This window comes from Cetorhinus maximus, chromosome 9 (genome assembly GCF_964194155.1).
Source record: "Cetorhinus maximus chromosome 9, sCetMax3.hap1.1, whole genome shotgun sequence".
Taxonomy (NCBI): domain Eukaryota; kingdom Metazoa; phylum Chordata; class Chondrichthyes; order Lamniformes; family Cetorhinidae; genus Cetorhinus; species Cetorhinus maximus.
In genome coordinates this window covers 80,837,600-81,125,957 of record NC_135887.1, presented here as the reverse complement: position 1 = coordinate 81,125,957, position 288,358 = coordinate 80,837,600, and the positions used below count along the sequence as shown (strand labels likewise).

Here is a 288,358-nt window from a genome sequence, read left to right as displayed (position 1 = left end):
TGGACAGGTTAGGCTTGTATCTACTGGAATTTAGAAGAGTAAGTGGCAACTTAATTGAAACCTTTAAGATCCTTAGGGGTCTTGACAGGGCAGATGTGGAGAGAATGTTTCCACTTGCGGGAGAATCTAGAACTAGGGGTAACTGTTTAAAAATAAGGGGTCATTCATTTAAGACAAAAATGTGGAAGAATTCTTTTCTCTTGAGTGTTGTGAACCTTTGGAACTCTCTTCCTCAAAGGCGGTGGAAGCAGAGTCTTTGAATATTTTTAAGGCAGAGCTGGATAGATTCTTGATTAAGAAGGGGGGTAAAAGGTTATTGGGGGTAAGCAGGAATGTGAGGTTGAGTTACACTCAGATCAGCCATGATCTTATTGAATGGCAGAGCAGGCTCAAGGGGCTGAGTGGCCTACTCCTGCTCCTAATCCATATGTTTGTATGAGATTGGGTCGACTAGGCCTGTATTTACTGGAGTTAAGAAGAATGAGAGGGGATCTCATTGAAACATATAAAATTCTGACAGGGATGGACAGTCTGGATGCAGGGATGATGTCTCCTCTGTCTGCGGTGTCCAGAACAAGGGGTCACAGTCTCAGGATACGGAGTAGGCCATTTAAGACTGAGATGAGGAAAAAATTCTTCATTCAGAGGGTGGTGAATCTGTAGAATTCTCTACACAGAGGGCTGTGGAGGCCAAGTCACTGTATATATTTAAGAAGGAAATAGATAGATTTCTGGACTCTAAAGGCATTAAGGGATATGGGGAGAGCGCGGGAGTATGACGTTGAGATAGAGGATCAGCCATGATCAAATTGAATGATGGAGCAGGCTTGAAGGGCCAAATGTCCTACTCCTCCTATTTTCTATGGCCATGATTTTCCGGTTGTTGGGCGTGCTTGGCTGGGGTGAGCAGGAGCAGCCGTGAAACAGACTGCTGCCCTGACTGTGATTTCACGCTAGCTGGCCAATTAACGGCCAGCCAGCATGTATCGCGTGCTGCAGCGCTCAGTGCTGCTGGTGTGGGCTGAGGGGAGGAGGGCAAGCGTGGAAGTTCGCACATGCGTGTGGGTGTGCGCAATAAAAGCTTCCTGAGGCACACTGCTGCCTCAGGGAGCTGAAGATTTTTAAAATAAAAAGTAAAGAATTTAACAATGGTAAAAATATGTCCCCCCATATGACTCTGTCAATGAGGCTTAGATCAGTGGTTAAAAAAAATAAAGAATTTTCAAACTAATTTCTAACATGTCCCTGCTCATCTGCTGGAATCCTCCTTCATGCCATTGTTACTTCTAGACCTGACCACTTCAATGCACTCCCTGCTGGTCTCCCAAATTCTACCCTAACTTGAGATCATTCAAAATTCTGTTGCCTTGGCTCTTAAATGACACCAAGCCCCACTCCCCTATTACTCCTCTGCTCACACTGCCTCTGGTCAAGCAACGTCTTGATTTTAAAATTCTTATCCTTATTTTCAAATCTCTTCATGACCTTGCCCTTCCCAATGTCGCACTCTCCCCCAGCCCAAGAACCTTCTGAGATATCCTCTAATTCTGCTCAGATTCTGGTCTTTTGTCATCCTTGATTTTAATCACTCCGTGTTCAGCTGACCAGGTGCTAAGCACTGGAATTCCCCCTCTACTTGTCTACCTCGCTTTCTATAGAAAAGCAGAATATTATTTAAACAGAGAGAGACTTCTGAATGCTGCTGTACAGAGGGATCTGGGTGTCCTTGTACATGATTCACAAAAAATTAGCATGTGGGTCTAGCAAATAATTAGGAAGGCAAATGAATGTTGGCTTTTATTGCAGGAAGGATGGAGTATGAAAGTAGGGAAGTCTTGCTACAACTGGACAGGGCAGGTGAAGTCGCTCCTGATATACTGGCCAGGATTTTCCCCTTGGTGATTTGGGGGCAGGGCCTGCTCACCGAGGGCAAAATGACGCAGGATGACATTGGGAGGAATCCCCGACATCATCCCGGTCCCTTTAAATTTTTAGGAAGGCGGGCGAACAGCAAAATCAGCTGTCCGCCCGCCGACCTGTCAATGGCCAATTGAGGCCATTGACAGGCTAATTAAGATAATTAAAGGCCTGCTCACCCAAGCTTAAGGCTGGTGGGCAGGCCAGGAGCCCTAGTGGGCTCCAGATTATTCATGAAACTTCATCCACTGGCGGGATGAAGTTTCATGTACGTTTTTTAAAAATGTAATAAGTTTTATGTGTTTATTATTAACATGTCCCATCTCGTGTGACATTGTCACATGAGGGGGACATGTTAATAATTTTAATATTTATCTATTTTTAGAGTTTACTTACCTCTCACGAATCTCCCTGAGACAGCACTTTGCCTCAGGTAGCAGTGCGCTCTTTCGCGTGCATGCACGAAAAAGCGCACTTTGACAGATGGGGAATCCCTCTCCCCCCGCACAGGAATGTCGGGCAGGCCGCTGGGCGGGCCTTAATTGGCCTGCCAACTCAAAATGGCGGCGGGCCCCGTTTCAGTGGCGGGGGGGGGCAGCTGTCCGCTCGCCGCCGAGCCGGTGGGGCCCGCACGCCATCCGAGGGCAAAATTCTGCCCACTGTGTACAGTTTTGGCAGGAGAGATATACTTGCATTGGAAGAAGTTCAGAGAAGGTTCACTTGGTTGATTCATGGGATGAAGGGGTTGTCTTATGAGGAAAGGTTGAGCAGCTTGGTGTTTAGAAGAATGAGAGGTAATCTTATTGAAAAAGATAAGATTCTGAGGGGAGACAGCATCTGTGGAGAGAAAGACACAGTTAACGTTTCGAGTCCGTATGACTCTTTCTGCGGCATCCGCAGTATTTTGCTTTTAAGATTCTGAGGGGGCTGGACAGGGTAGATGCTGAGAGGGTGTTTTGCCTCATGGGGGAATCTAGAACCTGGAGACACTGTTTAAAAATTAGGTGTCCCCCATTTAAGACTCCGATGAAGAGACATTTTTTCTCTTGGAGGGTTGTTAATCTATAGAATTCTCTTCCCCAGAGAGTAGTGGAGATTGAATATATTCAAATCTGAGTTAGATAGGTTTATGATTGACAAGGGAGTCGAGGGTTATGGAGGCCAGACAGGTAAGTGGAGTTCAAACCATAATCAGATCAGCCATGATCTTATCGAATGGCCTACTCCTCCTTTTCCTAATTCTTCTGTTCTTGTGTGTGTTCTTCCTTTAAGACACTCCTTAAAAACCTAGCTCTTTGACCAAGCTTTTGGTCATCTGTCTTAATTTCTCCTTATGTGGCTTGTTGTCATGCTTTGTTTTATACTGTTCCTGTGAAGCGCCTTGGGACATTAAAAGTGCTAGATAAATATAAGTTGTTGTTGTTGGAGAGAATCTAACCGTTGCCCTTAACATTCAATGGCATCGCCATTGCCAAATCCCTGACTATCAACATCCTGGAAACATAGGGCAGAATATTTCGCTCGCCGACCCGAACGAGCATAAAATGACGCGAAATGACGTCAGGGGAGTGTCCGGACGTCATCGCGCACTTGCGCGATATTTCAGCTGGCGGGCACATGCAGGAGTTGGCAGCGCGCCCACTGACAATCAAGCGGCCTATTAAGGCCATTAAAGTCATAACTAAAATAAATTTTTCGGTGCCCGGCCAACCTTATGGTTGGCGGGCAGACCAATTGGCCAGGCGGCCTTTGGACTTTTTGCGAAACCTCATCCACGGGCGGGATGAGGTTTAGATCAGTGATTAAAGAAAAAATAAAAATAAAATTAAAGAAACCAAGCCGTTAGATTTCCACTTACAAAAGGTTCTGCGCTGAAAACTGGAAGGAGAGATCTCAAAGCTGTCTCAAAGCCTGCTCTGTGCACATATTATTGCAGCTAATCAGATTCTTCCAACAAGGACAGCCACCCCAGCCCCCCATTCCATCCCACTTTTACAGATCTGGTCTTATTTTTCTTGGATTGAGGCCACAGTATTCTGAACTTGAACAATCATCCTGTTTTGCAGGGTGTGTATCACTCGTGCAGTAGACAGCAGAACTAAGGGCTCCCTTGACTTTGCAAGTTATTGAGTTACCATATAAGCACACTAAATGTATCCTTGTGACACTCCTGCATTTGGATGCGTGACCGGATACTGCAAGGTCCTAGCAAGGCCATAAAAATAAAAGAAAAGAATCTGCGTTGTCTAATAGAATACCAAGAAGAAATGCCAAGAACTGAAATTCTTGTGCATTTCAGTTCCTGGGCAAGAAGTTGCCCCACCAGAATAGACTTGTCTGTCTGAATGCCTGTTCCAGTACTGTATATGCTATGTACAATTAAATCACTCCTTTTTGATCTCAATTCCATCAGTACAAATGTCAAAACCAATGCTACTTGAATTGAAATGAAATAAGCAACAATGAAACATTGCTACTGTAACAGTCCTGAATTCAGTGGCGACGCTATCAAAGAATTATCAAAGTGTCATTCGTAAGTACCATCTTTGGAGGGCTTTTCTTGTCTCTGTCACAACGAATGGAAGACTTTAATTTATATGGAGCCTTTCACAATCCCCAAGATGTTGCAATATGTTTTACAGCCAAAAAAGTGGTTTTTTTAAAATGTAGTCACTTGTTGTAATGTAGGGAAGGGGCATAGCTGCTACCAGTAACTGTTACAATTGTGTTCAGCAGCATGAGGAACCTGGCCCCAATTTTCTTCTGCCCATGAACAGGTCAAACACTGATTCAACTTTGTGTAGGCCAGCACTAAGCTAACATTTTGCTAACCTGTATGGAGCTTCTGCTGAATAACTGCACGGATTTATTTTCTGCCACTGATCCTTTGAATTTAGTGAGATTAAGGTTTAAATGTTTAATTCCTCTGTCAGGAATGCTTCTGTTTGCACCAATTGATATTTTTTATTTACAATAAAACTTAAGGAATACCATATTTGGATCAGCTTTCTTTTGTTTTCATTTTCTTGTGCAAAATGATGATAATCTGACCATCAGATGCCAACACAACTTCACCATAACTAAAGCAATGTCCGATCCTTCTCGGTGTTCAAAGAAATGAGCACTTCCGCAACGTTCCATGTAGATGGTGTCCTTTAAAAAGTGATGATCCATCAGGGTCACTTGGTAGAAGGCTATGAAAGGTAACAACATGAAGGCACTTTTGTTTAATATCCATTAACCAGAGATCTACATCTTTAAAACAAGAGCAAGAATGTTTTTGCAGGTGTATATTTTGTGCCCCATTTCAGTGTTGGTTTATTAGCACAGCTTGAGTTTTATCAAAGCTCGCATTTAGTCATTCTTATCACTGCATTGTCATTTGTGCTGGCTCATCATTTAAACTGTTAACCTTACTGATGCCATTAGCACAAACCCAAGAGATAATGGAGATGAAGAGTATTTATCACTCCTTTGTTTCCTGAAAGGCCAGTTTCACACATTATTAAAGCTTCCTTGATAAAGGATAAAGCTGCAGGTTGACTAAAGGCAGGAGCATTTTCATGAAAGATCTGGTGAAAACCAAAACCTGTTTTAAAGACCTTCGGCAGACCTAAGTTCTGTTTTGACGTTTTGTTATTACTGTGAAAACCCAACTATTTAATGAAAAGTTGCATATTTTTATAGGCAATTAGTAACGTATTGCTAGATACTTCACTAAATTAGGACCAATTCATTTGTTTGCAGTTACACCCCAGAGTCCATTCGACTGGTTTGCTAGTGAATGATATTGTACATATATGTTATGACAAATATATTAATTTTTTTATTTTCAGAAGCAGCAATGGCAGGACAACAATTGTTGATTTTTATAGTCCCTGAGTGTTTACAGCGAGGAGACACTGGAGGGAAAGTGATATTGAGTAAAAGGCTGCGCAATAATGCAATTTGAATGTTTCAGCCTGTCGAACAATGAAAGAACAATGTTAATTCAATTTTACAAGTCTGACATGATTTTACCGAGATACTGGACATTTCCTGATGAATCAGCCATGGCCTTTCAGAGTGCCTCACTCTCCACCTACCTGATATAACTAACTTGCCAAATGAGGATTAGGTATGAAAAGTAAAACAGGAGCTGGACAAATATCTGTTGGATATTTGTTAGAGGCTTGAGCCAACAGGCTGGCACTGCAGTCCAGTAAGGAGGAAGTGCTGCTTTATAGGAAGTGTTAGCTTTCAGATGATTCTTTCAGCTGAGACCCCATCTGCTCTCTCAGATGAAGAAAGCATCGGAGTTCTCCCAGTATCCTCATTTTTTCCCTCAGTCAACAGCTTAAACTGGATAAAAGCAAAATACTGTGGATGCTGGAAATCTGAAACAAAAACAAAAATAGCTGGAAAAACTCAGCAGGTGTGACAGCATCTGTGGAGAGGAGGACAGTTAACATTTTGAGTCCGTGTGACGGAAGAGTCATATGGACTCGAAACGTTAACACTGTCTTCCTCTCCACAGATGCTGTCAGACATGAGTTTTTCCACCTATTTTAGCTTAAACTGGATATCTGACCATTAATTTCATTATTGTATGTGGGAGCTTCCTATGTTAAATTGGCTGCTATATTTCTACATTACAACAGTGACAACACTTCAAGATGTACATAATTGGCTGAAATGTGCTTTGTGTTGGCCTGAGATCTGGAGGATGCTATATAAATGCAAGTCTTTTTTTGAAAGGATGTAGAGACAAGTATAGATCAGGGTGATCAAATCTCCGCAGTACCACGGCACTTACTGTGCCCTAAATAGTTTGAGGCAGTAAGTGGTATTTACTGCCCCATAATCATCAATTTCCGACCAGTGGCCACCACCACTCACTTTACAAGGAGGCACCTCTGTTGCTATTGACTCAGAACAAACCAACAACACATGGGTTTCCAATGTTATCCTATTCTGACAGTTGATGAAAACTGGCACCTATTCTGGAATTTTAGAAATCATAGCTTCTATTATAATTGGTGTTATGGTGTTTTGTTAGTAACCTAAGTGTCACTTTGGCTGATGCATCAGGAATCCATTGCCAGATCAGTATTTATAGTGTGTGTACAATGTTATCACATCACTCTTGCATTGACTTCCATTATTTGGTGGGTGCTATTGGGCCGAATTTTTGTCAGGGTTCAGTGCATGAATGGCCACACTTTGCTTTTATTTGGAGGAAACCCAATTTTCCTCAGCATTCCTGAACACATGCCATTTGCCTCTGGCCTTTTTGTGGTTGGGGCTGCCTGGTGTACAGCATGCACACTCACCTCGGTGAGGTAGGGCTCCCTGTTTTAAATAGAGGATGAAAATCGGATTTCCTCCCGCACACCATTTTTGTCTGGTGGCGCAGGGTTTTGGAAGCCCATTGGATGCCAGGTTTGAGTGTTTATGAAGGAAATGTTTGCTGCTATCACTGTGCAGTTGTAGTGTTTTGCTTTGTAATATTATTGCAAGTGATGGAGTAGGCAGAGGCCAGAAGTAGAGATGCTTATCAAACAGTTATTATAGACGTTTTCCCATGAATTTGGAAGATATTTTAAAGAAATACAGACATTGTAAGAAAACATCAGGCAAGACCCCATCTCCAAACCAGTTTAAAAAAAAAATCATTTCAGCCAACAATGTTCTCCCCTCAGTTCCCCAAACCGGAGGAGGCCACCAGAGAATACAGTAGGCTGTTGTCTCGGGCACCAATCCACAGGTTTAACCCACTCACGATCTCACTCTGGGTCTCTGAGCCACTCTATAACAGGTTTTCGCTGGCGCTGTGTTTCCTGCCAATTATGTCATTGGTTTCCTGCGCATGTGCACTTGTCCGCACATGCGCTGATAGGTATCAGTGGCCATCTTACAATGGTAGGAGACAGTGTGTTTTTAATGCAGTGATTCAGCGTAGGGATCTATTCTTTTAAAGGTAACTTGATCCTTACATTGACTAGCCTTGTATATTTGTTCACATGCATTGCAGTGTTTTTCCAATGAAAAAAAAGCGGCATAATGCAGTGAAAAATGTATCAAAATATCCTTTCAGCTTGTGCTGTCATCTTTTCTACTGTGATTTAAATGACTCTGGCTGAACAAAGAGCCTGGTTTTGACACTCAAAAACAAACAAGCATTGGGTTCCCTACATTAACTGATAGGCACTTTACTTTGAATTGAAATGAGCACCTGTTTTTCCCTTTCCAAAAAGTAGGCTATTGCTTGGACAGCTGTGGCCATTATCAATGCTTGACTGAGTTTCAAGTGCTAATGGGTTTTAGCACAGTAGGTGATCCATTCATCTGAGAATGAATGATAGTTTCAAGAAGTTTTAAAAAAAGATTGTGCCTTTGATGTGGTTTCTGGTTTGTCCACACAAGCTAACAGGATTACCCAACTGCCCCCTCCAAGAAATGTAACTTATTTTCCATTGATATTGCATGCAATCCTAGGACTGTAGATAATGCATACTGGGAGAGTGGCTATGGAGGATGCATGGGGGCATAGTGGTGGAATGGATGATCTGAGGGAGGCATGGGGGATTAAGGTGGCATAGGTGATCTGAGGGAGCATGGAGGATACAAGGGAGTCATAGGGGTGGAATGGGTGATCTGAGGGGACATGGAGGATACATGGGAGTGGGTGGTGGATGACAGAGTTGAGGGATGAGGTTTAGGGGGACTTTACACACTGTTGGGAGGTTGGTTACTGTGTTGGAGAATCAAGGTGGGCCGTCTAATCGGCCCACCTTCGCACCCACACTCCTCCAGCATTTGTTCGTAGCTCGCAAACTGCACTGTGAACCCAACCTCAGTATAAAAAGAAAAAATGGTCTGTGAAGTTACACACGGGTTGGGTGTGCAGTGTGGGAGCCACAAAAGTGCACAGGTCGGGTTTTATCCAAGACCAAGGGCAGAATTTTGCCCTGGCGGGCAGGCTTGGCAGGAAGGAGCAGGCGGAGGTGGTCAGGAAGCCGACTGCCGCCCGTGATCGGGACCGGACCGCAATTTCACGTTGGCTGGCCAATTAAGGCCTGCCGGTGTGAAATGCGGGCGGCTGCGCTCGGCACTGCCTGTGCAGGAGGAGGGGGGGAGGGGAGAGGGAGGAGGCCAAGTGCATACTTCACACATGCGTGAGAGTGAGCGCTTAAAAATCTCCCTGGGGCACAAAGCTGCCTCAGGGAGATGAAGCGTTTTAGAAAAAGAAAATAAAGAAAATAAGCATTTAATAAAACATGTGCGGTCTGTCACATTTGTAGGGACATAATATTATTTAAATTGCTTTTGGAAACCTCATCCTGCCTGTGCATGAGGTTTCTAAAAAAATGCAAAGGCCACTTGGCCTTTTCGCCTGCCTGCCAACTGTTAGGTTGGACGGGCAGTGAAAAATTTACATTAATTGATTATTTAATGGCCTTAACAGGCCTTTTAACTGATGGCAGGCGCTCTGCCCACTCCGGCGTGTGCCTGCGAACCAATCTATCACGTGACTGCGCATTGACGTCAGCATGCTCGGCCGATGTCAACGAGCCTCATTTCACGCTCAAGCAGGTTGGGCGTGTGCCCACCTGTCGAGTGAAAAATTCTGTCCCAGAGGAAGATTCAGTCCTAATTTTACCAGCCCTCTCCATCCCTCACAGTGGGCAGGAGAGAATTGAGGACTGGGTGGGGGAGGGGTGCGTAAAATTGCAAATTCCCAAACCCAACCTGATGTTAGGGTGAGTGAGAAAGAAAAAAAGAGAGAGAAAGAAGGAGAGAGCAGCTCACAGCTCACAATTATTGCTCTTTGAACATAACCCAAATGCTCCAGCAATTTATATTTCTATATTAAAACAATCTGGATACTTTATATTATGCAACTTACTGTTCTGTTATGTGCTGTGATAAATTCTGTGATAACTCTGATTGCGACTCCATCATCTATGATTCTATGTATGACTTATTGATTTTGCACTTAATGAGAGAATTTTCTCCCTTCTACCCTCACGAATGACACACATTAAAATAACGAAAAGAAAATCAAGGAATCCTTATAAATGTGAGCATTAGCAAATTAGCTGTGGTTCGAGACATTTTGATACCAATTTGCTTACTTAAAGGCACAGATTCAACAAAGCTGTTCTCCCAGAGCCAAAACTTGCTAGCTCAGAGCATGGGCCTGAGAACATGGGCATTCAGTTCTAGCCTTGTCTTCTACTTGCACTCCTGTCTCCTGAGGTTCCACTTGTTAAATTGCCTAATATCTCATTACCATCTCTGTCATTTTGATTGGTTCTTCAGTAATCTAATTTCAAAGGAAATCAAATTATTTTTTGTTGTGTCTGCAATGTCAGAAATTTAAATTAATTAAAATTCTTCACTAAAAGTTAAAAAACACTTTAAAATACAGTTTACAGATATAAGTGTAACTTCCAACAGTCACAGTGCACTGAGTGATGCTACAACTTCTAAATACTTAAGTGGTGGATTGAAAGCCATAATGTATTATCTCAGTTTTGAACAGGTTATATTCCCTAATCCCCACTCCCAGAGGAGGTGTACATTCTAAGGGAACATAGATTTGCTATCGGGCTACACCACTGTAGCTCAAATTCTCTGGCCGATGCTCTCTGATAAGATCACAGGATCAGTGAACTTTACTCTATTTACCAATGAGGCATGTCAGGATTCTGTGCCTTGACCCAACATTTGCAAGTGTTGTTAAATGTGTTGGCCTCTGTCATCAGCTCCAGTGTTTTTGTTTCTTTGGGTCAGTAGCTGGAGGACCACCGTTCAAGCTGTTCTTTCACAACCTGTTATGCAGTCACAGCTTCTCTTCCTTCGCAGGAAGTATGCTTTCAGTTATTAAAGCATTCCACACATTGGTTTGGTTTGGTGGGGGTGAGGGGTTGGGGGTTGGCGGTTATATTCATGTTCCTGTGTCCCCACTTACATTCATAAATGAGGCAGTAAGCAAGATAACACCATTTGGAGCTCTGACTTAGTGCTTGGTTCCCACCTATTCTGTGCTCCCACAGGTGTGAACCTCATGACTAAAGGTTATCTGGGGTCAGGAGATGTATTTTTTTTTTACAGCTTACCACCATTTTTATCTCTGCCCATCAGATTACCACCAGTTTCTGCTCTCACTGGCCAAATGCGGATAGCATTTTGAGTGTAAGTTCAGGCCTCCACAGTTAATGTCCTTGCTATATGAGCTGTCAAAATGTTGCCTCCTTTTCAAAATTTCCTTCTCTGATACTTCCAGCCCTGCATTTCAAGGTGTTGCAGCCTGCACTTCAAAATTGGCCCAAGGCTAAATCATGCAAAGAAAAGGAAACAGAATGGGGGAACAAGGCTCCAAACACTCCTTCCTGGTGATAGTGATTTACATCTTTCAAGTTAGTATACTGTTTTTGCTGCTCAGATTGAGAAGACCAAATAAATATGACTGCAAATATGATTGAGATGATAAACAAATGGGAGGAGTCTACTCCCTGCATCTGCAATAAATTCCAGGAGATTTCCTAGAATTTGCACTGTCACAACATGGGAGATTTATGTGGTGTCGAGACCAGGAGCAGCTTCTACTCACGTTGACATCATCTGGAGTAGCAAGTTTCATAGGGAGTGGCATTGAGACTGTGTCTTAAAGACACTCACCCCAATACTTACAAATGAGAGAGCTCCATACTTGGGCTCAGAAATGGGAAAATAAAAGCTGCTGGAAGTTGATCCTTCCAGGATAGATTCCCTGAGACTTGAGTCACTTTAGTTCTCTATGGATTCAGAGACACTAGCCACCCATCAATCAATCTCATCACACTCAGGGAACACCTCATGGGAGCAGTAATTAGGCATATGAATTAGTATTATTAGTATTAGGCATATGAATTGGCTGACATAGAGGGTATACACGGTGTTAAGAAGTTGTTTTAGATAGGGTGACTGGAATTGATGTTTTTTGGATAATATGGTATTCTGTGAAGCAGTTACTACTTGAGCACTTAAAGCTCCAGGATTATTTCTGCATAATCTTCCTCTTTTTGGGATTTGGATGATGGTAGGGGCAATATAGACTTTTATCTTATTAAAGAACGTGGCAGAAGAATCTGACAGTGAGGGACTTTGTGAGGATGAGAAGAGAGAACAGGCCAATGTGACTTCATTTCATAAGTTGACTTTTAATTATTGAACACCTTAGGCTATCAGTAGCACACTCCTTTATCTGGCTGCTGTCTATCTTGCCCCATGTCCTCCCTTTCCACTTCCCTTTCTCCATTATTGCCTTCAACTTCTGGAAGTAGCAAACCTGCAATATTTTGTAAAACGCAGCAAGAATCTCAGGATTCTCCCTGGACTGTGTTCAGAACTCCTCTAATTTATCCATCTGGATAGCCCTGATGTAACGTGAGATTTAAGCACATGGACTGCATGAAGGTTATAAATCAGTGTTCCTTTATTCCACTGGCATTAAAGCTGTATAAACTCTCAAGGGAAATCTTAACTCCAAGGAACAAACTACAGTGAATATTGATTCTCACTGCTCCAGATCTTGCTGTTTTCTCCCTCACCTCATGGCATCTGGCTTTGCCCTTCAGCTTGCCAAAGACACTGCTCCCTGCAGGGAAGGGCCAACAGTTCCTCTGCTTGGTGCACTCACCATGCACTCTCTTTCCCCAATGCCCCATTGCCACCTGCTGCCAGAGGCCCAGCTACCCTAAACACTAACCAGTCATCTGTTTTTGTCTCGGAGTCATGAGGGCTGGTGTGCTGAATTGCCACATGTGGGAAGCCTCACGCTATCTGGCAGGATAGGATAATAGGCTTCACGTAATAGCTGGACATTCATAAGATTAAAACCTTCTTCCTATTCATAGAATTGAGGGGGTGGGTGTCATATGGAACTTTGAATGCCACATGTTCTTTCAATTGCTTCATGTACCTATTGGAGACTAGCCAATCTGTTGAACTGGATAACCCTCTTTCTCTTTCTTTGTCTGTACCTATTGGGAAAAAGATGAATTATGCAACTCTCCTGAATGGAGTGTTAGTGAACTTCATGGTGCAAAGGTTAGCAAATGCGTGACAATTGTGGAAAAGGTCACCCGGTGTCACCGGGAAGGTTTCCAGGTCCAAATAAATTTAAGGCGGTGGTGTCCGTAACTGATACAGATACTGTTGTCCTCCTGGTGGCAGTTTGCGGTAGATCTTTAGCCAGCAGTTGACAAATTTTCCCAATAACAGTATAATTCAGTCAGACATTTTGCTTTCTAGACCCTGGCAAATGGGTAATATCATTTAGGGAAGAGGCATCTGTTATAGTTCACTCTAAAGACCTCCATTCTTGCCTCTTCGATATCCCCCCTGCCTCCTCTTCAGAGAAGAAATGGGTTTGAATGGTTATCTGTGCCCTCTCGCATGAAGCTGATTGGCCCAGTGCTGGGGGGGAGATGGTGTTTGTGGAGGTTAAAGTGGAATAGTGCTTTTTTTTGGGAGGATTATTCGGTATTTTTTTGTCAGAAATTTGAGGCAGTTAGCTCTGAATGTATTTTACTCCATTTATTACCTCAAATCCATCCCAGGCCCTTTTCCATGTTTAACGCTATTTACATGTGTATAATTGTTTTGATACCTTCCACTGAGTACTGTATTGAGCCTTACTTGGATGTGAACTCATTCTCAGATGTAAGCTCTGTAGATGGCAAGGGGAAAAAAGTACGCAAAATAGGGTCAAAGATCCCTTTCTTCATTAAAATAAGGCGTAAACTATCAAGAAAAGGCTGAAGAGTGGTTTCATAGTGAGTCCTGAATTTTGGGGTGGAATTTTCTGTGCCCGCTGGCGTCAGGCGTGTTCGGTGACATGGGCAGACAATAGGGCATGAAGGCCAAAAATTGGTTTCACGACATTGTGAAACCGGTTTGCAATCTTCCACTCCGCCCATCAATGGCGGGCCATGTTTCCCACCACGGGACATCGGAAACCTCATTGTAATACATCTGCATATCACTATAAGGCCAGCTCACCAGAATCATTCCCTGCACACTGAATCGACCGTCCACATCGGTGGGAAAACACGCTGGTGCACAACATGTCTTGACAACTGTGATGTGCAGAAGGTGGGACTTACCGCTAGGGCCTTATTCACATCATGGACATCTGAGGAGCAAAAGATGCTGGAGCCCAACACCAACGGGATCCTGGAGGAATGTCCATGGCATGCTGGGGGGATTTTCATGGACATGGCTCTGCTGTGAAGCAGCTCACGGAAGGTGCAAAGTCACCGTTGAGGGTCTGTTCACAATGGATGGTGGTCGAGGGGATGGAGAGGAAGGTCCGGCTGTGTTTGGAAGAGGAAGGTGTACCAGTGAGTGGGGGAGGAAGGTCTAGGATCGACTGGGAGAGGAAAAGGTGTCCGGGGCGGGGTGGGGGTGGGGGGTTGGGGTTTTGGGGTGGGGGGGTGAAGTTGGGAGGGGGGAACAAAGGTATTGGGGTAGTGAGGTTGGGAGGGGGGAACGAAGGTGTCAGGGGTGGAGGTTAGAAGGTGGGGGAGGGACTGAGGGGGTAATGGGGGAGAAGACGGCAACTGGGGAGGTAGGTGTAAAGGGGATGGAAAGTGTAAGGGAAGGAGTTTGGAGGGGGGGAGGAATGGGGAGAGGGGGAGGAGTCCGGGGAAAGAAGGAGTGCAGAGAGGGTAGGGACTCCTGGGAGGAGGAAGGGGTGCGGAGAGGTGAAGTAGTCCGTGGGGGAGGAAGGAGTGCAGAGAGGGGAGGGAGTTAGGGTGGAGGAGGAAGTTAGGGTGAAAGGGGAAATAAGGCTGGAGGAAAGAGCAGGAAAGGGGGAAGATGTAAGGCTAGAGGAAGAAGTAAGGGTGTCTAAAGGTGTCAGGAAGGGGGAAGGACTAAGGAGTCGGGGGGTGCAGTCTGGGGGGAGGTGAAGGGGTTTTAAGGTGGGGGGAGGGAATGCCAAAGGGGGAAGGAGTCTGGAGGGGGGGGAATGTCCGGCTGAAAGTGCAAGAGAGGGCTGTAATAAGTCCATGACTGCCTCCTGGGAAGCAAACTTTTGGTGGGCATAGTACGATGGAATGGTGAGAATGACCGAGGGCAGAGTGAGGCAGTAGGGTGGGAGGGTGAGAGTTTGACAGTAGCTGTAGAAGGGATGGCAAGAGTAGTTTGTGGGGATTTGGAGGCAGACCCTGGGGTGGGAAGGAGGAGGCCAGGGTGGTTAATGTGGATGGGGGTGGGATTTTCGGGGAAGGAGGGAATATGCACGTTCACCTGGACAATCTCGAAAGCAAAGGGTTGTGGCTGGTAGGGCACAGAGAGAGGGTGGAAGGTGATGCCAGGGAGTCGACAGTGATGGGGGAAAGGAAATGGGTGACTGGGGGAGGGGAAAGACCGAGGGAGTGAATGAAAAACTGTAGCACTGCCATGCCGTCTAAATCGAAGTGAAGCGATAGTTGTGGTGGGAGAGATCAAGTGCTGCAGGGGAGTGTGATCAGTGGATGGTCGGAGGTGCAGGTCAACTCAGATGGTCAACTGAAAGAGAACACCAGCAGGCAGCATTGAAAATGTTCAGGACATTGAGATGATTGTGATACGGGAAGGATCCACATGGTGGGACAATACTTGCACAAGGCTCCAAAAGGCCCTGTCACACACACAATTCTCCATCCAGAACCACTCGTGAGCCAGCTGTGTGCAGCTGAACTGTTACTGGGGATGGGGGATGCAGTGGGAGGACTCATGAAGCTGTCAATGAAGCTGAAAGACACCATCGCACATTATTCAGTGAAAGTGAGTAAGTTTCTAGATTGTAAAGTGACAAAGTGTCTTCACCCATGCACCAACCATGATCAGAATTTCTCAACTTTTGAACGCCTTAGACTTCTAGTTGCTGCCCTGACATCTGCAGCAGGGGTGGAGACAGCCTGTTGGCCCTGTTGCCTCTGATGCATTTGGCGTGGGTCCTCTGAAGAGCCTTGGGGGCCCCGGCTTGCTTTGGCTGTCCTTCCTTGGTCCAGCTGCTCCCTCTGTGGTGACAGGCTGAGGGGGTCACAGGCAAAGGGGACTTGGAGGGAGCAGGCAACCTTTGAGATTCCTGAGTGGATGACCCAGGGGTGTACAGCTGCTGCTCCTTCTCCCTTTGGGTGCCTAGGGGCCCCAGCCTGACTCCTTGAGGGGAAATAGCACCTGGAGGGTTGTTGAGATGCCCCGTTTCCCTCTCGCATTGCCATTGCAGGGACTCACCAATGGCTACCGTGATGGAGTGCAGGTCTGCACACATCTCCGTGTTCTGCTGGACCAGGATCTCCATGGTCTGCTATCCTCCCTGTGGAGACCTCCATACACACACATGTGGGCACCACTTCACCAGAAAGCAGGCGGACACACTCCTCCGACTCACGCGTCACTCTGTTGAGGGCTTTCTGCATATTGATACACCACCTTCTGCTGACTCTCCAGGATGAGTTGGAAGGCCGAATCCAGAGACTTGTCATCTGACTTGGACCTCACAGATGCTTCTTCCCCAGCAGCCCTCCGAGTGCTGGAGAGCTTGGCTGAACCTGCCTCCTCCTTCTATGGGCAGGTGTCCATGCAGTGGCCACCAGCTTGTGAACCCAAACCTGCTCTAGATCTAGGTCCTACCGAGGTGTGTGTCTCTGCGCTGTTGGAGGGTGTGGGTAAACGCTGTAGTAGGTCTTCCAGGCTGCTTATTTCCAGCTCTTCAATGGAGGAGGTGTTCACTTGACTGGAGGTGAGGACGTGGACGGAGCTGAGGGACTGGCTGGCTGAGGGTGTCAGTCGCTTGGCAGAGCTCCCTGAGAACCATAGTAGAGATAATTAGTGCATGGCAGCAGAGTCAAAAACAGGAGAGGGAGCACTCACAGTTGCACTGAGGGAGGGATGATGTGGTGCAACATCCAGACGAGGGTTTTTGCTAGCGACCTTATCGTCGCCACAGGCACGGTCCACATCCTCACCAGTCAGTGCGATAGAACACTCCTCAAAATGAGTGAGGGGCCTAATGTGGGCCGCTCCACCCCCGGTCTGGGACCTTTCTCTGCTGTTGTGAGCCAGCTTCTCCTGCATGAAAGCAGATGGAGAGAGTGTGAGTAGGACAAATGCGTGGAATGTTTGTGTGGTGAATGGAGACATGGATGGGATGAGGATACAAGCTCCAGAGGATATGAGCCTGATGGAGATGTGAGGGTGTGTGTGAGAGTTATCGGTGTTGTCCCATGAGGTGTGAGATCCCTGTGGATGTATGGTGGGTTTGTGGGTGTGTGAGTTGAGTGTGATGAAAAGTGTGACTGACACTGGTGGAACAGATGAGACCATTCACCCTGTTGAGGCAATGGGTGGCTGTCCTCTTTTGCAGGGCATTGGCTCTGACCACCGCTGCCACTGCCTCCCATGCTGGATTCATGATGCTGCTGCCCATTCTGTGGCCAGAGCGGGGAAGAGGACATCACGGCAGGCCTTAACTGGGTACAAAAGGCGCTTGAGGGATGTGTCATTGAACTGGAGGGCTGCAGTCTTCTTGCCTTTTGGGGCTATGTCTTCTTTGCAGCAGTCGTGGGCTGGAAGCACTGAGAGGTGTGCACGCAGCTGCACTTTAAATATGGCGCCCGGTGTGATGAAGCGGCGAGGTAGTGGCAAGGCGGGCAAATGAAAGCCCGTTTGCCATCAAAACGGTGTGTTTCCCGGGAATGCATACCTAATGCGGCCAGATTAGGACAATATGGCATGAGAAGCCGCCATTGCGGCCAGCGGGTAAAACATCATTTTACGCGCCCGCTACCACACTTACTGCAACTCTGGGATGATTCCGCCCTTGGTTTCTACAACATCTGAGAATAGGGCCTGCCCATGAAGCATGTAAGGCAGGCTATCCCTCTACTGGCATTAAGAAAATCCTTTGCACTTTCATATTATTCTAATCACCTGCCAATTATTTAAAAGAGCTTAAAGTTAGTGACTCTGTAAAATTGCAGATACATGCATGGCAGATGAAATTTAACAAAATGAAGTGTGAGGTGATTAATTTTTGTAGGGGAGGCATTATAAATAAAGTAGTAAATTTTAAAGGGGGTGCTGGAACAGTAAGTCCTGGGGATGCATGTACAGTCTTTAAAGGCAGAACAAGTTGAGGAGATGAAATAAAGACATACAAGATCCTTGGCTTTATAAATTCAGACACAGAGTACAATGAAGTTATGCTAAACCTTTATAAAACACTGGTTAGGCCCCAGCAATGCGTTATGGTCACCATACTTTAGGAAGCATGTCAATGCCTTAGACAGGTACAAAAGAGGTTTACTGGAATGGTATCAGGGCTAAAGGACTTACAAAAACTACATAAGCTGTGATTGCTCTTGTTAGAGCAGAGAAAGTTAAGGGGAGGATTTGATAGAGATGTTCAAAGTGATGAAGGGTTTTGAGAGAGTAAAAGGAGAAACTGGCCTAGATTTTCATCCCAAGTTGAATGTTCAGAGAAGGGAGATTTCCCAGTCCGCCCACAAGTCACATTTTCAGTCGGAGGGATGGGTGCGGGGTGGGTGGGGTGGGGGGTGTATATGTGGAGGGGGGGTGGAGGGGGGCATGGGGGAAGGCACTGAAATAGGAGTCAGGGCGGGAAATCTCAGAACAAGTGAGGATGCGGGTGCAAGGCCTTCCTGTGTTCCAACACTATGTTTAAATAAATAAAAAGAAATAAACAAAAAACAGCCTTCCAGTCCTCACCCCTCCTCATTCCCTGCACCCTCCCCATGCCTCATCTATGCCAACCCATGCCCTCCACCTGCATTACCAACCCCCCCCATGGAACCTTTCCGTCGTGGTGAAAATCTGGGCAACTGTTTCCAATGGCAGAAGGATTGATAACCAGAAGGCATAGATTTAAGGCAATGGACAAAAGAACTAGAGGCGACATGAGGAAAATAACTTTTACATAATAAGTTGTTCTGACCAGGAATACATTTCTTAAAATTATGGTGGAAACAAATTCAATAATAACTTTCAAAACGGATAAATATTTGAAGGGGAAAAGGTTTACAGGGTACTAGGGAAGAGCAAGGCACTGGGACTAATTGGGTAGCCCTTTCAAAGAGCTAACACAAGAATGGTGGGCCAAATGGCCTCCTTTTATGTTGCAAAATGCTATGATTTTATGAACAGGTGAATGATATTGCTCTGTAGATAACACTGACGGTAATTCCTAGGCAATAGTCATCCCTTAAAATGGGTTGCAATTGTATCCACAAACTATATTTTACTGTGCTTTTATATCTTGTAATGAAGAAGAATTTTAATAAATTGAATTTAAACCTTTGCATGGAAACTCTTCCTTGGTGATGTTGGACCATGACACAAAACATGACCTGTTCATAGGAGCAGCTTGTGCTTTGCTGTGTAACTGCGCAGTATTCTGTATTTATTTTCTCTCTTTCTCCGCCCGCCATGTGAAAAAGGAGTGGGAGACTCACTTAATCAGTCAACCCCTATGCTCCAGGCACAACACCTTATGAAATTTACAGGGAACTGCAGCCAAGGACTTATTGTACCTTCAAAGACCAACTCCAGTTGCTTTAAATTTCTATCACGGGTTTGCCAAGTTCCGGTAATATGTTTCAGAGAAATTATAGAGGAAGGTGGTCCAAAGCATGACTTAGTGTTGCCTCATTCTACCCTTCTATAAGTGCCAAATTACAGCACAAAAAACAGCAAGATAAAATTGTTGTTTGCATTCACTGGTGCAATGTTTTGTCTTAAAGGAAACACAATCGCAGCACAATAGCAGTCAAGTTCAGAACTGCCGCATTTCTCTTGAAGTTAGAAAGTGAAAAGAGTCAAGTTTCGGACTGCTTTCAGTGAGGGTTGTGAGAACACAACCCAGGGGTGGGAATCAGCCAAAACCTGACTTGGCACATCTGCTGTCAGGGCGAAAGCAAGCACTCAATTTAAGACAATGCAAAGGCAATCACATATAAAAAAATACTCATCCTCAACATTGTGTATGACATCTTTCCATGAGGACATGTGTCTTTTCATCATTTCTGCTTCGTTAATTTTATTCCCTCCTCTCTTGAAGCCACTGACTAACCACTTGGGAACAGTTCCATTGGTATCAGCAACAGGGTCGGATATTGCATCTCAGTGCTTAATTGTCACTGAGTATTAACAGGCTATTCCACTATGTGAGGGAGCAATTGAGTCAAGCCCAAAAATTATTTTCTGCTCCCTGCAACATGAATACATTCCCCAGCAGGGCCCACTGATCAGCAATCAAGCTTGGAAACTGGTGCTAATTGTTTCATCAAAGCAATAATCCCAATTATAGCATCCCTACAAATGGAGGAGGTCAGTTACATTAGAACAGATGAGGAGTTTCAACTGGGATCCTCCTGGTTTGGATATTTGCAGCTAAGCCAGTTGATGAATATTGTACTGAGCTCGTATTGTACACAGGAAGTTAAATCCAAATGACTAGGAAGAATATATACAAGGAGTCCTTGCTTAACATTGTTAATTGATTCTTGGAAAATACCCTGTTATACAGAACAACGTTATGAGAAACATAAGGTGGAATTTTCCATTCTGGAGACTAAGTGTGGTGGTGGGAGGCAAAGACAGCGTTGACTCCTGCTGGGCAGCAGGGTGGAGTTTTGTGCCTGATTTTCCGCTTTTCAGCTCAGTAATTATGCATCAACAAGGAGCTTGACGAACCTAGTGGCGGGGCAGGCAGTGATTTGTCCACACCGCCGTTACCTTACGGGGTCAAAAGTCCTGGCGCCATATTTAAACAGCACCCCCACACGCACATTCACTCACTGCAGGTGTGGTCTACACTGGCATACCCACCAAACGTACAAAACCCTCTGCACCACAGTTCAGAGAGACCTCCCTGGAGAGACTCCCCAAGGCCGTCCAGGAAAGGCAGGAGGTCCTCCTTCCCCAAGATGGGCGCAGTAGGTCCTGCCACCTCACCACGGTGTCCTGGGAGGAGGTCACCAGGGAGGTCAGCACCCATGGCATCCAAAACAGGACCACCCTGCAGTGCAGGAAAAGAATGAATGATATGATGTGCTCTGTCAGGGTAAGTGAAACTTTGACTCGCATCAAATTCACGCTCTCATAAGGGCATCAGGCAGTCTAAGGGTTAGAATCTACAGGGATGTCACACAGTACCAGTAGATGGGATATCAGCATTAAATGTCTGCCAGCCACTTTAAGCTCACCTTTAAGATCCTACACAAACGATGTCTTAATCCCTTGCTGGGGAGGGCTCAGCACACACAGGCATACATGCTTCTGAAATGTTCTTCCAACTGTAGTGCTCAAAGTCAATCCATCTGTCTTTATGCAGGACAAGATCACCCACAATTAACGGGAGAATACGAAGACAGGAGGGGCTACTCCTGAGCTGAGGACACTCTCCTCCTATGAGGAGGAAGCAGCAGAGCTCGCTGGTGAGGACAGAGATCGCCCCTGCATGGAAGGCAAGGTCAGCCTCCCCCAACATGCCAGTGAGGGTCCATCCTGTGTACATTGGTCACGTGCAGACAATGACTGTGTGTGACCTATAGTGTAGGAGCCAGCCTAGTCAAGCACTAATTATCTCTTCTCTCTATTCCAGCCACCAGCAAGAAAAGGTGTAGGAAGAGGTCTAGCTAGTGCCTCAGCCCCAGCCCAGAGCACCTCAAATGAGGAGGTAGAGGAATCATCTGATGAAGACCCACCACTGCATTCGTCTACACCCTCCACCGTGCAGATACATGCATCTCGGTGGGTCCTAGTTCTAGAGTCGGTTCGGGTTCACTATCTGGTGATCACTTCACGAACACGTGTCCACAGCAGGCAGAGGCAGTGACAGCCGAGGTCACTGACACTCAGAGGACAGCTGGAAACCAGGCCCCTCCAAAGCCCGAATCCAATGATGAGCCTTTGCAATCGGCCCTGAGAGAAGTGTTGGAGATGCAAAGTGTTGATCCTAGTCACCAGTTTGTTGGATCCTGTTCACACGCTTGTTGTAAGGGGTGGCCGATTTGGTACTAATGATAGAGTTGAGTAGCAGACACTTTGTAGGTAGAAACTCTGTGTTCATTTACGAAGGTACTCAGCAGCAACTAAACATGCGCTAACACTTCAAACTCTATCTCTACACTACTGCTGCTACTAACTACTGACTACAGACTACTAACTACAGAGGTAGTCCGCACTACTCTGCTATTGGATACTAAGATAATGTGATCTTCCATTATAACATTCTTCTTAAAGGTAAATTACACATCAGATTACCATACAAAGACAGGCAAGGGAACATCAGGCATAGTTGTCAGAGGCTGTCACCAGACTGGAATGCAGGATGGAGGGTCTGTCCACGTTCTGTCTGATGTCTTGGCTCCAGCATGCGAGCACATCAAAGTCTCCATGGGAAGGATGGCAGCTGCAGTGGAGATCCAGATCCAGCAGTTTCTGCTGGGTTTGCACTTGGACCTGCACACCATCACTCTAGCCATGGGTGCATTCCATCAATGGCTAGGCAAGAGGGGAAAGAGGCACCTCAACCTCCCTTCAGTTTCCCCCTCTTCTCAAGGAGTCAGGGAGAGGCCCTCGGGCACCCAAAGGGAGGAGGAGCACCAACCAGACACCCAGGGGGTGTCCACCCAGGACACTCCAAGTATGTTCTGCTGCTCCAGATCCCCTCTGCTTATGACCCCATCAGCTCCAGCAGGTCAGGCCGAGGGAGGTGCACCTGTCTCAGAGCAGGAGACTGTTAGTGGGCCGGGGCCATCTAGGCCTCAGGCGCCTGCCATAGTCATCTCAGGCAACAAGGCATAAGGCATTCAGTAGGCTGCACCCACCTCTGCTCCAGATGTGCGGTTTGCACCTAGACATAGCCGAAGAGTTAAGAAAACTAAGAAGTTTTGAATGCACAATGGTGACAAGGGTGTTTGTTCACTGTACATAATCTGCACTATTGAAAATATATTTTGCTTTTATCCCTCTTCAAGTCTCAGGTATTGAATGGCTGATTGGTGTGATGCAAGGTCATGAGTTCATTCAAGGGTACAAAATGAACGGCCCTGCCAATTATCTCCCATCTTGTCCCGCAGTTCCATTAAGTTTCACTCAATCTGATCACAGTGAATCACCTTTAGTTCCATATCAGTGACATGAACAAAGGCCACTTTCTATATCAAAATAAAAGCTGGACAATACACACGCAACCCTTGCATCTTAGGCAAACATTATTTGACCTCATGAGAATTGTTCATCAAAGTTAGTGATTATCTTGATGCCCATGCAATGGCATCGTCATGTGGCTCATCTGACTGAAGTCTGCAGTATCTGGATGTTATAAGTTATGACCAACGTTGGAGTCTTTTCACCCAAATGCACTTTGCAATGGCATTTATTTTATTACTGTGAGGTTTTGGTAAAAGTAGTAATCAGCATCAAGCATCATCGTCCTTCATGCCTCTATGCATGTAATTTTGTCTCCACTTTTAAGGCTGAATGCTATTCCTTTATTAGTCCCTACTCTCCCCATGCATGACACTGAACGGTGAAAGTTGGTTCCACTCGGTGACATTGGAAATGTCTGCTAGAGGGAGATGAATGTGTGATATCATCCTGATAAACCCATCCACTTAGCTGTGAGGATCATCGTTTGCTCCTGAACGGCTGCCTAGCGGTGCTTCATGGGATCCCTCTGAGGTCACAAACACAAATCAATATGTAATTCATCATTGACTTGGGATTCCTAGAATGATTGGCCTTTGTGAGATGGATAATATTGAGGACTGTAATGGTATGAAAGTGATGCTCTGGCACATCTCCAGATGAGCGCTCAGCAGTATTGATAAAGAGAATAAGTTATCATTGACTGCTGTGTCAAAACTGAATGGGCCGCATCTCTCCCAAGTGCCAAAACAATGCAGGACGTAAACTTGGCATGCTTCTGACGAATGTACGTCATGAATGCTTGTCAATAATTACATGATGGTCCTGCTGAACCATTCTTGTGAGGACAATGCTAACTTATCTCCCAGCTTTGGGTGCATGCTGTCTCTTGGAGAGTTGGTGCTGTCTGGACGTAGTTCCCTCTTGAGATGGTCCAGCGCTAACCATTGACAAATGTTTTTCCTCTTAGAGCTGCCTTGCTAATGCATGAGTGCATCTACATGTGCAATAGCATTTTAGCCTCTTGAAGGATCCCATAGCCACTGACTTGTTGGCGCCATGGTTGAAAGGACTACACTATGTATAGTTGCTTGAGGATGTGTGCTTGTGGAGTGCTAATCATATTCCACAGTGGTCATGTGGTCCCTAGGCTACTGCACCATCCAAAGATTACCTCATCTTTAGGGTTGAAGGTGACTTATGCTTCCTCAGTGTTCACTGTGAGATTGTTGACCTTTTATGGCACGTTGAAGATGACATGAAGATGTTGTAGTGTCCACTGCATTGAAGTGTGAAGAGAACTGCGCAACAACTTGTCATCACCTTATTCCTCCTGGAATCTTGTGGCTATGAGGTTGTCACGAGCATGTCTTCTGTGTTATGCCCGTGCAATGGCATCCTCATGTGGCACATTTAAATCCTCGCACTCTTCAGATTCATCTCCTTCAACATCCTCCTCATCCAAGGAGACCGTCTAGTGAATCATGTCTCCCTGTCGCAAGACATCCCCCTTTGCAGTGCAAGATTATGCAAGGTGCAGCAAACGACCGTGATGCAGGACTTTCTCTGTGTTGAGTATTGGAGAGTTCCATCTGATCAGTCCAAACATCTGAAACGCATCTTAAAGAGGATAATAGTCTGATCTATTAAGGACCTTGTGGCTGAATGTGCAGCATTGTATCTCTTCTCAGATGCACTCTGTGGACAATGAACAGTTGTTATTAGCCATGTCTTCAGGGGTACTCCTAATCACCAAGGAGCAAACCCTCCAAGCGCTAAGCTCCCTCAAATATCTCTGGCACTGGGAGTGACTCAAAATTACGAGTCATGTGAGCTCCCTGGGTACCTAGCACAAACATGCATGATCTACTTTCTGTCATCACAAATTAGTTGGACGTTCAGAGAATCAAATCCTTTTCTGTTAATTAATCTCACAAGCTGCTGCCAAGGAGCTGTCAAGGCCACAGGTGTGCAGTCAATAGCACCCTGCACTTGTGGAAAGCCTGCAATCACAGCGAATCCCACAGCTCTGGCATTCTGGCTTGCTTCATCTATACAGAATTGCACATAATGGTCAGCTGTATTGAAAAGGGCATCGGACACCTCCCTTATCCATTTGTTTGTTGCCAATTGGGAGATTCTGCAAATGTTACCAGAGGAGCCCTGCAAAGATCTGCAGGCAAAAAAGTTCAGTGTGGTGGTAACCTTCAGGGCAACCATCAATGGGTTCCCTCCAAGTCTGTGCAGCATCAGTTCCTTATGGAGAATGTGTCAAATATGAGCTACCATATTCCTTGACAAGCGAAGATGTTTGCTGCACTGTCTTTCGCTCATCTCCATGTATGAGCTGCGCCTTCTGTAGACTCTTGGTTGCACCAAACGTCTTCATGGGTTTTTCCCCTTCTCATTGGCATCTGGGTCTTCCTGGATCCCCGCTAGCTCTTGTTCCTCACGGTGATGGTCTCCCGTGAGCTGTGCCAGTCTGCGACAGGCTCTTCTGCTCCTCATTCTAATCAAAGTTATCAAGAAGGCAGCGTTGCCTGCAGACTGCATTCTCCACTCCTCCTTGTATCTGTGAATGGATACAATTAATGGTTGTTCCTGTTGAATGGTCTCCCTCCATATACAAGGCAGCCTTGACTTTCCCACAGTCTGCACATTGCATACAAAGGCCACCCCTTGCAGGACGATATCATCCTGGGGGGTAACATGTGGCTGAGTTTTACCCCCAGACATGACTGCTCATTAATAACAAGGGTCCTAGTGGCCACATTCAGCCTTGTGTTTGTTGTCCTTGTGTCCTTGACAATAACTATGGATACCCAGTCCTTCACTTATGTCATGACTCCAAGCATGGTACCCTGAATGCCATGCCCAATGCATTGGGAACATGGAGACTTGTCAGGCTCATGCTGCCTCTATGCTGCAGACGTGGCCATTGATTCTTGGACCTTGCATCCATTCTGACATGCTCTGTAAGGATTAGATGCCAATTAAGATGATATGCACCACAGCAACCAAATGTAGTGGATTGTCACCTGAATGCACACCATTAGTAAAAGAGCCAAGCTCATTCATTGTGCATTAGACCCTCAGGTCCAGCAGTCAGTTGAGTCATGCTCTCCATGGTTTGAGCAGGGCATTTATAGGGTTCCCCTTCAATCAGCCATGATTTTCGGTGCTGAACTCCTCCCACACGCCCAGAGGCCCCTCCCCAATCGATTTTTTTCTAGCTTGTTTTTTGAACTGTGTCATTATAAGGAGAGATCGAAAATGGTGCTGCTGACCTTCCTCTGGGAGACAAGCTTCCAACCTTCCCCTATCACCAACCAATTCCCTCCCATCCTCCTCCATACTCACTGCCTCCAAATTCCCATTCCTCCTGTCACTATCCAGCTTCCCCCTGTTACCCTTGAACCCATCATTATCCATGTGGATATTCCTGTTCTCCCCCCGAACCTTTTAATTTTGATGCCACCGTGATTTTTGTTGACCTGGCCCCTCTCCTCGAGGCTACATGCACCCTGACTTTCCGGGACAACCACCGCAGCCCCCCCCTCCCCCATGAAACCATCCAATACACCCCATGACTTTTCAGAAACTGACCTACAGGATGCAGATACCTTCCTGAATGTGACTGTGCCATCTGCCTCAGAGTACCATGACCTTGACCCCTAGGATCAAATTCCTTGGGTGACTGACCATGCCCTGCGCACCATACTGTGCACAACTGTTACTGCCCAGCAAGGCTTTCCCCCGCCCAAGACCAGGACCAAGACATGTGTGCCATGCACAGCCTGCTAACATGGCCTACACAGCCCAGGACAGTCTCTTCAATATGCCTCCAACAGTGTGGCCTCAGCCCTAGGATGGTCTCTGACTCTGACTCTTCCCAGGACAGCCTTTCACTACTCCATTCTGTTCCTTGACCACTCCTAGTCCTACCTCTGTCTACCCTCTCTGTTGTTTCATTTCTTTCAGGTCCTCGGTAGACAATACCTCTGCATGGGAGGCAAGCAAATCTACAACATCCTCAGTGTTGAGCTTGTCCAATCCAATTTGCTTGCCCATTTCCATAATCATCTCTTGGATTCTCCCAATAGGTTCCCTTGGCTATAACACAGTCTGGCCACAACTTGCCCCACACACCATTTAAGAGCTCTAGTGACATCCAGTGCACATTCATCTGCTTCAGAGCACTTTACAATATCTAATTTCACTTGAAATGTAACTTATTTTCGTTGTCTTTACCCAGCTGAGTTCAGGTTTCCCGTCTGTGAGATTCACACCCTGCCCCTTCTGATGCTGGCAAAAATAGAATATGCTGGAAATGGGGGTGGGACTTCCGCATCTGGATCCTACCCACCATTTTTAAAGGCCTCAGAAGTCAGTCCAATTACGCAAAAATCCATCCCAACACTTCAAATCTGTGACCTTGGTGAAATGTTTGCTGAAAGGTCAATAACCTGAAATGTTGGGTGGAATTTTATGTTCATGGGACTGGGCCCATCTACATGCTGGAGAGCCGGTGGCAATACTGCTGCACCATTTCTGGTTTGAAGGCTATGCTCAAGTCTTCCTGCCCTGGGCCTGATTGGGGGAGTTGGAACAGCAATGGGCGTCTCCATCTTGCACCTTTCCACCTGGTTAAATGGGCCCCCTGCCTCCGGTCTCATCTCCCTGGGGAAAATAAAATTTGTCCCATTAATTCTGTTTTTCCCTCCACAGATACTGTCAGATCTGTTGAGTATTCCTAGGATTTTCTGTTCTTATTTCAGTTTTCCAGCATCCACAGTATTTGGCTTTTGTATTACTGGTCTTTGAATTGTCTTGTTCAACTTCCAGAGGAGAAATAATGGAATCTGTTTTGTTCAAGAGGGATTACAGCATAATTATTTAGCAGCTATACCTTACATCCTTTAGACGAGGTGTAAAAAAACCTTAAGTAAGAAAGAAAGACTGTTGTAATGCGAAACACAGCAACCAAATTGCTCAGAGATTGCTCCCACAAACGGCTAGACAATGGGTTTTTGTTCACCTGTGTCCTGCTATAGCTGATATGGGATGGAATAAGATAGCAGCAGTTGAACAGATTGGTATCCATAGAAACCAAGAGAAGGCAGAAGCAATGGTGGGGATAGTATACAAACCCATTTGGTTGGGTACATGGAGACAGGACTGAAGGCCTTGCTATTTTACAGCCTTAGAAACTTTCCATTCTACAACTCAGTTTTCGCCGACCTGTCTTCAGACTTTGTCTCAGTGTCCTTTTCTGCCAATGATTGTGGCTGGGCTCCTCTTCCAATTGCTCCATGGTAATGTATCTTTGTATGGGAGATTAAGCAATATGCAGCATACTACAGTTTCCTTAGCCACCTTCACAGGCTATAATTTTTGTAAGCAGCACCTTAATCTGACCAAATATCCATTTGGTTTAGCACATTGATGATAAGTTCAGCAAAGATCTTGACAGCTCTATGTGCTGCCTTATCACATTGCTGTTCTGTTCAAGGCATGAAAGGGATGTCGCTGGTCATAAAATTAGTCCTTCACCCAGTCTACACATTGTTATGGTGGCAGCAAGATGCAAAGTGAAAGTGGCACAACTGATTCTAGAGTAAATTAGTATCGAATGAATAGTTTTTGTAATCTTCGGATGAATGAAATGGAGTCACTTTCTGCTCATGAAAACTGTGAGATTGAGGCTTATATGGCCTGATGTGGCCTTAACAGTATTCCAAGCTTTAGTGACAATATCCATAGTGAAAAAGTGCATTGTTTTCTTGCAATCCTGGCTGCTTTGAATGGGAGAAGAGGTGAAGAAATTTACCCTGCTGTGCAAGGCACCTGCCAGTGTCTTTATGCATCAGCATACTGCTGCTCACCAAGTTTGGCATTCCACTGTTGTTGCTCGAAAGGATCCAGCAGCATAAAATGTTTATGACTATGATTACCTTGACAGCCGCTGGCAGAGTTGACCCTGCCGTAAAGCTTGTCTTGGAGATCTGACACATGGAAATGGTACATTTCTGTGACCGTCTTCTTTGTGGAAGGTAGGTGAGGAAAACAGATCTCCTCTAATATGTCAGGGTGGGTGTACCTCAGTCTAGAGACATGGAGGCTGCAGCAGGACCTCCTCAAGCATAAACGCACCTCACTCTCATGTCTTCTAGTGTGCATCATCCTCCTCTAAAAGACAAAACTACAAGTACACCAAGCAGGATGCCCAGCTTCAGAATGATGCATGTGACAACTTAAATGGTATCTAGAAATAAGTGACAGATATGGAGCAGGGAAGATAGGTGCCAAAAATACAGAAGTTAGGCCAGAAATAAGAACAGTAATAAATTAAAGAAAATAAGGAGAAAAGGTGAATAAATAACAAATATTGCAGCAAAGCAACTTTCTATAGTCAACAATGGTACTCCTCTTAAAGAGTGTAGTTCCCAAAAGATGCTTTCAATGCAATGCTTGCTTGAAGTGGGTACTGAATAAGTTCAGAGCATTCATGGTGCGAAATGCCGGACATGGTAACAGCAGACATTAACAAATTTTGTTTAACCTTTAATTAGAGTAACACACAAAAAGGTGTGTGTAAAAATGCAGCCTAGTTAAAAACTGGTACTTCAGGCACAAAACAGGCCTAAGGCCTGTGAGCTGAATTCTCTGTGCTTTTTCACGTGATTAGCATCACTGTTACTGGTGGATCCAGCTATATAAAGGCTCCTGAGATAATCGGTAGAAACATAATCCGTCGTTTTTGTGGTGACTTACTGCTTTCCTTGTAATACTTGCCTGTTCCATGTTTACTGATGGTCTACCCAATTAAGTTAATTTTTCGACAAATTATAAACCAATTTTATTTAGCATGATTGTGCTTGTGCTATAAAGAGTTCAAAATGGGGAAAAGTAATGGCACTCATAAGTAATAACTTCTCAAGCTAATCATGATCCCAACCTGATTGTGGAAGTTTTTTCTCCTACTGTTCTCCAAAGTAAAACTGCAATATCTCACTCTTTTCCAGTTGTAGTAATCCTGGATCCCACCGTTTTCCAGATGTGACAATTCTGGATCCCATATTTAGTCTGCCGCCGTGAAAATAGTCTGGTTAATTAATTTAAAAGTGCTTTACTTTATGATACAGATTCTTGTAAAGAGGGCAAACCCATATTGGAACACATTTGTTTCAATTTATGGATGTGAATATTCAAGCATTCTTCTGCAATTGATACATATTTCAGACGCATCGCAGATTGTATTCTGTATATGCAAAGGTTTCAAAAACCCTGATTTTGTCCCATATATTTGTATGCCCATGAGACATATATAATGGGGTAAACTTTGTGCATAAGTGTAGTTCTCCGTAGGTTGAGATACTTTTTCTGCAGTTCATGTCATATACTGGCCACAGTCAAGAGGGAGAAGGAGCAACCTCCTCTCAGACCTCCAACAGTTTGCTCTAAATATAGATAAAATAAGATGTACAAGAATGATCCAATGTGAACGCCATCATTGATTCAGTTAGTGACCCAACTAACTCTGCCCATTGTGGAACTGACTAAATCCAGATCAAGAAAATCCAGATTCAATCCCAGTGTATGCTGAGTTACTTCATCTGTGGGGTACGTGTAGATTAACAAAAGATCAATAATGGACCCTTCTCCTGATTCCTTTCCATTGTGGGGTGTGTGTGTGCGTGTGTGTGTGAGTGTGTTGGTATGAGGGTGGACTGGGTGGAGACAGGATCATAGTTGATTGTGGGTTATCCATGGTCAATTAGATGCCACCCTAGCCACCTGCCTGACGACAATCGTTCTCAAGATTCAAAGATCAATTGTGGGCACCGCCAGTGTCTTTGGAAAGGGAAGAAAGAAAAATAAAATGGAGGGGGAAGAAAATGATAGCAAAATAGCCTGCCCCAATATAATCTGATCACGGAAAACATCCATTTTACATACCTGCAAAAAGAACAAAAAGCTTGGCGTGTGCAAATGGGGAGCTGTTTATCTCACACATAGGGCAGAATTTTTAGGTCGGCGTGCAGGCGCAATTGGTGGTCCCAGGAGTGTTCGGGGAACAGACCGCTGCCCACAATTGGCCCATGGCCGCAATTGGCCTCCGACTGCGATTTCACACTGGCTGGCCAATTAATGGCCAGCAAGCGTGAAGCACGCACTGAAATGCTCAGCGCTGCTGGGGTGGGGGTGGGGGTGGGAGGAGGGCAGGTACTGACATAAGCGTGGGCGTGGGCAAGCACTTAATGAAAGCTCCCTGATGGCAGAGAGCTGCCTCAGGGAGCTGAAGACTTTGAAACCAATAAATAAAGCTTTTAAAAACCAGGAAAAAATGTCCACGTATCGGTCACCTGAACATATACATGATGAAAATCCTGCCGATACACTTTTTAAAAATATATTTATTAACGGAAACCTCATCCCACCTTTGGATGAGGTTTCATCAAAAGTGTAAAGTCTGCCTGGCAGATTCGCCCGTCCGCCAACCATAAGGTTGGAAGGCACGAAAAATCCAGGACAATTGGAACTTTAACAACTTCAGTTGCCTTCTTAATTGTCGGCAGGCGCACTTCCAACACTCACACGTGCCCGCCGACTGAAATATCGCGCGAGTGCTGGATGACATCGAGATGCTCGCCTGACATCATCTCGCGCGATTTTGCATCCAATCGGGTCGTGTCGGGTCGGGTTGCACCCACCCACCAACCTAAAAATTCTGCCCATATAGTAAATAGGTGCTTGTTAGCAAGGCCATAAACATGCTAAAGTGGCACTTATGAGCATTTGGGGTTATAAGTCAGACGAAGATCTGTGTGTCTTACTTTGTTCTTCCACTAGCAATACTATTCTTTCCCATGGAAGTTTATTTTGCTGGACATAATACAGAAAATACACCCTTCTCTAGCTTGCTGAGCCAGCCCTACTTCCGACAAATTAAGGGACAAATCATAACATTCATTACGTTCTGCTATATGCATAAATAACAATGAACAGACATCAGATTCAACTTACTGTACAGTCTTAGAAATACTTAGAAATAAGTGTCAGCAGTGGGTCAGCTCAATTTCCCTGTCACCACCTCTGGAACTCCAGCCATCACTTACAAAACTCAGAGCAACTTTCCCTCATTACATTTTGTGTTAATATCCTTAGTCAGCAGTCACCAAAGTGTGCAGGAGATTTGCCCAATGAAATACAGGAATGTGACCTATGACATCAATGTTTTCTACCTCACCCAAAGTCTCTGCTGAAACCCAGTGTCCTGCGAATACCAGCTTTTGCTTTGAAGGCTGGGTTTTCCCTGGACATTCGATTTAATTATCCTTTTTTTAGCTTTTAACAACAGCTGCATAAACACAAATGCAAAAAGGAAGTATTTATTTGCCTACATTTATCCCCAGCAATTAAGCTACTGCTTTTCTCTGCTGTGGTTTGTGTGGTTTAAAGAAAAATTCACCCCCCGTTAGAAGTATCTTCTTTGTTAATTATACAAACATGCTGAATACCGCAAAATTAAAAAAAAAAGATTCAGTACAAACGCATGTAAACAGATTTATACTGTAGAGACAGTGCAGTAAATCATGGAAATAATAGCCTTGTTTTAAGAATAGTTCTTGTCAATTTTCAGGGCCTACCATCTGTGTCCTGTCTTATGATTTCCAGCTGAAAATGGTAATGAGAAACCATCAATTTATGACAAGAGTAAAAATCACTTTGTCCACAAATCATTGTTTTCCATAGTTAGGTCAGTATCACTGTAGCCATATTATTTCTTGGATTATAATTTAGGGATTTTATTCTGTGAGATATAATATAACAGCCAGCCTTGTGCAGATTTATATCTACTAATTAATTAATTCATCTTAAAACCATTATTTCCACTAAGCTTGGCCAGGGCTGAAAATTTGAGAATTTCAGTAAAACCTTAGTGCAATGTTTTCAGAAGTGCTTTGCTATAAATTAGTCCTTCCAGTGTATTTTGCCAGCTGAGCAAACGAACAAATGAATTAGGAGCAGGAGTAGGCCATTTAGCCCCTCAAGCCTGCTCCGCCATTTGATATGATCGTGACTGATCTGATTGTGGCCTCAACTCTACTTTCCCGTCTACCCCCTATAATCTTTGACTTCCTTGTCATTTAGTATTACTGTACACGGTTCTTTAGGACTTTGCTTAGCATTGATACTGTATATTCAAATGAGACAGGTGTAGTAACTGAAGGTATAGCCTCTCCTACAGTCTATCGGGGTCATGTGACTATTCTTGGAGGCTCCGACCAATGAACCCCAAGCAGGTAATACGGAGAGTGGGGGCGGGACTTCTTATCGAGGACGTGGTTCAAGCATGTAGTATCTGAAAAGCTCTCTGTAATAAAGTTAACTGTTTCGTGTTGAAACCTATCCGGTACGTCAAGTCATTGCATTTGGTGATGAGGGTAAAATAGCTCCGACACTGCACCTCACCTTGTTATTGTGAGTACAGCGAATCTTAAGAAAAAAGAAAAGACTACTCACCAGTCATGCCGCTCTTCAGCAGAATCAATCCTTATGACACAACTATGGAAGACTGAGGCCAGTATGCAGAACACCTTGGATTTTATTTCGTAGCAAACGAAATTATTGCGGAGGAAAAGCAGAAAGCAATCCTTTTGAGTGTAGGTGGTAGCAAGACAAACAATCTCATCAGTAATCTCATCTGCAATCTCACGGCCCTGAACGCGCCCAATTCTTAAGTCCTTTAACAAATTGGTGGGCCTCATGAAAACACACTTCAGCCGAAGCCATTGTAATAATGCAGCGTTTTAAGTTTAATTCCAGGGTGAGGGCCCCGGGAGAGTCCATCACAACTTATATAGCGAAGTTGAAGCAGTTGACAGAACACTGCGACTTCGGAGACACACTCAATGATATGTTGCGGGACCAATTAGTTTGTGGAGTTCACAAACACGCCATTCAGGAGCGTTTACTCACAGAAATCGACATTGGTTTTAAGCACGCCCTGAAAATAACATTAGCCATGGAAAGTGCTGCAAGAAATTCGCAAGCTTTACAACATGTACAACATGGTGCTGTTCTTCAGATGGAGCGGGAACCTACTGCCAGGAGTGGCACGAAAACCGGAGACACAGCAGCATCACAAGAGCTAATGTCCATTTTTAAAGCATGGAAAGGCCTAGTAGAAACATTTCAGCAGCGACTCCAAGGTTAATCTGTTATAGATGTGGGGATGACCATGTACCAGACACCTGCAGATTCAAGGAGGCAGAATTCCATTACTGCCATAAGAAAGGACACGTAATAAAGCAATGCAGGGTAAAATCAAAACAGCCCGTAAAGCAGCAGACCAACATGATTGAATTGAATAATACAACAGAACCTGAAGCTGCCGATACCGACGTCTATTCCCTGTATAACATTACTGCTGTAAAAACCGAACCTATCACTGTCACAATTCAAGTTAATGAAAAGCCACTAATAATGGAGGTAGATACAGGAGCCTTAACCACAGTGGTGGGACACATTTAAATACCTAAATGAAGGTACCCAGCCACTGAATCTGGAGGGGACAACTGCTCAATTGAAGCCATGCACTGGGGAATCTATACAGGTGAAGGGCATCACCAGAGCACCTGTGCCCAATAGGCATCAGACAGCCCAGCTTCCAGTGATCATAGCGACAGGTGAAGGACCTGGTCTTGTGGGCCGAGACTGGTTACAAAAAAATTAAGCTCAATTGGTCTGAAATATTTCACTTGAGAACAGGAGGAGTTCCTGAACTGCTAAGGAAATATGACAGTGTATTTCATGCCGAATTAGGGAAGTTAAAAGGCTTGCAATCAAAAATATATGTGGATTCTCAGGTGACACCCCGTTTCTTTAAGGCCAGACCTGTGTCTTATGCCTTAAAGGAGAAGGTGGATGCAGAACTGTGCTGGTTAGAAAAGCTGGGCATCATCCAGCCTGTCCAATTTTTGGAATGGGTGGCACTCATAGACACTGTGGTGAAGCCTGACCAAACTATACGCTTTTATGGGGGCTATAAATTGACCGTAAACAAGGCAGCCAAACTGGATAAATATCTATTCCAAGGATAGATGAATTACATGCAAAGCTAGCTGGAGGCAAATCCTATACAAAACTGGACATGAGGCATGCTTATCAACAATTACAGCTGGATAGTACATCTAGAGGGTATGTAAGCATCTACACGCACAAGTGTCTTTATCAATATACTTGCCAGCTCTTTGGAGTATCATCTGCATGTGCAATCTTCCAAAGGACAATGGAGAGTCTTTTGCAAGGACTTCCCCGAGTGGTACTATACCTAGGTGATGTTCTGATTACAGGGCCAACTGGGACCGAACACTTGACCAATCTGGAGGAGGTGCTACGGGAGTTCATGGAAGCCAGCGTACGATTAAGAAAGAAGAATGTACATTCCAAGCACCAGAAGTTACTTACCTGGGTCACAGGGTAGATGCCATGGGTTTGCATCTGGTAGAAGAGAAAGTTAGCGCAATCAAAGATGTGCCCTCTCCATCCAGTGTAACCCGAACTCAAGTCTTTCCTGGGTATGATCAATTATTATAGCCACTTCTTGCCAAACTTGTCAACTGTGTTAGCACCATTACACTTGTTAAAAAAGAATCATCGTTGGTTGTGGAATTCACAGCAGGAAGAAACCTTTTTGAAAGTAAAGAAACTGTTACATTCATCAAGTTTATTAGTACACTATGACCCATCAAAAGAATTGATATTAACATGTGATGCCTCTCCTTATCGTGTGAGAGCTGTGTTATCACACACAATGGAAGATGGATCAGAAAGGCCCATTGGCTATGTCTCCAGAACCCTCTCCACAGCTGAGAAGGATTATTCCCAACTAGAAAAGGAAGGTTTATCAGTGATATTCAGAGTGAAGAAATTCCACCTGTACCTACATGGACAACATTTCACCATTGTGTCAGACCATAAACCATTAATGGGTTTACTCAGGAGGATAAAGCCATTCTGCCAATTGCATCAGCAAGAATTCAAAATTGGGCTTTGATATTATCTGTGTATGAGTAAACCTTTATGCACAGTCCTGGCTTGCATTTGGCAAATGCGGACACACTCAGTCGTCTCCCGTTACCAGATAGCATTGTACATGCTCCTGTTCCACAAGAAGTTGTGTTATTACTGAATTTCTTGGATTCTTCGCCTGTGTGTGTGAAGCAAATTAGAAATTGGACAAACAGAGACCCACTTTTGTCAAAAGCCTGAGACCTTGTATTGCAAAGATGGTCAAATTCACCACTGTCTGAAGAGATGAGATCATTCCATGCCCGAGAAATAGAGTTCAGTTGTCAAGGAGGAATCTTGTTGTGGGGTTCAAGAGTTGTCGTCCCTTCACAAGGTAGAGAACCACTCTTGACAGAGCTTCACAGTGCATATCCAGGCATATTAAAGATGAAAATGCTTGCGAGAAGCTATGTCTGGTGGCCAGGCATTGACAGTGACATTGAAAGCATGGTCAAGCACTGTCTCCATTGTCAGCAACAACAGAAGTTGCCTGTTTCAGCTCAACTGCATCCATGGGAGTGGCCTGATTGACGCTGGGTTAGACCACTTATTGATTATGTTGGACTGTTCTTAGGTACCATGTTTTTATTGATCGTAGATGCACATTCTAAATGGATGGATGTGTATGAAGTCAAACCGCCGACATCGACCACAACTATCAAAACGCTGCATCAGAAGATGAGCGCAGTGAGGAGAATGCTGAGAGCATGGAGGCAGACCTTGGTAACCTCCAGGGAGGCAGGGACAGCAGGGACGCCTTGATCCAACACTCCTTCAGCTAGGCTACCAAAGATAAGCTTCATCCACATGCCAGGACTGCCACCTCCATCCCAGATACCTGAAATTACTCTTTCATTTGAACCCAAAGTCCACTCAGTGCTTGTGCATTAAAGTTTAGGTCCACTCACATCCAGCATTACATACTGGTGTACCCTGCACCATAAAATAAAAAGGTGAAGCATACTCAGGCCATTAAGACAGAAACAAAATTTATCTCATTTTGACAATCCAAAAAAATGTACATAACCTTCTCTGGTCTTCATTCCCAGAGCAGTAAAGATAAAGCAAACATAAATGAACAGAAAATCATCTGTGAACTGTTCCTCTTGTGCTCACGGCACCTTTAACATATGTTTGCGAGTGCTACATCTTGGTGCCCCCCTGCTTCGCTGGCACCGGCATTGGAGACAGCCTGCTGACCCTGTTGTCTTGTTGGCCTTGATGACCTTGGTGGTCGTCCCTTGGCCAGTGGAGCCTGTGCTGGCCCCACCTGGGAGGGAGTGGCTAGTGCCACGGCTCGCATCTCCCTTGTCATCGCAGCCTCATCAGATGCCACAGTCACTGGCAGAAGGGCGGAGGAGCTGCTGCCATCATCCAAAGCATCCAGAGAGGAGCCCACAGAGACAACAAGCAGCTCATGCGCTAACGTGAAGTTACTTTGGACATCCCTGCTCACTATTGATGGACAGGCACCTAGCTGGGATACTGGGTGCCTAATCCATCTCCCACACCAACACAGACCACCTGAGGTCAGTGCCTGAGTGAGAGCTTGCAGGTCCGAGTGCAACCCCAGAAACTCCTCATTCTGACCCTGAAGTTGCCTCTCCATGAGAGTTGCCACTGTCTCAATGGAGGAGGCAGTGCGCTCGGCCTTGAAGGTCAACTCAGTGCTCACGCTCCACATGGACTCCTCCACAAGAGAGACCATGGCACGCAGACCCTCACGAATCTCCGTCAGATCCTCCAACACATCTCGCTGGACATCCAGCATCTACCGCCTAATGGATGACTCCAGAGGCTCATCATCTGCATTCGACTGAGCATCGTCCTGGTTCCCAGCAGTCCTCCGACTGCCGTTACCCTGGGCACTCTCTGCCTCCAAGAGAGGAACCTGCACCTCAAGCAAGTATGAAATGCCCTCACCAATGTGCACCGACATTCTAGCCGCTGATCTAATGCCCACCGAGGTGCTAGTATCTGCGCTGGTGCCTGCTTCAAAGAGTGGGTGTCACGTAGGTGCAAGTGAAGCCCATAGGTCCTCTGACATCAGGGGTGGACCTTTGGGGTCCACAGAGCGATTACTTGCTGTCGAACCTAAAAGGGAGGACAAGGACATGTCATTGGTTAAAGTCATCACACTGTCACTGTGCATGCCAGGCACCCTGGTGAGACCATGGAGATCTGCATCACGGTGCCATCAACTTTCAATGATCAACGGAGACTCCAGGTTCAAGCTAACGTCAATGAAGAGACTACACTAGAATGGTTGCACAAGGTAAAATTCTCACCTCTATGCACTGCTCTCTTACCTTCGTCTGGCACCCCCGCCTCTCCACACCTGGTTGCACGGGGAGCATTCCGACTCTCGAAGGTCCTGCTCGAACCTGCTAAGCAGCAGTAGGTTGGGCGGGCCTCCACCTCTATGTACCCTCTCTGCTTGGTTATGGCTCGTCTTCTCCTGAAAGGGCATAGGAGCATTGATTAGTCCACTCTCTACCTGCAGCACCATTGCAGCCTGGCCAACCCCAGCTGAGGAACACCTCGCAGGGCACATCTGAGTCACGGCCCTCGAGGCGCAAGGCACTCGGTCCAAGCAGCCAGGGCTCACCCCGTTGGGCAGCTGCAGCGTGATTGACAGCTGTCACTCAGAATCTAGCACCCCTCAGGTCCACAGAGGCATGGCCACACCTTAACACTTCTGCACACTGACCGGTACTCACCCTTCCTGAGCTCAGCAGGTCATTGAATCGCTTCCAGCACTGCACCCATGTGCGTCACGCCACATCATGGCTGCTCACCAGCACTGCCACCTCCTCCCATGTCCTCTTGGTGAGGTGTGGTGGCCTCCTCCATCCATCCCTGGGGACAAGGGTGTCCCTCCTGGCAGCCACCTCCTCTAGCAGGACGGTGAGGCACTCCTCTGAAAAGCCGGGGGGGCCGAGTGCCCTCCCACCTGGTGTCTCCAGCTGCACTTGATCCATCACTTGAGTTTTCTAACGCAGTACAGATGCTCTTCTGTGGCAGCCTTCCAGGACCTGGGCCATTTTTAAACCGGCCACCGGGTCGCCATTGGACCCGCCGACCAACAGGCACTCAGGCCCCACTCGGCCCTTCCTGACCAGTGACGAGCCACATTTCACGCTGGGCAGGCCTTAATTGGCCCACCAGTGTGAAATTGCAGTCGGGGGCCGATTGCAAGCACGGACCATTTCCTGGCCACTCCCAGGCCCGTCCACCACGACTGCCCGATGACCTCAAATTCCTGTCCAGGATTTCCATCTTATGATTTGTATGTTAATTACTGAACTGTGGTCATCTTTAAAATCATGCTGTGAAGCTAACCGACCTCTGATGCACAAACAATATTAACTATCGTTGTAACATTTTACATCGGCTTGGCTTTCCTGATTGTTGACATGACTCAAAGTTCAGAGGCAATAAGGCACATGGGGAAAGAGTATCCTGCTGATATTCCTGCAGAATAACACCTAACCTTGAGAATGATAAGCAAAGAGACAAACTTCTTCCTTAGTGGAAAACCCCTTGCTTGTGAGCTCCTTTCATGTGAGGTTCTTCATGACAGTTGATCTTCCATTTTTTGTTTAATCATTCATGGGATGCGGGTTTCACTGGCTGAGCCAGCATTTATTGCCCATCCCTAATTGCCCTTGAGAAGGTGATGGTGAGCTGCCTTCTTGAACCGCTGCAGTCCATGTGGTGTAGGTATGCTCACAGTGTTGTTAGGAAGGGAAGTCCAGGATTTTGACCCAGCGACAGTGAAGCAACGGTGATGTTACTTCCAAGTCAGGATGGTGAATGACTTGGAGCTGAACTTCCAGGTGGTGGTGTTCCCATCTATTTGCTGCCTTTGTCCTTCTAGATGGTAGTGGTTGTGGGTTTGGAAGGTGCTGTCTAAGGAGCCTTGGTGAATTCCTGCAGTGCATCTTGTAGATGGTACACACTGCTGCCACTGTGCATCGGTGGTGGAGAGAGTGAATGTTTGTGGATGTGGTGCCAATCAAGCGGGTTGCTTTGTCCTGGATGGTGTCAAGCTTCTTGAGTATTGTGGGAGCTGCACTGATCTAGGCAAGTGGGGAGTATTCCATCACACTCCTGACTTGTGCCTTGTAGATGGTGGGCAGGCTTTGGAGAGTCAGGAGGTGAGTTACTCATCGCAGGATTCCTAGCCTCTGACCTGCTCTGGTAGCCACAGTATTTATATGGCTAGTCCAGTTTGGTTTCTGGTCAATGGTAACCCCCAGGATGTTGATAGTGGGGGATTCAGTGATTCAAGGGGTGATGGCTGTATTCTCTCTTGTTGGAGATGGTCCTTGCCTGGCACTTATGTGGTGCGAATGTTACTTGCCACTTGTCAGCCCAAGCCAGAATATTGTCCAGTTCTGACTGCATTTGGACGTGGACTGCTTCAGTGTCTGAGGAGTTGTGAACGGTACTTAACATTGTGCAATCATCAGCGAACACCTCCACTTCTGACCTTATGATGCAAGGAAGGTCATTGATGAAGCAGTTGAAGATGGTTGAGCCTAGGACACTACTCTGAGGATCTCCTACAGTGAATGCCTGGAGCTGAAGTGACTGACCTCCAATAACCACAACCATCTTCCTTTGTGCTAGGTATGATTCCAACCAGTGGAGAGTTTTCCCCCCGATTTCCATTGACTCCAGTTTTGCTTGGGCTCCTCGATGCCATACTCAGTCAAACATGGCCTTGACATCAAGCGTAGTCACTCTCACCTCACCTCGGGAGTTCATCTCTTTTGTCCATTTTTGAACCAAGGCTGTAATGAGATCAGGAACTAATTGGCCCTGGTGGAGCCTAAACTGAGCATCAGTGAGCAGGTTATTGCTAAGCAAGTGCTGCTCAATAGCCCTGTTGATAACCTCTTCCATTACTTTACTGATGACCGATAGTAGACTGATGGGGTGGTAATTGGCTGGGTTGAATTTGTCCTGCATTTTGTGTACACGACATGCCTGGGCAATTTTCCACATAGGCTGGTAGATGCCAGTGTTGTAGCTGTACTGGAACAGCATCTTCAGTACTATTACCGGAATATTGTCAGGGCCTATAGCCTTGGCACTATCCAGTGCCTTCAGCCATTTCTTGATATCAGGTGGAGTGAATCCAATTGGCTCAAGACTGGCATCTGTGATGCTTGGGACCTCTGGAGGAGGCCAAGATGGATCATTCATTCGACACTTGTAGCCACAGTATTTATATGGCAAGTCCAGTTCAGTTTCTGGTCAATGGTAACCCATTGTAGAGATTGTAGCAACCACATCAGCCTTGTCTTTTTCACTGATGTATTGGGTTTTCCCATCATTGAGGATGGGGATAATTGTGGAGTCTCCTTCTCCAGCGAGTTGTTTAATTGTCCACCACCATTCACGACTGGATGTGGCAGGGCTGCAGAGCTTAGATCTGATTTGTTGGTTGTGGGATCGCTTAGCTCTGTCTATTACTTGCTGCTTTTGCTTTTTGGCACACGAGTAGTCCTGTGTTATAGCGTCACCAGGTTGACACCTCATTTTTAGGTTAGCCTGGTGCTGCTCCTGGCATGCCCTCCTGCACATTTCATTGAACCAGGGTTGATCCCCTAGCTTGATGGTAATAATAGAGTGGGAGATATGTTGGGCTATGAGGTTACAGATTGTGTTTGAGCACAATTCTACTGCTGCTGATGGCCCAGAGCGCATCATGAATGCCCAGTCTTGAGTTGCTAGATCTGTTTGAAATCTATCCCGTTTAGCATGGTGGTAGTGCCACTAAATACAATGGAGGGTATCCTTAATGTGAAGGTGGGACTTCATCTCTGCAATGACTGTGTGGCGGTCACTCCTACCGATACTGTCATGGACAGATGCGCCTGCGGCAGGCAGGTTGGTAAGGATGAGGTCAAGTATGTTTTTCCTTCTTGTTGGTTCCCTCACCACCTGCCGCAGACCCAGTCTAGCGACTATGTCCTTTAGGACTCAGCCAGCTTGGCCAGTAGTGGTGCTACCAAACCATTCTTGGTGATGGACATTGAAGTCCTCCACCCAGAGTGCATTCTGCACCCTTGCCACCCTCAGTGCTTCCTCCAATTGGTCTTAAACATGGAGGAGCACTGATTCATCAGCTGAGGGGGGGCAGTACATGATAATCAGCGGGAGTTTCTTTGCCCATATTTGACCTGATGCCATGAGACTTCCTGGGATCCAGAGTCTATGTTGAGGACTCCCAGGGCAACTCCCTCCCAACTGTATACCACTGTGCTGCCACCTCTGCTGGGCCTGTCCTGCCAGTGGGACAGGACATACCCAGGGATGGTGATGGTGGTGTCTGGGACATTATCTGTAAGATATGATTTTGTGAGGATGACTATGTCAGGCTGTTGAGACAGCTCACCGAATTTTGACACTGGCCCCCAGATGTTAGTAAGGAGGACTTTGTAGGGTCAACAGGGCTGAGCTTGCCATTGTCGTTTCCGGTGCCTAGGTCGATGTTGGATGGTCTGTCTGGTTTCATTCCTTTTTTGAGGCTTTGTAGCAGTTTGAAACTGAGTGGCTTGCTAGGCCATTGAAGAATCAACCACTTTGCTGTGGAGTCACATGAAGGCGAGACCAGGTATGAACAGCAGATTTCCTTCCTTAAAGGACATTAGTGAACCAGATGGGTTTTTACAACAATGAACAATGGTTTCATCGTTAGATTTTTATTGAATTCAAATTCCACCATCTGCTGTGATGAGATTTGAACCAGGGTCCCCAGAGCATTACCCTGGGTCTCTGGATTACTAGTCCAGCAACAATACTACCATGCCATCGCCTCCTCTCAATGTGCCATCTTTTGTTTTGAACCTTGCTACACCAATCAATCAATGCTTAATGTACACTACTTTCAGTTGATCTGAAAGGGTCACTAAGGGTTCTGGGATGGAGGGATTGTCCTATGAGGAATGATTAAATAGACTGGGCCTTTATTCTCTGGAGTTTAGAAGAATGAGAGTTGACCTCATTCACATATACAACATTTTTTACATCCTCAACAGGGTAGATGCAGGAAGCATGTTTCCCATGGCTGGGGGGGTCTAGAACCAAGGGACACAGTCTCAGAGTAAGGGATAGGCCATTTAGTACTGAGATGATGAGGAATTTCTTCACTCAGACGGTGGTACATCTTTGCAATTCTCTGCCTCAGAGGGCTGTGGAGGCTCAGTCATTGGGTATGTTCAAGGTTGAGATCTTTAGATTTCTACATATTAAAAACATCAAGTGATATGGGGATAGTGTAGGAAAATGGTGTTGAAGTAAAAGATCAGCCAAGATGTCATTGAATGGCGGAGCGGGCTCGAAGGGATGAATGGTCTACTCCTGCTCCTATTTCTTATGTTCTTATGTTTATCATTAATTTTAAACATATAGGAGGGAATTACATATCTGTATGTGCCTTCTGATTGAAGACTGTTGCACCAAGCTGCTGATTTATCTCCTTTTATCTATTAGCCCTCTGTCAACCTAGAGACTTCCAACTCAATTTTCTCCTGCTTTTGCCACATTAGAGAATACAATACCAACCTAGAATTTGAAAGTAACAACACTGCCAATTTTTGTTAGCTTCAGGTTATCATGCCCTTATGGTCTAGTATGAGCTACTAAGTGAAGCCACTATTTTTAGTTAAGTAGTGGTAATTAATCACCCATGTTGATATTTAGCTCGAGTAATTCAGGCTTCTCTTTCAAACCTTTTGTGAGTTCAGGCTAATGGTCCATGACCTATTGTTATTAAACTGACACTGTAGTGGTCTAGAACAAGAAAGTTAAGTAATTAGGCATATAAAACTTTATTTTTTGGCCTCAGTGACAACACTTGTATCTCCCTCATTCCACTCAGTGTCCACTATGCGAACATTTAATTTTAACTAGAGTGCACTGAAGAGTTACACTCTTTTGGTTCACCACATTGCTTAATTTTCTGTCCTTCGAATTACTGTGACTTCTGATCTCTTTCTTGTTCATTTGCTCAATTCATTGCACAGCCAAGTATGTAGGCTACCTGGTTCACCACAACTATTTTGGTTTGTGGGATGTGGATGTTGTTGGCTAGGCCAGCAATTTAAGAGTAAACCATGTTTCTGTGGGTCTGGAGTCATATGTAGGCCAAACCAGGCCTTCCCTAAAGGGCATTTATGAACTAGATTGGTTCACCAGACTTTTAATTCCAGATTTTTATTGAATTCAAATTTCACCATCTACCATGGTGGGATTTGAACCCAGGTCCCCAGAGCATTACCTCGAGTCGCTGGAATACTAGCACAGTGACAATGCCACCACCTCCCGCCAACAATTATATAGAGAATACTACCCACAGAGATTTACTGTTCATTTGTACAGCCAATCTCCTGGGATGTGAGCGTGCAGAATGGGTTAAACATGTATAATTATTTCTGGTTACTCGAATGATAGGATAGCAGGGTTATTTGAAATCTCAGAGATCCTTTTGCAAGAAGCCCAGGCCCAGGTAAGTGTCCCATGCTCAATGTTATGATCTAAGGCCAACAGCACAGAACCAACAAATTTTCGATGGTGATGGCGGAAGAGGCGGAACCTCAAGGGACAATGGCTGTTTTCAGGCATATTCTTCAAGAAGATGACTTGTGTTTTCGTTAAGCACACATGAGAAAGGAAACCTCATTCATGTATTCTTTTTGCTAGTCATATTGCTCATTGAAATTGAAAATGCGAAGCTGTTACAAGCAACTGAAGAGGAAAGCGCAGGATCGTGAAGCACGGCGAAATGAACAGAGGACCTGCCCGTGGGCAGATCATCACTACTCAAATAGTTAGGTAAAATATCTTCTTCTATTTCATTCTTCATTTCATCTCTAATAACCAAAGGGGGGAAAGAAGTCCCCTTTAAGAATAAACTCTTTGTTTATGTCAGTACTGTTGAGCAGCAGATTTGGGCCAGCTCACTACTTAGAAAGGTTACAGGCATAACACTTTACAGGGCTAAATTTTCATTTCTGCCTGTAGAACTCACACATTTTTATCTCATTTGTTACATAACACATTTCTAAATTTGGTGGTTTCTTCCAAGTCAATCAAATTGCATCCTGAGTTGAGTCACAGAATCAAACAAAACAGAATGAGGCCATTTGGCCCATTGTACCTGTGCCACCTCTTTGAAAAAGCTTACCAATTTGTTCCACTCCACTGCTCCTTCCTTATAGCCCATTAGCAATGTTCCTTTTTGCCATTGAGTAGCCCCTTCCATCTACATGATTGACATTCTGCTGCAATTGGCCTTAGGTGGAATCTTCATTTCAACATGAGGCAGATTCTCAGAAGCACAGCCAACTGAGGGTCAGCTGGATCATATATTCCAAATGGCAATGAATACGCTGTGATGAATGGTCTATTGTGTGTTTTATAGAATTCATTCATTTTCATTGCTGTATACATCACTTTTACAAAGAAATATAAAGTCCTTTATAAAGTCCTCTCAATCATAGTTACTTGCTTAACTGGCTTTATTATAAAGCAAAGGGTGGAGGTGCCAACTAGATCCTTATCTAGTGACACCCGGTTCTGTCTACCTTTGGCAGTCTTCATCAAAGTCCTATTGACATGTTCTGTAACACCAGGTCAATGTGAATAAAAAATCTTCCTAGAAATGTCATTTATTGTTTAACTTATCTCTAACAAGAAAGTAGTTAATCATTCTTTAATTATGCAGGGTTTTTTTAACTGCTAAGATCAGAAATTATCTTGGGAATAGAGATGCGCAACAAGCTTGTTCTCGCTAAGAAAAGTAGAATTTTCCAACCTGATATTTGCTTTTAATCAGAACAATTATCGCACAATTCTCAAAATGATCAGTTGCCAAAAAAAAGTTCACCTCTGTGGCGCAACTGATGTTAACAACCTGCTGCTAAGTGGATCAACATCTATTTCTTGCTCAAGTACCAAAGGTGCATTAAAATATTCTTCCATCACAAAGGGTAACATTGAGTGTTAAAGTTTTCTGTTTTCCACTTCTCTGAACAGGTGTCATCAGTCTCCCCTTTGTCACATAGACAAAAGTGTGACCCAATGTTTAAACTTGAGTGGCTCCACTTCTGTAATACAAGAGATAAGCTAGGATATCACAAGTTCAAATGGTGAACATATTGAGGTGAACTATATCTGGAGGGTGTGTGGGGTTTTGGACAGGTGGGGATAAGGTGGGAGGCTGGAGTTAAAACCATCAAAAATATGAGCATATTGGGATGCTGGTTCCAAGCTGCTGACTTCCAGACTTAAAAGGGTCATATTAGGCTACTTGCATGCAACCTCCTTGAGAGAGTATTACCTAATAGCATATGTTAATTGGTCAATTAGAGTGATATTTCAACTCACTTTCAAATTTTACAGTGCATTGATGGGCTTCCCAGGATCCTGGGGCAACCATTGTGGCCTCAGAAGAGGTAGAGGCAGGCTGTTCTCATCCTTGCTCTGACTGTTGAGAGTCACTTACCCAACGTTCGCTGGGTTTGGAGCCCATGAGGACTCTGCCCAAGTCTGCTCCACCTACACAGGGCAACTCAGCCTCTGGGAGATGATGCCATGATGTGGACTGTTGACTTGGGGGTTAGAAGTAGAAGTAATTTGAGTGGAGTCCCCACTTCCATGTTTTCTTTTGCCATCATCCTTCTCATGTCTCAGCTGGATTTCATTGTTAACGCGATGAAGGAGAGCACTATGACGCAGATCAGTGCAGCACAGTTATGCCAAGACTAAGGTACCTGTCATCATATTTAAGGTGATGGTATGTTGGCATCCAAAGTGTGCACAGCCATGGTCAAGGCTTGCATGGACTTAGTTGGTAGTTGCATCTGATATTCCATGGAGTTGGCCAATCCAACCATGAAGAACACATTACTGCAATGCCCTGCAACAGCACTCACCACCACAGTCTCAAGTGCAACTAGGGATGGGCAATAAATGCTGGCCCAGCCAGCGAAGCCCACATCCCATGAATGAATATAAAAATAACTCTTGTTTGAAGTTTGGGCACATTACGAGCAGCAAGTCCAATTGCCCCATTTCACTCTCTCATTGACCTTCCCGCCCAGTGTGCCCACTGAGAACTAATCTTGCCAATTTGCTTTCTGTCCAACTCACGCCTCCCATAGCTAGCTGTCTAGGCTCTGCCAGCAGATCAGTTCTCACTGCCCCTCCATGCATCTCCCTCAAGAGTGTTTGTTCACTTGTGAACAAGGCCCTTGCCAGCAGTGAACTTATTGTGGATGATTGCATTGACGTCATGGCCTTAACATAAACCCAGCTGAGGATGATGATACCTTTCTTCTGAATGAAGCCTCCTTCATCCTGGATACATCTTCTACCACTTGCTCTGTCATAACCACCGCGGTGGCAGCATGGTGCTAATCACCAAACCTCACCTCGGTCTAATCTTCTAATCCTCCAGGAGGGGGATTATTATTAGATCCTCCAACTTTCTCCTCCTTTGAGCATCTCACTTTATTGCAACCCTCTTACCTCTAATTCAAAGTCACCATTCTCTACCACATTCTCAAGTATAATAAAACCAACAATAATGAAGATATCTTCACTGCTTTTCTCCCTCAGTCTTGACTGCTTACCCTTGGTGATTTCAACCTACATCTGAACTCATTGTGTTAGCTCTCCTCTTGAGGTCACTGCCTTCTTATCCTCCCTAAGTCTTTCTCTCAATGTAAACTCCCCAACCCATATTCACGGCCACCTCTTTGACCTTGCCATCTCACAACACCTTGATAGTCCCATTATATCAAGATAAGGTCAACTCTGATCATCTCTTCCTTCTATTACTCTCCAACCACATCTCCCTTCTACACCTACTTCCTTCTGAATTCAGCGCAGTTAAAAAAAATCTATCGTCCCCCAATTCACTTATAACTGTACTTTCAAAATCCCAAATGTCTAGCGTTTGTCCCTCAGTTTGCTACAACATTTCTGCAGCTACTCATCTGCTCAACCACACTCTGACCTCCAACTTCAATGTCAAGCATCCCCAATAAAACCATTACTGTCTCTCACCCTAGCCATCCCCCTACTATGGCCCTCATCTCCACTCCCTTAAGTCCTGAGGGCACAGATTTGAAAGGACATGGTGGATAATTGGTTTAACCATCCATTGCCAGATCTGGCTGGACCATAAAAATCATGGGCCCTAGTCTCATCTGGTAAAGCTGCTCACTATTCCAGGATCATTTTGGAATGCAAAGATAACCCCTGGCTTCTTTTCTCTAATGCAAACCATTTCGTTAAATCGCTCTTCCCAACTCCTCCACACTTATCTCCAATAACTTCAAGGAGCTCATGTGATCTCTTGGTCACTAAGATCAAGACCAGCTGTATCTGCCCCATCATCCCTTCCCCTAGCCCAGATCCTCGCTCCCCTCACCCTGAACTCAGATCCTTCTCTAGTTTTTCTCCTATTTTCCCTCATGACCACCTCCTGCTCCCTGAATCCTATTCCCACTAAACTCCTGAACAACCAAATTCCCCTCCTGGTCCCATGTTCGCCAATATTGTCAATGCTTCTCTCTTTTCAGGTGTTGTTCCTCTCTCCTTTACATCTGCCATCGTCACCCTTCTCCTCAAAAACCAACACATCACCCCACCATCTTGCAAACTACCACCCCATCTGTAACCTTCCTCCTCTCTCCAAAGTCCTTTAACGTATTGTCACCTCCAAAGTCTGTGCCCATCTTTCCTGGAAACATGTCGGTACGATTCCCGGATGATCCAGCATGGGGGGGATGATTCCAGCGAGCAGGGCTTATAATGAGATGCTAGAGTATTGAAATTAGGTTCCCGATGTGTGGCGGCGGGAAATGTGCCCTACTATTGACGGGTGGAGCAGACGATCGCAAAGTTGTTTTATGACGACGTGAAACCGATTTTTGCAATCTCCCGATATTTTCCGCTCCTGCCTGCTGTGATGCCAGCTGCAAACGGGAGCGGACGATTCCACCCTCTGATTTTAATCACTCCAACATTGGTGCCTTAGTTGCCCAGGCCCTAAGCTCTGGAATTCCTTCCCTACACCTCTCTGCCTCTCTTTCCTCCTTTAGGACACTCCTTAAAACCTACCTTTTTGACCAACCTTTTGGTCATTTGACTTAATATCTCCTATGTGGCTCCATGTCATATTTTGTTTTATGGTGCACCTGTAAACCCCTTGTGGTGTTTTATTACATTAAAGATACTATATAAATATAAGCTGTTGTTGTTGGGGCTGTACTTGTGTCTCTAGTTGAAATGGTTTCTTGTTCGACTGAAGTTTGATTAGAGTACCATAGTGGTGTGAAACATGATTGGTACAGTGCAGCTCCCAATGTTGAGTTAGTTTCAGAACAAAGCAGTATCTCACAGGAGTAATTGCAGTGCTCTGTAGGCCACTGTCATTGCATAAAGATTACAGTTCACTTCAGAGTCTGTTATCTACTGTTATCCAAAGTATGATCAGAGAAGTCAGTGGATGGCTGGTGTGGGCAATCTAACCTCAGATGCATCAGATCTGGGAGGGTTTAATGCTGATGCCAGATACAGAAGGTGAACAACTGATCAAGTGCTCACATTAACATCCCTTACTCTGAGCACAAGACAAAAGATGTCAATATTTGGCAACAAGCAATTTGAGAGTATTCCATCACGCTCCTGACTTGTCGTAGATGGTGGACAGGCTTTGGAGAGTCAGGAGGCGGGTTACTCATCGCACGATTCCTAGCCTCTGACCTGCTCTTGTAAAGCCATAGTATTTATGGATAGTCCCGTTTGGTTTCTGGTCAATGGTAACCCCCAGAATGTTGATAGTGGGGGATTCAGTGATGGTAATGCCATTGAACATCAAGGGGTGATAGTTGGCTTCTCTCTTGTTGAAGATGGTCATTGCCTGGCACTTGTGTGGCTCAAATGTAACTTGCCACCTGTCAGCACAAGCCAGGGTATTGTCCAGGTCTTGCTGCATTTGGACATGGACTACTTCAGTATCTGAGGAGCTGTGAATGGTGCTGAACATTGTGCAATCATCAGTGAATATCCTTGTTTCTGAACTTATGATGGAAAGAAGGTCATTGATGAAGCAGCTGAAGATGGTTGGGCCGAGGACACTACCCTGAGGAACTCCTGCGGTCATGTCCTGGAGCTGAGATGACTGACCTCCAACAACCACAACCATCTTTCTTTGTGCTAGGGATGACTCCAACCAATGGAGCTTTCCCCCCGATTCCCATCGGACTCCAGTTTTGCCTTCTGCAGAATGGCTGACCAGGAACCTTTTCCAATCTTCCTGCCTGTCATCAGGCTGACAATCAACCTCTTTGGCTGTGTTATGAACACACCTTCCATGGTCATCAAGTCCTGAAGTTGGAGCTTCTGGCTCAGAAGACTGCACCACAAAATCTCCCTGAACCATATTTAGGGATTAGTAATACCTAGATTTCAATGATATGACCCTTAAATAGCCAAATACCACTCCTGCCCTCTCTTGTTAAGTTGTACCAAATTCAAGTGCTTAGCAGGTTAAAAAAATGGTAAATTTGTAATAAAACATTTCCAGCATGTCAGACTTATCTTTCTGTTTCAGCGAATGTAAATTGGTATTTACTTATCTTCCATTTAGCTTCCAATACCACCTGAAAAATGAGCATGGACCACATAGAAAGTAACTAACGAAGCTTGTTTGGAGGCAGAAGGGCTGAAAGAGCTCACAGTCTTCCAAAGCTGCTAACATTTTTGCCATCAGGGGCACCATTAACTGTTTCAGTTAAAGGGCGGGAATTCTCCTCACACTTTTCTGTACGATGCAACCACCCAGTGCCACATCCCTCCTTACCTCACTTAGAGTCTCCTCATGTGTGCACAGACCCAATGGCCTTAATGATGTAGAATCATAGAATAGGAAAGCATGCAAGAAGGCTATTAGCCCATTGAGTCTGTGCTTGTTCTTTCAAAGAGCAATCCCATTTCTCCCATGCCCCAGCTCTTTCTTCATATCCCTGAAACATTTTCTCCTTCAAGTGTTTATCTAATTCCTGTTTGAAGGCTGCCACTGAATCTGTATTCACCACCCTAACAGGTCTTGCATCCCAAATCGTAAAAATTCTTTTGCCAATCACCTTAAATCTGTGCATTCTTGTTATCAACCTGTCAGCCATTGTAAACAAATACTCTTTATTTACTTATATTTACATATAAACCCTTCAAAACATCCAACCCCTCTATTAAATCTCTTAGTCTTCTCTGCTCTAAGGAGAACAACCCCAGCTTCTACAGCCTATCCATGAAACCGTAATCCCTTTTCCCTGGAACTTTCCTAGAAAATTTCTTTGGGACCCTTGTCTTCCCCAAAGCTTAGTGCCCAGAATTAGACACAATATTCCAACTGGGACAAAATTAATGATCTATATAGGTATTGCATAAATTCCTGCCTTTTGCACTTTGTTTCTATTTATAAAGCCCAGGGTCCCACGTGCTTTATGTGCTCCTTTGTTAATCTGTCCTGCCATCTCCAAAGATTAGTGCACGAACACCCTCAAGTCTCTCTGTTCTTTAAAACTGTACCATTTAGTTTGTATTCTTTCTCCCCATTCTCTCTACCAAATTGTAGCACCTCATATTTTCTGTATCGCATTCCAACTGCCCTGTGAGATGCTGTCAATCCCACTTGCTTGTCTATATAAAAGCAAAAAACTGCGGATGCTGGAAATCCAAAACAAAAACAAAAATAAAAATACCTGGAAAAACTTATCACCCCACCAGCCTCCGCATTCAAAGGATCACCCTCCGCCATTTCCGCCAACTCCAGCATGATACCACCACCAAATGCATCTTCCCTTCACCCCCCCGGCAGCATTCTACAGGGATTGTTCCCTCCGGGACACCCTGGTCCACTTCTCCATCACCCCCTATACCTCAACCCCCTCCCACGGCACCTTCCCATGCAACCGCAGAAGGTGCAACACCTGCCCCTTTACTTCCCCTCTCCTCATCGTCCAAGGGCCCAAACATTCCTTTCAAGTGAAGCAGCATTTCACTTGCACTTCCCTCAATTTAGTCTACTGCATTCGCTGCTCCCAATGCGGTTTCCTCTACATTGGAGAGACCAAACGCAGACTGGGTGACCACTTTGCGGAACACCTTCGGTCTGTCCGCAAGCATGACCCAGACCTCCCTGTCGCTTGCCATTTCAACACTCCACCCTGCTCTCATGCCCACATGTCCGTCCTTGGCCTGCTGCAATGTTCCATTGAAGCTCAATGCAAACTGGAGGAACAGCACCTCATCTTCCGACTAGGCACTTTATAGCCTTGCAGACTGACTATTGAGTTCAACAACTTTAGATCATGAACTCTCTCCTCCATCCCCACCCCCTTTCTGATCCCCCTTTTTTCCAATAATTTATATAGATTTTTCTTTTCCCACCTATTTCCATTATTTTTAAATGTATTTCCATCCATTGTTTTATGTCTACCTTTTAGCCTGTTTCAATCCCTTCCCCCCACCCCACCCCCACTAGGGCTATCTGTACCTTGCTCATCCTGCTTTCTACCCTTAATGTCACCGATTAGCACATTTCTTAGCTAATATCACCACCGTCAACACCTCTTTGTCCTTTTGTCTATGACATCTTTTGGCAATTTCCACCTATCACTGGCCCACTATCCAGCTCTACTTGTCCCACCCCCCCTTAAACCAGCTTATATTTCACCTCTTTTTTCCTTAATTCTGTTGAAGAGTCATACGGACTCGAAACGTTAACTGTATTCGTCTCCGCAGATGCTGTCAGACCTGCTGAGTTTTTCCAGGTATTTTTATTTTTGTTTCTGCTTGTCTATATCCTCTTTAAGTTTATTATTATCCTCCTCACTGCTTACTACAGTTTCAAGTTTTGTGGCATCTACAAATTTTGAAATTGTGCCTGTGCCCCAAGTCCAAATCATCCATGTATATCAAATCTACAGTACTGCCCTAGTACTGAACCCTGGGGAACATCACTGTGTATCATCCTTGAGCCCAATAGGTAATTGTATTATAACAATAATATGTGTTTTCTAAAGACATTATCAAATGACTTTAGAAAACACATATACACAACATCAACTGCACTGTCATCATCCGCACTATCATTGGCTCATTAAAAGACTCAATCAAATTAGTCAACTATGATTTGCCTTTAACAAATCCACACTGACTTTCCTTCATTAGGCCCTAAATAATCGTTAACCTCCTCTAGGTTATTGTTTCTAAAAACTATCCCATTTCCAATGTCAAATTGATTGGTCTGTAATTCCCAGGTTTATCCCATTTTTGACCAAGGATGTAACATTGCAATCCTTCTGTCTTTAAAACCGCCCCTATATTGAAGGAGGTTTGGAAAATTGTGGTCAGCACGTCAGCAATTTCTACCCTTACATAAGAACATAAGAAACATGAGTCCATTCTGCTATGCAGTAAGTTCATGGCTGATCTGCTACATCAATGTTACCTTGCTGCATAATCCCCATATTCATTCATTCCTTCAGTTCCCAAAAATCTATTGATCTCAGCTTTGAATATACTCAATGACTGGCCCTTCGCAGCTCTCTAGAGTGGAGAATTCCAAAGACTCACAACCTTTTGAGTGAAGATTTATCCTCACCTCAATCCTAAATGGCTGACCCCTTATTCAGAAACTATGATCTTGTGTTCTGGATTCCCCAGCCAGGGAAACAACTTCCTCACCACCAACCTTCTCAAGCCCCTAAAGAATTTTATATGTTTCAATTCGATCATCTCTCATTCTTCTAAACTCCAGAAATATAGCCCTAATCTACTTATTCTTACCTCATAGGACAATCCCCTCATCCCAAGAACCATCCTAGTTATCTTTTGTTTCCTACATTACAACAGTGACTACACTTTAATAAGTTACAGTGGGAGGCTGTCCTGATGCAGCTCTCCCTTATTTTCCCAGCCTCCGCTGCCCCCATGGAGCCAAGTAAATTAAGCCAATGTATCAAGTAAGTTCAGCTTATCAACCTGTTTCATTATCCATAATTCTTTGTGGAACAATGTTCGGTGTTAATAATTCGTACAATCTATGACCGAAGAGATGATTTTTATATTAGGTTAGTTGGGTACAATAACTGTTTTTAAAAGGTTTGCTGTCTATTGCCCTTAACAAAAATGGAAAATTTACTTTGGAGTTACTGCTGTCTGCCAAGATCTAGAAGTCAGAAATCAGTACCCCCAGCATTCCATTAGACCTAATATAAATGCAGCTAATAACTGCTTTAAAAATAAATTTCCCCTTCTGTCTGTAAAAACTGAAGTAACTGGTAACTAATATAGCAATCCTACTGGCTGAATCAACTAGTTAAGCATTATATATAAAACAAAACATTCAAAGTGACAAATATTTAAAAAGAGGGATGGGTGAAATGAATCACATGGTGGGATAGTTAGGGAAGTGAATGACAATAAAGGCAGACTTAGAAAATATTGTCATGACTCACTGGGGATAGCGCACTGTAATATCAAGCCCCACTGTTCCCTGAGCCGCGACAAGTGTGAAAAGTTTAATCAGACCACCAGATTGCCCCAATGCTACCTAACTGTTTAATTTAGATTAACAGAATACACGCCCCAGGTTTGTAGACTTAATAAGTAAATAACTGTTTATTGATCAAACTGTCTTTAACTAGTGGCAAATGAAAGAAATATGAACTGCTAACTTCTAACACTATAACTTAAACTCTACCACCTTCTTAAATTCCTATACATACACACACACAAGACACATAAGACACACAAAACATGGATTTTAAGAGTGAGATAAAACAGTTCAATAGTACCAATCTAGAGTACAGGATTCGATGGGTTGATTTTGATCGATGTCTTCCAAATTCCTTTCAGTTCTTGTTGATGACACAAGGTGGTCTTCAAGCACTTGTAGTCTGTAGTTCACTGGTTAACCACTTGCCTTTCAATGTCTCTAATAGTGGTTTTCCCCTTTGCCTCTTGGCAGGGGTTTTCAGAAAGAGCAGGTTATAGAGATAGGAGGGGGTAAAAAAACAGCTAGATATTATTGTGGGATTACTGGGATCTTCCACACACAGGAGAAAGAGGTTTTAGGTCTTATCCCTTTCAGGCTAGGAACTATTCTGCTGCACTCACACGAAACCTGGTCACCTGGTCAGGAGTCAATTAAAATGCTGTTGTCAGGCAGCTCCCTTTGTCCAGGGCTCCTTTCCGGCACTATCCTGTCTTTCATAGCGCACTCTGTTCCAGGAATGTAACACTGTATTTATCTCTCATCATGTTCCGGTGGACATATCTTTCAACTGCAGCCATTGTAATTTTACCGCAGTCCAACGGAAAATAAAAAGATATGTTATTTACAACAGTCCAACAGAAATAAAAAGATATGTTCCTTACAATATATATTACAAAGTATTTGGCTTCAATAAAATAAAGAATACACTCTTCTTGCAAAAGGTTCAGAGTTTAGTAAACCATGCATCTTTTTCCCCAACACATTTAACTTTACCTTGAACAATCTACTGTATTGTATCACCACTATTTACTGTGTTAACAGAGGTGTATCTGACCCATAATACACCAGCAATCATTGGATGAGTGGCATAAGATTTAGTAATGAATTTCTGTTCACAGTGGAAGCTGTAAAGAACTTCTGTATATTACACTGTAAAAAGGCTGAATATGGTCAAATCTTTAAAAATGATTGTATATTGGGGCCTTTCAGCCATGTTCTTAGTTGCTACTTTTTGATTAATAAATTTAAAAAATCATTTTTTATTATTATCTGCTGTAATAAGTGTGTTTTGTATCCCACTATGGCTTAGTCACTATCTCATGTGAAACCAAAACATAAAGAAATGTTTCTGCTGCTGTTGCTGAGGAGGGAGGACAGGGGCACAGCAAGCTTGAAAGTTTGCACAAATCACAAATGGTGTACCCTACTGGAAGTTTTGTTTTAATATTTATCAACATTAATAAATTAATTAACATTAATAACATTTGTAGAGAACAGCTGGTCTGGTTTAGGCCTGCTGATCAAATGCGAGCATTGTCTTGGGGTGGGGAGGGTGGGGGTGGTGCACAGAAGTGGGGAGTTGTGGGTGAGGGGAGATATGTCAGTCACCTAAGGGCTGCCAGCCAGGCCTTTCAGGATCTTGGTGACTTAAAGGTGCGGGACTGCATGTTCAATAACAAGTGTCATCAGTCTTTCCAAAGATTGTTCGGGCAAGAGGTCCGTGAATGGATAAACAAATATGGAAGCAGACAATAGAACCTCTAGGTAAACGATGGGAGTGCTGCTGCTCCAATGTGTTGCCTGAAGGCTAGAAAATTGAAGGTGCATGCTGCATGAGCTATATATGAGGGTAACATTACCTCGCAGCCTCCCCAGACAGGTAAATGTTAAATATTTTGACAACTTTAGGTGGAAGTGATGGCTAAGTGGTATTGTTGCTGGACTAGTTATCCAGAGACCCAGGGTAATGCTCTGGGCTCAAATCCCGCCACGGCAGATTGTGGAATTTAGAGTTAAAAGTCCAACAATGACCAAGGAACCATTCTCGATTGTTGTAAAAACTGGTTCACTAATGCCCTTTAGGCCCTTACCATGGCCTACACATGACTCCAGACGCACAGAAATGTGGTTGACTCTTAAATGCCCTCTGAAATGGCCTAGCAAGGCACTCAGTTGTAATAAAGCACTACAAAGTCACAAAAAAGGAATGAAACTCCCGGCATTGACCTAGGCACCGGAAACGACAACGGCAATCTCAGCCTTGTTGACACTGCAAAGTCCTCCTTACTAACATCTGGGGGCTAGTGCCAAAATTTGGAGAGCTGTCTCGCAGACTAGTCAAACAATAGTCTGACATAGTCATCCTCATGGAATCATACCTTATAGATAATGTGCCAGACACTACCATCACCATCCCTGGGTATAGGCAGGACAGGCCCAGCAGAGGTGGCAGCACAGTGGTATACAGTTGGGAGGGAGTTGCCTTGGGAGTCCTCAACATTGACTCCGGACCCCATGAAGTCTCATGGCATCAGGTCAAACATGGACAAGGAAACCTCCTGCTGATTACCACGTATCACCCTCCCTCAGCTGATGAATCAGTACTCCTCCAGGTTGAACACCACTTGGAAAAAGCACTGAGAGTGGCAAGGGCACAGAATGTGCTCTGCGGGGGGAGGCTTCAATGTCCATCACCAAGAGTGGTTCGGTAGCGCCATTACTGACTGAGCCGGCTGAGTCCTAAATGACATAGCTGCTAGACTGGGTCTGCGGCAGGTGGTGAGGGAATCAACAAGAGGGAAAATCATACTTGATCTCATCCTCACCAACCTGTGGACATCAGAGCTGTCGACCTACCAATTCTCACTGCAATGCCCACTCTAAACTCCAAAATTCCCTCACTAAACTGTTTTATCTCTCAACCTGTCTCTCTCCTCCTTTAAGAATCTCCTTAAACTTATCTCAATCAAGAAGATTTTGGTCATCTGTCTTAATATCTCTATGGCTTTGTGTCAAATTCTGTTCGATAGTGCTTGTGTGAAGCAATTTTGGAGTTTTTAACTATGTCAAAGGTGATATATAAATGAAAGTTGTAATGTGAGGTGGCATGACAAATGGTTGCTGTTATGTAGGGCACCATGCCAATGATAACTGCAGTGATGAGCTCAGCAATGCAAGCTCACAAGTGCTGTAACCTGCAAAGCTACAGACCAGGTGCTGAAAAACGCGATTAAAATAAGCGGTTAGTTTCTTTTTTTCTCTTTCTTGGCTGGCGTAGACGAGATGGGCTGAATGGCCTCTTTCTGCACCGTAACTTTTCTATGGTTCTATGATCTACATGTAAAGAGTTAGAATTTGGGCGAAGTACAAGAGGTTAGACAGTGCCCATGGAAATAAAGCCTGCGATTTAATTAATTTAAGAATTAATACTTTCATGAGAAGAGGGAGAAAATTGGAAAAATAACTAAAAGAAAAATGGAGCCATTCGCAATAGTAATAAATAACAGTTTAAAGAATGCTATGTTCCAGAAACAATTCCTTTTTAGCCAATTTTACTAAATAAACAGAAGAAAAATGTTACAGAAGGTCTACTGCATGTTCAATAAAATTTTCAAGAGTAGTCACAAATGAATAAATGCACAAAGTTTCAATGTATTAACTGAAAACTATTGGTGTCTTTTGCAAACTTCACTAGAAGCTGCATTTAATAGAGATACGCTTAGACTGGAATGAATATGTGAATTGTCATGTGATAAAGTTAAAAGGTAACGCATTAAAATGGAGGAAGGAGGATTTTGATATGAGCTCATAACCCATCCATACAAGGTGACCTCCAGTCTTTGTGGAATAATTTAGTACCCCATTTTCCTTTTCTTTCTGTATAAGATGTTAAATACCTTTCTCACATAGATTTTAGGAACCAGATTCAAAACAGACAATAGATAATTCTGTGAAATATGAATCAGTGAGCAAGAACAACATAAAATTGTGACAAACCTATAATAGTCCAGGTTTTGCTGTCAAAATAATGATGAGGTTAATGGCGATCACAGTTATTTATGCGTCAATATTACAACAACTTCAGGCGAATGGCAGATGCGCAGTTAATTTTTAAAATCCAAAAGTTGCTATCTAAGTTGTGCCATTCTGCTGTTAACTTTCTGAGAACAGCACTGGACTGTCTGCGTCACACCACTGAGATGCATTGAACTGCACGTAGTTGTTGTGTTTGAGCAGTGGGTATGAACTTATCACGGAAAATTAAGTCTTGTCATTTCAAATGTAAGTACTCCTTTAACAATGGGATAAATGTGAATTAAAGCCTCTCTGGCAAAGAGCCCCATTCCTTCAAATTTCAATTGTTGGAGATTTTAATTTGAATTTTTTTTGTTACTCTTCCTTTCTGTCTCTTTTTTCTCTATCTCTTAATTCAATCTTTTCGTCCTTCTCTTTATTTCTCATTCTGCACATGATTTAGCATCGAACTTACCCAATCCAATCTACACCCCTTCTCAATACTTCAATCTCAATGGTTAAGGAGACACACAGTTGGTTGATCTGTTCACTCAGGTTCCAGATACCATGTTTCCCTCACTGCACCATTAACAGCTCGTACTTCCAGTAACTTGCCACACAAAAGTTTTAAAACCTAGACATGCATGGGCAAGTCTAAGTAATGGCAGATGCTAATAGAGGCTCCACAACAGCAAAATCTGAACTATTAATTATCTTGTGTCGAGCAGCCATTAAGCTATTAATTGGTAAAATTTATGAATATTTTCAATATCCTTTGGAATAAAAACTTAAGGAGCAAATTTGCAAGGTCAGTTTCATTGCCCAGGTAGAAAATACTTGTTAACCGAATAATAAAGATTCAAGATTTATTTTAGTTGTTAACAGAAGCAGCCTGTGTGGCAATGTGGTACAGATCCTGTGAGTTTAGGGTTGACTATTGTGATAACATTGAGAGAAGAGGTTTCTTTTATTGAAAAAAAAACCAAGATAAGAAAAACAACAGCATGACATGACAGCGAAAATATCAAAGAACTTCTGTAAATACAAGTAAAGAATGCAGCAAAGAAGGCAGCACAAGTGAAAAGAGTTGGTTATGCAAATTTTGTTACACCTACTATGAAAGCAAAGAGACTCTACTCCTTGAATAAACTTATAGGAGGGCAAAGGGTAGACCCAGGGGTGAAGTTACAGAAGTGGAAAATAACTGAATAGGAATTGAAAATTGTAGAATAAATTGAGGGGAAATTTCTTGAAGGGACCAAGCTCAAAAATTGAACAGGTACACAGCCACTTAATGCTCACTAAATTGGTCATTCATTATATGATTTGCATTATATGTTGCACCAATGTAACCATACACATGGTGCACAAGTCCTTAATCATTCATGTAATGACAATACACCACTCAAATTGATTAATATGCTTAAGTAAAGCAATACTTCAGATTCTTGGACTAGTCTGGGAATCCTTACAATAAAAAATTACAAACTACATTGAGGCTCATACAGATTTTATGCCTTTTACATCACAGCACATAAACTCCTCAATCCATCCAGAACCATGTAATCTCCTGCGAGAGGCACAAACCAGATAAAAACCCAGGCCAATTAGTGGAAAAAGATTGGATACTTCCTTTCCAACCCCCTCGGGCAATCAAGACTAGTCTAGGAGATCACATTGATCCTGATTTATGTTACAGGATATCTGCTTCTTATACAAAATATAATAATAGCCAAAAACAAGTTCTTCTCTCTTGAAGGTATTTGATGAATCAGCATTCACTGCACAAGTTGGCAACCTGTTCCACACGTTCACTATTCTCTGAGAAAAGAAGAATTGCCTAAGAGCAAAGCTAGATTGGCCCTTACATAACTAGTAAGTGTGACCCCATAGCCCTCCCTAACTTTTCTGTTGAAATAATCAGTCCACGTGAAGACAGTCCAGTCTGTTCATTATTTTATAAACCCTTGTTCTACTCATCTCTAAAGTATACTGGCCCAGCTTATTAAGCCTATCAGGGCAACTAAAGTGTTTTAAATTGGGGATTAATCTTGTGGCCCTCTTCTGCACTCCTTCCAAAAAAACAGCACTCTACATGCTGCAAAATTTAACTGTGGACAGCAGCCTCCTGAAAGAGCAGCAAGCAATGAAAGAAAAAGGAGCTGATGGTGTAGAACTACCAGCTCAGACCGGAAGCTACTTTGCTTCTGTCTTGCTTTCTGGTTTTTCTACTGTGTGGAAAGAAGGTACCCAAATAGCTGCTGATATAACCCTAAGTATCTTCTGTGTGCAGGTCAAGATAGTGCACAACTACCAGGAGAGGGCCAAGATAGGTGGTGGAGCAGCCAAGCATAGACACCTTCACAAGGGAGATCACCCTCATTCTTTTATAACTGCAGACATGTGGAAGGATTGGTTTGCTTGCATAGTGCAACCACCCAGCAAGTATCTTATTATTCTTTCTACACTGACCCACTCTCTTAATCCTCAAAGAAAAGCTACACTTGCAGCTATTAATGTATATAATATTATTGGAAAATATTTTTCTTTTAAAATAGAGGTTTAGTCTGTGGTTGTGTCTTAATTGGATTAGAAGCTAGCTAGCCCAGGTGCTTTGATATGTACTAGTTTTGATATGTAAAAGAGATAGAGTGTATTTGCATTTTTTGAATAGAGCATTCAAGAAGTGGGGTGAAAACTGACACCTATCTAGCAGATACCAAGAAATATGTTCATGTTCATATTACTAATAAAATTGGTACTATGAAAGGGGTTTTATTGTTAGAGAGGTTTAGTTCCAAGGTTGGTGACACAATGAGAATTTACATTCCACAAGCGGTGCTAGATATAACTTTAGCAGTGTTGTGTGTGCAGGGCAGAGGCAATGTAACATCAAAGCAGCTGTGAGCCTACCACTGTCTCCACAGGAACCAAAGTGAAAAGAACCTCATTTTGAATTCGTAAGGTGAAAATGCTTTGTCTGGTGTTTGGTTAAGTCTATGGGTTGCTGTTGCCTTAATGGAGATTAGTTTGGGAATTTGTTAAAAGTTATGATAGTAGTAATTTGTAGCCATGTGTGTATATATATTTTAACCTATGTAAATTAATAAAATGTTTAATTTAGTTTAATGTGAAACCTTGAGAACTAGTGATCTGAATCCTGAATTTAGAGTCGCATCTCAAACCTAACACTTAAAATTATAGGTTATGACAGTTGTTTAAAGTTTCCTTCTGGGATTTTTAAATAACTCAGCTGTAACAACTGCATTTGTCACAACACTTGCTCAGTAGTTGCATGGTACACAAAAGGTTTTGTCCTTGTACCTCTTTTTGAAGGTATTGTCTTTGTGGTGCATGATAAACTCTCTTCCTTTTCTCTTGCTAAATGTTCTGTCTAAGATTGGGCAAGAGTGAGTGGCACCACATCCCAGATGTAGATTGCATCAACCATCGTTGATGCCCACAGCATCAGGACAGATAATAGTATCCAAGACAATGTAAGGAGTGAGTTTTAGAAAGGTGAGGTGAATGATTCACATCATAAAAATAAAGAGCAAACAGGAGAAAACATTTTACAGAGTGCTGTGAGGCTGTGAAATTCACTTCCCAAATTAATGATTGAGGCAGAAATTATGACAACATTCAAGGTTAGAGGGGATAGTTGGGTGAAGGAAAGGGGTTAATGGGATATGGAAACTGGGTTGGTAAATATGATTAGGACTATTTGCTCATATGGAGGGTAAACACCAACACAGACTAGTTACGCTGAATGGCCTGTTTCTGCATTGTTGTAGCTTCTATGTTACTGGCCCCAGTTGCATCTCAGTGAAGCAATAAATAGGAGAAATAAGGGCACATTAAATCATCCAGGGACAGTGTGAAGTGAGGAAAAGGTAGTTGGATTGTGTTCACTATGGGGTTTGTTGTAGTGCTTGAAAATATGGGCTCATATCACTCTTTGTTATTTATAGAAATCAGAGTCATGCAGGAAGGCGTGAACTTTCCTGTTTATTCATTCAATCAGGAAATTGTTGATTGATACGTTCATGCAGGGACAAAGAAATCTGATGTGATGCAATGTCCTAGGAAGACTACTGGATTGAAGATTAGACCTTTAATTGGAATTTTTTTTTTCATTCATTCATTGGGGTGGAAGTCCTGCCCTCTGGATCTGACAGCCAAATCAATTAGCCAGCAGCACCATCAGCCTTGGCAGCGCCAGGAAGGCATCAGTGGCCACTGCTAGGACTGCAATTGGAAAAGAAGATCAAGGCCACGGATCTGCAGAGCAAGTAAGTCCAAGGTTCTGGGGCGGGAGGGTTTAGGTAGTTTAGGGAGAGGGGCAAAGTGAGGGTGGTTTTAGGGAGAAATAAGGTAGGAAGGAAAGGTGTGTTCGACCTAAGAGAGGGCCACCCCATGATCAGCAAAGGACAGCCCCCGAAGAGTAACCCCCCACCCACCACCTTCCTGCCCTTTAAACATCTAAGTTAAAAAATTGGGCTTCCTGCTCCCACCCTGTTGCTCATACCAAACGTTTTATGACATGGGCAGCGTATTATCAGGGTCAAATGGCTTGATAACAAGTTGAGTGCATGGCTGAAAAAATGGTGCAGGAGGGAGGGCTTTAGGTTCCTGGGACACAGGGACTGACTCTGGGGGAGATGGCACCTGTACAAGTCTGGGTTGCACCTAAACAGAGCTGGGACTGAATTCCTTGTGGGGCGTTTTGCTAGTGCTGTTGGGAGGGCTTTAAACTAACGCGGCAGGAGTGTGGGAACCAAGAAAAAATATTAGAGAGGAATACCAGGGTGCACAAAATATTAGAAGGACAGATAGCACTAGTATAGAGAATATTGAGTTAATAGGTAAGTAAAGTGGGGGCAAGGGAGAAAATAACAAAATCTAAATCAGGGTTATGATTCATGTATGTGAATGCATGGAATATAGTAAATAAAACTGGGGAGTTACAGGCACAGATTGCCTTGTGGAAATGTGATGTTGTGGCGATAACAGAGACCTGGCTCAAGGAAGGGCAGAACTGGGTGTTAAATATTCCCGGGTACAAGGTGTTCAGAAGAGATAGGAAAGGAAGGAAAGGAGAAGGGGTGGTGATAAGGAGAGCATTGCAGTGCTGGAGAAAGAGGATGTCCCAGAGGGTTCAAGGACAGAATCAATTTGGCTAGAGCTAAGGGACAAAAAGGGTACAATTACATTGCTCGGTGTAGTCTATAGACCACCAACTAGTGAGAAGGACATAGAAAAACAAATCTACAGGGAAATTACAGATAGATGCAGGCATTATAGTGTAGTTATAAAGGGGGACTTTAATTACCCCAATGTAGACTGGGATAGTGCTAGTGTAAAGGGCAGAGAGGGGCAAAAGTTCCTAGATTGTGTTCAGGAGAATTTTTTTACAGCAGTATGTGCCCAATCCAACAAGAAAAGATGCACTGGACCAGGTTCTTGGAAATGAGGCGGGCCAAGTAGATCAAGTGTCAGTGGGGGAATATTTAGGAGACAGTGATCATTGTAATGTATGTTTTAGGATGGTGACAGAAAAGGACGATAGGCAATCCAGAGTAAAAATAATTAACTGGACAAAAGCTGACTTCAATGGGGCAGGAATGAACTTATGAGAAGAGTTATTGCTCATGGAATAAAAGGGGCAGTAGCAACATGGATCCAAAATTGGCTGAAAAATAGGAAGCAGAGAGTAATGGTCAATAGATATTTTTTGGGCTGGAGGAAGGTTTGTAGTGGAGTTCCCCAGGTGTCGGTATTGTGACCCTTGCTTTTCCTGATATATATTAATGATCTAGATCTTGATGTGCAGGGAACAATTTCAAAGTTTGCAGATGATACGAAGCTTGGGAGTGTTGTGACCTGTGAGGAGGATGGTGTGGAACTTCAAGAGAACAGAGACAAGTTGGTGGAGTGGGCAGATAGGTGGCAGATGAAGTTCAATGTGGAGAAGTGTGAGGTGATGCATTTTGGTAGGAAGAACATGGATAGACAATATAAAATAAGCAGTGAAATTTTGAAGGGGTTGCAGGAGCTGAAAGACTCAGGTGTATATGTGCATAGGTCATTGAAGGTGGGAGGACAGATGGAGAGAGCAGTTAATAAAGCATTTAGTATCCTGTGCTTTATTAATAGGGGCATAGAGTACATGAGCAGGGAGGTTATGCTTAATTTATATAAAACACTCATCAGACCTCAGCTGGAATACTGTGTACAGTTCTGGGCATCATATTATAGGGAGGATGTGAACACATTGGAGAAAGTGCAGAAGAGGTTTACAAGAATGGTTCCAGGGATGAGAAATTTCAGATATGAGGATAATTTGGAGATGTTGGGACTGTTCACCTTGGAGAGAAGGCTGAGAGGAGATTTGATAGAGAAGTTCAAAATCATGAGGGGGCTGGACAGAATAGATAGGGAGAAGCTGTTCCCACTCGTAAAAGGATCAAAAACAAGAGGGCACAGGTTTAAAGTGATTTGCAAAAGAAGCAAGTGTGAAGTGAGAAAAAGCTTTTTCACACAAGGAGTGGTTTGGGTCTGGAATGCACTGCCTGGAAGTGTGGTGGAGGCAGGTTCAATTGAGGCATTCAAGAGGACATTAGATGATTACTTGAATAGAAACAATGTGCAAGGGTGCTAGGGGAAAAGACAGGGCAATGGCACCAGGTCATAATGCTCATTTGGAGATCAAGTGCAGACATGGTGGGCTGAATGGCCTCCTTCTGCGCATTAAGATTATGTGATTATTCATTTAAATATGGAGAGTGAGCTGCCGACTTCGGCACCTGCCATATTATGGGTGTGAGTTCTGGGGTAGGAGGGATGGTGGTGGGATGGTGGTGGGATGGGCCCCCACCTTATTTTACATGCCCCTGTCCTCCATAGGAAACATGCCCACCAGGAGCACGTAAAATTCAGTCTCATGTTAAACAGATGAGAACACTTCACTGAGCAGTTGTAATCTGATGCTCCTTCCAGTAATCCCTAAGGAGTCCTTGGAATGATGGCCATTCTGATGCTCTGCTCCATGCACTTCTATGTCCAAAGCCACATTGGCCTTCCCAGGAATGTCCATGTTCAGATCTTTTTGGATTGCAAAGTTGTTCAGAGCAGCGTAAGCTACAAATATATGGGATGCTCAAGTTGGAACCTATTGCCAAACTCTGCCTGACCTGTAAAGATGAGGAAAAGATCCCTTTAAGATCACAGTGCTCCTCTCAATGAGAATTCTAGTAAAGGTGCATGTCTTACTATAGTGAACCTTTGCTGCTACTCATGCAACTATTAGATGGGTCATTATGTTTGGTTGCACAGGACATGAGTTATCCACTATAAGCCATCCTTTGACATGATATTCTTCCATGAAGATCTCAGGGACAATTAAGTTTTAAAGGATAAATGTACTGTTACACGTTACATGCAAGATTCTCACACCTGCTTTCACACACAGTTTAGATATTCAGTGAGTGTTAGCACTTATATTTAATGTGTTCATGGGATGTGAACATACCTGGCAAGGCCAGCATTTATTGCCCATCTCTAATTGCCCTTGTTGTCACGTGAAAATTGAATGAATTCCCCTGATCTACTGAAAAATGTGTCAGTCAGCTAGCAAATCCACACATGGACAGCACCTGGGTGATATTACAGCAATTCCTTGTGGTTGCTTGAATTGACCCAGTGTCATAAAAGTGCAGTGCGGTCATGATTTACCCAAAGTATTTCCATTGGGAATTCTGATTCCTGTTCCTGAGAAACCTTTGATGTGGCAAGAGAGGGATGAGCTAAAGGGGTGAGGCAAAAGACTTTGGTGGTCTTACAATGCCACAGGCAGTCAGAAGTAGATCCAATGCTACCTGAGCCCAAAGGAAAAATCAAAAAGCCAAAAAAATGTCCTTCCTAGTTACAGCAATCAGGATCTCAAACTTTCAATGGTCTTCCAGCTCCAAACCTCCTCACATCCATTAGTATCAGCTCACTCTGACAACAGGTGCCACCACTGTTTGTCATTCCTATCTTTAGTGCACTGTGGGCATAGTTTCCAGAGATTGCAGGCTCACATACCACTGGCCCTCATTTACATACATTAAAATAAGCTTTATGGAGTCTCAACTAGCAGATGGCAGAAAGGGCCAAATTGCAATGATAAATTTGGGTGTATCGTTTGTGGTGCAGAAACGGTACCCTATCTTTCTAGCCAAAAGGAAGAGTAATTGCTCCAATTGAGCACCACAAAAATGCCAAAAGTGGCTTGAGTTCCAGGTCTGATCAGTTTTGCATTTGTAGCTGAATATGGATGAAGTTAGGAATAGATTCAGCTGTGATATTAACTACTAACAAACAATGTTGAAATAGACATTAGTTAATGTTAAAAGGGATTTCAGTGGGGGTGGGTGGGGGAGCGGTGGAATTGTTGATTTAATATGTCTCACTAGAAGCGAGCTGCAATCAGTAAAGCCAATGAAATGTAGGACTATATGACAAAAACAGTATTAATAACAGTCAGAGGAAGTTACGCATAAAGTTTTAATAGGACCACATCCTGAATACTGCATTCAGTTCCTGTGTTCGAAACCTAAAGGAGACATTCTGGAGTCCTGGAGTGAGCCCTGAGGCTGATCACGGCAGTCCACTTGATTGGCACGCCATCCATCACCTTAAACATTCACTCCCTCCACCACCAATGGTGGCAGCAGTGCGTACCATCTACAAGGTGCACTGCAGCTACTCACCAAGACTCCTTCGTTAGCACCGTATGAATCCGTGACATCTACCAGCTAGAAGGACAAGGGCAGCAGATGCATGGGAACACCACTATCTCGAAGTTCATCTCCAATCCACACATCATCCTGACATGGAACTATATTGCCATTCTTTAGGTCAATGGATCAAAATCCTGGAACTCCCTCCCTAACAGCACTGTGGGTGCTCCTATGCCATATAGACTGAAACAGTTCAAGAAGAAGCTCAGCACCACTTTCTCAAGGGCAACGAGGGATGAGCAACAAATGCTAAAAATCACTAGTTTAAAGATCTATGATATCAAGAAGAACTAGAAGAATTTCCGCCTTGAGAGGAAGCAATTGTGAAGTCTCCATTTAGAGGAGTGTACAATAGTAAGTAGTATAGAAAAAGTAATTGTGGAAAATTAATTCAAATAAAGTCATGTAAATTGGCCCAAATCACAGCTTCAAACTTATCAGAGGTACATTTAGGATTGGGGTCAGGGTATGAAATGGAGTCAAAACCTCTGCAACCATTTAAGAAATAATCAAATCTCCTGGTGGGTTAGCAGGAGCTGCAGAATCTTGTGAAGCACTCTGCTGACACGCATTGTGGATGTACAGACATGACCAAAGCACCACAGAGCACCAGCTTCATTGGTGGCAGTGGAGTTGAGAGGAGGGGGAGGGGCGGCAGGCGAGAGTGGGGGCAATGATTGGGGTGGGTTGGTAAGGAAGAGTTTGGTCTTGATGCCATATAATGATGCTTATAGGTGAGGAGAGAAAGAAAGAAAATTAGAGATCAAAAGAAAAAAAGAAGGGAAGTCAGTTGCTGGGGAGCACTTTTCTATTTTACGCATCAATGAAGCATTCCAAGGTTAGTTATAGCAGAGACCACAGATGCTGCATAAAAACCTGAGATCTGAAGTTAATTTACTATTGAATTGCTGTCAGCGACAGACATGTAGGAATCCTGCAATCAACAACACACTAATATAAAGCAGAGGACCTCTGTCGTCCTGGTGGAATAAAAGGCCTAAAATGTTGATCATGTCACCAAAAAAAACAGCAAGAGGAAGTCTTCCCCCCTATGTGCTGACAACATCTTTAAGATATAATATAGGAAACGAGCCAAAAGCATCTTTTTGGATGCATTTTGTAAGGCTCTTACATATGGTCTGTTCCACGTGGAATGATTTTAACAGCATGGATTAAAGACAATATTTATCTGTACTCTGTGAACTTTAATTTTAACAAGTTTCAACCAGCTGCCAGTTCTGAATTTCTGTCACAGTAAATAGGTTCATTTGACTCAGTAATATTTTAACCAGGCGGAGATAACACACTTTAATGTAAATCCTCACAGAGATAAAAATGACAATGTAAACACTTATGAGGTCATTGACATAAGAGAGATGTTAGGAAACTACATGAGATTCTTTGAATAAATATTTTAACAATTTCAGAATAAAATATTTGCTTTTGTTACTGAACTTATCCAGCTATCGTATACGTGAATGAATAATGTTGGAATATGTGAATGTTTAAATGGTTCCTTTACCTCATGCAGAATGCTAGACAGGCTTTGTACAGATTGTCAAAGCGAAAGTTCAATATGTTTCCTTTCACTGATGATGAAAGATTTCCCCCTAAATTTATTTTTTTCAAAAGTGCACTACAATCCTGTCATATCACAATTTTTCACAAAAAATGTGAGCTTCACTGATTTTTCACATAAAATGTGAGCACATTTAAAGATCCACCATCTCTATTAAGAAAACAATTAGCAAAATTTGCTGCAAAAATCAGTTGTGTAATGCCCGTACAGGTGCAGTTTTGGGTCCAAAACAGTGTCCACAAGCACACACTTCTGGTAAGGGCTGTACCAGATGTAATTTCGGGTAGGTTACCAGTGCAGCAGTGAGAGTATGCACCAGAAAAGGCAGAGCAGCCAGATCATGATGTCAGTCAATGTGTGACGCTGATTTGACTCAAGCAGTGCCATTTTCAGCCTCAAAGCTCCACTGAAAGCATCTATTACGCTCCCAAAGGAAACTATGCACTCAGCAGCAGGAAGAATCAACCCCCCATCGCCAGCCCGCACTACACCTCACCAACCTATTTAAAGATATCAAATACTTTCAGGTAAGTTGGTGGCTTTCTACTGACTGTTGCTGAGTTAGTAGGAAAGTTTGGAGCTCTGTCCCGTGAGGTGAAGTTGACGAAGTCTATAGGAAGTAGTGAAACAGATGGCGAAGCATTGACTCTGATGTCAAGGGTTCTGCTCACACCACTTACTCCAAGTCATGGGTGGCGTAAAATGTTTCACCCTTGGCCAGCAACATAACGTGGGCCAGAATTTTCTGCTCGCTGGGCGGGTGCGCACCCGACTGAGCGTAAAATGACACGTGATGACGTCAGGTGAGCGTCCTGATGTCATCGCGCACTCATGCGATATTTCGGTCAGCTGGCGCGTGCGTGAGCTGGCAGCGCGCCCGCCGACAATTAACAGGCCTATTAAGGCCATTAAAGATCTAATTAAATTAGCTTTTTCGCTGCCCGTCCAACTTTATGGTTGGTGGGCAGGCGAAAAGGCCAAGCGGCCTTTGCATTTTTTGCGAAACCTCATGCATGGGTGGGATGAGGTTTTGGGCAGTCATTAAAAAAATAATTTTCAAACTAAATTCTGACAGAGTCACATGAGGGGACATGTTTTTTAACATTATAAAATCCTTTATTTTAAAATTTTTTATATCTTCAGTTCCCTGAGGCAGCTCCGTGCTTCAGGGAGCTTTCCCTGCGCGCATGCATGAACTTGCACGCTCAACCTCCTCCCCCACAACTCAGGCAGCGCTGAGCACTGCAGCACGCGTTTCACGCTGGGCAGGCCTTAATTGGATTCTTGGCCGCCACTGCTCTCCCCCGCAGAGCCCGCCTGACAAGGGCAAATTCCTGGCCATGGAGAATGAGCAAAGGCGATATTTACATTCAGCGCCAGTCCACTTGTCAATGTCTGGTGGTGTGCAACCATACTCAGCATATCATGCATGTCAATGTCTGGTGTCCTAGCAGCAATTATGATATTTACATTCAGTGCCAGTCCACTTATCCACTGTACCATCAGTATTTGAGCCACCATGAGAAACCAGAGGGTGGTGCCTGGGCAAACTTGACTTATGACTTTCGTGCACAGCCCTGAGGCTGAAGGCATGAGATACTGTAAAGGCTATGGGCCCTGACAACAATTCAGCAATAGTACTGAAGACTTGTGCCCCAGAACTAGCTGCTCTCTTAGCCAAACTCTTGTGTACCATCTGCAAGATCCACTGCAGCAACTCACCAAGGCTCTTTCGATAGCACCTTCTAAACCCATGACTTCTACCACCTAGAAGGGCAAAGGCAGCAGACACACTTGCAAGTTCCCCTCCAAGCCATCCACCATCCTTACTTGGAATTACATCACCATTCCTTCAATGTCATTGGGTCAAAATCCTGGAACTCCCTCCCTAACAGCACTGTGGGTGTATCTACAACACATGGACTGCAGGGGTTCAAGAAGGTGGCTCAGCACCACCTTCTCAAGGACAATTAGGGCTGGGCAATAAAACTTCTAGCCCACAGCCCATGAAAGAATATTAGAGAAAACACAGCTGCAGCATTCATATAACAAGAGCCATCCTGCCAGATGATATTTGATCAAGCAGATCATTGGGGTGTTTAAGCAAGTCTTCTGCTGGGTGGACCACTCTGGAGGAGTGGGTATCACAGTTTGTCACAGTCTGTTTTATTCCACAGAACCTCATCATCATGAGGGTACAGCCTTTTCCCCAGAACAGGTATATGGTGAGCAGCTGAGGAGGAGGAAGAGGAGGAGGAAACTATCTGTGGCAGCCTTCCACCTCATTAGAGGATGGTGTGCACCATGGTGGTCAACTCTGCATTAAACATTGCCTGGTGTGGCTCCAGAACCACACTCTGGCATGGCAGTCTCTGCCGCATTTGCTGCAGAGGTAGACAGTGGGCTGAGAAGGTCCATGATTCACTGCCTTCTGTTTTCTCTGGACCCTCTTCTCAGCCAGTTGAGCTTTTTGTTTATGCTTGCCTCTTCCAATGCCCTTCTAAACAGTCAGCCTCCAGAGGACTCAGCCATCAGCGACTGTCTCCAGCTGTCTGTGTCAATACCCACCATCTTCATATCTCACTTTTAGATGTCCTTCCAGTGGAGATACAGATGCCTAGGACGGTGTGACCCAGTGGCCAATTCACCATCCAGAAGGTCTTTGGATATTCAGCCATCATCCATCCGATGAATGTGGCCATGCCAGCACAGACATCATTGGCTGAGCATTGAGTGTACACTGATGGAATTAGCACATTCCAGAACCTCTGAGTTGGTGACCTTGTCCTGCCAAGAGATGCCAAGGATACGTCTGAGACAGCAAAGGTGGAATCCGTTCATCCTTTTCCCCTGCCAAGCAGATGCTGTCCACGTCTCACCACTGAGGATGTAGGCTTGGTGGACTTGCAATTCAGTGTTCTCAATCAGGTTGCTGTTGTTCTTCACTCTCTTACTCAGCTTGGACATAACAGCTGCAGCTTTTGTGATGTTTGTGTTGATTTCAGCATCAAGTGAACGATTGCTGGTGACTGTGGAATCTAGATATGTGAAGCTATCAACAACCTCCAATGTCACATTGTCAATGCTGATAGATGTCGGTATGGCAACATCCTGGACTATGACATTTGTCTTCCTGATGCTGATGGTCAAACCAAACTCTTACATGCGTGAGAGAGTCTATCCATTTGCCACTGAAAATGTTCCTCAGTACGGAATGCTACTGCGGCATCGTCAGCATAAAGCAACTCCCTGATGAGGACTTAGTGTACCTTTTCCTTGGATCTCAGATAAGCAGGGCAGCACAGCTTTCTGTCAGTTCTGGAATGCAAGTAGACAACCTCTGTAGATGACCTGAAGGCAAATGATAGCAGCAAAGAGAAGGATATATAAAAGAATGTCGACGGCAGACACTGTTTAACCCCACTGCAGATTTCAGAGGGTTCTGATGGTTCCCTGTCATAGTTGCTGTTACCCATCATGTTGTCATGGAAAGAGGGGATCACATTGAGCAACTTCAGTGCGCAGCCAATGTTTATCAGCAGCTTAATTAGTCCACCTCTGCTCACAGGGTCAAATGCCTTGGTGAGGTCGATGAAAGCAATATGTAGCGGTCTCCTTTGTTCACAGCGTTTTTCTTGCAGCTGCCGGATTAAGAAGATCATGTCAATTGTGGACCTTCCAGTTCTGAAACCACACTTGGGTTTGGGATAGATGTGTTCAGCTGGGATCTGCAGTCTGACAAGGGCAACACGGGCTAATATTTTTCCCATGATGCTCAGCAGGAAGATGCCTCCATAGTTGTTTCAATCACTGCAGTCGCACTTGTCCTTGTACAGTCACAATCTTTGCATCACATACATCCTGGGGCACTGCCCGCTCCCACCAGCAGAGACAGAGAAGTTCGTGCATATGCTGCAGGAGCGCTGGTTTCCCATGCTTGATGAGTTCAGGCAGTATAGCATCAGCACCTGGAGCTTTGCCCATGACAAGCAAGTCAATAGTAGGAGGAAGGGAGGAGGCAACCAACAGAATGCCTTTTCATCCAACTGTGGTCCCAATGAATGCAACCCCAAGTCCTCATTCACCAACATTCACACACCTTACCATTCCTCTACCACTGACCATTACAGTGCCCTCTTGGCCACAATACTGAAATAAAAGCTGTCGCAAACAAACATTCCAAACCAACTTCATCAATCAAACCATTCAATATTCCATACAAAAGTCAACTAATCACCCTTGTGCATTCCCTTATACCTGTCTTCCGAGTGCTGCCTGTTCTAAAGCTCCCATGCAGCGCTACCTCAGTGGTTGCAACATTGCTGCCAGAAAGCTGCTGAATTTCAGTGGAGGAGTTTGACCTTGCATGACTTCAGTCTGAGCTTCCACTGCAGCATGTGGTGGATTGTAATTGTGCTAAAAGGAAGATGAGACATTGGTAATCAGGCATTTCAGGTTGGGTCCGCAAGGATGGTAAAGGAGTTGGCCACCGTTTCCTGGCTGGAAAGCATGGGCTCCAAACTTCACATAAAGCCCTGTGCAAGATGGTACTGGGCTCCTCCATGCTACTTGGCAATAACTACAGGCTTTCTGGCAGGCCTGTCAATGCACCAAGCATTTGACCACTTGTGTGAGGTCTTCTTGTGGCACTCAGGGCTATACTGCTGGCATTGACCACCATGATGGCTTCTCCCAGTGCCTTCACAATGCCTGTCTGTCACAAGGTTGACCTTTGTGATCCTTTGTGGATCAAAGACACCTTTCTTCCTGTCCTCCTCCTGCACCAAGATTTCCCATGCTGTATTGGAGAATCTTGGGGAATCCTCTCAGCCACATTCTGTCATACTTGTGTCTTTCAAAAGTTTGGTCCTTAAATAACCCTAAGTGACCATTACGCATCTGCAAACAGTCATCTAGTACTGAATAGGCTGTTAGAGAATTTCTGTTATGGTTAGCATGTAATGATCTCTCTGGTGCACTGGCCACTACCTTTTGATACCAATAATTAATCTCTAGACAGTATTATTCACTGTAACCTCAGGCCCTCAAGCAAAAGAGCATAGCAACATAGTTCCGATTTAAGCTTACTATACTTGACCAAGCTAAAAATTCATCTGCAAAATTATAATACAATACATTTTATAATATGAAGTATAAAGGAATTCTGTTTCAATCACAACAATAATGTTGAAAATGACTCATTAGTTTCAGTTGTTCTTCCTCCGCCTAATAAAGATGGTGGGTTAGAAATGGGGTAACCCCATTTTTTGGGCACAGAGGTCATGATTCACAGACCGGTGATGGTGTGACCATGAAATTACTGCTTTTCTCCTCACTTACCCCGCCCTTCCCTTGCCCCAATCCTCCCCTTCTGCTTGTATGCTTTCAGATACAGAAGACCTCCAGTCTAGACAGCCTCAGCAGAGCCAGGAAGGAGAGCAACAGAAATTCCATGTCAATGATGAAGAAGCAGCAGCACGTGACACCAGCTACCAGCTCAGATACTGGCACTCTGTGAACTTTAGAAGCTAATATAGAGTCGGGTACAGCACATGGTGAGTCACTGGGTGCAAAGGTACCCACAAACCAAGCATTAAGCAAATGCACAAGGGTGAATAGTTCAATGCTCTTTGTATCATTAAATGTGGCTGTGTATAAAGATATTTTGTGAAGGTTTTTGATGGTGGCTTTCATTGCCGAATGTTGGCCAAGGAACATTGTGATGGAGAGTATGAAATTGGTGTGACGGTGGCTCCATATTGGTATGGGAGGTGGGTTGAAGTGGAAGTGCAGCCCTTCAGTTCATTCGTGCAAAGTCCACCTACTTACACAGGGTCCGCAATGTCTCCTTCCCCCCTCCTCTTGTGCTTTCTCCTCTTCTTCCTCCAACTCTCCCTATTCACAGAGCTTCTCCTCTCTATCTTCTCCGTTCCATTTCCTGGTCATGCTGCATACAAGGAAGCACTGCAACAACTGCCCCCATACCTGGGATCAGGTAGTCCTCTCGCCCCCTTGGCTGTATTCCTAAACTGGCAGAAAACACCCCCAAGAACCCACAGCAGAGCTCCCACCAACTCTGCCTAAGCAAATATGACTCAAAAACACAGAATCACAAATTGTTACAGCACAGAAGGAAGCCATTCAGCCCATTGTGTCTGCACCAGCTCTCTAAATGAGCAATCCACTTAGTGCCATTCCCCCACCTTCTCACCATAACCCTGTACGTTTTTCCTCTTCCAATAACAGTCTAATTCCCTTTTGAATGCTTCAGTTGAAGCTGCCGCCACCACACTTCCAGGCAGTTGCTTCCACCCTACCTGCAAATTCTGGAGTAGTTCTTTGATGGTTGCTTTCATTGTTAAATAGCACAGGTTCAGGGTCCATCTTGCATCTTCACACTTATTGTTTGCAGAGTGAGCAATGAAGAGGTTGCTTGCTCTTTTATTGTCCAAGTTTGGATTCCTGGTATCACATCAGCTGGTTGGGTTGTGTGATGTCAGGATAGTGTCAATTGAAGATCTTCCAGCACACACAGGGGACAAACCTGTCTGCACCTTTTTATCCAGCAATGCCATGCGAGCCATATAGAAAATGATTGGGGACTTGAGCAGCAGTAGGTTCTGTAGTGCCACTAAAGGCGGCATTACAATAACAAATTACTAACCTGGTGACTCTTTAGAAAGAGCCCATATAAAGGATACCATTGCAGCAAGACTAATTCATATGGAAAGTTGCTGCTTCATATTTGAATAATAGAACCATTTTGGAATATTTGAACAATTAAACTGTAAATAATGCAGACTGTATTTGATGTGATGTACTGCCATGCAATGCCATCGCAATATGTCATCTTTCACACTACAAACTTTCTAGTGCAGAACACATGGATATGGAGGCTTCCTGAAAGACGTCCTAACAACTTCTCATGATTTACTGGCTACCTATTTCTTTATGCTACACACCCAGATGGTTCTGCATGTAAGTCAGGAGTGGACTGTTCCTTACTACCTGCAGAGGCTGCGTGCTAATGAACCTATGAAAACAATGAACAGGAAAAGACCTGTGCTTCCATCAATCTTGCCCCACTGGTGCAACTTATGACCACCAGTCTGTCATGTGATCACTTAAGAGAGGAAAAAAAGAGAAAGAAAAAGCCCAAGGTTGGAGTTTATTCTGCCATTTGCCCAGAAACTCTTTAATGGCAACGGGCTAGTAGTGTCTTTTTAAAAATTCATTCTCGGGACATGGGAGCCACTGGCTAAGTGACCATCCCTCATTGCCCTGAAAATAATAAGAGGGTTGTTAGGTCACTTTAAAGGGCAGCTAAGAGTCAAGGGCATTGGTGTGGGACTGGTTTTACGCATAGGCCAGACTGGGGAAGGATGGCTGTTTTCCATCCCTAAAGGACATTAGCAAACCAGTTGGGTTTTCAATTCAACAGGCTGGTGGTTCACTTTTGCTGATGTCAGATTTTAAAAAAAATTTCAACTGAATTCAAATTTTTAAATTGGGATGGTGAGAATTAAACTCATATTCCCTGGATTACTAGCCCAGTAAAATAGCCAATGCGCTGCTATGGTCGATCACAACTTAAAAGTGGATTGCTCACTGCTGTTGGAAGTCTCCAGGTTCCAAGGTAACCTGTAGCCTGTCTTTGAATTCCTTCCCCATGACTTTGCAGAGGAAGTATTCAAATATGTTAAAAATTAGCGTTTATATTTTGGAATTAGTCTGCAATTTATCACTGATGCCAGTGAGAACGTTCCTGAGAGATTCAACAACTTTGCATCTTATGAATAGGCCCATGGTCTCTCCTGCAGATGCCACAATATTGCAATGCTGCCCAAAGGCAGCCTGCAAAACAGAGGGCTGAATTTTTAGAAAGGCAGGGACTCAGGGTTTGCTAACAAGTGTTGATTGGTATAAGGCGGGACTTCCACCCTTCAGTCAGAGGAAGTCCCGCCGTGGGGAGTTGCCGGCCAATCATATTGGCTGGTAGCTCAGCACTTCCTCCAGCAACAGTGCTGCAGTGGCCAGAAGAGGCATTGCACAGAGCTGCCAGAGCCTCAGTCCCGGGAACCAGGGGCCCAGATAACTGTCAGGGGTCCCAGGGTGGGTAGGGTAAGGAAGGCCTAGGGGGTTCTGAGGGGCCATCAGGGTCTCGGGGGATAGGCCGGGGAGTAGGGAAGTCTGGATGTCACAAGACCTTAAGGGGAGGGTGCCCCCAGTCAGAAGGGGGCTTCTCATGGAATCATCCCCGCCCCCTGTCCCTCACTTCCCACCCGAGATCCAACTCTCTTCATTTCCGGCTTTCCCCCACCCCGCCGAGCTGTCATCCGCCCACCAGCTTAAAAATTGAGGTTGGGTGGGAAACGGCCCTTAAGTGGCATTAGTTGGCCACTTAAGGGTCTTAACTGGGGCAAGGGTGGGCTTCCAGTCTTATACCCTGCTCACCCCAGTGTAACATTGCTGCGAGGTCAGGGTGGGCGCGAACCCAGAGGGAATCCCGTCCTGCAATTTCACACTCCCCCACTGTCTCAGCACCTGTCAGGTAGGGGCAGTGTAAAATTCTGGCCAGAGAGTTGTGAGTGTGTAACTGTGTGCTCAAATGCCCACTGGTTGGACCAGTATACAGTACAATAAGGTAACAAGTGATCACTGCTGACATTTGTGATTGGACAATAAGTTCAATTTCAGAGGTGATCCATAGGTTGGAATCATGCAGCATTTCAGCAGGGCCAATGGCCATACTCAGCCTCTATGCAACAAAAGCCAATTTTCCTTTAGTCATTATTCCTGACTCTTCAGGCTGAATTTTCATAGAGTTGGGATGACTCAGAAGCCCTTTAAAAATGGCGGTTGGGTTTCGATTCCAGGATTCCCAACCCCATTCCTGGACTGTCTGCTTTTTGGGATTGCCTTTAATGGGTAAAGGCTGGTTTCTGTCAAAAGCCTGCCCCCGCCACTGCTGACCTGACTGGCTCCATTGCAATGTCCATGGGGTTAGGCCAAGTTTTTAAAGAGTTGTGGTTCACAGCACCTCGGAGGAGTCATGAATCTTAGTCTGCATGAGGGCCTCATTATGTACATTTAGCTAAGAGCCCAGCCATCCATTACTCTTGTTGAAACAGCTTTACCCTAGGGTAAACATTGCTTGATTCATAGCTCTGGCTCTCTGATCTCTGTAGTCAATTTCACAATATTTATTTATCTTTGGTTAAGTTGTTACAAGGGTTTGTGGTTTCTGTTATTGATACCCTGAAGTACCTGGATGATTGACATTTTTATTGTCTTATAATGACTTATTTTTTTAAAAGTGGAAAGTAATGAATGAATGACATTTAACAAAGCTTTTTTTTAAACACATCCTACTGTCACTACAGGGCTTATTGGTTCTATATGGTGTATAGTGAGTCAGTGGGCATGGAAGTGCCATAGCTTGGCATAGGGTGTACGAGGGGTCAAAGCAGGTGGGTGGAGTGCCATAGCTTGGCAGAGGGGGAATGAGATGGCATGGATGGGGCATGAGGAGTGTGTGGAGGGAGAGGTGGTGTGAGGGCAAGAGAGCCTTGGTGTTTTTATTATATCTGGGACCAAGTTCCACAGCGCCGACTGGGCTTTTTGAACAGTCCGCCTTGGCACCCGACAGCCCCTGTGGCTACCTCCGAACATTATTCATGGATTGACTGGCCTGACTCCAGCCTACGGCAACATTCCCCTACCCCAGCTACCCCCGGACAATAAAGATCCCGCCTTTGTGGGCACTTTCTCCCAAGGCGGGCAAGCTGAGCCTGGAATTTTGCCGACTTCTGCTACCCACCTTGAGGATGAAAATTCAGGCTGTCCACACTGACTCGGGACTCATACCACATTTAAGTCAATGAAAAGTGTGCAAATTGCAATTCTGATAGAGGATCCTGTGTTGAAGCTTGTGGTCCTGATAGACCTGATTAATTGTTCTAGAGCTGTGAAAAATCCAAGAATAGAAAATGATGTAATATGAAAATATTGGTGTATTTAGACATGCTGTTGCTGTATACACTATTTTCTCTCGGCATGCTGCAATCACTGATTTACACCTACTGAAACTCATTGCCACAGTTAACTATCGATCATCATTGTGTAAACCAGGAATAAGGTCCTCTCCTTCAGTTTGTACCTCGTGCACACCCTCTACAGCCTCCAAGCCGTGGTATTATCTCTCACAGTCTTTCTGGAGTGGGTAAGGGGCTTTATCGGTAACAGCTCCCCTAACGCGTTGTCTCCTGCTGAAAGGAGATGAATAATACATCTTAAATTAACAGGCAGCCTCGAGCAATATCCAAACTCCCCAGTTCATTTGAATGGTACTGCCTTTCTTCCAGGATTTCGCTCCTTTAAGTTGACACTTTTTCTGCTGCTCTTGCTCTTCTGTTCTCCCACAGATATATGAAGATCCAACCATCCCCCATCCACCCAGAGTAAAATGCCAAATAATCAAGCCATGGCAACATTTCAAATGCATGATTTCATTTGATGTCACGAAGGCACACTTCCAGTGTGATCCTAATTTGGTTTGATATGCAGTACCTTCCATTATTCAATGCTCTGTATAATTATCTATTCCCGAAATACAAATACCAAGAGGAACACAAAAAAGGGGGTCTTTCTTCATTAGATTTGACTGATTACAGTGCAACTTAGTAGAAGCTTTCAAAGTTATGAAAGGTCTGGACATGGTAGGCAGACTGTTTTGAGTGATTGAAGGGTCTGCAATAAAGGGGTTTCGAAATAAGATTAATTTAAGGAAGTTGGCTGCAGAGGTGTACGAGAGTGACCAAGCAATAGGTACTGTTATCTTTATTATCTTTAAATTACATCAATAACCTAGATTTGGAAACACAATGAAATTTGGTCAGGTTCACAGATGATACTTAACTAGGAAGTCTAATGAAGCAGCCAAGGAAATACAGAAGAATCTGGACAAAATTCATAAATTAGCAAAACAGATAAGTGCAAAGTGTTGCACGTTGGAAGACAAAATGGAGAGTGTAGTCAATGAATAATGTCAAACTAGCTAGAGGATAGATTAAAAGAGGTCTGACATTGATTAACTCACTAGGTACCATGTCCAATCGTTGCTGAGCAATAATCAGATTAAAGAGAAAAATAAGCTTCATTTCTGTATCAGTAACATAAAATTCTGAGGGTACCACACTAAAGTTACAAAGTGCCCTCTGTTTGGGCCACATTTCAACTTCAGCCTTCTGATCTGGCTACCAGAACAAGAGAGGGAAAAAACACGAGCCCCAGCAGCATCACAGGAAAAGGCCATAAAGCGAATTCCTTGTGTCAGATTAGAAAAGCTGCAGGTGCTATAAATCTGAAATAAAAACAGAAAGCGCTGGAAATACACAGTATGTCAGGCAGCATCTGTGGAGAGAAAGAGAGTTAACATTTCGGGTTGATGACGTTTCATCAGGACTGTCGGATTCTATGAAGGATAACTGAGATGGGATGAGTGGCTTCCCAGATTTGTACCTACCTCTCTGTGAGTGGTGTTTGCTGCTTTTGTGGGTTTTCCATCTATCTTGCACTAAAATTCTTGCAGAAAAGCTGAAGAACCCTGTCGAAAATTAGACCCTGGTGATTGGGTCCTGACATATGAGAAAATTCATAACTTTCATCCTATTATATTTAAAGAAGACAACGGAGCTACATATAGCAATTACAGGGCTTTTAACCTGATCTCAATGATTAGAACCTAATGGAATCAGTGATCAGAAGGACAATGAAAGTGTAGCTGCAGGAAAAGAATTTAATAAATATCAACCAAAACCATTTCAGAACAGAAAAAAATCTGACCAATCTCAGAATTTTCAAGGAGATAGCATGCCATATTGGCAGGCAAAACTCATGTGATATATGTATCGAGATTCCCAAAAGATTGATGATAAAGTGTTATCTAAGAGATTCCATTATAAATCAAAGTTGAAGGTAAAAAAATGGATATGGATTAATAATTGGTTGAATGGAAAGAAGCAGAGGGTATTCATAGGGCAGTTAGATTGAAATAGAGTGATGGTTTGAACAGGGTGACCCATATAGTTGTGCAGTGGCCCTCCTGTTTGTTGGACACATAAATGACCTGGATTTGCAAGTGAGTTAAATGCACAAAAGATACCGAGTCAAAGTAGACTCTGGATTAGGAAGAGGCAGCCAAAATTTGACAAAGAGATTTTGGCAGGGTCTACATCTTGGCTAACTAGTGATAAATGAAATTTAATACAGACAAATGCAAGGTATTAAACACTGGAAATAAAACTAGGAGGCACGTGTAGATGGTGAATGGGATAAAAGTTGTTAGCAGTTGAAAAAACTAGCACTATTGATAGATACATTACTCACCATGCCCTATACAAAGAAACAAGTGACAACTTGAACAGAATACAGGATATATAATTAAACTAGCTGTGGCCATTCTGCAGTTGTTATGTTGAAGCTGTACAATTCTTTGGCTAGAATAGCCTGAGAGGACTGTGTAGGTTTTTGTTAATGCAACATAAAGGGGTTATCAAGAACCTAGGTGCAGAGCAGAGAATAGGAACAAGACTAATTTTTTGTGCTTGAGGTAAAACAGATGAACAGATAAAACAAGGCTCTTTAGCTTCAAAACATATATTTTGATTGGAACTTATGTAACATACTTAATGAAATATAGAATGTGAATGCAGCACACTATTTTTGATCATATAAGTGCAACAGACCAAAAGCACAAAGGTTCAATAATTTGAAGGGCAGTTTTGAGATAGATGTTAGGAAATATCTTTTTACAGAGAGGGTGAAACAGTAGAAAATGATGGACCGGAATAATAGCTAAGGTCAGCTAGTGTTTTGGTGCTATGATGATGTCAGGGCTGATAAAATGGAAGGAATCAAATCGCTGAAGGACTTTCTTCACCTCAATCTATTTGATGGTCTGATTGTATTTGATTTTATGATAAGACACTACTTGAAGAAGAGTAAAGAGTTTGCTTGGTTTCCTGGGTAAACATTAGTCCTTCAGCCAACACAACCAAAAGCAGATTAACTGATCATTCAGCTCACTGCTTGCTTGTGGGATCTTGCAGTTTTCTAATTTGCTGCAGTGTTTGTTTACATAATGATAGTGACTGCCCTTCAAATAGACTTCATTGTCTGAGATACTTTATAAATGCAACTACTCTCACCATCCCTTCCCCCACCTCTCTCTCTCTCTTTCTTTCTCTTTGATTTTGAGGTAGCTTAGCAACACATTTCTAAAAGTCAGGGAATAGGAATATATGTTAGAATTTAGTGCTCCCAGTGCATATCAGGATCTTGGGTGTTGAGGTCAATGCACTTGATTCACAGCCAAATGATTTTCCATCCATTAACCTTTAATCTCACTATTTTACTTCTTAGGCCTGTATGTTGATAATATCCATCTGTTTCTATGTGGTACCGAAAGATCTGAATGGAAGAGTAAAAGTAAGGAAACTGTTGCTGCAGCTGAAATGCATGATGACAAAAATATTTCAGTGTCTATAACCAACCTGAGAAATTTCTATATAGTATATATCTCAATGAATCCCTGTGTGACATATCTTTAGCTTCAAACATCCATTTTTACTGAGTGTATCTTTCTTATTTTTGTAAATAGTCTTTAATGTGCAACCGATATGCTATATTTTCTCAATGACACTTTTATCTTAGACCAATTCTTCATCAACTCCTCTCTTCATTTCTACCCTAACTCATTGCCCCTGCTGTGGAAGTGAGGCTGGTAGTCTGGGGACAAGAGTGGACACTTAGTTCATGAATTTACTTGGGAACCCATGCTTGGTGGCCAGACTGTTCAATGATCAATTACAGCCCTCATCAAAGAGGTCATTCAAGTCATGAAGCAACAATTTCAATGCCTGCATAGGTCCAATGGTGTTTCCTGCAATATAGCCTGCAAAGAATGTCCCATATGATTGTAATTTTTTATGCACTGCATAACTTTACCCTGCAATGTAGACAATTGCCAATCATTGGATATGATGAGTGAGACAATACTGGTGAAATAGTGGTTGGCAAAGAAACAGGAGGATTCCAACAGCCAGAGCTGTTTGGCAGAGGCTCATCAAAGACTTCACAAAGGGGCATAGCTGCATCATCCATTGAGGTGGCCACGCATTCCATAGTTGAATGCCACATGCCAGAAACTCAAACAAGTTGATAATGGACTCTCTCACAATCTTCAACATGTTGCAGTAGCTCCCTGGCAGGCATTTGCTGCATTCAGCAAATACTCAGGTCCAGAAAATATTTTTCTTTTGAATGTTGGGTCCCTAAAGTCTTCTTAAGCTGAACTAAGGCCCAAGCTTACTCTCAGGAAGCCATTTTGTGGGCTGCCCTTTCCATTTGTGCTGAGTGAATCATTTTATATCTCATGAGCCATAGCAGGATGGATACTGATTTCTGTGCTGAAGGATAAAGAGAAAGTGGTGGTGCACCTTGAGAAGGGTTCCTTCTTCAGTCTGTGTGGCTGCAGGGAGCTATTTGAAGAAATGGCAGAGAGTAAGAGAGATGTGAAGAGTCTTTGCAGTCCTGCTCAAGTCCCTCTGCAATGCAGTCAGGTCCTTGGAACAATTCTGGCAACATTAACTGGTGGGTTAATTTTCTGGAATACCATTCTTAGGTTATTAGAAAAAAAAAGGACCTCTTTCCTGTTCCTTACTTGCTTCACAAGTACCTCCAACAAGCTGATCAGAGAATGAGCATGTGTCCCAATGGTTCACTCTCCAGTGAAAGGCAAAACTTTGAAAGATTTACTTCCCTTTTTATGGGGTGCAGGCTATCTTTAAGCTATGGCCTCCCTCTCAATCAGTGATCTACCAATAAAGAGCATGATTAGTGATGCCAGTTCTCTTATTTTATTTCAATTAAATTCAACCATGAAAATTGATTGGGTCTACTGCTGACATTAGACTTAGCGGATCCTCCGCCCAACCAATGTCATGTTCGGCCTTCGTCATCAAAGTTGACCAAGACATCAACTAGAGTTCATTGAATTAAGTTTCAGCTGCAGAATGTTTGAAGATAGCTAATAAGTCCAAATTGAGCATGAAAAGATCAGTTATGCATTGGACACACATATTGTTGGTGCAGAGGAGGTGCTTGAGGCTCTGGTATCATGAATGTTCCATGTTGGCTAGTGTGTCACTGTTCTGTTCCTAGAAGCTGGCATCTTTGGTAATAAGACTGTATTATATACAGCCATCCTGTGCGAGGTTCACCCATGTCTTATAGGCAATGTGAAAATCATTAGTGCCCATGAAATGCTTTTTCTGGCCTCCATGTGAACTTTTCCTTTCAATTAGCTCACTGTAGAAGATCTTTTTTGGCAAGCACTTATCAAACGTTCGGACAACATGTCCTGCCCATCTTATCTGAGCTCTATTCAACACAGTGTGGATGCTGGGCATGTCAGTCAGGAATGTATTGCCGTACTAGGAACCTTGTCTTGCCATTTGATCTTGTATAGTCTCCACAAGCAGATCACGTGAAAGCAGTGCAGCTTGTTTACATGCTGGAGTAAATTGTCCATGTCTCACAAGCTATAAGAGAGTGGGAAGGTCAACCACTCTGTTTACCTTCAGTTTTTTTGAGAGAGAAATTCGTCTTCATTCCCAGACACACTTTCATAGCTTGCCAAAGGCAACACTGTCCTTCGCTATTTTGGCATTGACTTGGTTGTCAGTGTGAGTTATTCTGGAGAGGATGCTGATGAGGTAGGTAAATTTCTCAACTGCTTCAAGCCTTTGACCATAGACTGTAATAGTTAGCTTCACATAATGCTTTTGTGGGACAGGTTGGTACAGGATTTCTGTCTTTTTGGTGCTGATAATAAGACCAAAGTTATTACATGCAAAAAAGAAGCAGTCCATGTTATTGCACTAAACAAGGATGCTTGGTGAATTCTACTAGCCCTAAAAATGGATGGCGCTGGAGCGTTGGGCAACACCCAGCCGTCGCATACAGTTTTTTCTGGTAAAGTGAATGATTAGAGATCTTGGGGGCCGAAACAATCTCAACCTATTCTCAAACTTTAAATGGGTAAGAAGCCCGACTCGCTGGCTTGGAGCCGGGCGTGGAATACTTATTTTTAAATCGGGCAGTTTATTAATGCTGTTAAGTTTGTTTTCATGCAACTCTTAGATATACAAACATAAAACAGGCAAAAACTAAGCTGCACCATACAAAGAATTCAAATACGTCATTCCTTGAAGAAAAGGAACATTAAAAAGAGTGGTGGGATCAATTAACTCCATGTCATTGAAATGTTCAAACCAGCCAACACATCCCAGAGGTTGTTATCGTTCCTTCGCCTTGTTAGTTGCAGACTGTGGTTATGGATCAGTACTTTTATGCAGAACAGACATACACTCATCAGTCTGACTCTAATCAAGAATGAATTCCAGATTTTAAAAACCTGAATTTCTTTTTTCTAACTTATTAGTGAATCCTTGCAGAAGAATCCAGCCCAAGGCGACTTTGACCCAGAAAAGAAATGAATTTGGCCATGAGTCTTTCCACTTTATAAGGATGTATCTATGAGCTGGCACAATAAGCAGATTCATCCTCTGACATGAATTTCACTTCGGCTCTGAGATCTCTCCCAGCTGTAGCAGACAATTAGCTAATGGAATGTCTGAAGCAGCCTCTTACACAATTGGATAAAGTCCAGAATGGCTTTCCAGAAAACTGATATCAGAGGGCAATCCCAAAGCATGTATATGATAGAATTTTCCAAAGAGCCATAGCAGGGTCTGTGGTCCATTCATTTAGGGTGTGCAGGGCAAAATCAGGTCTAAGTATTATTCCAAACTATACTTATCTAGTGTGGATATATATTGCAGGTGAATGGTTCCCAAACAAGAGCATCTCATGCATCATTATCAAATCTGGTCCCAATTCATCTTCCAATCTTCATTCAATAATATTTCAATTAATGATTTATTATAACATAGCTTGAACATTTTCTTTATTATGCAAGTTGTTCCAATGCTGTTTGTGACCTCCCACTGGCCAAGAGTTTGTATGGGCTAAGCACAAAGTGTCCTTCCAATGTAAAGCGTTCATAATCTTTCCTTTCCAAATCAGATTTGGCCCTTATTAAATCAAGTAAGTGCAAAATTGTGTTCTCACCAAGTCAGCTATAATTGAGATTCCAAAGTCAGTTATGTTTCTAATGTTGGCTATTATATATGTCAATTAGAATTATGTTGACTCATGTTAAGTAAATATTTGATCATGTTTGTTGGCACAATCATCCTCTGTATCATATATCTTATTCTGTTTGATATTTTAAAAAATAACAAATTACAGTACATTAAACATAATAAAGCAAGGGGGTAACTGGGTAGTACCACACTCATGCCCAATAACAACATGCATTTATACTGTGCCTTTTATTTTGATGATATCCCAAAGTACTTCATAGATGGGTAACCGATCACACTTAAAATGGATGCCATGTGCAAGAAGGAGCTATTAGGACCAAAAGCTTGATCAAAGAGACAAATTTTAGGGGGGGCCTTGAAAGATGAAAAGGGGATGCAGAGGCAAAGTAATCTAGGGAGGGAATCGCAGGGCATTTCTCCTAAAGCAGCTCAATGCGAGAAGAGAAATATATGAGAGGCCAATTCTAGAGAAAAGGAGAGAGTTACTTATGAACATACGAACAAGGAGCAGGAGTAGATTATTCAGCCCTTACAAGACTGCTCCACCATTTAAGAGAAAGCTCTGGCTGGTAAAAGTAGGAAAAATCTAAAGATATTCTATAAGTATATCAATGGGAAGAGGATAACCAGGGAAATAGTAGGGCCCATAAGGGACCAAGGGGGCAATCTATGGGTGGAGCCAGAGGAAATCGCTAGAGTGATGAATGAATACTTCACATTAATCTTCACCCAAGAGAATGAGGATGAAGGTATCGAACTCGGGGAGAGAGACTGCGAAGTTCTTAAGCAAATTGATATAGGGAGTGACAAGGTATTGGAGGTGTTGGCAGGCTTAAAAGTGGACAGATCTCCAGGTCCAGATGATTTGTGTCACATACTGCTGAGGGAGGCAAGGGAGGCGATTGCAGGGTCTCTGACCCAAATTTTTGATTCCTCTCTGGCCACAGGGGAGGTGCCAGAGGACTGGAGAACAGCTAATGTGGTTCCGCTATTTAAGAAGGGTTGTAGAGATAAGCCAGGGAACTACAGGCCAGTGAGTCTTACGTCAGTGGTAGGGAAACTATTGGAGAAAATTCTGAAGGAGAGAATCTATCTCCACTTGGAGAGGTAAGGTTTGATCAGGGATAGTCAGCATGGCTTTGTCAGAGGGAGGTCATGCCTAAGAAATTTGATTGAATTTTTTGAGGAAATGACCAGGTGTGTAGATTAGGGTAGTGCAGTTGGTATAGTTTATATGGATTTCAGCAAAGCCTTTGACAAGGTCCCACATGGGAGACTTATAAAGAAGGCAAATGTACATGGGATACAGGGTAATTTGATAAGGTGGATTCAAAATTGGCTTAGTTGGAGGAGACAGAGGGTGATGACAGAAGGATGCTTTAGTGACTGGAAGCCAGTGTCCAGTAGCATACCAGAGGGATCTGTGCTGGGTCCCCTATTATTTGTCATTTATATAAACGACATAGATGACTATGTGGGGGGTAGGATTAGTAAGTTTGTGGATGACACAAAGATTGGCCAGGTGGTTAACAGTGAGGTTGAGTGTCTTGGGCTACAGGAAGATATAGACAGGATGGTCAAATGGGCAGATAAGTGGCAGATGGAATTTAACCCTGAAAAGTGTGAGGTGATACACTTTGGAAGGAGTAATTTGACAAGGAAGTATTCAATGAACGGCATGACACTAGGAAGTTCTGAGGAACAAAGGGACCTTGGCGTCTGTGTCCATAGATCCCTTAAGGCAGAGGGGCATGTTAGTGGGGTGGTGAAAAAGGCATATGGGACACTTGCCTTTATCAATCGAAGCATAGATTACAAAAGTAAGGAGGTCATGTTGGAGTTGTATAGAACCTTGGTGAGGCCACAGCTGGAGTACTATGTGCAGTTCTGGTTGCCATATTATAGGAAGGGTGTGATTGTACTGGAGGGGGTGCAGAGGAGATTCATCAGGATGTTGCCTGGGATGAAACATTTAAGTTATGAAGAGAGGTTGGATAGACTTGAATTGTTTTCATTGGAGGAGAGAAGACTGAGGGGTGACCTGATCGAGGTGTACAATATTATGAGGGGGATGGACAGGGTGGATAGGGAGCAGCTGTTTCCCTTAGTTGAAGGGTCAGTCACGAGGGGACATAAGTTCAAGGTGAGGGGCAGGAGGTTTAGGGGGGATGTGAGGAAAAACTTTTTTACCCAGAGGGTGGTGATGGTCTGGAATTCGCTGCCTGGGAGGGTGGTGAAGGCGGGTTGCCTCACATCTTTTAAAAAGTACCTGGATGAGCACTTGGCACGTCATAACATTCAAGGCGATGTGCCAAGTGCTGGTAAATGGGATTAGGTAGGTAGGTCATGTGTTTCTCACGTGTTGGTGCAGACTCGATGGGCCGAAGGGCCTCTTCTGCAATGTGAGATTCTGTGGTTCTGTGATTAATAAGGTCATGGCTGATCTGATAGTAACCTGAAATCTGCATCCCACCTACCGCTAATGACCTATCACTTCCTTGCTTACCAAGAATCTATCCACCTCTGCCTTAAAAATATTCAAAGACCCTGCCTCCACCACCTTTTCAGGAAGAAAGTTCCAAAGACTCACAACCCTCTGAGAGAAAAAATTTCCCCTCATCCCTGTTTTAAATGGGTGGCCCCTTATTTTTAAACAGTGACCCCTAGTTCTAGATTCTCCCACAAGAGGAGACATCCTGTCCACATCCACCCTGTCAAGACCTCTCAGGGTCTTATATGTTTCAATCAAGTCACCTCTTACTCGTCTAAACTCCAGCGGATACAAGCCTAGGCTGTACAACCCTTCCTCATAAGACAACCCACCCATTTCAGGTGTTAGTGGTAAACCTTCTCTGAACTGCTTCCAACACATTTACATCCTTCCTTAAATAAAGTGACCAATACTGTACACAGTACTCCAAATGTGGCCTCACCAATGCCCTGTATAACTGAAGCATAACCTCCCTACTTTTGTATTCAATTCCCCTCACAATAAATGATAACATTCTATTAGCTTTCCTAATTACTTGCTGTACTTGCATACTAACCTTTTGTGATTCATGCACTAGGGCACCCAGAGCCATCTGCACCTCAGAGCATTGCAACCTCTCACCATTTAGACAATATGCTTCGCTTTTATTCTTCTTGCCAAAATGGACAATTTCACATTTTCCCACATTAAACTCCATCTGTCAGATCTTTGCCCACTCACTTAACTTATCTATATCTGTTTGTAGCCTCCTTATGTCCTCTTCACAACTTACTTTCCCACTATCTTTGTGTCAACAGCAAATTTGGCAACCATCCCTTCAATCCATTCATACAAGTCATTTATATAAATTGTAAACAGTTGAGGTCCCAGCACTGTTCCCTGAGACACGCCACTCATTACATCTTGCCAACCTGAAAAAGACCCATTTATGTCTACTCTCTACTTCCTGTTAACCAGCCAATCTTCTATCCATGCCAGTATGTTACCCCCTATACCATGAGCTTTCATTTTCTGCAATAACCTTTGATGTGGCACTTTATCAAAAGCCTTCTGGAAATCTAAGTACAGTACATCCACTGGTTCCCCTTTATCCACAGCACATGTTACTTTGTCAAATAACTCCAATAATAAACACAATTTCCCTTTCACAAAACCATGTTGACTCTGCCTGATGCCCTTGAGCTTATCCAAGTGCTCTGCTATAACTTCTTTAATAATAGTTTCTAACATTTTCCCTATAACAAGTGTTAAGCTGTTAAGGCTATAGTTTCCTGCTTTCTGTCTCCCTCCCTTTTTGAATAATGGAGTTAGATTTGCTATCTTCCACTTTAATGGGGCCTTCCCTGAATATAGGGAGTTTTGGAAAATTAAAACCAATGCATCAACTATCTCATTAGACACTTCTTTTAAGACCCTAGGATGAAGTCCATCAGGACCTGGGCTTTTGTCAGCCTCTCTACTCCCCTAATTATGCAGTTCACAAGAACACCAATCCCAGCATGGTTTGGGTGTAGACCGTCCCAACGGTACAGATCCCACTTTCCCCAGTACTGGTGCTGGTGCCCCACGAACCGGAACCCACTTCTCCCACACCAGTCTTTGAGCCACACATTCATCTCCCTAATCTAATTTGTCCTATGCCAATTTGCACATGGCTCAGGTAATAATTTAGAGAATATGACCTTTGAGGCTCTGCTTCTTCATTTGGTGCCTAGGTCCTCAAACTGACTGTGCAGAGCCTCCGTCTTTGTCCTGCCTATGTTGTTGGTACCTACAAGGACCACGACAACTGGGTCCTCCCCTTCCCACTGCAAGTTGGTGTCCAGCACCTAGCATATGTCCCGCACCCTGGCACCGGGCAGGCCGTCTGGACTTATGCTCTTTGCTGCAGAGAACAGTGTCAATCTCTCTCACTATACTGTCCCCTACTACCACTACACTCCTTTTTGCTTCCCCCACATGGATGGCTTCCTGTACCATGGTGCCATGGCCAGTTCGCTCATCCACCCTGCAGCCCCAACTCTCATCCAAACAAGCTGAAAAAACCTCAAACCTGTTGGACAATTGCAGAGGTTCACACTCCTGCCCTCTAAGTCCACTTACCTGCCTCACTCAAAGTCTTACCCTCCTGCCCCTGACCACTGACCAAATCAGAAGACCCTGTCCTGAGAGGCGTGACTGCCTGCTGAAATAAAGCATCCAGATAACTTACCCCGTCCCTGATGCATCGCAGTGTCTGTAGTTCAGCCTCCAGCTCATAAACTCTGAGCTGAAGCTGCTCAAACTTCAAACCCTTACTGCAGACGTGTTTGCTCTGGATCAAACTGGAATCCAGGAGCTCCCACATGTTGCAGCTGTGACACATCACTTATCCTGACATCTTTAATGTGTTCTAATTAACTATTTAATTATTTCATTCAATTATATATTTTACTTTTGTTTTTATATATTTTATTAACCTTACCACCAGTTGCTAGACTATTTCAAACCTTAGTAATAGAATAAACCTTAGTCACTTACCAGATACTCACAAAATAACTAGCTTCTTCCCCTGTACCTGAAGGCTGAGAAAGTTAGAAAGCAGAAAGCAAAAGAGAATCCCTTTCCCTTCCTTCCCTAACTACCTTAATTACCCAACTCCCAGCACTCTATTCTAAGTCACAGTTCTTGCCGCAAACCTTACCTAAGTCTCCTCTTTCCCCCTCTGCACTGAATTCTCCCTTGAACCAAATTCCCAAATACACTCACTCCATCTCCATCCCACTCAGGCCGAAGTCTCCACTCACTGATCATACGCCTCTTACTGAGTTGTAGGATTGGAGACAATTACAGGAATAGGAAGGGGTGATGTCTTGAAAGGATTTTAAAAAGGGAATGAAAATTTGAGGTTTTGGGGGCTGGATTTTTAATCAGGGTAGGGAACCAGAAATGGAGGTTGGTTCCAGGTCCCGACCTATGTGTTTTAGGCTCCCCAGTAGGGAACTGTCAATCACTCAGAGAACGGCAGCCCCACTGGCCGAGGTGAGAGCTGCTGTTATGAGGAGGCAGACAGCGAAAGAAAAGTGGAGGTAAGTTATTTTTAAACTTTAGGTGTCTGGCCATGACCCTGGAGCAGCAATCCTTCCAGGGGGCGGCCAACAGCCACAGCTGTGCACTGGCAGCCATCATGGATCTGGTAGGGCCAGGGAGGGAGGGGTGTGTCCCTCACGTGATCCGGCATGCCCCCTCGTGCTCTAAGCCCACCACGTGAGATGTCCCCATTGCCAACTGGAATCCCTATCGGCACAGGAACAGTGCCTTAATGGACCACTTAATTAAAAATAATTAGTCTTAGTTAACCAATGCTTGCTGCCAACAAGCAGTCGATCTGTCCCTAAGCTCCCTGCATTGAAAATGGCTCGGGCTATTGATCAAAGCGGCAAATAGGGACGGAGGCTGGTGGCACCAACATGCCTGCCTGTCCAGCTTCAGTCCAGACCCCAACTCTTTTAAAAATCCAACCCCTGGAGTAAATGTAGGTTAGTGAGGACAGTGGAGATAGATGACTAGTGCTAGATAGTACACAGCATTTGGGCAGCAAAGCTTTTAGATTAGATGATGTTTACAGAGGATTGTGAATGGTAGACCAGCCTAGAGGGCATTAGGATAGCCAAGTCTGGAGATGGGAAAGGCATAGATGACATTGTCTGTGACAGATAGGCTGAGGTAGAGGCAGAGGTAGGAAATGATATGGAGTTGGAAGTCAGTTATCTTTGTGATGGGCAGGATATGGGATCAGAGCTTAGATTGGGAATGAATAGGATGCTGAAGCTGTTCACTATCTCATTCTGCCTGATAGCATGGTCAAGCAGAGCAATGGAGCCTTTAGTAGTTTGTGACAGAGACTGAAAGCAATGAAACACAGAAATATAGAAAATAGGGGCAGGAGTAGGTCATTGGGCCCTTCGAGCCTGCTCAGCCATTCAGTATCATCATGGCTGATCCTCTATCTCAACGTCATATTCTCGCCCTCTCCCCATATCCCTGACATCTTTAGAGTCCAGAAATTTATTTCCTTCTTAAATATATTCAGTGACTTGACCTCCACAGCCCTCTATGATAGAAGATTCCACAGGTTCACCACCGTCTGAGTGAAGAAGTTTCTCCTCATCTCAGTCCTAAATGGCCTACCATTTATCCTGGGACTGTGACCCCTTGTTCTAGACCCCCCAACCAGTGGAAACATCATCCCTGCATCCAGTCTGCCCATCCCTGTCAGAATTATATATGTTTCAATGAGATCCCCTCTAATTCTTCTAAACTCCAGTGAATACAGGCTTAGTCAGCCCAATCTCTCCTCTTACGACAATCCTGCCATCCCAGGAATCAGTCTGGTGAACCTTCACTGCACTCCTTCTACGGTAAGTATATCATTTCTTAGGTACGGAGACCAAAACTGCGCACAATACTCCAGGTGTGGTGTCACCAAAGCCCAGTACAACTGCAGTAAGACATCCTTGCTCCTGTACTCAAATCCTCTTGCAATGAAGGCCAACGTATCATTTGCCTTCTTAACTGCTGGCTGCACCTGCAAGCTTGCTTTCAGTGATTGGTGTACAAGGATACCCAGGTCCCTTTGTACATCAACATTTCCCAATCTATCACCATTTAAATAATACAATGCCATTCTGTTTTCCGACCAAATTGGATAACTTCACGCTTATCCATGCTATACTGCATCTGCCATGTATTTGCGCACTCACTCAACCTGTGTATTTCGCCTTGAAGCTTCTTAACACTCTCCTCACCACTCACATTCCCACCAATTTCATGTTGTTGACACACTTGGAAATATTACATTTGGTTCCCTCATCCAAATCATTGATAAATATTGTGCATAGCTGGGGCCCAAGCACTGATCCTTGTGGTACTCTACTAATCATCATCTGGCACTCCAAAAAGGACCCATTTATTCCTACCCTCTGTTTCCTGTCTGCTAACCAATACTCAATCGATGACAATATATTACTCCCAATCCCATGTGCTTTAATTTTACACATTAACCTCTTATGTGGGACTTTATCAAAAGCTTTCTGAAAATTCAAATCTACCACCTTATCCATTCTTCCAGTTACATCCTCAAAAAGCTCCAGTAGGTTTGTCAAACATGATTTACCTTTCATAAATCCATGTTGATTTTGTCTAATCCTGTCGATATTTTCTAAGTGTCCTGATATCACAGCCTTTATAATAGACTCTAGCATTTTCCAAACAACTGATGTTAGACTAACCGGTCTGTAGTTCACTCCATTTTTAAATAGTGGGGTTACATTTGCCACCCTCCAACCTGCTGGGTCTGTTCCAGAATGTACAGAATTTTGGAAGATGACAACCAACACATCCACTATTTCCATGGCCACCTCCTTTAGTACCCAAGGTGTAGATTATCAGGCCCTGGGGATTTATCATCTTTTAGTCCCACTAATTTCTCCAGCACTATGGTTTAGTAATACTAATTTCCTTCAATTCCTCCTTCTCACTAGACCCTTGGTTCCCTAGCATTTCTAGGAAGTTATTTGTGTCTTGTTCCTTGAAAACAAAAGAACTAAAGTAATTGTTTAATTGCTGTGGCATTTCCTTGTTCCCTATTATAAATTCAGACTGTAAGAGACCTACATTTGTCTTCACCCAGCTTTTTCTTTTTACATACTTATAGAAGATTTTACAGTCCACTTTTATGTTCCTTGCAAGTTTACTCTCATACTTTATTTTTCCCCTCTTAATCAATCTCTTGACCCTCCTTTGCTGAATTCTAAACCATTCCCAATCCTCAGGCTTGCTACTTTTTCTAGCAACTTTATATGACTCCTCTTTGGATCTATCCTCAATTTCCTTAATTTTATTTTGGTTCTGTCAAAGTTGAAGTGAAGGAAATTATAGCTCATCTGAGACTGGATGCTAGACAAGTGATCTGACAGCACAGAGTTAATCGAGGGGTCAAGGGAAATAGTGAGAAGTACAGCTGAGGTTTACATGTGAAAGCTGATCCCATGCTTTCCACCATCTGAAGAGTTCCCGCTGACTCCAAGTGCCCCACAGCCATGTTACGCTCGACTGAGTGTTAACTGGCTGCAGGTTGGACTTCCACTCCTCATTCTGGAGGAAGTCCTGCCTTAGAGAACTGCTGGCCAATCTGATTGGCCGCTGCTCTCCAGTCCCTGCAGTGCCAAGAGCTGCAGTAGACTGGTGAGAGAATGCAGGAGGACTCCTGAGACACAGTCCAGGTACTGGAGGCCCAATTAAGTTTAAGCGGTCCTAGAGCAGGGAATGTAGGGAAGGCCTGGGGGAGTGCGAAGGTGGCAATCAGGGTCTTGGGAGCGAGGCCGATGGGGGGGGGGATGGTGATCCGGAGGCCAGTGGACCTTAAAGAGGGGGAGGTGCCCAAACTTCAGAAGGGGGCAGGAAAACACCCTGCACCCCCCTTCCCACCTGTGATCTAAATCTGTTCATTTTCAGGCTTCCCCCACACAACTTCAATCCACCCGCCAGCCTAAAAATTGAGGCTGGGCAGGAAATAGCTTTTAAGTGACCAACTATTGGATACTTAAGGGCCTCAACTGGGGCAAGGGTGGGCTTCCTGTCTGAGGCCTTGCCCACCCCAGTTTAAAATCACTGTGTGGTCGAGGCAGGCAGGAATCAGGAGGGAATCCCATCCCTTCAATTTCACGCACCCCTATGTAAAAACCCGCCAGTGGGGGAGTGCAAAATTCTGGCCCATTTCTGTGGGGGATGTCATCAAGAGGCAAGATATAGATGAAGGTACCAAAGGTAGAGCTTTGGGATACTCTAAGAGTGACAACGTCAGGGCTGGAATCCAAACAATGCGAAAGATATTCTGGCCATGATGTAGATAGGTAAGAGTGGAAAGCGAGGGCAGGGGTAGGAGATGATGTGAGCCCAAGGTGGGGAGTTGAATCCAAGCCAGCAAAAGCTCATAGTATTTTTGTTGAGAAAAGAGGTGCACAGCTCCTCCTTCTGGCTCGAGAAAAATCTGACTTTATAATCATTTTGTGGCCCTATTTTTCAACTGCATTCAGTAAACGTCTCAAGATCTGTACAATGAGTTTGCACCTGAATTTTGCATCAGAGTCCTGCAACCACCAGATGATCCCAGTCTTGCATAGTAAAGCAGACCTGTGCTTGTTTCAGGCTGGCCTTAGGCAGAGGTGCTCTGCCTGATTTTTAACTCCTGGCTGCCTGTTTCTCAGGTGCAAAATGGACAACCATGAGCTGAGCTTGTCCTTCTAAATGCAATTAACTTGGGCAGTGTAAATCACATTGAAAGTGGGTGCAGGCTCACACTTTAAAACCGACCATAATGTATCACAAAAATCGCAGTCTTACAAAGAGGCCATAAGGTGGCTAGTATGGAAATTTGAAAAATGCAGTGCAGTTGGATGTGCTCCTCTCAGATCAGGATTTTTTAATGTATTTGTTCACGGGATGTGGGTGTTACTGGCTAGGCCAGCATTTATTGCCCATCCCCAGCTGCCCTTCAGAAGGTGGTGGTGAGCTGCCTTCTTGAACTGCAGTCCATGTGGTGTAGGTATACCCACAGTGCTGAAAGGAAGGGAGTTCCAGAGTTTTGATCCAGGGACAGTGAAGGAACGGTGATATATTTCCAAGTCAGGGTGATGAGTGACTTGGAGGGGAACCTCCACTTGGTGGTGTTCCAATTTGTCTTGCCCTTGTCCTTCCAGATGGTAGCAGCCGTAGGTATGGAAGGTGTTGTCTAAGGAGGCTTGGTGAGTTCCTGGAGTGCATCTTGTAGATGGTACACACTGCTGCCACTGTGGTGGAGGGAGTGAATGTTTGTGAATGTGGTGCCAATCAAGCGGGTTGCCTTGTCCTGATGATGTCAAGCTTCTTGAGTATTGTGGGAGTTGTACTCATCCAGGCAAATGGAGAGTATTCCATCACACTTCTGACTTCTGCCTTGTAGATGGTGGACAGGATATGGGAAGTCAGGAGGTGGTATACTCACTGCAGCAGAACCATTACCAGCCTCTGACCTGCTCTTGTAGCCACAGTATTTATATGGCTAGTCCAGTTCAGTGTCTGGTCAATGGTAACCCCCAGGGTGTTGATAGTGGGGGATTCAGTGATGGTAATGTCATTGAACATCAAGGGGCAATGGCTAGATCTCTTGTTGAAAATGGGCATTGCCTGGCACTTGTGTGGCGCGAATGTTACTTGCCACTTGTCAGCCCAAACCTGGATATTATCCAGGTCTTGCTGCATTTGGACATGGACTGCTTCAGCATCTGAGGAGTTGTGAATGCTGCTGAATATTGTGCAATCATCAGCGAACATCCCCTTCTGGCCTTATGATGGAGAGAAGATCATTGATGAAGCAGCTGAAGATGATTGGGTTGGGACACTACCTGGTCTGGCCTACATGTGACTCCAGACCCATAGCAATGTGGTTGACTCTTACATACCCTCTGAAATGGCCTAGCAAGCCACTCAGATGTAACAAACTGCTACAAAGTCACAAAAAAGGACTGAAGCCGGATCGACCGCCTAGGCAACGGAAACAACAACAGCAATCACAGCCCTGTCGACACTGCAAAGGCCTCCTTACTAACATCTGGAAGCTAGTGCCAAAATTGGGACAGCTGCCTCACAGACTAGTCAAGCAACAGCCCCACATAGTCATCCTCACGGAATCATACCTTACAGATAATGTCCCAGACACCACCATCACCATCACCATCAGATGTGGCGGCATAGTGGTATACGACCAGGAGGGAGTTGCCCTGGGAGTCCTCAACGTCAACTCCAGACCCTATGAAGTCTCATGGCATCAGGTCAAACATGGGCAAGGAAACCACCCACCGACGAGCACGTACCACCCTCTCTCAGCTGATGAATCAGTGCTCCTCCATGTTGAACACCACATGGAGGAAGCACTAAGAGTGGCAAGGGTGCAGAATGTACTCTGGATGGGAGACTTCAATGTCCATCACCAAGAGTGGCTCGGTAGCACCACTATTGACTGAGCTGGCTGAGTCCTAAAGGACATGGCTGCTAGACTGGGTCTGCGGCAGGTGGTGAGGGAACCCACAAGAGGGAAAAACATACTTGACCTCATCCTCACCAACTTGCCTGCCACAGATGCATCTGTCCATGACAGTATTGGTAGGAGTGGAGACAAAGTCCCACCTTCACATTGAAGATACCCTGCACCTTGTTCTGTGGCACTACCACCGCGCTAAATGGGATAGATTTAGAACAGATCTAGCAACTTAAAGTTGGACATCCATGAGGGGCCATGGGCCATCAGCAGCAGCAGAATTGTACTCAAACACAATCTATAACCTCATGGCCCGACATATCCCCCACTCTACCATTACCATCAAGCCAGGGGATCAACCCTGGTTCAATGAAGAGTGCAGGAGGGCATGCCAGGAGCAGAACCAGGTATACCTTAAAATGAGGTGCCAAAGTGGTGAAGCTATAACACGGGACTACTTGTGTGCCAAACAGCATAAGCAACAAGTGATAGACAGGGTGAAGCGATCCCACAACCAACGGATCAGCTGTAAGCTCTGAGGTCCTGTCACTTTCAGTTGTGAATGATGGTGGACAATTAAACAACTCACTGGAGCAGGAGACTCCACAAGTAACCCCATCCTCAATGATAGGGGAGCCCAGCACATCAGTGCAAAAGGTAAGGCTGAAGCATTTGCTATAATCTTCAGCCAGAAGTGCCAAGTGGATGATCCATCTCGGCATCCCCCGGACATCCCCAGCATCACAGATGCCAGTCTTCAATCAATTCGATTCACTCCACCTGATATCAAGAAATGGCTGAAGGCGCTGGATACTGCAAAGGTTATGGGCCCTGACAATATTCCAGCAATAGTACTGAAGACTTGTGCTCCAGAACATGCCACGTCCCTAGCCAAGCTGTTCCAGTATAGCTACAACACTGGCATCTACCCAGCTATGTGGAAAATTGCCCAGGTATGTCCTGTACACAAAAAGCAGGATAAATCCAACCCAGACAATTACCACCCCATCGGTCTACTCTCAATCGTCAGTAAAGTAATGGAAGCGGTCATCAACAGTGCTATCAAGCGGCACTTGCTTAGCAATAACCTGGTCGCTGACGCCCAGTTTGGGTTCCGCCAGGGCCACTGGGCTCCTGACCTCATTACAGCCTTGTTCAAACATGGACAAAAGAGCTGAACTCCAGAGTGAGGTGAGAGTGACTGCCCTAGACATCAAGGCAGCATTTGACAGAGAGTGGCAGCAAGGAGCCCAAACAAAGCTGGAGTCAATGGGAATCAGGGGGCAAACTCTCCACTGGTTGGAGCACAAAGGAAGATGGTTGTGGTTGTTGGAGGTCAGTGATCCCAGCTTCAGGACATCACTGCAGGAGTTCCTCAGGGTCCTCAGCCCAACCATCTTCAGTTGCTTCATCAATGACCTTCCTTCCATCATAAGGTCAGAAGTGGGGATGTTCGCTGATGATTGCACGATGTTCAGCACCATTTGCAACTCCTCAGATACTGAAGCAGTCCACATCCAAATGCAGCAAGACCTGAACAATATCCAGGATAGGGCTGACAAGTGGCAAGTAACATTCCCACCACTCAAGTGTCAGGCAATGACCATCTCCAACGAGAGAGAATCCAACCATTGCCGCTTGATGTTCAATTGCAGTACCATCACTGAATCCCACACTATCAACATCCTGGGGGTTACTATTGACTAGAAACTGAACTGGACTAGCCATATAAATACTGTGGCTACAAGAGCAGGTAAGATGCGATGAGTAACCCACCTCCTGACCCCCCAAACCTGTCCACCATCTACAGGGCATAAATCAGGAGTGTGATGGAATACTCCCCACTTGCCAGAATGAATGCAGCTTCTACAACACTAAAGAAGCTTGACACAGTCCAGGACAAAGCAGTCCACTTGATTGGCACCACATCCACAAACATTCACTCACTCCACCACCAACACAGTAGCAGCAGTGTGTACCATTTACAAGGCACACTGCAGGAATTCACTGAGGCTCCTTCAGCACCACCTTCCAAACCCACGACCACTATCATCTAGAAGGATAAAGGCAGCGGATAGATGGGAACACCACCACCTGGAAGTTCCCCTCCAAGTCACTCACCATCCTGACTTGGAAATATATCGCCTTTACTTCACTGTCGCTAGGTCAAAATCTTGGATCTCCCTTCCTAACAGATTGTTGGTGTACCTACACCACATGGACTGCAGCGGTTCAAGAAAGCAGCTCACCACCACCTTCTCAAGGGCAATTAGGGATGGGCAGTAAATGCTGGTCTAGTCTGTGATACCCACATCCTGTGAACAAATATATTAAAAAATCCTGATCTGATTTGAGGCTTAGCCAGCAAAGCCCACATCCCATGAACAAATTTTTTTTTTTAATTGTCAGGGCCCATAGCCTTTGCAGTATCCAGTGCCTTCAGCCATTTCTTGATATCACATGGAGTAAATCGAATTGGCTGAAGACTGCCATCTGTGAAGCTGGGGTCCTCCGGATAAGGCCATCATGGATCATCCACTCAGCACTGGCTGAAGGTTCTTCCAAATGATTCAGCCTTATCTTTTGCACTGGTGTGCTTGGCTCCCCCATCATTGAAGACGGGGATATTTGTGGAGCCTCCTCCTCCAGTGAGTTGTTTAATTGTCCACCATCATTCACGACTGAATGTGGAAGGACTACAAGAGCTTAGATCTGATCCGATGGTCGTGGAATCGCTTAGATCTATGTGTTGCTTGCTGCTTATGCGGTTTGGCACACAAGTAGTCCTGTGCTGTAGCTTAACCAGGTTGACACCTCATTTTTAGGTATGCCTGGTGCTGCTCCTGGCATGCCATCCTACACTCTCCATTGAACCAGGGTTGATCCCCCGGCTTGGTGGGAAGGGTAGAGTGGGGAATATGCTGGGCCATGAGGTCACAGATTTTGGTGAGTACAATTCTGCAGCTGCTGCTGGCCCACGGCACCTCATGGATGCCTAATTTGAGTTGCCTGATCTGTTCGAAATCTATCTCATTTAGCACAGTTGTAGTGCCACAGAACACAATGGATGGTATCCTCAATGTGAAGACGGGACTTCGTCTCCACAAGGACTGTGCAGTGGTCACTCCTACCAATACTGTCATGGACAGATGCATCTGCGGCAGGCAGGTTGTTGAGGATGAGGTCAGTATATTTTTCCTTCTTGTTGGTTCCCTCACCACCTGCCACAGAGTTAGTCTAGCAGCTATGTCATTTAGGAGTCCTTGAGTCAGAAGCAAATCCTTTCCTAGGTTCCTGAACCTTTGATGCTGGCACTAGATGCTAAAAGTTAATAAGTGTACCATTCTTTGCTATTCTTTCTTAACTTGATCAGCACAAACTTAATCAAAATTAAAAGTGTAAATAAATGAAAGGTATTGCACCTGGTTCATGTTTATCAGACCTCAAAATGACACATTTACGCAATTGAGAAATGTCACACTTTGCCAGACAGGTAAAATGTTGCACATATAAAGTAACATTTGCCCCTGATTGGCTGAAACATCATGCACATTGCAAAAGAATGTAGCAGTCAGTTGATCTCATATTCTCAGTGATCAGGCATTGGTGAAATGATTTGTGTGGCTGAATAGAAACATTGCTTCAATGCCTAGTTGACTCGTGACAGAGAGTAAGAGAGGAAAAGTAAGTGAGAAAGGAAGTGAGAGACAGAATGAAAAGAGTGACAGTTAAAAAGAGAGAAGGGAAGAATGAAAAAAAGAGTAAGAGAGAGATGTACTTGTGTGCTAAAGAATAACAAAGGAGCTGGCAAGTCCAATACAAAAAAGTCAGGCACCCAGTTTCAAAATAGCAAAATGCAAGTGCCTGCTTCTATCTCACCACTGTGACAAACACACACTTGAGATCTATATGTTTGTGTGTGAGACCACAATGGCCAGCTGAAGTGTCACCCCTACAGTTGGCCATTGCTGTTCACATGGAGAAAATAGATTTGCTTTTTTCCAAGTCCTGACCAGTCCTCCAGTCTTCCATCTCCTCTCCTAACTGGAGCTCAGGGGATTCTCTGGTCAATAATTAAAAGTGGGGCTGGAAATTGGGGTGTGGTGGGGGTGGGAGAGTAAGGACATTCTGCAAAGTTTAATTTGAAGCTTATGACCAATGGTATTCATTGGCAGACTGCAGAACCCTTTCCCTGGAAATAGGGTGGGTTGTCCGAACACATAACAAAATTGTCCTCGTGCTTTTTTTTTTGAATAAAGACACAGGTTTCAGACCTTGAAAGTATGTACATAAGCTCAAAGACCTCAAGTTCAGATCATAGTTGGGCCAAATTGAAAAACTGCATTGAAATAGTTGCATCAAACTTCAGTCTACCACATGATTCCTGAGGTGATAAGCATTTTAACTCACATGTTGCTCAAACCACTTAATTGATGGGCAGAGCAGCATTTCACAGCAATTAAGCACTTCTTAAACCGATAGTATTGGCAATGCATATACTAATAGTCACTTTCAAGTTTAAGGATAAAACTCCTGATACTTCAAAAGGCCATATGAAGTACTGAGCCATACTGCATTTGGTGTGATTTAAACCAGTTAACAGAGCAATATAAACAATTCACAATGCCTGACAACCAGAACATATGAGACTCCAGAAAATTGCACAGAATTCTTCTCAGCATTATAGAGTATAAAGAAATCCTAAAATATTCACATATTTGAAATAAATGCCCTGTGCGATAAAAATAAATGTGTTGATTTTGCAAGAAAGGCAGAATAAAAGAAACTCTTATATTTACATGCCTTTGATGAGACATTTGAGGCTCTAATCATAAGTCCATGTGTTTTAATACATAAGGGTGTGATAGGGTGGAAGGTGGGAGACATAAAATGACAAAAGAGATGATGTTGATGCAAGGTTAAAGTTGATGCTAAAGGGACAAGTAAATAAATAAACAATATGCCTAGAGGAATGGCAGCAGCAGAACCATTACCAGCATCTGCTGGTTATGATCTGAGATTGTTGAAATCAAGGTTTGAGTCCAGGTGGCTGCTAAGTGCCTAATCAAAAGATGAGGTATTGTTCCACTGGGCTTCATTGTAACAGTGGGGGAGGCCGAGGACAGAGAGGTCAGAATGGGAGTGGGGCAGGGCCACCAGAACCTCGGGTTACCCTTATGGACTGAGTGATCACACAATTTAAGTTTGGTATTCCCCAATATAGAGAATGTTGTATCATGATCAGCAAATACAGTTGGATTGAAGGAAGTATAAGTAAATTGCTGTTTCACCTTGGGGCCCTGAAAGGTGAGAAGGAAGAAGGTAAAAAGGCTGGTGTTACATCTCCTGCACTTGCTTGAGAAGGTGGTATGGTAATGGAAGCGGAAGAGAAGGTGAGCAGGGTATCTCATGGGAGCAGTCCCTTCAGAATGCTAAAAAGGGAAGGGAAGAGAAAATGTGTGCAGTAGAGGCATCATGCCGCAGGTGGTGGAAATAGTGAAATATGTTCGACTGAACGTGGAGGCTTGATGGGTGGAAGGTGAGAACAAGGGGCTCTGGGAGGGAGGGGAAGGGGTGAGGACAGAAGTTCAGGAAATGGATGGAATGGTCGTGGGCCCTGCAATTTGATATTTTTGCACAACAGTTTAACAATCATTTTTAAATCTCAACACAGCAAGCTGCTTCCTCAAGCTGGAGAGAATACACGTTGTGGTCTTGTAATTGAATTTCACGATTTGCCCGGTGACCTTGTAGCATCCCACACTTTGAGAACTTTTAATATCATGTCATCCAACCAAAATTATAACTTTTTGGCACTGCTGAAGTAGAACATTCATAAACTTTACAACAGAGGTTTTCTCTTATGGAAGTTATTTGGACGGTTGAGAAAACTGAGCAGGGCCATTGTACAAACAATTCACTTCACAATCTACAGCCACATACTGAAACAGCTGGATCTGTAAGGAAATCACTATAGTCTGAGATAGACTTTTGCTCGATCACAGGAGATGATATTCCATTTTAACCCTGACCCACAGCCAAACTTCATCTCCCTTCATAAAATGGTTATAAAAATGAATAGTTTAGCCATGAACAAGACTCACTACAAAATGTTCTGAACTGCTTCAGGGTTATGTGAAAACCTCAGATACAATGGTTTTTCCTCTTGCCTTAACTGTAGCGGGTTCGGGGGGGCGGGGTCTGATAGGGGGATAACATCACTACTCTCTCCTGTAGCAAATTCCATGTCAAATCCAGCATTGTGGCCAACTTGAGCTACACAGCTTTATAGAACCATCCTCAGATGTCAGCCTTCTAAATAAAAATCAACATTGACGTATTCCTTGGAAATAATATCCACCACGACCTCACCCACTATTGCAATTATGTTCCTTTTGGGATAATGAACAAAAATGGTGAATCTCAAAATTAGGGATGCATGAGCTGGCCAAGGTTCTGACCTCCTGTTCAGCTTGGTTTGATTCTCTTCTGTTTGACTAAGCTTCTTGACTGAACTTTGTCATCTATTTCCTGGCAAAGAATCCAGCTTTAAAGGGCAACTAGCCATTGCAGCCAAGAGCAGAAAGCACTACGCAATTGTATACACGTATCATGGTGATATTTTAGTGGCAGTATTATGCAAAGTCTCATGGTCATAGCATCATGACTATTGCAGAAAAATATGAGAAGCCCTGGCAAACCTATCACAAGAAGATACACGTCCATGAGCAACTTTTGAAAGAAAACCCATGTAAAGATGGGGTCAGTGGAGAGAACTTTTTCATCCTGTCCAAAGATAAGAATCAAGAAAAAGGAGGGCCAACAAAACTCCAAGGAGAAGGCGGGTTGGACTGATGAAACCGTGTATCACCGGAATGATGACTAGCAAAGTGAAAGTGCCAGTGGATGAGGTGGATGCTGGGTGAGGGTTGGATGGCATGCTGTTTGGCACTCCAGGCTACAGCAATTTATTGTGCTGGCAGGAGGTGGCAGCCAGAGTAAATGTTGCACACCAACTCCAAAACCGGGAACCTATGCAGAAGAAAATGACACACCTTAAGGAGGCTGCCAAGAAAGGTAACAACTCACAGGAGTGTTATCAAATGAAATTTGACACCAGTCCAAATAAAGTGATATTAGGACAGGTGAACAGATACTTGATCAAGAAGTAGGAATTGAGGAGCATCTTAAAAACAGAGACAGAGGTAGAGTGGCAAAAATGTCTAGAGAGGAAATTCCAGAGCTTGGAGCAGCTGCCAATGGTGAAGTGATGAAAATTGGAAATGCGCAAGAGGCCAGAAATAACTGAACACCACCCCTGGGTAGATGGCACAAGTATGCATACCACAACATGTTACTGATTAGCCTGTTGTAGACTCGCCACTGGTCCATGCCAAGCCTTTGTACGTTATAGATCTTTCATGGCTTATTATGCATGGGCATATTTCAGCACAGGGCCCTATAACCTACAACAGTCACATGCGTATCTTCAAAGATTTTCACATTTAAAGTCATTTGAACCAGTTAGATGAGACATCATCATGATATTGGTACACTGAGACGGCCCCATCAATGCCACTAATTAGTTTTATATTGCCACAGTGCTGATAACTGGGATTAAACAGTTGAATTATGAAGTTTGAGAAGAGAACACTGCAAGTGGATATTATTGTGTTTTTCAAGACACTTCAATGTATCAAAACTTTGAACTCTAAGAAACTATTTAATATGATCCTGAGAATGAAAATAATGGAACATAGGTTGCAGCTCCAAAGAGGTATAGTGAATGGACAGATAAGATGCTACACATTGAGTGATACATATTTCACGTAAACTGTCCAGGGAAGCAATTTGAGATTGACACCATCAGTAATTTTCTGAGTGAGTTGCATTGGCATTTGGGTTACAGCATCAATTGAGTGATAAAGTTAGTGAATGGTGTGTTCTGGTTTTCAACTTTGGGTTCAACCAGATGGGCAAAAAATATTGCTTTTCCAGTCCTGTCGATACCTATCCTCTAGTGGTAATAGGCAGTCATATTAAGTTGTTGCTGTTCAACAGGAAGGAGGATGAAACTGGTGGACATGTGACTAAAGCATTAACTACTTATTTAACTGCCATTGACAGTTACAACTTCATGGGCAGAATGCCATAATCAATTGGCTGTGGGGTGATGCCAGGTGTAAAGATTTGATTGTGCCTAGGAATAGGAATATAGAGGGTTGGTCATGCACCTTTTACTGTGGTCCTGCACAGCATGTAGTATTCATCCTGTCTGCTTATTATCAAGAGTCAGGCATGTGGCCAACATTACCCACACCATTCATTGACTGCACGGTTGTGTTGGGGGCTGGATATTGGGCATCTCTGATGTCAACCAAAGGCAGCCAGCATCACTTAAAGAGAAGATGCGCACTGGCTACAGACAACAGAGAAAACTTGTAAGGAGAGAAATGGTTGCAAGACCTGCAGATCAAGTCCAAAGATTCCTGGATGTTGTGTTGGAGGTCCTGATATTGGCAGTGGACTTGAGGAGGGAGATCTTCTCTCTTCCACGGAGCAGAATACCCTCCAGGTAACAACACACTGACAATGAGAAGAAGTTATGGAAGAGGTCAATACTGGGAATTTAGCTCCAAGGACATAGCTTGCAAGAAATTCAAGGAACTCACCATAATCGCCAAGAATACTACACTTATCCTATCTGCGCACTGCACCACTTCCAGTGTCACTACCTGGAATATTTCCCATGTCCTCGAAGCTCAATACCAAACATTGACCTATGAGGGAAGAAAGGGAGGAGAAGCAAAGCCAGAGGTCCTGTAATCAAGAAGGAACTGGAAAGTGGGGGAAAGGGGGCATATGGCAGATGTCAGTTTGATAATACAAGGAAGAATCAGGTTATACATAAAACGTACAGAGGAGAGGCGAATAAAGAAAATGATGGTGAAGAGCCACTACAAGAACAAATTGGTGGCCAACATAGAAGAAAATCCAAAAGTCTTCCATAGGCATATAAACAGTAAAAAGGTTGGCAGAGGAAGGTTGGGGGCAGATTAGCGTCCAAAATGGAATTCTATTAGTGAAGGCAGAACGCATGGTTGAGGCATCAAGTGAATACTTCATATCAGAGTTTACCAAAGAAGATGGCTTTGTCAAAACTATGATAAACATGGAGGTAGTTGGGATACTGGATCAGATAAAAATGATAAAGAAGTCCTAGAGTCACCCAATTGGGTTGGGTGCATCCTAGATTGCTGAGAGAAACAAATGTAGAAATTGCGAAGTTGCTGGCCACACTGTTCCAATCTTGCCCAGATCTCAGAGAATTGCAAATGTTACACCATTGTTCAAAAAAGGGGAGAAGGATTGTCCTGGCAATTACAGGCCAGTCAGTGTGACATTGGTGATGGGGAAGCTTTTAGAAACAATAACCTGGGAGAAAATTAACAACCACTTAGACAATCATGGATTAATAAAAGAGAACCAGTACGGGTTTAAGGGCAAATTATATTTCACTGACATGATTGAGGTTTTGGATTAGATAACAGTGAAGGTGGATGAGGGCAGATCAATCGATGTTGCGAACATGGACTTGCAAAAGGCCTTTGATAAACTACGACATATTAGATTTTTTAGAAAAATTGAAAACTATTGGACAAAATGGGCAGTAAAGGAAGGATACAAAATTGGCTATGGAATAGAAACCAGAGAGTTGTGGTGAATGGATAATTGTCAGACTGCAGGAGATATACAGTGGTGATCCCCAGGGTTCAGTATCTCTTTCAGAGTTAAAACAATAAACTAAATTAACACAATAAGGGATAAATCAGGCACAGCCCCTAAGTCAGGTCAGCTGTAAAACCAAGGACAAAGTTTAAAGGAACCTTACAAACATTAAACCAAAATGTGATTAAAGGGGTTCCCCAGGGTTCAGTACTAGGACTACAGCCAAACTGGGTACAATGAGACTTGTAGGTACATGGCATAACTTTGAAATTTACAGATGACATGAATCTTGAAAGTGTAGTAAACAGTAAGAAAGATAGTCATAGATTTTCAAGAGGACATGGACAGCTGATGGAATGGGTATGAAGAATGAGAGGAAACAATAAAGCCAAATGGCACAATTTTAAAGGGGTCGATTGCACACAAACCTTTGAAGATAGCAGAGCAAGTTAACAAAGTATATGGGATTCTGGGGTTTATAAATAGAGGCAAAGAGTACAAAAGCCAGGAAATTATGCTAAACCTAAATACATCATTAGCTAGGCCCCACCTGGAGAATTGTGTCCAATTCTGGGCACCACACTTTATGAAGGACGTGAAGGCTTTGGAGAGGGTACAGAAGAATGGCTTTAGGGATAAGGGATTACAATTATGTGGATAGGCTGGAGAAGCTGGGGTTTTTTCCTTAGAGCAGAGAAGGCTAAGAGGTGATTAAATTGAGGTATTTAAAATAATGAAGGGTTTAGGTAGATCAAATTAAAGACAAACTATTTCCCATGGTTGAAAGGTCAATAATCATCAGGTGCAGTGGGCAAATAGCAAAAGAACTAGTGCATGGTGAAATTAGGAAAACATTTTAGCCAACAAGTGCTTAGCATTTGGAATGCAGTACCTGATAGGGTGGAGGATACAAAATCAATCGTGACCTTCAAAAGGAAATTGGATAAATACTTGAAGTAGGAGAAATTGCAGGCATATTGATGGAGAGCAAGGGAATTGTTCTTCGAAAGAGCTGGTGCAGACTCAATGGGCCAAATTGCCTCCTTCTGTGTTGCACTATTCTATGGGATGGGTTTTATAAAGATATGGATTACTCACACACCTGACCTAAAATCAATCGGCAGCTTGCCAACCAGAAACCTGGCTGCTGGGAGAGAGTAATGGCTACTGCTGTGACTACAAGCAATGCCCGGAGAAGAAGAGATGTTTCCCAAACTTGAGATAAGTCCAGGGATTTTGGGTGGGCCCGGCTGGGAGACGCCAGCGAGTGGGAGGGGGGTGGGTGGGGGTCATGTTAGATAGGCCAGGGGTGGGGGGAGTTGAACGGATAGGGAGCAGATACAATCTTGGATGGGGGTGCCCCAATGGGCATAGGGACTCCCCCAACGGAGGTACCCCCTGCCCATTTCCTGCCCAAGAGCAGCCATGCTGTCAAAGCTGCCGTGCTATTTGCCTAAGTTCCCTCACAGAACAAAACATTGAGGCAGAGGCTGGTTGAGGCCCCAATAGACCTAAGGGTGGGCAGGCTGCCTGCCCCCTTACCCGGCCCCTGTAATATGGAGGGCAGGTCTGGGGTGGGTGTGAAGGCAAAGGGCTGGCCATTCCCTTTACTTTGTAAGCTCTCCCCTCCCCTCTTCAAATACACCAGCAGGGGGCCATAAAATTCAGCCCTGTGATTCAATCACCACACAAAACTATCATGAACAAAGTCCCTTCTTTCTTGCAGTAGGAGGTTGCCTGCCAGCACATCTTCTAACCCTTTGAAGAAAGAATGCTTGCTATTGTGGGCTGGGGCATATTCAGGAAACTATGAAGAACATGCCACATAGGGGTTCTTCAAAACCTATCCTGTTTTTTTTCCCCTCATTGCTTCTCTCTCACCCTTGTCATGAGGCTATCCCCTTTATTTCTGAAAATATAATTTTAAGGAGAAATTGTTCAGTGAGAGAACAAGTTCAGCCAGACGGAGGAGAGTAGTGGTGGATGGGGATTGTTCAGGCCTCTGTTCGAGGAAGAAGCGGAGAGCCTTAGACCATCTCGGTGGGGTATGGAGGTGTAGAGGGATTGGACGTCCATGGTGAAGAGGAGGCAGTTGGGGCCAGGGACCTGGAAATTGTTGATACAATGTAGGATATCAGAGGAATCATGGATGTAAGTGGGAAGGGACTGGACAAGGGGAGAGAGAATGGAGTCAAGATAGCAAGAAATGAGTTCCATGGGGCAGGAACAGGCTGACATGATCGGTCTGCCGGGGCAGTCCTGTTTGTGGATTTTGGGTAGGAGGTAGAAGCGGGCCGTCTGAGGTTGGGCGACTATCAGATTGGAAGCTGTGGAAGGAAGATCTCCAGAGAAGATGAGGTCAGTGACAGTCCTGGAAACAATGGCTTGATGTTCAGTGATGGGGTCATGGTCCAGGGGGAGGTAGGAGGAAGTATCTGCGAGTTGACGCTCAGCCTCTGCGAGGTAGAGGTCAAAGCGCCAGACAACAACAGCACCACCCTTGTCAGCAGGTTTGATGACAATGTCAGGGTTGGACCTGAGAGAACGGAGTGCAGCAAGTTCAGAGAGAGACAGGTTAGAGTGGGTGAGAGGAGCAGAGAAATTGAGTCGACTGATGTCACGCCGACAGTTCTCAATGAAAAGATCAAGAGAAGTTAAGAATCCATAGGGAGGGGTCCAGGTGGAGGAAAAATATTGGAGTTGGGTAAAAAGATCTGTTGAACGTGGAGGGGACTCCTGCCCAAAGAAGTGAGCGTGGAGACGAAGGTGGCGGAAGAAGATTTCAGCATCGTGCTGAGCCCGAAATTCATTGAGATGAGGGTGTATGGGTATGAAACTGAGTACTGAACGTTCAGCATCAGAGAGGGGAAGGTCAGGGGTTATGGTGAATACACAACCGGGGCTGGGATTGGAAGACAGGATGGGGACAGAGGGACGGGCAGGGGTGGAGGGTCCTGGATGGGCGTTGGTGTCACTGAGTTGTTGGAGCTTGCGTTCCTTTGCACCTGAAAGAAAGAGACAAAGTTTCTTGTTGAGGCGTCGGATGAGATGAAGAATAAAATGAAAGCGGGGGCCCGGGCAGCTTAGAAATAGGGTGCGTTGGTGCTGCTGGAGGGAGAGGTCGAGTGTCTTCATATGGTGGCTCATGGCACTGAGTGTGGTTCTCAGGATGCGACGAGGAGCTTTGTATATCCCAGAGATACCTATAATCCTGGGTGGGTTCAAAACATGAGGGACGGAACTTCAGTTGAAATCCACGTGGGGTAAGTCGGAGACGGAGACAGTTACTGAGGGAAATATGGCTGTGAAAGCGGATTTTAGTAAACATCTTGTCAAGCACCAGGAGAGAAATGGAAAGCAATGAAGGTGAACAAGGCAAAAGAGAGATACGAAAATCCTGACGGAGAGAAGATCAATACTTCTTCAAGGTAGGCATTCCTTGAAGAGAAGTGGCAGTCAATTAAACACTAAGATAAAAGCAAAAAACTGAGGATACTGGAAATCCAAAACAAAAACAAAAATAAAAATACCTGGAAAAACTCAGCAGGTCTGACAGCATCTGCAGAGACGAATACAGTTAACGTTTCGAGTCCGTATGACTCTTCAACAGAACTAATGAAAAATAGAAGAGAGGTGAAATATAAGCTGGTTTAAGGGGGGGTGGGACAGGTAGAGCTGGATAGAGGGCCAGTGATAGGTGGAGATTACCAAAAGATGCCACAGGCAAAAGGACAAAGAGGTGTTGACGTCAGGTGGTGATATTAGCTAAGGAATGTGCTAATCGGTGACATTAAGGGTAGAAAGCAGGACGAGCAAGGTACTGATAGCCCTAGTGGGGGTGGGGTGGGGGGAAGGGATCGAAATAGGCTAAAAGGTAGAGATAAAACAATGGATGGAAATACATTTAAAAATAATGGAAATAGGTGGGAAAAGAAAAATCTATATAAATTATTGGAAAAAAGGGGGATCGGAAAGGGGGTGGGGATGGAGGAGTGGGTTCATGATCTAAAATTGTTGAACTCAATATTCAATCCGGAAGGCTATAAAGTGCCTAGTCGGAAGATGAAGTGCTGTTCCTCCAGTTTGTGTTGAGCTTCACTGGAACATTGCAGCAGGCCAAGGACGGACATGTGGGCATGAGAGCAGGGTGGAGTGTTGAAATGGCAAGCGACAGGGAGACACGTAACCATATCTTCTTTTGCCTTTTTTGTTATTGGACTCTAGCCCCACCCCCCTTATTTCTGAAACGTGTGTGTGTGTGTGTGTGTGCGTCTGAATGACTGCATGAGGGCCTAAGGCTTCACTTCACATTTATTATTTACCTCTGGTTTAGTGGTTAATAAATTTGCTTTCTTTGACTCAAGAAGACTTTGCAGGGTCGACAGGGCTGAGTTTGCCATTGTCGTTTCCGGTGCCTAGGTTGATGCCAGGTGGTCTGTCCTGTTTCATTCCTTTTTTGTAACTTTGTAGCGGTTTTGATATAATATGTTTAGCATGTAGCTCATCAGGCACTAAGACATAAAAAAAATTGAAAAAGAGCACTCTAATAAGCTTGGTAAATAAGGACCCTTATCTAAACAAATTTTTCATTGCTTTAAATAGTCTAGAAGGTGCTCTGGATACCTATGGCAGTAGAATATGGCACGTGACACACTTCTGCATCAAAATGGTTCCTGCTCACCACATTGGAGGCTTACGCATCTGTTTGGTGCCTAAAAAAATGGGCACAGCACAATCAAATTTCTCAGCCACAGTCCTATGGCCTAATTTCTATGGTCACTGTCAAGTTGGTTCACTTGGGCCTGCAGTTATGATTAGTAGTCCGATTCTGGTGCCCATGTCTCTCACTGGCACCCTTGTCTCTCACTGGCACCCTCTCCTTGCCTTTGTTCATCTTGGACTATGAAGCAGTGTACTTGTAGTCTCTCAAAGCCAAGCTCCATCACTAATTTCAACTTTATTTGTTGGCCCCATGGAACTCCTCACTTAGAGTTTGTTGTTCTCTGAGCCCCAATTCAAGTTTGCATTATAAAAGCTCCCTTTTCAAGCCCACTATACTTTTTTTGATCCCTTGCTGTCCTGCCCATACCTTGCGAATGCAGTTGACAGGTAGGTGGGCTATTTAGATTCCATATGTACAGGCTGCTGGATGTAGTGTAGTAAGTTCTCAAATGGATTATATTTTTCTTTGGTTTACAAGCTGAAAGTAGCATTAATAGTAATGCACTTTACACTTTATTTTCCCCCAGGAGTCTGACGGATACAGCTAAATTATATATCATTGGAAAGCCTTTATAAAGCATTTTGATAGCGTAGATAGGGAGAACTCCTTCCATTGGCAGGACAGTCAGTAACTAAAGGGTACATATTTAAGATAATTGGCAAGAGAAGCAAGGACAAAGATGAGTTTTTTTTTACGTAGTCAAGACCTGAAATACACTGCCTGTGAGGTTGGTGGAATCGGATTCAATAGTCGTTTTGAAATTAGAATAGCATAAGTACTTGAAAAGTAAACAGGGCTATGGAGAAAGAGCAGGGAAATGGGAATAATTAGATTGCTCCTTCAGAAACCTGGCACTCGCACGATGGGCCAAATGGCCTCCTTCTGTGTTGTATGATTTTATGATTTTTCATTAATGAAGAAGTCTTGAAATTTGACCAAGTATTTATAAAGTAAATAATTTATAAAGCTTCCAGCTCTCTTGTAGCTAGACGGCACTAAAATTAGCTCCTCAAATGGACCTCAAAGCAAATAACTGATTTCCCCAGCTATGCTATCATGGTTTTGCCTTTTATGTACTAAAGCTGACTTACAAGTTGCACAATTTTGGAGAATCTGCAAGTTCCAGAACTCGTGCACCTGAAATGTTTAAATAACTCTCCGAAAAGCTGAAAGTCTCGTTGTTCCTGGGTGACCTCATTGTAACATCGCTGTAGATGAACTTTCAAATCAAATAAGAGGAGACTACACTCATTAAATATTTACATTCTCAGAAAAATTTCAGAAATATTTGTCTAATTTAACCATTTGAATTGAGAGAAGCATCACTACACTGAATAGGAATGGTTAAAGGGTACAAGATTCATAGGGAATGATAGCTTTAAGAAAATAAAAAGAAACTATTGTAATTGGTTTTATAGAATCAAATAACAAGAATTTGAATTTTGTTATAAAACATGCAGTTCAAAGGGAAAATCCATAAATTCAGCACCAGTGTTCCGTGATTTACCAAGATGAAGTTTACAAGTTCCCTATCATCAACAACTGCCACTTGCATTTAAATAGCTCCTTTAATGGAATAAAACTTCACAGCAGCATTATCAAAGTAATGCTGACACTGGACCACATAAAGAGATATTAGGTCAGGTGGTCAAAATGCATGTTAAAGCTTGTTTTAAGGAATGCCTTAAAATAGGAGAGAGAGGCAGAGGTGGGTTGAGGGAGAATTCCAGCTTAGAGCCCAGGAAGCTGAAGTACAGCCGCCAGTATGTTATCAAGAAGTCCAAATCTTCATGAGGCACGACCCAAGATCCCGTCTCCTCATCATTTTATTCGACAATGCAAAGGCATTCAACAAAGGCAGCCAGAGCCAGTAACCATAAATAAAGGTGAAGATGTGTTTGGTTTTAAAGCTAGAGACTGTTTAGAAAATCACAATAACATAACCTCACATTTGATTTCTCTCTAGCCCTGCAGTCTTTTGTGCGGAAGCAGTGCAATGCACGAAAATTGGAAGTTTAAATCAAGTTTTTTTTTCTTACTTTCTTTTTCTGCAGTGTGCCCAAGACACGGGATATTAGAATAGAATTAAATTCAAAGTGAAAACCCTCTTACTCTGCACCACCAAAATGATTCAGTTCTAAATTCAAGCACATGCTCCCTCCAGCACCAGGGTGACATTTTTTGATTCTCATGCTAGCTGTTCTGTGTTAATTTAGTGCTGCATTAAGGGCAGTTTTGTGCTGTGCGCTCAAGCCCATGTGCACCTAGGCTGAAGCTGTCTGAGCACATAGACCAGGGAGACTTTCACCCATGAATCTGGGCTGAATTTAAACTCAGGATTTGATAGTAACAGAACTGTGTCTTACTCCATTGTACCACCCAATCACCCTAGCAACATTCATTTAATAAACAGTGTGCTTTTCAAATACCTAATTCACAGCACCTTTTATCTTTTTAACTTTTATCACCTTTTCCATTAAATAAGAACTAATTTTAATGAGCTCACTTTTCACTTACTGAGAAAGATAATTAATTGCATTGGAGAGGTTTTAAATGGCTGTTTGTCACTCAGCATTAATGATGAAATGCTTGTAATTGGGAAAACTGGAAATCTCAACTAAAGTTTACTTCCAGGCCACTTATTATAACTTTATGCCTACCGATTAAAGAATATCATGAGTTCCCTGCCTGCTAATGGCTTCACCACATGCTGTTTGAAGAGTTTTATTGGATTTAAGGCTCAAGCATAGGAACACAAGAAGGTAACTAAGTCAATCTATCTCACTCTGTCATATGGGGCAGAGTTTTCTGCCTGCCGGGCGGGTGGGCCCGACCCAATCTCCGGCGGATGGGGAGCCAATCCCCGCCAAAGAAGCGGGCCCCGCCGCCATTTTATGTGGGCGGGCCAATTAAGGCCCGCCCAGCGTGACGTCCGCCAGGAAGCGCTATGCGCTTCCTGTGCAGGCGAGGGGTTCCCCAAAAGCGAGAGTGCGCTTTTTCTCGCATGCACACGAAAGAGCGCACATCTCCCTGAGGCTAAGTGCTGCCTCAGGGAGATCTCTGACAATTCTAAAAACATTAAAAATAGAGGGAAAAAAATGCTTAACATGTCCCCCTACATGAGATGGGACATGTTCATAATTTACACTAAAACTTTATTAAACTTTTTAAATCCCTACATGAAACCTCATCCCGCCGGTGGATGAGGTTTCATGTTTTTTCTATTCCCCGCCAGGGCTCCTGGCCTGCCCGCCAACCTTAAGGTTGGACGGGCAGGTCCTTTAACTGATTTAATGATCCTGTCAATGGCCTCAATTGGCCATTGACAGGTCAGCGGGCTCACAGCTGATTTTGCTGCGGGCCTGCCTTCCTGAAGATTTAAATGGGGCGGGATGATGGCGGGGGTTCCGCCCGATGTCATCCCGTGTCATTTTACGTGTTGGTGAGCGGGCCCCGCCCCCTGCTTGCCGACGGCAAAATTCAGCCCATGGGAATTGTTTCAGCACTTGTGCTCAGAATTCCTCATCTTTTTCTTATCTCACTCCTGTGTGCCTCCATAACCTCATTAATTAGGAATTGATCTAATTGGCGTTTGAATGTGAACTGGATCACTGTGCTAGGTATTGACCTATTTTGTGAGGGAACAGCAAGCAATTGCAATGAGAAATGTATTGAATCATCACACAAAACAAAAGGAGACAAAAAGAGATAACCAGTATGATTCAGCTATCTTGTTGCCATGTCTTATGTTTTGCACTTGCCTTCAGCACTTGAGACAGCTTGAAGGGTAGTTAATTTTTTTGAACCTCAACGGATGTGGACAATGAAGTTTCATTTCAGTAATATAAGGAAGGGGGACAGTGCTTGCAAGGAAGAATACAAACTATTGTGCTGAGCTGCTATTTTCCTATTCTACTAGCAGATCACCTTTGGTATTGCTCACAACAAGAGTCAGAGGGCCAGCCAAAGTCTGGTATCTTAAGTATGACTGCTAAACCGTGCAGGAGATAGAATGGTGCTTAATGGAAGTTCTTGCTATGCACAAAACTTTTAAGATATAATAGATTTTACATTTTCACCTCTACTAATATGTTAAAAGGCTTTCATTTTTACATACCTTTTCCAAAACTGTCCTTCCCATTGTGACCTTAAAATCTGCTTTCTCAAAACTTGATATATCCATCTAATTACCTCTTGCTCCATCATACTACAGTTACATGTCTTGTATTACCCCGTACTCAGGACATGCTTCTCTGTGCCAGCCTTTCAATATATCCCTCCTTCACCACAATATCATCTGTTTTTCCTTAATCCAATTAATATTTATCATCCACTAAATTAGTCCATGGAACTTTCTTTCAAGCGAAATTCTTGATTTTAAAAAAAATTATATTTAACAATATTTGAGGAATCCTTGTTTGCCATATTACTTGTTAGCACTACACAGATTGTTATCAGCACATCAATACATTGTTCCTCCCTTATTTTCTTTAAACAATCTAACTTTTTACCAAATAATCTGTATGTAAGAACATTTTATCCCTGTTCGGTTTCATAGTATGTTTATAACCTCGTTAAAAGGTATTAAAAAGAGGAAACCAGTTACAAAGTATTTACACATATCACCCAGAGGAATTCATATCCCATTATCTGTGGTGTACAGCAGTTAAATCCTCATATTTTGAACACACAAAAATCACTATATTTCTCTGCACATATGACATTTGATGTATCTGGCATATTGTTGTTTAACGTCTCTTACTTGAAAGCTTAGAAAAGCTTGATAAGTCTTCCCTAAAAGTCTAATAGTAGTCATAGTAATTCAGCGACATCAATAGTTTTACAAGCAAGAAAAAGCTTCCCCATTAACAGACAAAAACTTCTCTGCCATACAGCTGCCCTTCTGTTATAGATTCCTTTGTTTCTAAAATTAATTGTTAAACTCTTACTCACTTTCAAAGCCTCCTTTTGTCAACTAATTCATTTTCCATACGTGGAATCTTTTTTGAAGAAATGCCCTTCTGAGATTCACCTTCTCCCCCTCAGCACAGATAATTAACTCTGCTTCTAGAACAGCAACGTCTGGAGCAGTGCAACATTTGCTCACACAGTATAGTGCAGTGTGCGTCCCACTATACTGCAACCTCTGGAAAGGCTCTTTGGAAGACTATTAGAATTACTGGGAGGGAGCTGCCCAGCCTTGAAGACATTTTTTTGCACAGCCAATTGCTGCGTACCTTTCACATAAAGCAAAACCAAACCCTGAACTTCGGTTGCATTCCCTGTCTCTTGGGGAATAAGGAAAAGAGAAAGGGCTATAGGAAATGATTGGTAAATCATATTGCCTAAACCACCTCCATATATAAATGAACAGAACTTATCTGCTGCTGTTAAACTAGCAGGTATAGTGAACAATGAAGGGAGCAGAAAATTGTTAAAGAGTACACAAATGGGTAAAGGAAGCGGGGAGAATGATAGCAGACGTAGTGTAAACTTTGAAAGCAGAAATAGCTGATGTGAAGACAGAGTAAACAGGGAAGCACTAAAAGGAGGTGGGGCCACAATTTTTCCAACGAAGAGCAAGAAATGATGAGTCCCTTCAAAAGGCCAGATCCTATGGGCTTCAGCAAGGTCCCAGAAGCAACAGACTCTTGCAAACAGCCACTAGCAATAGGTCCAACAAAGAGCCAGGGGTGATGGTTTCCAGCTAATGGCAATGGGCTCCAGCAACAAGCTGAGGTTGTTAGGCTTCTTTGCTGCAAGTTTCTGTGGCTCTACAAAGAAAATAGTTTTGTGGTCCAAGGGCAGAAGTCATTATGTGCCCACTCACTAGTGAAAAAAGTGATCAAAACAGACATTAAGGTACTTAACTTCATCACTATAGAATGTAAATGCAAGGAAGTAGTACTGGTTTGACCCAATTTTGAAATATTGTGCTCATGGAAAGGTTCTTGCCTCTGATTGGGCATGTAGTGAGAAAAGCTGATCCATTTAAAATTATTACTAAGACAGTGAGTAGTTCATCCAGAAGGAAAAATAAGTTGAAACAGGTTGAAGACTGCAACTACATCTTACCAGCCTCGGCTGGGAATAACTGGCATGCACCAGGAGCAATGAAAACAACCGGGAAATCCAATTGAAAATCAGTTGGCACCTGATTTTGTCAGCCAATTTTGCCTGTGATTGGTTGTGATTTACTGGGAACAGTTGACTTGTGAATTGGGGACTGACTGGCTGAAGTCAAGATGATGTTCCCCATTCTCGGGTGTCAGTTATCAGACTGTATGGTCTCCATTCCTGTGTGCTGTCAGACTGTACACGCACTGTGAATCAGGGATTGGACAGAGTTTGTATACCCTTGCCCATTTTGCCAGCTATAGTTGTGTACTAGTTATCAGGTTATAGTCAGTGGAATCCCTGAAATGCTTCTCTCAGCACCTGAAGAGTGAAGTGTGATGACTGTGAGATGCAGCAGGCAGCCCAGGAGTGCTGATTGTAGTCAGTTCTTTCACCCTGGCAGCACCTGGCGCCACTAATTGGCGCCAAACTTGCCTCTGGCCTAGCTGGGGAATCTGCTCTTTAAAAATGCAGTTGGGACCCAGAAATGATCTAGGCATCGTGTTCTCAACACCCATTCTTTGCTTGAGTCTAGACAGCAGATGTCAACCTATTATTTGACTGAAAAGTGTTACAGATAAATATAATGCACCCCTCCCCATGTTCAGTGTAGATATATTCAAAACTAGGAGGAGTTTTGATAAAGTAAATAAGGAGAATCTGGCAGGAGGGTCCAGAGTAACCAGAGGACACTGATTGAAGGTAATTGGCAAAAGGGCCAGCGGGGAGATGAGAAGAATTTATGATGTGAACAAGGTCAAAGGCCTCCTCCAAAACAGCATGAATCCAACATTGAGGAAACTAGAAAATAAGTGAGGCAGAGCTGGAGGAGTTGTTATGCAATTGTTATGATAGTAACTTTCAAAAGGGAATTGGATAAATGCTTATGAGGGAGAAATTTGCAGGGTTATGGTAAAGGACAGAGGCTGGGACTGATTGGATAGCTCTTCCAAAGAGTCAGCACAGGCACAATGGGTCAATGGATCGAATGGCCTCCTTCTGTGATGTAACATTCTAGGAAATTCTCTTTCTATTGAGGGTCACTGGTCAAGGGTGAGAACCTAATTGGCTGTTTTTTATTTCCTCTCAGCAAAGGAATGCTGTGGGTATTTGCAGCACCCGTACTACCATGTAAACTGATGCCTGCTAATGCAGTACAGACTGATGACTAGACCTGGACCTTCTGTTCTGTATGGTTGAATTACACATTAACTTTACCAACTGAGACACCAGGGGGACAATAATGATCATTGGAAAATCAAAAATATCATTTTCATGACCAGAATGAAATGATTGAGATTTTTTACTCTTAATCTTGTAGCATGCAACTAGAATGTCTTTTTCTTTTTAACTTATACATGCAGGATTTTCTTTTGCTATATACCCAAGGAATGTTCATTTTCCTGGGTACAATGCAAAGAGTAATGGCCTGGAGAGCTGTGATACCTTTGCACTGCTCTAAGATTTCTGGGTCTCCAAAGATGGCAACACCCCCAACTTCAGCTCATTTAGTTCCCTGGTTTCCTTAACATTAGGTTCACACTGTTTTGGAGGATGGCCCAAAATTAAGCCCAGGGCCTTGTTTACAATGGAGGATCTGAGAAGAATTCTATGCTTCCTGTGGACCTGCGTGAGGGAAGTCTGGCCTATTATGATCAGCTCATCTTGAGAATGCAGTTGTGTTCAGGTCATGTCTAGTGATGTGCAATTGGTCTGACTAGAGCGAAAGGAAAACTGGTTCCATAAATGTCACATTGTGAACTTCCTTAAACTGTTAACAAGTGTCTGGTGATGAAAATGTCAATTTATATATAATAAATTATAACTGCTGAGATTCACTTTATTTTTGAATAAACCTTCTCTCCTCTTCTTTGTTTAGACAAATAGGAGTAGCATATTTGACTGCAACTAGCACTGCTCTAGCAACCCAGTTGGATTGAATCTATACACAAAGGTACATTGGAGAACTCCTGTCTGTAGAGATTTCCCTGAAGTTTTGAGCACTTGGAGTTTTCCTTCTCTTCCTCCCACTCATGCTGCACCCAGCATAGAAATAGGAATTTCTCCAATGCACTGCAGGTTGTGGGGTATTGTTGTGGATTGTAATTCCTCCTGGGATCCTTCACATTGAGTCTAATTACTCTCAGAAAGGGACACAGATGGAAAAGGGAGAATTGAATGATGATTCATCTTGATTTGCTATAGTACTCCTCCCAGCATTTGGTTCTACAGCAAGATTAACAGAAACCTACAAAGAAAATTAACTAATTAAAATTACGTTTAATATTTGTTTTGCCTTTTAAATTTACTCCCTTTTCCTTGCAGCACACTGCTCCACTAGACCAAGCGGACTGTGCAGCTAACTTGCTCCCAAGTCGTTTATTTGCTCATAAATTGATTTATCTTTCTGCGCCTCTTTTCCATTGGCTCAGATGGACATTTAAGATCACATGATACTGTTTGAGAAAGAGCAGAGAATGGCCAGTGCCCCTCCCTCAGGCAACACCCGCCAAATTTATTTCTCATTGAATTTTGCTAGCAAACGAGCTGCCCACTTGTCTATATAAAGTGACAATGCTGGAATGGTAAAGGTAAAGGTGCAGGCAGAAGCCGTAGCATCCTTTAAGAAAAATAGCATAAGCATCTCGAGGAGTAAAAGTTATAGGATTATGGAGCGAGCACAAGGACTATTTTTGGATTGCTCATTAAAAAGCTGACACAGAGCTGCCATCCTTTAGTGCTGCAGACTTCTATGATTGAATTTTGGGCACCTCACCATATATTTGCCTTTATGAACGTCCAGAAATGATTTCAAAGAACTAAGTAAAGTGGTTAAGTTATTTTGAGAGCTTGGCTAAACCTGTGTTATATTCCTAGAAATATTCCTTAGTATTTCTGTCAACATTAAGCTTAATGCCAATGGCAAATGTGAGAGAGTAGCCTGCCAGTCACAGGAGTATATGGTCTGGCATTCACTTACCACCCACCATTTCCTGGCCCTCTCAAAATTGTTGTGAGTTGCATCTGTGTGAAAGCACCATTGAGCTGAAATTGCATGAGGACAATCAACCCTGCAGACTGATATTTAACAGTGAAGAACCACATATTGCAGCAGCCACGAATCACTCATTTGATGCTTTCAGCCCTCTCATACAAAGAAGCCTGGTCAGTAAAGGGTACAATGAGGAAGCTGGAGTCACTCAAAGGTTGGTTCAAATTATCTGTCCAAATTGTATGTTTTTGCACACATCCTTTATTTAACTTGCACTAGAGGAGGACAAGCAAGAGCAGGGAAGGCCTGCCCATAGTGTCAAATGGCATACCGTCAAGTCCCACTGGTGTGTTAAACATGCCAGGCACAGTTAGCTAGTAAGAACAATAAAAATATGCCCAAAAATGTTGAGGTTTAGGTGAGAGGCACCTCCATCAGAAGGAGATCCAGACAATAAGTAACATCCACATGTTTGGCCATGGTCAATATGGCCCTGCTTCTTCATACATCAGGGTCCTTCTAGACCAGAAAAGCAGATGTTTATAGTTTCATCCCACTTGCTGTTCACAGATTTATCAAGGAAATCACAGGTGCATTAGTGAAGAGTGTCAACAAGGTTCACCACTGACTAAGAGCACAAAGTGAGAAGGCAACTAAATTTTATACCTGCTGTCTCTTGTGTACAAAAAAATCATCAACTTTTCCCATATTCCCTGTGTGAAACATTGCCTTTATGACCTGAAAGGGACCTTTTTGATTCAATTTGCATTGAGCACCAACATGGAATCATGCAGGTCAAAGCCAACTTCCCCAGAGATTCAAACAATGCTTGCAGATTTTGGTAAAATTCAGACTTGCATTATTTTACGAGGCTATACAATTATCATAATGAATGCAACCTCCTGGCCCAGATTGAACCTGTTGCTCTTAAAGGCACCACTTTAAACTTAAAGATAAGCTTCTGCTAAAGGATAAATGACTGCATATGAATGAAAGAATCATATAGCATAGAAAGAGGCCACTCAGCCAATTGTCCCTTTGCCGTTTCTTTGACCAGCGATTCAATTAGGACAACACTTTCATTCTTTCCTCATAGCATTGCAAATTTTTCCTTTTTAAGTCGAAAATCATTGAAAATATTAATACTGTTCCAATGGCTGAATGTCTCTTACACTTGTGGACATGATATAAGAAAACTATTGCAACCCCTCTCCCAAATCTAACTTCCATCCTCTCTCCATTACAGCACTTGTTGCCTTTCTCTAACTTAATGATACTACTACGATGACTATTGTTACTATTGTCCTTCTCCCAACTGTTAATTGTATATCAATTGTGCTTAATTATATGCAGGGGAAGGGCATTAATTGTGTTTTCACTTGAGCAAATATAAAGAGATACTTACTGAAACTGTGGTGTGATTGAGTTAGGAGGTATATGCTTGTGATGTTTCACTCTGTAAATAAACATAAGACTGAGTAAAGATTGGTTCTGGTATCGCCCCCTCACCAACTGGCTTTCTGGAATAGAACACCAACATCCGCATTGTTTCTTAATGTAGATGTATCACATAGTTTACTACTCTAATTCATTCTTTCTCAATCGCCAAACTAAGGAACATTATATTTCTCAGTTCTTTTCTTCCTACTACATAACCAAGCTTCAGAAGCTACTTAATTATTGCCTCATCTTGTACTTTTTTCCAATTTTCATGATGGGTTTTGGTAGTTCATCTTGGTTTCTCATTAGTTATGATTACAATGAGAAAAATATGGCTTTCTTACTAAAATAAGTCTTACATTGGGTCAAATATTTGCAATTTAAAAAATTGTGTTGGAGAAGAGTTTAGTGGCTTTCAAATATTTTACAATGTTTGCTGGCATCTTAAACCTCATAGCAAGGAGTTAAAATCTTCTCCCAGATGTTTTCTACCTAGAAGCAATGCTGGAGATGCTACCAAAACAGTCCATAAAGAAATAGAACTTGCATATGGCAGAGCTCAAGCTTAGCAGTTACATTGGAAATCATTCAATTTTGAATAGGTTCTGAAGGGAATTGAATTGATGGAGCAATGGCTCTCCAAGCAAGTTATGTTTTGGGGTGGGGATCACAGAAAGAAAGAATGGATAAACATATTGTATGCCAACCATGTAGACAACATGGGATCCTGGAGTTTTGGGATGGAAGATAAGTTTACCTAGGATGGATGCATAATTTTGTTGTATTTTTCCATTTATTTGTACACGGATGCACATGTGCTTGCTATAAAAATGGTGGCATAATCATTGTAATGTTTCCATAATTAGTGTGTGGGCCAAAACTAGAGGGAATTAGATTTAAAATAATAAGTTTCAAGCAAGGCTAGAGACTGAACAAAACATTTTTTTTCATAAAGTTAGCAGAAATGTGGAACTCAGCCCCAACAAAAAGAAAGTTGAGTTTTAAGGAGATGTAAGATTGGGAATGGGATTTATGGTAATAAAGATAAATGACTTGCAACGCCAAATAGCTCATAGCTTAGGACACAATTGGTGGAACTGTCCCAGAATTGCACTAAGTGCGGTAGTGGGCAGGTAAAATAATGTTTTATCCATTGGTTGGGATGGCGGGTTTTCACACCGTATTGTCCCAAACCTGCCACATTACTTATGCATTCCTGGGACAAAAGCCGTTTTCATGGCAGGCGGGCTCCGATTCACCTGCCACACCATCATCTCACCACTTCATCATGCCAGGCACCAAATTTAAAGTACAGCCGCGCTCAGTTCTTCCAGCCCAGGACCGCAGCAAAAAGACATGGCCCCGAAAGGGAAGAAGACTGCAGCCCTCCAGCGCCTTTTGGACGCCATGAAGATCTGCTGTGATGTCCTCTACTCCCACTCTGGCCATAGGAGGGGCAGCTATATTACCACTCTGGTTTGGTAGGCGATGGCTGTGGTGTTCAGTGCCAATGGTGCAGAGAAGAGGTTGGCCATCCAATGCCAATAGAGGATGAACGACTCATCCATGCAGCCAGAACATGGCAACCATCTCATCACTCTAAACTCATACACTCAAGCCCATCCATATTCACTGGCACCTCACTCACTGCCAGCTAAAGGGACATCACCACCCATTCTCATACACACACCCTCGCATGTCCATCTGGCCTCATCTCCTCTGGAGCCTGGCTCGTCAGCCCTCACCATCTTGAGGCCATTTGCGCAGATCAACATGTGCCCCACATGCACCCTGGGATACTCTCCTTCCCCAGTACAGTCCTTGTCCTGCAGCCTCTTCCCTTGCCTGAGGCCACTTCTCCCCCTTCCCTCAGCTAGACCTTGCCCTGCAGCCATTGAAAAGCCACCCACATATAGGTGATCTGGTAGGAAGAGACCTACCCGTGAGCCCCACTAAAAGTGATGTGGTGCTGTCTGTGAAGCTGGCACTGATGACTGCGAGTGCTGACCGAAGCAAGGTAGGCAAACAAACCTCGAAGTCCTGTGTAAAGTGTAGCCCGTTAAGTGCATATCTTATATATGCTGTTGTGAAACACGTCGGTGTATTTTTCCGCTGACGTGGGCGGACGATCCAGCAGGGGCGGGGGGGATGATTCCGACGAGCTGGCCTTATAATGATATGCTGACGTATTACAATGAGGTTCCTGATGTCTGATGGCGGGGAACGCGGGCCACCATTGGTGGGTTGAGAGGATGATCACAAGCTGGTTTCACGTCGTGAAACCGATTTTTGGCCTTCTCGCCATATTGCCCGTTGACCTCACCGAACACGCCTGACGCCAGTGGACACGGAAAATCCCAGCCAATGGTTCCTGTGCTGTGAGCAGTGGGGATGTTGTCTATATGGTGGCAGACAAAGATTAAAATAATGGAAAATGAAACTAGATAAAAATCGCTAGCCTTTTGGGAATCAGGACATCCTTATGGAGAGCTTTACTTCCAGATCTTAACATGGATAGGGTTTCATTATAAGGTCAATTATACACAGTCTTGGGAAGGCTCAAGTTTCAAAGGGCTGAATCATAGATAGAATCATCCAATTCGCCCTACCCCCCTGCTCTTTCCCCATAGCTCTGCAATTGTTTTCCTTTCAATAATTCCATTCTATGTATTTACCTAAATATTCTAAGAAACAGTAAACATGGGGATTGATTTTTTTGTCTGCAGCGCTTGGTGGTAATCTGGTGGAGAGCATTGTTTGCACTTTATAGAACCCACCTGCTTTTCATCTGTTAAATCTACCCCATGGTATTAAAAATGCATGTAAAACATGAGCATGCTTATCATATTAGAAGAAGCACTTTGAACAACTACAAATGCGTTGGCCTCAAAATGTATTTTGGATTCCTCCATTCTGTATCTCTGGCAGAGACCCAACCGCAGCAATTCCTTGTGAGGGGCAGAACATCTACCTGCTCTTTGTAAGACAAATGTTGGCCAGAGGACAACTCCAGGGACAGGGACTCCCCAAGTCACAAGTTCACACCCCTGGGCTTCAATCGGGGCCCAAGGCAATAGAGGTGATTGCTGTGCCAAGTGAGCAGAGGGAAACCAGCTTCCACAAATCCAAACATGAGCTAGGCTGATGGAGACCAGCTCTTGTCCATAGTCAGAGCCTGGACAAAACCCCTCTCTCCTCGGGCAGACACTCACTAGAATTTCCAGCAGTCAGGTGTCAGAGATACACCCAAAGGTGCACTCATTCCAAAATGGCCCACGCTAATGAGTTGCCTGTACACTGACTCTGCAAACTCCAGCAAGGTCAGCAGTAGTGTGGTGGTGGGGGGGAACTATCAAATACAATCCAGATATAAGAACCAAGATCAGGACACAAGGAATGTCAGGGCATGAAGGTTTTCATTTTATATAAAAAATTACACAGATAGCTTGAAGTAGCTACTCACCAAAAAAATATAGGGCGGAATCTTACTGCCTTAGTTTTGCATCAACGGTCAGGATCATTTCCGTTCGTGACCCCGCTGGTTTTTGAAGGCCATCCACCTGTCCACTCTGACCAGAGGTGCCAAGAGGCCGCCTCCAGGAGCCCCGTCCAATTAAGGATGGTGGGAGGGCTGTGCAGGCAGGTAGGTCACACAAAGTACCTGAGGCTCTGAGCGGCAAGCTGTCCCATCGGGAGAGGTGGGTGCTGCCATTGTACATGTGGGACTATGAAAGGTGCCTCAAGATGGAGGCACCCTCTGAAGACTTTTGCATTTTTTTTAAAAAACGGCCAGAGTTGATAGGTCATCATTGTGGAAGGAGAGCCCCTTCATGGAATGACCTGTGGCTGCAGATGTGGCCCTTGGCATCCACAGCACAGGGGTTGGAAGCCTCGATGGCCCCTGGCCTGATGCCACTTCTAGCCATCTGCCATGCTTCAGCCTCACTGGGAGGCCTGTCCTGATCTGGTAACACCCCAACAGCATAAACAGTTTGCCCCTAAGTGGGCACTTAATTGCTGCCGATTACCTACCCAGCACTGCCAGACACTGCTGGTATCACCCCCAAGATTGCTTGGAGAAAGGAACGCGTGAGGGAGGGTCTCCGACACAAGGTTTTCTAAAACACCTCCCGCCTCCAAAACTGCCACCACGCAGCTGGAAAGATTCCAACCTTAGGAGGGTGAATTCATCAAACCCACAGCAAGAAGCTGCACTTGAAGGGAGCAAAGGCTGGAGACAGACCCGACAATATCTTCACTGATTCTCCAACTTACTCTCCCTTTGAACAGGATTAGCTGCTGGGAGTGTGGATCAGTGTATTTACCCATGAAGTATTCACGACTATAGAAATAGGGAGATTTGTATTCAAATCCCTTCATAATGTCACCTCTCCCTATTCCTGTAGCCTTCTCCACGCCTACCTCCCCAAATCTCTCCCATCCTCCAATCTTGGCCTCTCGCCCATCCTTGATTTTAATCACTCCATCATTGGTGGCTGTTCCTCCAGCTACCTAAGTCCTAAGCTCTGAAATTCCCTCCCTAAATCTCTCTGCCTCTCAACCTCTCTCTCTCCTCCTTTAAAACACCCCTTAAAATGTATCTCTTTCCTGCTCTAATATCTCTTTATGTGACCTGGTACCAATTTTTTATCTCTAACATTCCTATGGAGCATTTTGGGATGTTTTACTCCATTAAAGGCGCTGTCTAAATGAAAATTGTCCTTGTTAATAGGCATTAGAGGAAGCCGTTCAGAGGAAGCCAACATTTTGACCATCTTCAATCCTATGGGCAGATCATTTTCATCGTCCTCAGTTGAAATACTCCCTGTGGCCAAATTTCGCACTGACACTCAGCTGCCATGGTTTGCACAGCTGAAATACGGACAGGAAGATGTGGCACTTCTTTAACTACACCCATCAGAAGGAAGGGAGAAAAAGAACTCTAGGTCAGGTATAGTTAGAAATTCAAAAGAGCACCTAAGGCTGTAATGCAAAGGCAAAATACTGTGGATGCTGGAAACCTGAAATATCAACAGAGCATGTTAGAAATATTCAGCTGATCAGGCAACATTTGCCGAGGGAAACAGAGTTAAAATTTCAGATCATGGATCTTTCATCAGATGCCGATGTTGACCTGAAACATTGGGAAGGATTTTTCCATTTAAGAGGAAGTCCCAATACCAGGGTCGATTTAGGGTGACACACGGGAGGGTGGAAGGGCGTCCTGAAGGATTTTCCTGTTTGCAGCTAATTAACGGCCAGTGGGCAAAAAAGCCAGCCACAGTGGTGGGCATGTTCCTGCTTGGCAAAGAAAGACGCCATGTTTAAAGGTAGTCAGCAGCCTACAGGCTGCTAACATAGAGGGGTACTGTACAAGGGAAACTGAGCAGAACTGGCTGGAATCAGATAAAGGGTGGCTCCAAGGTTTAGTGAATCCTCCCTAAAGGTGAGTCTACAGGCAGCATGGGACTAGAGAAAGGTGCTTTTCCCAGTGGACATGAGGAGGTGAAGGCCTCACAAAGAAGACATGGCTGGAGATGATCAAGGAAGTCAGCAGCCACAGGTGGTTCCTCAAGCGTGCATGCAGTACTAGAAGCATTTCACTGACTTGGTACAGTCCAGAAAGGTGAGTGACATTCATAATAACAAGCTTGTGGCCTTGAATACCCGCAATAGTAACCATGTGATAAGGAGTGAGGTGGCAACATGCATCAAGAATGACCAGGGACCAGCATTCAGTGAGATGCAAAGTACAGGAGGCCATGATCTGTCAGTGTTGATCATTACATTGCCAAGACTGGGGCATGAGCGACACTGTGTATCTACGTGGTTGCAGGAGAAGTGCCCACAATGCCAGGGAGCTGAGAAGAACTGGAGGTAGTGTGGTGTTCATAGACATAGTGGCCAGAATTTTACACCATGGGGTTAATTGCTCGCTTAATTGTCGGCGGGCACGCTTCCAACTTCTGCGGCATCCACCAACCGAAAAATCACACAAGTACATTCACGCGATATTTCGGTCAGAGAGCATGCGCAAAAGTCAGAAGCGCACCCACCAACAATTAAGCGGACAATTAAGCCCATTAAGGAGGCAACTGTCTACAATATTTCGTGGCCTGTCTAACCTTAGGGTTGGTGGATGGGTGAATCAGCCAGGCAGCCTTTACATTTTTCATCAAACCTCATCCAAAGGCAGGATGAAATTTCCATATAAAATAAATATCTGGGGGCAGCACTTTTAAGAGGTATCCTTTCAGGTGCTTGATTGTGATTCATGGGCACATTTTTGCAGCTTTTTACAGCTTTATTTCATTATTTGCAGGTTTGCAGCTCCCTGAGGCAGCTGTCTACATTCAGGGAGCTCTCTCGCAATGCTCACCCACACCCACGGTGATGTCGTCGCCCGCCCTCTTCCCACCCCACCCCGGCAGCGCTGAGCTTTTCAGCACGCATTTCACGCTGGCTGGCTGTTAATTGGCCATCTGGTGTGAAATCGCAGTCGGGGGCCAATCACGGTCGGGGGTCTGTTTCCTGGCCGCTCCGGGGCCAGCCAATCACGTGCACCCAACCACCGAAAAATTCTAGCTGATGCTGATTACAATGGAAATAGGAAGTAGGGTAGCCTGGCATTGAGGGAGAGGTGCATCTGAAGCCTGTGGAGAGTGAGTAACACGATGTAAGCAGGCATTAAACCTTCTGACAAATGCTAACTATGGTTCCCCTGTGGGCTTTGGTGAACAGTGGAAACTCCAGATGAAGACAGGCAGCAGGAGTTGGTTGAAAATGCAGCTCGTTAACATCACTCATCTCTCCCGCAGGTCCAGTAGCAGATGAGGGTATGTTGATAGCTCTGGGAACGCATGAGACCTCAGAGAAGATCTGCTATCTAAGGAGACAGCATCACGGCAGTATTGCGCACCCTCCACCAGCACAGATACTCTCATGATGGTGGGCATTGGTACACAGTTAAAGTTGGTGGCATCAGCTAGTAAGCACATCACAGACGTTTAAAAACAGGAAATGGAGGCAGTGACAGCTATCGCCACTCAGATACTCTCATGATGGTGGGCATTGGTACACAGTTAGAGTTGGTGGCATCAGCTAGTAAGCACATCACAGACATGTAAAAACAGGAAATGGAGGCAGTGACAGCTATCGCCACTCCCCATTGGAGGATTGAGGATAACCCAGCAATGCTCAGCTTTGTGCATGTGTTGAGCTTCGGGGATCATCAGCCAAGTGGATTATACTAGAGCAGCAATGTGATATGTGTGGACATCTGTCAGGGTTAGCAGAGGATGTTCGCTCCCAAGGGTAAACGATGGAGGAGTTCACCAATGCCATGAGTGGTGCCAGGCCCCTGATGTCTGAGAGCATGGCCTCTCTTTGGAGGGAGAGAGAGAGAAAGAGAGAGAGAGAGACCACCCTCATGGAGAGCAATATGCAACTTACCAATGAGTGGATGAAGGAGGTAGGCACCAACATTCACTGTATGGTGTCCTCCATGAGTTTTATTGAACGATAGATGGGTGAGATAGTCCTGATGCACCTCGACCTGCTGCCAAGTATGCAGGCAAAGGCAGTTCAGCCTTAAAAAGGCGGAGGAGTGACTAGACTCTCTCAAGGTGCCCCCTGTGTTGAGGACAGATCTTTGGTCCCTGTAACAGAGACCCAATATTGCATGAAAGCCCAATGAGAGAAGTGTTCCTGCAGAGGTTGCAGGTGGCTATCCATGTGCCGAGCCCTCTAGACCTCAGGCACCCAGAGACCAACCATTGCCGCCATCTCATGCAGTAGCCTATCTCCACATCAACTGCAATGCCGGGACAGCATAACATAGGAGCACCCAAAAGCATTTACATAGATCCACCTAGTTGCACTTGGGTTCTCACTGTGTGATAGTGTCATAGCCAATGTCAAAGCATTATATGTATATGCAAATTTAAAGGACTTGTAATGCATTCTATGATGGTTTGTCTGTTCATTTATGCGCCAGCTGGTGACCACTTGAGATGGAGAGCATGGAAAGGTGAATACAGAATGAGGGCAATGATGAGTGTATCCCTTGGAACGATGAGGTCACAGAGATGGTTAATGTATCTAATGAAAGGCCACCAATGCTACCTCAGAGAGAAGACAGAATCGTCTCCAGGGGCGTTTAATGGTCTCTCAAGAAAAACATGTGCTTACGAGTTAGCCACGTGTCTCCCTGGTTTAGGTATCAATGCCCATTGATATCAGACAGCGGCATTTCCAGTGGCTGCCTAGTCTGAAAGTACCTTTAAGTCTTCCTCCTCCTCAGAGGAAGCGGTGTGCTCAATGTAGCTGTCATTCTCTGAAGCGCCAGGCTATGTATACCACAATGATATGTAAGATCCTTGATATGGCATATTTCAGGGCTCCCAAAAATCTATCAAGGTATATGAACCTCTTTTCAGAAGGTCTATGGGCCGTTAGTTGTGGCCCTTACAGTCATATGGCAGTGATTGTACGTGTCCTCTGGTTTGATGGTAGGATTCTGCACATGTGTAAACAGCTATGTGAGAGCCCTGGCAGCTTTCCAGGGACCGCACATAGACCTGCAGGATCCTCTTATTGTATTCGCAGACTAATTGAACATTCAGAGTAGAACCACTTCCTGTTCATGAAGGTTCCAGGCTGCTTTGTGGGAGCTTTGATGACCACATGCATGCAGTTGATTTCCCCCTGCACCTCCACCTCCAAGCCCATCACCACAGAGCTGCTAAAATTTCGCCCATTAATTAGAACATAGGGCTTAAGAGCAGGAGTAGGCCATTCAGCCCTTCAAGCCTGCACTGTCATTCAATAAGATCATGGATGATCTGGTTGTGGTCTCCACTTTGCCATCTGCCCCCCATAACCCTCAATTCCCCTGTCTATCAAAAATCTGTTTAACTCTGCCTTGAATAAATTCAATGACTATCCTCCACTGCTTTCTGAGGAAGAGAATTCCACATACTAACAAATCTTTGAGAGAAAAAAGTCCCCATTTCAGTCTTAAATGGTAGACCGCGTGTTCTTAAAATGTGTCCCCTGGTTTTAGTCTCTCCCACAATTGGAAACATCCTCCCAGTATCTACCCTATTAAATCCCTTAATTCTAATCTTCTAATTCTGTTTCTCTTTCCACATACATATTTGAGCTGCATATTTTGAAAAATCTTTTACTACAATATGGTGAAAGGCAATTAACGTGTTTATTTTAAATATAACTGCCAGCCACACGGACACACTCACACTCATAATTGTAGATCATTTAAAGTTCAGCACTGCTGTTAATGTCTTTTTTTAATCAACTGAGCTAAGCTGTTGGTATCAGAATTGCACCCAGTTCACTCAGACGTTTAGACATTAGGGTGACATCATTTTCTTTTTTGGAGCAATGCTTTAGCTGTTTCTTTGCATGTCTAACTGTGCCCAATCTAAAATTGTGTTTTATGATTGCGTATAATTTTATTTTCCAATTTACGCCCTTTCTAGGAACTTAGGAACAGGAGGAGGATATTCAGCCCCTCGAGCTTGTTCCACCATTAAATTAGATCTCATCTGTATCTTAATTCCATCTACCACCTTGGCTCCATAATCCCTTAATATTCTTGCCTAAGAAAAATCCAATGATTTCAGTTTAGAAGTTTACAATTGACAGCCTCAACAGTTTTTTGTGGGAGTTTGAAGTTTTCACAACCCTTTCTATGAAGAAGCACTTCCTGACATCTGGTCTGAATGGCCTAGCTGTAATTTTAAGGTTATGCTCCTTGTTTCTCTCCATCTAGTCTATGAAATCCTTTAGACATTTTAAACATCTCAATCAGATCATCCCTTAATCTTCTATGTTCAAGGGAATACAAGCCCTAATCTACGCAACCTGTCCTCCTAATTTAGTTGTTAAGTCCCAGCTTCATTCTGGTGAATCCGTGCTGTAACCTCTGCAAGTCCAATACATCATTCCTGGGACATGGTGTCCAGGACTGAACACAGTACTTTAAATGTGATCTTACCAGTCTTCTAATGTGGGCTCCTCCACACCTCATGTTTTGGCTCATTCCTGACTCTCCTGTACCCCAACATAGCAACCAATGACTATGGGGCTCATAATTCACAGCACTTCTCAGCACTGCAAGGAATGCTATTGCAGGCAGCTAGCTTCGCCGGATAACAACTCAGTTCACTTACATTTCAGCATGCCACTTCTGGGCATACAGAATGGAGTACCCAAGGTTCAAGGCCTGGGATTTCCTGAACACAACCAAGGAATCAGGAACCTTCCTGGTGGGCATTTGTCTGGGCCATTCACCTCGGACAGTGAGTGGTCTACTTGTGCCCAGTTAACCTGACATTATTACTGTCAGATGGGGTGACTACTTCTGGTTCAGCACGTTCTCAAAATGGGGTCACTGCATGCCTTAAGGGTCCACAGCAGTTTAAATGAGAAAGCTACTGATACCACAGTAGCCACTGAAGACAATATTAGGGACAATCATAGCAACAGCAAGGCATCCCACTTCATTGGAAAGGAGCTTGACATCCCACTGCAGCAAATGCAATCAGGGAAGTCTCTTGTTTCGCTGCGATGGATGTCGGATGAGCTGAAGGGTGGGTGAAAAATCTTGATAGGAGGTGTCTTTTCAAGTAAGTGCCAGAAGCGCTGGACCAATGTTCAGTGCTGACTAAAGTTCAATGATCCCCCTAAGAGTGGCAAGAAAGGGAACCACACTGTTTTGCAATGCATAAAATATTCCTAGGATGAACTGTTCTTTCCATCCCTCACTATGGCCCAGATTTTGTGGGCAGCAGCACAGCTGACCTCAAATAAATCTCTGCACGGTCCTGGTGGTGAGAGTTTCAGCTAGCTTGAGGGATGATTCCCTCCCGGTATGGGCCATATCGAGACCTAGCAATGCAGTGGAGTGCAGGCGAAAACAGAAGGCAGTTGTGACCATGGTTTACAATCACTACATCACAATAGCTATATAAAGCAGGCTGCTGTAAAATCACATTAAAAATGCCATTGGGAAATTACATTTTTAGTGGGTATAATTAGGTTTATAACATTAAAAAATTAGAAATGTTTCACAATATTTAAAATTTAGACATTATTTTCAAGATTATAAATGCAAGCATATCTTTAAAAGTACAATACAATACAGAAAAATCATTCAAAAAATGATATTTAGGAACTCTGATATAAAATAAAATGTATGGCTTTTTAGCATGATTTAACAAGATTTATCAGACTTATAATAGATTCCATGTTTAACTTTTTAACTTTTAAAATGGTGTGGGCCTCCTCCATAAGTATTCACTAATTGAGAGGAGGGCCCTTATGCTTGTAAGTCCAGATGTAAAATTTTGAATTTGTTATGAAACCAGGTTTTATATAAAAAAAAGATTTTTGAATTTACTGGCTGGAAACCCTTAACTGATTTTCTTTTAAAAAGATTAAAGCCATATTCCAATGACTTATGATCACAGTCATTTGCACCACTGTACCTTCTGCATTCCAAAACTATTGAAATGGAGGCAACCTGTCTGCAAAACCACAACAGGAACAATTGCCTTGAAAGAGAGGAATGGGGTCCATCTCCTATTAGCAAAGTGTCCAGTCAATCACCTGGGTACTCAACTGGGTGGAGACAACTATCAAACATAGGCCCAAATTTTCCCAACAATGGAGAGGCTTTCCATTGTGCTGAAAATAGCGGAAGTGGCCAAAAATCCTAAGTCACAGACCCAAGCACGGCATTTCTTATTTTTGCAGAGGCGGGACTGGAGTCAAGTCAGGGTTCGTGCAGGTGTATTTTACAGAGGCAGCTGACCATTTAACTCATCAGCTGCCTGTACCGAAGTGGGATTTTGGTAACCCAGCAGCGTGAAACCCAGTTTGTGCAGATTAGGCCAGATAAGAGGTCTAACTTGGTGGATTTGTTTGGAAAGGCAGTCTACTCCTTTAAAGTGATAAGGTACTCCTTTGAATATTGTCCCGGGACACCTTTGGGATAGGTAAAACACCCTTTGGGAGAGGTAAGACACCTTTTGGAGAGGCAAGGTATCCTTTGGGATTGTTAAAATTAGACCTGATTGTGCGTAAAATGTGCATAAACTCATTGGAACTGTCAAGGCTGTCAAATAAATGTCAAGCTGTCAAAGAACTGTCAAAGCTGTCAAAGAATTGTCAAAACGCATTGCAATGTTCAAAATAATATTGGAACTGTCAAAGCTGTCAATGGATTTAACTCTGCTGGGCTTTAAAAATTTTTTTAAAGTCTAGAGTTAAAAAAAATCAGTGCTTCATATTTCTGTTGATATAATCCCCAGAGTTATCATTAGAGGGCTTGTGCTTGTTAAGTGATCAGTTTGATTGACAGTTTCAAGTGGTTATAGAATAGAAATGTTCGTTTCATAAGAGATTAGTTAAGGAATTTATATATATTCATTTTTTTAAAAAAAAATAAGAGTGTTATTTGTTTAAAATAGTGGTATCATCGATAGACATAGAACTTTGTTCACGTCAGCATGGTTCCTAAGTTTGCTCATGGTGGATACTAGGTGAGTTAGCATGGAGGAGTTAAGGACAAATGGTGGCGGGTAGGGGGGCAGGGGTTGACATGAGTTGACACTAAATTGGCATAGGGACTATAAAGGACCATGAGGATGTGTGGGGCATAAGGGGTATGAAGGCTATGGGGTTGGGTAGGGGGACATGGATTGGCTAATGGATATGAGGGGGCATGGGATTGGGTAGAGGGGCATGGGTTGGTATGGAGTTATGAGGGGTTGTGGATGGGAGTATGAGGTGACATAGTTTGGCATGGATGGGGCATGAGGAGTGTGTGAGGGGGGTGAGGCTAGAGGGCTGTTATTTGTTTTAATAATTTTTAAATTAAATTCAACAATTTGTCAGAGCACAGAGGCAGGCCTTCCGCCCAGCACTCGGCAGCCTCTGCACTCATTCTGGGGGCAGTGGGCCTGACTTCTAATCTAGTCCATCCTCCTGGAATGAAAATTAGAACTGCAGGCCACCATTTTTAAAGGCTGGGTTCACAGAGCCAGGAATTCTCCCATCTCTACGCACCTAACCCGGATGCAAAAATCTGGGCCATAAAAAGTTGGACAATGGAACCCAAGCTAAGAGAGGAATTCCCAGCCATGATTTAATCAAGGTAACTGGAATACACTAGTCACAACCATATTTGGGTCATTGGGCAGTTGAAGAAAGAAGGCCATGTGACAAGCTAATACTTTGTGTGTGTGTAAGCACCTGTTTTTCCTGCAAAACTGGACAAACAACTGGAACCCTAAAGGAAAAGAGTGGGTTCCTTGTCTCTCTTTCTCTCTCTCTCTCTCCATTCAACTGGCAAGTTTTGAAACCTGTCTGCTGATTTTGATTATGCAGGTGCTGCAGACAGAGATTTTAAAAATAACTCAATCCAGTGCTATTGTCTCCAGAACAAATAAATAATCAGTCTACGCCTTTAAATTGCCTCAGCGCTGAAATCAGCAAGACCACCAAGTGAAAACAGCAGGACCACTGAACTCGGCCTGATGTCAGCCAAGCCACCAACCTGCAAGAGTCATATCACAGTATCTTTAAAGTGTAGAAGGAGGCCACTCAGCCCATAGAGTCCACACGGGCTCCCTGAAAGAGCATTCCACCTAGTCCTACTCCCCTGCCTTATCCCCATAACCTTGCACATTCTCTCTGTTCAGGTAGCAATCCAATTCCCTTTTGCCTCCAGCAGCCTCTCAGGAAGTTTGTTCCAGACTCCAACCACCCTCTGGGTGAAAGTTTTTTCCTCACATCACATTCACTCCTTTTGCCAATTATTTTGAATCTGTGCCCTCTAGTTCTTGATGTTCTCTTGAGTGGGAACAGTTTCTCACTATTTATCCTGTCCATACTCCTCAGGACCTTGAATACCTCTATCAAGTCTCCTCTCAGCCTTCTTTTCTCCAAGGAAAACAGTCCTAACCTCTCCAATCTACCCTCATAGCTACAGTTCCTCATCCCGGGAATCATTTTGTGAATCTCCTCTGTACTCTCTCCAATGCCTTCACATCCTTCCTCAAATGTGGAGCCCAAAGCCTAAGATACTATATGCTTTATTAACTGCTCTCTCAACATGCCCTGCCATCTTCAATGACCTATGTAGGTATACACTGAGGTCCCTCTGTTCCTGCACCTCCTTTAGAGGCTCTCCCTTTATTTTGTACTGTCCCACCATATCTTTCCTGCCAAAGCGAATCACCTCACACTTCCCTGCATTGAACTTCATCTGCCACTTGTCTGCCCAATCCACCAACATGTCTATGTCCCTTTGAAGTTCAAGACTATCCCCATCACAGTTGACAATATTTCCAATCTTTGTATCATCTGCAAATTTTGAAATCATGCCCAGCACACCACAATCTAGGTCATTAATATATATCAGGAAGATCAAAGGTCCCAACACTGAACCCTGGGGAACTCCACTACAAACCTTCCTGCAATCTGAAAAACAACAATTTATCACCACTCTCTGTTTCCTGTCACTCAGACAATTTCTTATCCAAGTGCCTACTTTCCCTTTTATTCCATGACCTAGAATTTTGCTCACAAGTCTGTTGTGTGGCAGTTTCAAATGCCTTTTGAAAATCCATATACACCACGTCAACAGTGTTTCCTTTATCAACCTCTCTGTCACCTCCTCAAAAAACTCCAGCAAGTTAGTTAAACATGATTTTTCCTTGATGAACCCAGGCTGGCTTTCCTTAATTATCCTGCACTTGTCTAAGTGATTATTGATTTTATCCCGTCCTATAGTTTCCAGAAGTTTCCCTACCATCGAGGTCAAACTGACTGGCCTGTAATTGACAGCTTTATCCTGGCACCTGTTTTTGAACAAGAGTGTAACATTTGCAGTTCTCCAGTCCTCTGGCACCTCCCCTGTGTCTAAAGAAGACTGAAAGATTATCGCTAGTGCTTCTGCAATTTCCACTTTAATTTCCCTCAGTACCCTTGGGTGCATCTCATCCAGTCCAGGTACCTTATCTATTTTAAGTAAAGATAACCTTTCCAACACCTCCTTCCTCTCGATTGTAAGTTCTTCTAGTGTACCAGTTGCCTGCTCTCTCACCTCGGCCTAGGTAGCAAGTTCTTCCTTTGTAAAGACAGATGCAAAGTATTCGTTCAACACCTCCACTATTTCTCCAGCCTCCACATGCAAGTCTTCTTTTTTGTCCCTAATTAGCCCTACCCTTTCTTTTACCACCCTTTTATTATTTACATGCTTATAGAAGACCTTGGGATTCCTTTTTATGTTCGCTGCCAGCCTCTTTTCATGCTCTCTCCTTGTTTTTTCTTATGAGTTTCTTCACTTCCCCTCTGGTCCTTCTATATTCAGCCTGATTCTTCATTGTATTTTCTTCCTGACATCTGTCATACGTGCACTTCATCCTTTTCACCTTCACCTCTATCTCTCTCATCATCCAGGGCACTCTGGATTTATTTGTCCTACCTTTCCCCTTCAAGGGAATATATCTTGACATTGCCAGCAATACTTTTTCTTTGAAGGTGGCCCATTCTTCAGCCACTCTCTTTTCTACCAATATTTGATTCCAATTTACTCATTTACCCCTTTAATTTTACCAAACGCTAGGGGCAGAATTTTTAGCTGAGCGGGCGGGCAGGCGTCCGACCTGCTCAAGCATAAAATGATACGCGATGACATCATCGCGCACTTGCATGATATTTCGGTCGGCGGGTGCATGAGGGTGTTGACAGCGCGCCCGCCAACAATTAACAGGCCTATTAAGGCCATTAAAGTAACAATTAAATGGAAATTTTTGGGGCCTGTCCAACCTTACAGTTAGTTGGCCGGCAAGCAAATTGGCCAGGTGGCCTTTGGATCTGTTATTAAACCTCATCCATGGGTGGGATGAGGTTTCCAACAGAAATTAAAAATAAAATAAAAATGTTCGAACCTCATTTATAACATGTCCTGGCTCATGTGACAGAGGACATGTTTTTAACATTTTTAAATTCTTTATTTGTGTTTTTAAAAATCTTCATCTCCCTGAGGCGGCTCTGTGCCCTCAGGGAGCTTTCAGTGCACGCACCCGCATGCCTGCACAAATTTCCGTGCTCGCCCCTCCTCCCGTCCCCACCCTGGCAGTGCTCAGCATTGCAGCACGCCATTCGCCAGCATGAAATCGACGTCGGGCCCCATTGTGGGCAGCAGTCGTCTTCGCAACCGCTCCCTTGGATGCATCTCATCCAGTCCTAGTACCTTATCTATTTTAAGTAAAGATAATCTTTCCAACACCTCCTCCGGCCCACCCACCGCACCCGCTTGACGAGGTAAAAATCCTGCCCTAGATTAATGAATTAATCTATCCTCCTCACTCTGTAATCTATTTGTGTGCGTGTGCATGTGTGCATGAACTTCGAGTGTGTCCATGTGTGAAAGCCGGAAACTTTTTAAAATTATTTTACTTAGGCTGGGCTAAGTACAATAAAACTACCCTCTTTTCTTTTGTAAAACTTTAGAAAACCTGTCTGATCATGTCTTTTATGGTCATAGTACGTAACCAGTTAAATAGTCACAGAATTGGCAACTCTACCCATTTTAAAAAAACCTGTTGCAGTCAAGGGTAGAGAGGGAAAAGAGGGGAGCCAATCGACCCCTCCTCACCCGATCGAAACAAAACGAATTCCTTTGGAATTAACAGCCAATTAGACTAAAATTGCGTTGGTTCCATTTGAAATAGTGAACACTTTGGAATATCATTAGTTGATGCACTGCAGCTTTCCAGATTAATGTACTGTGTGCTCCAGAAGTGGCAGGGCCTATCTGATATCCAGTAGTAGTGAGCGCTGAATGGGTCGCAGCTACTGGGACCTCAAAATTGGGCCCCTTATTTAACTATACAGTCAAAATTGGTTCAGGCATAAAACAAGCATAATATCTAGCAGTTTCTGGGAGTGAATTTATGTGATGCTAGCATAGCTGCTGCTATATTGTTCCTCGCAGGTTTTCGGCATGCCTGGTGGCCACTTGAAAGCAGGGGTATACCGATTTAAACAACAGAGGGTCCTGTACCTCTGTCTAGACCATTTTGCAAAATTTGTGCAGAACTTGTCAAAGCATGGGCCTTGCTACTGTACCAGATTTTACAGTTCCTTAGTGGCCTAACTAGTGGTCCTTATAGGGAAGAAATGATAGGGAATTTTGAAGAAATGAAAGGGATTTTTTTTTAACATTTCTTCCTTACAAAGCAAATGAAAGGGCAAAGGACTCCCTAAGCCAAGAGTTTCCATTCCTGGCCCCAGATGGGGGTCCGACCTTATCAGTGCACAGTTCAAATTGAGGTGCACCAGCCTCCACAAGGGTATGAGTGGGCTCCTGTGGGGTTCTGGCCCGGCAGAGAACATGAATCTCAAAGATGATCATGTACTTGATATAGGAAGCTGGGTAGCTTTACCTTGGCTGATTTTCTCAGGCTGATAAATTATCTTATCCTCTGGAAGTTGGACAGAGCAAACATTCTCTCCAATGACTCCTACCCATACTTCTCATGTCTCAAAGTGCAAAATATTTTGAAGCAACAACTCCATAGCTGTGTCTGTGAAGTGTAAGCGTTGTCACCTATCACTGTTACAGTGCCTTATTAATTCGAATTTATATACAATTTTTGGTTACTAATAAAAAAACCTGCCCTTTCGAAATGGCTGCCTTGGCCCTTCAAGAGCTGCATTAACTTCAGCCCACCTCCTCCACTCTTTGAGTAAACTCCATGGAGGAGGCCTACTCCAGATTGGGAGCACAGCCAGAAGATCCAATGAGGTAAGCTGTGTGCAGGACATGTGGATAAGTATGCCCACTGAGCATCTGTCCAGCTTTTAAAAAGACAGACACATAAATGGTATATCCATATCTCAAGTGTACCCCAAGCTATTACCAACTCCTTGTAGGTCAGAATATTAAACTAGAATTCAGCTTCATGAACAAAGGCTCTGAGCCACAAGCAGCACCTAGCAGTATCTTTGACAGGACATTTTAGTGACAGTGGTCATTGTGCACACAGGTATTGCAGTTATATCCATAAGCGAGGCATTCAAGAGGGCATTAGATGATTGTTTGAATAGAAACAATGTGCAGTGGTACGGGGAAAAGGCAGGGGAATGGCACTAGGTCATAATGCTCATTTGGAGAGTCGGTGCAGACATGATGGGCCAAATGGTCTCCTTCTGTACTGTTAAAATTCTGTGATTCTGAAGTGCAGTACAAAGCCAGTGTCAGCAACAAGGAGGACTAGAAGATGTGAGAAAATACAATGTTCCCAAAGGCAATTACAACAAAGTAGCTACTTGACCCACTCATATATGAGAAAATGACAAACATGAGGATTAGTTACTCAGTACAAGAAGCTTGCGACTGCTCAAGTTATAATCCAGACCAGCTTACTTACTTTCTGTGACTAAAGAGGCTCAGCTATTAGGAAGGTATGTTTTTCTAGGGTTGAGAAGGGAAAGTGAACCAGGAGAGCCACGTGTCAATGATATTTTCAGTTTGCTTTTCTCCTCTTCTCTTCTATTAGAGGCACTGACTCTATCGAGCAGACAACATTCTGTGGATGGGAGCAGCCCCCCAGTGCTGTGCTCAAGTATTCAGACTGTGAGAGTCAGCAGTGTATTCAACTATAGAGGAGACCATAGCCAAGTCTAATGCAGTCCTCACTCAGTGCAGAATTTAACGCTCCCTGTTGTGGCGAGTTTGGTGGTGGGGGACTCCCACCCCCACCCCCTTCCCACCCCCACCCCCTTCCCACCTCTGCTCTGATTAAGTCCATGAAGGGAAGGCTTGTGAGTGGCCTTCCCACCACGCTGCCAATTGATTGAGGCCTTTAAGTGGGCAATTAATGACCAGTTAAAGGCCCCATCTCACTGCTGTTGGTATTCACCACTGGGGACTTGCCACTGAAGTCTGAAAAGCAAACTCTTTTGGGTTGCTTGCGAGCTCCCAGGTGGGGTCTCTCATTCAAAAGCACTCAGTGCCTAATTGAGGGACTTGGCACCTGGAAGGGGGAGGCCTGTGGAGAGTCACACCACCCCCCCACCCTCATCCCCACCCCCACCACTCCAGCTTTGCTGCTGATTCCCATGACCCCTCATCAGCCCCACAGGGCGATCTCCCTTCCCACCATCTCTCACCTGTGACTTGAATACACCAGTGATCCTGGGCCTCGGCTGAGTGCTTTACACCACCACCTCCTCAGTGGCGCTGCCGAGCAATGAAGAGCTGCCAGCCTCTGATTGGCTGACAGCTCTTAGTGGGTGGGACTTCTGCCCCCGAGTCCTTGATCCTGGGGAAGGCTCACCGCTGCCCAGTTACTGCAGTGGACCTTACCGAAAACAGGTACTGTGGAGCTCTCACCAGCTCCCCAGCAGGTAGGCGAGACCTCCATCGCCTACATTAAATTCCACCCTCAGTCTCTTCACTTATAGTTCTTCCATTGCAGGGGTCATTGGATGACAGCAAGGGGTGGGAACACTGATAGGTATTTTCCCATGTATATTCCTGTGTTCTCGAGGCCAATTGCAGTTCAACTGAGGTCATCCAACTGAGCAGAGTTTAGGAATGAATTCTTCTCTGTGTAGCATGGTAAAACACAGGAGAGTGATGCATCCACATACTAAACCATTGGGGGAGCGTTCAACACACATAATTCAATTATCATATTTTTGTTTGATTTATGCCAACACATAGGATGTTAAATGATCAAACAAAAGGAATGTTTCATGGATAGAATCATGCAGCCCAGACAGAGCCCATGCAGCCCAGACAGAGCCCAAGCAGCCCAAAGTGTCTTTCCTGCTGCGAAAAGAATATCCAATTCGTCCCACTCCCTTCCCCCAACCTCATCGACCTGCAAATGTTTCCTTTTAAGTATGTAGCCACCTCCCTTCAGAAAGTTAAGAAGCATCTTCGGATGCTATTGGGTAAGATTTTTCTTTAGACCATTATCGAAGAGTTTAACTTTGAGATCTTAAGGATCTGAAACTTCACAACATCTGGCAATCATTTTTGTAAGGTGCAAAATGAAAATAAACTTGCTTAATAAAAAGAAAGATTAAATCTATTGTCCTCATTATACTTCTATTTGCACCAGGTGGGTAGTTATTCTAAACCCTGCTCTGGTTCAGTGTAAGATTACAACAGTTTGTGTCAACAGGTTCTGAGTCCTCTACAGTTCCTTCTACCCTCACCTCCATTTTTACTCTTGAATTGGAGCTATTGACTATGGTAATGTTGAAGTGAGCAAAACTAGATTAGACATGATAATTATGTTTTGTTATTGGCCTGCTGTCACACATTAAGACATCTATAAAGAATCTAGGACATTATGTGGTTTCATGGTTTTATGATGTTCACAGCTGTCATGTTCCGAGATGCACAAGTACACATTTTGTTGCTCAACAATTAGGTCTGAGTAATTTTACCCTGCCTGAATTCAGAAGGGTTACTGTAGCAATTCAATCTCTGAAGCTCTGACGTTTCTAGTTTATTTTGCTGTAAAACAATATTGATTCTTAAAAAACAGATTTACTTTTATATCTATTTTGCTTTTGATGTTGCTAACCTCCATCAATCTCTTCTCACCCATCCCTTACCTTGTAGACCATGACTAATGCTAATGTATAGTCTCAGCAAACTTCCAACCTCTTCTTCAGATACTTCAAATATGAGCTGAGCTTTGTGTATGGCCAAGCTATTCCACCACAAAGACCATCATTGCTAATTCTGGTCCTGCCCTATTGTAGCTGACATTCAGAGGCCCAAAATTCCTGGAGGAATCACACAGGAGCAGGAACTCTGACATTTTCTTCTCCATATTTTCAGGATACATCAGGCAGGCAGCAATATACGATTTTAAACAAGTGCCTCAGGAGACAGCCTCACAATTGCCTCATTCTTCAATATTTGTCCATGGAATGCAGTAATAAATGAAATCCAGTTACAAGCAAAATAATGTTGCAAACTCTCTTGACTTCTTCATTTGGGTAGTTGCTCTCTGTTATAGCTCTGAGGTCAGTTGAGAAAAGTCATGGGACTTCTTGCCTTAGTTGTCTACTCTGCCTCTTCTGCTTGTTACATTCACTATTTTGGACCATCGCTCTTGGCTGCAAGGCATGATTCAGGTTGTTCTGTTATGACTATTTGGAGCTAGCTACTTACCTATGAACAGTCCGTATTGCACACAGACAGCCAGTGGTTGAGACCCAGCGTCCAAGTCTCTGCATTTGGCAATCAAAATCAGTGGACATTAAAACTTCTGGCACTTGGAGGTGAGGGGATGGTGTAGTTGTATTGTCACTGGACTAGTAACCCAGAGACTCAGGGTAATGTTCCGGGGACCCGTGTTCAAATCCCACCACAGCAGATGGAATTTGAATTCAATAAAAAAAAATCTGGAATTAAAGGTCCAATGATGACCATGGAATCATTGTCAATTGTTGTAAAAACCCATTTGGTTCACAAATGTCCTTTAGGGAAGGAAATCTGTTGTCCTTACCTGGTCTGGCCTACATGTGAATCCAGACCTACAACAATGTGGTTGACTCTTGCATGCCCTCTGAAATGGCCTAGCAAGCTACTCAGTTGTAACAAACCACTACAAAGACACAAAAAATGAATGAAACTGGACGGACAACCTGGCATCGACCTAGGCATTGGAAATGACAACCGTAATCACAGCCCTGTCGATCCTGCAAAGTCCTCCTTACTAACACCTGGGGACTAGTGTCAAAATTGGGAGCTGTCTCACAGATTAGTCAAGCAACAGCCTGACATAGTCATCCTCACGGGATCATACTTTACAAATAATGTCCCAGACACCACCATCACCGTCCCTGGGTATGTACTGTCCCACCGGCAGGACAGACCCAGCAGAGGTGGCGGCACAGTGGTATACAGTCAGGAGGGAGTTTCCCTGGGAGTCCTCAACATCAACTCTGGACCCCATGAAGTCTCATGGCATCAGGTCAAACATGGGCAAGGAAACGTCCTGCTGATTGCCAGCTACCGCCCTCCTCCATGTTGAACACCACTTGGAGGAAGCACTGAGGGTGACAAGGGCGCAGAATGTACTCTGGGTGGGGGACTTCAATGTCCATCACCAAAAGGGACTTGGTAGCACCACCACTGACCAAGCTGGCCGAGGTCCTAAATGACATAGCTGCTAGACTGGGTCTGTGGCAAGTGGGGAGGGAACCAACGAGGGAAAAACATACTTGACCTCATCCTCACCTACCTGCCTGCTGCAGATGCATCTGTCCATGACAGTATCGGTAGGAGTGACCACTGCACAGTCATTGCATTCAGGATACCTCCATCGTGTTGTGTGGCACTACCACCGTGCTAAATGGGATAGATTTCGAACAGATCTAGCAACTCAAGACTGGGCATCCATAAGGCACTGTGGGCCATCAGCAGCAGCAGAATTGTACTCAAACACAATCTGTAACCTCATGGCCCGGCATATCCCCCACTCTACCATTACCATCAAGTCAGGGGATAAACCCTGTTTCAATGAAGAGTGCAGGAGGGCATACGAGGAGCAGCACCAGGCATACCTAAAATGAGGTGTCAACTTGGTGAAGCTATAACATAGGACTACTTACGTGCCAAACAGAATAAGCAGCAAGTGATAGACAGAGCTAAGCGATCCCACAACCAATGGATCAGATCTGAGCTCAACAGTTCTGCCACCTCCAGTCGTGAATGGTGGTGGACAATTAAACAACTCACTGGAGAAGGAGGCTCCATATATATCCCCATCCTCAATGATGGAGAACCCCAGTACATTAGTGCAAAAGATAAGGCTGAAGCATTCGCAACAATCTCCTCCAGAGGCCCCCAGCATCACAGATGCCAGTCTTCAGCCAATTTGATTCACTCCACATGATATCAAGAAACGGCTAAAGGCACTGGATACTGCAAAGGCTGCGGGCCCTGACAATATTCCAGCAATAGTATTGAAGACTTGTGCTCCAGAACTTGCCTCGCCACTAGCCAAGCTGTTCCAGTACAGCTACAACACTGGCATCTACCCAGCTATGTGGAAAATTGTCCAGCTATGTCCTGTACATAAAAAGCAGGACAAATCCAACGCGACCAATTACCGCCCCATCAGTCTACTCTCGATCATCAGTAAAGTAATGGAAGGAGTCATCAACAGTGCTTTCAAGCGACACTTGCTTAGCAGTAACCTGCTCACTAATGCTCAGTTTGGGTTCTGCCAAGGTCAGTCAGCTCCCGACCTCATTACAGCCTTGGTTCAAACATGGACAAAACAGCTGAACTCCAGAGGTGAGGTGAGAGTGACTGCCCTTGACATCAAGGCAGCATTTGACCAAGTGTGGTATCAAGGAGCCCTAGTAAAACTGGAGTCAATGGGAATCAGGGGGAAAACTCTCCGCTGGTTGGAGTCATACCTGGCATAAAAGATGGTTGTGGTTGTTGGAGGTTAGTCATCTCAGCTCCAGGACATCACCACAGGAGTTCCTCAGGGTAGTGTCCTAGGCTTCAGCTGCTTCATCAATGACTTTCCTTTCATCATAAGGTCAAAAGTGGGGATGCTCGCTGATGATTGCACAATGTTCAGCACCATTTGCGACTCCTCAGATACTGAAGCAGCCCATGTCCAATTGCAGCAAGACCTGGACAATATCCAGGCTTGGGCTGACAAGTGGCGAGTAACATTCGTGCCACACAAGTGTCAGGCAATGTCCATCTCCAACAAGAGAGAATCCAACCATTGACCCTTGATGTGCAATGGCATTACCATCAATGAATCTCCCATCATCAAAATCCTGGGGGTTACCATTGACCAGAAACTGAACTGGACAAGCCAAATAAATACTGTGGCTACAAGAGCAGGTCAGAGGCTAAGAATCATGCGACGAGTAACTCAACTCCTGACTCCTCAAAGCCTGTCCACCATCCACAAGGCACAAGTCAGGGGTGTGATGGAATACTCCCCACTTGCCTGGATGAGTGGAGCTCCCACAACACTGAAGAAGTTTGACACCGTCCAGGACAAAGCAGTCCACTTGATTGGCACCACATCTAAAAATATTCACTCCCTCCACCACCGACGCACAGTAGCAGCAGTGTATACCATCTACAAGATGCACTGCAGGAATTCTCCAAGGCTCCTTAGACAGCACCTTCCAAACCCACGACTGCTACCACCTAGAAGGACAAGCGCAGCAGATAAATGGGAACACCACCACCTGGAAGTTCTCCTCCAAGTCACTCACCATCCTGACTTGGAAATATATTGCTGTTTCTTTACTGTCACTGGGTCAAAATCCAGGAATTTTCTCCCTAACAGCACTGTGAGTGTAACTATATCGCATGGACTGAAGCGGTTCAAGAAGGCAGCTCACCACCATCTTCTCAAAGGCAATTAGGGATGAGTAATAAATGCTGGCCCAGCCAGCGAAGCTCACAACCCGTGAATGAATAAAAAAAAACTCTGTTCTTCTCTGCATGTGCAATCTAGAGGACAAACTAGTCCTGGCAGAGAGGGAGAGAGAGCAACACTCTGGCAACATCTGAAGCTTTTTCCATCCTAGAATTTGAAATCATAAGTGGCTTTCTGTGAGGGCAGTTGGAGAAATTGATGTGTATATTAGTTCTGCAGCCGAGAAAGCTTTAATCTCTCTTAACAAATCAGGAAGTAGGGATATGGGAATGTGAATGGTACAATTTCCTTCAGCTCCCACTTGGTGCCCCGCTATGTGTAAATTATTCCTTCCCGCAATAATTTGCTAGGTCATCCCCATTTTTACTTCTCATCAGTCACTATTTTTTTAAGTATTGTGATTTCTTTTGGTGCTGGGTAAATCACACCTGGTCTCTTTTCTTGCACAGCAATTCTTTGTCTTGGCGACAATCCACTGATTTTTATCAGCTCCATTTTCTAAATGTCCCATTTTTGCCTTAGAGGCAACCTCATCACTTTTCCCTATTTCACAGCAAGTACTCATCCATGGATCCAGTACCTAATATATGCTTGCAGTTGCATGAGGAGAATTTTGTTTATAGTGCACTCTGAAAAAGAACCTCTAGAGACACCATCCAACTTACTCCAGCATCCTAAGCGACATCTTCCAAGTGCACTTTACGCTAAATTGAGGTCTGCATTGATTTTTGATGTTAACCTCTGCATATGTGCCAGCCGTTTGCACTTTGGACAGTATCTGAGCTTGCCATTAAAAATCAATGGGGATTTAAACTTCCCATGTTCTTCTGTGCTTGCTCCATATGCCAGAGTGGTTCATTTTTCTCTGCCTGTGCTTACCTGGCTGCTCAAAAGTGAAAGGGCTGTGAGGGTTTGCTTGAACGAGACAGAGCTGTCGAGAAATTTTTTTATCCGTTCATGAGATGTCGGCTTCAAAGAATCACAGAATTGTGACGGCGCAGATGGAGGTCATTTGGCCCATCATGTCTGCATCAGCTCTCCGACTGAGCAACTTACTTAGTGCCAATCCCCATAACGGTGGACATTCTTCCATTTCAGATAACAGCCTAATTCCCTTTTGAATGCTTCGATTGAACCTGCCTCTGCTAAGCTTTCAGGCAATGCATTCCACTAACCACTCGCTGTGTAAAAAAGTTTTTTTATCATATCACTTCTGCTTCTTTCACTAATTAATTTAAATCTGGGCCCTCTTATTCTTGATCCTTTCATGAGTGGAAACAGTTTCTCCCTATCTACTCTGTCCAGACCCTCATGATTTTGAATAACTCTATCAAATCTCCTCTCAACCTTCTTTTCTCTAAGGAAAACTGTCCCAACTTCTCCAGTCTATCTTCATAACTGAAGTTCCTCATCTCTGGAATCACTCTTGTGAACCTCTTCTGTACCCTCTCTAATGCCTTCAAATCCTTCTTCAAGTGCGGCACCCAGAACGGAAGGCAATACTCCAGCTGAGGCCAAACTAGTGACACATACAAATTCAGCATAACTTCCCTGCTCTTCTACTCTATTCCCCCTATTAATAAACCCAGGATACTTTATTAATTGCTCTCTCAACCTGCCCAGCCACCTTCAATGATTTATGCACATATACACCCAGGTGCCTCTGCTCCTGCACTCACTTTAGAGATGTACCCTTTATTTTATATGTTCTCTCCATGTTCTTCCTACCAAAACAAATCACCTCATACTTCTCTGCATTGATCTTCATCTGCCACCTGTCTGCCCATTCCACAAAATTATTTATGTCCCTTTGAAGTTATACACTATCCTCTTCACAGTTCGCAATTCTTCCAAGTTTTGTATCATCCACAAGCTTTGACATTGTGCCCTGTACACCAAGGTCTATGTCACTAATATATATCAAGAAAAGCAAGGGTCCCAACACTGGCCACTGGGGAACTCCACCGCAAACCTTCCTCCAGCAGGAAAAACATCCATTAGCAATGACTAACCAATTTTTTATCCATGTTGCAACTGTCCTTTTTATTCCTTGAGCGATAACTTTGCTCACAAGTCTGTTGTGTGGCACTGTACCAAAGACTGTACCAAACACAATGTACACCACATCAATACCTTTGCCCTCATCTATCGTCTCTATTACCTCTTCAAAAAACTCCAGCAAGTTAGTCAAACATGATTTTCCCCTATAAAATCCATGCTGGCTTTCCTTAATTAACCCGCATTTGTTCATGTGATTATTAATTTTGTCCCCAATTATTGCTTCTAACAGTTTCCCAACCACTGAAGTTAAACTGACTGGCCTATACCTGTTGGGCTTATCTTTACACTCCTTTTACAAGGGTGTGACGTTTGCAATTCTCCAGTCTTGAGGCACCACCCCTGAGTCTAAAGAACACTTTAAAGAACCAGGACCAGATGAGATGTATCCAAGGATACTCTCACTTCCTTTAGTATCCTTGGATACATCTCATCTGGTCCTGGTGTCTTATCAACTTTAAGTAAAGATAACCTATCCAATACCTCCTCTTTCCAATTTCAAACCCATCAAGTGTGTTAATTATCTCATCTTTTATCATGGCCTGGGTAGCATCTTCTACCTTGGTAAAGAGAGATGCAAAGTATTTGTTTAAAACCTCAGCTATGCCCTCTGCCTCCAAGTGTAAACCCTTTTTTGGTCCCTAATCAGCCCGGCTCCTCCTTTTACCACCCTTTTACTATTTATGTCTGTGGAAGACTTTCAGATTCCCTTTAATGCTATCTGCCAGTGTCCTTTTGTATTCCCTGTTCACTGGCAAGGCCAGTATTTACTGCCAATCTTAACTGTTCTTGAGAAGGTGATGGTGAGCTGCTTTCTTTAACTAATGCAGTCTATCTGGCATAGACACACCCACAGCGCTGTGAGAGACGGGTTTCCAGGATTTTGACCCAGCAACAGTGAAGGAACGGCAATATAGTTCCAAGTCAGAATGGTCAGTGACTTGGGAGGGCACTTGCAGGTGGTGGTGTTCCCTTGCATCTACTGCTCTTGTGCTTCTAGGTGGTAGAGGTCGCGGCTTTGGAAGTTGCTGTTGAAGGAGCCTTGGTGAGCTGCTGCAGAGCATCTTGCAGATGGTACACACTGCTGCTACTGTGTGTCGGTGGTGGAGGAAGTGAATGTTTAAGGTGGTGCATGGGGACCAGGATATTTCGGATGGCGGGGTTTCCTGTCTCACCATCTGAACAGTCCCCCACCGAAACTGCCTGTCCCGCAGACTTTTCACACTCCAAGGGGCATTGATTGGCTGCTGGCGGTAGCCCTGCCCCTCACTCAGGTGGTAGCCCTGCCTTAGAGAGCTGCTGGCCAATCTGATTGGCAGACAGCTCTCTAGCCCCTGCAGTGATAGAAGCTGCAGTGGACAGAAGCGGAATTTCATAAAGCCCACAGAGCCTAAGTCCCGGGAGTGCACGGAAAAGTGAGTTTTTGGGGTTCCAGGGTGGTGAGTGTAGGGAAGGTCTGAGTGATTGGATAGTGGGGTCTGGGGTAACAGGGGAGAGGCAATTGTTGGGTTGGGAGGGAGGGAGATCCAGCGGCCACTGAACTTTAAGTGGTAGGAGTGTAAAGTTAGAAGGAAGCTTCTGATGGTACCTCCACCCGACTTCCCACCCGAAGCCTAAACCCGATCATTTTCAGGCTTCCCCCACACCCGGGAAATCCTCCTGCCAGCCTAAAAATTGAGGTTGCGCTGGAAACAACCCTTAAGTGGTCAATAATTGACCACTTAAGGGCCTCAATTACAGCAAGGGCGGGCAGCCTGTCCAAGGCTTTGCGCCAGTGTAAACTCGGGAACAAGTGGGAAGCCCGTTTGTGCTATTTCACGCTCCCACCTCACCTACAAACCAGCCGGCGGGGAGTGTGAAATTCTGGATGGTGTCGAGCTCCTTGATTGCTGTTGGAGCTGCACTCACCCAGGTAAGTGGAGAGTATTCCATCACACTTCTGATTTGTGCCGTAAAGATGGCGGACAGGCTTTGGAGAGTCAGAAAGTGAGTTACTTGCCTCAGAATTCCCAGCCTCTGACTTGGTCTTGTAGCCACAGTATTTATATGGCTAGTGCGGTGATGTTTCTGGTCAATGACGTCCCCAGGATGTTGATGGGAGGTGATTCAGTGATGGTAAGGCTGTCATATGTCAAGATAAGGTGGTTAGATTCCTTCTTGTGGCGATGACCATTTTAATGTGACACCAAGGTTACTTGTCACTTATCTGCACATTGGATTGGAATTGCTTCATTATCTGCAGAGTTACGAATCGAACGGAACTTTGCAATCAAGGAACATTCCCACTTCTGACCTTATGATGGAAGGAAGGTCATTGATGAAACAGCTGAAGATGGTTGGCCTAGGACACTACCCTGAGGAACTCCTGCTGTGATGTTCTGGGGCTGAGATGATTGGCCTCCAATAAGTACAACCATCTTCCTTTCTGTTAGGTATGACTCCAACCAGTGGGGAGTTTTTCCCCTGATTCCAATTGACTTCAGTTTTGCTATAGTTCCTTGATGCCACACCTGGTCAAATGCTGCCTTGATGTCAAGGGCAGTCACTCCCATCTCACCCCAGGAATTCAGCTGTTTTGTGCTCCACTATTCAATAAGACCACAGCTGATCATCTACCTCAATGACACCTTCCCACACTATTGTTCTAAAAGACCCAACTGTTTTGTTATTATGAACTCTGGAGAGATCAAACTAGAATAGAAACAGTAATCATTGTGCCCATTTTGAAAAGATGTGACAAAACTGACCCAAGGCAACTACAAACATAATAGCACCATATCAAAATGGAACTGATTTTCAGACATGAACATTGAGATTGATTTGGTAATGATCTAGTAAATAGTAGCCAACAGAGACAAAAGGGGATGATTTTGCTTAACTAATCTACTTCCTTGAAGAAGTAACATCCCAAGTGGATTGTAAACAGTCCTATGATGAATGGCATAAGTACACCATGAGAGATGTTGAAGAGTGAAGTTGAAAAATAGTTTTGAATATACAAACTGATGCATGTCGTAATACTTATGCACATTATTTTGCAGTAGACTATTTTATATTATTTTACCTGATGGCTACGTATAGCTCTGGTTTGTCATTATAAAGTAACCTCTCTTCCTGTCACACGATGATACAAGGTGGCCATATTGACACGAGTAACACAAAAAGAAGGTACAACGGGAATAAAACCAGGAGAAAGCTAAACAAAATGAAACAATGCAGAAGTGTACAGTGAGAAATAAAGAATGAGTTTGAAGCTTGTAACATTCTCTCGAGGTTCAAATTGTATTCATATGCCACCCACATTTCACTTTTGCAGGTTATGGTATCATTAAGCTCCTTGCAGTACACTCCCAGCCAGTGTTTATTTCCTGGGTTGTTGTGGCTTTCGTTTGGAGAATAGTGTGCACTAATGGAAGTTTCAGAGGCTGATTAACAGTCTGACAAACATGGATGCTGCTTCCATGACACTGACCATCTTTATACAGGGTAACTACTCTTAAATGACAGGAGGGATTTTTGGCTCACATATACTGTACGATGATGGGGAGGGGCAACGGATCCACCGTAAGTGAGTATCCCACTGGATGTTAATTCAGAATTCAGACCCAGAGGTCTGGATGTGAAATTTGGATCTGTACTGCTGCTGGAGATGATGCTACAGAAGTTGAAGGCCCTCCAATTTGGATGCACTGTGTCTCCTGTCACTTCTGGCCTTGCCCACCTAGTACCCCATGCTGGGAAGGGCACTCACATGTGCATTCCCTACCTGCGTCAGAAGACTCTGAACTGACGCTGCCATGACATCACTCAACCTGTCAGCCGATCTAATGGCTTTATTTGCAGACTTGGATCACACAGGTCCATTCAACATATTCGCTTGTCACTCACCAAAGATATACGTTCAGCTGCAAAAGGGGACCAACACTAGCATTTTTTTGAAAAGGACCAGGCAGGAAAGGAAAGTTAGAACAACTTATGCTATGGCGAAGTCTCTGGCAATATTGAGTTTTTTTTGAATTGTGGTGAGTTTCCGAATTTGACAAGAAGTGTTGCTGCATCCTCACAGAAAGGGGGGAAGGATTTGGTGACCTGTCTACTCAAAGGCTACAACAGGTAATGGGAGCAGCAGTGGCAGTGTCTCTGGGTGTGAATCATGCCAGGGAGATGGAGCAGAGGCTGTGGAGAGGGCAGGCTCTGCACAATGCCCTATCAAGTTGGAGCAGGGCTCCTCCAAGCTCTTTGCCAGTGACCGGAGGCTGTCTGGCAAGCCAGCCAATGCACCCAGCATTTCAGTGTCATCCTCATCAGCATTCGCCTGTATGCCACCACATCAAGGTCCTCAACCAAGTCCCCTGCAGCAGAACTCCTCCGCGACCTCGGCCTTTTGGAATATGAACCATCCTTTACCTCTGGCTGCAACTTACTTGTGCCTGGTGACTCCCCATGTGCAGATCCTGGCCTTATGCTTGCCACTAGTAGTACCATTATCTGCGCTGGTGGCTGTAGATGTCAGATCATGTGACAGTGCATCTTTATGAATGTGGTGCTGTTGCTCTCTCTCCTCCTCCTGGGATGTGCTGCGGTTGGGCAGGCAGCAGTGCTTGATGTCTGAAAACAGAAAATGAGAAGCAGAAGGTTGGGGTAAGGGAAGCAGAGTGGGTTGTAAAGCGGCAGGTCCATGGTCCCACCATTTGCAGCTTGCTCATCATGCCAGATACAAGGAAGGGGGTGTACAGGCTGAGGCAGGTCACAAATTGCAAACTCTGTGCCCCTCCCCAAAAAATGGCACAGACCAATTGCTCGCCCCTGGTCTCAACTCGCTGGGACAGTCTGGAGTGGGGTTCAAACTTACATCTTCTGCTGTTTCCACTGATAGGAGACACTCGTTAATACTCATACCAAATGTAACATTCAAATGGCCTTTATATTCTATAGCACCTGTTATTATTGGTGCCATATGGAGCAGTCTTGTCTGACCAAATTCCCATTGGGAGCATTGAACTGTTGCTATTTTGTATGAGAACATATACTTAGAAAAGAACATCCGTCAGCCCTCAGACAGATGTTAAGGGCACTGCTGAAATATTATCAAGCATGCTGACATCCCTGACCAAACACAAAAACTATTTGCAAAGGTCAATGACCTGGAAAACAATCCTCAACAGCATCCTTGTAGCTGTTGATTTCTTCATTAGCCTCTAACCCTCACTCGGATATATTTGCAATAAAATTTCTATTTGTGAATCATCCAGACAAGCTCGGGCAATCCTAAAGGGCTGAACAGTCCAAATTCTGAGCATGCCACATTATCTATTTGTGCAGTCTATAAATGCAATAGAATTCAGGAGAATGTTTTCTGCGTGATTCATTTTCTCAGCTCAAAGATTCTCCAACAAACTGTTGTCCATTTTCCCTTTCAGTGCCAAGGGGGAACATATCCACCCACTTTATACACCCCACGCAATGAACTTAATACGAAGGAAAATCTGGCAGGGTGTATAAATGGGAATAGGGATGGGGGTCGAGCAGGGGGTGCAATGACCTGCCACCGCCAGTCAGTTGCCCAATGGTGAAAGTTAAAATCCATCCCACTGACTCATCACGATAAATAATCCTGCGCAAATATCACCAGGAGATTTGTCAATATGCTACTCAACAACCGTTAACTCCTAATGTTGCCACATATATCAGGACATATATCATTGGAAAATCTTCTGCCACATAGTGGGACTAACCATTGGAACTAAATCAGCAGATAAGCAGATAAGCAGACATTTAAACCCTCGGGTTGGTACAGGGGAGTTCAGGCCAGTGGTCAGTCCCACCGTGTTGCGATGAAGTGGAGACTTCCTGAGTTGAGAACTGCTAATATTTATAGTCAAGCATCGGAGGCCATTATCCATGAAGTGTGGAAAAGGAAAATGCTTGGCATGGGACAGAAATGGTTGGTGGCTGAATCAATGTCTACAACAACAGCAACAACATGCATTTATATAGCATCTTTAACAGAAAAGAAAATCCCAAGACACTTCACGGTAGTGCAGTCGGGCAACAGTTGACACCACGTCAGGACATAATAGGACAGCTGGCCGAAAGTTGGCCAAAGAGGTAGGTTTTAAGAGTCTGCATAAGAGCCAGGCAAACGATGATTGAATTGAGGAACACTGTTAAGGTAAAGTTGCAGTCAAGCTTTTGGTGCCAAGAAAGCACACTACAAACTCTAATCTCACAGCCTTCAACTTCTTTGCTGACCCACCCGAGGTATTCATGGAAGATTGTCTTGTGCACTCCAGCTGAAAGCATAGTGAATTCTGATCACATGTGGCCATACTGCACAATGGGTCAAATAGCAACAACAACTTATAATTCACATTGTAATCAGACAGAAATCTTCAAGCAGCTTAAGACACGCAAGAAATCTTTATAAGGCAAACTAGTTGCATCATGCACATCCCTATCGTGTCAAACAGGGTAACCAGCCGTATGTCTTCGCCTTACCTAAACTTTTAAAATCTGAGAAACAAATTATCTGCTTGCATGACCAGATGGCACAGAATAAAAATGGAGCAGAGCAAGACCCTATGGTTATCTGAGGAATTTCAATCTCTTGATCCCACTGAACATAATCAGCCAGGACACTATTACTTGTACATTTGGATGTACAATTCCATCAGAAAGAGTTTTGACAGTCAATCACTTGCTGCTTGTGGGACTTCACTGTTTGCAACATTGGCTGTGTATTTAGCCATATAACAGTAACTGTGCTTCAAAAAAAGTAATTCATTGGTTGGGATATCCTTAAAGACATGAAAAAGCACTATAGAAATATTGGGTTCTTTCCTTCTCTCTAGATCAAGCAATGGTAATCATATGCCAGCCATGTTTTGCTCAATCCCCATAGCTGTGAACTTTGTAACAGCACAAGCATCGAAACCAGTGTGGCTGCCTTTTCGATCCTAACATGTACGAATCTGCCTATACTCTAACATTCATTTCTCATGGGAGAGATTAGCATATCATACATATGATATGTGATGATTGCAATTTTATGGGCTCACCTCTTAACAACCAGTAACCCCTGAAATACCAAGAGGAACAAATTTAACGCACATGCTTTATCAGGCTCCACCAGCTCAGAAGCTCTGTAGCAGTTTAATGACAAGAGTTGAATAGGTAGGAATCACACAATTGTCCTCCATTACTGGCAGAACGACTTGTACCAATTGCAGTTTCCAGGATTATGTCTTGCAGCAGTGCAAAAGTGTATGTAAAATCTTTCTCTGTCAATATTTCTAACAAAGCCACCAACACATTTCTTTTTAAATATGTAGTTAAATTGTGGAACCAACTCTTCATGGTGCATTATCTACATTATTAATTATTGCAACCATTGAAATTCTTTCTGCATTATTGTGTGGGGGTCAATGGTTAGTAACAATGCTGCACCCTGAATTGAAGATGAGATTCGGTGTTCAAGTCCTTCAAGGATGAACGGAGTAGCCTTTTTTATGCTATTGTCTCTTTAGAGAGGTAGCCATACACCGTACACAGTCATACACAGTATTAATATGGAAAAATTGTTTTAAAAGTTAGACATGTGTTGCGAATATCTAGTTCATGGTTCATGTGTTTTAGTAGTTGTAGTTTTAGGAATTAAAGTTTAAATGTAGAAAATGGAATAAATGCAATTAAAGCAGCTTGAAGTCTATTATACTGAAAAGGCTGGGGCCATGTTGCTTTAAGAGGTTAACAACTAGAAAGATAAGATCATAAAACAGCAGTGGGCTTACTTAGCTGATGTCTACATTGCTTGCAAAGAAGTGAAGTCCAGAGAGATGTTTTTGTTTTGGGAGTTAGAGCTAAATTAGTTTAAAAGCATTCAGTAAATTATGAAAAGTTCTGAAAAAATCCATTTACTTCATCAGATCAAAAAAAGATCTTAACAGTCAGTTTGAGGACAGCCCAAAGCAGGCTACATTGGCATGGAGATGGGTGGAGCTTAGGAAGGCTCTCTCTACTTTTAATTTATCTGGGTGTTTGCTAGAAAAGTTAGTTGGAATTTGGACCTCATGTGGTTTGCAGCTTACTGAGAGAAGTTAGCCAAAATAAATGACAGTAATCAGAGTAAAACACTAACTTCATCATTGACCCCATGGGAGACGGGTGAGGCTTAATTTCAGTTTGAATCTTGTGAGGAACAGAAGCTGGAAGATTGCCTCGTTTGAAGCTGGCGGGAGAATCTACAGGAGGCCTCACAGTGCCTTATGGCATAAAAAAAGTAACCAGTTGATCAGCTTGGAAGTATTGAAAAGTAATCAGAACAAGGGACTGAGGCCTCCCCAGTCAAATAAGTGAAAGTTTTATCTCTGAGACTAGCTGCAGCTGAGGAAAATCCTCCAGAGGACTGTGGCATACTTACGGGTGGTCCCTACAGAAGTAAATAACGTTAAGATTGATGTGTTATATAAGAGAATTCTTAGGGGAAGTAAGAAGTAAAACTGAGTGCATAACATATATAGTTATAAACCATATTGGTAAGTTAATAGTGCTTGTTCTGTTTTAAGTCTTTTATATATAATAAAGTTTGTTTTGTTAAAAGAAAGTGAAATCTTGTGATGTAGTTCTATTGGTTAAAATGAGGTGTTTGGATTTATTTTTAAACGTTAATGGTCCCTAATTGAATTATAACACATCTAAGGATCAGAGAGGAGCATGAGACTTCGACAAAATGCACTGCTGAATGTTATTGTTTACATGGCAGCCAGTTGTACAGCAGATGATAGTTTATATATAGTTGTCAATAAGGATGAGAAAGTCAGCAGGCAGCATGAGGTGGGGTGGGGGGGGTCTGCTGGGGGGGCGCAGGGGAGTTTGAATTGGTTAACACTGTTAGTTTATAGCCAAAATTGATGGCAAGTGAATTGGCAATAGGCTGACTGGACTTGGGGTAGACATGGTTTAAACAAACACAATGCAGCTGGAACAACTCAACCAACCTACAGTGGCAAACGCAAGGTGGAATTTGATTTATTTTTGGGTGAATTCAACATCCATTTAACAGCTTTGCACACCACATAGGCAATTTTGTGAGGCTTCACGCACAGTATGGGACCTTGCTACATGAAAATATGGGTTGCCCTGTAATGTTATAGCCCTCTAGCTAGCCTGTGCTCCCATCTAATGCCATTTAGCCATTGTGAGTAGAGCCTCACAACATAATGATCATAAACATTATTAATTAGAACACTCATCTGTGGTTTTTGGTTTTGAATCTGTTAACATGTAAATGTTTAATGTACTCATATTAACTTCTTTAGTCGGTTACTGCTTTGATGCAGGCTCTTACCTATTCGGAGCCAAAATAACTATTAACTGCAGATTAGTAGAGGAAGGAGTTCAGTTCTTTGTTATTATATTGGGGGATTCTAAATAATAGCCTGTGGCTGTTCAATTAGGTTTCTCAGTAAGAAAACATTTAGAAAGAATTGCATATTTAGGAAACTGGGTGGTACAATTGTTTGAATTGCCGTTCTTTTATCTATGGGATGGTTGTTTCAACTACAAAATACGCTAGTAGGATGGCAGTCTCTATTCACTCTAAGTCTCTCAGTGAAATGCAGTGAACTGCTCCAAGTCTGGTTCCTGGTACATATCTACATACAATTCACAATAATTGGCAGCAATTTGGTAGCTAGGCTATGCAGAAGTTTGGTGCAGGGACTGGAAGTCTTACCAACTCTAGTTAGACATTTTCACTGAGGATTCATCACATGACCTCCATCCAACTGCCCTGCCCAGTCAAACAGTCTTTTCTCCCCATCTTTAATCCTTCTAATAATTAATAAACAAGTGTTAAAATAGGATATTCCTTTTTAATGGCCTTATGATTTTCTCCTAGGTTTCTCACAGCAAGAAGATGAATCTCCAAATCTTGAATATTCCAGGGAAATCCTGGAGGGTTGGCAATTCTGGGGATTGGGCATGAGCAGTTCTGAGATTGGGGTTCAAGTACTTGGTTGGGGAGATGACAGTGAGCTTGAGATCCCATATGATGACTGGCATTTAACACATCTTTCAATTAATAAACCTGTCTGCAGTTTCAAGCTTGTGCTATATGTCACATAAACACGTTTACATACCACTCAGCCTTGATTATCTGTTACCCTATTCTGTGTTGTTGTAGAATTCAATGCACAAACTCTAAAAGTCTCTTCTTTATCAATTCAGAACCATAACACTGTTCTAAATTAGCAAGCAGATGGTTGCTGACTAAAGAGGAGACAAGGTGATAATAGGAGTGCACTATTACATCATGCTAGCTGTAAAGAAAGAAACTATTTTCAGTGTGTATAATATCAAGGGCAGCTTAAAATATTCTAGCAACTGAAACATGGCATGTTCAAAAATACTTCATTTGTAAATTAGAAAATAAAGTATCCAACCGAAGTAGGACCATTGTGAATTACAGCTTATTTTCCAGTCTCAAACTGTACAGTAGCAGTGAGTCCAGAGCTTAACACCAACATCAATCTTTGGGGCTTCCTCCTAAGGTTAGCTGCATTATGTATGCACAGCAACTCCCAGTCTGACCAGGCAGTAGGAAATAGCACACAGCTGTGGTTTAAAGGAGTTGCTTCAAATGTTGCTGAACAAGAAAAAACTTCAGATGAGAGGCCAACCATGCCCTCTACTTGCACCTGATGCTCAGGAGCTGCTTCTGCAAGAAGCCTAACAAAGAAGCCTAGGAGGGCACTTTCCCCATAGGAAAACTATGCACTCCCCTGGGCAGGAGGTGATGGCCACAGTGCTGTTTTCAATAGCCAAAGGGCAAGAGTGCAAATGAGAAAAAGATCAATAGCTTCACGAAGTCTGTTGTGGTAAGGTCAGTCAGTATCTTTTATTCTTTCATTGGATGTGGGCTCACTGGTAAGACCAGTATTTGTTGCCCTTCACTAATTGCCTTTGAACTGAATAGCTTGCTAGGCCATTTCAGAGGGCAGTTAAGAGTCGACCACATTGCTGTGAATCTGAAATCACATATAGGCCAGCCCAGGTAAGGACAGCAGATTTCCTTCCTTATAGGACATTGGTGGGCCAGATTGGTATATCAGTATGTCATTCTCTTAAATAGAGGGGAAAATTATGCATGCCCCAAAGAGTTTCTCCTCACTCTATTAATTGACTAAAGCATTAGAGAAAAGTTCTCTCAAATGTTCATATAGACACACCATACAACATACAGGTTGGGTATGTTCTCCCGTGTGGGGGGGTTCGTGTGGGGTCAATCTGGTTGCTTGCCTCGCTCCCACAATCTTGTCCGCACCCGGGTAGATTTGGAAAAGGAGTACACAAGTGTCTCTTGATAATACTTGAGGCCTCCACAAATGGTGAGAATTGCAAGAGACTAGAGTGTGTCGTGGATGTCAGAATGACATTGTCATTTAGTTTAATGCAGTTCCTTTATCCTTTTGATTATGCCCTTTAAAAAAGGGCAAAGTTTAAACTTTTTTTTAGTTGATTCCATTGGGGTAATCCAGTGTATTCGCATTGGTTGGATTATAAAATACACCCTTTAAACTGCAGCACAGTACACTTTAGTACTGCCACTACAACTTGAAGATGTACTTACATGACCAAGTGTAAAGGTGAGCCCACAAGGCAACATTGCAACACAACATAGCTGCAGAATGCATAGTAATTTACACAAACATGAGTGAGACTGCAGGGCAGATCCTTGGGCATCACTATAGTTGCCCTTCAACCTTCCAAGATCTCAACACTGCATCTCTTTTTGTAAGAAGGCAGTAAAGAACAGAAGTGAACAAACCTGAATGGGAGAGCCTTCCCTTGAGTTTCAACCACTGAGTCAATTTCAACAGGCTATGCTCAACAGCCTGGATCTGAGAATATAGAGAGAATAGACCAAAAAAGTTGGATATAACCCCAACACTCAGAACTAATAAACTCCTTTTCCTGTTACTCTCCCTCCTCCCATTTATTCACACTTCAGGACACCAACACAGCATATAGTATTAGCTCTGCAAGCTCTGCTTGAAAGGGTGTCTTTTAGCCACCTTACTATTTTATGTTCCTCTTTTTTGATAGGAAAACACAAGAATTAGATGCAAGTCCCAACAACTTGCCAAGATCTCACTGATTCCCATGTCACTCACTGCTTCATTAGAATGACTGCCAGTCTACCTTCCATTTCAAATACATGCACAAGTGATATGTGCCCAATTCCCTGGGTTCCCCAGTTCTAATATTTCCCAACATGTATCCCCAAAATGATATGGCGACACTTAAGAAGAGCAGCATATTAAGAGTCTTAGGTAAGTGTATTCCGCCGCACTTTGGCTGGTTATGTACTTATAATAATAGTAATTTGACTATGTATCATGCTTAACATTGGCTACCTCCATATTCTAAGTTGTTTCTGCTTACCAATGCTAGAACTGCATTTCAAAGGGGGATTGCACTGCCAACATTTGTTGAAATTAAGAGACTTGAATATTAAATAGATGGTGATTTCAATGCCATATGCCACCTGAATAGTAAAAATGAAATCAAAATGATCTTCTATTCAGAACAAAAACAAAAATACCTGGAAAAACTCAGCAGGTCTGGCAGCATCTGTGGAGAGGGATACAGTTGACATTTCGAGTCCGTGTGACCCTTCATCAGAACTAAGACATATAGAAATGAGATGAAATATAAGCTGGTAGAGGGGGGTGGGACAGGAAGAGCTCGATAGGGGGCCAGTGATAGGTGGAGGCCAAGAAGAGACTGCCAAAGATGTCATAGACAAAAGGACAAAGGGGTGTTGACGGTGATGATATTATCTAAAGGATGTGCTAATGGGGACATTAAGGATAGCAAGCAGGACAAGCTAGTGGCAGATGGCCCTAGTGGGGGTGGGGTGGGGAGAAGGGATCAAAATGGGCTAAAAGGTGAAACAATAGATCGAAATAAATTTAAAAATAGGAGGGAAAAGAAAAAAATATTTTTTTTTAAAAATTTTTAAATTATTGGAAAAAGGGGGATCGGAAAGGGGGGAGGGGATGGAGGACAGAGTTCATGATCTGAAATTGTTGAACTCAATATTAAATCTGGAAGACTGTAAAGTGCCTAGTCGGAAGATGAGGTGCTGTTCCTCCAGTTTGCGTTGAGTTTCACTGGAACATTGCAGCAGGCCAAGGATGGACATGTGGGCATGAGAACAGGGTGGTGTGTTGAAATGGCAAGCGACAGGGAGGTCTGGGTCATGCTTGTGGACAGACCGAAGGTGTTCCGCAAAGTGGTCACCCAGTCTGCATTTGGTCTCTCCAATGTAGAGGAGACCGCATTGGGAGCAGCGAATGCTGTAGACTAAATTGAGGGAAGTGCAAGTGAAGCGCTGCTTCACTTGAAAGGTGTGTTTGGGCCCTTGGACAGTGAGGAGAGGGGAAGTAAAGGGGCAGGTGTTGCACCTTCTGATGTTGCATGGGAAGGTGCCGTGGGAGGGGGTTGAGGTGTAGGGGGTGATGGAGGAGTGGACTAGGTGTCCTGGAGGGAATGATCTCTGTGGAAAGCCGCCAGGGGGTTGAAGAGAAGATGTGTTTGGTGGTGGCATCATGCTGGAGTTGGCGGAAATGGCGGAGGATGATCCTTTGAATACGGAGGCTGGTGGGATGATAAGTTTGGACAAGGGGGATCCTATCATGGTACTGGGAGGGAGAGGAAGGTGTGAGGATGGATGCATGGGAGATGGGCCAGACACGGTTGAGGGCCCTGTCAACCACCATGGGTGGAAAACCTCGGTTAAGAAAGAAGGAAGACATGTCAGAGGAACTGTTTTGGAAAGTGGCATCATCAGAACAGATGCGACGGAGGCAAAGGAACTGAGAGAATGGGATGAAGTCCTTACAGGAAGCGGGGTGTGAGGAGCTGTAGTCGAGGTAGCTGTGGGAGTCGATAGGCTTGTAATGAAGATTGGTGGACAGTCTATCAACAGAAATTGAGACGGAGAGGAAGGGAGGGGAAGTGTCAGTGATGGACCACGTGAAAATGATGGAGGGGTGGAAATTGGAAACAAAATTAATAAGTTTTTCCAGATCCAGACGAGAGCGTGAAGTGGCACCGAAGAGTCATCGATGTACCGGAGAAAGAGTTGTGGGAGGGGGCCGGAGTAGGAGGCCTGTTTGTGTTTGTTTTTGTTTTTGTTCTAGAATTCCAGCATCCGCAGTATTTTGCTTTGATATTCTATTCAACTTGATTTACACATATGACACCTTCCGGCAGTGCAAGTGGTAAGAGCATAATGAGTTAAAAGTACCAATTGAGGATCTTGAATGAATCAGAGCTTCTCTCCCTTGTACTAAATCGAGGATACTGAAATACGTGGGAGAGAGTCCCATTTGGTTTATGCTACCAACAAACAAGTCAGAACTAACTGACCAGAAATGAACAGCAAGCTACTTAAAATAAAACAAGGCACATTCTTACAGAGTAAATGAGCGAGGGAAACTATACTATGGAGGGAGTATTTCTCTTGTGGCCTAGCTGACCAAATGAGTCACAAATACTAACTTAGCTTACAATGTTATTCTCACTCCTACAATTAAAAACAGCCTCTATCCTAATCATATCCCTGCATGGAATGAGACACATTCTTTCCTTTGAATGTGGCAAGAGGCTGTCTAAAATTATATTGCTGAGTACTTTACCTAGCACAGTAAAGCTGTGTTCCATTGCCCTGTAGGCACTATAGTAGTCTCTTGCATTCAATCAAAACTAGTTACAGTTGAAACTGAATCCCTAGAAATGAGAATATGCTAAAAATATAAAATAAAGATGAAACTTGAACTTATTTAGCAACTTCCATGACCTCAAGATGTCCCAAAGCATGTTACAGACATTGGTGGATTTTTGAAGCATAGTCACTGTGTTATTGCAGGAAACATAGCTCCAATTTGTGCACAGCATGGAACAGTGATCATGACCTGATAACTTGTTTTAGTGATCCTGGATCAGGGATAAATATTGATTATGGAAAAATGTGCTATGTTTACCTGAGAGTGACAGAAACAAGGAACTTGCATTTTCGTCCTTAGGACTTCTCAAGGTGCTTCACATCCAAATAGTTATTTGTCTGAAGTGCTATTACAGTTGTTATGTGGGTAATCATAGGGCAGAATTGCCCAGATTTGCAGAAAGTGCAAACGTGGAGTTAAAAATCTAACGATGACCATTGTCGATTGCGTAAAAAACCATCTGGTTCACTAATGTCCTTTAGGGAAGTAAATCTGCTGTCCTTACCTGGTCTGGCCTACATGTGACTCCAGAACCACATCAATGTGATTGACTCATAAATTCCCTCTGAAATGGCCTAGCAGGCCACTCAGTTGTGGCTAAAAACAAATCAATAAGAAATGAAACCAGATGACTACCCGGCATTGATTTAGGCACCAGAAATGACAACAGTAAACCAAGCCCTGTTGATCCTGCAAAGTCCTCCTCACTAACATTTGGGGCTTATGCTAAAATTGGGAGAGCTGTCTCACAGACTAGTCAAGCATCAGCCTGACATAGTCATACTAACAGAATCACCGGCAGGACAGACCCAGCAGAGATGGCGGCACAGTGGTATACAGTTGGGAGGGATTTGCCCTGGGAGTCCTCATCTTCGACTCCATATCCCATATAGTCTCATGGAACCAGGTCAAAACATGGGTAAGGAAATCTCCAGCTGATTACCAGGTACCAGCCCCCTCGGCCGCTGAATCAGAACCCCACCATGTTGAACACAACCTGGAGGAAGCACTGAGCGTGGCAAGGGCACAGAATGTACTCTGGGTGGGGGACTTCAATGTCCATCACCAAGAGTGGCTCAGTAGCACTGCTGCTGAATGAGCTGGTCAAATCCTAAAGGATATAGCTGCTACACTGAGTCTGCAGCAGGGGGTGAGGGAAGCAACAAGAGGGAAATACCTACTTTATCTCATCCTCACCAACCAGCCTTCCCCAGATGCATCCTCACAGTCCTTCAGGAGATGAAGTCCAATCTTCACATTGAGGATACCCTCCATCGTGTTGTGTGGCACTACCACTGTGTTAAATGGGAGAGGTTTTGAACAGATCTAGCAACTCAAGACTGGGCATCCATGAGGCACTGTGGGCCATCAGCAGCAGCAGAACTGTACTCAACCACAATCTGTATCCTCATGGCCTGGCATATCCCCCGCACTACCATTACCGCCAAGTCAGAGGATCAACCCTGAATCAATGAAAAGTGCAGGAGGGCATGCCAGGAGTAGCACTAGGTAGAACTAAAAATGAGGTGTCAACCTGGTGAAGCTACAACACAGGACCACTTGAGTGCTAAACAACATAAGCAGCAAGCGATTAACAGTTCTAAACAATTCCACAAACAACAATCAGATCTAAGCTCTGCAGCCCTGTCACAAGAATGGGTAATGGACAATTAAACAACCCACTGGAGGAGGAAGCTCCACAAATATCCCCGACCTCAATGATTGAGGAGCCCAGCACATCAGTGCAAAAAGTAATGCTGAAGCAGATGCAACAATCTTTAGGCAGAAGTGCTAAGTGGATGATCCGTCTCGGCCTCCTCCAGAGGTCCCCAGCATCACAGATGCCAGTCTTCAGCCAATTTAATTCACTCCACACGATAACAAGAAGCAGCTGAAGGTACTGGATACGGTGCTATGGGCCCTGACAATGGTACTGAAGACTTGTACTCCAGAACTTGCTGCACCCCTAGCCAAGCTGTTCCAGTACAGTTACAACACTGGCATTAACCCAGCAACATGGAAAATTGCCCAGGTAAGTCCTGTACACAAAAAGCAGGACAAATCCAACCCAGCCAATTGGTCTACCCTCAATCATCAGTAAAGTGATGGAAGGGGTCATTAACAGTCCTATCAAGCAACGCTTGCTTATTAATAACCTGCTCACTGAAACTCAGTTTACCGCCACCAGGATCACTCAGCTCCTTACTTCATTACAGTCTTGGTTCAAACATGGACACAAGAGCTGAACTCCAGTGATGAGTTGAGAGTGACTACCCTAAAAATCAAGGCAGCATTTGACCAAGTATGGCATCAGGGAGACCTAGCAAAACTGGAGTCAATGGGAATCAGGGGGAAAACTCTCCACTGGTTGGAGTTATACCTAGCACAAAGGAAGATGGTTGTGATTGTTGGAGGTCAATCGTCTCAGTTCCAGGACATCACTGCAGGAGTTCCTCAGGGTAGTGTCCTAGGCCCAAACATCTTCAGCTGCTTCATCAATTACTTTCCTTCCAGCATAAAGTCAGAAGTGGGGATGTTCTCTGACGATTGCACAATTCGTGACTCCTCAATTACTGAACCAGTCCATGTGCAAATGCAGCAAGACCTAGACAATATCCAGGCTTGAGCGGACAAGTGGAAAGTAACATTCTTGCCAAACAAGTACCAGGCAATGACCATCTCCAAGAGAGAATTGAACCTTCACCCCTTGACATTCAATGATATTACCATTGCTGAATCCCCCGCTTTCAATATCCTGGGGGTTACCAGTGACCAGAACTGAACTGGACTAGCCATATAAATACTATAGCTACAAGGGCAGCTCGGATGCTAGGAATTCTGCAACGGGTAACTCACCTCCTGGCTCCCCAAAGTCTGTCCACCATCTACAAGGCACAAGTCAGGAGTGTGATGGAAAGCTCCCCACTTGCCCGGACGAGTGCAGCTCCAACAACACTCAAGAAGCTTGACACCATCCAGGACAAGCAGCCCGCTTGATTGGTACCCTCACAAACATTCAATCCCTCCACACCAACGCACAGTAGCAGCAGTGTGTACCATCTACAAGATGCACTGCGGGAACTTACCAAGGTTCCTTAGACAGCACCTGCCAAACCCACAACCTCTACCACCTAGAAGACAAGGGCAGTAGGCAGATGGGAACACCCACCACCTGGAAGTTCCCCTCCAAGCCACTCCCCATCCTGACTTGGAAATATATCGCCGTTCCTTCACTGTCACTGGGTCAAAATCCTGGACCTCCCTTCCTAACAGCACTGTGCGTGGACCTACACCACATGGTCTGCAGCGGTTCAAGAAGGCAGCTCACCACCACCTTCTCAAGGGGCAATTAGGGTTGGGCAATAAATGCTGGCCCAGCCAACGAAGCCCACATCCTGCGAATGAATAATAAAAAATTCTTCTTGAAGCTTGATGTCAAGGCCAACTGGTCAGTACATCTCACAGAAAAGTCCCAAGAACTTACTACATCTCATACCCCGTTTAAATGATATTGTTTTCAATGACTTCCTTTCTGCTATCTGCTGGCAAGATCTCTTCCAAGTTCTCATGGACTACATTCTATGCACTGTGTCCAGATGCATCTATATCGCCAATGACATTGCTGCTGTGGGAAGAAAAAAGCAAGAACATGACCATAATCTGCACTTGTTGATGCAAGCAGCACACAATGAAGGATTGGTGTTCAACAGTCTGAAATGTGCCACCAACGTGCAGCAGATCAATTTCTTTCGTTCTATTTATTCCAGTGTTGGCATACTTCCTGATCCAAGTAAAATAGAGGATATTAAAGCCATACCAACTCCTCAAGATAAGCACAATCTTCAAAGGTGTCTAGGTTTCTTTAACTTCTTGTCTCCATACATTCCCAATTTCACTCAAAAATCTTCATCGCTAAGGGAATTGTTGAGAAAGGATGTGCCTTTCCTGTGGCACGAAGACCACCAACATCTCTTCGAAGTGCTGAAACTGTCATTATCAGAAGCATTGGCATTGCAATTTTACGATCCTAGGGAGAAAACTACCCTGGAGACAGATGCCTCACAGAGAGGTCTGAGAACATGCATACTACAAAAAGACAATTGCATTTGCTTCAAAATCTCTGTCTGTAACGCAATCCAACTACTCCAACATCGAACGGGAAACATTAGCTTTAATGTTTGAAATCATGCGTTTTCGCACCTATCTATTTGGCAAAAAGTTTGTGGTAGAGTCAGAACACTAGCCATTGGAGATGGTTTGGTGAAAACCATTGACCAGTGCACTGCCAAGATTGCAATGTTTCTTGACAAAGATTCAAGGTTATGACTGTGAGATCAGGTACAAGCCAGGTAACTTGATGGTTACATTGGATACACTTATCAGACTGCCTAGCCCAGTGAAAACAGAAGATATATCCTTAGATCTACAAGTTGACTTAATTGACATTGAACTTGAAGATGTTCTCCAAATTGATCTGATACATTCAAATGCCAACAGCTACAAAAAGAAATGGTGAAAGATTTCACATTACAGAAACTGTGGAAATTCTTCATCAAAGGATGGCCTGATTCAATTCAGCATGTCCATGAACATGTGAGACCATTTTGGCCTTATCGGGATGAGCTAAGCATCTCCCGGGGAGTCATTTTTAAAGGCAGGCAGGTCATCACGCCAAAATCTTTGTGACCTGATATTCTCTAACAACTTCATCACTCACACATGGGCATAGATCGGACGTGAAGTCTCACAAGAGAGACAGTCTATTGACCAGGTATGAACAATGACATTGAAGTCATCATCAAGAAGTGTGAGGCGTGTCAAGAGCATACGCCAAGTCAGCACAAAGCACCGCTGATTCCACATGAAGTTCCTACCATCCTTGGTCCAAAATCGCATCTGACCTCTTCCATGTCCATGGTACTGACTTCATCATCATTGTCGATTACTTTATCAAGTACCCCATTATTTGGCAATTGCACAATATGTCAAGCATAACTCATTCTAAATGCTATTTTCAGTTTATTTGGTGTGCCTGGAGAGATCGTTACGGATAATGGTCTGCAATTTATTGGTAAGTCATTTCAGGATATGTGTGAGAAGTAAAATATCAATCACATTACTTCTTCTTCTCATTACCCTAGATCTAACAGCCTAGCTGAATGTATGATTTGAAGGTGAAATCCCGAATTCCCAAATGTAGACAGAACAAGCAAGATGTATACATTGCAATGTTACATCTGAGAGCGACATCTTTAAGAGCAACTATTCCATCACTAGTAGAGCTCATGTTTGGCAGACCAGTGTGTACCAATTTACCTACTCTTACCAATTCTACTTTCTCAGAAACTAGAGGGCAACATTTAAAACTGCAAGAGAAAATGGCCAACATGCACGATAAAAATGCAAGTACAGAATTGCCAAGTTTACAGTTGGGACAATAGGTTTGCACCCAAGATCCAACAAAAGGTACATGGCCACCAGCCACGGTGGCAATGATTTGTTTGGAACCAAGGTCCTATGAAGTCATTACACACAAAGGCATAATGGTGAGACGTAACCGAGGACAAATCAGAACCATTCCAGCTCCTCAGCCACCATACAGTCCTATTGCATTTAGGACAAAATCCCAAATGCAACCAGGAACAACATCCAAGAATGAAAATCCCACAGATCACTGTAAGCAATTAAAGAAACCTCCAGACAATGTTACCATTACTTGATTTGGGTGCACCAGAAGATCACCTTTATACTTTAGGTGGTCATATGGTGGGATTTTCTGGTCCCACCTGCTGTGGGACTGAAATTCCCAACAAAAGTCAATGGACCTTTTGCTGGTCCACCAAATTTTCCACCCCACCCACGACAATTCCCACGATGGACAGGACTGGAAAGTCCCACCCATGGATTCACCAGTCCTATACACTTGTGATTGTAACTGAACGTGAACATGTATTGTAAATAGTTTACTTCTTTGGAAGGGGAAAAGTATCTTTTAAGAAAAAGGCCAGAATGTTGTAATATGTCTTTAAGGAGTAGCAGCATCACTAGAAGGGAAGAGTGTCACGTGATCTAGTCTCAGTTTCACTTTTGCCTGTGAGCACACACACACAGCTCTGCTGCTGGTATCTTCAAGCTTTCTAGCTTTTTATAGCTTTTCTATATGCCTAGTCTAAATAAATTAACCCACAATGTGTTTACCCAATCCACTATGAGTGATTGGTGCTTTTATAACATTATAAAAACATGAGACCAAGTAATTTATATATATCAAAAAAGCCGTGGTCCTAGCACTGCCCCTTGGGGGACACCAATGTCTACCATCCTCTGACTGAAAAACAATCATTTACCAATTTTTTGCCCAAACTGACACTGACCCTCCTATTCAGTGAGCCTCAATTTTGTTAACCAACCTTTGATGTTCTACTTTGTCAAATGTTATTTTTCAAATCCACATAGATGACATAAATCCTTTCCCTTCATCAACCTTCACTGTTACTTTATCAAAAAAATTCAATTAGATTAGTCATGCGCAATCTGCCTTTTACAAATCCGTGCTGGCTCTCCTTAATTAACTAAAAGTTCTTTGTGTGCCTTTTTTTCCCCTGATTATTGTTTCTAAAACCTTCCCCACCGCTGATCTCAAACTGACCAGCCTGTAGTTACTAGGAATATCCTTACACCCTTTTTTTGAATAAAGGTGTCACATTTGCCATTTCCCAATCCATTGGCACCTGCCTTCATATCTAGGGAAGATTAGAAAATTATGGCAATCCCTTCCACTATCTCCACTCTCACTTCCTTTAGCAATGTGGGTTGCAAGCCATCTGGGCCGGATGACTGATCCACCCTAAGTACATCCTTGCTATAAAATTTTCACCCTATCCATTACCTCTCCCACCTCCGCTTCTACCGATATTTTGTCAGATTCACCTTTCTTTGTAAATACCAATGCAAAGTACTCATTAAGTATTCTATTCTTGCCCCATGCATCTAGCATATATCACCCTCTTTGTCCTTAATAGGCCCCACTCCCACCTCTTACTACTGCTTATAATTTACATGCCAGTAGAAACTTTTGGGTTCCCTCTCATGTTAACTGCTATTTTATTCTCACATTATCTCTTTTCCAGTTGTATTTTTTTCCTTTTCACTTCTCCTGTTAACTTATTATATTTGGCGCGGTTCTCATTTGAAGAATTTACCTGACGTGCATCACACACTCACTTTTTGGTTCATCATATTCTCTGTCTCCCTTGCCACCCAAGAAGCCTTGGCTTTGGTTCCCTGGCTTTGGTTTCCTTATCTTTTGATCTTGTTGGAATTTACCTAGCCTGTACCAGGAACACCTCCTCCGTAAAGTCCACCCATTGTTCCGTTACAGATTTTCCTGTCAATCTTTGGTTCCATTTTCTCTTGACAGTTTGAATATTGTCCAGCTCAAGCTGAATTGATGCCCAAAGAAAAAGGGCTAACCAATTTTTAGCCCGTAGAATCTTGTAGCACAGAAGGAGATCATTCAGCCCATTTTCTCCATGCCAAGCTCTTCGGAAGAGCTATTATTCCACTCTCCAACTCTTTCCTTGTAGCCCTGTAATAGTTTCCTTTTTAATTATACATCTAATTTCATTTTGAAATTACTATTGAGTCTACTTCCACTATCCTTTCAAGCAGTTCACTCCAGATCATCACGCGATCTAATAAAAAGCCTTCTTCATCCCCAGCCACTTGTTCTTTCACCAATTAACTTAAATAATTATCATTCTGTTATCAACCCTCCCACCAATGGAAACCGATTCTCATTCTATACTCCATCAGAACTGTTCATGAATTTGAACATCTCTATGAAATTCCTACTGAACCTTCTCTGTTCTAAGGAGAACTCCAGCTTCTTCAGTTTAACCACAGAACTGAAGTCCCTCAACCACTGGAAGGTTCTAGTAATTTTCCCTTGTATCCTCTCCAGGGCCTTGACAACCTTCACAAAATGTGCTACCCTGAATATGGCGCAATACTCGAGCTGAGACCCAATTAGTGATTTACAAGGTTTTCCATAGCTTCTTTATTTATAAGGTCTATGATCCCGGGTGCTTTTTTAGCAGCCACTTTCAAAGATTTAAAAATGTGAAATCCCAGGTCTCAATTCCTACATCTCTTTTTAAAATTATACCTTTAATTCATATTGTTCCTCTTCATTCTTCCTTCTTGGTCTTCAGAGCTCACCAAGCCGAACCAGTTAACTGGCTAAAATGCAGGGCAAGGATTAGCTTTCTTTGAAAATTGGAGTATCAACACTGAGACAATCCTGGTGTTTAATAGGAGATGAAATATCAGTACTGAAACATCCTGTGGCCCCTCCGCCCCACCCCAGCCCCCTACCGCCCCAACTCCAGAATTTTTCTGTTTAATCTTGATGGAGCTATTGCAAAAGAAAGTCTTTGATGCCGGGTCACCCAGTGTTCCAAACACATAACCTGTTCTTGACATTTTATGTGAGGCACTGATATTACAAGGTAAGATGGATGTAGACTTTAACTTCTTGCCTTCAAAGGGAAATTTAAAGGTTTACTGAAAAGAACAGCATAGACGCCGTATTTCAGACTATTTAATAAGGATATAAAATGCTGGTGGGGATCCAAATAAGCAGCTGCTGCAAGTTAGAGAGGTCACAGGAACTGAGCCAAATAGAAAGTACAATGAGTTCTTCGGGAACTGAACAGTAAAATCTGGACTGCCAAACAATGAAAGTGCAAGTAATGTAAGAGTTATTACCCACCAGCAAAGGATTTGAAATACAACCCATCCTTAGTGCAGTACTCTGTTAACAATGTTACTTCAGTTATAACACTGGTTGGACCACCATCCAATGTAAATTAACCAGATATTCCAGCTGGGGTAAGATCTATATTTTGTTAATGGAAATACCTCCAGTTCCCTCCATACCTTACTCTTGTCAAAGTGGGGTGCTAAAAAATCATTAATCAAGCTTCAGGAACTGATATATCCAAACTGGGATGCCTCATACAGTGTAAAATACTGATCTGAGGAAGCTTTAACTGTGATCTTTAATTTTATATATGATTTTTGTTGATGCCAAGAAATAAATGCTCATATTATAAATGCTCCATTTCATGTGTCCAAGTCAGCCACAGCCATTTGTGGAAAAGACAAACTGACCGTGAGAATATACTGGCAAACTGTGAGACTGAAGAAAAGAGAGAGAAGGGAGAGAGGCAGAACATGCAGAGAGAGAGAGGGCAAGAAGAGAAGAGAGAGAGAGACAGAGGAGAGAGGAGAGAACAGAGAGAGAAGAGTGGGAGAAAATAGAGAAGATAAAAGAGAAGAGAAAAGTTAGAGAGATTCATAATCCACAAGCATTTGGGATAGTCAGTGGTGGCGTTAAGGGAGAGTCTCCCAAGTATGCCTACAAACAGTCAGCCTGGAACAAATTAGCAGCAAATTTCAGGATTTCCCGCAGCTCACTTCAATTCCTTAGCTTGAGGTGATTTTGGCCTGCCATGAAAAATACTCTTCTGGAACAAATAAAAACATGCAAAGGAATCAATTCTTCAGGATAATAATAACAAAAAACTAACCTGAATCTCACAGCAGTTCCTTTTTTTGTTCTTAGAAATTGCTAGTCAGGGTAATCTGGAACCAGATGATTTAGGACAAATTTTTCCCACACCCCCAGTAATATCAAGATTTGGTTCAAACATAAATGCCCACAATTCACCTTCATCATTCATGATGACATGGGAGGAATATCAAAAGAGTAGGGAATTCCAATAATCGAAGTGGTGTGTTTTTATTTATCATATGAAGTTAACCATGCATCTACGTAGTTGTGATTATTCCCTTACTTGTAGTTTTAGAAGTTATATATTTTTAGTTAAGTCTGTAACTAAACCAAAGGAATACAGAAATGCAGAGCAGTCTGAGATTCTATAAAATATGAAGTGGGCAGTTAATGCAGCTATGAGCAAAGGCAAGATTTGATGTTGATAACCTACTAACAGCAGACTTGCTTTCCCGAGAAGGAAGTTAAAATGTGAAACTCGCTGCCAATAATTATTGTTGAAGCACAGTCAATAAAGTCCCTTAAAATGGAATTAGATCATTGCCCGAAAAAGCAATATTAAAGAGTATGGGGAGTGAAGAGCAGAATGACATTCGACTGAATGGGTCATTCTGGAGCAAAACATCAGGATAGACATAACGGGCCAACTGGCCTACTTCATAGAAACACAAGGAGAGTAAACCATGCAGCCTCTCGAGCCTTTTCCGCCACTAATTTAGATTGTGACTGATCTGTAACTCAAGCCCATTTACTCACCTTTGATGCATATCCCTTGATACCCTTACCTAACAAAATCTATCAACTTCAGTCTCAGGAATTTCAATTGCTGCAGTGTCTACAATGTTTTGCAGAAGAGAGTTCCTAATTTCCACTTCTCTTTCTGTGAAAAAAGTGCCACTGTGCTGAACGCTCTGTGATCCCAGTGCACTTTATAAATCCAGCATAGAACGGGCAGGCAGTGGGTGCCAGTGCGATACTCCGACCAGTTTGAGAGTCAGACTGTTTGGTCTTGGGTTCGGGGTCTAGATGAGGTTTCTTTAGGGTTTGCCTGTTGCCCTAAGAATGCTACCATAGACTGTTGTTCGTAAAAAACATTCTTGTGTATTTATAGATCTACGTACATCTCAGTAACTCTACATGATGTTGTGCTGCTTCCCACCAGATCACTGTCTCTTAGTCATGTGACATTGCATCATAGTTACATCAGCAGTTACATCAGTATCAGATGCTCCTGATGTTAACCCTTTACTCTACATCTCCCCAAGTCTTTATCTCAAATATATACATCCTCCTACACAGGCCTCACTGCCACTTTGCCAGCAAGCTGCACAGCCCAAAAGAGCATCCTACTGAAGTCGCCAGCTCCACAAAACAGCCACTACTTCATCTCTTCTCCTATGATGTACGGCTTCCTGCAGCACATCGCTTCTCTCCCATGTTATACTAAGGGGCCACTACAGAGTCATTTGTTTAAAATTGAGGATAAATTTTCGTCTTTGAGAGAGATGGGCTCGGTAATTAGAGGGACTGAAATGATCATGAACTCACTGGTGTAGATCAAGCTTGTGATTGTGTAAATCAGGTGGCAGCGAATCAGCAGCCTAGGTTACATCCTTCCCAATTTCTATTTCCATACAATTTAACAGAAACAAAAATCGAGAGATAGCGCTCATAGTGCAAATCTAGGACGATTCCGTTGAAAGTGCAATAGCAGGTGGGTAAAATGTTGTTTCGGCCATGATGGCGGGTTTTCACGCCATATTGTCCCAAACCCGCCAAATTAATTATGTGTTCCCAGGAAACACGCCGTTTCCAGGGCAGGCGGGCTCTCATTCGCCTGCCATGCCATCACCTCACCGCTTCATCACACCAGGCTCCACATTTAAAGTGCAGCCTTGCACACACCTCTCAGCCTTTCCAGCCCAGGACTGCTGGATGGAAGACAGGATGGCCCCAAAAGGCAGAAAGACTGCAGCTGCCTGCTTCAGTGACGTGTCCCTCGAGTGCCTTTTGGACGCTGTGGAGGCTCGCTGTGATGCCCTCTACCCCTGCTCTGGCCGTAGGAGGGACAGCAGCATCACCAATCCAGCATGGGAGGTGGTGGCAGCGGTGGTCAGTGCCAAAAGAGGACAGCCACCCAGTGCCCACCACAGGATGAATAATCTCATCCGTTCCGCCAGGGTAATTCACTCTTCTCATCACTCTCAACTCACACACTCAAACCCATCACACATCCACAGGGATCTCACACCTCAAGGGACAACACCACTAACTCTCATACACACCTTCACATCTCCATCAGGCTCATATCCTCCTGAGCTCGGGTCCTCATCCTGCCCATGACTCCACTCACCACAAAAACATTCCACGTAGTGCCATGTGTCCTGCTCACACTCTCTCTATCTGTTTTCATGCAGGAGAAGCCTGTTCAACATCATTAGGAAGAGGTCTCAGGACAGGGCCAGAGAGGCCCCTCACTCACTTTGCGGAGTGTGCTTTCACACTAACTGGTGAGGACATGGGCCATGCCTGTGGTGACGGTGAGGTCGGCGGCGAACACCCTCATGAGGATCCTGCACCACATCATCCCTTTCTCAATGCAAATGTGAGTGCTCTCTCTCCTGTTTTTGACTCTGCTGTCATGCACTAATTATCTGTACTTTGGTTCACAGGGAGCTCTGTCAAATGACTGACAACCTCAGCCAGCCAGTCCCTCAGCTCCATCCAGGTCCACACCTCCAGCCAAACGCCCTCCATTGAAGAGCTGGAAATAAGCAGCCTGAAGGCCTGTCACAGCGCTTACCCCACCCTGCACCAGCACAGAGACACACACCTAGGGGGACCTAGATCTAGAGCAGGCTCTGGTTCACAATCTGGTGGTCACCGCACGGACACATGTCAGCAGCAGCAGGAGGCTGGTTTGTGCGAGCTCCCCAGCACTCAGGGGACTGCTGGGGATCAGGCATCTGTAAGGTCCTAGTCAGACGTCGAGCCTCTAGATTTGGCCTTCCATCCTGGAGCGTCAGCAGAAGGTGTGGGAACAGCACGCAGAGCTGTTGGAAGCCCTCAACAGAGTGGCATGCGAGTAAGAGGGGTGCGTCTGCCTACTCTCTGATGAAGTGGGGCCCACATGTGCATGTATGGAGGTCTCCATGGGCAGGATGGCAGACGCCATGAAGACCCTGGTGCAGCAGAACGCGGAGGCGTGTGCAGACCTGCACTTCATCACGGGAGCCATGGGTGAGTTCCCACAGTGGTAATGTGAGGAGGAAATGGGCACCTCGATGTCCCTCCAGGTGCTCCTTCCCCTCAAGGAGTCAGGCCAGGGCCCTTGAGCACCCAAAGGGAGGAGGAGCGGCAGCTGGACACCCCTGGGTCTTCCACTCAGGAATCTCAGAGGCTGTCCTCTACTTCTGAGTCCCCTTTGCCTGTGACCCCCTCAACCATGTCCTCACTGTAGAGGGAGCAGCTGGCCAACGAGTGATTCTGGAGGGAGAAGTGTGTGTGTGGCAGGACCTTTCAGAGCCTCGTGCAAGCACTCTCCCACACACGTGAGTCCTTCATGTATCACACTCACCTCAATGTCCTAAGCATTTTCAATGCTGCCTGCTGGGGTTCTCTTTCAGTTGTCCATCTGAGCTGACCTGCATCTCTACCCACCCACTGATCACACCCCCATGCAGCACCTGTTCTCGCCCACCACGACTGTCATCTTACTTTAGATTTGGACAGCATTGTCTGGATTCGCTTTATCGTCAGCTCCCCTGTCCTTTCCCCTCCCCCAGTCACCCATTTCCTTTCCCCCATCACTGTTGACCCCCCGCAGCATCACCTTCCACCTCCCCTCCGTGACCTACTAGCCACAGCCCTTTTTTTCTGGATGTCCACATGAAAGTGCACATTCCCTACCTTCCCAAAAATCCCACCCCATCCACATTCACCTCCCCGACCTCCTGCTTCCCACCGCCCGGGTCTGCATCTGCCTCCAAGTCCCCACCAACCACCCTCACCGTCCCTTCTACCGATACTGTCGAACCCTCACCCTCCCACCCTACCCCCTCACTCTGCCCTTGGTCATTCTCACCATTGCCTCATACCACACCCATCCTCAGTTCACTGCCCAGGAGACAGTCATGTGCTCATCAGAGCCCCCCTTACACATTCATTTGAACATCCCCCCCCTCTGGACCCCTTCCCCCCTTGGAACCCGTTCCACCCTTGGTCCTCCCACCCCACTGCCCAGACTCCACCCCTGCTTAGTCCTTTCCCTTTCCTAAATCCTTCAGGCAATCTTACTTGGTCTACCACCCTTAGTCCTTCCTCCCTCCCAACTCTTTCCTCCAGCCTTACTTCTTCCTCCAACCTTGCTTCTTCCTCCAGCATTAATCCTTCCCCCTTCCTGACTCCTTCAGACACCTTTACTTCTTCTGCCAGCCTTATTCCCTCCCCTCTTCACACTCCTTCCTCCCCATGGACTCCCTCCCCTCCCTGCACTCTTTTCTCCATAAAGGAATCTCCCTCCCCTTTACGCACTCCACCCTGACACCTTCATTCCCCCCCTCTCCCAACCTCGCCCATCCTGACACCTCTTCCTCTCCCAGTCGACCCTAGACCTTCCTCTTCCACCCCCGGTGCATCTTCCTCTCTCAAACACAGCTGGAACTTCCTCCCCACTCCCTCGCCCATCATCCGTAGTGAACAGACCCTCAACGGTGTCTTCCTAACTTCCGTGAGCTGCTTCACAGTGGAGCCATGTCCATGAGAATCCACCCAACATGCCATGGATATTCCTCCAGTGTGCCATTGCTGTCGGGCTCCAGCACCTTTGCTCCTCGGATGTCCGCGATGTGAGCAAGGCCCTGGTGGTAAGCCCCGACTTCTGCACGCCGACGTGGACAAACGATCCAGCGGGGGCGGGGCATGATTCCGGCAGGCTGGGCTTATAATGATATGCAGATGTATTACAATGAGGTTCCCCACATCCAATGGCGAGGAACACAGCCCACCATCAACGAGCTGAGCGGTCGATCGTAAGCTGCTTTCACGATGCCGTGAAAACGATTTTTGGCCTTCTTGCCATGCTGTCTGCTCACGCCACCGAGCGCGCCCGACGCCAGTGGGCACGGATCATTCCGACCATTATCACTAATTTTACACAAGCGTGTAAAGTTAAAATCTATCATTCAAGCATACACAAATAGGTAAAGAAATGACTAATATGTAGAGCGTGCTTAATTATCAATATAATTAAAGTGAAGGGAATAAAAGCATTTAGATATTCAGGATCCTACTCGATTGAAGAATTGCCAATTACAAGCATACAGTCAATGGAAAGGCAAAGGCTGCTTTCAGTATCGTTATCTTTAGATCTACAAGAGAACTGAAAGCAGATGGCTACAAATCTGAAAACTGTGTGAGTTAGTTTACTGTATGAAAGAAACACATACTTGGCAGGAGTAGGTCTTCCATTTTTCTTTACAGACACATGAAAGCAGCTAGTTGTGAACATGATTGGAAAAGTTGGCTCCATGTATCTAAAGAATATGTCAATTGTTCATAAGACCCTGACCTCCTGTCTGCCAGTAGGGTAAGCTTCATACATTACCTTGTGCTTACAACAGAACCCTTTTATAATTAAATATTCCTTGCCACGTCAAAATGTTGTTTTACCAGAAAACTGAGTTAGTAGGACTGACACTAGAGCCTGGGACCACTGGGAGAAAAGTCTTCAGACTTAGCAGTACTGGAAGCCAGGTGTTTGGGGGGGTGGGTGGGTGGGGCACGCCTGGGGCGACAGTGGAAGTGGGTGAGTGAAGGGGTTTGGAGGTGGGAGAGGATTCATTCTATAGTGCAGAGGTACTGATGACAGATGCCTGAAGGTCTGAGAAATCTGGGAAGAGCACGTTTTGGGTTTGAAAGCACTGAAGCAGCTTTCTGGAGTAGTCTGAGGCCTCACAGCATGTTAGGAGAGGGAGGGTACGGGTGAACAGAGGCTCCCAATCTTCATCCTCCTCCTCCCATTGAGTTTCAGATCCATTTCAATAGAGAGTTTCCCAGCAGTGGAGCAAATTCTTTATTGTTTAAGGTGCTTAGGGTGTTTCTCCTGTACTTGCTGACTTTATATCAGAAAACACAGCATATGTGCACTTTAAACAACTGCAAAAATAACTCCTGGCTTCACGCCATCAAAGCCATTTGTGGACACCTGCCGTACTCCCAGAAAGGACAGATTGTTGTATTCCCACTTTGACCTGAGCACTTTCAAAATACTATTTACTACTTTGGTAAAAGTGTTGTAAATACTTTAGAGAACTGAGTAAGTTGCTAGGTTATGGCTAGGCACACTTCAAATCTGGTCTATCTGCAACAGAGTGGGATAGGAGCAGAGGGGAGATTAATAAATGATGGAACTAATAATAGCATAATAATGTCTTATTTTTCACCACATCACTTTACGAGTCATTCACTTTTCTTTTATTCTTTTCTTCATTTTATTTCCCCCCACCATTGTCTTCTCCCTCACTATGTTCCTCCTCACAAGTCATTCATCTTCCAGTTTGGTTGAAATGCTAACCCTAACTTCTTAACTCAGCAGATGTTTCCTGGCCGGCTGAGCATTTCCAGAACTTTCTCTTTTTGCTTCAGATTTTCAGTGTATTCTGTGATTTGTTTTGGTAGGTGTGTGTCTTGGGTGACAGTTTACAAGTGAGCACTTTGGTCTTAACTGCAGTACTATCCATGACCAGGAGAAGGAAGTCATCAGCTCAAAGGAACCCAACTCAAGAGAGTCATATTGAAAGAATGAGTAGATCAGAGGAAATATAAGAAATAAAGTTAAAAATAGTTTGTGTGATATACAGATATGACAGACAGCCATTCTTCAAATATGAAAGCTCCACTTTCCACCATCAAAGCACACCAGCCAGCTGCCTGATAGCTCCAACAGGTGACCCAAGTCCATTTTGAGGGCCAAGCCACATTCTCATACACTTGCAGTGGGTCATGGGCAGAAACAGTAGCAGCCCCCTGCACGCAACTCCTGGTCACCATAATAGTAGGCAACACAGAGGTTGGCCTGACCTGAACAAAGGTAGATAGTGGGACTGGGGTTGTGGCATCCATTCACAGGAGAAGGAGGTTGGAGGTGTGCCATGGTATGGAGGATGACTGTCGCCGTCATGGAGAGCACCTGACTCCACAAGAATAAATAGAAACTTATCTCAAGTCTCCTCTTCAGCTAGATTGGCAATTGAACCCACAATCCGGCCTGTTCTAGGCTTAAACAGTAATCGGGATCCTATCTACATCAGGGCGCTTGGTTACATATTACTAACTGAAACAGGCAGACATTTTAGCCACTTAGTGGTAGGCCCCTTTGAAGATGGCAGCCAGTAAGGTGTGCCAGTGTAACCAGGGCAGTAAACCCTCTTCGGAATGTCACAGCCCCGGTAATCCAGGCAGCCCAAGTTAAATACTAACCCGTGTCTTTGAAATGGTAAAAAAACACATGAATGCTTTCATAATCAAACTGCATAAATTATAAAAGCTAACACATCCATTCTTTTAAAAAATAGCTTACTACAGAAATTAATGTATTTCTATATTCTGTTCCAGTCTCTAGCACTTACACATTGATACCAATGTACCTGTTTTAAATTATACTCTGACAACTAAATATGTGCTTTGTTCTGTGAGCAATATTCACATCACTTGAAAAGTGGTCAAGGGCTTTAAACAGCAAGCCTTCTACAATTGGTCAGCCTTAAAAACTTCTAAAATTTATCTCAGGAAAGATAATTTACCTCAGAGATATTTTACAAAGTGCCCGACCAAAATTGTTCTGATGTGGTGGGTGAAACAAACAACAGGGGCAGTTTAAACTGAAAGGGACAACTTGAGTAAATCTGGCTCAGAAATCTTTATTAGACAGGGAGTTACACCTAAAAAATGTGATGGATAAAATGCACCCATATGTAAAGCTTTTATATTCAGAGCAGACATTCTGTGATAACTTGTATAATGGGGCGTTGTATTCAAAGTGTATTTTGGCACCATTGCTTTATAGTGACCAAATAACTCAACTTTCATTTCTAATGTTCTGTGCAGTGCAATTCTGATTTTAAGCCAGTGTTTTGAAGTTAGAATTTCACAGCCCTGTCCATTCTTGCATTAACCCACTAATGAGGGGCCTTTACAAGTTTAATTCTTTTCTCTTACCATTTTAAAAGCTGAATATACATGTGAGGATGGTGGTTAAGATGCAGTTGATTGGATACAGGTATGCAGGGTTTAGCTGTAATATTCAGCAGCACTAAGATCAGTTTTACGATATGTCAAAACTGGGGGGCCTCAGTCATGGAACATGGCTGTACAACAGCATTTGGGGAGATGCAAGGGCATGGCAGCTCAGAGGTTAGAATAAAGTTCAATATTTCCCAATCAAGTGCACGAAAAATTGGAAAAAAGATACATTTGAATACATGTATAAATTAGCCTTGAGGAGAATGAGCCAGACTTCAGGAGAGGAGATATGGTTAAAAACAGTGACAGAAATGTGTGGTGAAGAAGAGTGACAGAAAAACATAGCAATAACTATTACATTTATGCCATAAATAAAACTTTAAATGTATGATAGGTGTGCTGTATAAAGCAGTTAAACTTCTTAGCCTCTTCTTAAGTTTATAAAAGTGACTGAAAAGTTGACGCGGACAACATGTTCAGTGTGGTGAAGAATTCAATGACTGGGGACACATGTCAGTAGAATAATGGAAGTCAGGCAGAAAGTTTTTATGCTGCGGAATAAGTTACCTGTGAGGTTTTTAAAGAGGACAATATAAATGGTTCAAAGGGTGATTTGCAGAGGAAAAGGTTGAAGTTAGTGGGCCGAATTTTCAGCTCGCCGGGCAGGCGCGATCGGCGGGCCCAGGAGCGGCCGAGAAACAGGCCCCCAACCGCCATCAGCCCTTGACCGCGATTTCACGCTGGCTGGCTAATTAAGGCCCACTCAGCGTGAAACACGGCTTCCCAATGGTCGGGAAGGGCCAGGCAAGGGTGGGGGCTTGTCAGGTGTCAGGTCCAATAGCGACCCGGCGGCCAGTTTAAAAATGGCACAGGCAGCCGCTTGAAAGCTGCCAGTGAAGAAGCACACAGTCTGCGTTGTGGAAATGATACCTATGGCCTCAGCAGCCGCTGGAGACACCAGACAGGAGGGCAGGTCGGATGGGCACTTGGCCTCCTGCTTTTCGGACGATTGTCTCGAGGTCCTCCTAGAGGCAGTGGCTGCCAGGAGGTGCATCCTTGCACCAAGGGATGGAAGGAGGAGGGCACCGCACCTGACAAAAAGTGCTTGGTAGAAGGTGGCAATGCTGATCAGCATCCACGACGTTGTGCGGTGCACATGGATGCAGTGCCGCAAGAGGTTCAATGACCTGCTGAGCTCAGGAAGGGTGAGTACCATGTTGGCCTGGATTAGTGTGATAAAGTGTTAAGGGCTGGTGTCCCCCTGTGGAGCTCAGGGGTGTTGGAGTCTGGGTGCCAACTGTCAATGACACCAGAGCTGGCCAAGGGGATGAGCCCTGGCAGCTTGGACTGATTGACTTGTGGCTCGAGGGCCACGACTTGGATGTGCCCTGCAAGGTGTTCCTCAGCTGGGGTTGGCCAGGCTGCAATGGTACTGCAGGTAAAGGGTGGACTAATCAATGCTCCACTGTCCTTTCAGGAGAAGACAAGCTATAACCAGTTGGAGAGATCGTGGAGAGGCGGAGGCCCACCCAACCTGCTGTTGCTGACCAGGTTCGAGCAGGACGCCCTGGAGCTGGAGAGTCGGCACGCTCCCCGTGCAACCAGGCGTGGGGAGGCGGGGGTGCCAGACGAAGGTAAGAGTGCAGTGTACAGAGATGACTGTCTCGGCTTGTGCAACCATTCTGGTGTAGTCTCTTAATTGATGGGAGCCTCAAACCTGGAGTCCCCACTGATCATTGAAAGATGATGGCACCATGATGCAGGTCTCCATTGTATCACCAGGGTGCCTGGCATACACAGTGACTTTAGCTAATTTCACGTCCTTGTTTTCCCTTAGATTTGCCAGCATGCACTCATTCTCAGGACCCAGAAGAGCCGCTCCTGACGCCAGAGATCCACCAGCTTCCTCTGCCCTGTGTCACACCCGCACTCTGAACCAGGCACCAGCGCAGATATCAGCACATTGGTGGGCTGCATTGTTGGTGCACATTGGTGAGGGCACTTCACACTCACTTGAGGTGCAGGTGGAGGCAGAGCGTGCCCAGGGCACAGACAGTCAGAGGACTGCTAGACACCAGGACAATGCTGGGTTGAAGTCAGATGCTGGATGTCAAGCGAGATGAGCGGGAGGATCTGGCGGAGACCCATGAGGGTATGCGTGCCATGGTCTCTGTTGCAGAGCCGTCCATACGGAGCGTAAGCACTGAGTTGACCCTCATGGCCGAGCGCACTGCCTCCGCCATTGAAAGAGTGGCGACTCTCATGGAGAGGCAGCTCCAGGGACAGAATCAGGGGTTCCTGGGTTTGCGCCCGGACCTGCAAGCCCTCATACAGGCAATGACCTCAAGTGGTCAGTGTCAGTGTGGGAGATGGATGAGGCACCCAGTATCCCAGCTAGGTGCCCATCCATCAATGGCGAGCAGGGAGGTCCAAAGTGACCTCATGTTGATGCATGACCTGCTTGTCGTCTCTGCAGACTCCTCTCAGGGTGCTCCAGATGACAGCAGCAGCTCATCCGCACATCTGCCAGTGACCGTGGCATCTGATGAGTCTGCGATGACTGGGGAGATGCCAGCTGTGGCACTAGCCACTTCCTCCCAGGTGGGGCCAGCACGACCATTAAGGTCAGCTGTCTCCAATGCTGCTGCCAGCGAGGGGGTGCGGGCACCAAGATGCAGCGCTCCCAAATGTAAGTTTAGGGGACTGCGAGCACAAGAGGGACTGTTTACGGGTGATCATCTGTTCAGTTATGTTTGGTTTATATGTTTACTGGTATGGACATTAACATCAGTAATGGTCATGTCAATGTGATTTGAATGTAAAAATAACATTAAATTTGCTTTTATTGTGATGGTCTGGGTATGGTTCGCCTTTTATTTTTGGTGCAGGGTACGCCAGTATGTAATGCTAGACGTGAGTAGCTCTAATCTTTATTGCATAGGCACTGAGTAGGCTTTGGGTTCACATGACAGGGGCATTTTGGGCATCCTGGATGGAGGCGGCAACCCTAGCATGAGGTGGGAGTGGATTTTTGGCAGCCTAGCTGAAGGAGTGTTGGATCAAGGCGTCCCTGGTGTCCCTGCTTTCCTGAAGGTTACAGAGGTCTTCCTCCACACCCTCAGCATTCTCCTCACTGTGCTCCTCTTCTGACTCACTGCTGGATTCATCCTCTGTGGCCTGTGGAGCTGCGTCAAGATCCTCTTCCTCCAGTGGGTTCCCCCCTTGCCAGTACCAGATTGTGGAGAGCGCAGCATGCACCCACTATCAGTGACACCCGCTCTGGAGGCTATTGTAGTGCTCCCCCTGAACGGTCCAAGCAACAAAAGCGCATCTTCAGAAGACCTATGGTCCTCTCTATCGCTGCACTTGTGGAGGTATGACTCCTAATATAATGCTGCTCTGCCTCTGTTCTTGGGTGGCGAAGAGGCATCTTGAGCCAACTTGTCAACAGATAGCCCTTGTCACCCAGCAGACATCCATCCAGCTGGGCTGGAACACTGAACAGCCTTGGCATCTGGGAGTGTCTGAGGATGTAAGTGTCATGGGAGCTGCCAGGGTACCTTGCACAGAGTTGCAGAATATGCGTCTTGTGCTCACACGCTATCTGCACGTTCATTGAGTGGAAGCCCTTCCTGTTGACAAAGGCACCCGGCCGGCCTGCTGCTGCCTTGGTGGCCACATGTGCGCAGTCGATTGCACCCTGGATGCGGGGGAAACCGAGCAATCGCTGCAAAGCCTCTGGCTCACTCAGCCTGGCTGGCCTTGTCCGTACGGTAAAGAATAAATGTCATTACCTGCCTGAACAGAGCTTCTGTCACCAGCTTGATGCAACTGTGGACAACTGTTTGGGAGATTCCACACAGATCGCCCACTGACCCCTGGAAAGAGCTAGAGGCATAGAAGTTGAGGGCCACTGTGACCTTCAGAGACACTGGCATGGGGTGCCCACCCACACAGTCAGAGCTGATCTCAGACCCAGTGACCTGGCAAATGGAGGTCACAGTTTCCCTCGAGAGGCAGAGCCTCCTTCAGCATTGCATCTCAGACATATCGAGTCGCTGTATCGCCTCCTGTAAACCCTGGCAGCAGGATAGTGGTGTCTCCTGCTGGCCCTGCGCCCCTTGTGCCTGCACCTCTCCTACTACAGGTCCCTCTGCTGGAAGCTGCATAGGGACACCTGGATTCCTCTCCCTTTGCCCCTCTCTTCCTTCTCAGCGGAGGTGCCACCAACAGAGACCACAATCCCCATTACCAGAGTAAAAGAAGGCTGTCTGATATCTGGAAGGGTCCACACAGTCTGAATCCTCTGGGGACCTTGGAGACAGCAATGAGTCCTCACACACAGCCTGGAAATGCTAACAATGAAGCCTCGAACAGAGATGAAGCTGCGAAGTACCAAAAAGCAACCAGCAGCAAACTATTTCCAAAACTCCTCGCTACTCAAACTGGCAATGCTGCTGACTCTTTTTATCGTACTCTTGGATGAGGTTTTGCAAAATTTCGGCTGCCCGTCTGCCCGTTTTGCCCATGCGACAAGCGCGAAATTGCACAGGCAACGTGAAATCTTGGTCAATTGCCTTTTTAATGGCCTTAAGTGGCATTTTAATTGATGGCGGGCACGGCTGCGACACCCGCGCGTGGCCACCGACTGAAATATCATGCGAGTACGGGATGACGTCGGGACACTTGCCTGACGTCATCTCCCGTGATTTCACACCCTAATGGGTCGGGCACACATCTGCCCCATCAGCGTAAAATTCAGCTCAGTGAGAAGGGGGGCATGTGGGATTCATCGAGGAAAAGCAGACTCATGGTTCTTTCTATTCCTATTCTAATGTAGTGGGTATACTGCTATACATGTTCTTAATACCAGGAACTATGGATGGACTAATTGGATGATTTTTTTTCTTGTCTGTTTCAGTTAAAGTAACGATAGCAAGTAAACACCAAATTTCATATTGGATGCTAATCCATCTTGTATACTTTATGCTTGCATTACCCTCAGGTAAAATTCATTCACCAGGACAAAGGTTAGAGAGATCATGATAACCTACCTCTTTATCTGTTCCTGATTTTAAATAGCCATAATAGCCTGATAGAACCCAGGCCATGAATTGTTTCATAGTCCTACCATAAATCATATCATTTGCAGACTGGGGCATTTTCTTTCCATGCTCATGAACTGACTCATTATCCAAATACAGCTTTAAATGAACTGTTACAATTCTTTCATTCTGTGCCAAAGCCTGTCTCTACTTTAAAATAGCTGCATTGTAAAAATCTGTTACTAAAAAAAGGCACAGACGTCACATATATGTTTTGCTACTGTATTATTAAAATTGAGTTATTAAAATTGATGCAGCAAGATTTAACCATTTGATGATCAAAGTAGCAACACTAGCGTCACTCCACCCAGAGCAAGTGATTTCAGTGATGAAATTGTGATTATAACATAAGTGATTGACCAAGAGTTATAAATTGAAGGACAATATTACAAAAGATCAAATGCAACTAAAGAACATCTACAGTTTAGCCAAGATTACAAATGGTCAAATAAATCAGTAATGTCTTTACATTAAAAGCTGTTACTTTTTTTTCATTTGAGTAAACTGGACTTCACTGTCTTTGAAAGCTGGGGGGACCAATGCACATTCCTTTAAGGGGTGCGCTGCAGCGGGTATTTCAAATGGTTCTGCAATAGGAGCCAAAAGCGATGTGTTTGTATCAAAGGTCACTGTGCATTGGAGAATGTTAAAGCAATTATTTTAAAAGCTGTTTTAATTTCAGGGCCAATAATTAAGTGGATTTTCTCAATCATTACCATTGTGCAACCAGCCATTCCAAATTGACCAAAATGAAAGTCTTGTAAATGGTCAGTGCTAGGAGAGTCTGCAGCGATTTATTGCTCAGCTCAAAGCCCATTGTTTTTCAGTTACAGATGAGAGTTTGCATTCTGCATTTCCACTAGCACAGATTGTGCTTGCATCAATTATTAAACATAACAAGAACTTCTGTGCCATACAGACTTGATTTTGAAATAGAAACTTAAATCTTTTCTAATGTTAAAGGAGCCATATTAAATGTCAGTCTTTATTAAAAATGCATCTTCACTTAAATCCCCTTCCCCTGAGGAGGAGGTTAAAGTTCTACAGGAATTCTCCCAACTCTCCACGTGAACTTTGGTGGAAAATTTGAGGCTGCTTAAATTAAGGCCGATCTGCAAATTAGAATTGGTGGACAATCAGTAGTTCTGTTTTGAGGTATAAGTAGGCCAGCAACAAGATAAGAATTACCTCCACTAGAGCCTTTGGTACAAGATGTTGCCTTGATAATGGAATCCTCCCCATCATTCCAATTCAATTGGATACAGTTGCTAAATCATCATGTTGGTACTAATCCGCAATAATGTTCAAGATAAATTGTACTGAAGATAAGAAATAAGTGAGATAAGGATGGAACTGTTCTTTACTGCAATTACATTTTAGCAGTAGAGAAATGTAATGAACTTGGAGAGTGCAGGACGGGTTTCTTGTGAGAAACAGTAAACTTTATTAACAGATTTCAGATGAGGTTACACGGTTGTTCCAAGACCATGGCTAAAAAGCTCCACCCCTAAGATTCCCCATGCTTAGGTCTGATTGGTCCATACAGTCACATGATCCCCATAACAGTAAGAAACTTACAATCACTGCAAGGAACCAAGTTACATTTCAATTTCAGCCAGATAATGAGGTGAAAATCTCCTTTCTCCAGTGGCTGTAAGAGCCCTCAATAAATGAGCATGATGTTCATTATACAACGTGTTATTCTGTTTCAAGAGTGCAGCTGAATGTGGTTTAGGAGGACACAAGATGTGATCACTGTGACTTCCTGGATAAATGATAGAATTTCTCTTGAAGAAAACAAGGAATGCTGCAGATGTATTATGTTAGCCACTACCTACTAGTCCTTTATGACTAATTGGAAATCCAGGGGCAGGATTGTACACCGGTGGGATTTTATGGTGCCGCCGCAGTCAGTGGACTTTTGAATGGCTCGCCGCATTTTACGTCCCCGTCCCCGCCACAACAGGGCCATATAATTCCACCCCAGATGTGGTTATTTGGATTTCTAATTAGCGAATAAACAATTAGCAATAGACATCATCTATCTCAATACTCATATTCGCACAGCACATGCATGTGTACTTTAATCTTTTTATATATCTTTGGTTGAGTAGTAAGATGAAAAGCAGAATGTGCAACATTTTTGATCATTGTGAGTACTTTACTTCCCCAGTTACTAAATGATGGTCGATGTTTTGTTAAGTGAATATACACTTGAAGTGTATTCATTTCTACTGTTGTGAGTGTATGAAAGTCATTTTCCAGTTAACTTAAACAAAAATGATGTTACCATAGCCACGCTAGTGATTTGTCAGCAATGTATGTAGAGTTAAAAAATTTTGTTTAAAAATTATGTTATAAGACATTTTTTAAAAATTCAACAGCATGAATAGAGAATCGCTCAAAGGCTAGGAAACAAAATACTTGGACATTTAAGCCACATATTTGATACACCAGGAATACACTAGGGATGGGAAACAATAGTTATGAGGAGATTCTTGGTATTCTGGGACTATTTCTACTGAACAGAGAAGGCCACAAGGAGATTTAATGGAGGCTTTTAAAATTATGAACTGATTTAATAGAATGTTTTTGGGAAAGATTACTTCCCCTGGTTAGAGAGTTAGTGATAAGAAGTCATCAATTTAAAATAGTCACTAAGATTGAGGGGACAGGTTAAAAGATACATCTGTATGAGGATGGTAGCTGGAGCATGAAAAGCTTTGCCACGGGGAATGATTGAGGTGAGGACACATTGCTTCCATTGTGTCCTCTGACCTTTTCACCTCCCACTCTTTTCTCCCTTTTACACCATCTCCTTCTCCCTTACTGAACATTTCTTTGCTAACCTGGAATTTGCTCACCCCTCCCCCCTTTCAGCTACATTGGTTTCTCGTCACTCCATTGCCTCTCATCCCTCTCTCCTCACAGCTCTGTACTACATACCCAAAACTTCAGCTTACCATCTGTATTTTTTATTCATTTATTCACTTGATGTGGCCAGCATATATTGCCCATCCCTAATTGTCCTTTAGAAGATGAAGGTGGGCTGCCTTCTTGAACCGCTGAAGTCCATGTGATGTAGGTACACCCACTGTGCTTTTAGGAGGGGACTTCGAGGATTTTACCCAGTGACAGTGAAGGAATGGTGATATAGTTCCAAGTCAGAATGGTGGTGGCTTGGAGGTGAACTTGCAGGTGGTGGTGGTGTTGCCATGCATCTGCTGCCCTTGTCCTTCTAGGTGGTGGAGGTCACAGATTTGGAAGGTGCTGTCAAAGGAGCTTTGATGAGTTGCTGCAGTGCATCTTGTAGATGGTACACACTGTCAGCACTGTACGTTAGTGGTAGAAGGAGTGAACGTTGAAGGTGGTGGATGGGGTGCCAATCAAGTGGACTGCCATGATCAGCCTCTAGGCTCACTCCATGACTCCAGAATGTCTCCTTTAGGTTTAGATAGTGGGGAATTCAGCAATGGTAACGGCATTGAATGTCAAGGAGAAGTCGTTGGATTCTCTCGTTTTGGAGATGGTCATTGTCTGGCACTTGTGTGGCATGAATATTACTTGCCACTTATCCAGACCAAGCCTGAATATTGTTCAGGTTTTGCTGCATTTGGACATGGACTGCTTCAGTATATGAGGAGTCACAAATGGAGCTGAACATTGTGCAATCATCAGCGAACATCCCCACTTCTGACTTCATGAGGGAGGGACGGTCATTGATGAAGCAGCTGAAGATGGTTGGGCCTAGGACACTACCCTGAGGAACTCGTGCAACAATGTTCCAGGACTGAGATGATTGACCTACAACAATCACAACCATCTTCCTTTGTGCTAAGTATGACTCCAACCAGTGGAGAATTTTACTCCAGTTCCCATTGACTTCAGTTTTGCTAGGGCTCCTTGAGGCCACACTTGGTCAAATGCTGCCTTGATGTCAAGCGCAGTCACTCCCACCTCACCAGCCTCATACCTCTGCATTTTTTAACCCCAACTCTTTTCTTGCCTCAAAATTTGAGTATAAAACATTAAAAATGTAAATAATTATTACCAGGTGTGGAACCATAACTAAGACCAGGGCTAGGGAGAATTGAGAGCAAACTGGCGTCCAGGCAAAGAACTGCTTGTTTGGAGCCCACACATTATTTCAGAAGACAGTGAGAGCTACAACTCTTGTCTTTGCTGGAAGATCAGTATCATGTATATATTAAGATCCAAAGACTCTTCTACAACAAGAATGAATTTAGCATAGAAGAGGGAAAGAACATTGCGTACCAGCAAGATCAAGATCAGGAGTGAAAGCACAAAATAAATGGGAGTTCTTCTTAGGCCTTTCCTTGTATTTAAACATCCTTGCCCCACTTGTATTTTAACTGTATTGATGCATATCAACACTGAGGGCGGAATCATCCCAGATTTGCACAAAGTGTGGTGGCAGTCGTTTTACCCACTGGCCACAATGGTGGGTTTTCGCACCATATCATCCCATTCCCGCCTCATTAATTATGCAGCCACAGGAAACACGCTGTCTTGATGGTGGGTGCCCACTGATTTTCCCGCTACGGCATTAACTCGCCGCTCCCTCTTGCATGGCACCATGTTTAAACAGCAGCCTCGCACATACTTCCCAATGCTTGCAGCCCAGGACAGCTCTGCTGAGGACATGGCCCCAAAGGCCAAGAAGAGTGCAGCCCCCCGATTCAGTGACACACCACTGGGATGCCTTCTGGATGCAGTGGAGGCCCTACCTCTGCTCTAGCCACAGGAGGATCATCAGTCTTACCTCTCCGGCTTGGGAGGCGGTGGCAGAGTTGGTCAGTGCCAATGCTGCACAGAAGAGGTCGGCCATCCAGTGCAGAAAATGAGTGAATAATCTCATCCGTGCTGCCAGGATAAGGAAACCATCTCATCACTCTAAACTCACACACTCACAAGGCCATCACACATTCACTGGCATCTCACTCACTGCCAGCTCATCATCACTCACTCTCTCACACACATCCTCACATCTCCATCTGGCGTCATCTTCCCTGGAGACTGCCTCCTCAGTCCTCACCATCTTGAGGCATAGATCAACATGTGCCCCCACACACACCCTGGGATACTCCCCTTCCCTAGTACAGACCTTGCCCTGTAGCCTTTTCCCTTGCCTGAGGCCACTTCTCCCCCTTCCCCAAGCAAGCCCTAGCCCTGCAGCCATTGAAAAGCCTCCCCTGCCTTATGGCTGGTCTGGTAGGTAGAGACCTGCTCATGAGCCCCCCTAAAAGTGATGTGGTGCTGCCCGTGAAGCCTGGCGCTGATGACCGCGAGTGCTGCCCGAAGCAAGGTAGTCAAACAGGCCTCGAAGTCCTGTTGTGAAGTGCAGCCCGCCAGGTGCACGTTGCTCATGAACAGCTGTGAAACAAATCGGACCAGATGATCCATCATGGGGGGGATGATTCCGGCAAACAGGACTTACAATAAGATGCTAAAGTATTGAAATTAGGTTCCCAACGTGCGGTGGCGAGAAACGCGGCCCGCCATTGACAGGTGGAGTGGATGATTGCAAACTGGTTTCACGATAGTGTGAACCATATATGCCTTCTCACCATATTGTCCCCCACCACCCACCATGATACCCGACACCAACGGGGCAGGAAATTTCCGGCCTGAATCTTTTCTACAAATTGGTCCATTTCTTTTTGCTTCAAAACTGTGGAATTCCTTATTGCCCTTGGTGTTCCTTTCCTCTCACAGTTGACTGGCAGTTAGGCTTCTGTCACCTACCTTGTCATTTCCTCTTTTCAACCTTGGTGATTTTTTCCGCCCTATGAACTTTAACCATAGAATTTATCAACAGAACAAAATACATTCAAAAATCATACCTGGTTCAGGCATTCTGCACTATAAAGGTGAGTAAGTATTTCACTCAATGCTCTTGCATTCTGCTCTTGGAACAAGTCCACATATAACTGCAGACAACTTTTTTCCTTCTGAATTATACAGTCTAAAGTATCACAGCAAATGTCAATTTTATTTGTCGATCAATTTAAAAAAATTAAACAGTTCTTGGTAGCATGCAAAACATTGTAGCAACCTTTAGACTATTTCCAAACTGAACATTTATTGGAAAAGATTATATATTATCACAAACAGGCTAAAGATTAAGGTAGGAATTCCTGCCTTGCAAATATCTCCTCCTTTCAGATTCAAATCTTTAACAGAGGACATAGATTTAAATTCATTGCCAAAGGAACTAGAGGTAAGAAGAGGGGAATTTTTTCACTGGGTTATCAGGATCTGGATTGTCCTACCTGAAAAGGTGGTGGAAGGTGATTCCATAAATAATTTTATAAGGTAGGTACTTCAGAATGAGGAGCTTATAGTATTACAGACAAAAGGCAGAGATGTGGGACTACATATGACTGCTCTTTCAAAGGACCAGTACAGGCACAATAAGCCAAATAGCCTCCTTCGGTACTCCTATCTGATTCTATGTATTGACCAAATATTTATTAAAAATAATCACTCAAATCTTTTGTTTCTAGCCGAGGGTACATTTTCTGGTTTAGTCTGTGTGATTCTAAATATAATTGTTCTGGGCAATAATGGTGAGGACAATGGAGATAGCACTTCCATTATTGATAAAAATGCAATTGACAATCGGTTTAAAGATCAGTAGTTGTAAAACAATATTGACATTTGATAAAATACGTAGACAGAAAAATGGATCAAAGGAATAATTACAAGGCAGAAATTTTGTTCAGTGGCTGAAGAAAAGCGTAAGTGGTATGTAAGAGCTATCCTGAAGCTGAAGAAGCCTTCAAATCCATTGTGGCAACGTAAATGAGGAGGTGACAATCTTGAATCCCTTAATATCACCCAGGATCCCCATTATAAGCCATCGCTTCAACCCCTTGACAAACTATTAATTTTCAATCTATCTTATTTATCAATTATTTTAATGGTAATGACAGCATTGATTAGACTACTTGTCAGTTTATTGTTCCTAGCTACTTTCAGGAAACTGGGCAGCTAATCATGGGGGATTTTGATCTACATATAGACTAGAAAAATCAGATGGGCAAAGGTAGCATAGATGAGGAGTTCGTAGAATGTTTTCAGGATAATTTCTTAGAACAGCACATTCTGGAGCCAACCAAAGAGCAGGCTATACCAGACCTGGTATTGAGCAACGAGATATGATTAATTGATAACCTCATAATGAAGGCACCCCTAGGTAGCAGTGATCAGAATATGATTGAATTTTACATTCATTCTGAAGGAGAAAAGAGTGCGTCCAAGGCTAGTATTTTAAATTTAAATAAGGGCAATTATGAAGGCATGAAAGCTAAAGTGAACTGACAAATGAGGTTAAGGGATAGGTCAATAGAGGTTCAGTGGCAGACATTTAAAGGGATATTTCAGAATGCACAGAATATATACGTTCCAATGTGAAAGTAAAGTTCGCCATCCATGATAACTAAAATGTTAAAGCCAGTATCAAACTTAAAGAAAAAGCATGATTACACAAAGGCAAGCAGCAGGTCAGAAGATTGGAAGAAATATAAAGAACAGCAAAGAATAACAAAAAGAATAACGAAGGAAGGAAAAAATTAGAGCATGAGAGAAAGCTGGCTAGTAATATAAAAATGGATTGTAAGAGTTTCTTTAAATATTTAAATAAGTAAAAAGTTAATAAATTGAGCATTGGTCCTATAGAGCGTGTGTCTGGGGAATTCATAATGGAGAGTAAGGAGAGGGCAGATGAATTAAACTTGTATTTTGTTTTGGTCTTCACTATAGAGGACACAAGTAACATTCTGGAAATTGCTGTAAATCAGGAAATAGAAGGAAGGGTGGAACTTGGGAAAATTACAATCACCAGGGAAGTGGCATTGAGAAATTGTTGGGGCTCTGGGCTGACAAATCCCCAGGTCTGGATGGACTTCACCCTAAGGTCTTTAAAGAAGTGGCCGGTGAGATAGTTGATGCATTGGTTTTAATTTTCCAAAATTCCCTAAATTCGGAGAAGCAAAAATAGCAAATATAACTCTTTTATTCAAAAAGGGAGGGAGACAGAAAACAGGAAACTATAGGCCAGTTAGCCTAACATCTGTCATAGGGAAAATGTTAGAAACTATTATTAAAGAGCTTATAGCATGGTACTTAGAAAAAATTCAAGGCAATCAGGCAGAGTCAACATGGTTTTGCAAACGGGAAATCATGTTTAACCAATTTATTGGAGTTCTTGGAAGGAGTCACATGTGCTGTGGATAAAGGGTGGATGTACTGTACTTAGATTTCCAGGAGGCATTTGATAAAGTGCCACATCAAAGGTTATTGCAGAAAATAAAAGCTCCTGGAGTAGAGGGTAATAGATTGGCATGGATAGAAAATTGGCTAGCTAACAGGAAGCAGAGAGTTGGCATAGATGGTCTTTTTCTGGTTGGCAGGATGTGATGAGTGGTGTGCCACATGGATCAGTGCTGGAGCCTCAACTTTTTATAATTTATATAAATGACTTGGATGAAGGAACCAAAGGAATGATTGCTAAATTTGCTGACAACACAAAGATAGGTAGGAAAGTAAATTGTGAAGAGGACATAAGGAGGCTACAAATTGACATAGGTGGGTTAAGTGAGTGGGCAAAGATCTGGCAAATGGAGTAGATTGTTGGAAAATGTGAAATCCTTCATTTTGGTAGGAAGAATAAAAAAGAAGCTTATTATCTAAATGGTGAGAGATTGCAGAGCTCTGAGATTCAGAGGGATCTGGGTGTCCTAGTGTACGAATCACAAAAGGTTAGTATGCAGGTACAGCAGGTAATTAGGAAAGCTAATAGAATGTTATCATTTATTGTGAGGGGAATTGATTACAAAAGTAGGGAGGTTATGCTTCAGTTGTACAGGGCACTGGTGAGACCACATCTGGAGTATTGTGCACAGTACTGGTCTCCTTATTTAAAGAAAGATGTAAATGCATTAGAAGCAGTTCAGGGAAAGTTTACTAGTCTAATAACAGGGATGGGCAGGTTGTCTTATGAGGAAAGGCTGGACAGGTTAGGCTTATATCCACAGGAATTTAGAAGAGTAAGGGGTGACTTAATTGAAACCTTTAAGATCCTGGGGGGTCTTGAAAGGGTGGATGTGGAGAAGATGTTTCTTCTTGTGGGAGAATCTACAACTAGGCGTCAGTGTTTAAAAATAATGGGTCGTTCATTTAAGACAAAGATGAGGAGATTTTTTTTCTCTCAGAGGGTCGTGAGTCTTTGGAACTCTTTTCCTTAAAAGCTGGTGGAAGCAGAGTCTTTGAATATGTTTAAGGCAGAGCTGGATAGATTCTTGATTAACAAGGAAGTGAAAGGTTATCATTATTATTACCAAGGAGGTAGGCAGGAATGCGGGGCTGAGATTACAATCAGATCAGCCATGATCTTATTGAATGGCGGAACAGGCTCAAGGGGCAGAGTGGCCTACTCCTGCTCCTAATTCATACGTTCGTATGTTCTAACAGCCGCGGGGTAAACTCACCATTTTTTAAAAATACTTGGAAAAGAAAACAAATGAAAAGGATAAAATGTAAAACTCAACATTTCACTACTATTCTGGTATCATCTGCAGAACTCATTCCTTAAGAAGCCACTAGAAAGAGACCTAAAAGTTATTTTACTTTATTTTTGCTGCTATTAGTTTTATTGCATTTTCAATTAATTCCATAACCAAGGTAACTTTAATATCTCTCAATGTTTCATACTGAGAAACCTTGAAGAATTGTCTTTGAAGGTCCTTAGCTATGTGATTGCATCCTAAGTGAAGGATTAATATATAACCCTGAAATTTAAGGTTAAGCGAAATTAATTGATAGCCCACAATTGACATAAATACAAGGACCAAACATGAATCTCTAAAAATAATTGAGATAGTATTTACTTAGTCTGTGTACTATAGCACAAGGAACAATCTAAACCCTGAAGAGAAAAATATAATGAAACATGTAAAGAGTGATCTTGACTAAAATTCTGAGTCCAGTCAAATGGGGTTCCAGTGAATCACACGCACCATGAACTGTGAAGGCAATTTTCAATCCTCAAAATATGCAGCTGACCTGAACACTCATTGAACATATGTCTATCTGAATTTAAGACTTTGGTTTACTGTCTCTCATTCATTTAACTATTTTATATTATTTGTAATATAGTGGAAGCCTTTCAAATAATTAGCCCATTTAGGCGAATGAAATATCAATGCACAAATCCTTCCCTGATCTCTAGCCATGTTTTCCCTGAATGATTTAGATAGGAATTTGAGTTAAAAATATTACTATCTGCAGTCATCACTTCTATTCAGTAACAGGTTTGAACATCTCATTTCCTTCACCTTTCCCCTGTTATGTAAAACTAAATTGAAAAATGCCCCTGAAAATTTCTGGGTAAGCAATCCTGGCACCTACACTGGAATCACTGCTGCTGATTCTGGTGAACCTTCATGAGTCAGTGATCCACTGATATAAATGGTAATGCAAATCAAGCAGGTTCTATAACATGCAAGTGATCCACTTCACCGGTTATGAAGGTGAAAATTACCCCCACAAGATTCAAAACTAGTCCGTGAATGCATAAAGCCATTTAGCTGCTTATATCGCACAGCGCTATTTCACCCCATGGAAGATTTTTCTCCCCACCCTCAACCCACCTTGCCAACCCCCAACCAGAATGTGCAAAGGTCAACATAGAATATTAAAGGTCCTTTAATTCAGCAAAGTTCACAAGCAGCAATCTGATATGTGATTGGTTAATCTGTTCTGGTGTGTTGGTCAAGAGGTAAATATTGACCTTTCATCATGTTAACTACAAGACAGCGCTGGAAAAAAGATGAGTTCCCTACAGTTGAAGAATTAAATTCAGAACCTTCGAAAAACTATAATATTTCTATCTGTTAATGACACATTTGTCTGAATTTTGTCGTAGTAATGATGGTGAAACTGTCAGCATTTACCAGCATTACTCCTCTGGAGTCCACACATGCACAGTTAAGAACGGAAACCAAAAAGTTTTTGTTAGTGATTCTATATTTCTCCATAAGGTGCACTGTTGAAATCTCTGAAGACAGAAATCAATTCAAAATCGCAGGTCCTCCAGGAAAGCATAAATCTAGATGAGATTGATTGCATCTTTAAAATAATGGCCTGGATTTTCATCCTTGAGCAGGGTATCAGGAGTCGGGAAAATTCCCAGCTCAGCCTGTCCTCTTCAGGAGAAAGTGCCCACAAGGAAGGGATTTTCATTCTGAAGGGTGGCGAGTGAAGGCCGGAGTCAGGCCAGCCAACCCGGGAAAAATTGGAAGCAGCAAAAGAGGCTGTCGGGTGCGGAGGCGGGCTGCTTAAAAGGCCCACTGCAGTGCTGTGCAACTTTGCTCCCTGTTAAAATAAAAACAGAAATGCCCTACAGTCCTCACTCACAGACCCCCCTCACCCCCCACACACTCCCCAAGCCCCATCCAATCCACCTAATCGCCCCACTCATCTCTATGGCCCCTCATTCCCCACCCCCCCCCCGCTAAGCTATGACCCTCATGTTTCCCATGCCCAGCTGTGGCACTTCCATGCCCATTGACCCACTATACACTCGATAGAACCAATTAACCCTATAGTGACAATAGGATGTGTTTAAAAAAATAGCGTCATTCATTCATAACTTTCCACTGTATAAAAAAAAGTCCATTTTCTGCAGGGCATTAGAAGTGTCAATCATCCAGGTTCTTTGAAGTTTCAATAGCTGAAACTCTAAGCACTCTTAACCTTGTGTGAATAAACATTGTGCAATTGACAGCAGAGATTAGAGAGCCAGAGCTGTCAACCAAGCAATGCTTTCTCCAGGACTCAGCTGTTTTACCAACTAATGGATTTCTGGGCACTCAGCCAAGCCTCATTATGTATTCCCACAATGGAGCTGGCCAGGTCAGGAGTTCAGGGTGTGGGTTTTTGACTCAAACTAGCTTGCACCCCTAAAAGTCACTCCTGAAAATTGGAAGCCCAGGAATGGAGTTGGTAATCCTGAAATCGGGTCCTGGGCAATATTTTTAAAGAGCTCCCGAGTCATCCTGACTCGGTGAAAATCCAGCACAATGGGTTAGACTCCATCCAAGTTGATCAGCTATTTGAACTGGGTAGGTTGGAGCATGGGGATATATCTGTCAATTACTTAAGTGTAGAACTAGGTTAGAATTTGTTTGTAGACAGTCAGCCAGCTCTGGAACAAGTTGCATGCATGTACAGCAAGTACAGATTTGCTGCAAGCATTCAAAAGTGTGCTGAATGAATTCCAGACAGTGGCGAGCATAATTTTACACAGAGAGTAGGTGGATCCCAGGGGATCACCCAGTCTCCATGATCTCCTTGAACTCAATTTATCTCCTTTGGTGGGGGGTTGCGGTGGGAGGGTAGGATGTGGCGGGGAGGGGGGGTGGGGGGAGGTGGTTGGTGGAGTGGCGTTGAAGAGGAACTTCCCAGAGAATTCTTTTCTCTGAATTGTTTTACTTTTTGCCTCTCCCAGGAAATTAGTATGTGACAAAATCAATTGGTTTTGAAGCTGTACAGCTGTGTGACAGATGCCTAGGAGCACTGGGTGCCTGGATGCAATTTAAATGTAATTCTAATGTGGCCACTCACACTTGGGCGGGTTTATCCAGCCACCAACTTCTGCTCTAGCACGGAATCAGGCAGCTAAGCTTGCAAATTCCATGCCGCTAAGCCAACTTCAGAGTCTAAAATAGACACCCGCAAATCAAATCCTGAAGGAGGCGTTTGTCATGACATGGTGCAACAACACAACTTGCATTAATATCGCACCTTTAGCTTAATAAAATGTCCCAAGGAGTTTCACAGGAGCATTATCAGACAAAAATGGCATCAGTCGAAAGAAGGGGATCAATTTTAAGGAGAATCTTAAAGGACAAGATGAGCTAGAAAAGTGGAGAACCTTATGTATTGCACTAAGTAAGACTAACACATGCTCAGCTGCAGGCAGCAATTATTGAACCTAACTTTACCTACACCTCCCCAATATAAAGGGCAACAGATAGGGCAGTATCACAAAATATTCAGATCTTGCAATAGCCTACATTCCATTCCCACTAAAAAACAACTTATACATTAAAATGTAAAATGATACATGTACATATGTTCCCAGAATAAAACATGGCTAAACCAACATAAACAATATATGAAATTTAACAGGTTGGGTTGCCAATTTATTGTCATTGCAATTACATCTAAAACACATATGACTGACACTGCCAGAGTAATTTACATGTAAAATAAAGTTCCTCCTTAACACCAGCATGCTTTTAACAAAAATATCATTTGACAAGAAACAATGAAAAGAACAACTTATTTTTTCTTCCTTCCTACATACATTCAATTAACCTATCTGGCTTCTTCCTCTTTCTGTCTGTGTATCTACTTCCATTTCCATTAGCTTGGCTCTGCTCTCTCAACATCTCTAACTGTCAAATCTGAACTCCGACTATCAACTCCACTTAAAAGTTGGGACCGTGACATTGATTGATTTGTCTTAATCAAAGACCCGGACTCACTTTGCTCCTCTGGTGGATCCTGTGATACCAGCAAACTTTCAGTTTCTTTTTGACTTTAACTTTCTTCCTGACTACCACTTTGGGCTGTAGGAAGAGTTTGGACTTTGTCAGGTTTCCTCTTTAAGGCAAATGATCTACATGACACTGACAGAGTCTTTCATCAATCTTCATTAGGTATATGATGGCACCTAGTCTCTTTATAACAACTCCAATCACACATGTCTCCTTATTACCTTGCTGATTTTTCATCATGACCTTCTGATCAGTACTAAACTCACTTAGTTTCATGTCTAGTGTATCATGACTCATCTTCACTTTGTCTTGCTTTTCTCTTACATTGGTATTGGCACCAGGGTTAAGCAAACTAGAACTTGTCCTAGTAATAGTAAACACTAACTCCAAGGTGAGCAACCTGTTGTAGGCTGTGGGGTTATTCTGTAAGATAACAGAAAATTATCTAACCTGTGTCAACGAGAAACATGGAGATTACTGCTTAGCTTGTCACCTGCTAAATACTTCTGCAAAGAACCCCTCACGATCAGTAGACTTCTTTTTGCAGTACCATTCAATGCTGGGTGATATGGTGGTATGGGAGTGTGCTTAAATCCATTCTTACTCAGAAATATTTCAAACTCTTCTGACATAAACAATGGACCATTATCTGACACAAGCACCTCTGGAAACCCATAAACTTTTCAAACCTCAATAGTTTTAGCACTTTTGGTATTGGGCATAGGCTCAACTTTTATCCACCTGCTATAGTATCACCTAAAATAAAGTACTCTTTCCCTTCTACTACAAAGAAATTGACAGATACTTGTTCCCACAGTTTTCTTGTGTTTGACGTGAATGGAATGAAAGGAACCTTGGCTGGATCGTTTCTCACTCTCAGATATACATCACAACTTTTCCACAACTCTTCAATATCCCTATCTACCTTTGGATACCAAAAATAGTTTCTTGCTCCTGCTTTCATATGGAATATCCCTGTGTGCTCTTGATGAAGTTTCACTAACAATCTCTCTCCGAACCTTGGTGGAATAATGACTCTTAAACCCCATAGGAGACAGCCTTAATCTACGTAGGTGAGGTTTTAAATGAATACTTTGCATCTGTATTCACTATAGAAAAGGACGATGTAGGTATAGAAATCAGGGAGGGGGTCTGAGATATATTTGAACAAATTAGCATTGAGTGGGAGTGTATTAGTGGTTTTAGCAGGCTTAAAAGTGGATAAATCCCCAGGCCCCAAATGAGATGTATCTTAGGCTGCTGTGGGAGGCAAGGAAGGAGATTGCAGGGGCTCTGGCATTGGTTTTCTAATCCTCTCTGGCCACAAGAGAGGTGCCGGAGGACTGGAGGACAGGTAGTGTGGTACCATTGTTCAAGATGGGTGGTAGGGATTAACCAGGGAACTATAGGCCAGTGAGTCTAACATCAGTGGTAGGGAAACTATTGGAAAAAAATTCTGAGGGGCAGGATTAATCTGCACTTGGAGAGGCAAGAATTAATCAAGGATAGTCAGCATGGCTTTGTCAGAGGGAGAGCATGTCTAACAAATTTGACTGAATTTTTTGAGGAGGTGACTAGGTGTGTAGATGAGAGTAGTGCAGTTGCTGTAGTTTACATGGACTTCAGTAAGGCTTTTGACAAGGTCTCGCATGGGAGACAAATTAAGAAGGCAAGAGCCCACAAGATCCAGGGCAATTTGGCAAAATGGATCCAAAATTGGCTTAGTTGCAGGAGGCAGAGGATGATGGTTGAAGGTTGTTTTTGTGACTAGAAGCCTGTGTCTAGTGGTGTATCGCAGGGTTTGGCGCTGGGTCCCTTGCTGTTTGTAATGTACATTAATGATCTCGACATGAATGTAGGAGGTATGATCAGTAAGTTTACAGGTGACACAAAAATTGGTGGTGTGGTAAATAGTGAGGAGGAAAGCCTTAGACTACAGGACAACATAGATGGGCTGGTCAGATGGGCAGAACAGTGGCAAATGGAATTTAATACTGATAAGTGTGAGGTGATGCATTTTGGGAGGACTAACAAGGCAAGGGAGTACACTATGAATGGTAGGACCCTAGGAAGTACAGAGGATCAGAGGGACCTTGGTGTGTATGTTCATAGATCCTTGAAGGCAGCAGGACAGGTAGATAAGGTGGTTAAGAAGACATATGGGATACTTGCCTTTATTGAGTACAAGAGCAGGGAGGTTATATAAGCGTTATAAAGCTATATAAAGCGTTAGATAGGCCACATATGGAGTACTGTGTGCAGTTCTGGTAACCACACTATAGGAAGGATGTGATTGCACTAGAGAGGGTGCAGAGGAGATTCACCAGGATGTTGCCTGGGTTGGACAGTTTCAGCTATGAAGAGAGACTGGATAGGCTGGGGTTGTTTTCCATAGAGCAGAGAAAGCTGAGGTTGGACCAGATTGAGGTGTTCAAAATTATGAGGAGCAGAGTAAGGGTAGGTAGGAAGAAACTTTTCCTCTTAGTGGAGGGATCAATAACCAGGGGGCATAGATTTAAGGTAAGGGGCAGGAGGTTCAGAGGGGATTTGAGGAAAAATTTTTTCACCCAGAGGGTGGGGGGCAGGGGTATCTGGAACTCACTGCCTGAAAGGGTGGTAGAGACAGGAACCCTCACAACATTTAAGAAGTATTTAGATCAACACTTGAAGCACCATAGCATACAAGGCTATGGGCCAAGTGCTGGAAACTGGGATTAGAGTAGATAGGGGCCTGATGACCGGCACAGACACGATGGGCTGAAGAACCACTTTCTGTGCTGTAAAAATCTATGGCTCTACACTCAGTTCATTTCCACATGTGAAATACTCCTGCAATTTCTCATCATTACAAGCTTCAGGCCAGCTATTTATGACTTAATTGAGTATGTCACTGAGCACCACTTCCTTGCGATTTTCATCACTAATTTCTCTGGCAGGCACTGGCATGTCATTTGTGTATGTAAAGTAATTCACAGGTAATTCAATGGCTAAAAATGCATCAGTATTCATGGGAAATCTCGAAAAACCGTCTGCATTTGCATGATCTGCTGACCTACAATATTTAATATCACACTGATGGGCCACCAAACCCGTTCTGCTGAAGGGTCATGAGGACTCGAAACATCAACTCTTTTCTTCTCCGCCGATGCTGCCAGACCTGCTGAGTTTTTCCAGGTAATTCTGTTTTTGTTTTGGATTTCCAGCATCCGCAGTAGTTTTTTGTTTTTATCACCAAAATCAATGCCCATCTCTGAAGCCTGGAACTGTAACAACCAGAATAAATGTAGGTCTATAGGGGCTGAGTTTTCATTCGGTTTCATTGGCTTTTGCCAGTGCCATTTTGTGTGAAATTGGCATGACTTGTGCAAAAGATTGTGGGAATTTTGAGTGCAAATTTCATTCAATGCAAATTGAATTTCTATGATCTTTTGCCCTTGTTTAGAAATCATCATGCTGGAAGCCAGTCCCTCTCACAAGATTGGACAGGCCCCCAGTCACCATTCAGTGTGTGTGCTCATTGCAGTCATTTGCAGACCTTTTTGGGGGCTTGAAAATTAAGCTGATTCTTTTAGGTACAAGGACACTAAAAGGCACATTTTTAAAAGCTTTTAAGCGTATTTTCTTTTAATTTACTAAGAAACTGACTCCTGTGCACCAAGCAAAACAGCAAACAGTTATGTTTCTTTTCAAATTTTTCAGTAATTTAAAATGGGTTACACACAGGTAGTGGAATGAAGAAACAATGATTATAAATGAGTTTTTTTATCATAAACCTATTTTCAGCTGTATTGATAAAACTGCACCAAGATTCCAATCTCAAAAATATCAAGGAACATTTTTCAGTGCAAATTTACACTACCCGTCTGCACTGGCTCATGACAGAGTTTGTGTACAGCAAAAATGAAATTGAGTTTGAGCAGGAGCTTGAGAAGTTAAAGCACTTCTCGAATTTGTGCAATTTTGGGCCCAATTTGCACTCAGATTGTCATTAACGTCCAAAGTGGGAACTTTGGCCCAAAGACAATAAAGGAGTGAATGACAAAATGAAATGCTAAGTGGTTAAGAAAGAAGTAATAAAAAATACACTTAGGAAGGCAAAGAGGAGCTCCAAAATTAAATTATCAATGAGTATCAAATTAAATTGTCAAGCGTTCTATAAAGATAACAAGAACAAAAGTAAAGCAACATTGGGTTAAGTTCACTCTGGCTCACAAAAGATAAACTAACTGACAGTAACAGTTACAGTTACTTTGTCTCAGTGTTTACCATGGAGACTAGCAATGACATTAGAGGAAGAGATTTAAAAATTGCCATCTGATTTTAGGGCGGATGAAATCCCAACCTTCAAATGGATTGCACCCGTGCATATTAAAAGAAGTTAGGGATGAGATAGCAGAGGCACTACGACATAAAAATAATTTGAAAGGAAAATAGTGCCAAAGTACTGTTGGAGAGCTGGAGGAGTTTTAACTTAACGACATGCTGGGAGCCAGTTGAGATGGGGAGGATGATGGTGGAGCGGGGGTGGGAGACCAGTGACATACATGGAAGCTGGAAACAAGTACAATGTTTCTGTCAGTGACTTTTCAACCAGGCAATTGAATTCGCATTTGACTCCCAGGTTTCCTGCCTAATCAGCATTAAACAAGCATGATGATGGCTGGCGGGAGTCAGTTTCATCTGCACTATTTAAAGGAATGCTGCAAACTTGACAGTTGTTAGGATAAGAGAAGAATAAGTGTCATAATAGAGTATCAACATGTCAAGTCTGCACCTCGCTTCACTGATGCTGCCCTTGATTCAATACTGCAATCTTGTAAGAGCCCTTGGGAAATAATCTCTGCTGATAGGAAGAAAAAGCCTGCCACAGAAAGCAAGAAGACATGGCTATAGGATGCTCAGGAGGTGCACAGTGCCACACCCCTGGAGGATGTTTAATGATGTAATCACAGCAGGAAAGCAGTACCACATTCCACCTCATCCTGCTCTGTGTATCACATTAAGACCCTCACTCTGCCTTCTCAAATCTATTTCTACACATCACTCCTCACACCAACTCACCTCTCTGGTGCACCCATCCCTCCCTGTCAATGCACTTGTTCACATCCATAACTGTCCATCCCCACTAACACTCATCCTGAACTGAATGCAATGTGAAGACTCTCCCTCATTACACTCTCAACAAATGTTGTCCATCCATCCAATTATTATACCAGACTAATTGGTCTCTTAATTGCACCCTCATAGGAGAAGCGAGCAGAGAACACCATCAGAGAGGCAGAGAAGTGGAGATGGTCATCCAGCAGGAATCTTGGTGTGCCTGACCATTGGAGAAGGGGAGTTAGGGGCTACCAGCTATCTGGTGATGGAATTAAATATCACACACCACATGACACACAACAGTCACTCATGTTGGCCAGGTTAGTAGAGGGCTGATGGTGAAAGGGGATATGGGAGTGGGGAATCAACTCAAGGTGCTTCCACTTTTCACCCTTTTCAATAATTATAGTTGGGCAAGGGTATGCAAATGGATGTGTTCAACAATGTTAGATTAAGATTCTGCTTAATTTATGAGCCACATAAATATTATTTGTTTGCACCACTTTCCGGTTTTGCCCAGTTTTGCCCACTGCCTGGCAAGTGGCATTCTCAATTATGGTGAATGGTAAGACAAGACTTAAAGCTGAGCAATGGGTGGATGTGAAAAGGATCCTGCCAGATGGCTGTATTAATGCAACCTACCAGAACCTCACCATCATGAAGGCATCGTGGACAGCAATGTGCAATGTGCAATGTTGCTGATGCACTGTCCAACAGATGTTCATCTCCTCATCCAAAGAGGTTCTGTGCTCTGTGCCTTGCCCTTCCTGAAGGTTCAAGTCTCATTGCTGTGCAATGCGAACAAACCTTCTTGCTCAAAACAAGGAAAATGATTCTTAGATTGTGCGTTACAATAAAGATTTGTGTGCAGATTGATGGATGAAATAGTCCAGTCAAAGTTACTGAACATACAAAATCTTCCATTTGAGCTAAAACAAAAATACCTGGAAAAATTCAGCAGTCTGACAGCATCTGTGGAGAGGGATACAGTTAATGTTTTGAGTCCGTATGACCCTTCATCAGAACTAAGACATATAGAAATTAGATGAAATATAAGCTGGTACAGGGGGGTGGGTGGGACAGGTAGAGCTCGATAGGGGGCCAGTGAGGAGGCCAAGAAGAGACTGTCAAAGATGTCATAGACAAAAGGACAGTGACGGTGGTGATATTATCTAAAGGATGTGCTAATGGAGACATTAAGGATAGCAAGCAGGACAAGCTAGTGGCAGAAGGCCCTAGTGGGGGTGGGGTGGGGGAAAGGGATCGAAATGGGCTAAAAGGTGGAGATGAAACAATAGATCGAAATAAATTTAAAAATAGGAGGGAAAAGAAAAAAATATATTTGTAAAAAGATTTTAAATTATTGGAAAAAGGGGGATCGGAAAGGGGGGAGGGGATGGAGGACAGAGCTCATAATCTGAAATTGTTGAACTCAATATTAAGTCTGGAAGACTGTAAAGTGCCTAGTCGGAAGATAAGGTACTGTTCCTCCAGTTTGCGTTGAGCTTCACTGGAACATTGCAGCAGGCCAAGGATGGACATGTGGGCATGAGAACAGGGTGGTGTGTTGAAATGGCAAGCAACAGGGAGGTCTGGGTCATGCTTGCGGACAGACCGAAGGTGTTCCGCAAAGTGGTCACCCAGTCTGCGTTTGGTCTCTCCAATGTAGAGGAGACCGCATTGGGAGCAGCGAATGCAGTAGACTGCTTCACTTGAAAGGAGTGTTTGGGCCCTTGGACGGTGAGGAGGGGTGAAGTAAAGGGGCAGGTGTTGCACCTTCTGCGGTTGCATGGGAAGGTGCCGTAGGACGCGGTTGAGGTGTAGGGGGTGATGGTGGAGTGGACCAGAGTGTCCTTGAGGGAATGATCCCTACGGAAAGCCACCAGGGGGGGTGAAGGGGAAATGTGTTTGGTGGTGGCATCATGCTGTAGTTGGCGGAAATGGCGGAGGATGATCCTTTGAACGCGGAGGCTGGTGGGGTGATAAGTGAGGACAAGGGGGACCCTATCATGATTCTGGGAGGGAGAGGAAGGTGTGAGGGCGGATGCGCAGGAGATGGGCCGGACACAGTTGAGGGCCCTGTCAACCACCATGGGTGGAAAACCTCGGTTAAGGAAGAAGGAAGACATTTCAGAGGAACTGTTTTGGAAAGTGGCACCATCAGAACAGATGCGACGGAGGTGAAGGAACTGAGAGAATGGGATGCAGCCCTTGCAGGAAGCGGGGTGTGAGGAGCTGTAGTCGAGGCAGCTGTGGGAGTTGGTAGGCTTGTAATAAATATTGGTGGACAGTCTATCAACAGAAATTGAGACTGAGAGGTCAAGGAAGGGAAGGCAAGTGTCAGTGATGGACCACGTGAAAATGATGGAGGGCTGGAAATTGGAAGCAAACTTAATAAATTTTTCCAGATCCAGACGAGAGCATTAAGTGGCACCGAAGCAATCATCGATGTACCGGAGAAAGAGTTATGAGAGGGGGCCTGAGTAGGACTGGAACAAGGAATGTTCCACATACCCCATAAAGAGACAGGCATAACTGGGACCCATGAAGGTACCCATAGCCACATCTTTTATTTGGAGGAAGTGAAACGAGTTTAAGGAGAAATTGTTCAGTGAGAGAACAAGTTCAGCCAGACGGAGGAGAGTAATGGGAGATGGGGATTGTTCAGGTCTCTGTTCGAGGAAGAAGCAGTGAGCCCTCAGACCATCCTGGTGGGGGATGGAGGTGTAGAGGGATTGGACGTCCATGGTGAAGAGGAAGCGGTTGGGGCCAGAGAACTGGAAATTGTTGATATGATGTAGGGTGTCAGAGGAATCACGGATGTAGGTGGGAAGGGACTGGACAAGGGGAGAGAGAATAGAGTCAAGATAGCAAGAAATGAGTTCCGTGGGGCAGGAACAGGCTGACACCATCGGTCTGCTGGGACAGCCCTGTTTGTGGATTTTGCGTAGGAGGTAGAAGCGGGCTGTCCAAATGTGTAAGATTGCTCCTTCCACTGAAACAGAAGAATAGAAAATAGAAGCAAGAGTAGGTAATTCGTCCCTTCGAGCCTGCTCCACCATTCAATATGATCATGGCTGATCCTCTATCTTAATGCCATGCTCCCGCTCTCTTGGCATAGCCCTTGACACCTTTAGAGGTCCAAAATCTATCTATTTCCTTCTTAAATACATTCAGTGACTTGGTCCACAGCCTTCTGTGGTAGAGATTTCCACAGGATCATCACCCTATGAGTGAAGAAGTTTCTCCTCATCTCAGTCCTAAATGGCCTAACCTGTATCCTGAGACTCTGACCACCCAGCCAGAGGAAACATCATCCCTGCATCCAGTCTGTCCAGCCCTGTCAGAATGTTATATGTTTCAATGAGATCCCCTCTCATTCTTCTAAACTCCAGTGAATACAGTCCGATTCAGCCCAATCTCTCCTCATATGACAATCCTGCCATCCCAGGAATCAGTCTGGTGAACCTTCTCTGCACTCCCTCTATGGTAAATATATCCTTTCTTAGGTAAGGAGACCAAAACTGCACACAATACTCCAGGTGTGGTCTCACTAAGGCCCTGTACAGCTACAGTAAGACATCCTTGCTTCTGTACTCAAGTCTTCTTGCAATGAAGGCCAACATACCATTTGCCTTCTTAACTGCTTGCTGCACTTGCATGCTTGCTTTCAGTGATTGGTGTACAAGGACACCCAGGTTTCCTTGTACATCAACATTTCCCAAGTTATCATTATTTAAATATTACTCTGCCATTCTGTTTTTCCTACTGAAGTGGATAACTTCACAATTACCCATGTTGCACTACATCTGCCATGTATTTGCCCACTCACTCAACCTGTATAAATCGCCTTGAAGCCTCTTAACACCCACCTCACCGTTCACATTCCCACCAAGTTTCATATCATCAGCAAACTTGGAAATATTACATTTAGTTCCCTCATCCAAATCATTGATATGTATTGTGAATAGCTGGGACCCGAGCGCTGATCCCTGCGGTATCCCACTAGTCACCGCCTGCCATCCAAAAAAGACCCATTTATTCCTACTCTCTGTTTCCTGTCTGTTAACCAATTCTCAATCCATGCCAATATATTACCCCCAATCCCATGTGCTTTAATTCTACGCATTAACTTCTTATGTGGAATTTATCAAAAGCTTTCTGAAAATCCAAATACGCCACATCCACTGGTTCTCCCTTATCTATTCTGCTAATTACATCCTCAAAAGACTCCAGTAGTTTTGTCAAACATGGTTTCCTTTTCACAAATGCATGTTGACTTTGTCTAATCCTGTTGATATTTTCTAAGGGCAGAATTTTCTGTTTGACGTGTGGGGGGCAGGCCCCACACGTCCGCACATAAAATGACGGGTGGTGACGTCGGGCTAGCGTCCTGACGTCACCGCGTGCCATCACGATATTTCGCTGGGTGGGTGCACGATGAAGTCCGATGCACGCCCGCCATTAATTAACGTGCCACTTAAGGCCTGTTGGTCTTCAATCGACGCTGATTTTTCGGCGCCAATGCAATCTTTGGGTCAGCGCACGGGCGCAACGGGCAGGCAGGTAGGGGACATTTGTATTAACCTCATCCATGGGCGGGATAAGAGGGCTCAGTGGGGTCATGAATTTGCTCTGTGAAGTATTTATTGGTGAAAGTTTTTCAAACTTGCCTGTGTGATCTGCAGTACTTCAGAACGCATCCCAGCAGCTTTTTCTGGACACTTAACCTTCAGGTCAGCACTCTGCAGTAAGGAATCTTTGCCGTGCCTGCAGGTTTCAGGAAGCCTTCCCTTAGCCTGGGAATGGGATCTGATCTGTCCACTAGAGGCAGCTCCTGAGGAGGAAGGGAAGGCTAGAAATCGGAGGAGGCTAGGAGCACACATTCAGCCTCCAGGGGAGCCACATTTGGGAACACAAGCACAGGCACAAAGGGAGCAGGGCCAAAAGGTAGTCCAAGGTGGAAGAGGCCACAGAAGACGCCACTATCCTGCTGCCAGGGTATACAGGCGGCGAAGCAGCTACCTCAATATGACTGAGGTGCAGTGCCGAAGGAGGCTCCGACTGTCAAGGGGGACAGTCAACTATATCTGTCAGATAATTGGCCCTGAGATCTCCACTAACTGTGTGGGCCGACACCCCATGCCAGTGGCTCTGAAGGTCACAGCTGCCCTCAACTTCTATGCCTCTGGCTCTTTCCAGGGGTCAGTGGGTGATCTTTGTGGTGTCTCCCAATCAGCTGTCCACACTTGTGTCAAGCAGGTTACAGATGCTCTGTTCAGGCATGCATTGACCTTCATCCAATTCCGTTGGGACCAGGCAAGCCAGACAGAGCGAGCCAGAGGCTTCGCGGCCATTGCTGGCTTCCCCCACGTCCAGGGTGCTATAGACTGCACACATGTGGCCATCAAGGCGCCGGCAGATGAGCCCGGTGCCTTTGTCAACAGGAAGGGATTCCACTCCATGAACGTGCAGATAGTGTGTGATCACAGGATGCAGATTCTGCTATCCTGTGCAAGGTACCCAGGCAACTCCCATGGCGCCTACATCCTCAGACACTCCCAGGTGCCGGGGCTCTTCAGTGTTCTGGCCCGGTTTGATGGATGGCTGCTGGGTGACAAGGGCTATCCCCTCAGAAGGTGGCTCATGATGCCTCTCCACCATCCAAGAACAGAAGCTGAACAGCGGTACAATCGGAGCCACGGCACCACAAGGGCTGTGGTGAAGAGAGCCATCGGTCTTCTCAAGATGCACTTCTGATGCCTGGACCACTCAGAGGGCGCACTCCAGATTGTGCCTTGGTGCTTGTGGTTGCATGCTACACTCTACACAATCTTACACTGGAAAGGGGGGACCCAATGGACGATGAAGACATCTACACAGTGTCTGTGGCTGCACACGATGAGTCCAGCAGTGATTCTGAGGATGAGCATGCACAGGGAAATGCTGAGAGGGTAGACACTGACCTGGGACTACTCCAGGGAGGCAGGGATACCTGGGAGGCTTTAATCCAACAAACCTTCAGCTAGCACACCACAGATGGACCTCCAGGACAAGCCTGGGCTACTGCCCCGATACTCGACACCTGAGTGCAAAATCTGCCAGGTTAGCAGCACTAACTAAGCGCTTTGTACATAAAGCTGAATGTCCAACAAAGCACTCATTACACTTTTCTTAAACATACACATGCAGAAGAAACGAGGCATCCTCAGCCATGGTCACACATCTGGCATTTAATGTGTGAAGCAGAAGTTATCACAAATGGAAAAGAATAGTGTAAACAATCAAAAAGAACTAATAAGGACCTAATCTCGGGCCAACACAAAAGCACCAGTGAAAAACCCAGGGTGTGCCTAAGGTGCCTTATGCTTATGTTTACGGGTGCTACGCCTTGGTGCTGCCGCATCGCTCAGAGTGGCATCTGAGACAGCCTGCTAACTCTGCTGTCCTCGATGACCTTGGTGGTCGTCCTCTGGCCTGTGGAGCCTGTGCTGGCCCTGTCTGGGAGGGAGCTGCCTGTTCCACAGCTGGCATCTCCCCAGTCGTCGCAGGCTCACCGGATGCTCCGATCACTGGGAGAGGGGCGGAGGAGCTGCCACCCTCATCCGGAGCACCCTGAGAGGAGCTCGCAGATATGACAGGCAACTGCTGCACCAGATGTGAGGTCACTTCGGACCTCCCTGCTCACTGTGGATGGATGTGCAACAAGCTGGGAAGCTTGATGCCCACACCATCTCCCACGCTGGCACTGACCAGCTGAGGTCATTGCCGATGTGAGGGCTTGCTGGTCAGAGTGCATCCCCAGGAAGCCCTGGCAGGTCTCCTGGAGTAGGCTCTCCAGAGAATCACCACTCTCTCCATGGAGGACTCATGGCGCTCAGACATGAGGCTCATTGCTTCAGTGAGCGTCTGCGTAGACTCCTCCACCACAGACACCATGCCAAGCATAGCCTCATGTATCTCCCCCAGGGGCTCCCGTACACCCGGCCGCATTTCCTGCACCTGCTGCATCGCAGACGATTCCAGAGGCACATCATCAGGCACCGACTGAGCATGTGCCTGGTCCCCTGCAGTCCTCCGACTGCTGGCGCCATGGGCATTCTCTGTCTCTGCCAGCTCCTCCAGTGACTGTGAAGTGCCATCACCACTATGCCCCGGGACACTAGCCATTGTTCTAATTCCCACCGAGGTGCTAGTATCTGCGCTGGTGCCTGGCTCGCAGAAATGGTGTGACACTGGTGAGACTTCAGGGCCCTCAGGTGTGAGAAGAGACATCGCTGCTCCTCCTCCCGGCCGTGCTCTGATGATGCTGAAAGGAAGAACAAGGACAGTGGATCAGTTAGCGTGCAGACAATGATAAAGTTCACCCCTGTCTTCCCGGCTCATAATGGCTCAACCTTCCATAACCAATGGCCCAGCAATGATGCAACAATAACTAATTTAACAATCATCAGTGCTAGGGCTGTTGGGAGGACAATGCAGATCTCACTATTGGCCTTAAATACCTGGCCATGCCACCCCAGCCTCACCAACACCAGTAGACCTGGGTGCATGGTGCCTCCCCAGCTCAAGGGCCTCATGCTCGAAGCGGCTTAATATGGAGAGCTGTGCCTGGCCACCTCCAGTCCTCACACGCTTGGCCGCGTTCTGCGCATTCTTCTCCTGAAAAAGAGAGAAGAACATTGATTAGGGCAAATTGCACATGGACTCTGCTTGTGCACAGCACACCCTAACCAGAGTGGGACGTATCAGGCCTTCAGTGCCTCCTCACCGTGCTGCTGCTGAACACTCAGACAAAGATGCTAGGCCTGCTCCCCACCACCCCCACACCCCCTTGGACACATGCTGCCTTCATCACATTAGGAACCCCCCGGTATTTCCTCCCATAGCAAGGAGGCGCAAGAACGTGCAGCGTAGAGGGCAGCAGATGGTTTGTTGCCACGCCACCTTGAGACTCCCATTCCACCATCTCATCACCCTGACAAGGATATGTCCTGGAGTCCTGAGTCTGTGCCTAGGTGCAGCTCCTCCAGGTTGCCCCCAAACCAGTCATGTGGGACTAAGATCAACACATGCTGCAGGGGAAAACTCATCTCCTCATGACCTACTCAGGCTGACCTCAGCATGAGCACTATCTGCTTGCCCACCCAGCAAAGGACAAATGCCTTCAATAATTCAATGCAGTCACAACACTAAGGCTTTGGGGGTTGGGGGGGTGGGGGTTGCGCAGACGGTAAGCCAACCTGCTGGGTTAAATGCCCAATGCCAATATGGTCCTCACCCTGCCAGAGCGCAACAAATCATTGAAGTGCTCATGGCACTGGATCCAGGTACGCCACGCCACATCGCGGGAGCTCACCACCTCCGCACCCTCCTCCCAGGCACCTTTCATCATGTGGGGAGGCCTCCTCCTCCCATCCTGGGGGACCAGCACCTCCCGCCCTGCTGCCACCTCCTCGAGAAGAGCAGCAAGGCAGTCATCAGAAAAACAAGGGGCACATTGGCCCCCCATTGGCCTACCCTCCAGCCTGACCTGCTCACCCAAACCCTTCTGCTGCTGCCTGGAACTGGTCATTGTGAGCAGCCTACAAAAGGCTGCCAGGCCTTCTTTTAAACAGGCTGCCGGGTTGCCATTGAACCTGGCGGTCTGTGCACACCCGCTGTAGCCCGCACACTCCCGCTATCCACGGGAGTCGGCAAATACGCTGGGCGGATCTTAATTGGCCCGCCCACGTAAAATGGTGGCACAGACCTGATCACGGGCAGTGATCGGGTCCGCACCCGCACACGCCCGCTCCTACTCTCCCCGCCCTGCCAAATGGAAAATCCTGGCCTCAGTGTCCTGTTTTCACATCCTTTATATTAGACTCCAGCATTTTCCCTACTACAGATGCTAGGCTAGCCAGGCTGTATTTCGCTGTTTAATCCCTCCCTCCTTTTTTAAATAGTGGGGTTACATTTGCCACCCTCCAATATGCTGGGACTGTCCCAGAATATACAGAATTTTGGAAGGTGACAACCAACGCATCCACTATTTCCATGGGCACCTTCTTTAGTGCCCTAGGATGTAGATTATCAGGCCCTGGGGATTTATTGGCTTTCAGTCCCATTAATTTCTCCAGCACTATTGTTTTATACTAATTTTCTTCAATTCCTCCTTCTCACTAAACCCTTGGTTTCCTAGCATTTCTGGGAAGTCTGTGAAGACACAACTAAAGTAGCAGATGGAGTCAAAGAATGCTCAGGAATTTTGTCCTACGTAAGTGACTATTACAACCTGAAGAGTCATACGGACTTGAAACGTTAACTGTATTCCTCTCCGCAGATGCTGCCACACCTGCTGAGTTTTTCCAGGTATTTTTATTTTTATTTTTGTTTTGGATTTCCAGCATCCGCAGTTTTTTGCTTTTATTTATATGACAATTGCAACCTCTGTCCATAATCAGAAGGTCAATCCTGAAGTGGGGAAACCTAGTCAGAAGAGTGCTGGTGACATCAGTTTAGTGACTTGTTGATCATTGTAATGGGAACTACACGGAACAAGAATACCAGTACAGGAATGGCAAATAATTTAATTGCCAAATGATAGACCATATTGCTACTGCTTGCTGAGCGAAGGCGACAGCAAGAAAAAGAATTCATTCCAGTGGTAATGGAAAATGACAACATCACAATGGTGGACTTCACAATCTTGAAGTGAATCCACAGTGCCAAGAGAAGCTATGGCTGTACAGCATTTATGCCACTAGCAGTCACTCAAATGAGAGAGACTTTTGAACAGACATCTTCCTTCTTCTTCTTAGGCAGTCCCTCGGGATCGAGGGGGACTTGCTTCCACTCCGGTTTGATGGGTTCTGGGATGACTGATATGTCCAATGTGTGGTCTGAAGACTCTGCCACATGTGGGGCAGGTGGTGCTTGAAGGGTCAGGGAGATGAGTTGTTGGGAGTTTGCCTCTGAGTGGGAAAGACCCTCTGATTGACATAGGAGGGCCTGAAAAGGAGGTTACATCCAGCAGGCTGGACACTTGGCACTGACACCTCCTCCATTATTTAACCACTTAAAGGCAAGCTGGCCAAATGATAACTTCTCCACCACTGGTAAGATTGCAGCAGGGCTGGTAGATGCCAGGAATGGCACCTCAGGCATGGTGCCTAACTTTACAACCCCTGCCACCACCCTCCCACCCCCACCTGCTGTCCTGCCACTGGTAGCCCATAAAATTCTGGCCAAAATCTCCCAAGTAGTGAAAGTGACCTCCCAAATAGTAGAAATTGTCAGTTAATTAGTGAATGTAAATTCTCAGAATGAGTCTTGTGAGCGAAAATCTTTCACACAATAAAGCACGAAAGCAATTATGAAGTTTCAGTTTTATGGGATTTTTCGCCTGTCATTTCTTCCGCCCCTCATTTGCCATGTGCTCTCAGATTGCTTTCCCTGGCAAGTTCCGGTAAGCCCAGAAAACCCATGCACCCGCAGTTAAAAGCCAAAACCTCTGTTAACAGCACACATAATGACCTAATAACATATTTAAATTGGCAATCTCCCTCTCTGGAGCGGAGTTTCTCGCACACAGCCCAATGTGCTGCACTTAAATGCATAGATAGGCAGTTTGGAGTCAGCTTCCCGATTCACTGTCAACTTCAGTACTTTTATAACCCCATTGGTCCCAAACTCAATCACTTTTGAAAGTTAAAATTCTCCTCCTAATATTATATTAATATTTTAAAAGGGAGATCGAGCAAGTCTGGGGAACTACAGACCAATTAGCTTAGCAACAGGTGTAGAAAAAAAATAATGAAATCTTTACTGAAAGATGCAACAGAGAAGCATCTAGAAAAGGGAATGTTCCTGCTTGACCAACTTCAATTAATTCTTTGAAGGAATAAGAGAAAGAGTAGATGAGAGTAAATGCCATAGATTTCATTTGGATTTCTGAAAGGCCTTTGATAATGTACCGAATCATAGAATCAAGGCTAAGGTCAGAGCACATGGAGTCATGGGAAAAGTAGGAGAATGGGTAGCAAGCTGGCTACAGAAAAGAAAATGAAGAACAAGGCTGTGATTTTTGGCAGCATGAAGTAAGTTTTTTTTAATTCATTCATGGGATGTGGATGTCGCTGGCTCGCCAGCATTTATTGCCCATCCCTAATTGCACCTTGAGAAACTGAGTGGCTTGCTAGACCATTTCAGAGGGCAGTTAAGAGCTGACCACATTGCTGTGGGCCTGGAGTCACATGTAGGCCAGACCAGGTAAGGAAGGCAGATTTCCTTCCCCAGATGGGTTTTTACAACAATCGACAATGGTTTCATGGTCATCATTAGATTTTTAATTCCAGATTTTTATTGAATTCAAATTTCACCATCTGCCGTGGTGGGATTCGAACCCGAGTCCTCAGAGCATTACCCAGCGTCTCTGGATTACTAGCCCAGTGACAATACCACTGCGCCACCATCTCCCAGGCAGCCCGTGTGGGTGGGCAGTGAGACTGTGGCATCAATCATCCCGGTTGCGGGCAATTAAGAGGCTGCTGGCAGTCCTGCCATCCAATGAAGGATCTCCATACTGCCGGCCTGAGGGAGGTGGCCACTGCTAAAGCTGCAAGGAAAACAACAGGGCACCTCCATTTTGAGATGCCTCGAAGGAAAATTTAACTAGTTATTTCTGTGCTGGGGCCAGAATGGCAAATCCCAGCGATTGGAGGAGTAACACTTCCAATGTCAGTGGGCAGCCGCTGTCACTGAGCCACCCTCTCCAGAAACCAAGGCCACCTCCATGCAGCTGCCAGCCTCTCCATTTGGTGGGGGATTATGCCACTGCTTACAGGGCCTTAGAAACTTGCTGTCAATTGGCCTTTTAATTATTTAAATTGGCTGCCTGAGTTTGGTTGGCAGGCATCCGAACTGCTGTCTTTCCCACTTCTGCCATTTTGCCAGCCCTCCCACCTCTCAGCCCGGCTGCAGAACACTGACAAAATCCTGGCCTGGGGGGTTAATGGCAGCTACACAGGTAGCAAAAGATGGGAGCCGACGTTCCAGAGGGATCAGTGCTACGACAAATGTTGCTCACCATTTAAATAAATGATTTAGACTCGGGAATTGAAAGTACAACTTCAAAATTTGCAGACAACACCTAATTGTGGGTATAGTTAATAAAGAGGAACACAGTACCAAAACACAAGTAGACATTGATAAACTTGCAGAATAGGTGTGTAATTGGTAAATGAATTTCAATATGGATAAGTGTGAGATGTTACATTTTGCTAGCAAGAATAAGGAGGGCAAATATTGCTTGGAAAGCAGGAGTATAAATGGGGTAGAGGAGCATAAGGATCTAGGGGTTCAGATACATAAATCATTAAAAATAGAGGCATAAATTAATAAGGCCATTAAAAAGCCAACAATTTCGAGAAGGATAGAATTGAAAAGCAGAGAAGTTATGTTCAACTTGTATTGAACTTTGGTTATACAACATTTGGAGTATTGTACACAGTTCTGGCCTCCATATTATACACAGAGGCACTGGAGAGGGTACATAAAATATTTACTAGGATAATACCAGACCTGAGAGGATATTCTTATCATGAAAGGCTGAATTGGCTGGGACACTTTCCCCTGGAAAGGGAATACTGAGGGGTGATCTTATTATAGTATTTCAAATTATGAAGGAATTTGATTGGGTAAACATAGAGAAGATGTTTCCACTTGTTTACAAATCCAGGGGACATAAATATGTCAGTCACCAATAGATCACATAGGGAATTCTGGAGAAACTTCTGTACACAGAGTGGTGAGGATGTGGAACTCGCTGCCACAGGGAGAAATTGAGGCAAATACCATAGAAGATGCATAAACACATGAGGGAGTAAGCAATAGAAGAATGATAGGGTGAGGTGAAGAAAGGTGGAAGTTGGCTTGTGTGGAGCATAAACACCAGCAAAGACCAGTTGGACAGAATGACCTGTTTCTGTGCTGTAGATTCAATGTAATTCTATATACTTAACCACACAACGCATGTGATATCTTGTACCTTAGGTGGTTAACAACCTTTCCTGGCTCTGCAGTATGGAGACAGACTGTTAACTTCTGGATGTACCAAGATTTATGGGTGTAAAAACTTACTGGGAGTGGCGAGGGAACCATTTAGTTAAGTTTATCCTAATTTATTTACCACTGGTAAACAGGTCCTGGTCCACTTGGCGAGGCAGACTGAAAAAAAGTGCTCCAAAATTATAACTTGGTTTCAATTGATAGGGGGAAAACAGACATAAGTAATACTCACATATTTTCAGTAGAAGTTAATGGACAAACTTTAAATTGTTTACAATAGATTACATATCTGCTGCTTAAAAAAACACAAACCTCTTAACTGGCTTAATTGACTGGTCTGAAGCAACACCATTAACGAGTTATATTTAGCTTCCTGAATCCTTTAAAAAGTAACAGTTTGACCCCATCAAGCAGCTCTGTATGAAAATAGCTACACTGAGGTTTCACTCACGGTGACATGGTTCCAGTAAACAGATTGCATCACATGAACAGCAACACCACTGCTTCCTTCACTACATAGGTCATGAGATGTTGCCGAGGTCATCTGATCGAGGTGTTTAAAATCTTGAAAGGATCTGATACAGAGAAACTATTTCCTTTGATACGCAACCAAGAATGTGGCGGCATAGTCTTTTAATGGCTAGGTGGGAAATCAGGAAGCATTTTTTTCATACAAAGGGTAGTAGAAATGTGGAATTCTCTCCCTTCAATGGCTGTGGATGCTGGGGCAATTGGAGCTTTCAAGACGAGATCAATATTTGTGTTGGATAAGGGCATCAAGTGATAAATTACAAAGGCCGATACGTGAAACTGGGGCATAGATCGGTCATGATCTAACTGAATGGCAGAGCAGTTCAAAGAGGTTAGAGGTCTACTTCTGTTCAGATGCTCCACACATCACTACTGTTTCTGTTGCTATAACTCCAACACTCAACCCAAATAGCAAAAATCTTTCTGTATGCCTTGAGGGAAGAAACGTTGTTTGTATAGTGCCACTTCAAGCAGGTACACATAGGCTTATATCAATTCCCTGGGGGAGCAGGTACCACTATGGGTCACTACCTGCATGATCCATATGAGTTTCCCCCATGATATCAATGGAGAAACCCACACAAGCCATTCACGTAGCGGCCCACAGTGCTGCCTGGCCCCCAGAGAACCAATGTAAGTTTGCATAGTGGAGCTTGAACTGACACTACATGAACGAATATTCCCCCTCCCCTACCCCAACCCTCGAGGCTTCCTGTTACTTGAATAAATAAACATGATCACTTCATAAATCCTGTTTCATCTATAACATCTTCGTAAGCAACATAAAATCACAAGGCCAATGAGATAAAGAAGTTCTTTTGCAGCTATAGTTCCTCTCATGCCAATGATTCTGCATAGTCTTTCTAAATTTATTACACCATTAAATGGACTTGAAGTATAAACATAGTGAGCCCTGTAACAAACAGTGGCAGGTCTCTATTAGTATTACTCAACAATGGGAAAATACCTGGGAAATGGGCATCTCCACTAAAAGAGATTGAAAAGAAGGCATCATCTCAGTGTTTTCACCTGACTCCTCCAAAGTAAATACAATCCTGTTTTCCTTACCCAGGTAGCTGAATAAATCTAATCCTTGCACATACTACAGACAAAGGAATATAGGAATGACATCATGCAACATGAGGGCCTCTCTTTGCTCTCCATCTGCTTTATGCTATGTTTCTAAAGTGAGACCCAGAAATACATAAATCTTTGAAGAAAGATTAAACTAATTTGCATTTCCCTTCTTTATTAACTGTCTCTGCAGGAATAGTTACTTTGGAATATCTCATCAAAGTTGGCTATGCATCGAACTCCTGCATCAATCGAGAATCCCGCCCAAATCAGCCTCAAAACCAAGGCTTTCTAACTGAAAGCATCACCAGCCAGATCATAATTGTCATTATGGTCAGGATGGTAGAAATGAAGAGTTTTTTTTTCCCATTAATCACAGAGAGCTTTACTGTTCACAGATCGGGAACAGTGTAAAGCTCCCTAGCACTGGGTGTTATGTGCCTCGACTGCCCTTTTGGTATCAGTTTAATTTATCCAGTGTTTCAAAGGTGAGACATTTTGGTACCAAATCCTTTTCATCAATGTGATATTGCGGCTTTGAAATGAGGTGTATAAATCCACATTTAAAACAAAAGAGTAAAATTGATGTACAAACACTAGGTCCATACTAATTACAGCTTCAAGACTTTCATTGACTCCTGAGTCTCATTATATTTACTGATTTATTTGGAAAGATCTTCCAGTGAATCATTTATTCAGCTGCAGTGCAGGCAAACTAGAGCTAAAAAACTGTGCAGAATCCATTGTGCACAGTATTTAATTTGCCATCTGGCCTTTCAGCTAGTTGAAAATGTCTAAAGAGCTTCGTTTTACTATGTAATTCATGGAAGTTGTGTTTAAATCAAAGAACACGCTGTGCACCCCTTGGCTATATAAATTGGTTGTTACAGGCCAAGGACATGCTGGGCTCCCAAAAAGCTATTTGTTAAAGACTCAACTGCAGGATTTTCACAACTGCATATTGTCTTTGCAAGATTTTTGATTACTGCAAACAAAGTTTTGGATTTTTTTTTTTGAAAGATGAGCAAGAAGACAATAGAAGAAGAGGGAAGACAGATTCACTTGCTGCCTACAACCACTCTTAACCATGGCATCTACCCACATAGAACCAGCACAACTATGAGGTAATGTTCCAAGACAACTGCTCTCACAGTTTACTTCATCAGGGAGGCAGCAGTGACATGTTGTGCTATCTGCTGGGATCTAGCTTGCAGACAACATTGACCGTAAGGACACTGCCAGTGGAAATGAAGATCACCACAAAACAAAAAAATTATATCTTAGCCTCATTGTAAGCTACAACGAGGAACACTAGCAACCTCAGCCAATCAAGCAGGTCACTGATATGTTCTTTCACAGAACCAACACTTTATCATAGTCCCCAAGGAAAAGTGGCAACAGAATGAAAGAGCACTGCAATTTTTCCACACTGGAAGCTTCCCCATAGCTCATGATGTTATGAATGGGACTAATGTCTCAATACAGCCTCCTATACATGAACTTGGTGAACTGCAGCGGTTCTGCTCCATCAATATGCCAGTGATGGTGACAAGCAAAGCAGGATCATGCAGGTAAATGCAGCCCCCTGTCCTAGGCAGCAAAATTAATTTGTTTCATTTTAAGAACCTAAAACAGAAGGAGGAATGGAAGTCCCTAGGAAAGCAGCTCTTCCCTCTTCATACCTGCCTTGTGATATCAATGCAACAGCTACAAATAATAACTGGTGAAAGTTGAAATGAAGACCTAGCAGACACATAGGTAATTTCTGAATATGTTATCGATGGCTTGAAGCAGTGATTCTGATGCCTGAACAGGCTTTTTTACAACATGGTGTGTTTATTATTGCCTGCTTCATAACTCTGCCACTCAGAGAAGCTCAACCATAGAGCAAATGTTGGAGGAGTTAAAAAAAAAGGGGAGGTTTATTCACAGCCAAGGAGATTTGACAACAATCCAACTAAAACAACTTTGCAGCCGGAAGACTTGAAAGGGGCTAAATTAGACTGACCCGATATCCAAGCATGGGATTCGTGATGCGTGATTATCCAGTACCCATTCAGTGTGGTACAGGCAGCGTGCCAACATTGTGCTGCCTGCTCATTACCATGATTGTAACTTGCAGCCAGCGCTAAAGGCGCTGATGAGTGGCTGCATGCCTCAGCAGGGGCCTGACATCATGAGAGGCTATCATAAGATACATCTAGCCTGCACTACATATAGCCACTGCTTCTAGTGGATGTGCATTGAGGCTGGAGCAAGTTGGTGGGGTCCTTGTACAAGTCACTCTGATACATAAAAAGACTGAGTAGTGGCACAACATGGGAGAGAGTGTCCTCCAAGGTTCTCAGACGCTGCAGTAGAAGCCTTAATTGAAGAGGTCCAAAGGAGGAGAGAAGTGCTGTCCCCTCAGGGGCCAGGAGGACTTCCAGCATCACAACTCCAGCACTCACCAAACAACAAACTCTATCAATTATGACTCTTACCTAACACTCTCACACACATCACACTACTGCAAGACTCAAAGCTGGCATCAGCTATTTAACCATGACAGCCATATCATTCCAACACATTGCACCAGACTCACTGACACACATGGGGAGATGGTAGTAATGTCACTGGGCTAGTAATCCAGAGATGCAGACTAATGCTCTGGGGACATGGGTTCAAATTCCACCATTACAGCTGGTGAAATTTAAATTCAATTGATTAAATCTGGAATTAAAAGCTAGTCTCAGTAATGGAGGTGATGAAACTATCATTGATTTTCATAAAAGCTCATCTGGTTCACGAATGACCTTCAGGGAAGAAAATCTGTCATCCTTCCCTGGGCTGGCCAATATGTGATTCCAGAACCACAGCCACAGCAATATGGTTCACTCTTAACTGCCCTCTGAAATGGCCTAGTAAGCCACTGAGTTCAAGGACAGTTAGTGATCAACAAAAAATGTCATTGTCAGTGACGCCCACATCCCATCAAGGAATAAGGAGAAAGCACTACCTCTCTCTTGCGGGATAAGGAGCCCCACAACTGGAGGCAGCAGGGGCTAACCAGAGGGGGACAGGCATGGCTGCATGTCGTCACCCTGATGGAGAAGACAGTGCTCACTATCACTGGAATGACCATTGCTGATGGTATGGCCAGTGGCAGGGCTGAAACCATTAAAGGTGACGATATTCTGATACCTATCCTTCCACCACTCTATTTTTCCACAACTCCACCGATTTACAAGCTGCAGATGGTGTAAGCATATACCTCCTGCTTTCCCCTGCTTCCCCCCACAGAACCCCACTCTTGTGCCTTTCTTCTTTCAGATACCCAAAAACTGCCACTTGGCCAGGCAGTGGTGGAAGAACAACTGATCAACAAGATACACTGTCCCTCAATTTAATACTCACAGCCACTGGTTCTGATACTGACACTGCTTGTAATTTAAAGGGTAACATAGAGGTGGGATCTGCACATGGTGGAACAGTGGGCACAAGTGGCCTGAAGCCAGCAGGGGTGCCAGCTCATCGGAGGGTGAGGCAGCACATAAGCTCTGCTGCAGAAGAATCAGATGAGCACTTCAATAAGACAGGCTACAGAAGAAGGCTGATGAGTATGCACAGTGCATTAGCAGGTTCTGAAGGAAAGCCTCCATGCAATGTCAAAGAACATGCAAGAGTCCAGCACCAACTTTACACAGAGATTTGGGAAAGGCTTGGAGCCCACGCTTTCCAGCATTGAAGTGATAGCCAACTTCATCAGTACACTTGAAGACCCAACCACGTGTGCCGATAGCCGATGCCTCAGTTTCATTGCACAAGCAGGTACCACCCAACATCTCAGTGCTGCGGTGGAAGCTCAGAATTCTATTGGTGAGTGGGGAATTGAGGTTGATGTTACTCGTATCGCAGTCAGATGAGGTGTTCTGGACAACCTAGCCAGAAAGGGGTTGTCGCAGGTGCCTCATCCCTGTTTTATCATCTTCCTCCTCCTCCTTCCATTGCTCTTCAGCTGCTTGTCTTATACCTGGTGGCAGGGGATGTGCCCTCGTGATGGAAAAGTTGTGCAACATGCAGCAGAATATGATTAAATCTTAACCAATCTTAACACATGCTCTGTCAACTACTGCGGGACTCCTCCAGAGTAGTCCAGACAATGGAGACATTATTTCAGCATGCCAATAGACTGCTCTATCATATTTTGTGTGCCAGCATGGCTTTTATTTTGTGCACACAGCCCATGTGTGTGTGAGTTGCACACCGGAGTCATCAGCCATGGTGTCAATGGATAGGCCTCGTCATCCAGTAGCCATCCTTTGGTTTGTAGAGATAGCTCAAATGCAGGTGTCACAGCCAACTGCCATAAAATGAAGGCACCATGACTGCTGCCAGGATAATGGGCATCGACCTGCACAATTCTCTGCATATGGTCACACACCAGCTGGATACTGAGGAAATGGAATCTCTTTCAGTTGTAGTACATCTCTGAGTTGAGATGCAGTGCCTGCAAAGTGACATGTGTGCAGTCAATGACACCCTGTACCACGGGGAAGACTGCATTTCAAGAGAGAATGAAATGTAGTCAACTCATTTGGAATACAGAGCCTCAGTGATCTCCCTTATGCAACAGTGCACAGCAAACTGAGAGATATTGCAAATATCGTTGGTTCCAGCCTAGAAGGAACCAGACACTAAAAGTTCATAGTCAGAACTACCTTCACAGAAACTTGGCAATATCATCCTCACCCTCTTCTAAGGTTGCCGTTGTGACTGCAGCAGGTAACCGATTTCATTGAGGACATCCTTTAGTGAACCACAGACATCTGATACACTGTTGCTGACTGAGGTTCAGATAGGAGAATTGCTTCCTGAACACCCTGGATAGATATGGTCTCCTGCTGAGAGACCTTCGCCCTCTTCCTTCTCCCTCCTCCAGAAGCTTGTCCTGCTCTGTGTTGGCTTTGCTCAATCTCCAAGTTAAACTGTATTTAAAGGGGAATGTCAAGTGTTGTACTCATGCCTGGGAGCAACTGGTTTGTGCAGAAATCTTGAAGTCAGGACACAATCCTTCAGCACCTGCCACAGCACTTCCTGTGGACTTTAGCAACTTCAAAGAATTCTAGAAAGTACCAAATACATGTACAATAAGTAAAGAGGCCTCCACAAGGCCTTGTTAACTCAATATTATTACAATTACACAGCTCTTCCTTAATATTTTTCCCTGTCTGGTTGATGCTCTGTAGCTACAAGCTGAAAAAGGAAATATTTTTATGAAGCGCTTCCATCTCACTGAGGAAGCTTCAGGCCAATTCACATTCAACAACCTGCTCTGAAAACTCTGCTCTCATTTTGACAGCTGTGACAAACTCCACCACAACAGCTGAGACAATCCATAACATTCTGAAAAAAAAACTATTTTCCCTATTTCACTGTATGCACATTAATACCTCATCAGTATGGGTGCCCAGCACAACTCACAGAATTCAAACAAATAAGCATAGTGGATCAAAATTTTCTGCTCAAGATGTCAGCCTTGGCTCATTGTAGGCATTCATTGCTGCATCAGAATGTTATGGGTTAACATCCAACTCCAGAGACTTGAGTAGATAAGCCAAGTTGACACTGCAATGCAGTACTAATGGAGTATTGCACTGCCAGAGGTGCCGTTTTTTGGTTGAGACAATAAACTGAGGCCCTCTTAGGTGAACATAAAAGATCTTCAAAGAAGAGCAGGCAAGTTATCCTTGCTGTTAGAGATATAACAGGTTTTAAGCAAAGAAAGAGACTCTGAACTTGCTTAAAACCTGTTACATCTCTAACCTACCCCAATTCTGATGAAAGATCATCGACCTGAAACATTAACTCTGTTTCTCTCTCTAGATGCTACCAGACTTGTGGAGTATTTTCAGCATTTTCTCTTTTTATTTCATATTTTTCATTGCTGTCTGTGGGACTTGGCGGTCACTTTTCCCTACGGTGGCTGTGCTTAAGAGGTATTTCATTAGCTGTAAAGTGCTTTGGGTCATCCTGAGACGTTATAAAAATTAAAGTCTTTATATTTTTCACGTCACAATCTCTCGGATGATGCCTTCACCTAAGTGCATGATCCATCCAACATATTAAAAGCCCTATTCATTATGCAATGGTCCAATACACTTTCACCAATGTTTGCTCAACTACACTGGCTGCCTATCCATACTCAATATGTAACATTTTCCAACTATTTTTCTTGAAAGACTTTCCTATTAAATCTGCCCTTGAGAGAATTTCCAATTATTATTCTTAGAAAGAATTCTTGTGGTCCAAGAAAAAACTTGCTTTTACACACGGAAGCAAATAGAAAAGGATATTCTAGCCTGAAAATTCCAATTGCGTTATTGCATGATCAAATTGCAGCAGGCTGGGACCTCTACTTGTCAATCTGCCCAAGGATAGGGGATAGAGCCATTTATTAAAGAGAGGCAGACATCTGAGGCCCTTACACTTCTCCCTTGGTGTTTTCCATTCCGTTGGATGGGTATTAGGGCAGGCCAGTCTGGCTAAAGAAGAAATTAACCTAGAGTCTGCAGCTATTTAAAAATTGTGTCTCAGAAATTTCCTAAAGCCTGTTGCCAGGGAAGGTATAGTGCTGAAGACTTGTGCTCCAGAACTTGCCACACCCCTGGCCAACCTGCTCCAGTACAGTTACAGCACTGGCATCTACCCGGCAATGTGGAAAATTGCCCAATTATGTCCTGTCTATAAAAAGCAGGACAAATCCAGCCCAGCCAGTTACCGCCCCATCAGTCTACTCTCGGTCATCAGTGATGGAAGGATCATCAACAGTGCTATCAAGCGGCACTTGCTGAACAATAACCCATTCACTGATGCTCAGTTTGGGTTCCGCCAGGGCCACTCAGCTCCTGACCTTATTACAGCCTTAGTTCATACATGGACAAAAGAGCTGAACTCCCAAAGTGAGGTGAGTGTGTCTGCCATTGACATCAAGACAGCATTTGACCAAATGTGGCATCAAGGAGCCCTAACAAAACTGGAGTCAATGGGAATCAGGAGGAAAACTCTCTTTTGGTTGAAGTCATACCTAGCACAAAGGAAGATGGTTGCGGTTGTTGGAGGTCAATCATCTCAGTTCCAGGGCATCACTGCAGGAGTTCTTCAGGGTTGTGTCTGAGGCACAACCATCTTCAGCTACTTCATCAGTGACCTTCCTTATCTGTTCAGAAGTTCAGAAGTGGGGATGTTCACTGATGATTGCACAATGTTCAGCACCATTCGTGACTACTCAGATACTGAAGCAGTCCATGTCCAAATGCAGCAAGACCTGGACAAGATCCAGGGCTGACAAGTGGCAAGTAACATTCGTGCCACACAAGTGCCAGGAAATGACCATCTCCAACAAGAGAGAATTCAACCATCACCCCTTGATGTTCAATGGCATTACCATTATTGAAGCCCCCTCTGTCAACATCCTGGGGGTTACCAGTGACCAGAAACTGAACTGGACTAGCCATATAAAACTGTGGCTACAAGATCAGGTCAGAGGCTAGGAATCCTGTGGCAGGAACTCACCTCCTGACTCCCCAAAACCTTTCCGCTATCTACAAGGCGCAAGTCAGGAGTGTTATGGAATACTCCCCACTTGCCTGGATGAGTGCAGTTCCAACAACATTCAAGAAGCTCAATGCCATCCAGGACAAAGCAGCCTGTTTGATTGGCACCCCATCCACAAACATTCACTCCCTCCAGCACTGACGCACAGTAGCAGCAGTGTGCACCATCTTCACGGTGCACTGCAGGAATTCACCAGGTCTCCTTAGGCAGCACCTTCAAAACCCACAACCACTACCATCTAAAAGGACAAGTGCAGCTGACAGATGGGAACACCATCACCTCGAAGTTCTCAGGAAGTCACTCACCACCCTGACTTGGAAATGTATCGCCGTTGCATCACTGTTGCTGGGTCAAAATCCTGGAATGCCCTTCCTAACAGCACTGTGGGTGTGCCTACACCATATGGACTGCAGCAATTCAAGGCGGCAGCTCACCACCACCTTCTCAAGGGCAATAAGGGATGGGCAATAAATGCTGGCCCAGCCAGCGAAACACTCATCGCATGAATGAATGAATTTATACTTTGCAACAGGTAGCCTTTAGGTGACTGCTAAATTCACACTGATTGATTTTTGAAGTGTCAGTTATGAAAATATCATTAGGCAAAAATGTTTCATTGTATCAGTCAACGAGGATTGGTCAGGACAGCATTGCATTCTACCTCAACACGCATATAGATATTTTGAGAATGCTTGAGAGGAGAGTGTCCAGAATTATTCTGCAAATGAGAGGGCCAAATTATGGAAAAAAATTTAACAGCTGAACTTATTTTTACCAGAGTAAAGGGGGGACATGATACAGGCCTTCAAAATAATGAAAGGCATTGATAAAGTGGAAGTAATCGAGTTATTTAACTTGGACAATGAACATAGAGTCAGAAGACATAAGTGCAGAATTCATCAGCTTTTGACAAGGTTAGAGAAACTCTTTTTTCACAACAGGATACCGGCCATGTGGAATACACCCTCAGAAATGACGGGCAGAATTTCACGCCTCGCGGGTGGGCGCGCGCCCGACCCGAACTGACGTGAAATAGCACAAGATGACATCAGGCGAGCGTCCCGACGTCATCCCACATGCGAGCGATCTTCAGGTCGGCAGGCAGACATGGGTATAGGGGCTGCGCCCACCATCAATCAAAAGGCCACTTGCCATTAAAATGGCAATTGTTCATGATTTTACGTTGTCTGTGCAATTTCGCACTCATTGCACTGGCAAAACGGGCAGGCGGGCAGCCTACCTTCAATGAAGTCTCATCCAAGGATGGGATTAAAAGGGTCAGCAGCATTGCCAGTGTGAGTAGTGAGGAGTTTAGGCGATAGTTTGCTGCTGGTTGCTTATTTAACTTAACAGTTTCATCTCTGTTCTGAGCTTCAGTCTTAGCATTTCTAGGCTTCACTTCAGGACTCATTGGTGTCTCCAAGGCTCCCAGAAGATTTTGACCGTGTGGACCCTTCCAGGTATCAGACAGCCTTCTGTAACCCTGGTAATGGGGATTGTGGTCTCCGCTAGTGGCACCTCCTCTGAGGAGGGAGAGAGGGGCAGAAGGGAGAAGAGGTCAAGTGTCCCTATGCAGCTTCCAGGGGAGGGACCTGTGGGAGGAGAGGCGCAGGCACAAGTGGCGCAGGGCCAACAGGAAGTCCAAAGTTGAAGGAGCCCGCAGAAGACGCCACTATCCTGCTGCCAGGGTTTACAGGCGGTGATGCAGCTACCTCAATATATCTGAGGTGCAATGCTGAAGGAGGCTCCGCCCCTCCAGGGAGAGAGTGACCTCCATTTGTGAGATGATTGAACCTGAGATCAGCTCCAACTGTGCGGGTGGACACCCCATGCCAGTGGCTCTGAAAGTCACAGTGGCCCTCAACTTCTATGCCTCCAGCTCTTTCCAGGGGTCAGTGGGGGATCTGTGTGGAGTGTCCTAATTAGCTGTCCACAGTTGTGTCAAGCAAGTGACTGAAGCTTTGTTCAGGCGGGTAATGATATTTATTCATTTCCGTATGGACAAGGCCAGCCAGGGTGAGCGAGCCAGAGGCTTTACAGCGATTGCTGGGTTCCCCCACATCCAGGGTGCAATCAACTGCACACATGTGGCCATTAAGGTGCCAGCGGGTCAGCCGGGTGCCTTCATCAACAGGAAGGGATTCCACTCGATAGACATCCAGATGGTTTATTACCACAAGATGCAGATTCTGCAAGTCTGTGCAAGGTACCTGGCAGCTCCCATGACGCTTACATCCTCAAACACTCAAAGGTGCCAAAGCTATACAGTGCTCCAGCCCGAATGGATGGATGGCTGCTGGGTGACGAGGGTTATCCGTTGAAAAGGTGGCTTATGACGCCTTTCTGTCACCCAAGAACAGAGACAGAGCAGCATTATAATAGGAGTCAGGCCTCCACAAAGGCGATGATAGAGAGGACCTTAGATCTTCTGAAGATGCACTTCTGATGCCTGGACCGTTCAGGGAGAGCACTACAGTAGCCCCGAGAGCGGGTGTCACTGATAGTGGGTGCATGCTACTCTCTCCACAATCTGGCACTGGCAAGGGGGGGACCCACTGGAGGAAGAGGACCTTGACGCAGCTCCACAGGCCACAGAGGATGAATCCAGTGGTGAGTCAGAAGAGGAACACAGTGAGGAGAATGCTGAGGGTATGGAGGCAGACCTCTGTAACCTTCAGGAAAGCAAGGACACCAGGGATGCCTTGATCCAACGCTCCTTGAGCTAGGCTGCCAAAGACCCGCTTCCACCTCATGCCAGTGCTGCTGCCTCCATCCCGAATGTTTGAAATGATCCTTTCCTTTGAACCCAAAGTCCATTCTGGTGCCTGTGCAGTAAAGTTTAGAGTCACTCACGTCCAGCATTAGATACTGGCGTGTCCTGCACCTACACCACAAGTGAAGCTCAGACCATTAAGACAAAAGCAAAATTTATATCATGTTGACACTCACATCAAATGAACATAGCTATAAAAGGTGTTAATGGTCACACCAGTAAACATATTAACAAAACATGGCAGAACAGAAAATCACCCGTGAACAGTTCCTCTTGTGCTCATGGTGCCTTAAACTTAGGTTTGCGTGTGCTGCATCTTGTTGTCTGCCCTCCTCGCTGGCAGTGGCCTTGGAGAAATCCTGCTGACTCTGCTGTCTTGTTGGCCTTGATGACCTTGGCAGTCATCCTCTGGCCAATGGAGCCTGCACTGGCTCCACCTCGGAGGGAGCGGCCAGTGCCATGGCTGGCATCTCCCCAGTCATCGCAGCCTTATCAGATACCACATTCACCAGCAGAGGGGCAGAGGAGCTGCTGCCATCATCCAGAGCAAGAGGAGCCTGCAGAAACGACAAACGTGAGGTCGCTGTGGACCTCCCTGCTCATCATCAATGGACGGACACCTAGCTGGGATACTGGGTGCCTCATCCATCTCCCACGGTGGCACTGACCACCTGAGGTCATTGCCTGTGTGAGGGCTTGCAGGTCCGAGCACAATCGCAGGAACACTTGATCCTGTCCCTGGAGTTGCCTCTCTATGAGAGTCGCCACTCTCAATGGAGGAGGCAGTGCGCTCGGCCTTGAGGTCAACTCAGTGCTCATACTCCACGTGGACTCCTCCAAAACAGAGACCATGGCACACATACCCTCATGGATCTCCGCCAGATTGTCCCGCACATCCCGCTGGACATCTAGCATCTGCTGCCTAATGGACGTCTCCAGAGGCTCATCATCTTTGGTTCAGCATGGTCCTAGTCTCCAGGCTTCAGTGTTTAAAGTTTTAGTTTACAGAGCTCTATAGAAGAGTTACACAACTTAAGTGAGGCTTTCAGAAGTGTTTATGCCTCTGTGGTAAGCTGAGATGCAATACACCTTTAAGAGACTGTGAGCAGATTGACCACATGACTGTATGATCCAATGGCTGTGTAGCCTGAGCTACAATGTTAATTTTAGTCTTTAGTAGGGTCTGGTTGGAAAAGCACACGTCATGTTAGTGCTCTGTTATCTGTGTAAATAAATAGCCTGTGCTTCACCTCAAAACAGTCTCTGTGTCTGCAGTATATTGTTATCAACTCACCCGCCAACAGATAAGCGCCAACCGGTTCGCAAACAAAGTGACCCCACAGTAGAATGTAACAGCCTCCATCATAAATTTGTGAATTCCACACTGCAGGTTGAGTCCATGGCAGTGTGAAAATTGGGACTAATTTCAAATGGCCCAGCAGGTTCGTGTTTTGTGCCTGTGTGACTCATGCCCTGCCCCCTTCCACCTGCCAGCAAAAATGATATCTGCCAGAAATGGGTGGAGGACTTCCTCATCTGGGTCCTGCCTGTCATTTTTAAAGAGCCCCTGAGTTGTCCCAACTCAGTGAAAACCCAGGCAAAGTCTCCTTCCCCTACAGTACTATTGCAATGCATACTCTGTGCATATCTCCTTCGCTTTCGAATTTATATTACAAAAAAGAATCACACGGGGGAAGAAATCCAACTGAAGTCACCTATTTATCCAGAGTAAAATCAGCGCTAGACCTTTGAAATTTGCATCATAAATCGTAACATTTGAGCTAAACTGGAAGGCTAGAACACCTTCCCAAAATAGAGATTAAGCATTTTAAATATACAAATAGTTGTAGGATCCCAAAGCAAAATTCAGCCACCAGTGTGTGTGACCTGCACTGTACATACTGTGTCTAGTTTCACCAGGTCTTCATGAGCCTAACCTGTGATCCTTAAAGGGACTGCTGAAAACCAATAAAAAAAAGACCCAGGAATTTTTCAGTTTTTAATTTTGTCGACCAAGGAGAAGCAGGACTCATTTTCCTGAGCTGAACAAATATACCCCATCCTGCTATTTGCATGCTCTAGGACCCCCTCATCTCCACGCCTACTCAAACCAGGATCATTTTCCCCAGACCCGTCCTCCTGGCCAACCTAGCGTAGATCACAGCTGATTTCCCACAGCCATTCCTTTGCCCATTTTGCACCTTTTTTGGGTGCCAGTTGAATTTCAGGCTTCTGAATGTTAATTGGTTTGTTCTATTTTGCAGACTTTTTAATTAGAAGACATGTGGTCCTCATGAGAGCTGCAGCTATTCTCATGGAATAAAATGTTGGGCAACAAAGTGCTGCATTACTATGAAGGATGAACTTCAGCAGACGACAGGCACAGCTTGCCTCTACTGCTTTCCCTAACTTAGATTCCCATTCCAGCCAATGTAAGAGGCTTAGTTGCATCCTGAAAGGCCAGTAGGGAAAAGTTCTTGGGTAAGAAAAATACCAGTTGTAATTCTGTACATTCACAGGCACCTTGTTAACAAGATCATTGATTTAAAAGAAAAAGATGGTGCCAGTCATTATTTATGCATAAAGTCCGTCAATTGATAGCAGCAGCAACTGGGTGCTGGAGGCATGCTGCTTGGCACAGAACTGCTACTATTAAGAGGCCTGGGTGAAAATGTCTTCTATTCACCATTGTAGTGAAATGGTAAACATGGGCCAGGGTTTTATGGCTCCTCCCACCCGGTGGGATATCACGGTCCGCCGAACTAAATGGAGATTTAAATGACTCGCCGCATCCGCCGTGGGGAGGGGGAGACACACCATGGCGGGGCTGTAAAATCCTGGCCATGGTATTAAGAATGCATGTACAATTTTGCTATCAATAGTGAACAAAGGAACTCTTCCATCTTTCATCAATGTATTTATAGATAAATGAAATGTATCTTTCTTCTGGAGCTGAAAGAATCACAAGAACAAAACGCCATTTTGCCTTGGCTTCAGCGACTTTCACTTCAGTATAACCTCAAAATGGTTAATCCTCTGTCAGCATGAATAATAGGCAATGCCAACAACCTTCATTAAGCAGGTACTAGTCAATTGGCCTGTATAAGAAATCAATTACTCAGAAAAATACAAGGACAGCAAGTTCAGAATAGTTATGAAATTGCACAATGTGAACAAAGGTCAATACTCTTGCCTTCCAAAAGGATTGCAACAATTGTTTCAAGTATCATGGAGACCAGTTATTGGATAACATTTTTTCCAAAGGCATCTTTGACAAGATAATGAGTGAACCCTCAATGAAAAGGAAAGATAAACACTCACGAGTATGTAATGAGCAAATACAAATTTTTGATGATGCCATGCAATGTATTGGGCAACAACATTTTTCTACACTGACCCACAGATAGTTATCGGAGTAGGGGCCAATCAATTTGTTGTTTGTCACTGTTGGTTATCCATAGGGTGGGATCGCCCCAGATTTGCACTAGGCATGGTAGCAGGCATAAAAGATGTTTCACCTGCTGGCTGCAATGGCAGGTTTTCATGCTGTATTGCCCCCTTCCTGCCTCATAAATTATGTAGTCACAGGAAACATGCCGGGTCACTGGCGGCCGGCCTCCAATTGGCCCACCATACAGTTACCTCACCGCTTCCTCATGTTGAGCGCCATATTTAAAATGTAGCCACACGCATACTTCTCAATGCTTGCAGCTCAGGACTGCTGCGCTGAAGACATGGCCCCAAAAGCCAATAGGCGTGCAGCCCCCCGATTCAATGATGAATCCCTGGGACGCCTTCTGGATGCCATGGAGGCCCGATGCGATGTCCTCTACCCCCACTCTGGCCGCAGGAGGTCCATCAGTCTCACCACTCCAGCTTGGGAGGTGGTGGCAGAGGTGGTCAGTGCCAGTGCCAAAGAAGAGGTCGGCCATCCAGGACATTGGTCCTGCGCTGCTGCATGGGCTGAATTCCATGCTGATGCCATAATTGGCCTCCAACAGAGAGGGGTGCGGGGCAGCTCGATCTCACCCCAGCTTCCCCTTCTCTCCAAGGAGTCAGCCAGGGGCTGCAAAATGGAACAAACTCATAGGGAGAAGGACCAGCAGCACAACACCCTAGGGCTATCCACACATATGACTCAGGGAGTGTCCGGCCAATCCAAATCCCCTCTTCCTGTGACTCCTTGCGGCTGCAGCTCCACATGTTGAAGAGCGTGCAGCTGCCCCACAGCAGAACACCCAAAGCTGGCAATGGCTCTCCAGGTCACGGCCCTACAGAGGATGCATGCCAAAGCCATCACAGAAAGTCAGCAGGCTGCCTCCACCTCCACTGTGGATGTCGGCAGAGCGCCAAGACATAGCGGCAGGGTTAGGAAGTTTAAGAAGATATAGTTGCACAGCATGCACATGGGTGTTAATCACATGTACAAAATGTTCATTATAGTAAATAAACTCCCAAGAATGTCTCCTTGCCTGTGGTATCTTGTCTGCGTGACTCAGATGTGAAACCTTGGTTCCTGCACAAGATAAAGGCAGGTATCCCAGTCCAGGGCCTTTTCCCTGTGCAGTGTGTAACATTCAGACCAAAGTGATGGTCCGGCCTCACCCTCCCTTGACATATTACTGATGCCTGCACCTCAACAGTGCTTGTCATTGCTGCCCGAATGTTGTGGGCAGGTGTCACAGAGTTCCATCATTCTCTCTGTGCGCTCTCAGCACCTTTGAGGTGGGACTGGCCCCCATTTCATCAGCATCTGTGCCTGGTGACACAGTGCTCCTGAACATGACAAGTGCTAAAGGTTGACAAAGGATCTAGTGCATTTAAAATTTCATGGCTATGTCTCCATGATATGACCCTGATCACGGAGCGCAAGCGAGCTGCCCTCAGCCAGACAGGAGTCAGGCATTCACAGAGGCTATATGAAGATCTATGGAGGGTCCTCGCTGCATGTCGTCATCATTCCCCTGGAATCTAGTGACTATCAGGGCCTCCGCTGCATCTCCATGACATGAGCTTGTGCACTGAGGGTGCCATCAGCCACACAGGAGTTAAATGTTCACAGGCGCAAGGTGAGGATGTCAGGACTGTCCTCACTGTATCTCGTCATCATCCTCGATGAATCTTGCAGCTATAATGGCCTTCCAAGCACATCTGCCTTGTCTGGTCAGTGCGATGGCCTTATCACCGTCATTCCTTTCGATGCCCTCCTCATCGGAGCCGACGTGCAGCTCTTCAGGTTGTGCAGCACGCAGCAAGCTATGATGATGCGCAACACCCTCTGGGCACTGTACTGCATTGCTCCACCGGACCTGTCGAGGCACCAGACCTCATTTTTCAAGATGCCTATCATTTGCTCCACCAAAGTCCGGGTTGTGGGCTTGAGCCTTGTTTTACCATCGCTCTGCTGCAGCCTGAGACTGCCACATGGGCGTCATCTGCCTTGTCCTCTGCAGTTAGCCCTTGTTCCCAAGGAGCCAACCCTGCAGCCTCCCTGGACCCTGGGAGACATCAGGAATCTGCGACTTGCTCCCTGGGAGTCGTGCGCAAACCTGTAAGATGCGTTTTTGGTGGTCGCCCACCAGCTGAACATTCACCGGGTGGAGGCCCTTGTGGTTGATGTAGTTGCCTGCTTGTTGCCACGGAGATCTAAGCGCCATGTGAGTGCAGTCGATGGCACCCTGCACCTGTGGAAAACCAGAGATCTGGGCAAGTCCCAGTGCTCTTGCTTCCTGGCTTTCCTGATCCTGGGCGAAATGCACTAGGTTTTGTGCCTTTATGAAGATGGCATCTGTGACCTCCTGGATACACTTGTGCATGGAGACTTATGAGATCCCACACAAGTCATCTGAGGAGCACTGGAAGGAGGTACTGGCATAAAAATTGCACACCGTGGTCACTTTCACGGCCACTGGCAGTGGATGCCCTCCATATCCCTGTGGTGTCAAATCCTGCAGCAGATGGCATATGTGACCGACCAGTTCCCTAAACATGCGCAGTCTTTGGCAACACTGGTTCTCAGTCATCTGCAGGAATGACAGGCGCCATCTATAGACCTTGGGTTTAGCGAGGCGCCTACGAGCGACGCCTCTCTGTGGATCTTCAGCTGCACCCGCAGCAGACCCTGCCACCCTTTCATCTTCAGGGAGGTGCTCCTCCCTTTGCCAAGCCAGGCACTTCTGCTGCACTCTTTTTCTTCTTCTCTGCTCCCTGTAAGCCATGAGGCACACTGTTAAATCACCAGGCTGAATGATCCTGATGTTCTCCTCCTGCAGGATCAAAGAGAAAGATGCATGTGTTAGCATGTGTCCTAAGAACCTCTCTTGGTTAAGTCTGGAGGCCACTTCACGCATGCAGGAGAGTGCTGGCCACCACTTGGGTGCCCACTCTGTAGTGAGCTTCATGGCTGTCCTTAACCCCACCCACCTCTGCTCCACTTCACTTGACCGATTGGCGGCAGCTTTGCCCATTGGACTGCATGCTGTGCTCTCAGCTCAGGAATAGGCATTCTCCTACCCTGCACTGCAAGGCTGCGCTGTTAGCTTGAGTCATGAGGGATGCTGGTCCAAACCTTAATAAAGACATTGCCAGGAGCTGTGAGCACCTCCACCAGTAACTGCGCCATGGCCACCTTTTGCCACCTAGGGGATTCTGCAACTTACCCAGTCAGCCAAATGTTCTGTTGCCCCCTAAAATGCACATTAATTTGCAGTCTGCACCTGAGGGGTGAAAAGTTCCGGAGCGTTTGGTGGCACTGTCATGCTTTTGCTTTGCTTGAGTGGGCAGAAAAGCTTCAGAGGCCCAACTCCAAGCATGTCAATGGAGCTGCAGCTGAACAGTCTCAGCTGCGGGAGAATGCTTACTTTTGACAAGCTTTCTGAGTGTGTGGCTGATTCCCTCACTCCACCCCCGACCAAACCACAGAATGTGCTGTGTACTTCATTCAGTCTGTGTGGCCTTGCCCCTACACCTCCACCCCCCACCTCAGCCACACTGAAGCCCTTGCGTCGGCACTGCATTGCCAGCTAGGAAAAAGCGACTTGCCTGCACACCACCTCCCCCAAGCCCCCAAATGCTCAGTGCCTTTTCCTTGATGTCCTATGGGCAATCAAGCATTGCATAAGTTTGTGTGTACTCACCTCTGAGTTCCCCTTGAAGTTCAACTCGCCAGGTGCATGCTTTTAAAGGCAGTCATGAAGCATGCCGTTCTGAAGTCATGCCAATGTGGGCAGTAAATTTGATGTGGGGGGATGATTCCGGCATGAGGTCACAATAATGAGATGCAAATAAAGTCAAGCTCCTGAAGTTGGGGGGTGGGAAATGCGGCCTGCCATTGATGGGCGGAGCAGACAATCGCAAATTTGTTTCACAATGGCATGAAACCGATTTTTGGCATTCTCGCCATATTGTCCACTCATGGCCGCCTTGACACCCACTGCCAACGGGGTTGGACAATTCCACACATAGAGTCATAGGGATGGATTTTCAGGTAGGGACAGGGAAACATAGGTCAGGCCCTCTTACAGCTTCCAAATCATAAGCCTGCCTTCGAACCATTCAGGCTATATTTCAATCTGAGAGTGCACTGGGAGAGGTTGAGTATTGTGAACTGCGATGCTGTGCAGGAGGAGTGTGGGTACTAAGGCGCGCTGGCTAGAAAGCCCACCTCGATTCTCAAAGTTAGCAGTCCAGCTCCAAAATCATTCTTATGCCCCCTAAACTCACTTCTCAGTCTCCTCACCACCCACCCATCCCCATACCCCCTTCCTGCCCGCCATACTCCCCATGCGTCCTCCATTCCCCCTCATACCCCCATGCCCTCTCCATGCTCTCTCAGACATCTGATGTCCTCTCTGTGCCTAGCCAAAACCCCATACCCCTGCCATGACCTCCCTTGTATCCTCCATAGCTACTCACCAGTATCCACTATGAGCAGACCTCAGTATCTCTTTGAAATGCATTAAAAAATAAACTAACAATCAAATAGAGCTGTCATTCTAACACACTTCATATTGAAAAAAAACTGTCATTCATAAAAGCCATTCAAAATAATTTCAATCCCCTCAAGCGGTCAATCTATTGTAAAAACAAATACCTTATCCACTTACCACATCAAAGAAAGATAACTCTTTAATAGCCACTCAGTCAAAATGTGAACACAGCTCCCTGCTGAGATAAGTGGTTCTGCAGCTTTTGAAGCATTCATAATAGCTCCAGCTATCAAAACAAACCCTGCGAAATGTGAACAATGGTGTCCATTGGAACTGAAAACCAGATAGCCATTTTTTCTAAATTATACCAGATGTCATGTCAATCAAAACAGTCCAGGAGCAGGTGGCAACTATTTTTCACTTAAGTGAAAGATTCTGAAGGATTTTCTTTTCCAATTGAAAAGGGATATGGCTATTTAAATCACTTCAAGTTATTATACATGAGATATAGGGGTGCCAAGCATTGTTTTCTTCAGCTTTGAATACATAAGAGCACTTTTCCCAATGGGAAAAGTACTATAATGCATCTCAACACTAAACTAATGCTGGCCAATGTAATGGTCAACTAACATTTTCAGGACAGAGTCCTATGATGAATCACTACAATTAAAACAGCTCAACATTACAATATAGCATCCAATAGTGACATTTGAAGTTGTCAAGACATTTAACTCTAACCTGTCAGAATGTTCCTGACTCCTCAGCATGCTTGAGGTCAAGAATGCTCTAATGAGGCGGGGTTTTTTTCAGGGTTTCCAAACCCGAGACCAGCACACAAAAGTAGTGGAGGAGAGGAAATCTAAATTTCCTATAGGGCTCATGATGGTGGCCCAAACCTCAGAAGGGGCATGTGGGGTCACAACCTAAGGCGCTCCTGACTTGCAAAAAGGCCACACCAAAATAGCATGGGGTCAAGAAGGGAGAGGAAATTCATTTTTTGCAGTCAAAAACTTCATGGCTTTCCTGACCCCATTCCATAGGGACTTGAAAATCTGGCCCAGGAAGCCATTAGAGCATGAAAGGAGAGTAGTGAAAGAGGTCATTTGGCCCATCAAATCCAGACCGGCTCTCTGTCAATTAATCCAATCAGTCCCATTTTCCCACTCTATCCCCGCAGCCCTGCAAGTTTATTTCCCTCAAGTGCCATCTCATTTTTTTTCAAAACAGTCACTATCCCCACTTCCAGTCGGCAGTGAGTTCCAAGTCATTACTACTCACTTCATAAAAAGGTTCTCCCTCACACATCCCTGCAACTCTTGCCCAAAACTTTCAATCTGTATCCCCTAGTCCTTGTACTATCAACTGATGGCAACAGCTTGTCTTTGTTTTCTTTGTTCTTTTTCTTGCCTAAATTTGTTATAATCTTATACGCCTCAATCAAATCTCCCCCCAATCTCCATTGCTCAAAGGATGACAACCCCAGCTTCTCTAACCTAACCTTGTAGCTAAAGTCCCTCGCCTAGAACCATTCTGATAAATCTCCTCCGCTGCCCTTCAGGGGCCCTCAAATATCCATCCTGAAATGTGGTGACCAGAACTGGACACAATATTCTAGTTGTGGCCTAATCAGGGCATTATAAATGTTCAGCATAACTTCCCTGCTTTTGTACTCAGTACCTCTATTTATGAAGCCAAGATCCCATATGCTTTGCTACCTGCTCTCTTAACATGTCCTTCCACCTTCAAAGAACAATTTCCATGCACCCACAGGTCCCTCTGTCCCTGCACACTCTTTTGAACTGTGCCATTTAGTCTATATTGCCTCTCCCTATCCCTTCTGTCAAAATGAATCACCTCATACTTCCCTGCATTAAAATCAATTGGCCACTTGTCTGCCCATTACTCTATGTTCTGTTTCAGTCAATTGGCATCATCCTCACTGCCAGCCATACCTCTCAGTTTGGTATCATCAGCAAATTTTGAAATTTTACTCTATGCTCCAATATGCAAGAGATTTATTTATATCAAAAAAAGTAGTGGTCCTACTACTGACCCTTGGGGAACAGCACTTACCACCCCCCAGTCTCAAAAACAACCATTAACCATGATTCACTGTTTTATGGCCTTAAGCCAATTTTTTCTCCAAACTGACATTGACACTCCTGTTTCATGAGCTTGAGTTTTGTTAACCAGCCTTTTATATGGTACTTTGTCAAAGGTTTTCTTAAAATCCATATAGATTCATTGCTTCTCCTTCATCAACCTTCTCTATTACATCTTCAAAAAATTCAATTAGATTAGTCCAACACGATCTGCCTTTTACAAATCCTTGCCTGCTCTCCTTAATTAGCTCAAACCTCTCCAAGTGCCTGTTGCCTTTTTCCCCCTGATTATTGTTTCCAAATGCAAGCTACATGGGTCAGGCAACTTATCCACTCTAAGCAGGGTCAACCTTTCAGAGACAGGTCAAGAATGTTGGCCAAGACCGTTGGAACTACTTCCTGTCCTTCTTTAAATAGTGCCAAACATACAACCGATGAAGCAGATGGGGAGCCGTTCTATAAGCATCATTAACAACACAGCACTACCTCAGTACACCAGTGGACTATCTGCCAAGACTGTGCGGGCAACATCTGAGTAAGGTTTGTACTCAAAAACTTCTGATCCAGGGTGAATATGCCACACTGATTGAATATAGCAGTAAAGTCTGAAGGGAGAATTGCTATTGGCATTTCATAATCTTTGAATCCATGAGGAGCCAGGATTTGACACTAGGTTTAAGATTCAAGTGTCAGCCTCTACATTTCTTTTGGACAAGACATTAAACCAAGACATCATCTGGCCTCTCGGGTAGAAGAGAAAGATACCAAAGCACTATTTTGAAGAAGAGCAAACAAGTTATCCCCAGTATCCAGGTTAATATTTAGTCCTTAAAACATTAAAACAGGTCACCTGGCCTTGATCACATTGCTGTTTGTGGGACCTTGCTGTGTGCAAGTTGGCTGCTATGTCTCCGACCTTACAGTGGTGGCTATGACAACAACTTGCATTTATACATTTCTGCATTTCAAAAACTACTTAATTGGCTGTGAAGCACTTTGCAACATTCTGAGAATGTGAAAGGAGCTAGATAGAAATAAGTTCTTTCTTTCTCTGAGTTCTAGCTGTAGATAAATGATGAATTATACAGAGGTATCAAATTCAGCTGAGATAAATCTGTTCTGAATTAAAGTCCATCAATTAGCACAAATGTATTTTAAGAAGGGTCCATACCAAATGAATTAACACTCTAATCCTCACCACCATGACAAGATGAAACAAGTTACAGCTTTACAAGAAAAATAGAAATGGCAGTGTGCCAGAGCGGTACAAGTGGCAGAGCACTTTGTTTTTGTGCCACAGATGGTAAGTGCTCATACAAGCTCTAACTGCTCAGAAACATGCTAACTAAGTAAGTAAGGATACTCTTGAATGTCAACTCTCAAACTAAAATAGATCAAGAGGCTATATTAAAATATACATAAATAAAATGGTTTAATCAGGAACAGGGAATGGAGATTGATCTTGCGGAATACGAACATACGAATTAGGAGCAGGAGTATGCCAATCGGCCCTTCGAGACTGCTCCTCCATTCAGTAAATTCATGGCTGATCTGAAGGTAACCTCAACCCCACATTCCTGCCTACCCCCAATAACCTTTCACCTCCTTGTTAATCAAGAGTCTATCTCGCTCTGCCTTAAAAATACTCCAAGACTCTGCTTCCACCGCTTTTTGAGGAAGAGTTCCAAAGACTTTCAACACTCAGAAAAAATTTCTCTTCATCTCTGTCTTAAATGAGTGACCCATTATGTTTAAACAGTGACCCCTAGTTCAAGATACTCCCACAAGAGGAAACATCCTCTCCACATCCACCCTGTCAAGACCCCCCAGGATCTTATGGTTTCAATGAAGTCGCCTCTTACTCTTCTAAATTCCAGTGAATACAAGCCTAACCTGTCCAGCCTTTCCTCATAAGACAACCCGCCCATTCCTGGTATTAGTCTTTGAACTGCTTCTAATGCATTTACATCTTTCTTTAAATAAGGAGACCAGTAGTGTATACAATACTCCAGATGTGGTCTCACCAATGCCCTGTACAACTGAAGCGTAACCTCCCTAATTTTGTAATCAATTCCCCTCACAATAAATGATAACATTCTATTGGCTTTCCTAATTACCTGCTGTGATTCATGCACTAGGACACCCACATCCCTCTGAATCTCAGAGCTCCTCAATCTCTTACCATTTAGATAATAAGCTTCTTTTTTATTCTTCCTGCCAAAATGAACGATTTTACATTTGCCCACATTATACTCCATTTGCCAGATCTTTGCCCACTCACTTAACCTATTTATGTCACTTTGTAGCCCCCTTCCGTCCTCTTCATAGTTTACTTTCTTACCTATCTTTGTGTCATCAGCAAATTTAGCAACCATTCCTTCAGTCCCTTCATCCAAATCTATATTAAATTGTTCTTAGGTTATATATAATACACAATTACAGTCAATACCAAATGAAAAGTACAAAGTAATTCAAGTGTTAGGACATGGGCCAGGATTTCCCGGTCGGTGAGCGGGGGCCGGGGTCCGCTCGTCAACACGTAAAATGATGCCGGATGACGTCAGGCGGAGCTCCCGACATCACCCCGCCTCGTTTCAATTTTCAGATCGGCAGAGGCTCAGCCGAATCAGCTGGGCGCCCACCGACCTGTGAATGGCCTACTGAGGCCATTACTAAGTACTTAAGGTTGGCGGGCAGGCCGGGAGCCCTGGTGGGCTTAAGAAAATGCATGAAACCTCATCCACGGGCGGGATGAGGTTTCATGTATGTTTATAAATTTTTAATAAAAGTGAAACTGAAAGTGATGGATATGTCCCAACTCATGTGCAAAAGAGCGCACTCTGGGCTCAGGGAATCACCCCCCCTCGCCCGCACAGGGAGCGCATAGCGCTTCCTTGCGGACGTCACGCTGGGCGGGCTTTAATTGGCCCACCCACGTAAAATGGCGGCGCGCCCCCAATCGAGGGCACCGATCAGAGGTGCGCCTCCACGCGCCCAATCCTGAACTTCCCCCCCAACGGGGGGAAAATTCTGCCCATGTAGATTGAATTTAGGCCTAAAATGGGAGATCAGCTCCCATAGGTAGTCTCACAATGTTTCACAATATAGCTAGAAAATGTGTGAAGCAAAGATTTAAAAATGTCCCGTGAAGCAATTATAAACATTTTCTTTATTCATTCATGGGATGCAGGGACCACTGGCAATTATTGCCCACCCATAATTGCCCTTTAAGTGCTGGTACGCAATCTCCTTAAATTGCTTCAGACCCTGTATTATAGCCGCATCCACCTTGCTGTTAGAAGGGGGGTTTCAGGATTTTGATCCAATAACGATGAATGAACAGTAATGTATTTACAAGTCATTATAGCGTGTAACTTAGAGGGGAACTTACAGGTGGCAGTGTTTCCATGAGTTTGCTGTCCTTGATCTTCTAGGTGATAGAGTTCATAGGTATGGAAGGTGCTGTTGAAGAAGTATTGGTGAATTGCTGTAATGCATCTTGTAGATGATACCCACTGCTGCCACAGTGTGCCAATGATGGAGGGAATGCCAGTAAAGCAGGCTGCTTTGTTCTGGATGACATCAAGCTTCTTGACTGTTGTTGGAACTGCATTCATCCAGGCAAGTGGAGAATATTTCATCACACTCCTGACATGTGTCTTGTAGATAGTGGGCAAGCTTTGGGGAGTCAGAAGGCCAGTTGCTCCCTGCAGAATACCCAGCCTCTGACCTGCTCTTGTAGCCAGGGTATTTGTGTGGCACATCCAGTTAAGTTTCTGATCACCCAGGGATATTAAAGGTGGGGGATTCAGCAATGATAATTCTGTCATGTCAAGGGGAGGTAGCGGGGTGGCTAGGTTGTCTTGTTGGAGATGGTCAATGCCTGGCATTTGTGTTGCATGAATGTTATGAGCCACTCACCAGCCTGAATGCTGTCTGGATCTTGCTATACAGGGATAAGGACTGCTTCATTATCTGAGGACTAATACAAAAGCAAAATACTGCAAATGCTGGAAACCTGAAATAAAAACAGAAAATTATTCAGGTGAAGATTAGAGACCTAAGATGTTAATCCTGTTTCTCTCTCCACAGATGCTGCCAAACCTGTTGGGTGTTTCCAGCATTTCTGTTTTTATTTAATTATTTGACAAGTTGCAGATAAAATACCTGTCCACCATCTACAAAGCATTTGTTAAGAGTGTGATGGATTATTCTTCATTTACCTGGATGTGTGCAGCTTCAACAACACTCAAGAAGCTCAATACCAAAGAAGCCCGTTTGATCAACACTCCATCCACCATCTTAAACATTTGCTCCCTCCACCACCAGGCAACAGTGTGTACCATCTGCATTCTATAAGATACACTGCAGCAACTCACCAAGTTTTCTTCGATAGCACCTTGTGGCCTCCAGCAGCTAGAAGGTCAAAGGCAGCAGATGCACGGGAACACCACCACCTGAAATTTCTGCTCCAGTCCACATACCATGCAGTCTTGGAACTCTATTGCCATTCCCTCTCTGTCACTGGGTTTAAAACCTGGAAATCACATCCTATCAGCACTGTTGGTGTCCCAACATCAGATGGACTTCAGTAGTTCAAGAAGGTGGCTCAGTACCACCTTCTCAAGGGCAATTAGAGATGGGCAACAAATGCTGGCCCTGCAATGATGGTCACATTCCATGTTTGAAAGAATAAATAAAAAACATTTTGCAATCATCAGCGAACAGCCCCATTTCTGATCTTATGATTCAGGAAACATCATTGATGAAGCAGCTGAACATAGTTGGGCCTAGGACACTAGGAACTCCTGCAACGATGTCCTTGGGTTGAGATGCTCGACCTGCAACAACCACAGCCACCTTCTTTTGTCCTAAGTATTACTCCAGCCAGTGAGAATTTTCCCCTTGATTCCCCTCAATTGGCTTCTTGCTGCTACACTCAGTCAGTTGCTGCTTTAATGTCAAGTGACTCTCACTTCACCTCTGGAATTCAAGTCTTTATTCCATATTTGGCTTAGGGTGAAAATGAGTTCTGGAGCCAAGTGGTCCTGGCAGTACCTAAACTAAGCATCATTGAGAAGGTTATTGGTGATAAATTAATCTCCTCAATCTTCTTTTCATCTTCATGTTGAAATAATGATGCAGAGCCAACAGTAGGTGTTCGATTACCCTGTTGTTCCAGTTTCAAACAGGTACCTCTGGTATAAAAAAATCCTTTAAAGCAATTATAATTGGCCAAACATTCTGCAACAGACAATCAATGTACAACGTCATAGGTTTTCAGAACTTCTTGTTGTTGAAGAGAGTGCATCGTCATCAGGATTTGCTTTAAAACTAGTTCCAAAAATTTGCAATAGAATTAACCACAAAGACTGGTCTGCATTCATATACTTAGGATCACATAGGATATGGCACAGAAACAGACCATTTGGCCCACCCAATCCATGAAAATATTTATGCTCCACTCAAGCCTCCTTCCATCTTTCCTCATCTAAATTTATCGTAACCTTCTATTCCCTTCTCCCTCATATGCTTGTCTCACTTCCCCTTAAATGTATCTATACAATTGGTAATGAGTTCCACATTCTCACCACTCTTGGACATCACAGAGAGGGTGCAGAACATTCTGCAGGGGGAAGGGATTGAGCCAGAAGTTGTGGTACACATTGGTATCAATGACAGGGAGAGCAGGCATTGAGGTCTGACAGTCAGATTTTCAGGAGCTAGGGAGGAAGTTAAAAAGTAAGACTTCAAAGATAGTAATCTCTGGATTACTCCCAATACCACCCGCTAGTGTGAGTAGAAATAGGAGATAGCAAGGGTCAATGCTTGAAGCATGGTGCAGGAGGAAGGGTTCAGGTTCCTGAACCTTGGAACCACTTCTGGGGCAAAAGGCAGCAATTCAAAAGGGACTGGGACCAATAACCTCGTGAAGAGATTAGTTAGTGTGTTTGACGAGGGTGGAAACTAAATTCATAGAGGGTTGTGGACCATCATTTAGAAGTAGAAAAGATGATTAAGGTGCATAAAGTTAGAATAATAGGCAATGCTAGGGAAAGGAATAGTTTCATATTAGGTAGGTGTGGACTAAGAGGAAATAAAAAATTATTAGGTGGATTCAGTGTATGGGAGAAAGTAACAAAGTTTAAATTAGGTTTACTGTGCATGTGTGTGAATGCACGGAGTGTGGTAAATAAGATTGGTGAGTTGCAGGCACAGATTGCCATGTGGAAATATGATGTTGGACAGAAACATCCCAGATTTGCACTAAAAGTACGGTAGCGGGCAGGTAAAACGTTGTTTTACACGGCAGCTGCGATGGCGGGTTTTTACGCCTATCGTCCCAAACCCGCCACATTACTTATGTATTCCCGGGAAACAAGCCATTTCTATGGTGGGCAGGTTCTCATTCGCCTGCCCTGCCATCACCTCATCCCTTCATCACGCCAGGCACCACATTTAAAGTACATGGCCCCAAAAAGTACAAGAACATAAGAAATAGGAGCAGGAGTAGGCCATTCAGCCCCTCAAGCCTGCCCCGCCATTCAATAAGATCATGGCTAATCTGCCCCAGGCCTTAATTCCTCTTTTGTGCCAGCTCCTCATCACCCTCATGACCCTCAACTCCCCCATATTTCAAAAATATATCTACCTCTTTCAATATTTTCAGTGATCTAGCCTCCACAACTCTTTGGGCCAGAGAATTCCAGACATTCACTACCCTCAGAGAGATGAAATTCCTTTGCATTTCAGTTTTAAATGAATGTCTCCTTATTCTGTAACTATGTTCCCTAGTTCGAGGTTCCCCCACTGGTGGAAACCTCTTCTCAACATCTATCCTGTCAAGCCCTCTCAGAATCTTGTACATTTCAATAAGATCACCCTTCATTCTTCTAAACTCTAATGAATAAAGGCCTAACCTGTTTAGTCGTTCTTGATAAGTCAACCCCTTTATCCCAGGAATCAGCCTAGTGAATCTCTTTTGAACTGCTTCCAATGCCAGTGTATCGATGGAGGAGCCTGCCTGCCTTCAGTCTGAGATGATAGCACCGGCATGCCAACACATCGAGGTCAACACTGGCAGGATGGCAGCCACCATAGCGACCTTGGTCCAGGACATTGGTCCTGCACTGCTGCGCAGGCTCAGCTCCATTGCTGACATCACAGTTGGCCTCCAACAGTGGCAACACGAGAGGCGTGCGGAGCAGCTCGATCTCACTCCAGCTTCCCCTTCTCCACCAGGACTCAGGCAGAGGCTCTCGGGCACCCATTGGGAGGAGGATCAGCAGGTACACACCCTGGGGCCATCCACCCAGGTGACTCCCGAATCCCCTCTTCCCGTGACCTCAGCAGCTCCAGCTCCACAGGCCGAGGAGGGTGCCACTTCCACACAGCAGACCAAGACCCTCCAGGACTCCACCTTCCAGAGGACACACATCAAGTTCATCACAGAGAGGGCATAGCAGTCAGCAGGCTGCCTCCACCTCGGCTGTGGATGTCGGGGGAGCATCAAGACGTAACGATAGAGTTAGGAAGGTGAAAAAAATGTAGTTGCACAGCCTGGGCATGGGAATTAATCACTTGCACATAATGTTCACTCTTGGACATAAACTCCCAAGAATGTCTCCCTGCCTATGGCTCCTTGCTCTAATGAGCAGTGTTCATGTCATTCCTTGGTTCCTGCACAAAATAAAGGCAGGTGTCTCTGTCCAGGGCCTCTTCCCTGTGCAGTGTGTAACCTCCAGAGCAAAGTAATAGTCCGGCCTTACACTCCCTGGACACATTACTGATGCCTGCACCTCGATGGTGTTTGTCATTGCTGCCAAAATGTCCTGGGTAGGGTTCACAGAGTTCCATCATTCCCTCTTTGTGCTCTCAGCACCTTTGAGGTGGGGCTGGCCCCCCATCTCTTCAGCATCTGTGACCGGTGACGCTGTGCTCCTGAAGGGGTCAGGTGCTGAAGGCTGACAAAGGGTCAAGTGCTTTTAAAGTTTCATGGCTGCGTCTCCATGATACGACCATGGTCACAGAGTGCAAACGAGCTGCCCTCAGCCAGACCATGGTCAGACATTCACAGAGGCTATGTGAAGAGACTGCTGGCCACCACTTGGATGGCCAGAGTTCAGTGCGCTGCATAGTTGCCTGAAACCCCACCCACCTCCACCTCACTCACCTGACCAATTGGCGGCAGCTTTGCCCACTGGACTGCATGCTGTAGTCTCAGCTCAGGCGCAGGCATTCTCCTAACCCGCACTGCAAGGCTGCACTGTTAGCTTGAACCATGGGCGAGACTGGTCCAAATCTGAATGCTGACATTGCAAGAGGCTGTGAGTGTGTCCACCAGTGACTGCTCCATGGCCAGCTTTAGCAAGGAGATTGTACAACATGCCTAGTCGTACAATTGTTCTATAGTCCACTAAAACGTTCATTAGTTTGCAGTCTGTGCCCAAGGGGTGAAGAGCTCTGGAGCATTTGGTGGCACTTTCAGGCCTCTGCGTTGCTTAAGTGGGCATTTAATCTAGAGACCTGACTGTCAATGTGGCTGCACCTGAACTGTCTCAGCTGCATTTGAATAGTCACTTTATACAAGGTTTCCATAATGCGTGTCCGCTTCCCTCCCCCAACCCCCACCAAACGTGCTTGTACAATACCATCAACCCCAGAGAAGCCCTTGCTCCCTCAACTCCCCTCAGATGCGGTGCAGCCCTTGCTCCGCCCAACTCACCTCAACCGTAGTGTAGCCCTTACCTCGGCATCGCACTGTCTGCCAGCCGGGAAAAAGTGGCTTACCTGTGCCCTCACCTGAATGCATGGTGCCTCAACCTCAACCAAAAGGTAACCCTTGCAAACGCTGCACAACATTACTGTGCAGTCACCTCCAAGTTCCCCTCAAAGTGCAGCTCGCCAGATGCATGCCATATAAATGCTGCTGTGAAATACGTCGGAGTGTTTGGATGATCCACCGGTGGGGAGGGGGGTGCGAGATGGGCTGATAATGATATGCAGATGTATTACAATGAAGTTCCCGACGTGCAGCGGTGGGAAACGCGGCCCATCATTGACGGGTGGAGTGGACGGTTGCAAATGTGTTTCGTGACAGCGTGAAACCAATTTTTGGCTTTTTCACCATACTGTCCGCTCATGCTGTCAAGCCCACCTGCCACCAACAGGAGCAGATGATTCCGCCCATAGAGTCGTTATAATGGGAGACTTTAGTTTTCTGAATATAGACTGGGAGAGTGGTAGTGTAAAGGACAAAGAGGGACAAGGGTGTGGTTAGGGAAATTTTCATAGCAGTGTGTTTCCTGTCCAACGAGAAAGGAGGCACTGCTAAACCTGGTTCTTTGGTATGAGGTGGGCCAATTTGATCAAGTATCAGTATGGGAGCATTTAGGGTACAGTGATCATTGTAGCATAATAGTTAGATTGGTTTTTGAAAAAGACAAGGAACAATCCAAAGCAAGAATAATTAACTGATGGAAAGCCAACTTCAATGGGGTGAGAAGGGACCTGGCCCAGATCAATTGGAACCATAAGCTGGCAGGCAAAACTGTTTCTGAACAATGGGCTGCCTTTAGAGAAGAGATAGTTCAAGCACAGACAAGGTTCAGCAAGGCAGTGAAAAAGCATATAAGCGAAACAAAGAGAGAGTATGAAAAGAGATTAGCAGCTAATATAAAATGGAACCCCAGTCTTTTATAGGCATAAAAATAGTAAAAATGGTGGTAAAAGGAGGAATGGGGCCAAAAAGGGGATTTACGTATGGAGATGGGGGCATGGCGCCAGTATTAAATGAACACTTTGCACCTGTCTTTACCAACGAACAAGATGTTGCCCAAGTCATGATAAAAGAGGGGGTAATTAAGATACTTAAAATTGATAAGGAGAAGGTATTGGATAGGTTGTGCATGGAGCTGGTAAGGCACTAGGATCAGATGGGATGCATCCAAGTGTACTGAGGGAAGTGAGAGTGGAAATTGTAGAGGCACTGGCCATAATTTTCCAGTCTTCCTTAGACTCAGGGTAGAGACAGAGGACTGGAGAGTTGCAAACATTACACCGTTGTTCGGTGATGTAAAGGTAAGCCTAGCAACTACAGCCAGTTTGTTTAATCTTGATGGTGAAGTTCCCAGAAACCATAGTTCTGGACAAAATTAATAGGTACTTGGGGAAATGTGGGTTAATTAAGGAAAGCCAGCATGGAGTTGATAAGGGCAAATCGTGTTTAACTAACTTCTGGAGTTTTTGGATGAAGTAACAGAGAAGATTAATGAGGTTGATATGCTGTACGTGGGCTTCCAGAAGGTATTTGATAATATACTGCACAACAGACTAATGGGAAAGGTAAGAGTTCAAGGAATAAAAGGGACAGTAGCAACACAGATACAAAATTGGTTGAGTGACAAGAAACAGAGGGTAGTGGTGAATGGATGTTATTTGGATTGAAGGAAGGTTTGTAGTGGAGCTCCAAGAGTCAGTGTTGGGACCTTTGCTCTTCCTGATATATATTAGTGACCTAGACCTTGCTGTACAGGGCATAATTTCAAAATTTGCGGATGATACGAAACCTGGAAGCATTGTGAACAGTGAGGAGGATAGTGTAGAACTTCAAAAGGACATAGATATGTTAATGGAATGAACGGACAAGTGGCAGAAGTAGAGAAGTGTGACATGACTCATTTTGATAGAAAGAATGCAGAGATACAAATGAATTAAAGGGTAGGATTCTAAAAGTGGTGTAGCAGCAGAGGGAACTGGGTATGTATGTGCATAAAACATTGAAGGTGGCAGGACAGGTTGAAAGAGCAGTTAATAAAGCAAACAGCATCCTAGGCTTTATTAATAGGAGCATGGAGTATAAATGGATGGATGTTATGTTAAACCGTATAAAACTCTGTTTCAGCCTCAGTGGGAGTATTATATCCAATTCTGAGCACCACGCTTCAGGAAAGATGTGAAGGCATTAGAAAGAGTGCCAAAAAGATTCAGGATAATGGTTCTGGGGCTGACGAACTTCAGTTATGTAGGTAGATTAGAGAAGTTGGGTCGGTTCTCCTTGAGGAAGAGAAGGTTGGGAGGAGATTTGATAGAGGCATTCAAAATCATGAGGGGTCTGGACAGAGCAGATAGGGAGTGTCTGTTCCCATTGGTGGAAGGATTGAGGACCAGAGGGCACAGATTTAAGGTAGTTGGGAAAAGAAGCAACGGTGACATGAAGAGAAACTTTTTTCACACAGCGAGTGGTTAGGATCGGGAATGCACTGCCTGAGAGTGTGCTGGAGGCTGGTTCAATCAAGGCAGCAAGAGGGAATTGGATTATTATCTGAAAAGCAAGAATGTGCAGGACCAAGGAGAGAATGAGGGGGAATGGCACTAGGTAAATTGCTCTGGTGCCAAAATGATGGGCTGAATGGCCTCCTTCTGTGCTGTAACCATTCTGTGATTATTTGGGTAAATAAGTTTATTCTTCATTCACTATTAGATATGTTGGTGACTATCTTATATTGAGAGCTTCTGGCTATGCTCTTCCCCACAAGAGGAAACATTCTCTCTGTATCCACTCTATCAAAATCTTCCATAAAATTTAAAGACCTTTTATTAGGTCACCCCTCAGCCTTCTTTTATCAAGAGAAAAGAGACCCAGCCTGCCAATCCTTAGCTGATATGTATACCCAGCTAAGAGCTGCTGTGGAAAAGCAAAGCTGCAGCCTATCTTTGGCTGTATGTCACAAAAGTAACCTGTTCATCCTTAAAACGAAATATCAGCGAACACTCTCAACTGTTTGATTACAACAGACTACCCCACCCGCAACCCCACCCCCACCACCCCCCCCTCCTGTCAGCTGATGAATCAGTGCTCTTCCATGTTGAACACCACTTGGAGGAAGCACTGAGGGTGGCAAGGGCACAAAATGTACTCTGGGTGGGGGACTTCAATGTCCATCACCAAGATTGGCTCGGTGGTACCACTACTGACTGAGCTGGCTGAGTCCTAAAGGACATGGCTGTTAGACTGGGTCTGCAGCAGGTGGTGAGGGAAGCAACGTACTTGACCTCATCTTCACCAACCTGCCTGCCGCAGTTGCATCTGTCCATGACAGCATTGGTAGGAGTGACCACCTCACAGCCATTGTGGAGACGAAGTCCCATCTTCACATTGAGAATACGCTGCACCATGTTGTGTGGCACTACCACTGTGTTAAATGGGATAGACTTCAAACAGGTCTAGCAACTCAAGGCTTGAGGCACTTTGGGCCATCAGCAGCAGCAGAATTGTACTCTAACAGAATCTGTAACGGCATATTCCCCACTCTACTATTATCATCAAGCCAGAGGATCAACCCTGGTTCAATGAAGAGTGCAGGAGGGCATGCGAGGAGCCGCACCAGACATACCTAAAAGTGAGGTGTCAACCTGGTGAAGTTGTATCACAAGACTAATTGCATTCCAAACAGCATAAGCAGCAAGTGATAGACAGAGCAAGCGCTCCCACAACCAACGGATCAGATCTTTGCTCTGCAGTCCTGCCACATCCAGTCATGACTGGTGGTGGACAATTGAATAACTCACTGGAGGAGGAGGCTCCACAAATATCCCCATCCTCAATGATGGGGGAGCCCAGCACATCAGTACAAAAGATAAGGCTGAAGAATTTGCTACAATCTTCAGCCAGAAGTGCAAAGACGATGATCCATCTGGCCCTCTCCAGAGATCCCCAGCATCACAGAGTCAGTCTTCAGTCAATTCGATTCACTCCACGTAACACCAAGAAACGGCTGAAGGCATTGGATACTGCAAAGGCTATGGGTCTAGACAATATTCCGGCAATAGTACTGAAGACCAGTGCTCCAAAACTTGCCACGCCTCCTAGCCAAGCTGTTCCAGTACAACTACAACACTGGCATCTACCCGGCAATGTGGAAAATTGCACAGGGATGACCTGTACACAAAAAACAGGACAAATCCAACCCAGCCAATAACCGCCCCGCCCAACGGAGAAGTAGGCCTCACTGCTATTTTACGTGGGCGGGCCAATAAAGACCCGCCCAGCGTGACGTCCGACGGGAAGCACTATGCGCTCCCTGTGCGGGTGGAGGGGTTCCCCAAAAGCGAGAGTGCACTCTTTCGCACATGTGCACGAAAGAGTGCGCATCTCCCTGAGGCTAAGTGCTGCCTCAGGGAGATCGCTTACACTTTTAAGAAGATTAAAAATAGAGAAAAAAAAAATCCCTAACATGTTCCCTTCATGTGACAATGTCACATGAGATGGGACATGTTCATAAATTACAGTAAAACTTTACTAAACTTTTTAAAACACTGCATGAAACCGCATCCCACCGGTGGATGCGGTTTCATGTTTTTTCTAGTTCCCGCCGGGGCTCCTGGCCGACCCACCAACCTTAAGGCTGGACGGTCAGGTACTTTAATTGTACAAATGATCCAGTCAATGGCCTCAATTGGCCATTGACAGGTCGGCGGGCACACAGCTGATTTTGCTGCACCCCCGCCTACCTGAAAATTTAAATGGGGCGCGGTGACGCGGGAGTTCCGCCTGACGTCATCCCGCATCATTTTACACATCGGCGAGTGGGCCCCGCCCCCTGCTCACTGACGGCAAAATATGTGGCGCTTTATAAAATGGCATTTGTAAATCCATATACACCTCATCAACCACATTACCCTCATTACCCCTGTGGTGACCTTTGACTCGGAAGCAGTCCAGTAAAGAAAATTTGTAATTTTCTTAAAAGGTCTGTGGAATCTGTAATTGTTTTTAAGAATGTTTGAAAATTACTTTTTAAAGTTTGCATCAATTGTAAAGGGATCAACCGTAATTTTTTTGGATGTCCATGTCACCTGGTGACCTTTGACCTGGAAGCAGTACTAAAAGAATGGAAGTTAAAGCTAAAAGCTATATGGCACAAAGGAGAGCCACAAGCAGAGGAGCTGATGGTGAAGGCCCAGATGCAGACACAAAGGGAAAGCAAGAGAAACAGAAAGAGAAACACATCAGACTTTGTGAGGAGAAGAAGCAAATCACTCTCTGGATGAGGTCAGTTTTTCTGTCTGGCAGTAAAGGAGACAGGAATTCTTGGGGTACTGCACAAGCTGGCTAACAGGTTTAAAACTTGAAAAGCTATGTGAATAGTTTTTGAGACAGAATAGAGCTGGCTGTTTTACTAGGAGTGGCCAAACCATGAACCAGAGTGTAATTGGTTGGTTAGTTGAAAAGGACCGCTGGAAAGCGATACCATCAGAACTGCCGTGACCCGAGAGGGGGAGGGCTCATAGAAGTGTGCCTTGATGATAATCGTACCTGTGAAACTCGAAGGTGAAAGTTAGGACTCCTGACATACCCTGTGTGAATAAAGAACAGCATGTTGTGGGACTGTGTAGCGACATAGTGCCACATTTTGCAGGGAGTGATGAGAATGTTTGTGGTTGTATCTGAAGTATCTTTGTTGCATCAACTATTTAAAGTGAAATTTATCTTTCTATTTGAAGTATTATTCACCTGTTCATTCATGTTTAATTTGCATTGGTTCTGGTTCACGTTAAAGTAAAAGCTACAAAAAGTGGATTCTTGTTGGTAATTTCTTCATTTGGGTGTCATTCAGTAAATTTTGTCATTTTGATTTATAGTTTCCCCACGGGGATCATAACACCTCTCTCTGCTCCCACATCAAAAGACTCAATTAAGCTGATAAAATACAATTTGCTTTGAACAAACTTATGCGGCTTTCTTTAATTCATCTAAACTTGTCCAAGAAACTGTTAATTTTGTATCAGATTATCATTTATAAAAGTTTTCCCACTGCCAAGGTTAAATTGACTGACCTGTAGTTCCTGGGCTTATTTTGAACAAGGATGAAAGATTTGCAATTCTCCAGTCTTTTGGCACCACCCCTATATCTATGGAGAATTGAAAGATTATGGCCAGTACCTCTGCAATTTCCAACCTTACTTCCTGTAGCATCCTCAGGTGCATCCCATCCTGATGAGTTATCAATCTCATCTTAATCAATTTTTAGTCCATCCAGTGTCTCCTCTTTCGCTATGACTTTGACAGTGTCTTCTTCCTGGTTTTGAAAAGTATTAATTTAGTACCTCTGTTTCCATGTATAACTCCCCTTTATGGTCCCTAATCATCTCTTATTACCCTCTTACTATATATCTGACAGTGGAGTTTTTTTGGATTCCCTTTGTGTTAGCTGCCAGTCTCTTCACATGCTTTCTCTTTGACTCTCTTGCTTACTTTCTCACTTGTATCATCAATTCACCATCTGTCTTACACCCCCTTTTTTTTTACTTCATCTTACTATCTGTTGTGTCATCCAGGGAACTCTGGCATTTTTTGTCCTACCTTCCCCCTTTTGGGAATATCCCTTGACTGTACTCAAACTTCATTAAATGCAGCCCATTGTTTGACTACAGTTTTGCTCTCCAATCTTTGATTCCAATTTACCCAAGAGAGACCTGATCTCAACATGCTGAAATTGGCCCTTCCCTAATTGAGTGTTTTTACTCTAGATTGCCTTTTTCCATAGTCTATCTAAACCTTAAGATACTATGATCAGTGTCCCCTAAATGTTCCCCAACTGACACTTTGATCCACTTAACCCACCTCATTCCCCGGAACCAGATCCAGCAATGATTCCTTCCTCATTCGGCTGGAAACATACTGATCAAGAAAATTCTCCTTACAGAAATTCTTCCACATCTCTGCCTTTTACACTGTTACTATCCCAGTTTATATTAGGAAAATTGAAGATCCACATTATCACTACTCTATGGTTGTTTCACCTCTCTGTAATTTGCTTGCAAAGTTACTGCCTTATATATTTCCCAGGAGTTATGGCCTATAGAATACAACCAGTAATATAATGGCACCTCTATTGTTTCTCTGTCTCTCTCTCTCTATCCTGTTTTGTTCTGTCTCTCACCCTCAAGTCCGATTGCTCTGTCTCCTCACTTCCTTTCTTCGCTTTAAACTTCCATGTTCTCCTCATTTATGGGGCATAGCCATTCAAGAGAAAATTAGGTATTTGGAGAAAAACTTTGTCAAAAATACTTGAACCAATAGTTCAAAGATCTGGCTAAGTACTCTATGCTAAGCCTTATGATCATAAGACAGGAGAGGGGATTCCTAAAAAATCAATTCCTAGGAACTTATAATACTATGTTAACCAACTCTATGAATAGAATAAGCACCTTATTCAGAATTATTTTTATCTCATTTCTTGTACCACAAACGTTACTTTTACCAGCATGTTGAATGAGGGGAAAATTCTTGATGGTGGATCAAAAACTGTTTGGTTGAAATGCAAACAGCTGGAAATGACAGATCAGTTACAAATGTGACACAGAAATGTGTATATTCAGGTGTGACCCTCAAAGTGAATACAGCAACTGTGACACCAAGCCTGATGGACAGAACAGATTAGAAGCAGAACTGTTGGATGCAACACTTTGTATTATATGCTATCAGAACTCCTGCAGTGCTGCACACAATGAGTTGAAATTAAACAAAAAATGGCTGGGCTAGGGGAAGGTCTGATGTTATATTTTTTAAAATCTGAAACCTGACCCCAACCCACATGTGTTTAGTGTATTCCTGCAAAATTTTCAGGTGTTAGATTCAGAATTTTCCTCCAGATCTAAAGAATAATACATTCCTATCTTTATAGGCGGACAATCATTGTTTTCAAGCTTTCAATATAGGCAGATAGCTGTTTTAACCATTTGAAATTCATTACAAAATATAAATACTCACCATTGAAAACTAGCAATGTTTAAAGTTTCATCAATGCAACAAACTATAAACAGTCATTTGAATGTCTTAACCTAAGTTTTTTAAACCTGTTTAGTTTTGAATTTGATATTCCATATTTAAAAAAGCACATTCCTATTATTGTCCTAAAATGTGCTTATCCTGTAGGTTTCTCTTCCTAACAATCTTCCATTGGAGGGGACAGAGATTTCTCAATGGCCCATCCACTGAGCACCATTTCTAGAAGTAGTACTCACACGTGCATGTTTGAAGATGTAGCCGCTGTGCTTGAATTTATTCAATTAACAGTGATGGGACTGGGACATGTATCGAGGATTAGGCTTTTCAAATACATAAAATTCTAATACATAAGTGAGTTTAATCATTTGTAATTTTTTATATTCCTTACCATGAACTGCCTTTCTGTAAGTATTCAATTTAATAGACCAACCATAATAGCTGCTGCCAAACCCTATTAGGAAAAGGGCAGCAGATGAGGCAAGACTACAAGTATTTTAAAGGGTTGTCTCAGGTTATTTGGAGCAAGAGAAAAAGACTTGCAAAAATCAATAGCTGGTACAATAAATGTGAAAGCCAAAACCAGACCTTCCAACCTTCCTTCTCTCTCTCCACCAGTAAAAATATCAAAAAGGGCAAAAATGGATAAAATAGGAACATCAGATTAAGGTCCACAGGTCTGCAATTACACAATACAATGTAATGTAAAGAACATTAATATAAGTGATAATCCAAAGAGAGAAATATTAAAGAAATAATATGTTCTTATTATTAGGAGAGAGCATGCTGCCAGGGCTGGAGGGCCTGAGCTATGAAGAAAGATTGGACAGGCTGGGATTGTTTTCCCTGGAGCAGCAAAGGTTGAGAGAGGACCTGATAGAGGTGTTTAAGATTGAGGGGCACAGATAGGGTGGATAGGATGGCACCTTTTCCATTAGTAGTGGGGTCAATAACCAGAGGGCATACATTTAAGGAAAGAGGTAGAAGGCTAAGAGGGGAGTTGAGGGGAAATCCTTTCATCCAGAGGGTGTTGGGAATCTGGAACTCACTGCCTGAAAGGGTGGTTGAGTCAGAAACCCTCGTAACATTTAAGAAGTATTTAGATATTCACTTGCATTGCCATAGCCTCTGGGGCTATGGGCCAAGTGCTGGAAAATGGGATTAGTGTAGTCAGATCTTTGTTGACTGGAGCAGACACAATGGGCCGAATGGCCCCCTTCTGTGCTGTAAACATCTATGAGTCTATGAGAATCACAAAAATGGATCTAGTGGGAAATAGGGCCCCGAATCGCTCCAGCGTGGATCACAGAGTCATGGGTTGCACATGCAAAGTCGTGCCTGAGTTAAGTAAACACTAAATAAAAACATTTCAATTGCTGCCAACAAGAGCAAATAAAAAATTGCAAAAGCAGAATTTAAGAGAACAGTTTATTACAGGAGAATAAACTTCAAAATAAAAACAAGCAGCCTTCACATATGCGCAAGAGGCAACCATAGAAGTGTGATCAGGCCCATTAGGGGAAAACAGAAAATATTTCAAAAATATTTGGAAGTATCAGTAAAAATGGGGAAAGTTTAACAGAACACAGGGAACTGAGTCCATAGAAAATAGGACCTAACTATGCATGGTTGGAGTGCGGCTGCATATGCAGAATAACACAATAACATCCAGTGGCAATGAAGAAAATGGGCCTGAAAGCCCACCCAACAACTCAGAATGCAGACACTACAAACACAGCTCCAGGCTTCTCAGACATAAGAGATCTGCAACCAAAATTTTTCAGTGAACCACCTCAAATGTTCAAACGTGCAGAAAGTTTATTGCTGGTGGTTCTTTTTAGAAACGTTTTTGCGAGTTTATTTGTGGTACTGTACATTGCTCAAGAAAAATCAAGGTGGCTGATGAAAAGACAATCAAAAATGACTCTGATTAGTTTGGCTTATGTCCTCCTTATCTGTTGCTGACTGCTGATTTTTCAGTGAAAGCTTTTTGAAATTATAGTTTCTTACATGCTCATGTTCTTTATGTTCAGTTATGATTTGACATTGGCTGAAATTTTGATAAAGCAATCAAGTTCAAGTGTGACAACAAATTGCATGAGTTATATAGTGTGACGCAGTAAGCTTGACAGACAGAGACACACGAAATGCACGCAGTTTCATCATTTCAATTATATTGCCTGAGGTTCTCTAAACTGGAATAGTAAAAATATCCGAATAGAGGGTAAATGGAACAGTAGGAATCTTTCAAACTAATAAGTCAGGGCAGGGGTAAGCAAAATAGACCAAAACAAAAATTAATCATAGCAGGCAGGTCAAAGGAGAAAGGAATGTTTTGAGGGATGAACTTAAAGTTTTCTGTGCAAATGCATGGTCTATCGGGAATAAAGTCATGGTGTTAGAAATAGTGCATATGAAACTAGTGAGAACACTGATTTAACTGGCATCTCAGAATCATGTGTTATGATCAGGTGAGGAGGAGTCGATTGACTCCCCTCTTTCCTTTCTCCTGGGTTGACTGCAACAGGTTCTTTGAAAAGGATATCTTTGCCAATTCAGTGAGTAGTTAACTTTTGAGCACTGTGATCATAAATGACACAGACAGGTTGTCTTGAGTTTTAACAAAGAAAAGAGGATAGCTTTTATCGTACTTAACCCAGTCTAAATAAAATAATAAAATACGCTGTAACTCAGCCTCACACATGCAGCAGAATTTTATGCCTCGCAGGCAGGCGCGCACCTGACCCGATCGGGTGTAAAATCGCGCGAGAAGACGTCGGGCGAACGCCCCAACGTCATCACGCACTTGTGCAATATTTCGCTCGGTGGGCACACGCAAATGTTGGCTGTATGCCCGCCGACAATTAAGAGGGCAATTAAGCCCATTAATGGCGCAATTGACTCCAATTTTTTTATTCCCAATGCAAGTTTATGGTTGGCGGACAGATGAATCGGCCAGGCAGCCTTTGCATTTTTCCTCAAATCTCATCCAAGGGTGGGATAAAGTTTCTGTGATGAAATACAATAATACATTTTTTTTGAACAGCATTATTGGCAGTTATATTTGCAGATGATTGATTATGTTGCATGGACACTTTTTTCAGCTTTAAAAACTTTATTTTAGCACTTGCAGGTCTCCAGATCCTTGAGGCAGCTGCCTGCCTTCAGGGAGCTTTTTCACAGCGCACACCTGCACCCACAGAAACGTCATCGCCCGCCCTCTTCCCGCCCCCAGCTCGGCAGTGCTGAGCATTTCGGTGCACGTTTCATGCTGGCTGGCTGTTAATTGGCCAGCAAGCGTGAAATTGCGGTCCAGGGCCCTTCATGGGCATCAGCCTGTTTCCCGACTGGTCGTGGGCCTGCCGATCGCTCGCGCCTGCCAAGGGTAAGGTTTAGGCCAGGAAGTTTGCACACCCCCAAATAGATTACAGAGTGGTAAAGGATAGATTAAGCAAGTTAGAGTCCATTAAAATTAAAAGGATATACATTTTAGCTAGGTGATTTGCCTGAATTCGGCGGGCCTGCTGCTTTCACTCAGAGCTCCTGACATTTCTGGCAACAAGGCAGTTTAAAGGTGCAGACAGATGATTTATCTGTTCTTCTGGAGGCAGCAGTGCTGGGTTAAATTATTTCAAAAAGCTCTGCCTGTAGCGCCTGGGTAGTCACAATCAACACACGGCATTCAAAAACTTGCAAGTTGGGTAGAGAAAGAGGGAGGAGGAGGAATCTACTCTGTGTCATGTTCCTTCAGCAGCTTGGCTGCTTGTCCTGTCCTGCAGAGAAAGCATGTGCTTAAAACACACGAAAGGTTGGCTTGTCACGGGACCTTGCTCCTTCAACTGCCAGGGATCCAAATAAGGTCATGGCCAGTGTATTCCAATTGTAGCATTATTAGTTCATGCCTGGGGATCCCTCTCTTAGCCAGGATCCCATTGTACAAGTGTTATGGTTTATGGTTTGTCTGCACCCAGTTGAGTACTTGGATGGGTATTTGGACACTGTGCTCATGGAATAGGGGATGTGGGTCATTCACATTACCCTGAAGTCAATGTTTTTGGTGTTTTTTTGCAGGCAGGTAGATTCCATCTCAATGCTGTTGGAATGTGCAAGGTACAGTGATGTAAATTGTGTAGCCATCCTAGGCTGCGAGCTCAAGTCACTAGAATATGTTTTTAATCTCATTTAAAAAAGCAATAGGGGTTTCCAACCAGTAGATTCAATAATAATTTTTGATATAAAGCATGTTTTCATAGAACCTATTTGATGAAAGAAGATGGTGTTAGGAAAATATAATAATTTTCATAATGTTATCATAATTGAGTGTAAAGCAGAGAAATAGTGGGGTGTGTGTCTGTGTGTGTGTGGGGGAGGGACTTCATTTAATTAAAGGCAGCTGGTCTGAAGGCTTTGATGTATCAGAAGATAAACTAGGTTTGAAATGTTAAGTATGTAAGCATAGGTATAAAGGGAACATTTGCATTTTTAAATAAACCAGACTAGCTTGAATTCAAAAGAGGGGGTGAAATGTTTCACCTAGCCAGAAGAAGTTAAGAAACAGTGGGCAGAATTTTCCCGTTGCCGTGCGGGGGGGGTGGGCCCTGCACGCTCGCATGTAAAGTGACGCGCAATGACATCAGGCGAGCGTCCCAACGTCACCACGATATTTCTTTGGGCAGGCACATTGATCCCCGATGCACACCCGCCATTAATTAACGGGCCACTTAAGGCCCTTGAGGTGCCAATTGACAGCAATTTTTCAGTGCCCATGCAATCTTCGGGTCAGCGCACGGGCACAATGGGCAGTCGGGTAAGACACATTTGTATAAACCTCATCCATGGTGGGATAAGAGGGCTCAGTGGGGTCGTGAGTATGCTCTGTCAAATATTGATGTTTCAAAGTTACTGATACTTGCCTGTGTGATCTGCAATACTTCAAAACACATACCAGCTGCTTGGTCTGGACTCACAACCTTCAGGTCAGCACTCTGCAGTGAGGAATTTTTTTTGGGCCTGCATATTTCAGAAAGTCTTCCCTTAGTCTGGGAATGGGAACTGAACTCTCCACTGGAGGCACCTCCTCTAAGGAGGAAGGGAAGGCTAGAAGGGGAGGAGGCTAGGAGTGCACATTAAGCCTTCAAGGGAGCCACCTTTGGAAGGTCAGGTGCAGGCACAAGGGGTGCAGGACTAAGAGGTAGTCTAAGGTGGAAGGGGCCGCAGAAGACGCCACTATCCTGCTGCCGGGGTATACAGGCGGTGAAGCAGCTACCTCAATATGACTGAGGTGCAGTGCCAAAGGAGGCTCCATCTCTCAAGGGAGACAGTCAACTATATCTGTCAGATGATTGGCCCTGAGATCTCCGTCAACTGTGTGGGTGGACACCCCATGCCAGTGGCTCTAAAGGTCACAGCTGTCCTCAACTTCTGTGCCTCTGGCTCCTTCCAGGGGTCGGTGGGTGATCTTTGCGGTGTCTCCCAATCAGCTGTCCACACTTGTGCCAAGCAGGTGACAGACACTCTGTTCAGGCATACATTGACCTTCATTCACTACCGTTGGTACCAGGCAAGCCAGACACAGTGAGCCAGAGGCTTCGCAGCCATTGCTGGCTTCCCCCGCGTTCAGGGTGCAACAGACTGTACACATGTGGCCATCAAGGCACCAGCAGGTGAGCCCAATGCCTTCGTCAACAGGAAGGGATTCCACTCCATGAATGTGCAGATAGTGTGTGATCACAGGATGCAGATTCTACAAGCTTGTGCAATGTACCCAGGCAGCTCCCACAACGCCTACATTCTCAGATGCTCCCAGGTGCTGGGGCTCCAGTGCTCCAGCTCAGCTTGATGGATGGCTGCTGGGTGACAAGGGCTATCCCCTCAGAAAGTGGCTCATGAAGCCTCTCCGCCATCCAAGAACAGAAGCTGAGCAGCGGTAAAATAGGAGCCACGCCTCCACAAGGGCTGTGGTGGAGAGAACCATTGGTCTTCTCAAGATGCCCTTCTGATGCCTGCACCCCTCAGGGGGCGCACTCCAGTACCCCCCAGATCATGTGTCGCTGATGGTGGTTGCATGCTGCGCTCTCCACAATCTTGTGCTGGAAAGGGGGGATGCAGTGGACGATGAAGACGTCGACGCAGTGGCTGCGGCTGCAATGATGAGTCCAGCAGTGAGTCCGAGGATGAGCACACACAGGGAAATGCTGAGGAGGTAAACACTGACCCGGGCATACTCCAGGGAGGCAGGGACACCCAGGAGGATTTAATCCAATGAACCTTCAGCTAGCACAGCACATATGGACCACCAGGACAAGTCTGAGCTGTAGGCTCCATATTCAAGACCTAAGTGCAAAATCTGCCTGGTTAGGAACATTAACTAAGGTCCTTGTTAATAAGCTGAATGTCCCACAAAACACTCATAACATTATTGGAAACCATCCACTTGCAGAAGAACCACCTCACCACTGTGTCCCAGGACACTAGTCAATGCTCTGATGCCCACTGAGGTGCTAGTATCTGTGCTGGTGCCTGCCTGGCAGAGATGGTGTGACGTCGGTGAGACTTCAGGGTCCTCAGGTGTAAGAGGGGGCCTCTGCTGCTTCTCCTCCCAGCCCTGCTCCGCTGATGCTGAAAGGAAGAACAAGGACATTGACATTGTCTCCACGTTAACTGATCCAATGTGCATCCCTGTCCCCGGATCATTGTGCGCTCATCCTTCTATAAGCAATGGTCAAGTCATGTTGCAAACTTCAATCACTGAACATTCAGCACTGCCATGGCTGTTTGGAGAACAATGGTGACCTCACTGATGGGCAAACATACCTGCCCACGGCACCCCAGCCTCACTGACACCAGTGGACCTGGGCGCGTGGCACCTCTCCAAATCTAGGGCCGCCTGCTCAAAGCAGCTGAGAATCATTAACTGTGCCAGCCCGCCACCAGTCCTCACCCAATCGGCGGCATTATGTGCCTTCTTCTTCTGAAAAGGAGAGAAGGGCATTGATTAGTGCCAATTGTACCTGGACTCTCTTCGCGGACGGCCCACCCCTACCAGAGTGGGAAATTGTCGGGCCCCAGTGTCTTCTCACCCCGCTGCTGCCGAACACTCACACAAAGAAACTAGGCCTGTCCCCCTCTCCCACCCCCTTGGCCAAATGCTGCCTATATCACATTAGGCACCACACGGTCCAACCTTCCATAACAAGGAGGCACAAACACGTGGAGTGCAGAGGACAGCAGATGGTTCGCTGGGTTAAGTGACCAATGCCAACATGGTACTCACCCTTCCTGAGCGCAACAAGTCATAGAAGCACTTATGACACTGGATCCAGGTGCACCGCACCACGTCGCGGGAGCTCACCACCTCCTCCCAGGCATGTTTGGTCATGTGGGGGGCCTCCACCTTCTGTCCTGGGGTACCAGGACCTCCTGCATGCTGCCATCTCCTCGAGGAGGGCAGCAAGGCAATCATTGGAAAAACAATGGGCACAGTGCCCCCCTGCCCTACCCTCCAGCCTGACCTGCTCACCAGCAGCGCTCTGGGGAGCCCTTCCATTGGGCATGGTTCGCAGCCTTTGAAAGGCTGCAGCAACTTTTAAAACAGGCTGCCGGGTCACCATTGGATCCGGCGGTCATTGCAGTCCCGCCGCCGCCCGTCCATTCCCGCTGGCCTCGGGAGCCGCGATTCACACTAGGCGGGCCTTAATTGGCCCGCCCGCATAAATCTCCTCAACGAGGCTGCCCTCCTCAAGGAGATTGATCTAAGCGGCAATCAGGTCCACACCCGCTACTGCTCCGCTCCCCTGCCAGCCAGAAAATTCTGCCCAGTGTATTCATTTTTCCCAAAGATTACTGGTAAAATTGATACTATAATAGATTTTATTATTAGAGAGATAGTCCAAAGACATAGTGAAACAACAGGAATCTGCATTCAAAGGGGAAAATATGTATAAAGGAGGGAAGGCTGTATGTATAGGCAGACATACTAAGATCTAACACAAGTGTGAAAAGCCTCCAGCATCTAATCCTCAAGCTGCCTTCTACAAGGAGCCGAAGCTGAGAAAAACTCACTTTGAATTTGGCTGTTCAGGATATTGTGTGTTACTTTGCCTGGGGGTTTTTTAAATCTATGTGCCTTACTGTTGCCTTAACAAAAGTGTAACTGCGATCTAGAAGTTATCGTAGTAGTAATGTGTAGATCTATTTATGTACTTAAAATCATTTCTTCCATTAATAAAGGTTTAATTTAGTTTTGTAAGAAACCTATAAGACTTGGTGGTCTTATTACTACTGAATTCAAGGCACGCAGCTCGAAATTTATACAAGTTGCAAAACAATTGTTGCAGCTGTTTCAAGTTTCACTTTTGGATTTGAACAGCTCAGCATTTACCATCGGCTGTGCCATAACAATAGTCAAGAGCTGGAGTTCGTGGTATAAACGTTTTGTGACCTAGCCTAACAGAGAGGTGAAGGACTTTCATTATTGACAAAGGATGATGTGACAGGATGGAAAGTAGGTATAGCAGAAGGGGATAATTTGAAGAAGTAAGGATAAATCTAGGTAATGATAGAGGTGACAAATGATTAATTGGAACTGACAATAGATCATTGCATAAGGTGAAAGGTTGTGCAGGAAACTATTTAACTGGACAGCATTATGGAATATCTCAATATCCTGATCATGGGAGGAATTTTCAACTTCCCACTGGTTGAATGAACAGGTGAGGGACAACTTGAAGCGAGAGGTGAGCATACAACAAATTCCTTAAACAGCCCAGGGATGATTTTTATCACAACTTGTGCAGCGGCTTACGAGAGCAGAGTTTGTGCCTGGGGTTTGGTGCTTGCCAATCGACTAGCTGTGATTAGTAACCAAGATGTTATTGAGTACCTGGGATTGCGTGATTGTTGTATTGTTAGATTTAACATTGTCAAAGCTAAGACCAAAACCAACAATACATTGCTGAAACAGGAGTTTGGAAAGTCTGGAGAAATGGGAGAAGTCTTTGAAAATATTAATTATAGGGCACCAGAGCTTAAAATAGGGCAGTGAAGCATGGGATATATACAAGACAATTACAGTGGATTAGGAAATAAAGTATATTCCTTTTGAAATAATGTATAGCAAGACCCAAATGCAACGAAATGAAAAATAAGGAAGATCTGGAATCCTACAGAAGGGAACTGAGTGAGAACAGGTGGGTCTGTTAGAGTATAAATTAAAGGTGGTCAGGATATGGCAAAAATATTGAATGGATTCTTCACATCCAGTTTCACAAAGGGAGACAATGGACAAACTTTAATCATAATAATCAAGGCTGAGTGATCCACAGCACATATAGAAGTAGGTACAGAACGTTTTATGCAGAAATAGAACAATTACCTGTCCACAAAGCTCCTCTGTATGATGGAATTCTTCTCAACATCCTCAAGGACGTGAAAAGATTTAATTTGAAGGCTTATAATATGTTGCACATCACTATAAAACCATAACATTGTTTTAAACATATAAAACATTTACAGGGTAGAAATTAATAGTGATTATACTTGTTGTGCATTACAATTATTATTGTTGAAAAGTATACACAGCTTCTCAGCATTAATTCTTCTACTATGACAAATGAGTTTGCACTTTTTAAAAACACACTCTAATAGCTGCACGCACATGTAAGAAGGTGATAATGCAAGGAGATTTATTTCCCCATTCTGACCGAGTAAATACTTTGAGCATTTATATTTCATGACTGAACAACAGTGTCTCAGGAGGCTCAGGTTTTTATGGTAGGTCATTGCTGACATCTAGAACAAAACCTCCTTCTCAGTGGGCCAAGTGGGCACACATTGCCAGTGGCCATCAAGGTCTCCACAGCTGGGAATTTCTTCACCTTCAGCTCCTTCCAGAGATCTGCTGGGTGACCTCTGCAGGATTTCACAATCTATGCACAGGAGCATTTCCTAGGTTTACCAGGGCCACGACTTATGTCCATTGAGTCATTGCTGAGGTCAGTCAGAACCAGAGGGTTCTCTCTTTTGCTGTAGTGACTGGTTTTCCAAGGTACACTGTGTCATAGACTGCACACACGTCGCAACCAAGGTACCTTACAGATCAACCAGCAGTCTTCGTCAACGAAGGGATCCTACTCCATCAATGTTCAGCTGGTATGTGACCACCGGAAGATTTTCATGCACATCTATGATTCCTTCACTCTGCACCAGTCACATTCCCCATTTCCAAAGAGGGCGAATGGGTGGTGTCTTGAAGATAAGGCCTACCTTCCGAGGACATGGCTCATGACACCTGCAAGATGCCAATGAGTACAAAGGCATTCATTGAGCAAGCCATTGAGTTGCTGAAGATGTAATTCTGGTGCCTGGACAGATCTGGGGACACCTTTCAGTATGTACCAGCAAGAGTTTCCAGAATGATAGAGATCTGCCGTGCCTCACACATCTTTGTGCTGCAGAGAAGACTGGAGCTAAAGGTGAACCTAATGTGTTCAGAGTGCCTACAGATGCACACTGCATTGCCAGATAATACTGCTTGACAAACTCTTTCAGACATTGTTCAGATAACCTGAGTCTGTGAAGCCTTATGGTACAACAATGTTGAACCCACTGACCCACAGCCACAGTAAAAAGCCTGCTGCTAAAAGAATCTGGCTCCCGACCCCATATCGCAATCTCCCTCCCTCTACCACTCCACTGCGGGCAAATTAGTTTCACTGGAATTCTGCCCATTGTGCTGATTTCCCTGTCAGCCCGGGCAATGCCTAGGAGTGAAGTAGTACAGAATATCATGAAATATTTCAAATACTTCTCATTATTCATAAAATACATTTGTTGTATGTATAAAGAGAGATTTCAGTTGCTCTATGAGTCTGGCTTTAAATCATGGATCATAGGTGAATGATCTAGCTTCTAACCACCCAGCACAAGGAATCCCTTCTTATACAATTTAACATTTAAGGGCATGGGTTATCCTACATTTAAGATGTGCAAGTCCAAAAATTAGGGAAGCAAGATGGCACAATAGGGCGAAGTTTCTTGCGATGATGATATGTTATAATATAGTAAATGTTTGCTATTTTGGGTGAAACTGTTGCTTTAGAATGCTTTTAGAATTTAACTAGAAACAATGACAACAGGGAAGCTTCCTACTGTGCTTACAATGTTACTAGTGCACAGCCACCAGAGGAAAGCTTCCCCTCGTGCCTTTAATAAACTTCGATAGCATCTTGTCAAAGTTGAGCACACTTCAGGAAAGAAGTTGCTGCAACTGATGTCATAAAGACACTGGGTTCGGATGGAATTAATCGCAGCTGTTGGAACTAGTACCGTTGGCAACTCGAGCCTCCTGGTAGACATTGCAGCTTTGAAGTGGGGCTGGTTTTAGATCATTAAAACTGCTTGATCACAGCTCCTCTTCACATACAAGTTTTGTTTAAAGTAGGAAAAAGGGCTGTGATCCCTTTTAATATCCAAGGCTGTTGAGTGCAAAATCTATTCAACCTGCTTACCTTCTGAATTGCCAGCCTATCACATGAAAAGTGGAAAGGATTATAGTGGCCCCCCCACCCCCGCACCCTGCCCCCTCATCCCATCTCACCCCCAACCATCCTTCCCTTTCTGGCAGGTCTGTTTGGGATCGGGGGCACTAAAAAGTAAACAAGAACACAAATGTCACATTACTTTCAGCAGTGACACAGACTTTTTAAAGTTAAGATTATTTTGGGAAGCATTTTAGTACAAAACCAATGATAATGTGAGGTCGTACAGCTTTACGAAGGTTCACATTAAGCTTGTTGGATTGCTAGCCTAAACTTGTCTGGGTGATTCATTATATTGTGCGTGATGCATTGTTAAGTGTGGGGGGGTGGCGGTAGGACATTAGTAAAAAAAAATCCAGATGTTGAACTAGCAGCGATTTTGTTTTCAATCCATTTAAGAAAAGGGCATCCCATGTAACTCTAATAGGTTTATCTAAAGTTCACCAAACAATGTGAAATTCTAAGAGGTGAACTAAATATTGGCTGATTTTGTTTTGAGCTCTTGTGTGTCATTGGTGTATGAATATGTTCAAGTGTTTTATTTGTTTGAACAGCTGCAGAGATGTGAATCTGTTCTGGTTTTACTGACATTAAAAACTGTTCAAGCACAAGCTGTCTTTTAACAAGATAAAAGTCAATAGCCTGGATTGTCCTGTGTGTGGTAATGTTACTGTACATTTAGCAGTAATTGCACTGTGGTACCTTTGCCGATAATAGAGCACTTAAAGAGTAATTATTGCTGCTTCTCATTGTCTTTGTGATATTAAACACAACCTTAACAAAGCAGCGCAAATTGGTTGAAAGATGTATCATCTAGTGGGGCATGATCTTATACACATTCAATTAATCAACTTAAAATTCAGCAGTCATAACTCCTGGGCTAGTGAAATTCCTCTTGCAGATGTCTGACATTTTAACTTATTTTAAAATGGAAATTCAAAATGAGGGCCAACTTTTACTTCAAGATTAGCAACAAGAGGAATTGCACCCATCCTCCAACTGTACTTTAGACTGAAATTCTGTTGCAAGCAGTTTTATCATATAATACCTGATGCATTTAGAAATTTTCTGCAATGAGTGATTCTTGAACAAGTTTGCTTATCAATATTTTGAAGCCTTCGTTTCCATTTCTTGCTTTAGTTTAAGCTCCAGAAACACAGTGAAAATTGGAGGCTATATGTCAGCAATTTTAAGTCCTTATGAATGTTTTAGCAGTAGTCGGGAGGGGAAGGATTGCAGCATTTAGCATCTATTATGGAGGATATTGGGCTTTATTAAAATTGTTGGCTCTGGGCTATGGCATTACTTTGGAAGGGGTACTGAAGGTTTGGCAGCACTGAGGAGAATGTGGGTGTTAGTGTACTGGTTGTTTACTCGGGTTTAGTTGGGATGGGGCCAGTGGCAGAGCTGTGAAGGAGACATTGGGTATGGAAGCACTGGGGTGTGACTTCCCCAGTCTGGCAGCATTGGTGGGGGAATCAGTTTCTGCCTGAACTGCAGGCAGTGGGGTCAAGGTGAAAGATGCCCCAGGGTGTGTTAGAAACTGTGGGGAATTGGGCAGTTTTGCAGTGTGAATAGATTCTGGGTATGCAAGCATTGGAAATTGGCAACTCTGGGGGAGTGGAGGTGGGGGGGGAGGTTCATTTTTGGGAATGTGGCATTGCTAATGAGGTGGCTTCTGTGTTTAGGAGCACTTAGGAGAGAAGTGTTGAGATTTGAAAACATTGGGAGGGAACTTCAGGGTCTTACCAGCAGTAAGAGTCTGGGAGTCTGGAAGAAGATCCTAGGATCGGAAACACTGCAGGAGAGTCCAAGTGTCCCAGAAACATTGGAGTAGTTCCTAGGATCTTAAGGATATGGATAAGGGACATAGAACCTGTTCCCAAGATTTGGATCAAAAGGGGATGGGGTATGGCTGAAATGGGATGGGGGGTGTGGTTTGTGAGGGGCTATGGTTGGGCAGGATTAGACAACATTGAGCTGGAAATAGCTACAGGAGCATCTTGACTGCACTCCTAGTTAATTCCTGGCCTCAGATGCTCCTGATCTTTTAAATATGTACTAAAGTCTATCTTCTTTTTCTTTCAAAACTCAGTTACAGATACAATTTTGGAGGTAGGTGGATGATGCTTAGCAACATTGGCAGGAAGGGTCTTGGATTTGAGACCAATGAAGGGTCCTGGGTTTTGCTTGGACTGGGTGAGAGTTTTGGGTTGTGTCACAATTAGTGCATTGGTTGTCATGTTTGGCAGAGTGGATAATTTTAACATGAACCCTCATTTTCCTCTTACCCACTGTAATTGAATAAATAATTATGTTTTCTATTTTTAAAAAATCATTATCATTAGAATTCTGCAGTGAGTAGCTCACCTCCTTACTCCCCAAAGCCTGTCCACAATCTACAAGGTGAGTCAGGAATGTGATGTTTGCCTGGATGAGTGCAGCTCCAACAACACTTAAAAAGCTTGACACCATCCAAGACAAAAGCAGCCCACTTGATTTCACCCCATCCATTGTTGTAATGTGCCTTTGAGGGAAAGCAGCATGCTCTCATTAGAGGAGGTGTGTCACGTGATCCAGTCTCAGTTTCACTTTGGCCTGTGAGCAGAACACAGCACACACAGCTCTGCTGTTGATGTCTTCAAGCTTTATACCCATGTATATCTGTTTTCATGAGCCTAGTCTTAATAAATGAACAATAACATATTTACCCAATCCCTTATGAGTGATTGGTGCCTTTATATACTTATAAAAACATGACTTGGTGTTCAGTGGTGGCTAAACAGCTTGGCAGCAAGATTAAATAGAGTTACAACATGGTGTACAGCCTTAGATCATACTAAGATAAAAGCAAAATACAGGAAATCTAAAATAAAAACAGAAAATGCTGCAGGTCTGAGCATTTGTGGAGAGAGGAACAGAGTTAATGGTGAGAGTCTGTAAGACTCTTCTTCAGATCCCTCCTCATCTCTGTCCTATAAGGGCAACCCCTAATTTTAAAACAATGCCCCCAAGTTCTGGACTCGCCCACAAGAGGAAACACCTTGTCAAGACCATTCAGCATCTTGTATACTTCAATCAAATCACCCCTCACTCTTCTAAATTCCTGTGGAAACAAACCCAGCCTGTCCAACCTCTCATCCTAAGACAACCTGCTCATTCCAGGTATCAATCTAGTAAACCTCCTCTGAACCACCTCCAACACATTTACATCTTTCCTTAAGTAAGGAGACCAAAACTGCACACAGTATTTGAGATGTGGTCTCACCAATGCCCTGTATAACTGAAGCATCCTTACTTTAATGTTCAATTCTGTTTTTAATAAAGGGTAACATTCCATTAGCCATCTTAATTACTTGCTGTACCTGCATACTAACTTTTTGTGACTCATGCACTAGAACACCTAGATCCCTCTGCAGCTTGGGATTCTGCAGTCATTCGCCATTTAAGAAATACCCTGCTTTTGTCTTCTTCCTGCCAAAGTGAACAATTTAACATTTTCCTACACGATACTCCATCTGCCAGATTTTTGCCTACTCACTCAGCTTATCTATATCTGTCTGCAAACTCCTTATGTCCTCTTCACAATATAGTCATAGAGTCTTAAAGCACGGAAAGACCTTCGGCCCATCATGTCTGCACCGGCCATCAAGCACCATTCTACTCTAATCCCATTTTCCAGCACTTGGCCCATAGCCTTGTATGCTATGGCGTTCAAGTGTTCATCTAAATACTTCTTAAATGTTGTGAGGGTTCCCGCCTCTACTACCCTTTCAGGCAGTGAGTTCCAGATAACTCTCACCCTCTGGGTAAAAAAAATGTTTCATCAAATCCCCTCTAAACCTCCTTCCCCTTACTTTAAATCTATGCCCCCTGGTTATTGGCCCCTCTATTAAGGGGAAAAGTTTCTTTCTATCTACCCTATCGATGCCCCTCAATTTTCTACACCTCACCAAGGTCCCCCCTCACCCTTCTCTGCTCTAAGGAAAACAACCCCAGCCTATCTTGTCTCTCTTCATAGCTGAAACACTCCAGCCGAGGCATCAACCTGGTGAATCTCTTCTGCACGCTCTCTAGTGCAATCACATCCTTCCTATATTGCAGCGACCAGAACTGCACACAGTATTGGAGCTGTGGCCTAACTAACGTTTTATACAGCTCCATCATAACCTTCCTGCTCTTGTATTCAATGCCTCAACTAATAAAGGCAAGTATCCCATATGTCTTCTTAACCACCTTATCTACCTGTCCTGTTGCCTTCAAGGATCTGTGGGCATGCACACCAAGGTCCCTCCGATCCTCTGTACTTCCTAGGGTCCTACCATTCATAGTGTACTCCCTTGCCTTGTTAGTCCTCCCAAAATGCATCCCCTCACACTTTTCAGGGTTAAATTCCATTTGCCACTGTTCTGCCCAACTGACCAGCCCATCTATGTTGTCCTGTAGTCTAAGGCTTTCATCCTCACTATTTACCACACCCACCATTTTTTGTGTCATCTGCGAACTTACTGATCATACCTCCTACATTCATGCCTAGATCATTAATGTACATTACAATTAGCAAGAGACCCAGCACTGGACCCTGTTGTGTGTCACTGGACACAGGCTTCCAGTCACAAAAACAATCTTCGACCATCACCCTCTGCCTCCTGCCACTAAGTCAATTTTGAATCCAATTTGCCAAATTGCCCTGGATCTCATGGGCTCTTACCTTTTTGACCAGTTTCCTATGCAAGACTTTGTCAAAAGCCTGACTTGAAGTCCATGTGGACTACATCAACTGCAGTACTACACACCTAGTCACCTCCTCAAAATTTCAATCAAATTTGTTAGACATATTCTCCCCCTGACAAAGCCATGCTGACCATCCTTGATTAATCCTTGCCTCTGCAAGTGGAGATTAATTCTGTCCTTCAGAATTTTTTCCAATAGTTTCCCTACCACTGATGTTAGACTTACTGGCCTGTAGTTTCTTGGTTTATCCCTACCACCCTTGAATAATGGCATCACACTAGCTGCCCTCAAGTCCTCTGGCACCTCTCCTGTGGCCAGAGAGGATTTGAAATTTAATGTCAGAGCCCCTGCAATCTCCTCCCTTGTTTCCCCACAGTAGCCTGGGATACATCTCATCTGGGCCTGGAGAGTTATCCACTTTTAAGCCCTCTAAAACCGCTAACACCTCCTCCCTTTCAATGCTCGTTTGTTCAAGTATATCACAGTCCTCCCCCTCCCCGATTTCTATACCTACACCGTCCCTTATAATGAATACAGATGCAAAGTATTCATTTAAAACCTCACCTACGTCTTTCGGCTCCACCCACAGGTTATCACTTTAGTCTCTAATGGGCCCCACTCTTTCCCTGGTTATCCTCTTGCCCCTAATATACTTATAAAAAGGCCTTTGGATTTTCCTTCAATTTATCCACAAGTGTTTTTCATGCCCCCTCTTCACTCTCCTAATTTCTTTTTTAAGTAAACCCTGCACTTTCTACACTGCTCTAGGGTTTCCACCATTTTGAGCCCTTAGCATCTGCCATAAGCTTTCCTTTTTTTCCTTATCCAATCCTATACATCCCTTGACATCCAATGTTCACTGGACTTGTTGATCCCACCCTTCACCTTTACAGAACATATTCGCCCTGAACTCTCACTATTTCCTTTTTGAATGACTCCCACTGCCCTGATGTAGACTTTCCTACAAGTAGCTGCTCCCAGTCCACTTTGGCCAAATCCTGTCTTATCATATTATCAGCCTTATCCCAATTCAGAATCTCTACTTCCTTTGTCCTTTTCCATAACTACCTTAAATCTTACTGAGTTACGGTCACTATCACCAAAATGTTCCCCCATTGACACTTCTACCACTTGCCCAGCTTTTTTCCCTAAAATTAGGTCCAGCACTGCCCCCTCTCTTGTAAGACTTTCTAAGTGCTGGCTTAAAAAGCTCTCCTGGATACATTTTAAGAATTCCACCCCCTCTAAGCCTTTCACACTTTGTATATCCAAGTTAGTATTGGTGAAGTTGAAGCCCCCTGCTATATTACCTTATTATTTTTACACTTGTCAGATTTACCTACATATCTGTCCTTCTACCTCTCCCTGACTGTTTGGGGGTCTATAGTACACTCCCAGCAATGTTTTTAAGTTCTATCCATATGGCCTCATTTGAGGAACCTTCTAAGATATCATCCCTCTGTATTGCAGTAATTAACTCCTTGATTAATGTTGTGAAACAGCTTCTCTTTTACACCCAACCCCAAGATTCTATATCCTGGAATATTGAGCTGCCAGTCCTGCCCCTCCCTCACCCATGTCTCTGTGATAACAATAATATCATATTCCCATGTGTTAATCAACACCCTCAACTCATCTGCCTTACTCATAAGACTCCTTGCATTAAAATAAATGCCATCCAGCCTTGCCATGCTCCCTTGTGCCTTAACTTGACTATATACACTCTGCCTTCCAGGCTGGCTTGGTTTTTCTTCTGTTCTTGTCTGTGCATCACTCCACTCCATATCCCATCCCCCTGCTGAATAATCTTTCCTACCTATCTTTATGTCATCTGCAAGTTTAGCTACCATGCCTTCACTCCGCTCATCTGAGTCACTGATGTAAATTATAAAAAGTTGAGGCCCCTGCGGAACCCCACTAGTCACATCCTGCCAATCAGACAAATACCCATTTAGGCATACTCTGCTTTTGGCCAGCCAGCCAATCTTCTATCCAAGCTAATATGCTACCAACTAAACCATGAATTTTTATTTATTTTATTCTTAATTTTAATTTTTTATTTTTACTTTTATTTTCCGCAATAATCTTATCAAATGCCTTCTGGAAATTGAAATATAGTACATCTACAGGCTCCCCTTTATCCACAGCATATGTTACTCCTTCAAAGAACTCTAATAATTTGGTTAAACATGATTTCCCTTTCACAAAACCATGCTGACACTTCCCGATTGCCTTGCGTTTTTCTAAGTGTCCAGCTATAATGTCTTTACGATCAACTTTAACAACTTCCCCATGACAAACATCAAGTTAACTGGCCTATAGTTTCCTTTTTTCTGCCTCCCTCCCTTCTTGAATAGAGGAATTATTTTTTTTTTCTGGAATTAAAAGTCTAATGATGACCATGAAACCATTATCGATTATCGTTAAAACCCATCTGGTTCATTAATGTCCTTTAAGGAAGGAAATCTGTCGTCCTTACCTAGTCTGGCCTACATGTGACCTCAGACCCACAGCAATGCGGTTGACTTTTAAATGCCATCTGAAATGGCTTAGTAAGCCACTCAGTTCTCAAGGGCAATTAGGGATGGGCAATAAATGCTGGCTCAGCCAGCGACACCCACATCCCATGAACCAATAAAAAAAATTTGCTACTTTCCAGTCTAATGGAACCTTTCCAGAATCTCAGGAATTTTGGAAAATTAACACCAACTCACCTACTACCTCATTAGACACCTCTTTTAAGACCCTAGAATGAAGTGCATCTGGGCCTGGAGACGTGTCACCCACAGCTCCACCAGTTTGCTCCATACTGCTTCCCTAGTAATTGTAATTTCACCAAGTTCCTCTCTTCCTTCCACCTCCTGATTTATAGTCATTATGGAATGTTTTTATATCCTCTATAGTGAAGACAGGAGCAAAATATTTGTTCATTTCATATGCCATTTCCTTATTATCGACTATTAATTCCCCACTGTCACTCGAGGACCAACACTTACTTTACCTGCTCTTTTCCTGTTTAAACACCTGTAGAAACTCTTGCTATCCATTTTTACATTTCTAGCTAGCATCCTCCCATACTCTAATTTCTTTCTCCTGATTAACCTTTTAGTCATTCTCTGTTCTTTATATTCTGACCAACTATCTGACCTGCCACTCATCTTTGCGCAGTTATATGTTTTTTTCCTTAAGTTTGATGCTTTCCCTAACTTCTTTAGTTAACACATATGGTGGGTCCGACCCTTAGAATTTTTCTTTATAGTAGGAATATATTTATCCTGGGTATTCTGAAATATCCCCTTAAATGTCTGCTTCTCAATTGATCTATCCCCTAGCTGAGTAACCCAGTTCCCTTCAGCTAGCTCAGATTTCATGCCATATAGTTGCACTAGTCTTAGACACATTCTTCTCCCTTTCAAACTGGATGTAAAATTCAATCATATTGTGGCCAATGGTATCTGGGGGTGACTTTACCCTGAGGTCATTAACTAACCCTATCACATTACACAATACCAAGTCTAATATAACCTGCTCTCTGGTCACTGCCAGAATGTGCTGCTCTAAGAAATTTTCTCAATAGCATTCTATGAACTTATCATCCAGGTTACTATTGCCAATCTAATTTTTCCAGTTTATATGTAGATTAAAATCACCCATGATTATTGCCGTCCCTTTATCAGAATGTTTCCTCTGCATACTTTGTCCAACATTGTGGTTACTGTTAGGGCCCTATAGACAACTCCCACTAATGACTTCTTTCCCCTTCTATTCCTCACCTCCACACAAATCAATTCTACTTCCTGATCTCCTGAACCAAGGTCATCTCTAACTATTACACAAATGCCATCCTTAATTAACAGTGCTACCCCTGCACCTTTACCTAGCTTCCTATTTTTCTTAAAGATCATATACCCCTCAATATTCAGGACCTAATCTTTGTCATCCTGTAGCCAGGTCTCTGTAATGGCTATCAGATCATATTTATTCACTTCAATGTGCTGTATTAATTTATTTATTTTGTTATGAATGCCACGCACATTCAGATACAGAACCTTTAGTTTTGTATTTTTTTTATTCATTCATGGTATGTGGGCTTCACTGTCTGGGCCAGCATTTACTGCCCCTCTCTAGTTGCCAAAGTGCTGTTAGGGAGGGAGATCCAGGATTTTGACCCAGCAACAGTGAAGGAACGGCGATATATTTCCAAGTCAGGGTGGTGAGTGACTTGGAGGGGAACTTCCAGCTGGTGGTGTTCCCATCTATCTGCAGCCTTTGTCCTTCTAGATGGTGCTGTCTAAGGAGCTTTGGTGAATTCCTGCAGTGTATCTTGTAGGTGATGTACACTGCTGCTATTGTGTGTCAGTGGTGGAGGGAGTGAATTTTTGTGGATGGGGTGCCAATCAAGCGGGCCACTTTGTCCTGGATGGTGCCGAGCTTCTTGAATGTTGTGGGAGCAAGTGGGGAGTATTCAAGATCCTGAGGGCTATGGACAGGGTAAATAGTGAGAAACTGTGTCCACTCAAGAGAACACCATGAACTAGAGGACACAGATTCAAAATAATTGGCAAAAGGACTAAATGTGATGTGAGGAAATATTTTTCACCCAGAGGGTGGTTGGAGTCTGGAACAAATAACCTGAAAGGACGATGGAGGCAGGTTTCATTGAGGTATGCAAAAGGGAATTGGATTGCTACCCGAAAAGAGAGAATGTGCAACGTTGTGGGGATAAGGCAGGGGAGTGGGACTGGGTGGAATGCTGTTTCAGAGAGTCAGTGCAGACTCAATGGGCTGAATGGCCTCCTTCTGCACTGTAAAAATACTGTGACGCTGTGAACCTCAAAGGTTATAATCTCTGGATTATTACCTGAGCCACGTGCAAATTGGCATAGGGTACATAAAATTAGAGAGGTGAACACGTGGCTCAAAGATGTGGGAGAAGTGGGTTCCAGGTTGTGATGCACTGGCACCAGTACTGGGGAAAGTGGGAGCTGGTCTGTTGTAACGGTCTACACCTGAACCGTGCTGGGAGCAGTGTTCTTGTGAATCACATAAATAGGGAACTAGAGAGAGTTTTAAACTAAATAGTGGGGGCAAGGGATCAAATGTGGAAAGATGTGGTATATCAAAGAGTACAGACAAGGTAAGAGAGGAGAATAGTAATATGAAAAATGAGGGTCAGAGAATGACAGGAAGGGACAGAGAGAAAAAACTTAATAATGAACTAAGAATCAAGACTAGATGTCACATAGATTACAAAACCTAACCTAACAGCACTGTGGGTGTACCTACACCACATGGACTGCAGCAGTTCAAGAAGGCAGCTCACCACCACCTTCTCAAGGGCAACTAGGGTTGGGTAATAAATGCTGGCCCAGCCAGCAAAGCCCACATCCCATGAATGAATAAAAAAAAAATACCTCTATCAAGTCTCCCCTCAGCCTTCTTTTCTCCAAGGAAAACAGTCCCAATCTCCCCAATTTATCCTCATAGCTACAGTTCTTCATCCTGGGAATAATTCTTGTGAATCTCCTCTGTACCTTCTCCAATGCCTTCACATCCTTCCTCAAATATGGTGCCCAGAACTGGACGCAGTACTCCAGGTGAGGCCTAACTCCTCATGACCTCCTTACTCTTGTATTCAATACCAATGCCCCTATTAATAAAGCCTAAGATACTATATGCCTTATTAACTGCTCTCTCAACATGCCCTGCCATCCTCAGTGACCTATTTACGTGTACACCGTGGTCCCTCTGTTCCTGCACCTCCTTTAAAGGCTCTCCCTTTATTCTATACTGTCGCACCGTATACTTCCTGCCAAAATGAATCACCTCACACTTCTCTGCATTGAACTTCATCTGCCACTTGTCTGCCCAATCCACCAACATGTCTATGTCCTTTTGAAGCTGAAGACCATCTCCATCACAGTTGACAACATTTCCAATCTTCAAATGTTCAGCTTTTCAATTTAGTACTAGCTACTCACACTATATGCAGAACCTGTTTGAACAGTGTACAGAGGCATGGTTTCTTGATTCTGGAGTGTCTGAACCAGACAGGTGGTCCATAAAAATTCACCTGGCAATTGGAAATGAAGGTTTACACAGGCTGAACACATCAGGATTAACAGAAGAAGAGCTAAAGGATCTCCAAAAGATATGGGCTACATTGGAAGACCAATTCAGAATCAGATTAAACTTCCGTATTCATCAACTAGAGTTCATTTCATTTTGACAACAGCCTATAGAATCTATGGAGTACTTAGTCAGCAGATGCAGAGAAAAGGGTATGGACTGTGATTTTTCAAATGCAGAGCTAGCAGGTAGGATTGTTGAGTTGGTGATCACATCCACTCCCATGGATGAGTTCCAGAAAGATTTGTTAGACTAGCTCAAAAACGTATATCATTGAAGAGCTACTCAAGGATGAATATAAGTGCAAAGCGATCCTTGCATGTCGACAAAGCTTTCAGGTCCTAAGTACAATCATGTGGATCCCGACTTGTCCATTCTCTGATCCGTTGAGCACATACCAACGAGGAATCTAAGAAATTTAGCAGTAAAAAAAGTTCCTGTGGAACTGGGATGTGCTCATCATTTTCTTGTAAAGACAAATGACTAGGGGCATCGGTGTTTGTGATTCGATTGCCAGGACTATGTATGAAAGTGTATTCGTATGTTGCCAGAATTAAAACCCATTGTTGTATTCTTGCTGAGGCTATGGGTGGTATAGCCTTGTCCTCACTAAATCCTAGCAATGGTTTGTGGTCTGAAATGTTTGTAAAATGGCAGCCGTGTACATACTGGTGAAATTTCTTGATACCAAAGATGTTGGACAGTATCTCTTTTTCTATCTGTGATTATCCCTTTTCCGCTGTGGTGAGCATTCTTGATACATAACCTATTGGCCGTTCCATACCACCGTCCATCCAATGAGATAGCACTGCTCCCACTCCACAGGGAGATCCGTAAATTTCAGCACCAATTCTTTCATCTGGTCATAATGCACTAATAGATTGGACGAGTGCAACAATTGTTTCACCTTTATAAAAGCTTCTTTCTGGGGTGCCTCCCAAGGCCAACATTGGTTCTTTTTGAGTGGAGAATGCAGGGGGGCAGCACTGTAGACAAATTGGGTAAGAACCACCCATAATAGTTGATCATTCCTAGGAATGATTTGAGCTCTGAGTCATTCTTTGATGCAGGTGCCTCTCTTATGGATCCACTTTCTCCTCAACCGGGCGGAGGCCCTTTGAATCTACCTGATGACCTAAATAGATTACCTCCATCATTTGGAAAGTGCACTTTTCTTTTTTTAAACACAGTCCGGCTTGCAAGAAACATTTTAAGGCTTCTAAGTTTGCCAAATGCTCTTTTTCAGTAAATCCTGTCACCAATACATTATCTAAATAGACCACAACCTGGGGCAATCCCTGCAATTAGCTTTCCATTGTTCTCTGAAAGATGGCACAAGCGGAGGAGACACCAAAAGGCAATCGTGTATATTGGTACAACCCTTTGTGGGTATTAATGGTGACAAATTGCCGGGAGGCATTATCCAACTCTAGCTGTTGATAAGCATGACTCATGTCAAGTTTTGTGTACATTGTCCCTCCTGCCAGCTTGGCATATAGGTCTTTGATTTTTGTAATGGGGTGCCTGTCTAGCTTAGCTACTTTATTAACCATCAGTTTGTAGTCTCCACAAATTTGAAAGCTTTGGTCAGATTTGAGGACATTGACTATGGGCATGTGGCACTGGTCTCGCCTTCATGAAGCAAGGGGTTGCTTCCAGATCCACATGAATCTTGGCCTCCAGGCCCTGGATTTTCCCCAGTTCATCCTTAAAGACGGTGGCATATTTTCTAAGTAGCTCTGATAGCCCACTTGCTCTCAACTGGAAAATTTCAGACCATTCTAACTTAATCCCCTTTAACCAATTTCGCCCCAGGCACCTTGGCCCTTCACCTGCCATCAAGGGTAGCTTTGCTGATTGGCTTCCATAATGGACAGTTACTCTGCTTATGCCTTTCATTTGAATGTCTTCACCCATATATGTTTTTAGCTTGGCAGCTGTTTCTTCTCAACTTAATTAATGTTCACCATTATTCAAATGTCTGAAGGTATGTTCCCCAATTACTGCAATGGAAGCTCCCATGTCCACTTCCATTCTAACCGGTTTTCCATTTACTTTCGCTGTGATAAATATTGGTTCTGTCTTTCCAACTTTCAGATTAAACAACGAGTAAATGTAAGAATTTGTTGTTTCAGGCTCTTCTGTATTGTAGATTTCATTGGGCTTCTTCTTTTGTTTACAAGCCTGCTTGAATCTTTCCTTGCACTGCCTCATCATATGTCCATTTCTGTGACAAAGTAGCATTCTATTTTTTTAAACTGCCAATCACTAAAAGATTGCTTGTTTCCACCTCTATTAAAATTATTCTTCAATTTTGCTGCAAAGTTTCTACAAATATCTGAAAGTATGTTTCCTAATTACTGTAGCTGGAGCTCCCATGTCCACTTCCATTCTAATAGGTTTGCCATTTACTTTCACTGTGACAGATATTGGTTCTGCCTTTTGAACTTTCAAATTAAACAGCAAATAAATGTCTGAATTTATTGTTTCAGGCTCTTCTACATTGTAAATTTCATTGGGCTTCTTCTTTTGTTTACAACCCTGCTTGAATCTTTCCTTGCACTGTCTCATCAAATGTCCATTTCTGTGACAATAGTAGCATTCTATTTTTTTAAACTGCCAATCGCTAAAAGACTACTTGTTTCTACCTCTCTTAAAATTATTCTTTGATTTTGCTGCTAAGTTATTTTTCTTTATTCTTCAGCTAGCCAGGACTGTTTTCTGCTTCTCAGCAGAGTATGGCTTTTTCGCACCTCTTTCGGCAGAGGTTTCCCGCCCGATGTGGAGGACAGCACCATTTTGCGCACCCTGCAATGTTTTTGAATATCTTACTGTGCTTTCCAAGGCCAGCGCTATCTCTAGCACTTTCCTGAAATCCAGATTCACTTTGAACAATAATCTTTTCTGAATGGCGTCCTCTTTCACACTACACACTAAATGATCTCTGAGCATGTCAGTTAGAGATGTACTGAACTCGCAATGTTCCATTAGCTGCTTCAGATTTACCACGTAGCATGCAATTGTCTCACCTGGGTCTCTATTTCATGAATTAAGCCTGAATCTCTGCATTGTGACTGAGGGCTTTGGTTAAAAATGACCCTTCACGAGCTACACCATCTCATGGAAATATTTTGAATCCTGGACACTGGATGCCATCAAACTTCAAATCAAGCTGTAGGTTTTGCTCCCACAAGAACTCAAGAGGATCACTCACTTCTTCTCTTCCCCATTATCTCATTCGCTTGAAAAAAAAGTGAGGCATTCAGTGTATTGAGACCAATCATCTGTGGCTGGTTCAAAAGGATCAATTCTCCCAAATTGTGGCATTTTGAGAGGGGATAATTTCTTCAATTCTAAAGGAGCTTGCTACTTACAATCACTGTGCAAGGTATAGTGCCAATTTCTTTATAACTTGATTTCTTCTGTTCAATCCTGCTTTATCCTCATCGCCAGTTTGTTGTAGGGTGGCTGAGTTGTATTATTAGTGATAGAGTTCATCTACAGACACTTCTTGGGTGGAAACTTGAAGTCTATTTACAATATACTCAGCAGCAACTACACATGCACTTTCAACTCCAACTCTATCTCTACACTGATTGCCATGGCAGTCCCCGCTACTCTCCTCTTGGTTACTACAGATCATGTGATCTTGCCTAAAAACTATTATTCTTAAAGGTACATTACATACTAAATAAAACCATAATTACTACAGCAACTTTCAGCATATAATGGTTCATTAATTCCATGTGCAGGGTCCAGAGTCCTGGAGTGCAAACATTAAATCCTCCTGGGTGTCACAGATGCTCTACATTTTGGAAAGTAAAGACCCGCAAGTGTAGGTCTACCAGCACACTGTGACATCACATTAGTGACAATCCATGGAATTATTCAGACTTCAAATAGCAGATCAACCTCAGAAACTACTCCTATCACCTCAGTTCATGACCTAACATCGAAATATCTAGAATGTTTCGACAAAATTTGCAGTTTCAAGGGAGCTGCAACTCCCTTGCAGGAGAATGCAAATCCATCAATTGATCTGGTACACAGAAGGTATGTGATAACCAGCCAAGGTGGCAAGCATTTGTTCAGACACAAGGTCCTATGAAGCCATTACACACAAAGTCACAATGGTGAGACGTAACCGAGGACAAATAAGATCCATTCCAGCTCCTCAACCACCATACAGTCCTACTGCATTTCAGACAAGATCCCAAATGCAACTAGGAACAACATCCAAGAATGACAATCCCACAGATCATTGTGACCAATTGAAGAAACCTCCAGACAATGTTACCATTACAAGATCTGGGCATACCAGCAGGTTACCTCTATGCTTTACAGACTCATAGATTCACCAGTCCTACACACTTATGTAATGGTAACTAAACATAACCATGTATTGTAAATAGTTATAACTCTTTGGACTGGGGGAAAAGTATCTTTAAAAAGAAAGGGGGTGTTGTAATATGCCCCATGCCATTATTAGAAGGAAAGTGTGTCATGTGATCCAGTTTCAGTTTCACTTCAGCCTATGAGCAGAACACAGCACCAGAGCTCTATTGCTGATGCCTTCAAGCTTTACACCCATATATATCTATTCTCATGTGCCTAGTCTTAATAAATGAACCCAGAAAGTGCTTACCCAATCCCTTGAGTGATTGATGCCTTTATATCATTAGAAAAAAATATGACAACCGCCACCTTAAATATTCAGTCCCTCTAGCACCAAAGCAGAGTGGCAGCACTGTGTACCAAATATGAATTGCACTGCAGTAACTTGTCAACAGCACTTTCCAAACCTGCAACCTCTACCACCTAGAAGGGCAGGGACAGCATATATATGGGAGAACCACCTCCTGGAAGTTCCGCTCCAAGCCATACACCATCCTGCCTTGGAATTATATCACTGTTCCTTCACTGTTGCTGGGTCAAAATCATGGAACTACCTTCCTAACAGCACTCTGAGTGTACCTACACCACATGAACTGTAGCAGTTCAGGAAGTGGGGTCATCACCACCTTCTCAAGGACAATTAAGGGTGAGCTACAAATATTGGCACTGCCAGCAATATTCACATTCCATGATAGAATAAAAAAATTGGAATTTCAAAAATCAGTTCAAGCACATTTTTATATCAGTATTTCTAAGACAAAAAATACACATTTTAGAATAGTTTACTATGAAACAGGTTGGTTCCATTTACTCTAGAAAATAAAAGGCTGAGTGTTGACCAAATAGAGGTCTTTAAAACTATGAGGGAGTTTTGATAGGCTAGAAATAGAGAAGATGGTCCTATATGTGGGGAAGCCCAAAACTTGGGGACATAAATATAAGATAGTCCAAAAAGGAACTCAGGTGAAACTTTTTATGCAGCATTTTCCTTTCATTCATTCATGGGATGTGAGTGTTACTGGCAAGACCAGATTTATTGCCAACCCCTAATTTCCCCTGAGAGAATGCTGGTGAATCACTTTCTTGAACTGATGCAGTACACGTGAAGGAACAGCGATATAGTCCCAAGTCTGGATGGTGTGTGACTTGGAGGGGAATTTGCAGATGGTGGTGTTCTCATATGTCTGCCGTCCTTCTTTTAGATGGTAGAGTAGGATTTGGAATGTGCTGTCAATTAATGAATCTTGGTAAATGGCTGCATTGCATCTTGTAGATAGTACACACTGTTGCCACTGCACCAGTGATGGAGAGAGTGAATGCTTAAGGTGGTGGATGGAGTGCTGATCAAGCAGGCTGCTTTGTCCTGGATGGTATTGAGCTTCTTGAATGTTGCTTCATTCAGGCAAGTGGAGAGTATTCCATCACATTCCTAACATGTGCTTTGTGATGGTGGATTTGGGGATTCAGGAGGTGAGTTACAAATTGCAGAATTCCCAGCCTTTGATTTCATTTTATAGCCACAGTATTTATTTGGCTAGTTCAGCTAATTTTCTGGTGAATAGTGACCCCCACCTCCCAGGAAACTGATGATGGGGGAATTCAGTGATGGTAATGTGGTTAAATGTTGGGGGAGATGTTTGGATTCTCCTTTGTCGAAGATAGTTACTCCCTGGTGCTTGTGTGGCATGAATATTACTTGCCACTTATCAGCCTAACTCTGAATGTTATCCAGGTCTTGTTGCATTCAGGCAAGGACTGCTTCCATATCTGAGGGATTGCAAATGATACTGAACGTTGTGCAATCACCACCGCACATCCCCACTTCTGACCTTATGATAAAGGGAAGGTCATTGATGAAGCAGCTAAAGATGTTTGTGCCTGGGGCACTACCCTGAGGAACTCCTGCACTCATGTCCTGGGACAACTTACTACCATATGCAATAGTTTAGGAAAATAGTGTAGATGCAGTTAAGTGCAACTAGATAAATCCATGAGGGAGAAAGAAATTGAAGGGTGTACTACTTCTCATGTTGCTATACCTTCTCTTGCCACTGTTCCACACAGGATCTGGCCCGAGAAGTGAAGACCTTCAGAGCTACATGGCTGTGGTCGTGTAGGGAATTATAGGAGGTGTTTCATCATTTGGGATGCCTCCCCACAGTCACATTTGGTTGTATCCCCACTTCTACATAAGGGCTTTGTAGCATCCGACACCAGTCCTAAGGCGATTGAGACAAAGCCAAATAGGCTACGTTTTGCTTGCTCCTGATGAGAGTGATCCCTCTGGGCCATTAGACAACTTGTGTGCCTTGTCTGTAGACGTGTTGACCAATCAGCAAGGCAGTAGCTGTGGTGGTTATAGTAGGGGCTGGACCGTGTGTAAGAAGCTGAAGGGTGTACTGAGGGGGTGAGATATAGGAGTCAGGAGCATAAAACCTGGCATAAACCAAATGGACCGAATGCCCTGTTTCTGTTCTGTAAATTCTATGTAATTTTGCCATTAACAACTTCAAAATTGTTAACTTGCAATGTTTTAAAATCATTTAGAGAAACAAACTAACTTGTTGCCCCAATATTTACTGGGATGGGCTTTGACAATGGTTGTTGGGGGAGGGGCACTTGGTGGGGAAGTTAAGCTCAGGAAACGCAGCAGTACAGGTTTCCCCAAACACTCTTGAGTTTTAACTTCAAGGTGCATCATTTCACTCCCCTCCCAAAAGCCAGCTGGATTGATAGTCTAAACACCTGCCAGACAAAGAAGGCGGTGCTCTAAGGACCAGCCTTGTAGCAGATAGGTTTCATAGGACTGAAGATGCAGGTAGAAAGGTCAGAGGGTGGAGTGGGAAAAGCGTGATGAAGGGTAGAGGAGTCTGCCAATCGCGTGGGGAATGGGGGCTTGTAGGGGTTGAAGAAAGCTGACAGATGGCAGGGTGTTTGGGAAAGATGCAGGATACCTTCTGCACATTGCACCTATTCAGTCTGCAGAATTCTTCAAATTGCAAGCACAGGTAGCTAAATACAGAGCGATAGTTCGAGACACAAACAACAAGTCCAAGCCCATGTTTTTGACAGAATCTCAATCTTTCAAGTAGAATCAGACCCAAAACTTTCATGTTGATATGAAACATATAATTTTTATGTCTATTCAATGTGAGGTGAGCTTTCAACCACGTATCTGAGCCATCATTTAGACCACTGTGATGGCCTTTTACCCAGAAGCAGTAACAATAAGAAAAAGTTGTAATTACATTAAAATGTTTGAGAAATCTAATTGTTTTAATAAAACATTTGAAATGACTTTTCAAAGTTTGTATATCTTGTGAAGGAATCAATTATAATCTTTGGATAATAAAAAATACTGGCTCATGTGACCTGCTTACAGATAATTAGCTAAGTCCTTGAAGGAAAGGGACTGAAATTCTGCTTTGAAGAACTGTGCGCTGGAACTGGGACTATACAGGTGAGGTAGACTGCCTTCCAATGCCATGATATAGTCTTTGTTCTATCTGCCATTCCATGTGCAATTTATAGTTTGTACGGGCTGTGATTCACCTGTTATTTCATGTTTAATTTGCATTGATTCTCATTTGTGTTAAAGCAAAAGGTACAAAAAGTGAAATGTTTAGGTAATTTCCACATTTGGGGGTTTGTTCAGTAAATTTGGTTATTTTGGCTAATGGTTTACCACAGGGATTGTAACACCACTTATTTCCACCTCTGTAACATCCTCCAACTCCAACCCTGCTTCAACACTTTTGCAGCTGAAAACACCATCTCAGCTTTTGTTTCCTCCAGACTTGACTATTCTAATAAATTTCTGGCCACCCTCCCACATTCTACTCTCCAC

The 288,358-nt window shown here is 44.2% G+C and overlaps 1 long non-coding RNA gene across 2 annotated transcripts; it reads left to right on the top strand.

The window, feature by feature from the left end:
- Window positions 1-69,462: 69,462 nt before the first annotated feature.
- LOC144684220 (uncharacterized) lies at window positions 69,463-220,927 on the top strand. 2 transcript variants are annotated; one of them, XR_013577459.1, is made up of 4 exons: window positions 69,463-69,678; window positions 74,541-74,706; window positions 161,578-161,804; window positions 220,722-220,927. It is a non-coding gene; the product is annotated as an uncharacterized LOC144684220 (long non-coding RNA). The 2 variants fall into 2 exon arrangements; XR_013577458.1 differs by lacking the exon at window positions 69,463-69,678 and having other exon boundaries at window positions 74,516-74,706.
- The last annotated feature ends 67,431 nt before the right edge of the window (window positions 220,928-288,358 follow it).